The following is a 285,250-nucleotide window of genomic DNA, read 5'->3' on the forward strand; positions in this document are numbered from 1 at the left end:
GAAAGAGGAGAGATGCCAAAACAAACACATCAGAATGTTCATTTTTTAATGATATATTTAAAATAAAAAAGACCCTGGGCAGTGGTGGCACAGGCCTTTAATCCCAGCACTCAGGGAGATAGAGGCAGGTGGATCTCTCTGAGTTAGAAGCCAGCCTGGTCTACAGAGTGAGTTTCAGGACATCCTGTCTCAAAAAACTCCCCAAAAATATTAAAAATAAAATAAAAAGACATTTTCTACCCACTGTTGGGCATCGCAGTGATGTCATGCTTCATGCATATGGCCAGACTCAGCTCTAGACACTGTGCACTTTCGTTTTTTTCTGGGGGTTGGAATAGTTCAATTCCATTCAGTAAAACTCTTTCCACCGTACCACAGTGGTACATAACCCTGCTGTGGAGAATAACTTTTTTGTTTTGTTTTTTTGAGACAGGGCTTTTCTGTGTAGCCCTGTCAGTCCTGGAAGTTTCTGTAGACCAAGCTGACCTCAAACTCACACAGAGGTCTGCTTGCCTCTGCCTCTGGAGTGTTGCGACTAAAGGTGTGTGCCACCGCCACCCAGTGGCAAGGATAATGCTCGCTCTGTCTTTGCAGCATTCATCAGCTTTGTGCCCTGTCCTTCCAGCTTCAGAATGGCCTGCTCCATGCATCTGGTCCTTCTTGTCGCCATCTTGCTGAGTCTGGCAGGGACACCTGAGACTGTGCCTGTTCACAGGGTAACTAACACCTCCCTTCTGGGGAGAGGTTTTACATTTTTTTTCTGGTTTGATCCAGGGGGTCTTGTAGGGGACAAGCTAATGTCATAAACCTGAGAAGAAAGATGGGGGTGACCTCATCAACTTGGCCCTGAGAGTGGAGTGAAGGACAGGTGAAAAATAGGTGGTTGGGACTGAATTTCTTCAGCCCAGTGTGATGGCACCTGCCAGTCATCCCAGTGCTCGGGAAGCCGAGGCAGAAGGGTTGTGAATTCAAGGCCAATGGACAACATAGTGAGATTCCAATCAAAAATAAAGAGATAAGAAAAGAGAGGGGGTGGAGACATGGCTCGGTGGGTAAGAGCACTGACTGTTCTTCCAGAGGACCCAGGTTCAATTCCCAGCACCCATATGGCAGCTCACAACTGTCTGTGACTCCAGTTCTAAGGGATCAGGCACCCTCGCACAGACATATGTGCAGTCAAAACACCACTGCACATATAATAAATAAATATTTTAAAAAGAGAGAGAGAGAGAAAAGGGTGATGGATGTAGCTCAGTTGGTGGTGTGCCTGTCTGCTAGAGAGAAGCTCTAGGTCCCATCCCCAAGGGCATGGTGGTGCGCGCCTCTAATCCCAGCACTCAGGAGGCAGAAGCAGGAGGGTCAGACATTGGAGAGTAACTTGAGCTAGTCCTGTTTCCTACAGTCTGTCTGTCCGTCTGTTGTGGGGTCATGTATTATGTAGTGAGAGTGTAGAGGTCATAAGATAGCCTGCAGGAGTAACATCTGCTCTTCCACAAGGTGTGTCCTGCTTGAACTCAGGCCATACTTTGCACCAAAGCATCTTTACCCACTGAGCCACCTTGGCCGGGCCCTCCACTTGCTAGTTTATAGGAGATCCTAACTGCACAGGGCTGAACTAGGGACTAAGCAAAGCTGTGTCACTGACTAGTATCAAGGCGATATTGTGATCTACATCACCCTAGACTTCTGGGATCTTGCCACCTTCTTATCTTGGTCCACTTTTCTTCATCTCTTTCAGGGACGAGGAGGATGGACCCTCAATAGTGCTGGTTACCTCCTGGGCCCTGGTAAGTGCTTTTTCTCCATACTCCGTCCTTCACTCATGCCTACCTGATACCAATCGTGTTGCGAACCCGGCAAAGATGCTGAATCAGTTGCTTTTACATCACTATGACCAAAATACCTGATAGTCAAGGGTGGAAAGGTTCATTGTGGCTCATGGTTTCAGAGGGATTCGCTCCATCATGGTAGGCAAGGCTTGGCAGGTCAGTGTGCATCACAGAAGAGGGAGGGTGTGGAGGAATTCAGGGATCACTGTGTAGCCAGGACTATAGGTCAGACTACAACCTTCAAAGGCCTGTCCCTAGTGACCCATTTTCTTAGGTTAGACCCCACCTTCTAAAGGTTCCACAACCTTCTAGAAATTCTAGGGGAATGAACAAGTATTCAAAACCTGAGCCTGATGTGGGTTGCCCCTCTGTATGCTGTGAATGTGCTTTATTACCATTGGTTAATAAAGAAGTTGATTTACCAGTAGACATGCTGAATAGAATCGGGGGGGGGGGGGGAATCCAAGCAGAAACACACAGGGAGAAAGAAGGTGGAATCAGGGAGATGCCAGCAGCCACTGAGGAAGCAAGATGTGAGGTAACAAGCCACAAGCCTCGTGGTAAAATACAGAACGATAGAATTGGGTTAATTTAAGTTGTAAGAGCTAGTTAATAATAAGCCTGAACTGATAGGCCAAACAGTTTGTAATTAATATTAAGTCTCAGAGTGGTTATTTGGAAACTGCTAGGTGGGAGAGAAACCTCCATTTACATGAACCTGTAAAAGGGGTGGCTCAGATTCAACTATTCCCTCTGTATCTAGATGAGTCTGGAGGCTCAGTCCAGGCAGAAGGCTGCAGGCAGAGCCTGTCATGATATTCAGGGTTAGTCTCCCTGGGTCTCCATTTCTGGCTCTGAGACAGGGAGGACAATGGTGGTCCCCACATTGGGGAGAGGGTTATGAGGTTTAGGTAAGTTGTCTACATAGCTCAGTTGGTAGAGCTCCTGCCTAGCACACTGAAAACCTTGGGTTCTATGCCAGAACTGTATAAAATTAGGTGTGGGATCACAGCCCTCTGACCTCAGCACTTGAGAGATATAGACAGGTGGATCAGGAATTCAAGGACATCATGAGCTACTTTGGGAATCTGAGGCCAGGGCTACCTGAGACCCTATCTCAAAAAAAAATATAAAAAAATGTTCATCAAGATGGCTCAGTGTGTAAAGGCACTTTTTTTGCCCTATGGTGCAAACAAGATACCCCGAGTTTGAGCCTAAAACCCACATAAAGGGGAAGGGGAAGGGTTGACTAGATGGCTCAGTGGTATTTGCCTCCAGGCCTGATGACCTGATCTCCCAGTAGCCACATGGTAGAAGGAGGGAACCAGTTCTTACAGGGCATACTCTGCTCTCTACAGGGGTGAGGTGGCCTGGGTGAGCCTCTCCACAGGGGTGAACTGGCCTGGGTGAGCCTCTCCACAGGGGTGAGGTGGCCTGGGTGAGCCTCTCCACAGGGGTGAGGTGGCCTGGGTGAGCCTCTCCACAGGGGTGAGGTGGCCTGGGTGAGCCTATGCACAGGGGTGAGGTGGCCTGGGTGAGCCTCTCCACAGGGGTGAGGTGGCACGGGTGAGCCTGTGCACAGGGGTGAGGTGGCGCGGGTGAGACTGTGCACAGGGGTGAGCTGGCCTGGGTGAACCTATGCACAGGGATGAGGTGCACAGGTGAGCCTATGCACAGGGGTGAGGTGGCACGGGTGAGTCTATGCACATAAACACATACACAATAAACAAATGCCCGAGGAAATGTAGTTTTTAACAAATGAGTTATGCAATACCGGCACACAGTGCGTACCAGTTTCTCTGCCCACAGTGGGCACCATATAATGATTTAGATGCCATGCTTTCCAGTTTTTCTTCCACCCCTGACTCTCCACTTCCCCAAATGAATCTTCTTCGGAGCACGTGCTCTTAGCCACCAAATCCACCATATGTTATACCGGAGGCTAGGCTTCGCTCGCTAGAAGTTAAACTGGGTTGGGTTGGTGGGTGTGCCTTTTCCAGCACTCAGGAGGCAGAGGTCAGTGGGCTCAAGGCCAGTCTAGTCTATGTGGGGAGTTCCAAGCCAGACAGAACTACATTGTGAGAATTTGTCCCCAAATATAAAGGAGGTCAAGGAGGTCACAGGTTAGGGCTTACTAGGTGTTCTCAGCACTCCTGCCATTCAAGGCTGGTGCCCGCCCAGCGCTGCAAACTGTGAGCCACACTGCTTCACTTTTCCTATCCTAAATCTCCCGTGCTTTTATTATGAAAAGAAGATCTGTTTCTCACAGGCTTCAGTTAGGAGCCAGCAAGTTGGCTAGGTGAGTACGGACCAGGGTTCTATCCCCAGAAGGAGCAAACGGACTCCTGTTAAGTGTCCTGTGACCTTCATTCAAGTGCCATGGCGTGTGTTCTGCTCCCTACATCGCTCTCTCCTACACACACACACACACACACACACACACACACACACACACACACCTAACAAATAAATATAAAAGAAAGTAAGGAAACCCCATGTTGCCTTGACAACATGACAGGAAGAACTGAAAACGTGAGATTTGTCCTCAGATATAGGTGTGCTACTGTAGGCAGACCTGTCCCGACTGCCTGCTCCTAAATAACTGGCAGCTGCTTCCCAAATAACTGACCTGGAGACTTAATATAAATTACAGATGCATGGCCAATAGCTCAGACTTATTACTAACTAGCTTTTACAATCTAACCCATTTCTATTCGTCTGTGTGCTGCCCCAAGGTTTGTGGCTCTTGCCCCTATCCCATCTTGTGTGTCCTACTTGTTCTCCGCCTGGCTGGTGACTCCTCTGACTCTGCCTTCCCTCATTCCATCATTCTCAGTTTGGCTCTCCTGCCTCTTTATCCTGTTCAGCTATTGGCCAGTCAGCTTGTTTATTAAACCAATCATAGCGACATACATCACATAGTGGGTAGAAGGATTATTCCACAGCAGGTTACAATCCTAGGCTAAGCTAAGTAAATCAGGTCTGGCCAGTGCATATCCTATCCTTGTGGCTTTGGTTGGTGTGATTCTGACAAATTCTAGGACTTGCTGGGTCCCGTGTGAGGTCATACTGTTAAACAGCTCTCTTGCTGTCTCCCATCCCTTCCCTAGTCCTCCACCTTCCCTCAAATGCAGACCAAGGCAGGAAGAGGGACTCGGCTCTTGAGATCCTAGACCTGTGGAAGGCTCTCGGTGAGTAGCGGTTTCCTGCATCTCCAGCATCCTCCTCTACATACCTTCTGGTTGACTTTGGAAACTGGTGGATGTGGGCTCCACCCCCTCACCCTGTCACTTCCTAGGTAGAAGAAAGAACTGTAATTCTGTCAAGCTTTTTATTTCTCCCCAGGTAAAATCGTAGCCACTATCTCATTTGGGTGTGGTGGTCCATGCCTCTTATCTCATACTTGGGATCCCAGGCAGGAGCATCAGGAGTTTAAGGTCACCTACAGTTATATGGTGATTTCTAAGTCAGTCTAGGTTACACGATATCCCTTCTCCACACTGCCCTCCCCAAGAAAGAACAGAACCAGAAAGATAGCTCAGTGGGTAAAGGCACTTGCTGCCTAGTCTGGCCACTCGAGTTTGATGTCCAGGACAAAATGGAAAGGGAGAACTGATTCCATAGGTTGTCCTGTGATCTGCATACCTGTGCCAAACACACACACATATATACACACATACACACACTCACCACACATACACACACACATACTCATCACACATACACATATATACCCATTCACCACACATACACCCACATACACACCACACATACACACACACATACTTACATACAAACACACATACATACACACCACACATACACACACATACTTACACACAAACACATATATACTCACCACACATACATATACACACACACACACAAACACACACACATACTTACATACAAACACACATACATACACACCACACATACACACACATACTTACACACAAACACATATATACTCACCACACATACATATACACACATACACACCACACACACATGCACAAAGATAAACAAAAATGTAATAATAATAATAATAATAATAATAAATAATTATAATTAACTATGCTAGGCCTGGGAAGACAGCTCAGTCATAAGGTGCTTGCTGTGCAAGCATGAAAACCCAAGCTCAGAACCTACATAAGAAAGCTGGGCAAGGCGCTGTGAGTCTGTAATCACAATGCTGGGACACGCGGCCCTGAGCTTCCGGACCGGCCACTCTAACCAAACCCTTGGTTTCTGCAAGTGCTTGTGAGCATGCTCAGCAGCCCATGCTCATTTCCAAAACCCTCAACAGTCTGGCAGACAGTGGAACTCTCTCAAGAGAGAGTCTTGGGGGCTGGAGAGATGGCTCAGTGGTTAAGAGCATTGCCTGCTCTTCCAAAGGTCCTGAGTTCAATTCCCGGCAACCACATGGTGGCTCACAACCATCTGTAATGGGGTCTTGTGCCCTCTTCTGGTCTGTAGACATATACACAGACAGAATATTGTATACATAATAAATAAATAAATATTTAAAAAAAAAAAAAAAAAAAAAAAAAGAGAGAGTCTTGGACGCTGGCTGGGAGGGGCCAGTGAGTGCTCCTCTCCCTGCTAGTGCCCTGCAGTACTTGCCCTGAGCTGCCTCCTCATTGTCACCTGCAAGGGACAGTGCTGAACCCATACGCCTCGGCTTCCAGCGTTGGCTTTGTTGAGGGTTGGAGCTGGGTCCTTCTTGGCCGCTGGAGGCCAATCCTAGGTGGCATTGCAGCATATCTGGTTTCCATGCATCCGAAGCTGAGAGCATTCCCTTTCTGCTCAGCCATGGAGGAATAAAGAAAGGGAAACCACATATTGACTGTCATGAAACCTCTGCATTTACTTATCTGCCTATTTTATTTATTGTGCATGTGTGTGCACATGCCACAGCTCTGTGTAGAGGTCGGAGAGCAACTGATGGGAGAGTCAGTTTTCTCCTTCTACCATGTGGATCATGGGAAAGAAACTCAGCTAGTGCTGCACTGGCTCACTGGCCCCTCTTTGGCATTTTAGTGCGTCATGATTGTTAAAAATAACCCTTAAAGCCGGGCGGTGGTGGCGCACGCCTTTAATCCCAGCACTCGGGAGGCAGAGGCAGGCGGATCTCTGAGTTCGAGGCCAGCCTGGTCTACAAGAGCTAGATCCAGGACAGGCTCTAGAAACTACAGGGAAACCCTGTCTCAAAAAACCAAAAAAAAAAAAAAAAAAAAAAAAAACCCTTAAAAAGAGCCTCTCCGCCAGTGTAAAGAACTCCAATCAAACCAGATTAGTCCAAATTAAAAATGCCCATGTTTAATAAATGCCACATTCCTGAGTGAGGATGGGGACAGCATGGCAGGGAGAAGAGCCCAAGCAAACCCCGAAGACCACGTGTTCCTTTTTTTCCAGTGCGAGCCTAAATACCCTGTGGGAGTGGTCCTGACCCTCCCTGGGGCGGGGTCAGCGCTTGGCAGGCTGGGAGTTGGAGTCCTGACAGGCAATTCCCAGGCCAGAGGCTGGGGTGATACTTCCAACTCACTATTACATTCTAGACTCTTTGGATATAGGGGTGTTAGAGGGCTGGGGCCTCACTTTTGAGCAAACAATGATGTCTTGTCCCTTTCCTTAGACGGACTCCCTTATTCCCGCTCTCCAAGGATGACCAAGAGGAACCTGGTAGAAACGTTTATCAGACCAAAGAATGAAGGTAAAGATGGGGAATGTAGGCGAGGGGGGAGAAGAGGGGAAATGAAAGGATGGATGAGCGGCAGGAAGCTTGGAGAAGGAGTTGCAACCAGCCAAGAGAGTCTCTCTGCAAGCCCTCTCGCTTCACACACCCCGCCTCTCCCTTCATCGCTTGCCTTCATCTCTCAGGTCAACAACAATTCCTTCATTTCAGATTCGGCCTCAGGGACCAACTCTAATTCCCCATGCTGTCCCAAGATCTTACAATTGAGCACTTTCCCATTTAAGGCCCTAGACCAAAGCTTGATAGCTCCTTTGTTTCTAAGCCTTGCACGGTCAGACTCCTCGAAGTCCTTCAGAAACTAGTTGAGCTGGGCGCTGGTGGTGCACACCTTTAATCTCAGCACTCGGGAGGCAGGGGCAGGCAGATCTCTGTGAGTTTGAGACCAGCCTGGTCTACAGAGTGAGTTCCAGGTCAGGCTCCAAAGCTACACAGAGAAACCCTGTCTCGAAACCGCACCCCCTCCCAATCTGTAGCTAAGGAGGTGACTCAGTTGGAAAAGATCTTGCTATGCAGGCAAGGAGACTTGAGTTTGGATCTCCAGCGTCTACATAAAAGTAGGGATCCTAGGAGATGATTGGCTACCTAGTCTAGCTGCTTTTACCAAGCTCCAGGTTCCATGAGATACCCTGACTCAAAAACTAAGGTAGGAAGAGGGAAGAAGGCTCAGCAGTTAAAAGCGCTTTACTGATCTTGCAGAAGAACTAGATTCTGTCCCTAGCACCCACAGAGTGACTCACAACCATCACTCCATTCTCAGACAATTGACACCGTTTTCTGGCCTCTGTGGGCACCAGACACACATGTGGTACACCGATATATATCTGGGCAAAACACAAATAACACACAAAATAACAAAACAAATCTGAAATATTAAAAACCAGTACAGCTGTGGTCTGACGTAGGGATAGAGTAAATGGATCTGTAAGGCATCCAGGCCTCTGCATCGTTAGTAGAGTGGAGTTACTCAAATCCTACCCACTGGGGCCAGAAAGATGGCCCAGAGGCTAAAGTCCTTGCCCAGAAAGCCCAGGTAACTGGGGTTTCATTTCCGACACCCAGGTAAAGGGTGGCCCCACAAAAGAAAGAACTGACCCCACAAAGTTGTCCTCTAACCTCTGCACATGCACCACAGCAATACTCACACCTCCTACACCCCACACCACCATGCACCACGGCACATACACCTCCTACACTCCACACCACACATGCAATACTAATAATAAAATTTAAAAATTAAAAATTGAAAGGACCTCAATAGGCACAGGACACCCCAAGTCCAAGTTCTTAGCACAAAGGAGATTTGTTTGCCCCAGAGTGACAGAGGGCAGGAATAAGAGGCAGAGATGGGAGATAGAGGACCAGGGAGAAGGGGAAGGGAACAAGGGAGGTGGGACGGGGTGTTTGTCCCGGAGGAACAAAGGACTGCCTTTGGATAGAGAAGAGACAGACGTGGCCCATGAACAAATGGCAGTTTATTTTATTTACTTATTTATTTAGGTTTTTCAGGACAGGGTTGCTCTGTGTAACAGTCCTAGCTGTTCTGGAACTCGCTCTGTAGACCAGGCTGGCCTTGAACTCAAACAGATTCACCTGCATCTGCCTCCTGAGTGCTGGGATTAAAAGTTGTGCACCACCACCAGCTGAGGCGTTTAATTTTAATTAGGCATGTTAATTAGGGTAGCCAAAAGGGGGCTTTGATTGCTGGACTTCAATACTTTGATAGCTGGACCTTGGTAGTCAGTCTTAGGAGAAGGATGTGGGGGGGGGGGGGCTGAAGAGATGGCCCAGAAGTTAAGAACACTGGCTGCTCTTTCAAAGGTCCTGAGTTCAATTCCCAGCAAACATATGGTGGCTCACAACCATCTATACTGAGATCTGGTGCCCTCTTCTGGCCTGCAGGGATACATGCAGGCAGAGCACTGTATACTTAATAAGTAAATAAATAAATCTTTAAAAGAGAGAGAGAAGCCGGGCGGTGGTGGCGCACGCCTTTAATCCCAGCACTCGGGAGGCAGAGGCAGGGGGATCTCTGTGAGTTCGAGACCAGCCTGGTCTACAAGAGCTAGTTCCAGGATAGGCTTCAAAGCTACAGAGAAACCCTGTCTCGAAAAACCAAAAAAAAAAAAAAAAAAAAAGAGAGAGAGAGAGAGAGAAAAGGATGTGACCAAATAAGGAAAAGAATTGTAATCTAATGGTTTTTAGCAAGGGGAGGGGAGGGTAAAAGCAAAACCTGTCAGCGCCATGTTTGCCATTGCTTGTTTCTGCTAGAACCCCTTCAAACATTAACACATCTGCCGTTGCTCTCCTGTTACAGATCTGCACGTCCTGGACAGGAATATTCCCAGGGAAGCGCCCTGAAGTTGTAGAGACTTAGCCACGCCTCACCCCTCACTCTTTTCCAGCTCCTCTGGCCCTTCACCCCCTTCTCATTGCTCTGAGACCAAGACCCTACAAAACTATCCCCAAACCTCACTAAAACATGTTGTAATATTTAAAGAATTATGCAGATGTAACTCTGGAGTGTCTCTGGTTTGATTGATTATTCTTGGGGTAAGTCTTAGGTAAGTCATGGGGGACTGGAGAGATGAGTCCGTTGTTCAGAGCAAATTTTGCTCTTCCAGAGGACACGAGTCTTGTTTCCAGCACCCACACTGTTGGGCTCGTAGCCCAGGGTAACTGTAGCGCCAGGGCGCTGACGCCTCTGGCCTTCGTAGTCACCAGCATTGCTTTCACAAATTCACAGACACAGACACACACACACACACACACACACACACACACACACACACACGCGCGCGCGCACGCACGCGCGCTGAATCTTAGTACGTCAATAATAAAAATAAATACTTTTTAGAAAACGAAAAATTGGGGGCTGGAGAGACAGCTCGTGGGTTAAAAGTATTTCTTGCTCTTACAAAGGACCTGTGTTCCATTCTTAGCATCCATGCCCAGGGTTCACAACGACCTGAAACCCCAGCTCCAGGGGACCCAACGGCTCTAGCCTCCAACGACACCCGTACTCAGGTGCACACAGCCACATGCAGACACACGAAAGATGTCATTAAGGGACCTAAGAGTCATAAGGGGATGCTTTGGAGGCAGGTGGGCAACCATAGAAACTTCCTGCAATATATTCTGGCTAATTGAATTTAAAAAAAAAACTCATATTTATTTCTAGTCCTGGGAATCGAACCTGAAAAGACCGTTTTCAAGGGTGGGGGTTCCCCCAACTCAATAGTCTGAACCAACAGATGCAATCAGCAAGAGGTTTCTTTATCGATTACACAGGCGTCTGTGGGTGTATCAGTAGCTCACGCCAACTGATCACACCGATCAAACTTTTTATTCAGCTTTTATAGGTTTTCCTTTTTACAGGTTACATGGGGGGCATAGTAACAGTAATTCTATTGGTAGGGGCTTGGGTCATCTTGGGGACAGTCCCATTTGTCTGTTCCCAGGTTTTTTCACAAGGTATACTCCATCAATTTGACAGCAGTGATAAGGAAGCCTGGGAGCTTAGTCCGGTCAGCTAATCTCTTGACCAGATGTAACCCATAAAATACCCTGCTGTGGCGCCAGTTGTCCATAATGGAGACAGTGTCTGACCCAAAGGTCACCTATCTCTGTCTCCTAAAGGTTAGCTCAGTTCACCTCTGTCGTTTATCAGGACTGGCCAGGACACCATTCTCAATTTATAGGGGGAAGCTGTGGTCTTGTAAATGAAACAGCCAGTCATAAAACGACCTAAGCTTCCCAAACATCTGAGAAAACAGCTCTCTGTGAGTGAGTGATCTTTGATCTGCTGGGAAAGCTGCTGATGGTCTGTTCTCATTCTCCCAGACTTGTAACTACAAATATTTTTCTCATTTTTGGGATATATATTATTCTTGGACTCTTCAAACCCAAGTCATGAGGATGGCTGCAATTGTCTTTACTGGTTGAGCCATCTCTCTGGCCCAAACTAACAACATTCTTTTGGAATAATTCTCTGGTCTTCAGCCACCACCTAAGTGTCTGAGATTCTTTGTTTGAGAAGACTTTCCAAGGCATCATTGCTTCTTCTGCCCGAATGTCAGAGAAGACCATTTCACACTAGACCTTGTTAGGCTGTGGATCAACGACCAGGCACTGCAGACTTCAAAGCCAGCTTCAGTACTAGGATCAGGTTCACCTAATGTTAGGCTCTGCCCCACCCTACCTGCCTGCCTGTTCCTAGTGGCCCCTGTATCTTGTCCCCCTCACAAGGTCCCTTAACCTGTGCTCTCCAACCTTCTCCTTTCCCAAGCTGCCAAAGAGCTAGACGGGCAGGGGTTGGGATGGGATCGGAAAGAAGGTCCCATTTCTTTGCAGCTGCCATCATCCCCAGGCTTCTATTTCCCAACTGAAGAGCGGCTCTGCTAAGTTAAGGTGGCAGTGGGGATCTTAAAGCAATGAGAAAACAGAGGCCGAAGTCCCAAGTGAAGGAAGAGAAGGACATGTCTCATTTTGCACCAATACTCAGTCCCAAGCAGAGAAGAGACCTACCTCCCCTTCTGCCATGAGTCTAGGAAAGCTAAGCTTTCCAAGGTAAGGTGGTTGTTAGAAGGCCGCTAAAGCCAAGGTGGTGGTGGCGCACGCCTTTAATCCCAGCACTTGGGAGGCAGAGACAGGCGGATCTCTGTGAGATCAAGGTCAGCCTGGTCTACAGAGTGAGTTCCAGGACAGGCCCCAAAGCTACACAGAGAAACTCTGTCTCTAGAAAGCCAAAAGCTGAGGATGTTCTTGTTTAGCATGTATAAAGCCCTGGGTTTGATCCCCAATTCCTCATAAAATCAGGTGAGGCAGTGCATGCCTTGGATCCTAGCATCTGGGCTGCCAAAGGGAAAAAGAAGGTAGAAGGGAGGGGAGGAGAAACCACATTAGAGAAAAGACACTGATGGGAAATCCTTAAACAGGAAGTGTGGAGGTGTGACCACATGCAGAGGAGGACACAAGACACTGATGTGTGGTCCTGAAACAGGGAGTGTGCGTGCGTGTGTGTGTGTGTGTGTGTGTGTGTGTGTGCGCGCGCGCGCGCGCGCGCGCGCGCGCGCGTGTGCAGGGAGTTTCCCATGAAGTAAAGATCGCTGACCTAACACTGCGTAGTCACTGCTGAGTGGGCCCTGGTCACCACAACTGAGTCCCATTTTCCAAGGGAAACCCAGCCTCACGAATGCCCCAAGGCTATATATACACACAGCTTCCTCCTCACGAATGCCCCAAGGCTATATACACACACACACAGTGTCCTTCCCGAACATTCTACTCTCTGCTCAGCTAGCTGGAAAAAGGGGATGGATTCTGGATGGATTCTGAGCTTGACTTTATCTTGCAAACAAACCACATTTTGTATTAGGGATGCTGGGTCCACAGGGGGTTATGCAAAGATGGGGGACAGATCACCAAAGTCTATTAAATCAGAAGTAGACTTTATTCCAGGAAAAAAAAAATAAAAAATTAAAAAAATAAATTTCCATGGGGGAGGCACAAAAAGCTTATCAGCTAGCTGAGACTTGTAAGGCTGTGGCAATGGGCTGTTTCAAACTCCCCTTTTTATAGCAAGAAGCAAGCATTATGCAGAAACAAAAGAATTTTTACAATATCAAAGTAAAACTCAGATACAAATTGCCTTTTTAACAATTTCCACTAACAGGGTTTTTGGTTTTTTTTTTGTTGTTGTTAAACTAGTGTTTGTATTTAGCTCACTGTCTTCTTCTGGCTCTTTCTGATGGTGTTTACCAAAGCTCTATATTCCCCTGATATTGCCAGTATTGTGTAGCAGGGAAGGGTATGGGAAAATGTACAACCAGGAAGTCAGATACATCCCATCATTTCAAAGTTAACTCAGCTCCCATCAACTGCTGGTCATGAGTGGCCTGAGGTTATCTAAGAGCTGATCCTCAGTTTGCAGAGGGACCCCCAGTTTGCAGAGGGACCCCAGTTTGCAGAGGGACCCCAGTTTGCAGAGAGATCCCCAGTTTGCAGAAGGACCCCCTGTTTCAGCCTTGCAGAGCTATGGGTTGTAAAGCAGAGTAACCCACTGTTAATAGTTAATTCTGAAACGGCTGAGAAAGCTGCTGTCAGCCTGCTCTCATTCTCCTAGGCTTACAACTTTGTATTTATTTCTACATTCATGTCAGGGTCTGTGGCCCTACTACAGCCAGGGACTGTGCTGATGTCTGAGGCTCCTGTTACCACTGAAGGTGCCATGCAGACACCTGAGACTGAGGGCCATGTTGGTGTCTGAGGGCCATACTGCTGTTAGAGCCTGTGCAGGTCTGGGTGACCTATACTGAGACCTGGGGCAGTGGTGACATCCAGACCCAGCTGCTGCGGAGGACCATGTCTGGGTTTGTGGTTTACCATAGCTGGAGTCTCTGCTGAAGTCCAAGTCCCATATTGCAACCAAAGGTCACATAGAAGCCCATGTGACCTGAGGCCTTGGTGGTATCTGGTGGCAAGAACTTTCTGGACCTGAATGGCCATTCCTTCCACCCAGAGACAGGAGGTCATCCAGTTTGCTTTTTTTTTTTTCTCGAGACAGGGTTTCCTGTCCTGGAACTCACTCTGTAGACTAGGCTAACCTTGAACTAACAGAGATCTTCCTGCCTCTGCCTCCCCAGTGTTGGTCACCACCTGGCTACTGCTTCTTAGATCCGTTTGCTTGGAATGTTTTTTCCAACCCCTTTTCTCTGAAGTGATGTCTGTTCTTGATATTAATTTTTTTTCTTGTATGTAGCAGAAGGATGGAGCCTGTCTTCTATTCCATTCTGTTAGTCTGTGTCTTTCTGTTGGGGACTTGGAAACCACTGATGTTGAGAGGTATCAATGAACAGTGTTGATTGCTGCTATTTTGTTGTTGTCGTTGTTGTTGGTGGTGGTGGTGGTGGTGGTGATGGTGTGCATGTGCTTCCCCTTTTTTTTTTTTTTTTGGTTTTTCGAGACAGGGTTTCTCTGCAGCTTTTTTAGAGCCTGTCCTGGAACTAGCTCTTGTAGACCAGGCTGGCCTCGAACTCACAGAGATCCGCCTGCCTCTGCCTCCCGAGTGCTGGGATTAAAGGCGTGCGCCACCACCCGGCGCTTCCCCTTTTTTTATTTGATACTCTGGGATTATTTATTCCGTGTTTTCTTAGAAGTAGTTAACCTCGCCGGGCAGTGGTGTTACATGCCTTTAATCCCAGCACTCGGGAGGCAGAGGCAGGCGGATCTCTGTGAGTTCAACACCAGCCTGGTCTACAAAAGCTAGTTCCAGGACAGGCTCTAAAAAAGCTGCAGAGAAACCCTGTCTCGAAAAACAAAAACAAACAACAACAACAAAAAAACCCAAAAATCAAACAAACAAAAAAAGAAGAAGTAGTTAACCTCTTTAAACAGGAGTTTTCTTTCTAACACCTTCTGTAGGGCTGGATTTGTGAATAGATACTGCTGAAGTTTGGTTTTGTCGTTGACTGTCTTACTTTCCCATTTACAGTGAGTTAGGTTCCCTAGCACCAGTGTAAGAATCCAGGCTCAGGATGAGCAGAATGGCACCTGCCTTCAAGCCGTGCTCAGTCCCCAGCACTGCACAAGCTGGGTTGGTGGTGTATACCACCAACGGGTGAAGAATTAAGACATTAGTGTGGCATGCATTGTATATTTAAAGTTTTCTGAATATGGATTTTATTTTTTTTAATTTATTTTATTATTATTATTATTTTTTTTTTTTGGTTTTTCGAGACAGGGTTTCCCTGTAGTTTCTAGAGCCTGTCCTGGAACTAGCTCTTGTAGACCAGGCTGGCCTCGAACTCAGAGATCAGCCTGCCTCTGCCTCCCGAGTGCTGGGATTAAAGGCGTGCACCACCACCACCTGGCATAATTTATTTTATTATTTTATGTTTATTGGTGTGAGGGTCAGATGCCCTGGAACTGGAGTTACAGACAGTTGTGGGCTGCCATGTGGGTGCTGGGAATTGAACTCAGGACCTCTGGAAGAGCAGCCAGGGCTCTTAACCTCTGAGCCATCTCTCCAGCCCCAAATGGATTTTATTATTATGGTTTATTTTGTTTTATGGGATGGGGGGTGGTAGGAGGGGTTCAAGGTCTCAATATATAACTTTGCCTGTTCTGGAATTCACTATGTAGGTCAAGCTGGCCTTGAACCTGTGAGCAAAGTTTCTCCCTCACCACCTCCCCTCGAAGCCCACAAATTATAACTGAATAACAAGAAAGCAAATGTCAATGTGCTACGCAGGTTGTAATGTGCCTCTTAATCTCAACACTTGGGAGGATGAGGCAGGAGGATTGCTGCCAATTTGAGGCTAGCCCATACTAAATAGTGAAGTTTTAGTTCAACTACATAGCCAGACCATCTCTGGTAATTTAGATCCCGGAATGGTGGCAAACACCTTTAATCCGAGCTCTAGAGAGGCAGGCAGATCTCAGTTTGAAGTTAGCCAGGACTACATAGCTCATGAGAAACGGTCACCGAAAGAAATTTTAAAATAATAAAATATCAAGAGCTAAGTTTTTAATATATAATAATAATAGTATTGTTATTATTATTTTGTTTTTTAAGACAGGGTTTCTCTGTGTAGCCCTGGCTATCCTGGAACTTGCTCTTAAAGACCAGGCTGGCCTGGAACTCAGAGATCCGCCGCCTCTGCCTCTCAAATGCTGGGACTAAAGGTGTGCACCGCCACCACTGCCTGGCTTCTCGCAGGTTTTAAATATTCATGGTGCTTTACCTGCACACCATGTGTGTGGTTGCTGCCTGAGGGTGTCAGAATAGGGGCTGGATCTCCCAAGACTGGAGTTACTGGGTGTTGTGAGCCACTGTGTGGATGCGGGAATTCAGATGCTCCCAGGGGCTTCTGTAGGAGCAATGCTCTAAACCACTGAGCCATCTCTCCAGCCCTGAAATACGATTAATAAAAACTCAGGGTCAGAAATTGGGGTTCAACCTGAAGATCTGAAAAGCAAAACAGCCAGCCACTGGCTCTTACCTCCTCCTCAGTCTGAAAATGGCGATGATGTTCCTGACTCCAGGAACCTCAGAATGAGAGTGAGTCTGAGAGCTGTCTCCCCCATTTTATATTCCTCTTTAGGGCTGGAATTAAAGGTATGTACCACTTGGTTTCTATGGCAGCTAGTGGGTTCCGGGATTAAAGGTGCATGTCATTGTGGCTACTGGGATTAAAGGTGCATGCTACCATAACCTGGTCTATAAGGCTGACCAGTAGGACTGTTTTACTCTCAGATCTTCAGGCAGTCTTTCTTTATTAAAATACAATTTAGAGCAGAACAGTGGTGGCAAACGCCTTTAATCCCAGCACTCGGGAGGCAGAAGCAGGCGGATCTCTGTGAGTTCAAGGCCAGCCTGGTCTCTAAGATCTAGTTCCAGGACAGGCTCCAAAGCCACAAAGAAACCCTGTCTCGAAAAACAAAAAAAACCAAAAAAACAAAAAACAAAAAAAACAATTGAAATGCCACTACACAGCCCCTTCTAACATATTTAAGCCAGTGTCATTTTAAAATCTGCACCACTCAAATTGCCCTTAAAAGTTAAACAAGTAACTTTACACTAAATTAAAGTGTCAAGACTCATAGAATATTTGGTATCCCTTGATTAGCACCATACAGCTTCCAAAACTATAACTATGCCTACACTTCATTGTTATTTAATATTTAACTGATGACTTAGACAATAAGATACCTTCCCAAAATGAGATATAGCAAATGTTTCCCAAACCTGCAGGGTACACAAGCACTCTGTTCTGGTGCCCTTAAAAATTATTTAATCTTAGCTGGGCAGTGGTGGCACATGCCTCTAATCCAGCACTCAGGAGTCAAAGGCAGGCAGATCTCTGTGCATTTGAGGCAAGCCTGGTCTACAGAGCTACTTCCAACACAGCCAGAGATACACAGAGAAACACCATCTTGGAAAACAAAACAAAAGATGTTACAAAGGTTTCAATGAAGAGATGCTAGGACAAAATACAGGGGTGCGGAGCCTCTGTACCCTCTCTAGGTAGCGGAGCCTCCGTACCCTCTCTAGGTACCACTTTCTCCATGACTTCAACATCCTTGAAGGAGCAGATCTCAGTTGTTTTTTTTTTTTAATTCATCCTTAGAAATATTTACTTCTGGGACTGAAGAAATGGTCCAGAGGTTAAGAGCGCTGGCTGCTCTTCCAGAGGACCCAGGTTTGCTTCCCAGCACAAGCATAGTATCTCAGAACCAACTTTAACTCCAGTTATACTTGCAGATATTTGGGCAAAACAAAACAAAAAAACCCCAAAAACAAACAAACAAAAACAAAAAACTCTCCAAAACCAAACCAAAACAAAACCTCATGCACATTAAATAAAGATAAACCTTTTAAAAAGAGATTTATTTTTGGGTCCTTGAACTGGCTCAGTGTATAGAGGAGCTTGTTGCCAACCATGACCTGAGTTGAATCCCCAGGACCCGTACGGTGGAAGGAGAAAACTATAAGACTTTAAGACAATTCTGAAGTCATTTCTGACAATTCTGAACCTTCTCAGCCTCCGTGCCTTAGTGCTTCCCCTCCTTCCCTGGGAACCAAGGACCTAACAGCTACACATGCACGTACTCAGTTCCTGAACAATTACCCATATACGTATGTTTTGATTCAGTCCCCTGGGAAACGGGGTCAAAATGACCTCTTACCTCATCTGATCTGGCAACAGCTCCCCAGCCAATTATTGGTAATAGCTCTTTCAAATAAGCCAATCACAACCCCACTTGCTTCTATGGCCTTCTCCTTTAAAAGTAGCCTGTACTAGCTAGTCGGGGTCTCTTGGCTTCCCAAATGCTGAGGGACCCTGTCATGACAGAATTAATAAAATCCTCATGCTTTTGCTTTGGCTGTGGTATGAGAGGTGGTCTCTGGGGGTGACTCCTCCTCGGTGTTTGGACTCTAGAGTCCAACAAAACCAGCTCCCGAAAGTTGTCTTCTGACCACAAGGTCGTTTGGCACGCCTGTCCTTACCCCCATTGTACTCACGAAATAAAGAAATAACATGTAATGAAAAAATGGGGGGCGGGGTCGTGTTTGAGACAGGATTTCTCTGTGTAATAGTCCTGACTGTCTTGGAACTCACTTTGTAGAACGGGCTGGCCTCGAATTCACAGAGATCCGCCTACTTTTGCCTCCTGAGTGCTGGGATTAAAGGTGTGTGCTGCTACCGTCTGGCAATGTAATGATATTTTTTAAAATATTTATTTATTTTTATTATGTATACAATATTCTGTCCGCATGTATGCCTGAAGACCAGAAGAGGGCACTAGACCTCATTACAGATGGTTGTGAGCCACCATGTGGTTGCTGGGAATTGAACTCAGGACCTTTAGAAGAGCAGGCAATGCTCCTAACCGCTGTGCCATCTCTCCAGCCCCCGTAATGATATTTTTAAAAGAAATATTTATTACAGCAGGGTGGTAGTGGCACATGGGAGGCAAAAACAAGCGGATCTCTGTGAGTTCGAGGCCAGCCTGGTACAGAGAGCGCGTTCCAGGACAGGTTCCAAAGATATAGAAAAACCTTGGGATTACAGGTGTATGTCACCACAACACCCGGGTTTTATACAATGCTAGGGACAGATCCACCGCATCCTGTATGCTAAGGCAAGCACTCTGACGTCTGAACTGCATTGCCAGCGGAGCTGATAAAATGATTTAATTATTCATTTGTATTTTTAAGTTTTAGAGGGCGTCTCATTGAACGTCCTCAGCTGGCCTTACACTCACTCAGGAGGCCAGAGCAAGCCTTAACTTTACGACCCTTCTGTCTCATCCTCCCCAACTACAAGGCGTTAGGACCACACCCTGGTAGTTTAACAAATTAATCTCCTCCCTGTGGCAGTCCCAGGTTAAATCATTTTTTAATCTCGGGAAAATGACGCCTTCAATGCTGACTAGGGGCTCGAGGCAATTACTGGGCAGATTCACAACCGGAAGACAGTCCCGTGGTTCCTTATATAAGCGACGACACTAGTGCTCCGAGGCACTTTGCAGAGAGAGCTTGCAAAAATCGAGGCTGTGGGAGCGAAGATAACTCCAGAGGTAGGTGAACCAGGGAGGAAGGTGGGTGAGCGAGGCTGTGTGTTCGGATGCATATGCAATGTAGGCTCCTTCATGGTTTAGCTGGGCACAAAGCACCTGTAACTCCGCACTAGGGGCTGAAGCAGAAGGATGCGTGTTGAGTTCCGGGGTAGATGCGGTAGATGCGGGCAGCAGGCAAGGCATTCTTAACAAACAAAAAGAAGAACCCCCAGGTACCTACCTAAGAACTCCTACTGTGTCCTTGGATGAATTTCTTTCTTCCTGGTAAATCACCAGGATGCTGTTTCGGACTCCAAGCGCGGGTTCCACTTCGGTCCCATTTATATCCCTCTACACACTCGTTGCTAGGTCACGCGATTGCATAATTGAATTTGTTTTTTTTAATTATTTTTATTTATTTTAATTTTTTTTCTTTGGAGATGGGGTCTAGTTTTGGATTAGTCTAGCTCCTCCTGCTCCAGCTTTCGGAGCTGGAATCAGGTACAGTATTCCTTTTTGTTTGTTTGTTTGGTTTTTTGTTGGTTTGTTTTTGGTTTTTCAAGACAGGTTTCTTTGTGTAGCCCTGACTATTCCTGGAACTCACTTTGTGGACCAGGCTAACCTCGAATTCACAGATCTGCTTGCCCCTGCCTCGAGAATGCTGGGATTGAGGCATATGCCACCACGGCCTGGCAGTTATTCATAATTAACACAATTATATTAAGCCATGGGGATAAAGAAAACAATAATTCGTTGTGGGGGGCTGTAATTCCAACTCTCAGGTGGTAAGTTGCTGAATGAAATTCAAGGAGGCCTGGGCTGCAAAGCCCTACTCTGTGTCAAAATGAAAAAGAAAGAGAGCCAGGTGGTGGTGGCGCATGCCTTTAATCCCAGCACTCAGGAGGCAGAGGCAGGCGAATCTCTGTTGAGTTCGAGGCCAGCCTGGTCTACAAGAGCTAGTTCCAGGACAGGTTCCAAAGCTACAGAGAAACCCTGTCTTGAAAAACCAAAAATAAATAAATAAATAAAACACCCCAAACCATTACGGAACAAGTTTAAGTCAATGATGAAAATAGTTCTCTGTTAAAGTTGCAATTCCAGAAACATTTAAAAAATATTAGATTTTTAACACCATTTTGGGAGGAATCAGTGGTGAAGTTTGTTGTTTATAAATTTATTTTGCAGGTACTGGGGATGTGACTGTGAGTTCCAGAACAGGCTCAAAACCCATAGAATCCTGTCTTGATTTTGTTTGCTTTTGTTTTTGTATTTTCAAGACATGGTTTCTCTGTAGCTTTGGAGCCTGTCCTGGAACTAGCTCTTGTAGACCAGGCTGGCCTGGAACTCACAGAGAGCTGCCTGCCTCTGCTTCCCGAGTGCTGGGATTAAAGGTGTGAGCCACCGCCACCACTGCCCTGCAAAACTCTGTCTTGAAAAACAAAGTGAATCTCTTGTAGCCCTCATCTCTTTTACTTAATACTTGATACTTAATGTGTAATTTAGGGTGGTTTCAAAATTATGGAAAGTGTTGGGCTCCCACCTTTTCTTTGCCTAGGATTACAGATACATTTAATCATACACATCTAGAATAACTGATTTAGAAAATTATCTTGGGGGCTGGAGAGATGGCTCAGAGGTTCAGAGCACTGGCTGGTCTTCCAGAGGACCTGGGCTCAACTGCGAGCATCCATGTGGCAGCTCACAACTGTCTGTAATTCCAGTTCCAGGGTATCTGACACCCTTGCACAGTTATACACGGAGGCGAAATACCAATGGGGTGGGTGCCAGGGCTCCTATGTGGAGGCTAGAAGACAGTTTGTCGGGGTTGATACTCTCCTTCCACTATATAGGTCCAGGGGATTTAGCTCAGGTCATTGGGCTTGACTGGAGACACCTTTACCCCCTGAGCCACCTCGCAGATCCGTAAAATGGATTAATTTCTGCTTTACTGAACAGGCCCAGTGTGTTTGGGGATTTAGGAGGCAGCAGAGTCAGACTGATCTGGTTCTTTCTTCCCTCCCTCCCAGGCTTCCGGACCAACACTGAGCTTATTCGCTGTGGCTGAAGGAGTAGGTCTGTTTAGACAGGAATCACAGACATGGCTGCAAGCGTACTGCCAGACAGCCTCCGATCAGAACAGACGCCATCACTAGTATCCCAGGAAACAAACGCGGAAAGGCAAGACTACAACCCTGAGGTTTGGCACCTAAAATTCAGAAAATTTAGTCCCTCAGAGGGGTCCGACCCCATCCAGGATCTGAAGCAGATCTCTGAGCTATGCTGTATGTGGTTGAGACCGGACCTGCATAGCAAGGAGGAGATCCTGGACCAGCTGGTGCTGGAGCAGTTTATCATCTCTGCGCCGCTAGAGCTGCAGACCTTAGTGAAGGAGAGCAAGGTGAAGTCCTGCAAAGAACTGGAGAAACTACTGAGGAGCGGTGAGAAACCGCGCCAATGGGTAAGCAGGTGGGCTCAGGGGAAGGACAGCCACGGGGGGGGGGCGGCTGTGACCTGAACGCGGCTGTGACCTGAACGCAGCTGAGACTACTGAGGCTCTTGCCCTTAGTCGGTGGCCCGTAAGAGGAGAGGTTTGCTTCCTAAGAGTTAAGTGGCAATGTTTGGGGACTTCTGTGGAGTTGTTTTGTCTGTGATTGTGGCACAGAAGCTTTATTTAGAAGCCAAGAAATTGTATAGGTCAGAAACTACTGTAAGTTAACAGGCTAATCTTGAATCAAGAGTATGCAAGCCCCACCTTCTGTTTTTTGTTTTGTTTTTGTTCTGCTTTTGTTTCATTTTGTTTGTTTTTTGTTTTGCTTTTCGAAGACAGGGTTTCTCTGTAGCTTTGGAGCCTGTTCCTGGAACTAGCTCTTGTTGACCAGGCTGGCCTCGAACTCACAGAGATCCGCCTGCCTCTGCCTCCCAAGTGCTGGGATTAAAGGTGTGCGCCACCACCGCCCGGCTCATTTTGTTTTTATAATCTATGTATTCTGGTCACCACATGTATCAGGTGCTCGTGGAGGCCAGAAGAGACATCCGATCCCTCGGAGCTGGAGTTAAAGACAGCTGTGGGCCACCACCATGTGTGGATTCTGGGTATTGAACCCACGTCCTCCCCACTCCTTGTGGATTGAGACAGGGTCCAATATAGCCCAGACAGATCCCTAATTCACTGTGTAGCTGAGTATGACCCTGTGGGCCAATCCATGTCCAGGAAGACAGATTTGCAAATAAATCAAGATGGGTTACTAAATCAGCCCAGGAACGGTCCTGTGAGAGGGGATAGCCAGGCTCTTGCCCAGGATCTCATCCTGTTCTCTTCCTCCCCTCTCCCCTCCCCAGTCCATAATCTACTCCGGAGAGCAGGTGTACCTCCTTCGGCATCCCTGTGCCGAGAATGCTGCAGACATGGAGAACGAGTGGACTGACGTGAGACGGTCCCCGGAGCACCTTACAGAGAGAGAGGAGCCCCCCAACAGAGGCCAGGCTCACCCAGAGTTGCAGAACCTGCCGGAGACCAGCCAGGCAAATGTGTGACACAATCTCTGGGGCGGTTTGGGAGAAGGAACTAGAAGGTCGGAGTTTGTGGGAGCCTGTTAAAGGCTAGGGTGGGACACAGCAGCTGTAGCTGTACCTCCCACGCTTAGACATTGTTATGCAGAATGGAGACCTGCCTGACCATCTGCATTATTAAAGCTTAGCACTGAGAGTGTGGAGAGAGCCTCTCTGACAAATGGGATAGGTGTTGATGTACGAGTACAGCAGACTATCGCTAGGCAACATGGCATCGATGCCTCGTGTTGACTGCAGGCTGTGTGGGACTGACCTAGGCCCTCTGTGGATGTGTGATAGTTTCTGTAGCTTGGTTTCATGTGGGACTCCTAACAGTGGGGACAGGGTCTGTCTCTGACTATTACTGGCTTTTGGGACCCTACACCTCATACTGGGTTGCCTTGGCTATCCTTACTTAATACAAGGGGAGGTGCTTGGTCTTCCTACAACTTGACATGCTATGTTTTGTCACTATGGTGGGAATATAAAATAGATATAAAATAAAATAGGCCTGGCGGTGGTGGTGCACGCCTTTAATCCCAACACTCGGGAGGCAGAGACAGGTGGATCTCTGAGTTCGAGGCCAGCCTGGTCTACAAGAGCTAGTTCCAGCCAGGGCTACACAGAGAAAACTTGTCTCGAATTAAAAAAATATATAAATAACACACACACACACACAAGTGTGGAGAAAGGATCAGGTGGGGTGGGCAAGCTTTTAATCTTGGCTCTGAGGAGGGTATCTCTGAGTTCAAGGCTGTCTAGGCCAACAGAGTGACACCCTGTCTGACAACAGCAAACCTGTGAAGCCAGCATCAACATCAAACTGCAAACACAGTGTGTGCCCTGTACCTGAAACCAGTCAGCAGGTGTGGGTAGGGATAGGGGAAGCATGGTTTTTGATTGTTTGGGGGCGGGGTTTCACACTGTAGCCCAGGCTGCCCTGAACCTTGGTGTCATCTTCTCGCTTCAGCTTCCTGAGTTCTAGAACTGCAGGCAAGGTAGTTTAGATGTAGAAGAGCCTCTCTCTCTCCCATGTCTCTGTCTCGTCTCTCGCTGTCTATCTGCTTGGGGACCAGCTCATCCACATAACACCATGTTTCTGAGAGGATGTTCTCTGTGTGAGGCATGGGCTAGCGTGCAGACTGACAAAGATTCAGGTAGAACTGCTTGTACGCGCTGAGGAAATGCGGTATTAAGGAAGATAAATTTGCTGGTAATTCCGGCTAGAATGCTAAGTCAAGAAAGAAATGAAGCTGTGAGAGCCACCTCTAGAATCTTACCTGGGGTCTCTCACCTGTTCCCCATCTCCCACAGTTTGTAATCGCCCAAGGACAGACGTCCTTCCTACGTGGTTCCTATCTGGAAATGGCCAAAGTCAAAGCGGATGACTGGAGTGACAACGTGGTGGTATTGTCGGATGATAGTCTCAGCGGTGACCAGGCTAGTCCAGGGTCACAGAACCTGCCAAGGACTGAGTCGTGCATCAGCCAGGTGAGTGCATGGCACAATCCCTGGGGAGAGATGGGAGATTTGGTGAGGGTTGGGTTCAGACCCACATGCGTGGACACGGGAGAAAGCAGACTTGCTAGTCCATCGGTCTCCCACTAAAACGTCATGAAGATCACAGAGAGGGGGCTAGAGAGAGGGCTCAGCTGTTAGGAGCACTTGCTGCTCCTCCGAGGGCCAGTGTTTGAGTCCCAGCGCCGTCTTTAACCAGGGGACTCTAACATCATGTTTCCTTGGGCACAAACACTTAAATGGCATATACTCACACATACACATAAATAAAGGCTTAAGAGTACAGGAATCCTGGAGAGATAGTTCAGTGGTTAAGGCGCTTGCTGTCCGGTCTGATGATCTAATGTTGATTCCCAGGCCCTTGAAAATTCCAAGGAGTGGTTTGGCCCCTGGGGGTAACAGCTGGGGATGCTTTAGGTTTTGTTTTGTTTGAAGCAGGGTGCCCTGTAACTCAGGCTGCCCTTCCACTGGTCACCTAGGGGAGGTTGGTCTTGAGCTCGTGACCTACCTGCTTTTATCTTCCAGCCGCTGAAATTGCCAGTGTGGTCTACTACACCCTCTGAGCTCGATTTAGATCTGTTAACCTACATGGAGTGTCTAGAATTTTTTTTCCCCTTTTATGAACGGTCTCTTGACATAGCCCTAGCTGTCCTGGAACGTACTATGCTGGTCTTGAACTCAGAGACTCACCTGCACTCTGCCTTCTAAGTGCTGGGGTCAAAGGTGTGCAAGGCCACACGCAGCTGCTGAGAGTTGTAACAGTGTCCAGTCACGATCAAAGTGCACACTATGCCCCAGAGGAGACCTCTCCCCCATCAGAAATCATCCTTCAATTGCTGACTGCTTTAAAGGTTACCCTGTATTTATATGTGTGGCTAATTTGCTTGCATGTATATCTGCACACCACGTGTGTGCTTGGTGCCTGTGGGAGGAAAAAAGCATCAGATTCCCCCGCCCCAAGAACTGGAGTTACAGATGGTTGTGAGCTTCCTTGTGGGTGCGAGACTAGAACCCAGGTCCTCTGAGCCATCCCTCATCTAGTTTCTGTAGCCCCACATCTTAGTAGTACCTGGGTTGAGAGGCATTTTGCATGTAGAGTCAAAGGCAGGGAAGAGAATTAAAATAGCAATCAACATGAGGTTTGGAGCCGTGGTGGCTTGACATTAGTAACAGACATACAAATATTAAGAGGAGAATATTCGTTTTTGTGGGATACTGGGGTGGACCATAGAAGGGTGAACATTCCCTCAACCCTGGGAAATCAGGGTTAGTGGTCCAGATCAAGTAGAAACAGATTTCTTTCCTTCTTTTGTTCTTTCTTTCTTCCTTCTTTCCTTCCTCCCTCCCTCCCTTCCTCCCTCCCTCCCTCCCTTCCTTCCTTCCTTCCTTCCTTTCTTTTGATTTGTTTGTTTATTTTACGTGCATTGGTGTTTTGCTTGCATGTTTGTGTGAGGGTATCGGGTTCTGCTGGAACTGGAGTTACAGACAGTTGTGAGTTGCCATGTGGGTGCTGGGAATTGAACCCGGGTCCTTTGTACTCGGGTCCTTTGGAAGAGCCCACTGGGCCATATCTCCAGTCCCGTAGAGGCAGATTTCTATGCTCCAGCTCTTCACTGAATGATACACCCCATAATTGTTCTTCACTGTCTCCTGTCAAGGAAGAGGAAGTTTTTCTGGTTCCTGGGAACAGAGAGCCAGACTACTCGAGACCTGAGCGGAACCAGGGAAGTGACTTGGTACAGGACTGGGATGTCCTGTTCTTACCTCAGGATCCTCAACCCACACAGGGTCATGGTGAGTACGAGGTGGGAATTTACTACCCCTTGTCCAGCATTCCCATCCCCGTGGGAGGAAGTTGGCCACACCCCCCTACACACACCTTCTTTATTACCAGTTTTCCAGAGAGTGTTACAGGCTGAGCTCTCAAGACCTGGGATGTTTAGTTTTGTCGAGTCTGGTATGGTTGGGGTGGTCTTTAGTAAGTGTGTATCTTCGTGGGGAAAGGCACCACTAACCCTAATTGCCTATGTTCAATCCCCAGGGCCTTCATGCTGACAGGAGAGAACTAACCCAAAAGTTATCCTCTGCCCTCCACATTCTTAGGGTGGCACCTCCCTCTGTAATCAAGCAAATAAGTGCAATACATTTTTGAGATGGGCTCTCAACTTTTAAATGTTGTATGTGGAATCCCTCCCATTAGAGTCTCTCCAAGTAAAAGCTGCCTCAGTGATGCTCCAGGAAGACACAAACATGGATGTGGCCACACCCGTCACCTGTATTCTAGCAAAAAGGGATACAGCTGTGAATACGGATCTTCAGAGGCTTAGCAGCTCCGGTACAGACAGCTTGCCCACTCCCCAAGGAAAGGCCTCTGTCACTGGCCGGGCTCGGTTTGGGTGTAGTCAATGCAACAAGAGTTTTCTCTACAGGTCTCAGCTTATCATCCACCAGAGGACCCACACAGGAGAGAGACCCTTTCGGTGCCACTTGTGCAAAAAGGGATTTTTGCAGTCCTCAGACCTCCGAGTTCACCAGCGCATCCACACGGGCGAAAAGCCTTACGGGTGTAGCACCTGCAGCAAGGTGTTTGCCCATGAGTCCTCCCTGCTGGATCACATCAGGATCCACACGAAAGAGATGCCGTACCAGTGTGAGAGCTGTGGAAAGCGCTTCAACCACAAGAGCAACCTCAACGTCCATATCGGCATCCACAGCGACGCAAGACCCTACAAGTGTATGGAGTGCAACGCGGCCTTTCGACAGAAGGGGGCGCTAATGCGACACGTGAAAATACACTCGAGATAGGTGCCCGTGTGATTCTATGTCGGGATTGAGGTCTTTTCCTGGAGAGACTGTTGCTAGGTTACCCCTGTTGCATGCTTCCTGTACCATGGAAGTACTTAGGATTGTCTCATCTCCTGAAGGTCTAAGGACAAATGTTGGTTTCACTATGTCCCCCCCCCCCCCACTGGTGTTTGTTTGAGACAGTATCTCTGGCCGTCCTGGAACTCACGATGTAGACCAGGCTAGCTTGAAACTAAAGAGACCCACTTATCTACATAACCTAGATTGACCACGAACTTGTGACCCCACCCATACGTCTGCCGAGAGTGTTAAGATGCTGCTCCTTGGCAGGCTTTTTTACACACATTGTTACTGGTTGGTAATGTATTGTCAATATTTTTGTCAATATTGAACAGTAAAATGGGAGTGACATTTGTCCCCTGATAACACTGTAAAATGTGGCTTTTCCAATAAATTACTTGGCAAAAGACAATTTTATAGTAAATTGTGTATATTTCCCCATTACCATTATTTTTCTTAATATTTCAATGAAAATTGAGTTTCAGAGCCAGATGTGGTGGTGCTTGACGTTAGTCTCAGCACTCAGGTGGATTTCAGGAATTCCAGGCCAGCTTGGGCTACAAAGTGAGTTCCAAGACAGTCAGAGTTACACAGGGAAAATTGAGTTTCAGGTAAATGTTTAGAACATGTATACTAAAACTAATGTTTTAAACTTAAAATTTTCATGTATTCGTTTGTTTATTTATTTTGAGACAAGTTCTCTCTAGGTAGCTGTGGCTGGCCTGAAGCTCATTTATGTAGACCAGATTGGCCTGAACTCACAGAGATCCTCCTGCCTCTGACTCTAGAGTGCTGGGATTAAAGGTGTGACCCACCCAGCCAGGACTTATTTTTTTGTGTATTTGTGGGTTGCTCATTCACCTCAATTTTGTAAATATTTTTCCTTTCTTTTCTTTCTATTTCCTTTTATATTTTCAAGACAGGATTTTTCTGTGTAGCCCTGGCTATCCTGGAATTCATATTGTAGACCAGGCTGACCTCAAACTCAGATCTGCCTCCTGAGTACAGAGACCAAAGGTGTGTGCCACTATCAACAGGCCTTTTCTTTTTCTTTTTTCTTTCTTTCCTTTTGTTTTGTTTTCTGAGACAAGGTATCTGTGTTGCTTTGGAGCCTGTCCTGGAACTAGCTCTCGTAGAACAGGCTGGCCTTGAACTAGCAGAGATACTCCTGTCTCTGCCTCCCAAGTGCTGGGATTAAAGGCCAGCACCGCCACCACCACCTGGCTTCTTTTCTTTCTGAGATGGGGTTTTGATAATGCAGCATTGACTGACCTGGAACTATGTAGCTTAGAATGGTCATAGGCTACTAGCAGAGATACTCCTGTCTCTGCCTCCCAAGTGCTGGGATTAAAGGCCAGCACCGCCACCACCACCTGGCTTCTTTTCTTTCTGAGATGGGGTTTTGATAATGCAGCATTGACTGACCTGGAACTATGTAGCTTAGAATGGTCATAGGCTAGCCTCCTGTCTCTGTCTTCAGAGTTCTGAAATTACAGGCTTAAGCCTAAACCCACCACATGGAGCTCAAAAAAATATTTGAGACAGAGTCTCACCTTGTTTCTCAGGCTAACCTTGAACTCACTTTATTAAAAAAAAAAACGGGGCGGTGGTGGCGCACGCCTTTAATCCCAGCACTCAGGAGGCAGAGGCAGGTGGATCTCTGTGAGTTCGAGGCCAGCCTGGTCTACAAGAGCTAGTTCCAGGACAGGCTCCAAAACTACAGAGAAACCCTGTCTCGAAAAACAAAACAAAAATAAATAAATAAATAAAAATAAATAAAATTAAAAATATATAATTTAAAAACAGCGGGAAGGAGTCATGCCGTATAGCAGGGCTCACATGGAAGGTTTATTGGAAGAGGAGAGAGAAGGGGACAGAAAAAGGGACAGAGAGGGGCAGAGACTGGTCCCTGGGGACAAGAGTAGCAGGCAAAAAAGATGGGAGGCTGGCAAAGCCCACCTTTTATAAGTGTTAAGATGAACCTAGCGAATGTGCACAGGAGCTGTTCTTAGTGGCTGCAGCTGAGGACGTATCCTGTCAGGACCCCAAGGGCAGGCCAGTACAGATGCCTGAATACTAACAGTGACCACCATTCTCCTGCCTCAGCATCTGGAGTTCTGTTTTTACAGATTTGAGCCAAGACATCCAGTGTATCTATATTTTTTTAAATAGTGATCATATGTAGTTATGAAAAATGTCCAGCAGGGGACAGCAAAGGCCCTTTTCTGACCTGTGGGGCAGGCAGGTTCTGCTTTGACTAGACAAAGGGAATGCTTTTCTTTTTAATGTTTTTAGATTTATTGTTTTATGTGCAGTATGTACCATGAGTGTGCCCAGGACCTGTGATGGTCAGAGGAAGGCATCAGCTCTCCTGGAGTTGCAGTTATAGATAGTTGTGAGCCACCATGTGGATGCTGGGAATGAAACCTTGATCCTCGGAAAGAGCAGCAAGTGCTCTTGACTGCTAAGTTCTCTCCAGCCCAAGCAAATGCCTGCTAGTCGACCAAACAGTAAAAGAGAACCTTTTGAAATTGGAGTTTCGCACATGCAGTGTAGAATGGAGTGGCGGGGCTGTGTCCTGCCACCCGGCCACCAGCTAGCTTTACACCCGAAATCATTACACGGAAACTGTATTCTTTTAAACACTGCCTGGCCCATTAGTTTCAGCCTCTTATTGGTTAATTCTCACATTTTGATTAACCCATATTTAGTAATGTGTGTAGCACCACGAGGTGGTCGCTTAACAGGAGAGATCTTAACCTGCGTCCATCTCGGAGAGGAGAGGCATGGCGACTGCCTGAAACGTCTCCCCAACTCTGCTTCCTTTCTCCCACAATTCTGTTCTGTCTACTCTGCCTACCTAATTTTCTGTCTTCTTAAAGGGCCAAGGCAGTTTTTTTTTAAATTAATCAATGAAAGTAACACATAGACACTCCTCCATCAATGCAGTGTGAAGCTAAACTCACCCCACCCTCAAATTCGGTTTTTAAAGATTTATTTAAACTAAATAAAACAGCAGCAAAAACAACAACAACAAAAAGCCTACTGTTGCCGGGTGGTGGTGATTCATGCTTTTAATCCTAGCACTCGGGAGGCAGAGGCAGGAGGATCTCTGAGTTGGAGGCCAGCCTGGTCTACAGAACAAGTTCCAGGACAGCCAGGGCGATGGAGAAAAACCCTGTCTTGGAAAACAACAACAACAAATGTGTGTCTGTGTGTGAGTATATGCCTGCATAAACCAGAAGAAGATGAAAAACTGCTACCCAAAATGAGTTAGAGGAGGTTGTGAGCTGCCCAGTGTGGGTGCTGGGAACTGAGCTCAGATTCTCTGCAAGATCAGTATATGCCGAACCACCTTCCCAGCTCCTAATGTTTATTTTTAAATTATTGTTTATTATGTATACAGTAGTCCGCCTGCATGTATGCCTGCAGGCCAGAAGAGGGCAGCAGATCTCATTATAGATGGTTGTGAGCCACTGTGTAGTTGGTTGCTGGGAACTGAACTCAGGACCTCTGAAAGAGCACCCAGAGCTCTTAACCACCATCTCACCAGCCCCAGCTCCTGATGTTTTTTTTGTTTTGTTTTGTTTTTTTATCTGTCCTGCCTGCCAGTTCCCAAATCACAACATGGAGACTTAATTATGAAAGTTCAGCCTTAGCTTAGGCTTATTTCTAACTAGCTCTTACAACCTAAACTAGCCCATTTCTATTTATTTACCTTCTGCCTCATGACTTTATTACCTTTACTCTGTATTGCCCACGTTGATTTCCTGCTTCTTCTGTGTCTGGTTGGCGACTCCGCCTTTCTCTTTCCCAGAGTCCTCTCCGTAGCATAATTTCTTTCTTTTTTTTAATTTATTTTTTAATTGATATTTATTGAGCTCTACATTTTTCTCTGCTCCCCTCCCTGCCTCTCCCCTCCTACCTTCAATCCTCCCCCAAGGTCCCCATGCTCTCAATTTACTCAGGAGCTCCTGATGTTTTAACTGCATTTATTTGTTTCCGCCTGTCTGGAGGTTGGTGAGTATGTGCCCTGATGCCCATGTGATGGTCAGAGCACAGTGTGTGGAGGTTGCTTCTCTTTCCACCGTGTGACACCGGTATAGAACTCAGATCGTCCAACTTGCCGGTGCCGTCACCCACTGAATGGTCTCCCCTGCCTCCAATTTTCCATGTTTTGTAGATCTCATCATGAGTTATTTTGTTATCACAGCCTTGAAATGTACGAGGTTGTTATTAGCATGTACTGTTCTCTCTTGAATTATAGTTTGTTTTTGTTAAGTCAGGGCCTCCACACTATAGGCAAGTGCTCTACCTTTGCCGTCTAGTGAATCCCTCACTGAATTCTGGGCAAGAATTCTTTTGAGCCTTCTTTTTTTTTTAAAATTTTGGCACAGAGTCCTGGAACTCATTCTAGTCCAGGCTGGTCTTGAACTTAGGATCTTCATGCCTCGGTCTCTTTAGCAGCTGGAATTATAGACCTGCGGCATCAGACATAGCTTATTTTTTAATATTAATTTTTTTAGGGGCTGGAGAGATGGCTCAGAAGTTAAGAACACTGGCTGCTCTTCCAGAGACCCTGAGTTCAATTTCCAGCTACCACATGGTGGCTCAAAGCCATCTGTAATGGGATCTTGCTGCGCCAGCGTGGGCTGGAACCAAGAATCTCGGCGGAGGGTGTCCGGATTGAATGAATGCACAGAGTACGAGGTTGAGGTGGAATAGCTTTTTTATTCTCCTGCTGGGGCTGGCTTTTATACCATGGCACCAAATGAGGAGGGGGCTGCGAAGGGACTGTAACCTGACCCTGGGCAGGGATCAAGGAACAGTCACCGTGCACTCAATATTCCTTCCTTCCCTCGCTCCAGGAGCAGAGGGAATCTATTATGTTTTCTTTGCAGCACCTCAAAAGGGGGCAGGGATCTCATAACTCGGGGCTGCAGTTCCCACAGGATCTGAGGCCCTCTTTTGGCGTGCAAGCATACATGCAAGCAGAACACTGAACACATAATAATTAAATAAAAATTTCTTTAAATTTTTTTTGAGACATGTTCTCGTGTAGCCCAGGCTGGCATGAAACTCTCTACACAGCTGAGGCTTGATCTGACCTACTGACCATTCTGCCCTTTCTTCCCAAGTGCTATCTTTATAAGCATGTACTTCCATGCCTAGCTTATGCAGTTTGAAAAATATTTATTTTAAATGTGTATATGTATATGGGGGAGACAGTGGGATTTGTGAATGAGAGTATTCATGCCCTTATTACTGAGTCATCTCTCCAGCCCCTCTCCAGACCCGCCTGCCTCTGCCTCCTGAGTGCTGGGATTAAAGGCATGCACCACCATCGCCCGCCTTCGTTGCACAGTATTTAAAGCTTTCTCCTTTGGCATCAGCCATGTACAGCAGAGACTTTCAACGTCTTTTCTGATCCTGGGGGACAGCAGCTATTCGGAGCCTCTTTCCCCATTCAACTATGACTTAGTGCCCACTAAGGAATAAGCTCTTTGCTTACTGATCTGAGGAATTTATTTGTAACTTATTAATAACTGAATATTTTCCAATAGCTAGCTAGCTAACCAGATGCATGCGACACCCAGACAGGCCTGCAGCACACAGTGTTGAGAAGAGAGAAAGTCACAGAGTGATCCATAGGGAGAGCTGGGCTTTCTCAGCAGTCTTAGCTCCTGGCATCGGAAACAGCAAAACTGCTTGTATTTAATTTTTAAATTTTAATTTAATTTTTTTCTTTTTTCTTATTTTTGTCACAGGGTTTCTCTGTAGCTCTGGTGCCTGTCCTGGAATTCACTCTGTAGACCGGGCTGGCCTCAAACTCACAGAGATTCACCTGCCTCTGCCTCCAGAGTGCTGGGATTAAAGGCGTGCGCCACCACTGCCCGGCTTAATTTAATTTTTGCATCCATTTATTTGTGTATGTCTTTACCTTGTGCACACACACACGGAGGGCAGCAGGCAACCCACAGGTGTTGATTTCTCTTACCGCCCTCTGGGAACTCAGGTTTTCTTATGCTTGGGGCCACCTGCCTGTACACACTGGGCCGCCTGGCAGATCTGCTACTTGCATTTTGATTACAAAGTTTCTTGATAAACATTTAGTGAGCACGAAAAAAAAAAAAAAAGAACGCCAACAACACGCAAAGTAGTGTCTCCAAGAATGTCAGTCATTGAGCCAAGTGTGCTCAGGAGCCCGCTGGGAGCACAGGGAGGGGAGTGGGGATGAAACTTGTCCTTTGCCAAGAGAGCCACAGAGAATTAAGGAACTGCAGCAGTGGCTCCTGTCACCAGGCCAAAATGACAACCCTCCTGGGTGCGCAGGCAGGCTGGCTAATTAGTTCCCAGCACCAGCAGCAACGTTCCACTAACTACTTCAGAGTTCAGCTCTCTTGAATTGGTTCAAATTGATTTATTCCCAAATCCTTCTGCCAAATTTAGGGCTATTTTTTCTCTCTCTGGCATTGTGTGTGTATGCGTGCGTGCCAGCACAAGATGCCTGGGGTAAATTGGTCACAAGGGCCCCGTGGAGAGGTGTTCAGAGTCCCCGCAGGAGCTACTAGCACCACTTTTAATGAGCCCCAAGAGTGCACAGATCAATTCCTGCCAGCTGCAGTTTGAAATTAGAAACAGAAAGTTAACTCTGAGAACCTGGAAAACATCATTTGTCAGTCACTGGCCCTGAGGGTGGCCTGATGCTACTCAGTGCTCATTAATTTAAAAAGTGATTCTCGCCTGTGTCTGATCATAAAGACAATACACACATATTCACCGAACACACTTGATAACACAGAGACAGGACAATGGAGAATGTTTACGTTGTCCACAGTCCCACCAATCTATTTACAGCTTTTACCATACATATGAGTCTGCATGCTACTGCCACCCTGTCCGTGTGAAAGCCAGAAAAAACAATATCCCAGGAGTCAGCTTAGGTTGCCAGTCTTGGCAGCAAATGCCTTTCCCTAGTAGACCATCTCATTGGCCTACAGCTTTTATTTTTGTTTTTGTTTATAATTTAATTTATTTTTAAACTAGGTCTCCTGTAGCTCAGGCTAACCTCTGACTGGCTGTGTCACCAAGCCTGGCTTTGAACTCTTGATTCTCCTATCTCACCTCCCCAGTGCTAGTTGCATAGGCAGGTGGCACTATTCCTGGCTCTAGTGACAATTTTAGTACTGATGGTGGCTTTTGAAGATTTTGTGTGTATGTATAAACATTTGTGTGTATAAAAATATAGACACACATACCACTGTCCCTTAGGATTCGTGGAAGAGTAGTTCCAATAGCTGCTCATAAAAGCTAAAATCAATGGAGGCTCAAGTTCCTTATGAAAAATGTGTTCCAATTTGCACATAATCTATGCATAATCTCATATTAAATCACCTCAAAGTCAGGTGGTGATGGACACACTTTAAATCCATGTCTCAGGAGGCAAAGGCAGGGGGATCTCTGTGAGTTCAAGGCAAGTCCGGTCTACATAGAGAGTTCCAGGAAAGCTAGTCCAGGAGACACAGAGAAACCAAAACAAACAAACAAAAAAATCACCTCGAATCACTTATTAATATCTGATGCTATGAGAGCCTATGCAGATAACTATTACACTGTGTTGTTGAAGAACTGATGACGAGGAAGAGTCTACTATGTTCAACACAGACGCAACTCTGTGTGTGTGCGCGTGCGTGTTTTAATCTCCAGCCCCTTGCCCGAATTGCGAACCGTACTGTGGCTTGTGGCACACAGAGCAGGCGTTGCGCTACATTGGCCCAGACTCCATGTGCTCTCTCAAGCTCAGGTTAGCTGTCTCTGTGGGTTCCTCTGTCATGACCTGGATCCCCCCCTCCCCCCACTCCTACAGTTCTGCCTCGCTTTCTCCGGAAGGACTCCGGAAGCTCAGCCTAGAGCTTGGCTGTGGATCTCTGCATCTGCTTCCGTCAGCAGAGACATGAGTTTTGCTGTGGCCTCTTCACACGTATGTATCATTTTACTTGGTTCTCATTTGTTCCCCTCCCCCCTGCCTAAGGCAGGAAGCACAGGAAACAGTCTAGCCTAGGACACTATTTAGTTTGTGCTACACGTACACCCCGTTGTGGCAGCCAACTCCTTCCCTTGCACTTACTATGCACAAACACACCCCTCTCCAAACAAGGCATCTAGCAGCCTCTGAGTTCCTCATGCCACACACGTGTATCATGCTACTGTGCTCCCATCTCTGGCTCTGGTAAGAAACAACCAGAAAGTGGGGGCCACCCTGAATGAACACTGTGCCCGCTTTCATTGTCTGTGATGCTGGTACACTGAGTAGGACAAGGCAGTGGGTGCAGAGAAATCTGATATCCCTGGAGAGATGGAAGGCACAGTTTGTGTTGGAGTCTCAGGTGGTGACAAAGGAGAGCAAGGTGGTGGCGGCACACACCTTTAATCCCAGGCAGAGGCAGGTGGATTCCTGTGAGTTCAAGGCCAGCCTGGAATGCAGAGTGAGCTCCTGGACAGGCTCCAAAGCTACAGAGAAACCCTGTCTCAAAGAACAAACAAACAAACAAACAAACAAAAAACCCAATAAACAAACAAAACCCACAAAGAAAGGAAAGAAAAGGAAGATGGTCACAGCATTAGAAAGGCTGAGAACCACTGCTTAAAGGGAGGCTCAAGATGAGTAGGGGACCTGAGACAGGGAGCTTGTCAGTGAAGGAGATTAGCTGTCAGAGGCAAGTGAGGACAACGGGATACCCCGGGGGTTAGGGCTCAGGGTAGACACCTTAGTCAGCAACAGAGAGGTCCTCTCCCTCCTCTCTCATTCCCTCCTCTCTTCCTCTTTCTCTTTCCTCCTCTCCCCCCTCTACCCCCTTCTTTTCCCTCCCCCATTCCTCTCCATTTCCCTTTCTCTCCTCTTCTGAGACAGTTTCACGAACACCCTGCTGGCTCGGGGAGGGCTTCCTTAGCCCCACACTCAGAGTGTGACTAGGGTCACACCTCAGATCATGTGCTGGAAGGACTAATGAAAGAGGGCGAAGAGGATCCCCAAGTCTGAACAGGAAGGAGGTAAATAGGACTAAGAGATTGGAGGGGATTTGGCCTTTAGACTTCCAGGAACAGCTGACTGTCGGGGTGGGGGGGAGAGCACAGGGTGGTGGAGGTAAACCTGGAGGAGGACACAGAACGCTGGCTCGCCGGGATGGGGCCTGCAGTGTTCTGTCGGGAGGACACGGATCACAGATAGCAGGACCTAGACACTTGTTCCCACTGCACTGAAGGGCTTCCCCACCTTTGATACCTGTCCCTTGCCTGCCATAACTGCCCATTCTGAGACAGAGCCCCAGGGAGTTCTAGGAGCTCTTGGCAGCTTCCCAGAATGCCCTCCTCACCTGTCCCTTAGCACTTGTGCGACTTGGGTTTCTCAACTACTCGACACTAACTAGAGTCTCCTGGGAGGAGGGGCGCTCTTTTGAGAAAATGCCTCTATCAGATGGGCATATGGGCAAGTCTAGGAGGGAGTTTTTCTGAATAGTGATTGATGCAGGAGGCAGCAGCCCACTGTGGGCAGCGCTATCCCCAGGCAGATCCCTAGGCTGAGCAAGCCTTGGGAGCAAGCCAGTAAGCAGCACCCCTCCACGTCTCTGCTTCAGTTCCTGCCTCCAGGTTTCTGTCATCAGCTGCTACCTGACCACCCTCAGGTCTTTGATGTTAAGACTGTAACCTGTACTCCAAACGCACCCTTTCCTCCTGTTTTTATCACAGACTGAAACAGAGAGCCAGCCAGCCCTACCTTTCCCACAAGTGACATTTGGGATGCTTGGGACTCATGGAACTTTCAGTTAACTACCAAGTTCATTTTGTGTAGCAGGTGTTGTGCTGGCATCGGATATAGTGTCAGAAAAGGGTCCTCACCTTTGAAGACCTCACAGGCTGGTGGGAATGACAAACACCCCAACGGCAAACACCCCTGCTAAGGTGGGCACAGCATATAATTATTATAAAGTGTTGCTTTAAGAAGAAGATCAGGTGCTGGTGGGAAGGGGCAGTTGCTGGGCCAGCCGCTGGTGGCGTGGGCACTGGTCTCACCAGCTGGCTGCCTCCAGGTAGCTGGAGGGCATGTGTGGGTGCGAATTTTGTCTTGAGAGCCCGGGAGAACAGTGGGTGACCAGAGTCCTCTTGAACCTGGAAGGAGAAGACCAGATACTGGGTCCAGGCCCCATTATGTGCAGACTGGAGCCATTTCTGAAGAGGTCCCTGGTGGTCCTCCTTTTCCTGGGCCTGGCAGAGGCCTGTATCCCTCGTAAAGGTGAGGTTTCCACCCACCCCATCTCTTCTCCGTGGCATCTTAGGATGGGGAGGCCACTGAGGGTGGACTCAATAAGCAATTCTGAGGTCTACACAGGCTTCCTTGCTTTGGGCTTAGGCAGTCTGTTTTATTTTCCCCCATGGAGAAGGCTGCATGAGACCTAGGTTGTTGGTCTTAAAGATATCCATGACTTCATGAGTTTCTAGCTTGACGGCCTTATCCTTAGAGGTACTAGTATCTATGTTAGTCCCAGGTTGGGGGGTTGCCCTTGGGGATACGGATGGCTTCATGAGTCCTAGGTTGGCAGCCCTGCTCTGAGTTCCTTGCTGGTGGCTCCGTCCCTGCAGAGGAACATCCTGTCATCTCCATCCTCATGCTCATCTGTGACTTTTGCCCACAAGGGGCAGAGACCCACCTGTGTCGGTCAGCCTCTTGTCCCCATCTTCTCATTGTCATAGAACCCCCTGGACTGCCCTATGTCACTGCAGAGATCACATTTGTGCCAATGGAGTCACCAGCCCTATGGCCAGAGTGCAAGGGAGATGCCAGGCCTTTATACTGGGTCCCCTGGACTGCCCTGTGTCACTGCAGAGATGGAATTGTGGTGGTGCCGAGAGTTAACAGCCTGGTAGCTGGTCCTTTACGATGTCGGGATGCCTAAGACTCCATTGGAAAGACTCGAGTCTTGTCACGAACAGCACTATCTCCCCAGCTACTAGACCTACAGTGCTTTCAAGTTTTAGTTTGCCCTCAATGCTGGGAACAGAGTTGGGGAAAGGCAGGCATAGATCTGTCTTAATGTGATCCTCATGATAAACAGATAACCACATCCCAGTAGGATCTTTAGGGGAGACTGTCCTGGAAGAGCAACATTTGAGAAGAGACCCCAACAAGAAGCAGGAGCTAGCTGGCTAAGGGGTTAGAGATTATTTCAAGCAGATGGAACTGCGTGTGTGAAGATGTTGGGTTCAAGGACATGGAGTCACTTCAAGGCTCTGAGAGCAGCCAGTGTGGCAGAAAGATGGCAGATAGGATGAGGCCATGAGTGAGGGGGGCAAAGGTTCAAGTAAGAACAGAGAGAGTGTGGGAACAGAATATAAAGGTTGTTGGGGTTGTAGGAAGCATGTGTTTGCTCCTCCTCCTCCTTCTTCCCTTTCCCCTCTTTCCTTCCTATTCTTCTCCTTCCGTTTTAAAAGATATCTATCTATCTATCTATCTATCTATCTATCTATCTATCTATCTATCTATCATCCGTCTGTCTGTCTGTCCGTCTGTCCGTGCCACAGAGTACATGTGAAGGTCAGAAGATAACTTCTAGGAATTGGTTCTCTCCTTCTACCATGCAAATCCCAGGAATTGAACTTGGATTCTCAGGCTTTGGTGTGGGACAGTACCTTTACCTTCTGAGACATCTCGCCTGCCCTTCTTCTGAGTTCTCAGTCTTTTCCTGTCTTTCATGATCCTCAAACATTTAAATGATTCTGGTCAGTTTGTCTCAGAATGTCTCCTAGACTGAGTTTCCCTCAGTTTTCCCCCATGATTAGACTGAGGTTATGCATTTGGGGCAAGAATACACCAAAATCACACTGTGCCCTCATTGGGGGATATAGCCAAGTGACTGATAATGGTTTGTTTCTTGCCTGTGACATCCTCTCTGATCTCTTGGCTAAGGCTGTTCGGAAACCAGGCTTCTCCACTACCTATTACTATTTCCCTTCTTGTAACTGGTGAATATATGGGGGCATACTGAGACTATTCTTTTTCTTTTCATCTTGGCCAACTAATTTTAGCAGCTACCTGTAGATCTTGCTTTAAGAAGGGATTGCTGGCAGTAGTGGCATACACCCTTAATCCCAGCATTTGGGAGACAGAGGCAGTGGGTTCCAGGCCACCCTGGTCTATAGAGGGAGTTCCAGGACAGTCAGGACTTCACAGTGAAACCCTGTCTTGAAAAACCAAACAAAGTGGGGGGGGGGCTGCTGTAGTGTAGAGATTTTCTATTCTCTTTACCTGTTATATACACATTAATTAGAATTCCTAAAGTCCTTGAATGAGACCAATGACTCTTTACAATGAACACTGGCAAGTAAAGATAAACATACAATGGCTTTACAGTGTGACTCACTGTGTCTGATGAGATTTTTATTTTTTCCATTATTATTATTATTCTTAAATTTTGTTTTATTTTGGGGGAGGGGTACAAGGGCTGAGGGCAGATGTGAAGGGACGGGAAAATGTGTGGGATCAAGATGCACAATGTAAAAGACAGACAGAAAAAGTACATTTTAAAAAGAAAAAAAAAGAGATGACTGGGCTAGCAAGGTGGCCCGGTTTTTAAAAACCCATACTGATGGCTCCAGAAGACCAACCATCACATGGAGTGTTTGTTCACTCCTCTACAAGGAACTCTTTTCCTAGTATGTGTCTCCTAATCCCTCAGCACAGTCTGGAGGATGAACCGCGTGACTGCTGGCTGATGATGGAGGCACAGATGGGATATAGCAGACAAGCAGATGATAGATGGGCAGCGGATGGATGGAAGGAAGGAGGGGTGGGTGGGTGTATGGAAGGATGGATTGATGGATCATGAATAAGTTTAGGGGTGGTTGAGTAGCTGCAGGGTTGTTTAAGTAGATAAGTGGGTAGGTAGACGGATGGAAGGGTCAGTGGATGGATGATGGACAAGTATGTGGTGAATGGGTGGGTAGATAGATGGGCAAGTGTACAGTGGATGGGTGGGTGGATAGATAAGTGGGCAGATGGGCGGGTGGAGTGTATCAAAGGATACTGGATGTATTTGTGGGTGTAGGGGTAGGTGGAGAGCTGGTAAAGTAGGTATATGGGTGGATGGATCAAAGGATAGATGATGAACAGTTGTTAATGAATGGGTCGATATATGGAGGGATGAATGAATTGAGATGAACACTGGGTACATTTGTGGGTGTGTGGGTGATGGAGGTGTAGAGGAGTAGACAGATGGGTGAAAAGGTGGCTGGAAGAATGGGTGGATGGATAATGGGTAGGTGGGTAGGTAGAGGAGTGGGTGGGGAGTTGATAGGTGGAGAATAGGTATGGGGTGGATAATTAGGTAGGTGAGTAATAGGCAGATTTATGGAGATGGGTGGGTAGATGTGTGGACTGGAGGGACTTTGATAGAAACTGCGTGTATTAGCTCCAAAACCACGGGAGTTGTGGGTGGTCTTGATCATTGTCGTGATCTGAGTCTCATGTCTAATTCTCTCCCTGCACCTGCTGCCTGGCCCTGTCGGGATCCACATGAATGATGCTTTTGCCTCCAGTCGCAACGGAAGAAAAAAGTAAGAACTGTAGATACTCCATGTCTTTGATCTCATAGGTGCTTCCCTCAGATGCTGCTGGGCCTGGAAAACCTGGAGATCCTGGGGAAGGGTGTAGTGTGGCTTCAATCTGCCATAAGTCCTGGCTTGAGGGTCATAAAATAACTATTAAATAAAATAGTTATTAAAAGTAAGCAGCTGCTAGGCATGATGAGATACGCCTGTAATTCTCCTGGAGGCAGGAGAATTGGAGGTCCAAGGTCATCCTCATCTACACAGTGAGTAGAAGGCTAGCCTGTGCTACACAAGACCCTGTTTAATAGAAAATATCTGGACTCTCTCGCATCTGTACCTGCATCTAGTCTGTCATGGTGTGTTGATTTGACTGGCTAGTTAAAATGCAATCTCAACCAGGGAAGGAGTTGGAGTGTTGTGCAAATTCTGATGTAGCTGGGATTCTCCAGAGAACCAGAAAGAACAGACCAGAGAGAATAAACAGAACATAACGAAATGGAAGTAGATTAGAATAAAAATATAACAGAAGTAAGTTAGTACCAAGTAGCCATTTAATCCCAGCAATCAGGAGATGGAGGCAAGTGGATCTCTGTGAGTTCGAGACCAGCCTAGTCCACATAGTGAGCTCTAAACTTTACATAGGTTCCAGGCATCAAATTCAAGAAAAAGAAAGAAATAGAATATAATAGGATAATATAAAGTAGGAAATAGAAAATAAAAATAAGATAAAATAGAAATAGAAACAGAATAGAACAGACTAGGATAACCTATGATAAGATATAGAATGGAGCGGGCTGGAGAGATGGCTCAGTGGTTAAGAGCCCTGACTGCTCTTCCAAAGGTCCTGAGTTCAATTCCCAGCAACTACGTGGTTGCTCATAACCATCTGTAATGAGGTCTGGTGCCCCCTTCTGGCCTGCAGACATACACACAGACAGAATATTGTATACATAATAAATAAATAAATGTTGGGGATATTAGCTCACTTGACAATGGAGACTGAGAAGGTGCACAACAGAACATCCCAAGCAGTTGGGTGTGGTGGCACGTGCCTTTAATCCCAGCACTCCAGAGTCAGAGGCAGGTGAATCTCTGTGAGTTAGAGGCCATCTTGGTCTACAAAGTGAGTTCCAGGACAAGCTGCAAAGCTACACAGAGAAAACCCTGTCTTTAATCTTTTTTTCTTTTGGTTTTTCAAGACAGGGCTTCTCTGTGTAGCTCTGGCTCTCCTGGAATTCGCTTTGTAGACCAGGCTGACCTCGAACTCATAGAGATCCACCTGCCTCTGCCTCCCAAGGACTGGGATTAAAGGCGTGTGTCACCACCACCTAGCTCCTTGTCTAGGCTGGCCTCAAAATTGTGGTAATCCTCCTGCCTCAGCCTCCCAATGGCTGAGATTTCAGATATGAACCACTATGGTTGGCTCACATAAAAATATTTCAAAAATGTTTCTTGTATCTAACTATCGATGATTAAACAGATTTATGAAAGTGCAAAAAATCTGTTTGTGGCTTGTTTAATAAATAGATGCAGAGTTTGCTCACAGTGAGGGCCAACTGCATGCTGTAGTGCTCCATCTGTATAGATATGTATCTATTTGAATCTAGGAAAACATATACAAGAATATTTATATATGCAAATAAGTATTATGTAAAGCTAATTATAAAAACACAAGACTAAAGGAGGTGTCTTAGTCAGTGTTCTACTGCTGTGAGGAGACGCCATGATTATAGCAACTCTATTTTTTAAATAATTATTTTTATTTTATGTGCATTGGTATTTAATCTGCATGTATGTCTGTGTGAGGGTATCAGATCCCCTGGAACTGTAGATACAGACGTTGTGAGCTGCCTTGTGGATGCTGGGAATTGAACCCTGGGTTCTCTGGAAGAGCAGTGTGTGCTCTTAACTGCCATCTCTCCAGGCCAACACAGCAGTTCTTATAAAGGGAAACATTTAGTTGGGGCTGGCTTACAGACATGGTGCTGGAGAAGGAGCTGAGAGTTCTACATCTGGATCAGCAGGCAGCAGGAAGAGCTAGACTTTGGGCCTGCCTTGAGCATTTGAAATCTCAAAGCCCACCCCTAGTGACACACTTCTTCCAACAAGACCACACCCACTTCAGCAAAACCATACCTTATAATGGTGCCTCTTCCTGATGACCAATCATTCAAATCTATAAACCCATAGGGGTCATTCTTACTACAGGAGGGTTATGGATGATTTTTACAATCAGTGTTACCACCGTTATGACCTTTCTAAAATTATCTGCATCTGTATAACAATGGACATGTAATTATTCCAAGAAGGAACAAAGAAGTTCATGGGAGACTGAGGTAGTTTGCAGAAATATTAACCCTACCTTCTTTTTTGCCTCTGTTTTTCATGCTGACTCCCTGGCTCCTGACTCTTCTTCCAGTCAAATGTAAGTCCCAATCTCTCTATATAAGCAAGGGTTGGGGTGGGGAGTCAGTCAGCTCAGGGAGATGGAAGAGAGAGGCAAACATCTGGCCATCACCTTCTGCGGGAGCAGACTCAGAGCGTGGCCATTCAACCTAGATCTGAAGGTCATGGGGTGGGAAAGCATTCATCTTCAAGGCCAGCCATTCTCTTAGATCTTGTAGGAATGATGCTTGCAAAAAAGGAAGAAAGAGTCCTTGGTTTCCATGACTTTGATATTAACATCTGTAGTGTCAGTGAAGTGACTTGGTTAGGAACCCATTCTATGTATATGGTCAGGCTGGACTGTGTATACACTGGTGCATTTCAGGGCAGACAGGCCTTCTTTTCTGAGAATTAACCATCTCAGCCTCCAGCCAAGAACAGGAGGTAACAGCTGTTTTGGAGACCATATTCTGCTAATTTCCTGGAAGTCACATGGAACAGGGAGGATTTAGATTCCTCACGTACATAACTGGTACCCCAGGGTCCTCACTTCTGCAGTAAATGTGTCTTCAAAGAGAAGCAGGAACCATAGGTTGCATTAAAGTTCCTCATTCTGGTCCTGATCTCTGGGGTGCACTGAGGGACGATGCATAAAGGATGACTTAACTGATTCCATATTCCTTCTCAACTTTGATTTCACAAATGTTCGCATTGGTCCTGGCTCATCCCCTTCTCCCTGATGCTCCCGTGCCTACAGTGCTGAAAGGTAAGAGTCTCAATTTATTTCCTTCTCCATCTGCTCCAGTTGCCTTTGCCCCCACAGAAATAGCAGGAGCTGGCTTTCAACCAGCATTTCCCCTCCTGTGTCCACAGCCCAGCTTCTCATCTAGGGACTAAAGGGAATCTGAGAACCTAGAATATCTCCTTGGATAGAGTTCAAGTACCACTCTTTTCCCTCCCCCCCACCCCCAGCAAAAAAACGCAGCATTTTTCCTTGGTCTAAATGTACCTGGCTTGCATCTTGGTAAGCACAAGATCAAGGCAAACTCAGCCAAGAAAGAAAAGAGTAAAGAAACAACAGTCCCCGGCACCGGGCAGGGACAGATAGTAGTGATTTGCAGAGCAGAGCCCTCCTCCAACACAGTTCACACACCGTCAAAAAGGAAAGCACTTGAGGGAAGATGCATTCCCAGTATGCTTAGTTGAAGGTTCTATCTAAAGAAGGGATCATGGAAGATACATTGTGAGGCATGTTTAGCTCATGGGCATGTTAGAAAAGTTAAAGATGTTGGCCAGGGACACATCTGAGCATGTTCAGTTTGAATCACATACATGGTGGAGAGGAATGTTTCTGAGCATGCTCGGCTTGTGTCTTAAGATGATTGACAGGAACATCTCTGAGCATGCTCTGTTTGCATCATAAAGACAGTGTGCTGGGATCTTTCTGGTATGTTATCTTTCATCATGAAATTTTCTTTGTTTTTGTTTTGTTTTGTTGTTTTAAAGACAGGGTTTCACTGTGGAACTCTGGCTGGCCTGGGACTCACACTGTAGACCAGGCTGGTCTTGAACTCACAGAAATCTACTTGTCTCTGCCTCCCAAGTTCGGATATTAAAGGCCCGCACCACCATATCTGATTAATCACAAAATTTTCATTAAAAAAAGTGAAAGGAGAGTTTGAAGGAGTTTTTGCCTCTGAACAGGCCTTCCTTGCTAATACAAGCTTCAGAATGGGACAGAAACAGAAGCCATTTGGCCAGAGAGCAAACTTTAGATCTACCCTAGATCTAATTTGGCCAGAAAAAGTCACATGGGTTGGGAAGATGGCTCAGTGGTCAGTGTGCTTACTGAAAGCATTAAGACATGAGCTTGGATTCCCAGAGTCCATCAAAAAGCCAGCAGGCATGGGATCTCAGCTGTAATTCCAGCTCCAGAAAGCAGACATTAGCGATCCCCAAATCAAGCTGAGGTGAGCCTAGTGCCTTGTTCTACAGCCATCACAGAGCTTCTTTCAGCATGGCTGCAGGCAAGCTGCTGGGCTGCCATCCTCCACTCACTAAGTCCGCCCTGAGTCTGCTGCAAAGGGACTCTTGGGAATCGCAGGGACCCCGAGCCTTCATCTCTTCAGGACCCACTGTAGATTCCACTTTCCAGCATGTTCCCAGACCTCAGTGTCTGACCTTGTTTTCATTTTCTAATTATGGCTTTGTCTCTCTGACCCATCCAACTCAATGTTCTGCGCTTCATCTATAATCTTGGCCACCATGTCACCCCTCCCGGTTCTGCTGCCATCAGGAATCTTGGGTAAGTGTGTGAATCCCGCTGACAATATCATGGACTGGGAAGTTCAATGGAAGACTTTGAGCAAGAATTTGTGGGCTGGGAGACAGTTGTAGTGGTGAATACCTTTAACCCCAGCACTCAGGAGGGAGAAGCAGGGACTCTGTGAGCTCGAGGCCAGCCTGGTCTACATAGAGATTTCCAGGACTATGGGCTACATAGACCCAAGAATTAAAATTGTGGACTGCACTGAAGGTTGTCTTTTGACCTCCACACATACACCATGACACATGTACACACACACACACACACACACACACACACACGCACGCACACGCATGTGTGTATATTTAAAGGGGGTTGACAAGATGGATCATGAGGTAGAAGTTCTTGCTGCTTGATGACCCGACCTCATCCTAGAGACATGGTAAAGACAGAGAACCAACTCCTGCAAGTTGTCCTCTGCCCTTTATGTACCCAGTGTGGTAAGAGCAACTCCTCACTCTTAAAGACCAGGGCAGGGGCTGGAGAGATGATGGCTCCGTGGTTAGGAGCACCTACTGCTCTTCCAGAGGATCTGAGTTTGGGGCCCAACAGCCATGTCCAGCAGCCCATGACTGCTTATGACTCCAGCTCCAAGGGCGCCATCACCCTCCTCTGGTCTCAGCAAGCATTGCACGCACACGCACACGTACACACCCACCCACATACACATGAGAAAAACTTAAAAATTAAGTCTTGGGGAAAAAATGACAAGATAGATGGTTCCTTAAACAGCATCAGAGGTTGATCTTTGGCCTCAATATGCACATGCATGTATCCGTCACACCTGAGCACACACATACGATTTTAGCATGTGTTATACTCTGATGATGGACACCCAAAGATGGAATTAATTCAGAATCTAGTGGGGTCCTGGTCACGTACTTTATGACACCCAGTTGTTTGGTGAGTGAGGAATTGCGTACACTCTAGCAGACCCTATTACCACATATCAGTGCCATAGCACAAACCTCAGTTTGAGGAAGTCCATGTTATGATGTTTGCTCAATGATTAAATTTCCTTCTGACTTGGTGTTCAGACCACATTGGAGGCAAATGGTGCCTTATGACTGAGCTGGGACAAGGAATTGAGACTCTTAAGGAAATTCTAAATCAGTGGTTCTCAACCTTCTTAATGGTGTGACCGTTTAATACAGTTCCTCATGTTGTGGTGACCCCAATCATAAGATTATTTTCATTGCTACTTCATAACTGTAATTTTGCTACTGTTACAAATTGTAATGTGAATACCTGATTTGTGGACAGTCTTAGGCAACCCCTGTGAAAGGGACATTTGTCCCCCAGGTTGAGAACCACTGCTCTAACTTGTTTTGATGCTAGCTGATCAATGGGTTTTCCTTTTCTCCATTAGTTAAAGAGTGACAACTCTGCAAATTTGAGGCTAGCCTGGTATACAGAGCAAGCTCTGTCTACAGAACAGCCAGGGCTGCACAGAGAGACCCTGTCTCAGAAAAAGACAGGAGAATAGTTTGGCATACAGTGAATTCTAAATGACAGATGTTGTAGATTTATCAGGTAGAGGAGGGGCTCTGAGACAGGCAGGAGAGCTGGGGTTTGGGGTTTTTATTTGGGGAGGGGGGTTAGGGTGTCTCACCTGGTAATTCTTCCTTTATCCTGCTTTCTTTTGGTCTGAAGTTGTCTATGTGTCTCTTCTGTAGCAGGGACTGAGTCTCTGTCAATTCCAGCAATGCAGAGATGCCCGAATGGGCTGACTGGCTGGGGTCAGAGTGGGTGTCCCGACCTCCTTTGCTCTAGGGGTGTAATAGGTCCAGAGAGATCCACCTCACATGAGGGAAGATGGGCTACATCTCAGAGAGACAAAAACTGCTGGGAGAAAAAGCCACAGAGAAAAGGCCTTCCTAAGTGGCCTTGGCACCACAGCCATACTTCCCCCAGAGGGTTGGTGGAGTCCTTTGGACTGGGAAAATCCATTCATTGTGGATTTTCTCTCTGTTGCAATTGCTGTGTGTGTTGACATCATTTGTTTGTTTTTGTCTCCTTCCTCAGGGCTGATGAGCAGACTGTCCCCGGATGGTAAGTGTGGATCTGTCTATGTCCTCAGCCCACAGTCTCTGTTCTTTCTTGTCAATGGGTGACATAGACCTTGCCAGGCTACTGAATGCCTCATATTTTACCCAGTTCCATGCTTTGTTTATTTGGCTTTAAGTTTAAACTAAAAAAAAATTGATATTGAAGGGGAACGGGTGTAGAGGCATGCATGTGGGGGTCAGAAGACACCTGGAGGGGAGTTGGTTCCTTCTTTCCACTGTGTGGGTCCCAGGATTAGAATTTAGATCTTCAGACTTGCTAGCAAGCACCTTTACATGCTAACCCATCTTACAGTCCCAAAATATTTGGTGTGTGTGTGGGGGTGTACACACCTGTGCAAGCATGCAGAGGCCAGGGGAGGACACTGGGTCTCCTATTGTGTCTTCCGGTCTTGTTTACATGAGTACTTCCACGAGACAGTCTCTCATTAAACCTGGGGCTCACTGTTTTTAGGGTGACTCAGACCATCACATGCCTGTGAAAATACCTGGCGCGAGTGAGAAGGAAACACGGAACACGCAACAAACCCGTTTAGGAGTTTATTAGAGGGGGCGTGTACAGGCCTGGGGAAGTCAGTGTGCAGAGAGAGAGAGAGAGAGAGAGAGAGAGAGAGAGAGAGAGAGAGAGAGAGAGAGAGAGAGAGAGAGAAAGAGAGGAAGATGGCGCATCCAGCATATGCACAGGGGGTTAACATGTCTATGTCACACACAGATGATGGGGTTCATGCATGCACACAAGGGCTTAGCTGAGTCATATGTGGATGATGTAACCACGCATGCATGCAAGGGCTTAGTTGAGTCATACGTGGATGATGTAATCCACACCGCACATGGGTCATGCAGTGCCCTTTAACATCTCCAAGGGCCATTAGGCACTTCTGCCTGAGGGCTTGTCAGCACATGCACAGTCCCTAGAACCTGGAAGTATCAGCCTTATTGTGGCTGAAATCTTTACATTCTGGGATCCTTCTGTATGGCATCTCCCTAGTATTGGTATTACAGGTGCAGCTGGCCTTAGCCAGTTTTTACACAGAACTGGAATTTAGTTGGATCCTTAGACTCTTGTTTGAGATAGGAATAATCTACTTCTCTATTCCTGGAGTACAAGGTCTGGCTATTAGCCAAACCTGTTGACAATAACCTTGAGAGAGCAGAACTCTCTGACTTAAATCTAGGTGAGACCTTTGTTTGAGGTTGAAGCACAATTAACCTTGAAGGAACTAGAGGTAAATTCCAATCATCTGACCTTTGGTCAACATGGAAATAAGCTCATGTTTCTAGGCCTCCACATGTATGTGTAAACCAGTGGTTCTCGATCTTCCTAATGCTGCAACCCTTTAATACAGTTCTTCATGTTGTGCTGACCTCCAACTACAAAATTATTTTGTTGCTACTTCATAACTAACTTTACTGCTGCTGTTATGAATCTTTTTTGTTTTGAGACAAGGTTTTTGTGTAGCTTTGGAGCCTGTCCTGGAGCTAGCGTTTGTAGACCAGGCTGGCCTTGATCTCACAGAGATCCGTCTGCCTCTGCCTCCCAAGTGCTGGGATTAAAGGCGTGCACCACCATCGCCCAGTTTGCTGTTATGAATTTTAAGTATCTGGTATGCAGGATATCTGATATATGACCCTCCCCAAATGGGTCATGACCCACAGGTTGAGAACCACTGGTATAAGCCATTATGATATAGTAGGATAGTATTCCATTAACATCTATACAACCAGTTTGAAGTTGAGAGTGGGTAAGGTCAGAATCATTTGGGAATTGGGGACATAGTAGCAAGTGACAAAAGCTCAGCAACCGTCAGCAAAATGGCTCACTGGGCAACATTTCTTACTGTTTTGCATGATGACCCGAGTTCAATCCTCAGGGCCTACATGGTGGAAGAAGAGAGCCAACGCCTTCAAGATGCCCTCTGAGCTCCACATGTGTACCACGATGCACACATGCCCCCATTAATTAAAAGGAAAGGAAAATACAGCTAACTGTAGTGTTTCACATCTGTAACTCCAGCACTGAGGGGGGCAGAAGCAAGAGGGTATTAAGTTCAAGGACAGTCTGGGTTACACAGTGAGTCCCAGGCTATATCTTTTACTTTTCTCATGGCAGCGACAGAATACCCCAAGCTCAGGGAAGGGAGAGTTTACCCAGTTTACAGTTTGAGAGGGTAGCATGTAGGGGAAATCATGGTGTTGGGAAACTGAGTCAGCTGATCACGTTTTGCATGCACAGTCAGGAAGTGGAGGGTGATGACTGCAGATGCTCGGGTCGCATATTCCTTCCATACAGCCCATGGGATGATTAATCCCCTTAAATGAGCTAAAGGCTTTTCAGATCTTTTCCATGTTTTTCTAAGATGGGGAGATGCCATGCTGTGCTATTGTGTGTGTGTTTGTGTGTGTACATGTACGTGTACACGCATACATGTGTGTTATCCAAGGAAACTTCGGTTCTAAAAGTGGTATTTCTCATTCTGGAATCTTTCGTATGAAGGTTATTTGTTCTACTTCAATTCCATTTTTTTTTTTTGAGACAAGATCTCCTGTGCAGCCCAAACTGGTCTTAACCTTCAGTCCACCTGTGTCTGCTCCTGAGTGGTGATATCACATTGGTGCACCACCTGAATATGATTCCATTGCATATATGTGAAGCATATGCAGGTGTGCACGTTAGTGTGTGCATGGGTGTATATATCCACATGTTCCTGTGGAGGCCAGAGGTCAGTGTCAGCTGTCTCCTTCAGTTGCTCTCCATAGTGGTTTTTCTTGAGACAGACTCTTCACTGAACCTGGACTTCACTGTTTCTTTTTATTTTTTAAAATATATTTATTTTTGCCTTATGTATACGGCTGTTTTATCTGCACATACGTCTGTGAACCATTTGCATGCAGTGCACACAGGGGCCAGAAGAGAGCATCAGATACACTGAAGCCAGGAGTTACACGAAGTTGTGAGCCTCTCTGTAGATGCTAGGAATCAGAACTTTAGCAAAATCAGTGTTCTTTTTAAATTTATTTTACTTTATTTAACTTATTTTACTTTGTTTTTTGTTTGTTTGTTTTGTTTTCTCAAGACTGGATATCTCTGCTGGGATTAAAGGCATGTGCCTTCACGGCTCAGCTCAGCCAGTGCTCTTAACTGCTGAGCCACCTTTCCAAGCTTTCCTGATTGTGTTTTTATGTTGAGGAAATGGAGGAAAAGTGTCATGCAGCTTGGAGGTGAATGAACCAAGATTTGAACACAAGTCCTGTTTGTTTCACAACACCCCCATTGGACCCTAAAGCCCACTTAACAAGGAGGGGTCACCCCAAGAGACCATCCTCACACCACAGCTGCTGCAAAAGCAAGAGGAATTTTATTTACTGCCACAACAGGGCCTCTCAGCCTCGGGAGGAGAAGGACTCCAAGTGGCTGTTACAGGCTACTTTTAAAGGAAAAAAACCACAGAAGCAAAAGGGGAGTCCAGGAGTATTTGTCAGCTATTGTGACTAGCTCATTTAATGGTCAACTAACTATAATTGGTCAATGCCATGGTGGTTGCTGGGTTTGTTGAGCAAGGAGGAACATCTGCAGGTCGTTTTGCCCCAGTTCCAGGAACTGGGTCTATTGAAGAAAAACCGCAGAGGGATGAAAAGTACCTGGGAAACGCTTGGGTGATTATCAGGTTCCTGGTTCCCAGGGAAGGAAGGGCAGTAATGCTGAGATGGTCCAGAGTCTTTCACCCCTTCCTCTTAGAACGGAGTTTAGGATGTAGAGATGGCTCACATCTTGGCATTATCCACCCATCCATAATTTTGTCCCTCGGCCCTTTCACAGCTGAGTTCTTTCCAGGCAGGGCCATCTTTTCTTCCATTCAGTTAATCCCTGCTCATATTTCAGGTTTCAGACAAAACATCATATCCTCCTCCAAGACACCTCCCCTGGTAACCACTCCAGGTCAGCAGCCACCCCCTTTATAAGCTCCTGCCATGCTCTTCAGGTTACCTCTGTCCCACTTCACAAGGCTTTTGGTCCCCTTCCTCTGTAAGTTCCTGGAAAGCCATGGATATTGTTCATTGGGATAGATACTGTCTCACCCAAATCTTCTTATGCCTGGATGCAGTAGGTGTCCCACGGATATCTATTAGGAGAAAGGGAGCCTGCAGACTCAAGTCCCCGTCTTTCCCTGTAAATAGAACTGAGTGGCCTGCTTTCTGATAGTGTTCTCATCTCTGGTCTTTGACTGGTCAGGGATGTTTATGGGTGGTAAAACTGTTAATCTCTCTCTCTCTCTCCCTCCCTCCTCTACCTCCACCTTCACTTCCATCCCTCTCTCCATCTCTCTGCAACCCTGTTGAACATGGCTGCATTCATTTCTCCATACAGACAAGACGGAGGAAGAATGTAAGTACTTTGAAAGTTTATGACTGCCAACTTCTCACCCCCTCCCCGCCCCCATATTGCCAGGGATTGAACTCAGAACCTCATGTGTGCTGGGAAGGTGCTCTACTGCTGAACCACACCCCCAGACCCTCATTGGGGGATTCTAGACAAGTGCTGTACTGATGAGCTACACCCCAGAAGCATTTCTTCTATTTTTAAACAAGTTCTCACTAAGCTGCCTAGGATAGCCATGATTCAACTCTGTCTCAAAATAAAAAGTAAAAAGAGAGAATTGCTCAGTGGTAGAGCCCCTGCCTAGGATCCCCCAGTGAGGGGCTGGGGGCGTGGCTCAGTGGTAGAACCCCTGCCTAGAATCCCCCAGTGAGGGGCTGGGGGCGTGGCTCAGTGGTAGACTGCTCTGCTAACATATACAAGGCCCTAAACTGAATGCCCAGCACCACAACAAAAAAGTTTTCTAGAGCAAGTAATTCACAAGTTAGGCAGAGAAAAGCCAGGGGTGGTTTGGGCAACTCTGTCCAGACAGGAGAGCGGGACTGGAGGACAGCGGATGGAGGGATGATAATGGACGGGTCACAGTCATTCCATTGATTTACTAGGTCCAGTCCATTGCAAAGTCCCTGATAGTACAATGTAAGTATATTGGATGCTTTTGATTGGCTGGGCCAAATTCTCCATTTCTCTAGTCTAATGCAACTTGAATTTCCTTTAACTGAAATGCCTAAGGCTAGAAATGTTTCAAACATCCAATGTTCAGAATTGTGAACATGGACATAGACTTTAGCCATCCAGCACCTCTCACCCCAAACCCCCAAATCTGCTGGACAGCACCCAACTCCAAAGCTGGATGTGGTGGCTCACACTTGTAATTTAAGCACTTGGGAAATTGAGATTGCCTTGATTTCAACCTACATCAAGAGTTGGTAGGTAGACCAAAAAGTGGCCTTGGTCTAAGGAGTGAGAAGACTCTATCTTCATTGTTGTTGTTGTTGTTGTTTTTCGAGACAGGGTTTCTCTGTAGCTTTGGGCCTGTCCTGGAACTAGCTCTTGTAGACCAGGCTGGCCTCGAACTCACAGAGATCCACCTGCCTCTGCCTCCCAAGTGCTGGGATTAAAGGCGTGCACCACCACTGCCAGGCCGAGAAGACCCTATCTCAAAAATAAACGAATGGAAGCTGGAGAGATGACTCAGTGGTTATCATCACTTTCTGCTCTCCTAGAAGACTCAAGTCCGTGTCCTAGCACCTGCTAAGACAGCTTACTATTGCCTGTAACTCCAGCTGGCCCCCAAGCGCATACATATGGCATCATTTTACACAGACTTATATGCATAAATAAAAACAAAATAAGCCTTAAAAATGAAAACAAACCAAAGTGAAGCTATTCAAGAATCACTTTGACACTCAAAAAGCTTGTCACTGGGGCATTTTCAATTAGGGATGGTCAACCCATGCAGGCATTGATGGGAAATGGCTCAAGTTAGACTTGATATTGCCCACAGATGAGGTTAGGCTGAGACCACCAGAGAATGGTGGTTTTGTTTGCTTGGGGATCCTGCAGACCTGGTTTCCTCTCAAGTTTGTTCCGCAGAATGCAAGAACAATTGTTAAATACTTTAAAAAACATTTTATGAAGGAAAAAATGGAAGGTATTGGGGACAGAGGAACTAATATTCATTCTATTCCCTTGCCCATTCTTTTCCATATTGACCTTCGGTTCTGCTTCCAAACTGCCGCCCAGTGAAAAGTAAGTTATTTTTTCCTTTTATGACTGATGTTCTTTGGTGTTTGGTGGAAGTGTCTCTATATGTACTCTCTATATAACCAAGGATGACCTCAAACTCTTGACTGTGTCTCAGCCTGTGGAGTGCTGGGATTACAGATGTGCACTACCATACCTAGCACAGGAAATAGTTTCTACAGTTTCTCCCTTCTGGCAGGTCACTTAGAAAGAGGGGGAACGAAAAAGCAAGGAGCCAGGCATGGTGGTCCATGCTTTTATCCCAGCTCTCATGGTGGTCCATGCCTTTGATGCCAGCCCTCATGGTGGTCCATGCCTTTATCCCAGCCCTCATGGTGGTCCATGCCTTTATCTCAGCCCTCATGGTGGTCCATGCCTTTATCCCAATCCTCATGGTGGTCCATGCCTTTGATGCCAGCCCTCATGGTGGTCCATGCCTTTATCCCAGCCCTCATGGTGGTCCATGCCTTTATCCCAATCCTCATGGTGGTCCATGCCTTTATAACAGCCCTCTGGAAACTGGGGATTAGCAGCTCAAGGCTACAGCAGTTACATATTGAGTTTGAGGTTAGCCTGGGCTACATAAGGTTCCATCTCAAAGAAAAAATAGGAAGAAAAAGGGGAGGGAAGAAAAAAGAGAGGGGATGGGAAGAGAAGAGAAAACTGGTTTTTTTTTTTGTTTGTTTTTTGTGGGGTTTTTGTTTTGCTTTGTTTTGTTGTTGGGTTTTTTGTTTGTTGGTTGGTTTGGTTTGGTTTTTTGTTTCGTTTTGGTTTTTTGTTTCAGTTTTTCAAGACAGAGTTTCTCTGTGAAGCCCTGGCTGTCCTGAAACTCACTCTGTAGACCAGGCCTGCCTCGAACTTGGAGATTCTCCTGCCTGTGCCACTACCTCCCACCCTGAGAGAATGTTGTTTTTAGAGGAATTTATCCTACTTGTGGAGGAGACACCAGTGGCCTTCAGGCTCTACCCACTTCCTGGGGCTGTGGTGGTGGGGTCCCAGAATTGAGCAGCTTCTCCACTCTCCCCATTTCCCTAGAGCATGGGACCGCAGGAGTTATGTTTGTTTATAGGTAGAAAACAAAACAATGCAAAACAAAACAAGATACCAGGAACCAAGTTTTCCTCCCTCACTCAAGGAAAGAGAGAAGAGTAGAGACCCTTTCCTGATGCCCTGCAGGTATCTGGAGGATGAATCCCCAGAGGAACTGGGGCCAGGGGATTCCAGCAGTAAGGATGAATATGTCTTAAAATACTGGGTCACAGCCGATCCAGCATCTCTGTATACAGCCTCACCAGTGCCATTTGGACTGGATGATATTTCCATGTCCTTTATGGGGTGGGTCTCTTCTGAGGATGCTCTGGCGGAATGGGAGAAGGCCAGGCATCGCTAACACCCTTTTCCTCTCGACACTTCACTTCCACTTCCGCTGGTATCCAACACCTCCACCTGGACTTCCCTCTCCTTGATGCTCCTGTTTCAACAGTATTGAAAAGTAAGTTCAGTTTTCTTCTTTTCATTTGCTTTTCCCTTCTTGTTCCTGCCAGGAGGTCCCCATTGGTGCAGGGGCTGTCGTGGGGTCCCCCATTGGTGCAGGGACTGTCACTGGGTCCCCCATTGGTGCAGGGACTGTCGCAGGGTCCCCCATTGGTGCAGGGGCTGTCGTGGGGTCCCCCATTGGTGCAGGGACTGTCGCAGGGTCCCCCATTGGTGCAGGGACTGTCGCAGGGTCCCCCATTGGTGCAGGGGCTGTCGTGGGGTCCCCCATTGGTGCAGGGACTGTCGCAGGGTCCCCCATTGGTGCAGGGGCTGTCGTGGGGTGCCCCATTGGTGTAGGGACTGTCGCAGGGTCCCCCATTGGTGCAGGGCTGTCGTGGGGTCCCCCATTGGTGTAGGGACTGTCATTGGGTCCCCCATTGGTGCAGGGACTGTCGCGGGGTCCCCCATTGGTGCAGGAGCTGTCGCGGGGTCCCCCATTGGTGCAGGGACTGTCACTGGGTCCCCCATTGGTGCAGGGACTGTCGCAGGGTGCCCCATTGGTGCAGGGGCTGTCACTGGGTCCCCCATTGGTGCAGGAGCTGTCGCGGGGGGGAGGGTCTTGGGGGGTAGAGTGGGACTGCACTTCTTCCATCTTCAAAAAGGCAGGCATAGGAATAAGAGGATGACTCATAGGGAAAAGAGGCTGGCGACTAAGCTTGAACTTGATCCCTAGTATCCACATGGTGGAAGAAGAGAATTGACTCCTGCTGTTGTCCTCTGACCGCTACATGCATGCTGTGGTACATGTACATGTAAACACACATACACACACCAATAAATAAACACAATGTAATTGAAAAAAATTATAAGAGAGGCTTAAAGAGATGGTTCAGTGATTAAGAGCACTTGCTGCTCTTCCAGAGGACCTGAGTTCAGATCCCACCCACATCTGGTGATTCTTATCTGCTTGTAACTCCAGATCCAGGGGGATCTGATGCCCTCTTCTGCTCTTGATGGACACCTGCACACACATACACACCCAAATAATAATAATAATAATAATAATAATAATAATAATAATAATAATAATAATAGTAATGTATTAAAGCAGGATTTGGGGGAAATGACTCAGTGGTTAAGAGAGCTTGCTGTTCTTGCAGAGAACACAAGTTTGTTGACTCACATTTACCTGTAACACCAGATCCCTGGGGTCCAGTGTCCTTTTCTGGCTTCTGTAGGCACTTGTATTTATGTGATAAACACACACACAGATACACACACACACACACACACAAATAAATAAATAATTAAATAAATAAATAATAAAATAAAAAAAATTTTAAAAATTGGGGGCTGGAGAGGAGGCTCAGTGGTTAAGAGCACTGGCTGCTCTTCCAGAGGACCTGGTTCAATTCTCAGCAGTCACATGACACCTCACAGCTGACTGTAACTCCAGTTCTGAGGGACCCAACGCCTTCCTCTGACCTCTAAGGACACCAGGTATATGTGTGGTACATAGACGCATGCAGGCAAACACCCACACATATGAAATAAAATGAATAAAAGTGTAAATAATAAATTTAATTATTAAGGGGTGCTCTAACCATCCCTTCTGTCCTCCATCACCACCTCTGCTGACTTCCGGATCTCCTGGGCCTTTTCAGCTCTGCTCTAAGGCCCACTGTCCTGGGCTCTGAGCTCATTTGGTCCCTACCTCCCACTGTCTAACATTGTGATTTATTTCTCCCTCTTGTGGTCTCCTCTCTCACGGACCCTGGGCTCATCACTACTTCATGCCTCCTGGATGGATCACAGAGGTCCTTGGTAAGCACTTTGTTTTGTGTGGGCCCTGGACCTACGCACCAAGCTTCTGTTTTATCATCTTGTGTGCCAGAGTGTGGGGGAAGTGGGAATCTGAAATGTGGTGTCGGTGGGTGCAGACCTCCCTGGAAATTCAGCGCCTGCCATGCAATTGCCAAAACCCACGCTGGGAATGATGGTGCACACCTATAATCCTGGTACTAAGAAGACACAGACAGGTGGATCTCTGGGCTCACTGGCCAGCCAACATAACCTACATGGGGAGCTCAAGGTCAACGAGAGGCTCTCTTTCTAAAAATAAGATGGACAGCCCCTGAAAAAAAATCACAGCTGGGCTTGACCTCTGGCCTCCCTGAATGCAGGCATGTATGCCTGTGTGCATGCTACACACACACACACACACACACACACACACACACACACACACACCACGGGGGGAGAGATGGGGAGGGCAGCAGCAGGATGCTTCAGCAGGTAAAGCTCTTGCTGAGAAGCTTGATGACCTAAGTTTGAGTTCCAGGTCTCCTGCAAGCTCTCCTTTGATCACCACGTGCTTGTTAGAATATGCTTGTGCTCACGGTCACATGCATAAACATATATACATAAATAATAATAGTGGTGATGATGATGGGGGTGCTGGGCAGAGTGGCACACACCTTTAATCCTAGAGGCAAAGGAAGGACAGATCTCTGTGAGTTTGAAGCCACCCTGGGCTACATAGCAAGTTCCAGGTCAGCCAGGACTGCACAGTGTGATGTTGTCTCGATAGAAGTGTTAACGAATATATTATAGACTTGACAAGCCTTCCCAGTGAGAAATTACTATGCACTTAGAGATTAATAAAGAAAAAGTCTTTAATGAGCCTGAGTGGTCCAGACTAACGCATACACGGGAACCAGCTCCGAACAGAAAACCCTATCAGCTTATAAAGCATCACAGCCCCGAGTTGCATTTTGAGCAATGAAAACATGTTTCACAGAGACAGAAAAGCCAGGCTTTGGTTGTTTGGACAGATGTGTGAGAGGGAGTTCCAGTGTAACGTAGTTATCCTGAGACACACTAGGGCTGCTTTACCAGGTAGCTGTCAACCAGGGTCATCCTGTCTGCTTGACAGAATCACACTTCTAGATAGGAAAACCAGAGAGCTCCTTTAGCTAAGTGCTGCTTTGTGTGGGTTAAGTTTTCCTAAGCAAGTTCAGTAGACATTTGTATTATCAATGTACTATTCCCAGTTTCTCCTACACCGGAAGGAAGGAAAGAAAGAAGCAATCAAGAATGCAGGCAGATAAACAAGTGGTCCAGAATTCTGCAGGGCTTTTTAGGAGATGGGTTGGGGGTGAGCCTGTGGGCCCTATTGCCCTGAGTTCTGCCTGTTTGTGATTCTATTTGCATATCTCTTTGTCTTAGGTCTGCTGAGCCTCCAAGTGCTGAGTGGTGAGTTGGTGACTTGATCATTTTGTTTTTAGGGTTGGAAGAGCCTTTAGATGTCACGAAACAAATGCAGCTAGCCTTCTGGTGAGAGGCGAACAGGGTGTTCAAGTCTGAACACTGTTGTTCTCTGAGGAGAGGTGTGCAGGGGCCATGATAACCCAGTGTGCCAGAGAGTGCTGGGAGAAATTACATCTGAACAAAAGGGGGACCTACAGACATGTGCACACCATATGCATTTGTGTGCATGCATGTGTATCTGGGGAAGGGCATTGCATGCCGGGGAATGGCATATGTGTAGCCAGGGAGCTGGGAGTGCCTGAGTCAAGGGCCACCAAAGAGGCCAAGGGCAGCCCTCTTTCACCCAGCAGGCCCAGAAGCAGCATTTACAGATGGCTTCCCACCCATTCCCTAACTTTCCTTTTTTCTTCCCTTTCCCCTGCTTTCCTCCTTCCTCTCCTTCCTCCCTTCCTCTACCATCCCCGTCTTTTTCCTTCTTAGAAGAAACAAATAACTGCAAAGAAGAAGGTGGGTAGAGCCATGTGTCTGTTCCCTCCTCTGGGCAGTTAGCACCTTCCCTCTGACTGAGACCCAAGAAGAGGTCAGAGTTCAGATGCATCTCAGTCTTCAGGAAGCCTCCGTATCCCTCAGCCACCTTTTCCCTCCTCAGCTCCTCTGTGCCAAGCACAGCAAGGTAAGAGGAGGTATTCTGCTTCTGCAGACCTCCAGTCCCCCCTGCTCTGCTCCCTTGGAAATGACCGGGTAAGTTGAATGACAGGCGTGTGTGCTGGAAACAAAGAGATGGTGGATGGTGTAGACCACATAAGCAGACATCCCCTCTGAGTGATGGTGGATGGTGTAGACCACATAAGCAGGCATCCCCTCTGAGTGATGGTGGATGGTGTAGACCACATAAGCAGACATCCTCCGAGTGATGGAGACAGTGGAGAGAGTTAAAGGAGCTTGGATTAAGCTGTGGGGTAGGATTCAGCAGAGTGTTTGCTTAGTAGGTACAAGGGTCTGGGTCTGATCCCCAGGACCACACACAATGGGTGTGGTGGCTAAACCTGCAATCCCAGGGCTTAGGAAGAAGAGGCAAGAAGATCAGAAGTGTAAGGCTAGCATGGGCAGCTTATGAAGGTCCAAGGCCAGCTTGGATTTTGTGAGACTCCATTTTAAAGCACAGAAAAGAGAAATAGCACCAAAACAGATAGGTGGGACCACTGGACATCCCGATCAGATGCCAGCCTCAGTGGTAGAGTCGGGGGCTCACAGGTTACAAGCTGGATCAGACCGAGTAGCCAATTCAAGGCCAGTTTAGAATAGTGAGTGTCTATATTAAAAGCAAAACAAAACAAAATGGACAACAGCAACAGCAAAAACAACACAAACAAACAAACAAAAAACCCCGGGCATGCACTTAAGGTAGTAATTCTCAACCTTCCTTATGCTATGACTCTTTAATAAAATTCCTCACGTTGTGGTGACCCCAACCACAAAATTATTTTCCTTGTTGCTTCATAGCTGTGATTCTGCTACTGTTATGAATCATAATGTAAATATCTGTCTTTTCTGATGGTCTTAGGTGAACCCTGTGAAAGGATTGTTTGATCCACAAAGGGGATGTGAATCACAGGTTGAGAGCCACTGATTTAGGAGGTAGAGAAAGAAAAAGTTCAAGGCTAACCTAGGCCATATATATAGAAAAGTATAATTTCTAACAAGAATATGCAGCCAAGGCAGAGGCAGGCGGATCTCTGCGAGTTCGAGGCCAGCCTGGTCTACAAGAGCTAGTTCCAGGACAGGCTCTAAAACTACAGTGAAACCCTGTCTCGAAAAACCAAAAAAAAAAAAAAAAAAAAAAAAAAAAAAAAAAAAAAAAAGAATATGCAGCCAGCATTAAGAGTTGAGATTCTGGATTGACAAGCTGGCTGAGAGGGTGAACGGGCTTGCCTTCAAGCCCGAGGCCCTGAGTTTGATCCCCGTAGAAGATGAGAACCAGCTCCTATGAGCTGTGTGTCGATTGAAAGAACCACCAAGCGACATGTTTTAGGAGATTGTGAGAACCCCACAGAGACCCAATATAAAGAAAATCAGGGCCCACGAGGTGACTCCATGGTTAAAAGAGCTTTCGGAACAGTCTGATGAACTGCGTTCAATCAGAACCCATGTAAAGGTGAGGAGACAGTCAGGCGTGGTGGTGCACACCTTTAATTCCACCACTCGGGAGACAGAGGCAGGCAAATCTCTGTGAGTTCGAGGCCAGCTTGGTTTACAGAGCGAGTTCTAGGGCAGCCAAAGATACACATAGAAACCCTGTCTCAAAAACACCCCCAAAAAGGGTGAGGGGAGAAAACGGACTCCACAAAGCTGTTCCGTGGCCTCCCCATGTGGACATACCGTGTACACACACACCAGTGCAGTCGTCATGCACACCTGCATGATAATAAAATGCATTGTCTTAGTTCCTGTCTTATTGCTGTCTTGTGACACCATGACCAAGGTAACTTATAAAAAAAAAAAACAAACATTTAATTGGCTGGTTTTCTTTTTCTTTTTCTTTTTTTTTTTTTTTGGTTTTTCGAGACAGGGTTTCTCTGTGGCTGTGGAGCCTGTCCTGGAACTAGCTCTTGTAGACCAGGCTGGTCTCGAACTCACAGAGATCCGCCTGCCTCTGCCTCCCGAGTGCTGGGATTAAAGGCGTGCGCCACCACCGCCCGGCTCATTGGCTGGTTTTCTTATAGTTCCAGAGTTTCAGAGTGTGAGTCCATGACCATTATGGTGGGGGGGGAGCAGTGGCAGGTGGGTGGCATGACATTGGAACAATAGCTAAAAAGTTACATACGATCTACAGGCACAAGAGAGGGAGGGAGGGAGGAAGGGAGAGAGGGAGGGAGGGAGGGAGAGAGAGGGAGGGAGGGAGGGAGGGAGGGGGAGAGAGAGAGCACTTTTTAAATTGCACAGCCCACCCACAATGACACACCTCCTCCAACAAGGCCACACCCTCTAACCCTTCCCAGTTCCAGGAACTGCAGAACCGAGAATCCAAACACGGGACCTACAGGGCCATTCTCACTCAGGCCACCACATCCGTCTTAAAAAAAATAAAGACTATTGAAGTGGGGGCAGGCAAGCTGTCTTTGCAGGTAAAAGTGCCTACTGGCAAACCTGATGACCGTAGGTTGATCGCCAAGATCCATATGCTAGGCAGGGAGACTCTGGACAGAATCCTCTAGCCTCCACACTTGCCCTCGTGGAGTTTAGCCAGCCCAGGAAAGGTGGTGAGCTCCGGCTTCAGTGAGACCCTGTCTCAAAGAAAAAGAAAGAAAGAAAAAAAGAAAAGAAAAGGTAGAAAAAATATAAGGTGGAGCAGGGTTGATGAAGACCCTGATATCAGCCTCTCGGCTTCACAAGTATGTGTGTGTGCATGCATATGTCTAAAACACATGCATACACACAGAGAACATACACAGGGAAAAGTGAGACAGTTAGTAAGAGCACATGCCTTGGTTCCGAGTATTTGTGAGGTGGAGGCAGGAGGATCGAGAGGACATTCTTAGCTACATATTGAGTTGGAAGCCAGCCTGAGTCCATGGCATCCTGTTTCAAAAACCAAATCAAATTAAACAAACAGTCAAAACGACAAAAAGAGGGCCTTTGGTGAGGTTCCCACAGAGCGGACGGGGTTCCCTGAGTGGCTTTTTCCAGGGCACTGGTTGGGTGCTGTTACGTAGACGGGGCTACGTCGGTGATGCCTAGGTGTGAGGAGAGCTGAAAGAGCAGAGAGCTTGTCTGGGAGCGGAGTGGTGGCCACAACATCCAGAGTAACAAAAACAAAATTCAACCAGGAGACACACAGAGGAGAGACACCAGTTTGGAGTGCCAGAGGGCCAGGGGTTTCCGGGTGTTATCAGTCCTTCTCGCCCTCTTTCTTTAGTGAAGTCTCCCCCGGCCAGCACCACAGCCAGGGTCCTCGTGAAGAAGGGCGGATGGAACTTTTTGAAGTGCGCCTACATGGTGATGACCTTCCTCTTCGTGTCCTACAATAAAGGAGACTGGGTAAGGAGGCTGTGTCTGGATGGATGCCTTTCAGCCTATGGAGGAAGGAAGGTGAAAGGAAGGAGGGGCGGGGAAGAAAGGATGAGGAGAGAAGGATGTGGGAGAAGGGAGTCTACATAGTGCAGCCAACGGCCTTGTCAGGCTATCTTTGTGGGACCACCAGCTCCCCAGGAACGACAGGAGACTTTATATCAATTATGAAAGCTTGGCTTTAGCTTAGGCTTGTTCCCAACTAGCTCATATAACTCAAACGAACCTGTCTCTTTTAATCTACATTTTGCCACGTGTCTCGGTTACCTCTGTTCTGTACCACACATCCGACTTCTTCAGGGCTTCTGGTAAAATCCGCACACCTAGATTTCTTCTCCTTCTCCTCCTCTAAAACTTATATGCCTTCCCCAACAGAACCACTCTGCCGGCCTAGACATTAATAAGGAAAATTAATCTGAATAATTGCAATTCTCGGCAGTTGTACAATTGCAAATGTACCAGCTCTAGCTAACACTCAGAGAGTTTGCCAGCCATGAATACAAGATTTTACTATCTTATATAGACCTTAGGCATCTGCATGGTACCAGCCCAGGTTACAGTTTGAACCATTTAAAAAAGACAGGAGACTGCAAGTCTAACCACTTGGGTAGATGGGAGATATACACAGCCAGGTAGTGCCAGAATTATCTAAGTATTGATTTGTCACCTGGGGTCATCTTGCCCATCTGGCAAAATTATGTTTTTACTGATAAGAGCACAAGGAACTTAATGGCAGACCAAGACTTAATGATGGTAGGTTTTGACCCTGTGCTTCCCCCTAAAGCAGTCTCTAAGAGGCACAGTCTTTGATGCAGGACTGGTTGTAAGCCTGGGTTGTCTCCTTTTGCTACGAACCTAGTTGGAGGTCAATCGGGTGAATAAACATTTTCAGAACTCTCTCAAGGACCCCAAATTTTGATTAAGGTACCGGGTTTTCATTCTGTCCCAGTCTGGCGAACACCCCACTCATCCCCAGCCACACTGGAGGCGGTGCTCGTCAGCTGAATCCCACTTTGTGTGACCCGATGTGCCCTAAGCAGGTCTGTGAGTCAAGCCCGTCCAGCGTCAGGCTTACTCTTCCATTTGCCCCCATCATTGCTACATTCAGTCTCAGACTGAACTCAGATGGTCGGGCTTGGCCACAAGCTGCTTCTCTCATTGAGCCACCCCTCCCTAGCTGGGACAAGAACCATGCCACTAAGCTGTTTCCTGTGAAATGTGAAGTGCCACTGTGTTCTCTCTCTCTCTCTCTCTCTCTCTCTCTCTCTCTCTCTCTCTCTCTCTCTCTCTCTCTCTCTCACACACACACACACACACACACACACACACACACACACACACATTCAGGAGTTTTTTTTTAATTTTTAATTCTTATTCTCTCATATATACACCCTGACTGCAGTTTCCCCTCCCTCCGCTCCTCACACCCTCCTCTGCCCCAGATCCACTCCTCCTCCATTTCCCTTCAGAAAAGAACAGACCTTCCAGGAATATCAATCAAAAATAGCATATCATGTTGCAGTAAGACTATGAACATACCTTCATGTCAATGATGCTGGATAAGGCAACCCAGTAGGAGGAAAAGGGTTCTGAGAGTGGAGAAAGAGTTAGAGGCAGCCCTCACTCCCATTGTTAGGAGTCCCACAAGAACACCAAGTCACGCAACCATAATGTGTGGCAAAGGACCCAACGCAGACCTACGCAGGGTCAATGATTGCTGCTTCAGTCCCTGTGAGCCCCTGTGAGCCCTGCTTAGTCAGTTCTGTAAGCTGTGTTCTAATTGTGTCCTTGACCCTCTGGCTTCTACAATCCTTCCTCCCCCTCTTCTTTGGGGTTCCCTGAGCTCCATCTAATGTTTGGCTATGGGCTCCACATCTATTCCCGTCAGTTGCCTCTAATGACAATTGGGCTAGGCACCGATCTCCCATTGACTTTTTTTTGCCAGTTGTGTTTGGGTCTACCCTAGGTCTCTGCGCTATCTAGCCTGCAGTTCCTTGCCCTCCATGTAGCATAGGCTTCCTGTCCTGGTGCGGGCCGTAAGTTAGACCAGTTACTGGTTGGCCTCTCCCACAAGTTCTAGGCTGCCATTGCCCCAGCACATCTCGCAGACATGATAGACTGGGTTGACTGTTGGTTTTATGACTGGGTTGTTGTTGCAGACTCAGGAGATTCTTAAGGACCAGGTTTTTGGCTGTTTTCTGGAGATGCTGCTGGATAAGACACCTCATGCATCTCTGCCCGCTGAGCTGTCTTGCTGACTCCTGTTTGTCTGGCTTTTGGAACAGGGTCTCTGATGTAGGCCAGGATGACCTTGCACTCATTATCTTCCTGAGTGCTGATGCTATGGGCATAAACTGCCACATCTAGTTTAGGGGGTGAGAAGTATTTGATCCCTGGTTATTGGGTGCCTCCACTGAAGTAATAAGCCAAATCAAAACCAAATTAGTTAACCCAGATTTAATAAACAGAGCAAAGGAAAGCAGAGCACTCCCTGATGGCTCTCCGGAAGACAGGAGAGAGAGCACTTGGAGGATCTATGGGCCTGGTCTTAAGTAGCCTGTAGGAGTCTTGAGCATCTCAGAAGGAGGAGTCACTGATGGTGGGCTTTCTCGGGGGCAGGGTCTGGAATGGGAGGAGGGAGTGCTTGGGATCAACCTAGGGCTTCCTGTGTGCTAGGCAAGCACCCTGGCAGGTAAGTCACATCCCGGGTCAGTGGGAGTTGTGCAATGAGCCCTCTGGGCACGGAGCGTGGGGCAGATTTAGAGCAGGACACAGGGGGAGCAGAGAGACCTGCCCATAGTCAGGACAGGGGCCCTGGTGGTAGTGAACACAAGGAAAATCCGCTAGATCAGCTAGAGCAGTGGTCCCCAATCTTCTGATGCTGCGCCCCTTTAATACAGCTCTCATGTTGTGGTGACCCCAACAATAAACTATTTTTGTTACTACTTCATAACTAATTTTGCTACTGTTATAAATTGTAATGTAAATATCAGTGTTTTCTGATGGTCTCAGGAGACCCCTGGGAAAGGGTCTGGGATCGTGTCACACAGGTTGAGAACCACTAGGCTACACTTCTATCAGGAATGCAGCTCATGGATTGGGCTTGAGGGCTGAGGGAAATGGGGAGACCCAGGAGATGATCGGGGAGCCCTGGTTCTCACAAAGGTGACTTGGTCTTCCAGAAGATTCTGCACAGTATCTGGAGATGGTTTTTCATTTTATGGCCCTCACCGAAGCACGAAATTTAGTGAGAGGCCAGGGACAGCTTTCAACCTTTCAGCACTGCTTGCCCTGAAAGTGACCGGGTCAAAGGTCATCAGTGTCTGTGCCGGAAACCCTGGGTGGGGAGGTGGCAGGGCTGATGAAAAGTGAGCAGGCTGGAAGATGGGAGCCGAGCTCAGGAGCACAGAGAGGCTGAGCAGTCACCAGTACCACAGGAGGGAGGGAAGGAAGTTGGTTGGCTGACTTTTGTTTAGTTTTTAATTTTGTCTTTCTCTGTTCCATGTTCTGTCATTCATCCTTGTCCCCAGTGTTACTGTCACTACTGCAACCCAGAGCTGGATTTGAGGTATGGCATGGCAGGGAGGACATTTCACATCTTGTCCACAGGTCCTGGAACTCACTCTGTTAGGCTGACCTTCAGCTCACAGAGATCCACCTGCCTCTGTCTGGGATTAAAGGCCTGTGCCACCACCTCCTGGCTTACATTTTGCTATTGAAAGAGATGGGTATCAGCTCAAGATCCTCAAGGCCAAGTTCTCAGCACAAAGGAGACTTATTTCCTCAGAGAGACAAAGGGCAGGGATAAGAGACAAACACAGGAGATAAAGGAAGAGGGAGAAGGGGAAGGAAACAAGGGGACAGGGCAGTTATTTGTTCTAAAGAGAGACAAAGGACTGTCTGTGGATAATGAGGAGACAGATGTGACACATGGAAAAATGCAGTTTATAAAAGTAAAAGATGACACCCCGTGTGTCTTGGTTAGGGTTTCTATTGCTGTGAAGAGACACCAAGACCATGGCAACTCTTACAATGGAAAAACATTTAATTGGGGTGACTTACATTTTCAGAGGCTTAGTTCATTATCCCCATGGTGCAAAATGGTGCCGTGCAGGCAGACATCGTGCTGGAGAAGTAACCAAGTGTCTTACATCTTGACTGCAGGCAACAGGAAGTGGTCTGAGGCACCGAGAGTGGTTTGAGCAGATATGATACCTCAAAACCCACCTCCATGGTGACACTTCCTCCAGTAAGACCACACCTACTCCAACTAAGGCCACACCCACTCCAACAAGGCCACACCTCCTAATAATGCCACTCCTTTTGGGGGCCGTTTTCTTTCAAACCACCACACTGTGTTATAACGAGGTGTTTAACTTTAATTGGCCATGTTAAGTAGGTGAGCCAAAGGGGACTTTTGATTGATGGACTTATTACTTGGACAGCTGGACCGGACCTTGGCAGTGAGCCCCACGAGGATGTAATCTAAAGGTGCTTAACAAAGCAGAGAGGGAAGGGGGCAGAAGGGCGAGGCTGCCAGAGCCACATGCTCCAGCAGGCTAGTGTCCCTTCAGTTATTATTTGTGTGTATACCCATGCCACGGCACACATGCGGAGGTCAGGGGTCAGCTTGTTGGAGTCAGCTCTCTCCTTCTAATCCTTGAATCCCTAGGATAGGACTTAGTTTTCAGTCTCGGCAGCCAAGTGGCTTTACCTGCTGAGTTATCTTTCTAGGTCAAAGAGGTTTTATGTATGTATGTATGTGTATATGTAGGTATGTATATATGTAGTTATGTATGTATTTGCTTTTTTTGTTTGTTTTTTATTTTTTAGGACAGGGTTTCTCTGTGTAACTTTGGAGCCTGTCCTGGAACTTGCTCTGTAGACAAGGCTGGCCTCAAAGTCACAGAGATCCATCTCCCCAGTGCTGGGATTGAAGGCGTGTGTCACCACCGCCTGGCTAAGGAGGTTGCTTTTAAATAGCTCGTGTCCAAGGTAGGGTTTGTAAGCTGCAGTCAGAGTCACAGAATTGCACGGAAGGTTCCAAGTTCATTCTCCTTTAGTGTGGGAGGAATGGCATGTGCGTGTTCCCCTCTGCTGCACAATAAATAAAATGCAGTGCCATTTGAAGTGGGGTTTTTGTTTTGCTGTTGAAGAAGAGCTAGGTGGATAGTTCAGAGGTTAAAAACATGCGCTACTCCTGCCGAGGTTCAAAATTAAATTCCCAGCACACACATTGTGGAACTCAGACTCTCTGTAATTCCAGCCACCGGGCTCAGATGTCAATTTCTGGCCTGCAAGGGCACTGCATTCTCATGGACATACCCACTCACCCCCCCTCACACACACACACATGAATAATTCAGAATAAAATAGGAGCCAAAGAGATGGCACAGTAGTCAAGACCTCTTGCTGCTCTAGCAGAGGACTAAGGTCTGGCTCCCAGCACCCTATGGTGACTCACAACATCAGTTACAGATTTGACACCCTCTTCCGAACTCTGTGCACACTGCCTCTGTGCCCCTGGTGTACTTACACACGGGCAAAGACACACATAAAATAAAAGCAAATCTTTAAAAATATTTTTTTAAAAATACAGGCTGTGATGGCACATGCTTTTAACCCTAGCACTCAGGAGGCAGACATAGGGATCTCTGAGTTTGAGGCCAGCCTGGTGTATAAAGCTAGTTTCAGGACAGCCAGGGCTATACAGAGAAACCCTGTCTTGAAAGGACAAAACAAAACAAAAACAAAAAAAGAAACCTCCCTCCTAAGTAGGGCCACTCCTGCTAAACGTTAAGTGGGAGCCAGTTCCCCACGAGGTCTGAGGGAAGTGACTCCAGCAGGTGGAATAGACTGGGGGCGGAGAAACAAAGGGGGCCTACCATAGCCCAAGGAAGCATGGTCCAGGGTGGAGGCGAGAGGTGCAGGCTCTGGAGCCGCACATAGAGCCCTAGGGGGCGGTAAGGATGCTACGAGGCCAGGAGCCTGACAACATATGAAGATGTAAATAGGTGTCCAACTGTGATTCTCCCCTCTTCCCTCTTCCTCAGAGACGACCCCTGCTGTTCTTTCTAGTGAACCTGCTCCATCTGACTCCTCCTTCACTGGCCCTCCAGCTCCCAGGCATTCTGGCCTGCCAACTCAGAGGGCAATGAGCGTGTCCAGAGAAAGTCTCTCAGAGGGCTGTGAGGCGAGGGCCGTGGGAGAGGAATGAGCCTCTGCAGCGCTTTGGCCCACACCTTCTCTTCGGGGCCGTTTTCAGCCTTTCTTTCCTGTTCCTCTAATGAAATGTGCACTAGTGTAATGGCTAAGGGCTTCTTTCTTCTGCTCACAAAACACAGCAAATGAACACAGGGTGGAGGGCCGCTAAGAATCATCTATAATTTTTAAATAAAAAATTTGTTACCTCCTGAGTCAGTGTGCATGCATGCATTGCGGGCATCAGTTTACAGCAGCTAACATCTTTATCCACTGAGCAGTCTTGCTGGCTCTCAGATAGAGCAGAATGGCCTATTTTTGTATTCTCTTGCTTTCAGGTATTGGGCAAAATCCAAGTGCATTTTCAAACTCTCTGACACTTTGCTTCCGAACCCCAATTTCCCCAGTATATGATTGCTCTGATGGGACGTCCATGTTTTCCGGTAACACCTATTTCCTGTCTCCCTTTTTTCTAATTTTATGTGCATTAGTGTTTTGCCTGCATGCATGTCTGTGTGAGGGTGTTGGCTCCCCTGGAATTGGAGTTACAAACAGTAATGAGCTGCCACGTGGGTGCTGGGAATTGAACCTGGTCCTCTGCAAGAGCAGCCAGTGCTCTTAATCACTTGACCATCTCTCTAGTTTCCCTTTTTTTTTTTTTTTTTTTTTTTTTTTTTTGGTGTTTCGAGACAGGGTTTCCCTGTAGTTTCTAGAGCCTGTCCTGGAACTAGCTCTTCTAGACCAGGCTGGCCTCGAACTCAGGGATCCGCCTGCCTCTGCCTCCCGAGTGCTGGGATTAAAGGCGTGCGCCACCACCGCCCGGCTTGTTTTGTTTTTTGAGACAGGACTTTTCTGTGTAGCCTTGTCTGTCCTTGGAACTCACCCTGTACACCAGGCTAACCTCAAACTCAAAGGTTCACCTGCCTCTACCTTCCAAGTGCTGGGATTAAAGGTGTGCACCACCACTGCCTGGCTTATTTCCTATCTTTTAATTCTTTAATTGGCAGGGAAAATGAACCCATTCCTGCACAGTATCAAAGCACTATCCTAGACAGTATCAAGGTAGATGCAGGAGAACCAGGAGTCTAGGGCCATTCTTGACTAGAGTGAGTTCCAGGCCAGCCTGGAATACATGGGAATTTGTCTAAAACAAAAACAAGCAGATGGAGAGACGGTTCAACAGTTAAGAGCACTGGCTGCTCTCACAAAAGACCTGGGTTCAGTTCCCAACACCCACATGGAAGTTCACAACTATCCATAACTCTGGTTACAGAAGATCTGTCGCCCTCTTCTGGCCTTTGCTGGTAAACAAGCGGTGTACTTAACATTCGTGAAGGCAAAACACGCATATAACATAAAAATAAAATCTTGGGGGGGGGGGGGAAGCAGCCCGGTGGTGGCACATGCCTTTAATCACAGCACTTAGGATGTCGAGGCAGGAGAAACTCTGAGTTCGAGGGCAGCCTGGTCTTCAGAGCGAGTTTAACAAGGCTACAAAGAGAAACCAAAACAAAAACCAAAAAACAAAAAGTAAGGGTCACGGCTGTAGGCTGTATACTGTTTCTACTCACTACTATATCCTTGGCAACCACACTAACTGAACGCTTAATAAGTGTGTTAGACCAGAACGGATGCTCCATAGAGCCTTCAATGACCCAAGAGTATGACCCAAGAGTATGGTTTCCTGTCTCCGCTCACTTACTCTAAGTAGTCAGCCAGGCACAACGTGAAGGCTTGCGCGTACATTACTGTTGCACAAATAGCACCCCCACTCCCACCACTCAGTCTCTACGAAGGCAATGAGAATCCTAGATTGAGTCAGCCTCCCTGGCCGGACTTGGGAGCCTGGGCGGGGGAAGCCGCCAAGGTCCAGGGCCTGCTGTGCTCACATCTGACGCGAGGCGGCACTGTTTCACGACTTCCGGCTCCAGCCCGCCACAGGCTGCAGAACTACAATTCCCACAAACCTGCGCGCCGACCCGTTTCTTCTCCTCTTTCTTTCCTGACAAATCACACCTCAAGGATATCTGGAAAGTGTTTTCAATCTCCCAAATCATTCCTTGATGCAGGCACTTCTGCTAACGAACTTCTTTTTTACTGACGGTCACACCTCCCGCGTCTCTGCTTCATTGAAACTACAATACCCAGAAGTCGCTGGGCCACGCCAAGCCTACAAAATGGGTTGCCTTGGAAACAGAAATGCCAGATTTGGGGTTGGGAGTTGAGGGAAAAAGCTCGTGTGTCTTTCGAAAGCAGGATTGCAATTGGTGGGGAGGTCTGTTTGCTTGCTTCCTCTTTGTTCTCCCCCCCCCCCCTTCTATTTTCTTATTTCTTTCCTCCGTTCTTCACTTTTATTTTTTCCTGTATAATAGTTCAAAGTCTCTTATGGTATTTTTTTCCAAACAATTTTATTTTTCATGGTGTTACTGTTTTCCCCGTCCCCTACCTTCTCCTCAAACCCCTTCCTAAATCTCGTATCCTTGCATCCTCAGTAGGCAAAAGGGCACATTTCAGAGTGCCGCAAGCGCATCGAGATGTATGGTCTCCTCATGTCTTTTCAGGGGAGTCCTTGGGTCCTCAAGTCTGGGTCAGCTGCACTGGGCAGTGTCATGTACTTTACATGTATGAGACAGGAGAGGCTAGTCTGGACACGGGAGGCATGTTAGGTCTGTTCCTCAGGTCCCAAGAGGTCTCCTGGGTGTTAGGTCTCAACCCGGGACACGCGGCGAGGTGCCTACTTAGCATATCAAAGCGGACCTGGCCGCCAGGTTTCCCCCAGCACCCGCCAGTCCCTACCGGTCCCAGGGTCCTCTTGGCCAGCACAGCCTGCGCTCTTCCATAAACTTCTCCAGCCCAGGGGCTGGGCTGCCCTTCTCCCAGCTAACCTTCCCTATAGAATCCAACCATTTTGGTTGCCTCGTCCCTTCCCCTCCTGGCCATTTAGTCCTGCTCTCCCCTCCCCCTTCTCCCATGGCTCAGGGTCATTTTCTCCCTGGCCTCTCCCAGATGTCCCTGCCTCTGACTATGTCTGTCTCCCTTTTATCTTCACAAACTTTCTCCTCCACCACACCAGGAGCAGTCAGTCACGCCCTTTCCTTTTTCGTTCTTCTTTACTTTTTTCCATCCACTGGGAAGTGAAAGCAACCTTTAGTCTGCCCCCTTTCCAAACTCCAAGATAATGGCTTGCCTCACTCGTTGGATAGATGGAGAGACTTAGAAAGGGTTGTGAGACTCTGAGCCGCACCTCTTCTTTGGGGCTTCCCACCCTATAACCCTATTTGTGGGTTTCCTCCTTGGAGAAATGCTGTTTAGAACTTAAGTGCTTCCCTCCCCACTCCCCCGCGCCCGCCCAGTTTCCAGTTCAGGGGCCTCGGGTGAGACACGTGTGCTTAAACCTGTTTTCCCGTCTGTGGAATGAAATCACAGCATTTGCCTCAGTAGGGTTGTGGAGAACTATAGGATCTCAGCAGCGTTCCTCACTGTGACCGTTCAGATGTCGCGGCTGATGCTCACCGCTGTCGGTCTTAACACTTCCTTTCCTCTGGGCACTTGTGGTGTGTTCACGCGAAGTGTGGATGTGCTGAACCGTGCGGCTGCCACGCTTTCTCCTGTGCGAACGTCAATGGCTGTGTTATCGCTAAGGGATGCTATAGGGTCTGGTTTCGGGTCCGTCCGGTCACTGAGCCAAGAGTGTCCTCAAGGATCACCTTGATGAGGTGTGAGGTGGCTCCGGAAGTGCCTTGGGTGGGAGTTATGATTTGATAAGAGAGAACCAGAAATGACTAGGGTTACTCAAGAGGCTTAGGACGGGCCTTTCCCCTTTAAGTGGGATTTCTACGGAGATTCCTAAAAATCTCAGGTCTGCAGCTTGGGCGGGAGTAAGGCCTTGAGCAATGGTCAACTGTGCGGGAGTTCCCGCGCTCGGCTAGGAGAGGCTTCAACCGGACTCCAGGGCGGGACGCTCTTCCTTCTCCGCGTCCATGACCGCCCCCTGGTCCACGCCCGGGGTCACTAGCTCTCCAGACAGGCGGGCACGGAGACGGAAACGCTGGGCGAGACAGGCCGGTGCGAGTTCGGTACTGCGCGCGGCGTGTGCGCGCGGGGACCCACTGCGCCCGAGGTGTGGGACTCTGCGAGAGAAACACCCGGGATGGACGCACGCCGCAGGGTCGCGACCCGGAGCCCAGCGGGAGCGCGCACGCGCGTCCGCGGAAGAGCACGCCTCTCCCCGCGCGAGCTGTGCAAATTTGTGCGGGGCGTGGCCTCGCTCTGTCTCCCGGGCTCTGATTGCGTGAGCGTCAGGGGGCGTGGCTCCGCGCTCCCGGGGAAGCCCCCGGGGGCGGGGCCGCACTCGTCTACGTGTTGCTCTCGGGGCGGAGGGAGGGACGGCCCTGGAGGGGGACCCCTGCGGGTCTGGGCGGCGAGTGCGCAGGCGCGGGGGCTCAGTCGCTGGCAGCTCTGTCGCAGCTGTGAGTCTGAGAACAGCTGGGAGGCAGGTGAGGGACAGGCTGACCGCGAGCGAGGCTTCCGTGGAAATGATTGCTGGCGTGTATTTGTGTGTGTGTGTGTGTGTGTGTGTGTGTGTGTGCGCGCGCGCGCGCGCGGCCGGTCCGCGTGGGTTGAGCACTCTTGAACTCATTTCGTGATCCGAGGTGATTCGGTGCACTCCTAAAGCCCCGTGTACGGTTGGCATGGCCCGTGGGGTGGACTCGGTGTGAGGATCCTTCAGGTGATTCCACGTGTGTGTGTGTTTATGTGTTTGTGTGTGTGTATGTGTTTGTTGTGTGTGTGTGAGACGGGCGGGGAGGGAGGGAGGAAAGGGTGGGGAAGAGGGAGAGAAATGGAGACTGAGTAGGCCAGTGGGCCTCAAAAAGCAGGTGCGTGTGCCAACTGCGTGATCTGTGGCGTGCGAAAAGGATGTGGGAACACAGTTGTGAGCATCTTCGTTGTACCTGTGAGCGAGTGTGACAGACCGATGGGGCTGTTTGTCACAGTCTGGGGGTGCACGGCCGGCCTGTGAGGCCCAGAAACAGGTGCCTGATTTGTGGCGTCACGGTGAGAAAAGGAAGCCTCCGCAGGCTGGAGGGGCCGTGGGCACACAATTCTGAGTGTCTCTGTTGTCGCTAGCAGTGCGTGTGTGTGTGTGCACGCGCGTGTCTGTGTGTGTATGTGAGAGAGAGAGAGGGAGGGAGGGAAGGAGGGAGGGAGGGAGGGAAGAAGAGAGGAAGGGAGGGAAGGGGAGAGAGAGAGAGAGAGAGAGAGAGAGAGAGAGAGAGGGAGAGAGAGAGAGGAAGGTGTTGATCACAGTCTAGAGATACTGCGCGCCACCAGATGTCTGTGGCTTTGTTGTATGTGTGACTGACTGTGCCTTATCTCATTTGTTACTGTGGCAACGGGCTCCTCTAGAGCAAGAGATGTGATGGCTACTCTGGGAAACTGAACCTGTTAAGGATGAGACTTGGTTCTGTACAACAGGATAAACAGCGCCAGTCAGAGTGTTGATGGGAGGCTAAAGGAATAACAAGTGAAAGGCCCCGTGTGCCGCCTGGGACATAGTGAGTGCCATGTAGGTAGGGTCTGGCCTTTGTTGTAGTTCTGGAAGTGCGGGTTTTGTGCTGTGCTGTTGACCTGTGTCCAGGTAGGATTGTGCGGAATCCCAGAAGAATTTGTGTCTGCTTTGGAATTTGGCCATCTTCCACCTCCAGCAGATGATCTGGTCTCTCTGATTCCAGCACTGGTGCTTCCCCCACCCCTTCTACCCCTAGGCAAGCATTTGCCTTCTTGGTGTCTGCCCAAGTATGGTTCTGAAGGGAAGACACAGCCTACCCTGACCTGCCGAACCTGTTGTGTGTCTTCCTAATCAGGGTATCTGGAGGGAGATAAATGGAGGTGGTGGGGGTAGGCGCAGAGGGCCTGGGGCCAGCCACCTTTATGCACTAGCACCATGGGTGGACAGTCACAGAACCCTTTTGGAGTGGCCTTGTTGAGTCTCCTCAGGCATCATCAACAGACACTTCATTTCATCCCAGCCATGTTTTTTCAGCATGATCACTGGCAGAAGAAGCAACCATTCATTGGGTCTATAACCTGAAAGGGAAAAACAGAAGACAATGTTGCTGCTGTAACAAATTGCCCTTAGGTTTAATGGTTTCAAAGCTTTATGTATACTCAGTATTTACTAATCTTTTAAATAGTTAATCCAACCATTAATTATTACTATTACTTTTTAACTACTGCCCCGTCCCACAAAGAGAGAAGCATAATAAATCTAGCTTTCTGAGAAGATGACTTCCCATAAACAGTATAGACCATCTTGAAATTCTTGTTTAGCATCAAAACTTAGCTAAGCCTAGCTTTCGTTCCACTTACCTTCCTTCACCATTTGTAGAGGGAAGTGCTCATGCCTCCAGTTTCAGCTCCTTCTGTATCTTCCATAGTCACATCACAGAAAGAGCTTTGCAAAAACAAATAAATAAAGATTTGCACAGATCTTAATAGCACCAGGTGTGAGGATGGCATTCTTTGAGGGTGTTTAAGGGGTAAACTGTTATCAGACCTAAACTTACTTTCAAGTGACTCCATTTTTTTTTTAAATATGTGGGACACGTTACTATTCAGTAAAGAGTTAGATGACTATTTTCTTTTTTTTTTTCTTTTTTTATTTTTCGAGACAGGGTTTCTCTGTGGCTTTGGAGCCTGTCCTGGAACTAGCTCTTATAGACCAGGCTGGCCTCGAACTCACAGAGATCCGCCTGCCTCTGCCTCCCGAGTGCTGGGATTAAAGGCGTGCGCCACCACTGCCCGGCCTAGACTATTTTCTTTTTCTCCAGACTTTCTGCTTTCCCAGTAGGGGATTAGTTTGTCCCTGTTTCCGCTCTCTTGGAAGGCACATGTCTTAGAAGCTGTGGGATAAGTGAGTGCTCGCCCTGTCTCTTTACAGTATCCTGTCAGCACAGGAGGATGGAATCCCTCTTCTGTCAGCACACACGAGCATTATTCAGGATGGATTAATGGTCAGTCCACAGGTGCGGAGTCTCTGCTCTAGTTTTTGTTTGTTTTGTTTTTGAGACAGGGTCTCATGAATCCAAGGCTGGCTCCAGCTTGCTGTATAGCCCAGAAGTGTTTCCTCTACCTCCCACTGCTGGGAAGCTGCCACCACACCCGTTTACATGGTGCTGGAAACAGTTTCCTACAGTTCCTATGTGCTAGGCAAGTCCTCGCCCTCCTGAGCAGTATCCACATCCCAGTCAAGATTCCTGCTCTTGATCCTACACCAAGCATGCGCTTCTGTGGGTTTGTGATATTAACTAAGGAAACAGTGATCAGCCAGCACTCTGCTGTGGATAGAGCTTAGTCCTAGAGCGCTTGCCTAGCATGCACAAGGCTCTCGTTTCAGTCTGCAGCACTACAAAGTAAGTAATTATATAGATGAGGAAATAATAAAAGTTCTAAATAAAAAAGAACAATGTAATAATGTATTGTATGTAATATATGGAGCACTGTCTGAAGACTTAAGAGGTGTATAAACTTAAATATTCCACTAGCCACATTTTTAAATAGACATAAATTTATTATTAAGATTAGTAACATCTTGTTTGCCTTAATGCATCTATAGCAATTTTCATTGTAGATACGTACTAATACATTTAAACCAATTTTCATTGTAGATGAAAACTGTGCTTATATTTCATAAATCTTGCCTTGGAAGAATGGTAACACCAAGTTAGTGCAAATATATATGTAAGTTTTATTGTAATTAATCCAATACCAGTCTTGCTTTCTCTATGTCTACCAAAGCAGTCTATGTGCAATGCTGCCACCCCCAAATTTTGTATAGAGTCTGATTAGTCTTTCTCTCTGCTCAGCTCCTCTCACCTTTCCCCTAGTAGTATCTTATCACAGAAACCGCTCACTTCCACCTTCGCCCTCTGGTTACATCAGCCTTTCTCACCTCACTCTGCCTTAGCACACAGCCTTCTATCCCTCTAGACGTCAAGCCCGTGCCTAGCACCGTGGCTCTACCCTGTGCCCTGTGGCTCAATACTCACCACATTCAGACCTCAGCTTACCCTTGCCTCCTCAGAGAGGCCTTTCCTGACTACTGTGTCACTCTGGTTCCTTATCCTGGTCCTCATTTCACCCCCTAGGGTATGTATGCGCCGTCACCCAGTTTATGTTACACCAGCTGTGGAGCCCAAGGCTAAGTGTCTTCTGGTCCATATCTCTCTAGCAGCTGAGCGACCAGCCCCAGCACCTGCTTTTAGTTAGGCAGCTTCTCTGGGTGTAGTAGCTCTGAGTAGGGCAGTGAACAGAACAGTCAGGATCCCTGCTCTTGACCTAAGTCACCGTGTGCCATGTGGACTTGTTTTCCTTGCCTGAACAAGTGGTACATGGGAGCAGGTACCTTCCTGTTTTAAATGTCATGGCAGGGCCTGGCACCAGCAGGCACCAGTCAGATGGAGGACTGGGTGTCTGCATAGTCTTCTTCTGTGTCCTGATCTGGAGCCTGCTGTGATTGTAGAGGCGGAGTGTTGTGTGATTCCTCCTTGCCCCTTCCCAACCCTGAGAGCAGGACACACACACACACACACAAACCACACACACACATAGACACCCTGAGTGGGACACACATACACACACACACACACACACACACACACATACATGCACAAACCACCACACACACATACACACCCTAAGAGGGGGATACACATACACACACATACATACACACAAACCGCACACACATAGACAACCTAAGAGTGGGACACACATATACACACACACACAAACCACACACATACACCCCCTGTGACACACACACACAAACCACACACATACACACCCTATGACACACATAAACCACACATACATAGACACCCTATATCCCTAAGAGTGGGACATACACACACTCATGATAGACCGACAGACTTGTTCCAAGTACCTTAGCCTATGGAGAGGGGACTAGGGACTGGGAACTTCGGGGTCACTCCAAAGCCATTGAACTTCATGATCTCTCTTTTCTGCCAGTGCTCTGCCTCAGCCTCTGAATGTGGATCATCAAAGTCGGGGGGAAAGGATGCCTGCAGCACGAGGGAAATCAAAGTCCAAGGTGAGTGGTGACCCCTTCCATGTGCTCCATTCTGTCTGTAAGATGTGGCCCATTTGTTTTCTTTCTGGAGATTTCCTGCCTGTGGGAGATGGGTGCAGCACCTGGTGATCCTCCCGTTTCTATGGAGATGGGACCTGAGATGTAACCAGCACTCAGAAAGCTGCTGTGGGTCCCATTTCCTTTCTTCTGTGTTCACAATGGACCGTTCACGGTCCATTCAGCATCCGCAGGGGCTCGGCAGGACTCAGAATTGCCCTCCCCAGAAAGAAGATGAGAGCTCTGTAGTTTCTTTGGCCGGGGGCTGAATACCCAGGTGGGACCCACTCAGCCGAAGGGGTAGGTGCATATGTGCCAGATTAATCCAGTTGTATCACTTTGTTGTTCCTTGTAAAACCAATACTCACATGGAAGAAATGTGCCTGGTTAAGGTACAAGAATGAGGAGTATAATTTGGAAATGAGAAAGTGGGGTGCACAAGTCTTTTGACTGACCTGCTTCACCACTGGAGATGACCAGATGAGCATCACAGCAACTCAAGGGCAGTTTCTATAATTTCCAGCCCCAGCACTCTGTGAGTTCAAGGCCAGCCTGGTTTACAGAGTTCCAGGACAGCCAAGGCTGCACAGAGAAACCCTGTCTTGAAACACCAAACGGAAAAACAAACTAACAAACAAAACACATTTCCTTAGTCTGGGGAAGTTGCTCAGATTGCTTGACTAGGATGCATAAACCCTGAGTTCGATCCCCTGCACACCCCCCGCCCCCATAAATAGAGTGTGGTGGAGCATGCCTGTAACTCAGTACTCAGGGGATAGAGACAGAAAGATGGAGCCATCTTTGGCTACATAGTGAGTCCAGGCTAGCCTTGGCTACATGAGGCCCTGTTACATGTGCATGTTCTCTCTTGCTGCCCCAATAACTATGCATCAACATACATTCCCTGTCGTTTCTGACTTGGTCAGGGTTCAGCCACAACACGGAGTAGCAGGGTCTTCTGCTTGGGTTTCCCAGAACCAAAATCAAATTGTTGACTAACTATATTTTTATTAGGGGCTTAGATTCTCTTCTGGGTATGTTTGTATTAACAAAATTCGGTTCATTTTTACATTTTGCACATTCCCCCCTTCCCCTGTTTTCATGGGAGCAGTAGTCAAGCAACCCAGAGCAAGGCCTAGGTAGTTTGTATAAGGGTTTCCTGGAGCTGAGGAAGATGACAGCAAGTGCTTGCCATTCAATCAGGAGCACCCCAGTTAGGATCCAGATTTAAACAGCAAGGTGCTGGCCAATGAGATGGCTCGGCAGGTAAGGGTCACTCAAGGTTGATTCTCAGGACCCATGTTGTGGACGGAGAGAACCAACTTGCCCTCCATGTTGTCCTTGGAGACCCACCTGCACCACGGCACACCCCCTGCCTCCCCAAGGACACACATAAAGGCCAGATTCAACAGTGTACATCTGTAATCCCACAGCTGGGGAGGCAGAGAGAGGGGGCTCACTGGCTGACCACTGTCAGAATTGGTGAGCGCCAGGTTCAGTGAGAGACCCTGCTTTGAAAAACAAGGTGGAGAGAAGCTGAGGAAGATGCTGATTGTCGGCCTCTGTTCTCTGTGTACATGAGCATATGTGCACCCTCACACATGCATACACACAAGTGAGCATGTGCATACATCCCCAGACACACGCACATCTTCCTTTGTTGCCATGAGCCAGTGATAACCTGATTATACAGTGTTTGGGTTTCTTTATTTTGAAGGAGCCAGACTATGTGGTTGAATCCTAACTCCTTGATTTAGTAATGTGTGAATTGCAATAGATTACCTCACCTCTCTAGGCCTTGGTCTCCTCAATTGTAGCATTGCTATGATCCTCTTGGCAATGGTTCACAACCACCAAGGGTGAATACCGAGTGAACCAGATAGTTAGAGAAAAAAATGCCTTGACTATAAAACCCAGAAAAACCAAATTCCTCTGTTATTTTATTTATTATTTTTGTAAAGAGTTATTCATTTATATGTGTACAGTGTTCTGCTTGCTGGCAGGTGAGGAAAGGGTGCCAGATCTCATTATAGATGGTTGTGAGCCACCATGTAGTTGCTGGGAATTGAACTCAGGACCTCTGGAAGAATAGCCAGTGCTCTTAAGCGCTGAGCCATCTCTTCAGTCTGGTCCTCTGATTTTGAATGCAGTATAATCTTTAATAACAGATTTATTATGCTATACTGCATGCTATTGAATTTATGTCGTACCTCTGCTTCTTTGGTCGCAGAGCTCCTGTCATGACCTGTCTCACGTATTTGTCATTTTCTCTACCACGCAGAGGGAACTTTTTCTAATTTTTTTATTGGTTTTTTTGAGCTATATATTTTTCTTCACTCCCCTCCCTTCCTTTCCCCTCTCCTTCTACCCTCTCCCATGGTCCCTATGTTCCCAATTTACTCAGGAGATCTTATCTTTTGCAGAAGGAATTTTTGAAGCTCATGGTTGAATAGACATAACTTTATTCATTTCAGGCATCGGTGACGTTTGGGGACTTAGCCATCTACTTCTCGCGGGAGGAATGGGAATGGCTGAGTCCCACTCAGAAGGATTTGTACGAAGATGTCATGTTGGAGAACTATCAGAATCTGGTCTCTCTTGGTAAGGTGTCGTGCTCCCCTCTCTCACCCTTTCAGGAATCCATAACCTGCCTGTGAAGGGCATGTGTCAGTTGGTCTGTTCAGGAAAAGGGAAGCCACTTAAGTTGTGTGCATCTCTTTTTTAATGACTGTGTGTGTGTGTGTGTGTGTGTGTGCATGTGCGCGCGCACGCGCGTCTGCCTGTGTCTGCATCTAAATTACACAGTTGGTTGACTTTTACTGTAATCACAGAATTAGACATCAGTTACTATGGTCAATTTTAGGACGTTTTCATTACTCTCCAAAGAAACCCTGTAATCAAGAGCAATTCATTTCCAATGCCCATGTAGCCCTCGAGAGTGGGCAATCCCTAGCCCTCATCTGTCTCTGTGGATTTGCCAGTCTGAGCCTTGTGTGCAAATGGGATCATAAACACACAGCCTTTTCTCTCTTAGCATAATGTTTGAGGTTCATCCCTGTTTCAGCACATATCAGTACTTTGTTCTGGTTCATTACTGAGTAATTACATTGGCTAGACTTCTTTGTCTCATTTATCTTTTATTAACAGGTGGGTATTTGGGTTGTACTTCTTATGAATTGCTGATGTGGGCAGTCATGAACAAGTTTTTTTTTTTTGGTTTTTGTTTTTCAAGACAGGGTTTCTCTGTGTAACAGCCCTGGTTGGCCTGGAACTCACTCTATAGATCAGGCTGGCCTTGAACTCACAGAGATCCTCCTGCCTCTGCCTCCCAGATTAAAGTCATGCACCACCACTACCTAGCTTCATGAACAGGATTGGGGGTGTATATTTTTATTTCTCTTGGCTATAAATTTATGAATTGAATTGGTGGGTCATTTATAAACCGTACTTTCTTATAATTTATATATTTTACTTATGTGTACGAGTGTTTTGCCTGCATGTTTGTATGTATGTACACCATGTGCCTGCCGGATGCCCATGGAGGCCAGAAGAAGGCATCAGATCTCCTAGTCTGGCTTGAACATCTGAAACCTCAAAGCCTACCCCTCCCCCCGCACATGACACATTTCCTCCAGCAAGTCCACACCTAATAGTGCCTTTCCCTATGGATCTATTGGGGGCCGCTTTTATTCAAACCACCACAAACTCTGACTGGTAAAGCTGGCAAAGGGGATGTTTAGATTTCAGAGCTTGAGGCCATGTAAGATCAAGTTCTTTCACTTTTTAAATCCTTAATGAGTCCAAATTGCTGGTTTTTTTTTTTTTTGGTTATTTGTGTGTGTGTGTGTGTGTGTATGTGTGCATGTGCATATGTGAAGGTTATTTTTTTTTTTTTTACTTTTTGAGACAGGGTTTCTCTGTAGCTTTGGAGCCTGTCCTGGAACTAGCTCTTGTAGACCAGGCTGGTCTCGAACTCACAAAGATCCACCTGCCTCTGCCTCCCGAGTGCTGGGATTAAAGGCGTGCGCCACCACCGCCCGGCGAAGGTTATTTTTTGTATAGAAATTATTGTATATAACTACATTATTTGCTTTTTTAATCCTTTTTAAAGATTAATTGTTTATTTTTATTTTATGTGCTTTGATATTTTGCCTTCATGTATGTCTGTGTGAGGGTGTCAGATCCTGGAGTTACAGACAGTTGTGTGCTGCCATGTGGGTGCTGGGGATTGAACCTGGGACCTCTGGATGAGCAGCCAGTGCTTATAACCACTGAGCCATCTCTCCAACACTTATTTCTTGCTTTTGTGCACTTTTGGCCTCAAAGCCTTCAGTGGAGGCACAGCATAACAATGGATCACAGAATGGAGGCGGTTTAGAGTGAGCTGAAGGATGGATCACTTACGACCTTGTCCCAAGAGCTTTTGACCCTATGTTCAGAAAACTAATTTATTCTGTAGAGTTAGTGTCTTAGTCAGGGTTTCTATTGCTGTAAAGAGACACCGTGACCCTGGCAACTCTTAGAAAGAAAAGCATTTAATTGGGGCTGGCTGAGAGTTCAGAGGTTTAGTCCATTATCATCTTGATGGGAAGCATCATGGGAAGCTGGAGAGGTAGCTTAGAGTTCTATATCTGGGTGGGCAGGCAGCAGGAAGAGAGAGTGCCACTGGCATGTCTTGGGCATCTGAAACCTCAAAGCCCCTTCCCCAGTGACACACTTCCTCCAACAAGTCCACACCTCCTAATAGTGCCACTTCCAAAGGGCTATGGGGGCCATTTTCATGTAAACCACCACAGTTAGTTTAAACGCTACTGTATATAACTCAGTTTTCAACTTTTCTTTATAAAAATTTAAAACCATCTCTCACATTTAACCATTCAGCACAGAATAGTCTGACACCAGAGGGGTGGAGATTATTCCAACACCGAACAATTTTTACTTGGATATTGGACAGACTTTGAAATTCTGACACTACTTACCTGGGTCAGTGTCAGAGCCATTAAGAGCTCAGTGTTACAAGACTATCCCTGCTTCAGATACCGTGCACAAGTCTAGGCCTCTGGAGTTTCCAATTAGCCGTAGGTTGGGGGTTCCCACAAACTTCCCTGCTTCTAGATTTGATAGAGGTCAGGTATGTAAGTTTAAGTTTACTAGTTCAGCATAAAAGATGCTATAGAGGCCACAGATGAAAAGACAAATCAGGGGCTGGAGAGATGGCTCAGCAGTTAAGAGCACTGGCTGCTCTTCCAGAGGTCCTGAGTTCAATTCCCAGCAACCACATGATACCTCATAACCATCTATAGTGGGATCTGATTCCCTCTTCTGATGTGTGTGAAGACAGGTCACTCATATACATAAAATAACTAAATATTAGAAAGAAAGAAAATGTGAGGGGCTGGAAAGATGGTTCAGTGGTTAAGAGCACTGACTGTTCTTTCAGAGGACCTGAGTTCAATTACCAGCAACCACATGGTGGCTCACAACCATCTGTAATGAGATCTGGCGCCCTCGTCTGGCCTGCAGGCTTACATGGAGGCAGATTGTTGTGTATATAATAAATAAAATCTTTAAAAAAAAAAGAAAAGGTGAATCAGGAGAGATTCAGGGGAAAGAGTGCAGAATACCTTCTCTAGGAATGCTAATCCCCACATGTTCAGCAGCCTCCCTGCTCTCTGAACCCCTGCTTTGGGCTTATAAAGGCCTCACTGCATCAGTTTGATTAGCTAGTCTCTCACTAGCCGTCTTGTGAGGTTAGGGGACGGGATGGAGGTCCAACTTGAATCACTGTTGGTTCGTTGATCTCTCTGGCCCAACCTGAGAAGCTCCCCTGTGCACTTGCTATCATTAGGATATGAAAGACCCTAGAAATCACCATGTCTATCTTCTTCCCTGAAATGAAATGAATGAAATTTATGCCCTGGCAATGCTGAATCATACATGGGCAGCCTATATATGGTGGTTCTATGGAACTTGTCCATATTGGGTTTCATGGTCTAAGTTGATGAGGACGACTGACCAGGTCTCTTCCTCAAAAGGGCACCAGATCTCATTACAGATGGTTGTGAGCCACCATGTGGTTGCTGGGAATTGAACTCAGAACCTTTGGAAGAGCAGGCAGTGCTCTTAACTGCTGAGCCATCTCTCCACCTTCTTCTCTACCCTACCTCCACTCTTCAGCTGCCCCTCACATTCTGTGTATTTCCATTGTGATGACAAACCCACATTTTCCTATTTCAGTGGTACCCACATAATGACCACTTCCCTTATTTGTCCCATGTCCAGGTCTTGCCTGCCGGAGGCCAAACATCATCACCTTGTTGGAGAAAGGGAAAGCACCATGGATGGTGGAGCCACCAAGACGGCGCCGGGGCCCTGGTGAGTGGCTGAGGACCAAGGCCTAGGTCTTATCATTCAAGTTGCAGAAGGATGCGCGAGCAGTATGTTCACTGGGCTATCTGTAAACCACAGAATATGTCATACACGGTCCTGAGAGTTGGTAATTCTAAGAGGAAGACTTTAGTAGATGTAGTATCTGGTGACAGCCCACTTCCTTCTTATTGTATCGTCATAGGGCCGGAAGGGTGAGGGAACACTATAAGGACACTAATCCCCACCTGAGGGCTTCAACCCCAAAACCTGATTGAGTTCCAAGAGCCTTTACCAGGTATCCTAGTAGAGAAGTGGGCATTCTGCCTGGGATAATTGTTAGAACAAGCACCTGCCCCTTTAAAGCAGTGGTCACTCTTAAGAGGCCAGCTGAAGAAACTCAGCTCCAGCTTGAACCCCTCCCTAGGGCAGAGAGTTAAGGAGCCATTCTGTGCTGTGGTCTCTGTAGCTCCTAAAGTATGTCTTAGCCAGTGCCAGGACCTTTCGTGCTTTTGATCAGATATACAACGTAAATCCTGTGATATAAAGCTTTCTGATACTCCTTGAAATATTATAAAAGTCAGCTTTTTTTCTGGGTTTGAGAGAGTTCTCTAAAGATCTCTCTGGGTACTTCTCTGAAGAGGCTCCTCTGGCCTCCTCCCAGTCGTACATCTCATGACTCATGTCTTCAGTGCTCCCATTGTGTGAGTGCTCTTCCTCCTCCCTTCTCCCATCTTCTGAAGAAGGGCCTATGGCCTCCTCCCAGCCACACATCTCATGGTTTTTGTCTCAGAGACTCTCATTGTGTGAGTGCTCTTCCTCCTTCCTTCTCCCTCCTCCCATCTTCTCTCCCTGTCTCCTACTCTCTCTTGAAAAGAAGCTCCTCTCCAGGTAAAACTTCTTCCCTTTAAGACCCCAAACATGTTTGGTTCTCACATACAATGAACCATTCACCACACTCTCAGGCCTAGAGGTCTGATTGTGATCTCGAGACCCTCCTAATAAACTTTACTTCATAGTGATGTGTGCCTCGTATCTGTATTCAACAATCACGATGTGCTTCCTCTTTGAGATGTTACCTGAGAGCTCCCCACTACACATGGCAGAGTCTCAGGCCTGTGCAAAGAGCTCAGATATAAGACCTTAGGGCGAGAATAACAAATGTTCACTTAATCTCTGCTTGGTGTCAGGTACACTTTGAGGTCATTTCCTCCCAGCAGGCTGTAGTGGGTGGAATTAGTACCGTGGCATCATAGGTGAATGGGGCACTGCCATCCAGAGAGGCCCTGTGACTTGCTAGACCCAGAATCAGAGCTCAGTCTGCCTTTGTACCCAGAAATTCAGGTCTTCACCCTCCTTCCCTCTGACACCCCATGTCTGTGCTTTCTCATTTGTGACCAGAAGAGGTATCAGCTGGTCTCTGGTGACAACACTCATCATAATGCTCAGGTTTGAATGATTCTGTTATTCCTTAAAAAGTGTTCATCATGCCAGGCATGGTGATGCTCGCCTTTAATGCCAGGACTCGGGAGGCAGAGGCAGGTGGATCTCTGTGAGTTTGAGGCCAGCCTGGTCTATAGAGGGAGTTCCAGGACAGCAGTGCTATTACACAGCAAACCCCTGTCTCCCAAACAAAACAAAACAAAACAAAACAAAACAAAAATGTTCATCTCTTCTGTAACGTTTCGTTTTGGCTGCTAGTCAGTGACTTCCCTCTGCAGATAAATTCCTCTTTGGCTGTCCCAGGTAAACATCATTTAATTTGAGTCTTTGAGCTAGGTACAAACCAGGGAGAAAGGCCGCTGATGCACAGCCCTTAGTGACTGAGAGCGACTAAGTGTGCTTTATCAACTCTCAGTCGCAGACAGATACTGAGTACAGCATAAAAGAGAGGTTTAATTTGGTTCATTATTGTGAAGGGTTCAGTGGGTGGACTGGATCCATTGTGTTTAGGCCCAAGGGGAGGCATAGTGGAGCAAGGATGGCTCAGTCACATGATTGCCAGGAGGGGTCTGGGCACAAGGTATATCTTTTCCAGACACACCTCCTGTAACCTACTTACTCCACCTAAGTCCAACTTTTTCTTAAAATTTGTTTCTTGTTTTTTGAGCATGGTTTCTCTGTAGATTTGGAGCCTGTCCTGGAACTAGCTAGCTCTTGTAGACCAGGCTGGCCTGGAACTCACAGAGATCCGCCTGTCTCTGCCTTCTGAGTGCTGGGATTAAAGGTGTGCACACCACCCCTCAACTAGGTGCAACTTCTTACCCTCTACCACCTCTCAATAATGCCAGCATATTAGGAATCTATCAAGGGATTAATCTACCAATGAAAGCATATGGGCCCTATTGTCTAATCCCCTGTTAGCGGTTAGACTCACCAGCTAAGGACCAAAGTGTTCAATACACAAGCCCTTCTGGGGAACGTTTTCATGTCCAAACCTCAAGAAGTTATGTAATACAAAGAAGCCAGAGCGATACCAACCTGTCAGGCAAGGAGTAGCTGCTGGTGCAGTGGTACCAGGAAGGTTATGAAGGTAACCAGACACTTTCTGATTGGGTTTGAGCCCTGTTCCTCTGGGGGAGTTTATGCCTTGTGCTGTAATCCTGTTCAAGAGCTTACGACTCAGACGTTAAGGACTCGGGGAATGGGGACAGCTACTACTATTTTTTTTTAAGAGAAGATGTCGGCACAATGTAAACGAAAGGTCCCATCTTCATTTTCCATCTTCATCTTGACACGAGAAGAAATTTTTTTATATGACACAATGGTGTTTTAAGTCACAGATGAAATTTAGCTATGTTACATAGGTTCAGAAAAAGCAAAAGTTAACAACTAAGGCTGCCTAGTGTCGATAAGTAATTTTCACGAAAGTGATGGCCGTGGCTGTGCGCGGTCTGCATAGGTTTGCTTTTGTCACGTTGTATTCCATTTCCGTTTGGATTCTGATTTCTTATTAATAGGAGTGCAGTTATGTAAGTTGTTCATTTTAGGTTTTCCCCCCTTTGTTGTTTTGAGTCATAGAAGTGTGACTAGATTCAAGGGTTATTCTCTAGAAATCTCCGAGTTGCTTTCCAGAGTTGTAACGTTACCAGCCCCAGGAAACTGCACCAACTTCAGAAGCCTTTCTAGGGATGATGGATTCTCAGCAGCCTCTCTAAGGATGGATTCTCAGCTGCCTTTCTAGGGATGGATTCTCAGCTGCCTTTCTATGGATGGATTCTCAGCAGCCTCTCTAGGGGTGGATTCTCAGCAGCCTTTCTAGGGATGGATTCTCAGCAGCCTTTCTAGGGATGGATTCTCAGCAGCCTCTCTAAGGATGGATTCTCAGCAGCCTCTCTAAGGATGGATTCTCAGCTGCCTTTCTAGGGATGGATTCTCAGCAGCCTCTCTAGGGGTGGATTCTCAGCTGCCTTTCTAGGGATGGATTCTCAGCAGCCTCTCTAGGGGTGGATTCTCAGCAGCCTTTCTAGGGGTGGATTCTCAGCAGCCTTTCTAGGGATAGATTCTCAGCTGCCTTTTTAGGGATGGATTCTCAGCTGCCTTTCTAGGGGTGGATTCTCAGCAGCCTTTCTAGGGATGGATTCTCAGCTGCCTTTCTAGGGATGGATTCTCAGCTGCCTTTCTAGGGATGGATTCTCAGCAGCCTCTCTAGGGATGGATTCTCAGCAGCCTTTCTAGGGATGGATTCTCAGCTGCCTTTCTAGGGGTGGATTCTCAGCAGCCTCTCTATGGATGGATTCTCAGCAACCTCTCTAGGGATGGATTCTCAGCAGCTTTTCTAGGGATGGATTCTCAGCTGCTGTCTTAGTTGCTGGAGGAGTGAGCACCACCCCTGTGACTCCCAAAACCCTGTGCCCCACGCCTCTGGGTCTCAGCTTCTTGACTTATCCCCTTTGCCGGTTTTGTATTTTTCCTTATACTTCACTATAGTATTTCCCAGCCTTGCTAACGCTGCCACCCTTTAGTACAGCTCATGTGGTGGTGACCCTAGCTGTACAATCATTTTATTGCTGCTTTATAACTGTGATTTTGCTACTGTGATAAATCCTAATGTAAATATCTGATATGCAGGGTATCTAATATGTGTCCCCCGTGAGAGGGTCATTTGACCCCCCAGAGGGGTCGCGCCCCACAGGCTGAGAACCACAGCAGTGATGGATCAGAGCCGAGTCTAACCAGCAAAGGAGAGTTAGCAAATGAGCGCCATCTACAGAGCTGCAGTGTAATGGCAGTTCAACGTTCATCTTCACAAGACCTGGATGGCGTACCTTTTCTTCTTTCCTGAAGGGATTGGAGATAGCTCAGTGGCAGAACACTTGCCTAGAGTGTACAAGGCCTTGACTTAGTCAGCAGTGCCCGAGAAGACAAAGATGCTCTCAGTAAATCGATAGCAATCAGTTTATAGAGCGCTTGCTAGGTCAGGTTCTGTGCCAAGGCCTGCAAGTTCATTATCGCTTTTATCCTCTCCAATGATTGTAGAAATCTTTGTCATCCCAATTTGACAAATGAGGATTAAGACCCGGGCTAAATACCTTGCTTAGGATCTGTCAAAGAGCCATGCAGTGAGGAGTGGAGCCTTGGCGGTTTGTATTGTGACTCCAAATAGAGACCTGCAAAGCCAGGTGTGTTAGTGCACAAACCTTTAATCCCAAAATTTAGGAAGCTGAGGCAAGTGGATCTCTATGTGCTTGAGACTAGTGGGCTAGTGAGCTGGTGACTTCCAGACCTACCAGAGTTCATGCTGAGATTCTGTCTCAAAAGAACCAAACCGAGGTCCTCAGTAAATGAAGGTATGAAGAAAAAGATAAAGCTTCTGCAGAGATGGCTTAGTGGTTACGAGAGCCTCCTGCTTTTCCGGGGGAGCTGGTTTTGGTTCCCAGCACCCTCACTGCATGGGCACCTGTACCTTCTGCTCACGAGATCCAATTCCTCTGTGTGTACGTACACTTATATGGACACACACACAATCAATGGGATCAGAGCCAGAAAGGATTCTAGGGTAAATACCATTAGTTTTTAAGAAAATAATTTAATATCTTTTTATTTACCTATTTTTAGTAATGTATATGTGTACACTTGCATATTTAGAGTGCAGGTGCTAGCAGAGGCTGGAGACGTCAGATTCCCCTAGAGCTGGAGTCACGGGGTGTTGGTTGTAAGCGACCCAGTGTGGGTGCTGGGCACTGAATTTGGGCTCTGCAGCCTTAGGCACTCTTCCCTCCTGAGCCATCTCTCTGTCCCCACTTCTCTGAGAGTCTTATCCTCGTATGTATTGACTGTGTCTATCTGTACCCCGGCCTTTCCAGTCCCCCGATACTCCCTAGCAGGCCCTCCTTCCACTTTTTGTTTGTTCTGTTGTAAACCACTGAGTCCTTTTTAGTCTTGCCTGCTAGAATATTGACTGATCTTTTTGGCTTGACCTTGTGCAGGTGGCCATAACAGCAGTGATCCCATAAGTGTAATGACCACACTCCTCCTCATCCTGACTCTTAATATTTGTCCCATCCCCTTCTCTGAGCCTTGGGGAAGCTAGACTCAGATCCCTGGGTTTGAGTTCCACACAGAATAAAAAGGAGGAAGCCAGCTGTGCAATGCATGCATTAATGCATTTCTCAGCTCTCAGCAGTGGATCTAAAGCAGCTAGTTGCTTGGACTGTAACCTAGAATTGCGAACCAATAAATCCTTTCTTTCTTAAGATGCTGTTTTCTGGGTATTAATCACAGCAACAGGAAACAGACATAGGACAGGGCTTTCCAGAAATATTTAGTAACTGGAATTCAGAAAAGATTGAAGTTTGAAAGAGAATAAATCACTTTTATATATGTAATATATTTTATAGCATATACATTTAACTCCATAGATAATTCATTAGTTAAATGTATTTCACTACGTGAAATTCATAAAAGGAAATTAAAAGGCGTGGTTACTTAGGATTAAAGGTGGAAATAGAAATTAACTGTAAATGGGTAAGATATGTTACCTGTGTGATGAAAACATCTAAAACTGGATTATAGTGATATCAAACTTAGTAAATTTATGAAAAAATTGGATTATACTCTTAGGTTGAATGAATATCTCTATAAAGTTATAAATCCTAAAAGCACATTCTTGAATACCGAACCCTGAGAAGCACGAATGTACTAACAGAGTCACTTGGAAAGGACACGCTCCAGCCTGCTGAGCGGCCTGTAGGCATGTGATGTGCTCCAAGTTTGCTAGTTTTTGTGAGGTGTCACCTATGCGGGATGGGCCTTGGTGATGCAGCTGGCTCTGAGTCATCATGTCTGCTCCTGTAAGTAACCCCTGACCCACAGTCCTGTAAGGAACCCCAATAAAACTCACTGGTTCACCAAACTGGACTTTGGTGGTATCCGTACTTTGATCTATTTTGGGATCCCTATTTGGAGTGAGTAGGTGTGTACGTTGTCTCCCCACGAAAAGCTTTGTCACACAATACACTCTGGGGTGAGCTTCTGACTCACCCATGGTGAGTAAAAGTAATTACGACATTCTCAGATGTTCTTCTTCCAGGGCTTCTGGATTGTGTCACACCGATGATTCAAAGTAATCACCACAAAGCAAGAAGGCTATTAATAAAGAAATCTCTAAAATTCGAGGCCAACCTGGTCACAAAGTGAGTTTCAGGACAGCCAAGACTGTTACATAGAGAAACCCTGTCTCAGAAAACAAAAGTTGTCACCACAAGACTTAGTACAGTAGTGGGGACTAGAGAAAGACACACTGTCCTCTCTCGTTAGCATCGTGTCGTTATAACCACTAATTATAATGACTCCTTTCGTCTCTTCAGCACAGGAAACTAATCCTAACTTCCTGGTGTATTTCAGAATCAGCGTCTAAGTGTGAGACCAAGAAGTTACCACCAAGTCAGTGTAACAAATCTGTGCAAAGTATTCATCAGAAACCAGTTTCTTCACAACAAAAGGTTACCACCGGGAAGACAAAACAAAACAAAAATTCATTTGTAAGAAAGTCCAAAAAAGGACATTCAGGCAAGAAATCTTTAAAGTGTAATAATTGTGGAAAAACCTTTTTTCGAAATCTGTCTTTTAAACTTCATCAAGACTTTCACGCTGGAGAGAGGTCTTACGGATGCAGTAATTGTAGACAAGTTTTCAGACAGATCTTATCCCTCATTCTTCATCAGAGAGTTCACAATCGGGATAAAAGCTACAAATGTGATAAATGTGGGGAAATTTTTCATAAAAAATTAACTCTTATAATACATAGGAGAATTCATAATCAAAAGGAAAATTTTAACCATGAGAAGAGTCCAGGTTCATGCCCATCTCTCAGTGTACCCCATAATAATCACATGGTTGAGAGTATTCACCAGTGCAGAAAATGTGGGAAAGCCTTCAGCCGAATGTCGTCCTTTATACTTCATAAGAGAATTCACAGTAGAAAGAAAATACAAAAGTGTAATAAATATGGGAGTGGCTTCAAAAAGAAGACAGTCCTTGTAAATAAAAGAATTTGTACCGGAAAGAAAACTCATGGAAATAGGAAGGCCTTACATCAGAGTCCCCAGCAGAGAACTTGGCATTTAGAAAATCCTTTTACATGTAGGAAATGTGGGAAGTCCTTCAGTAGGATCTCACCCTTAATGCTTCATCAGAGAATTCACACTTCAGGGAAACCCTACAAATGTGATAAGTGTCAGAAAGACTTCAGACGGCTTTCGACCCTTATTCTGCACCTAAGAACTCATAATGGGGAGAAGCAGTTTAAGTGCAATAAATGTGAGAAGGTTTGCCATCGGTATTCATCCCTTATTCAACACCAGAAAATTCATAAAAGGAAAAAGAAACTCATCGAATGCAAGGAATGTGGAAAGATGTTTTGTGGCATTAAAAACCTAAAAGTTCATCTGAACATTCATTCAGAAGAGAAGCCTTTCAAATGCAATAAATGTAGCAAAGTTTTTGGCCGCCAGTCATTTCTTACTGAACATCAAAGAATCCACACTGGAGAAAAGCCCTATCAGTGTGAAGAATGTGGGAAAGCCTTTAGCCACCGGATATCTCTGACCCGACATAAGAGAATCCACAGTGAAGACAGACCTTATGAATGTGACCAGTGTGGGAAAGCCTTCAGCCAGAGTGCTCATCTTGCCCAGCATGAGAGAATTCACACTGGAGAGAAGCCCTACGCATGCAAGACATGCAAGAAGTCCTTTACTCAGCGCATATCCCTCATTCTGCATGAAAGAAGTCACACTGGGGAGAAGCCCTACGAATGTAACGAGTGTGGGAAGGCCTTCAGTAGTGGCTCGGACCTTATACGGCATCAGAGAAGTCATTCTCTAGAGAAACCGTATGAATGTAGCAAATGTGGTAAGGCGTATAGTCGGAGCTCATCTCTGATTCGACATCAGAGCACACATTCAGAGGAAAAGTCCTGACATTGCTGCTAACTGCAAAAGCTAAAAAGGATGTCAAAGAAGTGCGTGAGTGTTCTCAACTTACGATGTATGTCCTGATAAACTCACCATAACTTGAAACATTTAAGACAGAACTATATTTAGTATAGCTACCCTACCAAATGTGATTGTTTAGCAGCACAGTATAACATGGAGTCCAGTTGTTCTCAGCTGATCCTGCTGCCCAGCATCTCGAGAGCAATCATACTGCTTACTGCTCATCTTCAGCCTAGCGAAAGATTACAATTTCTAGCCTAATGGATATTGCTTCTGTGCCATCATAACGCTGAAAACTCCTACATCAGAAATCATTAATTGGAGGGAGGGAACTATCTGCCTATAAAATGTTTTGTGTCTTTGGGGCCTTTTTATGATATTCTCCCCTTGAAAGCCAAAGCACAAAAGTAGTAGGCAGATTTTGAACTGAAGATCTGAAATCAGCTGAGGTACGCTCAGGATATTGGCCCAGGGTTTGTAAATGAGAGCGTTTTTCAGTTGCTATTTTATTTCCAGTGTAGTTTTGAGGACACGTCACTGGATACATACAATCAAATGGGACTGCGAGTCTTATCTTTCTCCGGATGGTGCTTTGAGCCCAAGTTGCGGTCCCAGGAGAATGGAGTGTTGAGTCTGTTCTCAACTAGAACTCCTGCATGTAAAGACTAACAGGCAAAACAGGAAACAGCTGGGCTGTGGTAGTACACACCTTTAATCCCAGCACTCAGGAGGCAGAGGCAGGTGGATCTCTGTGAGTTCGAGGCCAGCCTGGTCTACAGAGCGAGTTCCAGGACAGGCTCCAAAGCTACACAGAGAAAACCCTGTCTCAAAAAACCAAAACAAAACAGAAAACAGAGTGCCTCTTCTCCTGACATGAATGTGTTGGGATGAGAACAAAGAAGTGTTAAAATAGCGTTGGCAGTGGTGTGCAGCAGTCAGTAGCACACTGACTCTGTGGATGCCAAGATGCACTGTGAAAATTTAGTGTGATTAAGTCAGGCTGGGCTGGGCTGGGCAGGAGACTGGAGAATGGGGAACTTGAGAGCAGGGAGAAGTTATTGTTTACTTTTTTATTTGAACATAAATTGTCTATATTTATATAAATAAACAGCATTTTCATGTAATATTGCTAGTTGCTGTACAAAAAGTAACTGTGTTTTTATGGCCTGAACATTTGTGTTACCCCAAAACTCATGTTGAAGCTCTAAGTCCTCAGTGTGATATTTGGAAATGAGACTAATGAAGTCATGATGTGGATGGGCCTTTTTGATGAGTGTATTGATCAGAGACACCAGAGAGCTTGATCTCTTTCTATACCGTGTGAGAACACAGACGGCCATCTGCAAACTAAGAAAAGGCCTTTACCACTGACCAGTGTGAACTCTGATGTTGGATTTCCAGCCTTTGGAGGAACTGTGAGAACCTCATTTCTCTGTAAGTCAACCAGTCTGTGATAGTGTGTTGTAGCACCTCAAGGTGATTAATTCATGGAAGTACTCCTGGGGAATGTACTGGCTGTTTCCCTTTGAGCTATCCAACATGTTCAATGTATTTTTCTGTCCCTCTTTCCAGCTTGTGTACGTTATATAAGAAATAAAGTCCGAATTCTTTTGTGTGATTCAATTGTATACAGTCAGACTCTTTTGTATGAGTTTTTCTTGTGCAAAAGCTATTTAGAAGAAAAGTTTATAGTGTTTGACCAAGAGGGTCTAATTTTGACCACAAGTGTTGGGGTTTGAATACGAACTGTCCACCAGAGGCTCATCATCCCCAGCTGGTAGGTGACTCTGGGAAGTTTTGGTGAGGCGTTACTGGAGGAACTAGATCATGGGAGTGTGGCTGTGTCTTTGGGGGATTGAGTCATGTCCCACCCTGTCTTTAAAAACAATTTTTTAAGAATTTAAAATTAAAATTTTATTTATACGTATAAATTTATGGTAGCAGAAGCAGGTCCACAGCTAAACATTTGACCAAGCTTAGGGAACCCTGCAGAAGAGGGGGAGAAAGGCTTGTAGAAGCTGTTAGGGTCTGAGAGAAGCCCCTAAGGAAAGACCAACAGCCACGTATGCAGTAACAAGAGCGCTTTATTAATTTCAATGTTGGGGTGGCACCTGGTGACCCTCAAAGCAGGTCATGAGCTTTTTTTTTTTTTTTTTTTTTTTTAGCAGAGTTAGAGGGATTCCAAGGAGGAGGGATTAATCTGTGGCTGATTGGTGGAGGAAAAATTAGCATGGGGCGGGCTGGAGAGATGGCTCAGTGGTTAAGAGTACTGACTGCTCTTCCAGAGGATCCGGGTTCAATTCCCAGCACCCACATGGCAGCTCACAACTGTCTGAAGATCCAGTTGCAAGGGATCTGACACCTTCACACCAATGCACATAAAATAAAGTTAAACAAACCATAAAAAAATATTTAAAAAAAAATTAGCATGGGGCTGATTGGTGGGAGGTCCTAGTGGTTAGGGACCTTCCAGCTGCAGGGTAGGGGAAGCTATCTTAGTTATCAGGAGACTGGGGGCGCCTGCTGAGCCAGCAAAGGGGATTTGGGGGGCTGCTGAGCCAGCAGAAAGGCTATGGGGCACCTGTTGAGCTAGCAAAGGGACTTTGGGTGCCTGCTGAGCCAGCAGAAGGCTGTGGGGCGCCTGCTGATTGGTTGCTCCTAAGCTGAGGTCTTACTGAGCACTGTCTGTTTAGCTCTGTTCCATTTAGTGAACTGAAACTAAATCCTAGTCTCTTTCAGGGCTATGAGGAGAGCCTGTCTTGGCTCTGGTCTGCTGCCCCCACCACAAGCCCTCTCAGGAGCCAGAGGGGTTGAAGTCACAGAATCAGCTGAGCAGGACACACAGGGGCTCAGAGACTGAAGCAGCAATCACAGAACCTGCATGAGTCTGTGTTTGGTTCTCTACGTATGTTATGTTTGCTTAGCTTGGGGGTTTTGTGCAACCCCTAACAGTGGGAGTGGGGGTGTCTCTGACTCTTTTGCCTGCTCTTGGGACCCCTTTCCTCTTACTGGGTTGCCTCATCCAACCCTGATATGAAGTTTGTGCCTAGTCATATTGTAACATGTTATGCTGGTTTTGGTTGCTATCCCTGGAAAGAGGAGTGGAAGGGGAAGGGAGGGGAAGCTGCAGTCGGAATGAATTGTATGAGAGAAGAATAGAGAGTTTAAAATATTTTATATGTATGAAGGTTTTGCCTGCACCATGCATATGCCTGGTGCTCTCGGAGGCCAGAGGAAGGCATCCAATTCCCTGGAGCTGGAGGTCCGGTTGTGAGTCACCATGTAGATGCTGAGAATTGAACCTCTGCTCTAAACTGCTGAGTCATTTCTCCACCCCATCTCCCCGTTCACGTCAACAAATTTATAGTATTTTGTTAGGGCAGCTCAAGCTGACTAATACATTGGGGAGCTTTCACAAGACCCTTCTCTACCTGTCCCCTCTCCCCTCTCTATTCTGATTACCACATAAGAGCTCTGCTCTACTATGCTGCTCACCCTACTATGATGGACTAAAACCAAAATAAATCTTTCCCTGTTTTGCTCAGGTATTTTGTCTCAACAATAAAAACTCTAATACAAGTAAGAAAACAACCAAAACTTAGGGAAGTTCAACTTGCAGGCAGGGTAAAAGCAGCTGGCATGCTGCTTAAATGTTAAATTTTCAGATCTGTAAACAAAAACAAGGTCACTGCACAGAAGAGGTCAAAAAGAGGCACATTTTTTCTCTTTCCCTGTCTACCCACCTTCACCCCTGCCCAAATATTTGTCCTCTAATCTGCCTGGAAAGCTAGCTCCAGGTCAGCGGTGTCCTATCCGGGATGTGGCTCAGTGGTAACAGAGTCCGTGTACTCCACTTTGCTGTGACAAAGCACTGACCGAAAGCAACTCAGAAAGGAAGAGTTTATTTGACTACACTTGCAGGGCACAGTCGGTCCATCACTGAGAAGTCAGGGTAGGAACTCAGAGGGCAGCAACTGGAGAAATGCTGTTTCCTGGCTGGTTCCCCGGCTCATGCTTGGCTAGCTGCCTCGTATACCTCAGGTCATCCTGCCCAGGTGGTGCCTACCCACAGACATCAATTTCCAATTAAGACAGTCCTCCACTGACATGCCCACAGTCTGATCTGGGCAATTCCTCAGATGACTCTAGACTACAAGCCTGACCGACCTGAGTTCAATCCCTGGGGCCTACATGGAGAAAGGTGAAGAACAATTGCAGCAAGTTGTCCCCATACACATACACTAAAGTGTAATTTAAAAAAGGATATATAAGATTGAACTGCCAAAAAGACACCTTAAATGCAGAAAGTAAATGTAAAATAGTGTGCGTGTGTAGGTATGCGTATGCGCGCGCGCGCGCGTGTGCATGTATGTGTGGTGAGAGGGTGAGGGTGGCAGTGGTAATAGGTGGTATAAGCACTTGAAAAGCTGAAACCAGAGCATGTGATCAAACCGGACTCTCTGAACGTGGCTGATGAGGAGGGCTGACTGAGAAGCCAAGGACAATGGCTCTGGGTTTTGATCCTACTCCATGTACTGGCTTTGTGGGAGCCTAGTCTGCTTGGATGCTCACCTTCCTAGACCTGGATGGAGGGGGGAGGACCTTGGACTTCCCACAGGGCAGGGAACCCTGACTGCAGTTTGGACTGGAGAGGGAGGGGGAGGGAAGTGGAGGGAGGGGGAAGGAAATGGGAGGGGGGAAATTTTTAATTAAAAATAAATAAATAAATAATAAAAAACAAACAAAAAAGAAAAGCTGAAACCAAAACAAGGAATAAATGATAAAAGTTATAGAGTAGTTCCTAGTTTGTGCTAAGGCCATGGATTCCATTCTTAGCATAGAAAAGAAAAGCTGTAATAAAGGGGTCACCTTCTAAGAGCACATACTCTTAAATGGACATAAATTCACTTACAGAGGTACAAATTCAATGACGTTAAGGAGCCAATAGAAGCAAAAGAAGAGATAGATCTGGAGCAGGTAAGCGTTTGGGATGGCTTAGCAAGCAGGATCCTTGCTTGGCTTGAGCTACCCACATACCTTTTCCAAAAAAAAAAAAAGTGTTTAGCAACCTCACCTTCGAGCTACATGCATGTTGCACATGCAAAGCACAAGCATGAGGCCCTCCTTCAGATCTCCAGCACCCATTAAGTCAGGCTTTATAGCCTGTGACCCTAGTTGTGGGAGGTGGAAACAGGTGGATCTGGGAGGGGGTGCTTGCTGGTCAGACAGAATAGTTGAAAAGGTGAGCTCCAGGTTCATTAAGAGATGCTCTCAAAAAATGAAGCAGGGCCAGGCATGGTATATGCCTTTAATCCCAGAACTCAGGAGGCAGAAGTGGGGAGATACTTACAAGTTCAAAACTAGCCTGGACTAGATAGTTTGTAGTTAACAAAACAAAATAATAGGGGCCTGGAAAGATGACTCGGTGATTAAGAGCACTTGGTGCTCTTCCAAAAGACCCAGTTTGAGTGGCTCATAGCTGCAACTCCAGTTCCACAGGCTCTGATGCTATCTTCTGGCCTCCCAAAGGTACTAGGCATGCATATGGTGCACAGGCAAACATGCAGGCACAATACCCATACACATACAAATACAAATAAAAACAAGACTGAATGCTGGTAGAACACTCTCCACAAAATCCTCTCAGCTGGATCCCCTGAACCTATGTTAAAGACAGATATGATAGCACCCATGTCTGTAATACCTACTCTTTAAGTAACCCCTCATCCATACTCCTGCTAGGAACCCCAATAAAAACTCATTTGGGGGCTGGAAAGACTCCCAGCGCCCTCGTGGTAACTCAAAACTAACTCTAACTCAAGTTCCGGGGGGATCTGACACCCTCTTCTGCTTTCTTAGGCACTAGACATACATATAAAATGCAGATTAAAACAAACAAAAACAAAAAAAAACACCCCAAAAAACCTCATTGGTTTACCAAGTTGGACTTAGATGCAATCACTACTTCGGTTTGTAGTGGGTTCCCTTTCTGGGATGAGTAGATGTGTGTGTGTGTGTGTGTGTGTGTGTGTCTGTGTTGCATCTCCTCAGAAAAGTTCATCATACAGCATGTCTCTGTAGGGTTGCTCCAGGAAGTTATCATTATAGGGAAGCATTGTTGTTCCCATAATATTAGGTCGCTAGTTAGGCATTGGCAGGCTTTAAAGTTGCTGAGTGTTGACCCATCCCTCAGTTGTAGCAATTTGTAAAACCAGAAAACAAAAATGCAGGACCCCGATTGTCAGTCAAAACAGTGCAAATAGCCAGGAGGTGGTGGCACACGCCTTTAATTCCAGTCCTCAGGGAGATGGAGGCAGGTGGATCTCTGTGAGTTTGAAGCCAGCCTGGTTTACAGAGTGAGTTCCAGGACAGGCTCCAAAGCCACACTGAGAAACCCTGTCTTGATAAAACAAAAAGAAAAACAAAACAAAAAACCCAACAACAACAAACACCAGTGCAATTGGAGTCAAATCTCTGGTTTTCAATAAAGACATACTCAGAGGGCTTTCTGGTAAAGAACAGAGATATACCATTGTTTCCTCCCTTCAGCGTTAATCCAAATGGGCCTGCCTGTCAGTCACCCACGCAGAAAAATGGTATGGGAAAAGCTTTCTGTTTGAGCCAATAGAAATATTAAGGCTGCCTAGCTTTCTGTGGCTACTGTCCACTTTTTCCCCACAATGGTCCCTCCCCCCTTGGGAGTAGTGTACTTTGCCTTTTTTGTTGTTTTTGTTTGTTGTTTCTAGACAAGGTTTCTCTGTGTGACAGTACAGGCTGTCTTGGAACTTGCTTTGTAGACCAGGCTGGCCTCGAACTCACAGATTCACGTGCCTCTGCCTCCCAAGTGCTGGGATTAAAGGTGTGTGCCATCATACCTGGCCTGGCCTTTTAATAGAGACCTATTATCTACCCAAGGCTGTGTGTGTCTTGCCTGAATTCTTCCTATAGAGATCGCATAGACTAGGATGCTGAGGGGAAGCCAGAGCTAGAGCTTTGCAACACTTAAGATGATTATTCTTAGTCAGGGTATAATTTCAGCATCATATGAGGTTTTCATCCTCTGTCAGAAAAAATGTTTGTGTGCTCATGCATGCATGTATGTATGGGGGAAGTATGTATGTGTGCAGCATGTGTCTGGAAGTTAATGTCAAGTGATCTCAATTGCTCTCCACTTTTAAAAAGGATGACTGTGTGTGTGTATACGCAATGTGAGGGAAACTCTGCCGTGTTGCAGACACGGAGGTTAGAGGACAACTCTGGGAAGTAGATTCCCTTCTGCCCCTTTCCCACAGGTTCTGGGGCTTGAATTCAGGTCATCAGGCTAGTGCAGCCAGAGGTGTTATGGACTCAGCCATATTGACGGCCAGTCCCCTTAGGTTTTGAGGAAGTCTTTCACTGAGCTTGGAGCTCTTTGGTTTTGATAGGCTGAGGAGTCACCAGGATCTGCCTATCTGCTCTTGTGGTGCTGAGGTGACACACTGGCACACTGCTGTGCCAAACTTTTGGGTGGTTGCTAGGAATCTGAACTCAGGTCCCCATGCTTGTATGGAAGACAGTTTCCTGGCTGAGCCATTGCCTGAGCCCTTCACAAATATTGACTGGCACTGCTGTTCCTAGAACGCATGGTGAATGCAGGTTTAGGGTAATAACCGGCGACCTCTGGGCACCTTTCATAGCAGTCTTGTGGGACTAAGTATAGTCACTGCCTTTTAGCAGAGGAACTTGTAGGCGCCTGTTATAATCCCAGACACTGGCAACATGTATTCTTTCCATTTTCTTTATGCACATGAATAGTTCATTAATTTCATGGACATTCTCAAATAATCAGTTTTTGCTTTGATTTTCTATTTGATTTCTATCCAGAACTGGGGAGGTGGCAGGTCAGGCAACTGACCTCATACATGCTGAGCTGGTACTCTGTCATCGAGATGCACTCCAAGCCTTCTGTTCTTTCTGTAGTTCCCATTCATATCTTAGGAGATTTTTGTAGGCTATGCGTATGTCGTGTTCTGCCTGTATATCTGTATGTGCATCACTTGCACGCACTGTCCATGGGGCCAGAAGAGGACATCAGAAGCCCTGGAACTGGAGTTACAGGTGGCAGTGAGCCACCATGTGGGTGCTGGGAACTGAGCCCAAGTTCACTGCAAGAGCAGCAAGTGCTCTTAACTGCTGCGCCATCTCTGCAAACCCCTAGTGTCTATTCTTAGGATATCTTCTTTGAACTGAGTTCTTGAAAAGGGTGCTAGTTTGGTTCAAGTTTGGGGCATATTTTGGGTTATCTTTTGGTTGTTTCTAAGGTCACTCCATTCTTGCCAGAAAGCATTTCATAAGACTTGCACTCTTCCGAGTGAATGAGATGTGGTGCTGTAGAGATAACTCAGTGATTATGAGCACAGCTTCCACACTGGATGGTTCATCAACAGCTGTAACTCCAGCTCCAGGGACTCCAGTGCTGCCTTCTGGCCTCCTCAGGCACTTGCATGTATACACACATGCACACGTACACACACGCACACACATGCACGCGCACACACCTATTCAATTTCTTAAAAAAAAAAAAACTGGAGAATTTTTTGAGACAGTGTTTCTCCGTCTGACAGGCTGTCCTGAAACTTGTTTAGTAGACCAGGCTGACCTTGAATCCACATAAATCCACCTGCTTCTGTCTCCCGAGTGCTGGGATTAAAGGAGTGCCCCACCACTGCCAACTGGAGATGTGTTTTAAGGACTTAGCTGTGGTATATCTTGGTAAATGCTCTAGTTCACTGAATAGTGATCAAATTATCTGCACTGTTTTTAAATATCCATTTTCTTTTGTGTATATATATATATACACATACATATACATACATACATACATACATGATGTATCTCAGTAAATTCTACCTTTTCTTTTTCTTTTTTTTGGAGAAATACAAGTGTGGCTTCATAGAACGTGAATAATGAAATTGTTTTTCTTTTTCAGTCATATATTTACATATTCCTGCTATAAATAGAAGTTAACGTTTTCTTTTTCATCAGTCTAATGTCAATCCAACTGCATTTTATATATATTATATACATACATACACATATGCATGTATATATATGTATATATACATATATATATATAAAATATATTAATATGATAGGGTCTCATGCATCCCAGGCTGTACTTGAACTTGCTGTGTAGCCCAGAATGACCCTGAACTTTTATGCCCATCTTACATGGCACTGGGGAGTGGACCAGGCCTGTGCCTGCTAAGAAAGCACTTTACAAGCCGAGCTGCAGCCTCAGTCTCCAACTCCAGTATTTCTAATAAAACCAACGTTATAACGTGCAGGTCTGTGTTTTTGCTTCTTCATGATTAAAATGATCAACTCTTCTTTGTGCATCATTGTATTTTTATTTTAGATTAATATTATTTTATGCTAGGCACTCTAAGAAATTTACATGCATTATTTACTTTTCCCAATAACTTTTGAGGTAGAACCATTATTAGTCCCATATAGAAATAAGACTGAAGGTTACAAAGACCAAATGCTCTAAAATTAGGGGTGGGAAATGGAAGAGCAAGGATTAGAACCTAGATCTATTTTAACTCTGGATGTTCCAAGGGAGGGGGGAACATTGGCATGAAGGGTTTAGAAGGTAGTTTGAAAGAAGGTGCTGGGGACAAGGTGGCCTGTTAGGTTACTTTAAGGACTGTGTGCTTTTCCCCTATGAACTTTTAGATGTCAGCAAGTAAGTAATCTTAACTAATGAAGGATAAATAATAAGACCAAAATGTGTTCTTCTAAAGTTTGGATCAAGTGTGAAGACCGACAGAGGCTTGGGTGAGTACACTGGAAGGCTATTTCAGTACCCCACATAAATCAGATTACCATGTAGAAGACAAGGAGGATGAAATATCAAGGGTTCTGATGGGTCAGATTTGGATCATATTATGAGATCAAATCTATAGCTATTGGCAACTGATGGATGTAGACGGTGATGGAGAGGAAAGGGACAGGAATGACTCCATAATATGGACCTTCTCATGATGAGCAAGGTGTGCACGTTGCCTGAAGGATTTCCTGCAATCTTTACATTCGTACGGTTTCTCTCCGGTATGAATTCTCTGATGGAGGGTAAGAGAGCCACTGTAACTGAAGGCTTTCCCACAAATATTACATTCATAAGGTTTCTCTCCAGTATGAATTCTCTGATGCTGAGCAAGGCCGGCATTTTGGCTAAACGTTTTCCGACATTCCTTACACGTATAGGGTTTCTCTCCGGTGTGACTTCTCTGGTGCTGAGTGAGTGATGAACTGTTGCTGAAGGCCTTTTTACATTCGGCACACTCATAGGGCTTCTCTCCAGTGTGAACCCTCTGGTGCTGATCAAGGTAAGCAATCTGGCTAAAAGCTTTCCTACAGACTTTACATTCATAAGGTTTTTCTCCAGTATGGACTCTCTGATGTTGAGAAAGGTGTGCATACTGGCTGAAAGATTTCCTGCATTCTTTACATTCATAGGGTCTCTCTCCAGTATGAATTCTCTGATGTACAATTAGGTATCCACGGTGACTAAAAGCTTTCCCACACACATTACACACATACGGTTTCTCTCCTGTATGGATTCGCTGATGCTGTGCAAGAAACGAACCATTACTAAAGGCTTTCCCACATTCAACACATTCAAAAGGTCTCTCTCCAGTATGAATTCTTTGATGTTGAGTCAAGTGTGCAATCTGGCTGAAGGCTTTTTTACATTCTTTACACTGGTAAGGTTTCTCTCCTGTATGAACTCTTTGATGCTGAGCAAGATGTGCATTCTGGCTGAAGGCCTTCCTACATTCTTTACACTCAAAAGGCTTCTCCCCAGTATGGATTCTCTTATGCTGAGCGAGGTTTGCGCTCTGGCTGAAGGCCTTCCCACACTCAACGCATGCGTAGGGCTTCTCTCCAGTATGAATTCTCTGGTGGAGAGTAAGGGATGAGCTTTGGTGAAAGACTTTCTCACATTCGTTACACTTCAGAACTTTCCTTTCTACATGCACCTTCTTAGGTTTCACCTCAACAGACTTTTTTCGGTAGCTTCTCTTTTGTGGCTCACACTGATGTGTTTTTTCTTTGGTAGAGAAACTTTGTGGTATATCTAGTATTGCATCCTGATGGAATATTTGCCAAGATGGATTACACCCATTACTTTGATCTTCAGGGACTTCTTTAGGAATGATGAGCAACTGATCAGAATGTACCTCCTGAACTATCAACCCGTTCTTAAACCAGTGTACACTTCCATGGTTTTCTTTCCAATTGGGACAGTCAAGGCTATATCTAAGATGGCTTCTTTCCTTTGGTAGGACTTTGGCTGATTCTTCATAAATATCTTGCTTTGATGAACATTCAAAGCCTTTGAATATATAATCCCAATCTAAAGGAAACCAAGAAATAGATGTTTAAAATCCATTCATTATAAGAAAAGAAAGTGCTCAAACAGAGAAAATAAAATACTAAAAAAAAAAAAAAATTAAAGAATTTAACATCTCTTAATGCATCTTAAAAACTAAATTAAGAAAGGTGATTAAGCTGAGTACAGTGGAACACACCATTAATTTCAGTACTTGGGAGAATGAGGTAGGAAGTTGGTTCTCTGTGAGTTCGAGGCCATTCTAGTCTACATAGTGAGTTTCAGGACAGCTAGAGCTACTCTATGGTGAATTTTTACCTTCTAGGAAAGGTGCTTCTGAAAACAATTTTCTTTGTAATAAGTTCTAACCAAATATAAATTTTCAGTTGATTGCTGAAGCCACAATGTCATCACGAAAACATCATTTCTTGTCAAACTGCTTGCTTTTATTAACTTAGTAAGGCTTTAATTTGGCTTCTCCTTATTAGTCCCAGATAAGATTACCTCTTTTAAAAAAACTACATTTAGCCATTTAATCCCAGCACTTGGGAGGCAGGGGCAGATGGATCTTTGTGAGTTCAAGGCCAGCCTGGTCTACAGAGAAAGTTCCAGGACAGCCAGCGCTACACAGAGAAACCCTGTCTCAAAAACAAAACAAAACAAAACAAAACAAAAGACAAAGAAGCCCCATCTGAAAAAAACAAAACAAAAAACAAAAAACAAAAAAAAAAACAAGGGTGCTAGTAAAACGGCTCAGGGCATAAAGGCATCTGCTATTCCGCCCAATGACCTGAAGCTGATGTCCAGAACCCACACTGAAGAAGGAAAGAACCAACTCCTGAACTTGGTTCTTTGGCCTCCATACACATACGTATACATACAAAACAAATAAATAAAATATTTATTTTTAAAAATTTAGAAAAATTATAAGAGAAAAATTGTCAACATCAGATCTAAAAGGAGTTAATCATCATGTTCTATAGAACTAAACAGATAGTTTTATAAAGTAAATTATGTTAATCAACTGGAAAGCTCATTTGAAATGCATGATCTCTTGAAAGATAACGCCTTACCAAAGATGAAGCAAGAAGAATTAAATTGCCCAAATCTTCTATATTCATTGCCTCTGTTCCCTACACATGTCTTCTCTAGTGAATCCAACCAAAGATTTAAGGGGAAAAGAATACCATTCTGGGAAACCTTTCTGGAAAGCAGAAGTTGACAAAAGACTCCTGTTTTTACAAGTCCATTATTATCTTGATAATGAAGCCAGATAAAGAAATTACAGGCAATCCTGCAGGACAATGGCGTGTCTAAACACAAATGCAAAATGCTGACCAAAACCATAGCAAATCAAACTAATAAAATATGGGAAGCATAATTTTGACCAAAAATAAATCCAAAGAATGCAAGGTTAGTTGAATATTGAAAAATCATCAGTGCTGTTCACTATGTTAATGGTAATATATTATCTCACCAGTTGTAGAATGAGTATTTTTAATTATAAAATTTTTAGCAAGTAAAACTAGAAAGGAATCTATCTGATCTCTCTGTTGATATGTAAACATAATCCCAAACAAAGCTTCTTGAGTAGAAATTCTCAATTTCATTCTAAAGTTGATATGAACTATAAAGGTTCTGAAATAGTAAAAGTCAATTTTATAAAAGGTACTACACGGTGTCAAAGCTTAGTGTAAAGGAACCTGTGTCAAAACTCAAATTGTTTGATTTATATGGATGCAGTTTACCATCTATAATTATATCCTAAGATCAATGCTACGTGAGCTGGGCAGTGGCAGCATGCGCCTTTAATTCCAGCACTCAGGAGGCAGAGGCAGGCAGATCTCTGTGAGTTCAAGTCCAGCTTTGTCTATAAAGAGAAATCCTGTCTCAAAATACCCCCACTTCAAAAAATATAATACGAGCACTATATGATCAAATACGATAAAACAATCTGAACAAAATGTAACCTGATATGGGATTTCTCCTCTGTATGTTGTGAATATCATTGGTTAATAAAGGAACTTCTTTGGGCCTATAGCAAGCTATAGGGGAACAGAGCTAGGCGGGGAAAACTAAACTGAACGTTGGGGAAAAGGAGTAGTCAGAGAGAAGCCATGGAGCTGTGGCCGGAGACAGACATGCTGAAACTTTGCTGATAGGCTGCGACCTCATGGTGATACACAGATTAATGGAGATGGGTTAAGTTAAGATATAAGAGTCAATAAGAAGATAGAGCTAATGGGTCAAGCAGTGATTTAATTAATACAGTTTCTGTGTGATTACTTTCAGTTCTGGGCAGTCGGGACGAACATGCGGCCTCCCCTCAACAGTAATGGAACAAGAAAATTATCCTTCAAACAACTCAAATGAAAGGGAAGTTTAAAACTATAGGAGAGAATAGTAACAAAAAGCATGAACTATCAGAATCTACAGGAATCACCTGAAGATACCCAGACAATTGTCTGAGCCCTTGACAATTTATCACCAAATAAGAGAGACAGATTGGCAGGCTAAGCTACCCTAGCAGCATTATTGAGAATATAATAAATGAGAAAATCAGGAGGAGAGAAAAATCCAAAACCAAGAATTGAAAAAGAATAGTAGGGAGCTGGAGAGCTGGCTCAGCAGTTAAGAACACTGGCTGCTCTTCCAGAGGACCCAGGCTCAATTCCCAGTACCCACATGACAGCTCACAACTGTCTAGAACTCCAGTTCCAGGGGCTGTGATACCAATACACTTAAAATAAAATAAATATAAAAAAGAAAAGGAGAATAGTAGTACAAAATAAATGCACACGCTGGATCTTGAAAAAATACAACTAATTTATGAATAGCAACCTAATATATTACTTAAAATAGCAAACTATTATAGATATAAAAGAATGAGTTATGAGACTGCTTTGTGCAGGTTCAGGGAAACACAGCTGATAATGTAAGTGAGAAGAGTAACTACTAGGGAAACACACACACACGTAATGAAACTATAGAGACGTTTAACTACAGAGGATGCCGAGAAAACTGTCAATACTGCAACCCTTTAATACAGTTCCTCATGTGGTGAACCACAATCATAACACTATTTTCATTGCTATTTCATAGCTGTAATTTTGCTACAGTTATGAATCATAATGTAAATATCTGTGTTTTCTGATGGTTTTAGGCAACCCTGGTGAAAGGGTTGTTCAACTCCCCCAAATGGGTAGTGACACACAGGTTGAGAAACACTGTGTTAGATTAAAAAACAATCAACAAAAAAACCCCACTGTGTCCTTGACCACAGCTAGGAGGTAAACATTCCCAGGTACCTTTCCAAGGCAGCTACTGTCCTCCCTATGATACAAAAATCGCCTGTGGTGGGAATGGCTTAACAGGAAGTCTCACTCGGAGAGGCCATCTGACTGAAGCCCTGTGTCCATCAAAAGCTCCTGGTTCCCGGGCTTCCCCTATCAGCGTGAGCATCTGCCCTGATGCTCCAATATCTCTCTGCAGCATCTCTCTGCAGCTTGCTGTTTATTCTTCTACTGCTGCAGGCTGTGTTCCTAATAAACTCACGCACTCTAAACCAGCTCGGCATGATAGACCATCTTCTGCACGGACCACATGCTTTAAAGAAACCTACACCAGAAGCGCCAACAGTGAGCTGGGCCTTCACCAACATCTGAGGCTGTCTAGCAAGGGGCTCCCACTCACCAGGGCAGGCATCTCTCGTTCCCTCCTTCTGCACTATGCAGGGGTTCTTTCCTTGTTCCAGTAATGAGATCACAGCTGGTTTGTAAACAGGAATACCTGCTTCCAAGAAACAGATGATGAATTAGTCACTCTCGGAGTTCAAGTCCCCTCCTCATCAGGAAGGGGGGATGTTACAGGTGGGAGCTAAGGGAGACGGAAATATTCTTTAGAATGAGCGACACAAAGGGACAGTCTAAGAAAGCTACCAATTCTGTAAAATATAACTTAGAAAACACAATTCTCTATGAACTTTTGGAGTAGGTTTGCTAACTTCCCCAGCCTGTTTCCCCAGGGAGTGTCCTCCTTCCCCAGCAGGTGGCTCTTCTTGGTTGTCAACTTGACTACATCTGGAATTACCTAAAACCCTAGTGGCTGGGTACATCTGAGAGATTTGTTTCTTAATTAGAGCATCTGAGGTGGGAAGGTCGCCTTTAACCTGGGCTACACCTGCTGACAGCCTACATAAGGACGTGGAAGAAGAAAACTTGCTCTCTTTGCTTGCTTGTTCTAGATCTCACTGGTACGTCCATTGCTTCACTAACATTAGAGCCTACTGTGGGATTCTGGTGTATACTGAAGACCAGCTGAGACATCCAGCCTTGTGGACGGAACAACTAACTACAGGATTCTTGGACCTTCTGTTAGTAGACAGCCATTGTTAGACTAGCTGTACCACAACCTGTAAGACATATGTGTGTATGTGTGCATATATATATTAATATATAATAATATAGTATATATAAGTATATATACCATATGTGTATATATACACATATACATACACACATATATATATACACACACACATATATACATCTTATCAGTTCTGTTCCTCTAGAGAACCCTAATACACCAGTCCTCCGGAACTGGAACTATAGGCATGTGACACTCCATGGGCTTAAGAAAGAGAAACTGGGCCAATAAAATGGCTCAGTGGGAAAAGAACTTTCTGTGTAAGCTTGATATCCTGAGTTCCATCCATGGAACCCTGAAAAGAGGGATGGAGAGAACTCACAGAGTTGTCCTCTGACTTCCACACGCACACTGTGGCATGTGCACACAACTCAACATACACAAACACACACACAGAGAGAGAGAGAGAGAGAGAGAGAGAGAGAGAGAGAGAGAGAGAGAGAGAGAGAGAGATGTAATTTTAATTTTTTTTTTAATAAAAAGGGAAATTTAGTAAAGCAACTCAGAGGTATCCCAGAGACATTTCATGGAGCACAGCCTGTGTGTGGAGCTGGAATTCTCCAGAGACTTCCTTACCCAGTGACACTAGGCTCCTATAGTTCTCCAGCATCACCTTCCTGTACAAGTCTCTCTGAGCATCATTCAGCCATTCCCATTCCTCTTGAGTGAAATTTACAGTTACATCTCCAAACGTCACCAAATCCTGAAATGACATAAACATATTCTGGTTCAAATCCTTACATGGGCCTCGATTAGACAGTTAAAGCGGGACATGGCAGCACATTCCCGCAATCCCAGCATTCAGGAGGCAGATGTTGGGCATTCTGAGTTCCAGGGCAGCCTGGCCTGCACAGTGAGTCAAAGCTATATTGTGAGACCCCATCTCAAACAAACAAACAAACAAACAAACATCAAAACAACACAGCAGAACAGAAAAGAGTTAGCACTAGCTAAACAGTCTATACTTTGGGTTTTATGTGGCTCAGGGCTGTCTCAAATTCACAACCCTCTGTCTCAGCTTCCCAAATGCTAAGATTCTGAGTCTACTTTTATCCGCTCTCTCTGTCTCTCTCTCATACATAGGGTATAGCTACACAACACAAGCTAGCCTTGAACTTTTGGTCCCTTTGCCTTAGTCCCCCAAGTGCTGGACCTACAGGTATGACCACTGTAAACCCTTCAGGCACAAGTGGCCTGGTCCCACCCCCAGACTAGGTGTCACAAACTCAGTTTCCAGCCACTGGAGATGCTGGTGGCCAAGCTCTGCCCTACAGGAAAAAAGTCCTAAATAATCCCATCAATCCTTGAGCTTGCCCCAAGATCAAGCCACAAAATGCCAACAATCACAGGCTACCCTGTAAAGCTCTGCCCCTAAGAAACCCTTCATGAAGCCTGCCTCCTGTTCGGTTGCTGCTTCTCTTCTGAGCAGAGGTGGCCACCCTCTTCAGTCTTTCCCAATAGATCTCTTGTGTGAGGTTTGCTGTGTGGTGTGACTGTGGTCTTCCTTGGCTCCCAACTGCTGGGGTACCTTTCCCTTCAGAGCTGTAACAGAGCCCCCATCTTACGTTCTAAAAGCTGCATGTTAAGTGATTGCCGTGCTTGGTTTCGGAGTTCTCTTATGGGAAGTGCGTAACTTCTGAGTAACTCTTGTTGGAGAAAAGACTTACCATACATATTCTGATCAGTAACACCAAAATCAATACAGTGTACAACAACTTCTGACTCATACTAAATGCCAAAGACTTCTCCATTCAGAGAAAATGGGATACACGGGGCAGGAAAAAAGAGTGTTATGTAAAAAGTAGTGGATTTGTATTACCTTAGAAAGTTAAGAATTTATAAAAATGATGTATGACTAATTAGATGCATCCAAATAAGGCAGAAGAAGAAATCAAGTTGTGAACAAAGAGCAGATGAAATAAAAGAAAAACAAGGAGAATGCTAGGCTTAACCAATCGCCTGTAAGGAACAACACTGAGGAAAATGTACTAAGAAAAAGGCTTTATTTTCATATTCTCTTTATAACAAGAATACTTTAAAATGTAATCTTTATTGACAATAATTATTTTAAGAGTTTATTTATGTGTTTTATTTATATGTGCATGAGTGTTTTGCCTGCACATGTCTGTTTACTGTGTGTGTGCCTGATGCCCATGGAGACCAGAAAAGGACATCAGATTCCCTGAGATTGGCATTACAGATGGCTGTGGGTGCTGGTGCTGGGAACCAAACTCAGGTCCTTTGGATATACAGCCAGTAGTACACACACACACACACACACACACACACACACACACACACACACAGAGAGAGAGAGAGAGAGAGAGAGAGAGAGAGAGAGAGAGAGAGGTTCCTCTAGACCAGTGGACCTCAACCTTCCTAATGCTGCAACCCTTTAATATAGTTCCTCATGTTGTGGTAAAATTATTTTTGTTGCTACTTCATAACTGTAATTTTGCTCCTGTTATGAATCATAACATGTAGCTATCTGATATGCAGGATATCTGATATGGGACCCATGTGAAGGGGTTGTTTGACCCCCAGAGGGGTTGCAATCCACAAGTTGAGAACTACTGCTCTAAAGAACCCTGACTACAAGCACTCAGGAGGCAGAGGCAAGCAGATCTCTGTGAGTTCGAGGCCAGCCTGGTCTACAGAGTGAGTTCCAGGACAGCCAACGCTACAGAGAGAAACACTGCCTCAAAAAACAAAACAAAACAAAAATCAAAAGAACCCTGACTGATATATTCTCCAAAAGAAAGATCTAGCATGCCATGACTTGAGAGGGGGAAAGGTCACCTTACCCTGTGAATATGCCACCTACCTCACAAATACTCATAAAAATTACTTTTAGATCCAAACAGAGAACTCACTGTGCCAGCACTGCCTTTGGGAGCAGCAATCTCTATGTTTATCACTTATTTAAATTTTCTTTGCTAAATAAACTTCCACTTAAACCGCTGGTGTCTCCTGACTGAATTCTTTCCTTCCAGAGGCTCCTATAACATTCTTTCAATATTTTCCTTTCATCATTCCTGAGTATGTAAGTATAATCAGCAATCTAATGACTGTATTGTTGAAATGTTTGATTTTTAAAAACCGTTATTTGTGATGGTTGGTGTAGCCAACTTGACAGCTTCTTAGATGTAGGTGTTATGGCTCTGAGGGGAAGGATATCCTGGCAATCAGGAGCCAAGAATACCACACAGTCACACTGTACTACAAACCTCACGTAAGAGAATTATTGGTAAAAACGCAGGAGGGTGGCTGCCTCAGCTTGGGTGAGAAGCAGCAGGGAACTGAGAGAGAGGCAGGTCTTATATAAGGTTTCTTGGGGGTGGAATTTTCTAGGGTAGCAATTTCCAGGGAGGAGATTGGTAGGATTTCAAGTACTAAGCTTGGCCGGGCGGTGGTGGTGCACGCCTTTAATCCCAGCACTCGGGAGGCAGAGCAGGCGGATCTCCGAGTTCGAGGCCAGCCTGGTCTACAAGAGCTAGTTCCAGGACAGGCTCAAGAAACTACAGGGAAACCCTGTCTCGAAAAACCAAAAAAAATAAATAAATAAAATAAATAAAAAAATCAAGTACTAAGCTTGGGGAGAGCTCAGGGACTGGTGGGATTTCAAGCCGCAGAAGTGAGCTCAGACTTTTTACCCTACACTAGAATCAGTCTCCTCTTGCCTCTGCCTCCCAAGTGCTGGGATTAAAGGCGTGTGCCGCCACTGCCCAACCTCACTGGGTGTCTTAACTGTCCTTTCTGTTGCTGTGATAAAATACCCTGACAAGGGCTGGAGAGATGGCTCAATTCAGTTCACTTCCCAGCATGGGATGCTCACAAACCTACAACTCCAGTTCCAGGAGCTCTGACTCCCTCCATCCTCCCCCGACCTCCACCAGGCATTCACATGGTACACAGGCACACAGGCAGGTAAAACAATCACACACATGAAATAAATCAACCTAAAGGAAGAAAAGAAAGGTACCCTGACAAAAACAACTTAAGGGGAAAGAATCTATTTCAGCTCACAGTTCACGATTACAGTCCACCATTGCAGAGGAAGTAACAGTGGCAGGAACATGAGACTCACACTGCATCCATAGTAAAGAAACGTGATAAGAGGGTGGGGCAGCGCACACCTTTGATCCCAGCACTCCAGAGGCAGAGGCAAGCAGATCTTTGAGCTTGAGGCCAGCCCGGTCTACAAAGCGAGTTCTAGGACAGTCAGTACCATGTGAAGTCACGGTGTCTCCTCACAGCAATAGAACACTGACTGAGACAGTCATGGTGTCTCTTCACAGAAATAGAACACTGACTGAGACAGTCACGGTGTCTCCTCACAGAAATAGAACATTGCCACGGACCGGCTCAGGGGAGCCACTCAGACCGTGGGAGAAGCAGGGTCTTGGTACACAGGAAGGCACAAGTTCGGCGAATGACAGACAGACACAACACACAAGAGAGTGGTTGGAATCTGCTGCAATTTTACTAAATTCATGTTTTCATTATATAGAACAAATCAGAAGGTCATGTGTCATCAGTTGGCACAGTACGAAAGCTTCTCTTAGTCACATTATCAGGGACACGTGTTAGACATAAAACATCCTTAGAAGAGGAAATCTTGTCCTTGGGAACGTAAACCTCAGTCAATTGGTTTCATCTTAAGAATAGAAAGTTTCTGTCTCATTATCGCTATCATGGCCTTTCCCCTTTCTAACCCTTTCTTCATATCATCTAGTGACCAAATATGCCTAATCAGTTCGCTGCACCTGTGGAGATATACTTTTTAGTACCTTCTTATGCAGGAGACATCATGGGGGTTGGGATCTAACAAACCTATTCATAAAGTTCAAAGTATAACATAACAGTCTTTGTCCATCAACATTAACCTATCTATTCCCTTGCTCATCATACTCCCCGTGTATGACAAAGGTTCTGCTGTAGTCTTATACATTCCCATACTGTGCTTCCCTATCTCAAAGCTGTTCCTGAAGAGAATGATCCTTGTCTTATATATATAAAGACTATCATTATTATGAAAGAAATTGTGCAAAGCTCATATCCCGCATAGTCAACTAATTGAGAAACCTGTCCATGCCCCAAGGGCAGCCAATACCGGGCTGTCTGCCATCGACCTCCAGGAAGCCTAGTCCCATGGGACACGTCGCTCCCGTCCAGCATAATGACATATGTCATGTCACACAGATGACACTGGAGTTGGTGTGGCAGAACATTGACTGAGACGGTAATGGTGTCTCCTCACAGCAAGAGATCAGTAACTAAGACACCCTTGCTACTGGAAATGGACTCTGGGCATGCCTGTGGGAGATTATTTTGACTGTGTTACTTGAGGTGAGAAAACTGAGTGCACTGGAGTCTTTGAAGGCTGAGCAAAGGAGATCACCAACTGCTCTCATTGTTTTCTGCCCCGACTGTGTATGCAGTGTGATCAGCTCCTTCAAGCTCCCACACCTTGACTTCCCCATCATGATGGAATGCACCATGAACTGTGAACCAGAATAAAGCCTCCCTTCAAATCTGCATTTGTCAAAGCATTTTCCCATGGCAATGGAAAAAGAAACTAAGGCCCCAGTTAAGGTGCTGACTTATGTGTTTCAATCACTAAATTGTTAAATGGGAACTGTGGAGATGGTTCAGTGGTTAAGGGCACTTGCTGTTCACAGCTCGGTTTCCAGCACCCACGTGATGGCTCACAACTGTCTGCAACTCCACTTCTAGGAGGTCGGATGCCCTCTTCTGGCCTCTGCCAGCACCAGGCACACACGAGGTACATATAAATACATAGAGACAAAACACACATACACATACAATAAATTAAAAAAAAAAATCATTAAATGAATTTTGCCTTGGGATTAGAACAGAATTTTTAACATTTTATAAAAATACCCTAAACATACTTCTGTCATTTTGTACCATATATTTAAACAAAGCAGCATTCTCAGTGTTGCCAATTATAAAAAAACGGAATAACTCTGTTTAATATCCTGCAGAATCAAATATTCAGTCAAGATTTAGTTATTTATGAAAAAATAAATAGGTACATGAATCTCATTAGTATTTAAATTTACTTTTATCTTCAATAAATGGTAAAATCATATGTATACCAATAATTTTAAAATAATTTTTCATAATTTATCATTAATCAATGTTTGATTTGTCTGACTATTTTTATATACCTATATGCCAGGGTTATTTGGGAACTTCTTGGGCATGGAGTCATCGATTCACGTACAAACAGATCACTCATACAGAAAAAGAAAAAAAATTAATTTAAAATTTCTCAGGTAAAAGAGGGCCATGAATGGAAAAAAAATTTAAATTCTGTTTTAGACAATTTCAGTCTGGCTTACCTTTCTATTCTCTGTATTTTATTTAGCAATGTGTTTAAAATGATTTTCATATTTAATCTATAGAATCTCTAATTGTAAGAAAAAAAGGATTTTCCTAAATAAATAATCCTGCAGGTGTAATATACCCCAGCATATTAACATATAATTAAATCAGTAGACACCAAATCTATGAAAAGACAATGTCTATTTTTATTTATCATAGCACTTCATAGAATCTTTAATAACTACATGTTTAGTAAATGGGGGAATAAATTTCATTCTTGTACAGTTTGCATATTTGCATTAGCTTCTGGGTATTATATATAGACGTATCTTTAAATGTGTTTTCCTTTGGCTCTATTTTGTACTACTTACTATTTCAGTTATTGTAGAAAATACTTTTGTAATGTTTTAAAGATGCAGGTGCAATGGACTGGAGAGATGGCTCAGTGGGTAAGAGCACCACCTGCTCTTGCAGAGGATACAAGTTCAGTTCCTGGCACCCACATGGCCCCTCACAACCATCTGTAACTCCAGTTCCAGGGGATCCAGTGCCTTCCTCTGGCCTCCTCTGGCACTGCATTCATGTACTGTATAGACATACATGCAAACAAGCACTCATGACCACAAGATAAAAATAATGAATAGTTAACAATACAGACTTGCAGGGGGGTGGTGGTGCATGCCTTTAATCCCAGCACTCAGGAGACAGAAGCAGGCAAATCTCCGTGAGTTCGAGGCCAGTCTGGTCTACAGAGCGAGTTCCAGGACAGGCTCCAAAGCTACACAGAGAAACCCTGTCTCGAAAAACAAAACAAACAAACAAACAAAAAGAAGAAAAATACAGACTCAACTGCTTCCTGTTCTACCTCCTACCCCAACAAATGTGGTGGTGGCACATGCCTGTAATCTCAGTATATTTTATAAGCAGAGGCTGGAGGATTGGGAATTCAAGATCATAGCTGTAGGAGTTGAGGGCCAGCTTGGGTTACATGAGGCACTGTCTCAATTTATTTTCCTTAGTAATGTTACTAGTTAATGAACTGGATTACCTAGTGTATCAGCTGTGGGCTGCTGCCAAATCAGAACATCCCTAAAGGTTCTACTATTTTCATAAAATCGTCCTGTCAGAGCTTACAAGGACTCACACAAACCCTACCTTAGCCGAGCAACACTTAAATAATCAAGATTTGATACATCCGATTACTCAAAATCATCTTGAACATGAGTTTTTGCCAAATGTCTTAACTCTGAGCATCCAAAAGTTCTCTGACTTCCTTTCACACCCAAGACTGTAGAAAAAAGCTCATGGCTGCCAATCACAGCTGAACACATCTCCATCTCCAATAGCCATAAAGGGACTGTTCAGATCCCACCTGTGGTGGTTTAAGAGAAAATGGCCCCAAAGGGAGTGGCACTATTAGGAGGTATGGCTTTGGTAGAGTAGGTGTGGACTTGTTGGAGGAAGTGTGTCATTGTGGGGGCGGGCTTTGAGGTTTCTTCTGCTCAAGTTTCACTCAGTGTAACATTCAGTTCACTTCCCGTTGCCTGCAAAATGTAGAATTCTCAGCTCCCTCTCCAGCACCATGTCCATCTGCACGCCTCCATGTCCCACCATGATGATGATGGACTGAACCTCTGAACTGTAAGCCACCCAAGTAAATGCTGTCCTCTCTAAGAGTGCCATGGTTATGATTTCTCTTCACAGCAATAGAAACCCTGACTAAGACTCTACCCAAGAGCGTAGAGTCTCATTTAGCGTTTCTACAACACTGAAGCCATAGGTGAGGTGGAACACGTCCTTGACTAAAGAAGCAAATGGTGGCTGGGGGATAAGGGACACTTTCAGGCTTCAGGGGACTTTCTTCTATGTTGCAATGGAGGACAAGACCATGTCACTATATAGAAGAGATTTGGTCAGGCTGCTGAATTTCAGAAGTCAAAATGTTCCTTTTGCTTGGCTGAAAAGGTGGCATTTCAGGGAATAAGAAATACTTCTTACCTTGGACATGGCGTTAAAACTTCAAGAATGTATGACTGTGTTTCTGGGATGGGGGCGATATCCTGAGAATACAGAGCTGGACAGAAAAAAGAAACCATGATTTCCAGGTGCACCCAGCGACCCCAGCATCACTAGCCTAGAAGTCTTCCATCCCTTTTCCTTCTCTCATCCCACATGCACATTTGAGATACCATTAGATTTATGCTCTTTTTTCTTCCCCCTTCCTTTCTCAATAAACTCTGTTAAAAAAAATTTACAATTATTTTCCTTATGTACTTTATAGCTCCGGAATTCAACATACACTTTGTTTAAGTTATCTTTCACTTACAATTATAAATAGTAAGAGCAAATACAGAATGGCATTATCAAATCTTCCACCATTTTAACACACGAAGGGTTTTCATTATTGAAGATACCCAAGGCAACTGTTGAGCAAATAATTGAGTCAAACTAGAAACTAGACTTGAATTAATAGTGTACAGATGATGATGTTAACAGGAAGATTGTCCCTACCCTTTCCACAAGGATGCAAAGTAGGCTACGAGATGAAGCTACTTTACACAGTGGGCATCGGAGGGACCCTGTGATCTGGACGACACCACTAACGAACTGCTCCCGAGAGCAACTTCTTCAAAAAGGGAAGGGAGGGGACGTTTAGTTTAGTCAGCCATCATTGTAATCACAGTGTTTTTAAAAACTAAACTTCAGTGCCTTAAAGAATAATGAATCACTTAAGAGTGCTGGAGAGGTGGCTTGGTTAAGAGCATTGGCTGCTCTTCCAGAGGACTGGAGTTCAATTCCCAGCACACATAAGGCAGCTCACGGCTGTCTGTGAGTCCAGTTCCAATAATTCTAACTCCTTCCCCCAGACACACATGCAGGCTAAACACCAATGCACACAAAATAAAAATAAGTTATTTTTTAAAAAATCTTTAAAAATAAATAAGTGATATAACTCCATGCCAAGGAGTCCTATATCTATATATTTATTAATTCTATATCTATTAAAATGCTTCATTCAATCACTCAGTATACTGTGTGGGAAGTCCTTCTTTTTATATATTTGTTGCTTTTATTAGTTAATAAATAAATCTGTTTCAGCCAGTGACTTAACAGAATAGAGCTAGGCGGGGAAAACTAAACTGAATGCTGGGACAAAGAAGGCGGAGTCAGGGAGAACCCATGGAGCCATCAAAGGGGAAAGACACAAGCTGCCAGCTGGAACCTTGCTGGTTGGCCACAGCCTTGTGGTAAAATATAAAATAATGGAAATGGGTTCATTCTAGATGTAAGAGCTAGCTATCAATTCACTTAAGCTACTGGCCAAAGAGTATTGTAAATAATATCGTTCAGAGTGAGTATTCCCTGGTCCGGGCAGCCTGGAACGAACAAGCAGCTTCCCGCTTACAGTACACCACATCTGTCCACACAATCACACGGGCTCATGCCCCCCTCATGAGACATCTCATACGATCACACCTTCTGGCAATGTCCGCCTCAAACAGCTACCCTGTCTCAGATCAGGGACACAGCCTTATAGACGGTCACTCTGGCCCACTGTCACGGCTTCATCACACCTGATAGTAAATGCTTCACTGCAATAGTGTCACATAGTCCCAAACGCAGCCTCACCCTCACAGGTCTGCTCGGTGGCATAGTCAAACGCAGTTCTCACGATCTGTCACGGGGCCACCATGTCACGAGGCACTGACACAAGGTTCTGTCTCACACAGTCCCATTCAGCCTTGCGTACATTCTCAGAGCCTCTCATGGCCTCTTTAGTCACACATTTTCTGTCTCACACTGTCACAGGCTGTCTCATACATGGCGGTACAGGTTTGTGCCATCACACACATCATCATGGCCGCTCACCGTCTCACACACTGTCACAGGCCCTTCAACACTGCGACACGGTCTCATACTGTCACACACTCTGTCACGGCCTCTATCTAGGTCATAGGCAGTATTTGCCTCACAAAGTATCCCAGGCCCTCCCGACACTACTGGCATAGTCGTGTACTGTCACACAAATTGCCACACACTGCCACACACTGCCACAGTGTCTCACACACTCAGAAACGAAGTGGCGTGGTCTCAGTCCTGCCACACATCCTCCCACATGGTCCCTCACGCTGTCACACGCTGTCCCAACTTCTCAGCCCCATACAGCCCGCAGTCTGGGCCACTGGCACTCGCACACTGTGGTGTGGTCCCACAGTCACTCAGATCGCCGCCCATATTCTCACATACATCCCGCCCCGACGGTCACTCACACTGCCACAGCCTTTCGGTCTTACACAGTGTGAGTCGCAGGTCTGCTGTGCTCTCGTACTGCCACACACACGATCACCACCTCGGGCTCACACAATGTGCAGGTTCAGTCACAGGTTCACACTGTCACTCAGGTCCCCACACACGTCCCCCAGCGCTATCACACAGTGGCACACTCAGTCTCATAGTCGCAGGCGCCCTGGTCCATGGAATGCTGTCTCCTACTGTCTCGTACATTGCCACAGGCCCCTCATACACGGTGGCGTGGTCTCGCATGGTCCCGCGGGTCCCGCCACACACTCTCCCACACGGTACCCCGCTGCTCACCGGGCTCCTCCTGCGTCCGCGTCACTCCTCGCTCTGCGCCGAGGCAGATCGGGCCGGGCCCGGGGCTCGATCTCACGGCTCCGACAGAGCTCACAAAGGCGCGGCAGCAGAGTAGCTCCGCGCAGGGGCCTCTGGGAGGTGGAGTCCGGCGCTTGACCTGAGCGGCGCAGGGCATGCTGGGAACGCCCACCAGGGCGCGGCTCTCCGGGACCAGGAGTCTCTGCAGGACTCTGTCCCTTCTCTTCAGGTTTTCAAAAGCCGAACTCACTCAGGCTGCGCAGGCGCAGCTTGCTCAGGCGGGCTTCTCCTGCAAGGAGTGGAGGTAGGAAGCTCGACCACGCATGCGCAGTGCTGACCGGCGGCTATGGCTTTATTTTGCCAGGGCCAGCAAAATAAAGACAAGTCACTGAGTAATTCAGGCTTCCTTTCTTGTTTGTTAAATTTTCCTCTGCATTACCTTTTCTCTCATTTCTTTTTGCTATTGTTACTTTTTTGTTTGTTTGTTTTCTTGAGACAGGGTTTCTGTGTAGCCGTATGGCCTGTTACTCAGAGATTCACCCACCTCTGCTGGGATTAAAGATTTTGGGGGTTGAAAGAAAGGAGGATTAATATTTGGAGATCAAAGCCAGGTGTAGTAGCACACGCCGCTAATCCCAGCCAGCACTTGGGAAGCAAAAGCTGGCAGAAGTCTGGGAGTTTGAGACCACATAGTGAGTTCCAGAACAGAGAACTACGTAGAGACTCAAACAAACAAACAAACAAACAACAAAAGAGCAAACAAGGTTTGGAGATAAGCCTGGGCAGTCGAACAAGAATGTTCTACAGCAGCGATTCTCAACCTTCCTAATGCTGTGACCATTTAATGCAGTTCCTCATGTTGTGCTGACCCTAACCTTAAAATTACTCTGTTGCTAGTCCATAACTGTAATTTTGCTACCGTTAAGAATGGTAATGTAGCCGGGCGGTGGTGGCGCACGCCTTTAATCCCAGCACTTGGGAGGCAGAGGCAGGCGGATCTCTGAGTTCGAGGCCAGCCTGGTCTACAAGAGCTAGTTCCAGGACAGGCTCTAGAAACTACAGGGAAACCCTGTCTCGAAAAACCAAAAAAAAAAAAAAAAAAAAAAAAAGAATGGTAATGTAAATATCTGTGTTTTCCAGTGGTCTTTGGTGAACCCTGTGAAGGGGTCTTGAACCCGCGAAGAGGACATGCCCTACGGATTGAGAACTACTGTCTATACAGAGTGGAATCATTTTTCAGCTATCAGACCATTGAAATCATGGAACTAAGGAAACTGGAATACCAGCCAGACAAGGAGCTTGTCTGCTTAGCCTTTGTCAGGACTTGGACAATGGATTTAGGGACAGGGGTGTGGCAAGTCGCCGGATTACTTTGTTCAACTTTCCAACATGGACATATTTTTATGTTTTTATTTTTTATTTTTTGGTTTTGGTTTTTTGAGACAGGGTTTCTCTGTAGCTTTGGAGCCTGCCCTGGAACTCGCTCTGTAGATCAGGCTGGCCTCGAACTCAAAGAGATCCGTCTGCTTCTGCCTCCCAAGTGCTGGGATTAAAGGCATGTGCTTCCACTGCCCAGCATGGGCCACGTTTACTAAATCCCCTTTCTCTGTACTTCAGTATTATTTCTTTAGTTGGCTTATGGAGAAAGGTGAGCACAGACTGTTAGGGCTTCCAGGGTCCAGGTTCTTACCCTACACAGGTCTTGACTCAAAACAAAACATTCAATGAGATTGTTAATCTCAAAGATGGGAGAAGAAAGACCACCAACCCAAATATTATGACTGAATTAATTAAAACAGATTTTTTAAAAATTCAGGTACACGAGCTACCTCCCACTAAGACCCAGTTCAAGAGGTCAGCTTTGGATGTGAGAAAGACAAGGCTTTTATAGCTTAAGGGTTGGGGTTTCCCAGTGCGGGATATTGTGGGTAAAATGGGGGGGGGGTTACAGAAGCAGAAAATAAGCATAACAAGTTAGTCCCCCCCTGAAAAAAAGACATGGTTGCAAAGTGGGCATAATAGCAGGTAGTCAAGTCAAAACAAGGTAGTCATAAGCAGTCATAAAACCTTTTGAAACAAAGATAGGTTTGCAAGATGGTAATAAACAGCTCTTTAAACAAAGACACGATTGCTATTCCTGTGTAAACAGAGACTGCTCATTTGTTCTGGCTGCCCTGACCTGAATAATCACACAGACACTATTTTAATTACAATACTGTTTGGTCAATAGTTTAGGCAAATTCCTAGCTAACCGTTATATCTTAAATTAACCTATTTCTACTAATCTGTATTGCTACAAGGCTGTGGCCTCCTTGACTCCTCTCTCTCTCTCTCTCTCTCTCTCTCTCTCTCTCTCTCTCTCTCTCTCTCTCTCTCTCTCTCTCTCTCTCTCTCTCTCTTCCAGCCTAGCAATATTCTGCTCTGCCATAGGCCAAAGCAGCTTTATTCATTAACCAATGAATATATAAGCAACTTATATACAGAAGGACATCCCACATCATTCCTGGAACAGGCGGTACAGAACTATTTGAATTAGGTTAGAGGTGAGGCATAGCCCAATCCCTGAGAAACAGAGGTTTAACCATAAACAGGAATGAGCCTAGTTTGCACATACTTTAAGATGGCTTTTAAGCCTTGCTTTTAAGCAGGTTGGTTCTTTATACTATCATATATATTCAACTTTTCTCTAAAAGTATTTTACTAGCTCTTTTTTGTTTGCTTGCTTGTTTTTTGTTTTTGAGACAGGGTTTCTGTGTAGTTCTGGCTGTCCTGGAAGTTGCTCTGTAGACCAGGCTGGCCTTTAGCACTCAGAGATCCACCTGCTTCTGCCTCTCAAGTGCTGGGATTAAAGGTGTGCATCACCACAGCCCATCTAACTCTTATCTCTAGTGAAAACTATCATTGATATCTCATCCATGTCTTTTTCTTTGGAACCTGGTTACACTTCAGTGTATGGAACAATTTAACTATTCCACCAAAATTACTAATGGTAGGCATCATATGAGGGAAGTTTGATCTCAAGGGAAAATGCAATTATATTTAACACAAAGATTTTAATGGAAAATTGTAATTAAGTAAACAGGAATAATATGTCTAAACAAAAGAAAATTTTCAACTAGTACACCTATTTAAAATGGTGTTGCTTTTACTTATTTTTTAAGAGTTATTTTTACTTTGGAGCTGGAGAGAATGCTCAGTGGTTCAGAAGATTTTCTGCTCTTGCAAAGGACCCACGCTTGGTTCCCAGTACCAACATGGTGGTGCACGGCTCCTGTAACTCCAGTTCCGGCAGATCTGTGCGCTCTTCTGGTTTCTGTTGGCACTGCATTCATGGGGTGCACATACATAAACCCAGGGTTGCACACATAGTGGAGTTTTATCTGGAGATCTTCTATAAATGGAAAACTTTTCAGTCACATTTCCACAAGTGTGCATCCACGGTTAACTGGTCCCAGTCGCTTACTAAACTAACGGCACAGAATTAAAAATCAAACACCACACATGGTCACATGAGTTACTCATACACAGCCATGGCCACGCACTCATAGCCAGAGAAGGAATCACGTGCGACTTTCAGAAGAATGCTACAGGATGCGAACACCCTTCCACATCTCAGCACATAGGCGTCTGTCTCATGGCTCACAAAACACTGCTACACCTGATTAGACCGTTTGGCAGCCTCGAGACTACATTTCCCAGAAAGGACTGCAACGTAAACTCGCTCTCTAGCAGAGCCAGCGCTTATGTCACTTTCTGGTGTTGGGCAGCCGCTGGTATTGATGTGGTAATCCGGCTGTGGGCAGTAGGCAGCCGGACCCAGGAGGGAACAAGCGGAGAATCTGGAGCTATCCGGAAGCTCCGCGGAGAGTATGGGAGCAGGCGCCACGGACCAAGAGTCTCAGCCTTCGGAGTAATCGCGACGTCTGCGCCACCGTTGGTTTTTTTTTTTTTAAATAGGCTTTCCGATTCTGGACTACATTTCCCGTCGTACTCCGCTGCTAGCGCTCAGATGATGCCCTCTTCCTATGCCCAATTTCTCATGCAACTTGGTAGATGTAGGATAGTTTTGGAAGGGTCCTCCACCTTCTGAAATTAGGGATGTTTTGCTTTTAGCACTATGTTTGCCTTTGTTTATTCTGAGACGAAGTAGTATTTTATTGTATGTATATATAAAAAACATTAAAGCAGATCTGGAGTTAATTAAAATTATTTACAGTAAAATGATTGTTTTAAAAAAGGATTTATTTATTTGTATGTGTGTGGGTGTTTTGCTTGCATGCAGTGCCCACAGAGGCCAGAAGAGGGCGTTGGATCCTCTGGAACTGGATTTGCCATGTGGGTGCTAGAACAAGGGCAGCAAGTTCTTCTAACCCCTGAGCCATCTCTCTAGCCCCTACATTTGTAAACAAGTTTAAGCGCAGGGCTTAATAGACGCTTAAAATAAGCAAATAAAAAAAAAAGAATAAGGCAAACCCAAGTTTGAGTATAGCCTTTTAAAGGATACATACATATACATACATACATACATACATACATATATATATATATATATATATATATATATATTTTTACAGGAACAATACAGGACCATCTAAATGATCTTTTTTAGGTTTGCTGTCCAGCAGCGGGGAAACTGTTGAGTGAGTCACGGCTTCCCCTACCATAGAATGTTGTATGGGTAATAACATGGTGCCTATAAATGTGCTTGTAAGGGTACACTTCTCATTACATCGTGCTAAGTATCTTTCATAATTATTTCGCTTAAAATTAGAAATATTTGTAATGTGTCAGGTATCCTTTATGATCCTTACAAATTAGCATTTCTTCCTTCCTCCCCTTCCCTTCTTCTTCTTCTTCTTCTTCTTCTTCTTCTTCTTTTTCTTCTTCTTCTTCTTTTCTTTTCTTTTATTCTGAGACAAGGTTCCTCTGTAGCTTTTGATGCTTGTCCTGGAACTAGCTTTTGTAGACCAGGCTGGCCTCGAACTCACAGAGATCCGCCTGCCTCTGCTTCCCGAGTACTGGGATTAAAGTCGTGTGCCACCACCACCTGGCACAAAGTAGCAATTGTTTAGTGAACTCAAGAAGTGGTTATGTGACAACACTATAGAACCTTGGATTTTTTTGTTATTTGATTTTTGTGGGGGCCATTGTGTGCCATGAAAACCTGAGTGGTGTGGGTTCTCTCCTTCCACCATGTAGGTCATGGGAATCAAACTCAGATTGCCACACTTTATCCACTGAACTATTTCATTAGCCACCCACGGTGTCGTTCTCTTTCATTGCTTTGTTTTCTTGTTTTGAAGCTGTGTATCAGTAGTGGTTGATTTCTTTTTGCTGAATGTTCATACAGTTGTGCAAATGATCTAGTTGTGAATAACTTTCACTTGTAACTGATGTGCAGTTTCTTGAGGAGTCCAGGAGGGGGTGTGGGAACTCCTGGAGCTGGAGTTATAGGCAGTTGTGGATGCTGGGAACTGAACCCAAGTCTTCTGCAAGAGCAGCAAGTGCTCCTAACCACCGAGCCATCTCTTGCCCCTCAAACTCGTCTGATTACTGGTGTTATAGTCTATTATTATGGCTGTGCTAAACATGATTCCCCACTTACCTACTTGTGGACTTAACCTATTAATGTACTAATTTTGTGTGCTAGAGGTAATGGGCCAAGCAGTGTTTTAATTAATACAGTTTCTGTGTGGTTATTTCAGGGCTAAGCTAGCTGGGCAGCTAGGAACCAACAAGTGGATCCCCTCGTTGCAACATGGCAGCGATGCAGCAGCCACCCTTAGGTCCATCTAGTCGCTGACTCCTCCTGTGGTTTCCTCTACTCTGAAATGTAACCAAACACCATGACCACTGTCAACTCTGAAGTAGCCCCTCTTGAACTTTTCCATGACTTAAAGGGAATGATGGAAAAAGAATGACCTTGTGCTTAGAGCTCAGTTTACTGGGGGGGGGGGGGGGGGGAGACCCTTCTACAGCGTCACGTTTTGATCCTATTCTGATTATAAGCAAAAACTGCACGAGGGCAGGCAAGATAGCTCAGTGGGTAAGTGCACCTGCCACAAAAGCCTAACGACCTGTGTTGAATCCTGGGACCCACAAGAAGTCAGGTGCACTGGCTCATATCTATAATCCCAGAACTCCTGCAGTTGGATGAGAGGCAAAGACAAGAGAATCACCTGGAAGCTTCTGGGGGCTATTCTGGCTTGCGCAGTATGGCCAAAACGAGAACCTCTGCCTCGGTAAGGCAAGAGAGCCACTGCAAAAGTTATCCCTGACCTCCACACCATTGCCTCAGCATGCACGCGCTGGCATTCACGCACGCACAATAAAGGAAAATTACTTGTAAAGGCCCCGTGGTGTATTCCATCCAATTCTACCTGGCATATGACTTCAGTCACAGTGGCAAGCGACACAGCAGTCACAGCCACCGACCTCACTGGTAAAAAGACTCATTTCCATGCTGATGCGAGGAGCCATGGACAGAAGTGATGAGTGCCTCTGAATACACTCATCAGGTTCATGAAGCAGAAGAGCCCAGAGGACTGCACAGGCACCGCCATAGCACAGGCACCGCGGCACATCGGTCTGTCACTCACCTGAACAGTGGCCTCCTGTTGTGCCCCTTTCGGACTCCTTCCCTTGCTCTAGGATGGATATCACATCAGGTTTGGATATGGTAATACCTAAAGAAGAGGAAAAACACATCATATGGTCATGCTGAGAGGCCTTGAAATAGCGATCCAGAGCTCTCTCACTGAGTAGGGAGACAACTGCAGAAAGTGCCAAAAGAAAATGCAATAGAGCAGTGGAAGGCAGGACTTTAAGCAACTGGCTGCCTTTTGTACACTCAAAGGTGACCAGTCATGGAACAGAATGGTACCCAATAACTGACAAGGAAGGGGCACGCCCAGGAAGATCCAGACTAACAGAGCAGACCCCTGTGCCCAGGGAGACCAGATGGCTATAGTTCTCAATCCTCACATCTCTGCAGAGATCCTCTGAACAGGCTCGAGGCACTCAAGACAGATGTGTGCCTTCTGGCTTATGGACCTAAGGGTAGCTGCTGCATTGCTGCCATGTCTTGGTAGACAGATGTGTGCCCACACATGCTCTTAAATGTTTAGTCAGGTCAAGAATCCAGTCACACACCCCTCCCATCACTTCTTTTTAAAAAAACCAAAAAAAAAAATAAATAAATAAAGTTACGATAAAAATACTCATAACATCTTCACCATTTTTAAGCATACAGTTCAGCAATATTAAGAACACTCACAGACTGGAGAGATGGCTCAGTGGTTAAGAGCACCGGCTTCTCTTCCAGCGATCTTGAGTTCAATTCCCAACAACTGTATGGTGGCTCACAGTCATCTATAGTTAGAGATAATGTCCTCTTCTGGTGTGCAGGCATAAATGCAGATAGAGCACTCATACACATGAAATAAATAAATCTTTAAAAAAAAAAAGAACATCCATATTGTTTGGCAACTTTCACCTGATCCATCCTCAGTGCATCTGGCAGAATCCTCATGAATTTTGCAGAGTGCAATTGACAAGCTATAAAATGCACACCTGCTAAGTGCTGTACGGATGGATGCTGGCAGGTTTGTACACCTGTGTACCTGGGTTACCACCACTAAGTCAAGTGGGCATGTCCTTTGTACCCCTTCCTGGACCACCCCTGAAGCCCTACCAGGAAGCTGGTCCTTTGCAGAAATCACTCCTGATTATATTTCTGTTTTCATAGACCCTACATTTTTCTAAGCATAGCTCTGAGCTACATGGGTGTTTTAGAGCCCGTGTAACACTGACTTCATGCCACTTTCCATTTCCAGGGTTGCCTCCACCACCTTTCTGATTTCGAATCGCTTCGCCATAATCAAGAGTGTATAGGGGTTGAACCTTCCAATACCCTTTTAAAGCCTGGCAAGGATTTACTAGGTAGATTACTAGTGTCCAGCCGGTGGTGGTGCACGCCTTTAATCCCAGCACTTGGGAGGCAGAGGCAGGCAGATCTCTTTGGGTTCGAGGCCAGCCTGATCTGTAGAGCTAGTTCCAGAGCTACACAAAGAAACACTGTCTCAAAACACCAAACCCAAATAAACAAATGAAAGAAAAGAAAAAAGAAACCAGAAAGGTCAGTCACAGTAAATAAAAGCCATGGACCACCAGCACAAATTAGAGTCTAGTAAACATCGGGGTGGTTCTTAATCTGCCAGGTCACCCACAAACACAGAAATGACTCTCCATGGCCCTCCTCTCCCCCATTGCTCGGCTTCCCACACGCAGTCACATGTCAGAAGGCTCCTGCCTTTTCAGCTATCATGGGGGCACTTGTGTGTGACAGACACCAAGTTGGGAACCCTGACAAAAATTCCGAGCAGTGGCAGGGAGGAGGAGCAAGCAGAGGTCCCCTCCTGAGAACCTGCCAGCTTTCAATGTCCTTTTTCTGGAAAAGAGAAAAGTAACCATTTTTTTTTCTGTTTCTCTTCTTTTTCAGCATTGGAATCGGGATATGGTACCAAAATGCTATCCTCAAAGCAACACATTAATGAAGTGGAGTCACTGGAGTGGGCGACAGTGGGAAGCCTTACAAACTCGAGTGTCCAAGATGACCGGGAAGGCACAGGCCTGTTTGACAGACATCCAGGAAGTCCAGGCAGGAATGCCAGTCCTGTGTTAATCAGTCATGAAGAAATGCCCACTTTAAACTGGCATGCCTCTCTTACCGTTTACCAGACAAAGTACTGTAGGAATAATAAACGCGAAAAAGACTTCTGGCAAAAGGAGTTCCTCAGTAATCAAGGAATTCTTTCTATTGAGAAGCCCTATAAGTGTAGGGAATATGGGAAGGCCTTTAAATATGGTTCGTGACTAATCCAGCATGAGAATATCCATTCCGGCCAAAAGCCTTATGAGTGTCAAGAATGTGGGAAGGCCTTCAATTCTGGCTCCAGTTTCATACAACACCAGCGAGTTCATACAGGTGAGAAGCCTTGTGCACGTAAAGACTGTGCTAAAGCCTTCAGTCGAAGCTCCCAACTGATCGAACATCAGCGAATCCGTACTAGGGAGAAACCCTATCAATGTACAGACTGTGGCAAGGCCTTCAGCCGGATCTCACATCTTAAAGTACATCACAGAATTCATACTGGGGAAAAGCCCTATGGGTGCCAGGAGTGTGGGAAGACCTTTAGTCGCAGGTCTCAGTTGATTCGACATCAGACCGCTCATACTAGCAAGAAACCCTTTGAGTGTAAAGACTGTGGGAAGGCTTTAATCAAGGATCCACTCTTAGCTGACATCAGAGAATTCACACTGGAGAGAAACCTTATGTGTGCAAGGCATGTGGCAAGACCTTTAGGGTAACCTCCCAGTTTAAGCAACACCAGAGTGTTCATACTGGGGAGAAACCTTACCAGAGTGAGGTTTGCAGGCAGGCCCTCAAGCGGGTCTCACATCTCACAGTGCATTATAAAACCCATACAGAGGAGAAGCCGTGTGACCGTGAGAAATGTGGGAAGGCCTTCAGTCATTGCTCTCCGCTAATTCAATATCAGGTCATCCGTTCCAAGGAAAAGCCCTACGAGTATACGGGATGTAGGAGGAGCGTAAATCGCGCTCCGACTGCCGTTCTGCATCCGAGAGACTGCGCAATAGAGGAACACGTGTGAACGGAATAAATGTAGAAAAGGCGTCCCTCGGCACTTACCCACTATTAATCATCAGGGAATTGGTCCTGGCAAGCAACCATGGAAGTGATGCAGAGAGCCCATTAGCGTAGGGTAAGCACAGCATGTGGGTCTTGGAGAAAGGGAAGCTAAATGTAAATAAGAAGCCTCTATTTAGAGTTGTCTAAACCAAACCAACAGGGAACACTGGGAAATGGTTTTGTCTCCGAGCACATTCCAGAATCTAGTTATGGGATTTTTGTGATGTTTTGTTGTTGCTGTTGTTTTGTTTTGGAGACACAGTCTCTCTGTGTAGCCTTGGCTGGCCTAGAACCCATAAAGATCTACCTGCCTCTGCCTTCTGAATGCTGGGATGTTAAAAGTACGTGCCACGGTGCCAGCTGTAGTCAGAGGGAAGAGGAAGCTAAATCACTCCTGGGTTAACCATGAAGTCAATCCTGCAGACACCGTGAGTGGCAAGAAAAAGAACGAACTGATACTTTTACATGTTAAGAAAGGAAAGACACAACATTGTATTTAGGGTGTGTTGATGCACGCCTTAAATCCTAGCACTTGGGAGGCAGAGGCTGGTGAATTTCTGCGACAGCCAGCTACACAGTGAGACCCTGTCAGAAAGCAACAGCAACCCCACCCCCAAAAGCTATATCTAGGAGAATTAAAATTTATAAAAATGTGTGCGTGCGTGCGTGTGTGCGTGTGTGTGTCTGTGTGTAGATACACGCATGCAAATACTACAGTCCATGTGCAGCGATCAGAGGGCACTTTGTGGAGGTACTCGTTTCTCTCCTTCTCCATGGGGTCCCAGAGGCCGAGCTTAGACTGCCAGGCTTGCCCACTGAGGAATCTCACTGGCCCTTTTCAGAATTCAAAGCACATGCATTGTTTTTAATTCTGGGGAATAGTTTACAAGCTTTGAACACATGCTTGTGTATGGAAACCTGAGTGAGTTCTCAAACACACCGAATGAAGGATCCCGAACTAGAACCACCTACGCAAGGTGGCATTTGCTTATAATCCCTGCCCTTGGGAAGCTGAGGCTGGGGGGGTCGAGTCAAGTTCAAGGCCATGTTGGGCTACAGAGTATCAAACTGTCTTAAAACAGAGATGGCTCCGCTGTTAAAAGCACTGGATGCTCTTCCAGAGGACCCCTGGATTCAATTCTCATCACCCACGTGACAGTTCACACCTGTCTGTAGCTCCAGGTCTAGGGGATCTGACTCCCTCATACAGGCATACATGCAGGTAAAACAGCAACGCGCGTAAATCATTCAAAAAAAGGAGCCAGGCGGTGGTGGCGCACGCCTTTAATCCCAGCACTCGGGAGACAGAGGCAGGCAGATCTCTGTGAGTTAGAGGCCAGCCTGGTCTACAAGAGCTAGGTCCAGGACAGGCTCCAAAAGCTACCGAGAAACCCTGTCTTGAAAAACCAAAAAAAAAAAAAAAAAAAAAAAAAAAAAAAAAAAAAAAAAAAAAAAAAAAAAGAAAGAAAAGAAAAGAAAGAAAAGAAACTACCAAATGCCCAGTCAATAAATTCAAAACAAAGCTACAAAAGAGGCATTAGTTTCACATTCTTTTGCAGTCCAAGCGATCGTTTCTTATTTTTTTTATTAAAAATTTCCGTCTCCTCCCCTCCTCCCATTTACCTCCCCCTCCCCCCTCCACTCCCCCTCCCTCTCCCGTCCGAAGACAAGCGATCGTTTCTAAATTCAGTTGTTTATAAGGCTGGGATCTGGGCCAGGCATTGCTGTGTAGCCCTGGCTGGTCTTCAGTTTGGGGCAGCCCTCTGCCTCAGTCTCACAGCACTGGGTTACAGGCCTGTGACAATGTCTGGCTCTGTTTCTAGTTGAAAACATTCACACTGTGTAAACAGTATATTTTCATTCCTTCTAGACCAGAAGACGTGGAGTCTGTAGGAAAGGGTCTTCTTGCTCTTAGGTGTAGGTGGATTTTTCTGTCCCGCCAGCCAGTTCCCAAAGAACCACACTGAGACTTATTAATTTTTTAAAAATATTTATTTATTATGTATACAATATTCTGTCTGTGTGTATGCCTGCAGGCCAGAAGAGGGCACCAGACCCCATTACAGATGGTTGTGAGCCACCATGTGGTTGCTGGGAATTGAACTCAGGACCTTTGGAAGAGCAGGTAATACTCTTAACCTCTGAGCCATCTCTCCAGCCTGAGACCTATTAATTATAAATACCCAGTTGTTACTAGCTAACTCTCCCATTTTAAATCAACCCATATTTCTTATCTGCGCTCTGCCATGTGTCTTGGTACCTTTTCTCAGTATGGCAAGCACACCTCTCAGAGTCTCCTCACGATTCTTAAGACTCCTTCCCTTCTTCTTTTGTGCTTTCTTTTGGTCTGCCGGTCCCATCTAACTAACCTCTGCCTGTCCAGCTGTTGGACAGGCAGCGTCTTTATTAACCCAATCACAGTGACATGTTTTCACACAGTGTAAAGGAATATTCCACACTGCCCAGTGTCTGATTCTCTTCCTATTTCAGGAATAGCCTTGGTTTTGGACAGTGCTTTTAGTCTCTACATGTCTAGATTGTTTGGGTCATCCTTTGTCTCGTGTCACAGCTAGATTTTTGCTGCTTACCCATCAGCCATACCCAGCAATTGTTAGCATCTGCTTCTTGCTTTAGAATCTGACAATAGGCTTGGCATAGTGGCACAGGCCTATAATCCCGGCAGAGGATTGGAGGCAGAGGCAGGCCAGTTCTCTGTGAGTTTGACACCAGCCTGGTCTACAGAGCCAGTTCCAGGAGAGCCAGGGCTATAGAAAAAAACCCATCTCAAAAAACAAAAAAAAATCTGAAGATAGCAGATTTGAATTTTCCAACCTCCTGCGCAGCTCAGAGTGACCTGTGTGTCTCTGTATTGGCTGCTGGAATCTTCTGGGGACTTCTGGAAAAGAAGTTGATGTTCTAATGAGAGAGATGCTATCCTAAGATACACTGATATGCAACAAAACAGTGTCCCTCAGGGTGGAGGGCCTTTGATGGCATGCAATGTGAAAGACAAATAGCTATGACTGCATCCTCCAAGTGATGCCCCACCCTCGTCTGAGACCTAGCCCTCCCACATCAGCCCCATACATACACTTTCCCACCCACCACTCTGATGGAGGCTATCCCCCAGTGAAGATGTTCAGGTTGAACATCTTGGTCTGATTGAAATACAATCTATCCACTGGGTGGTGGTGGCACACACCTTTAATCCCAGCACCCTGGAGACTGAGGTAGTGGGATTCTCTGAGTTTGAGGCTAGCCTGGTATACAGAGTGAGTTCCAGGACAGCTAGGGTTACACAAAGAAATCCTGACTCAAAAATAAAAAAAACCAACAAAGCAAAAAAGGGGGGCAGAAGAACAGTGTAGCCGGCGCTCCCTGCGTGCCTTGAGCAGCTGGCCTGTGGGGTTTTGTCACATTAGACTCTTCCTTGCTGCTTTGCCACGGTACCACAAACCCAAAAGACATGCCTAATATTTTAACCTCACCAAAGTAATCACAGTCTTTAATATTTTCTGACTTGTGTCTTCATGACTCTCTTTTTAAAAAAGATTTTTGTGCGTTGGCACATCAGCTGATGCTGTCACCTCAGTGTGGCCACCTGGTGAAAATCCACGATGTTTGTTTCTCTATTTCTCTTTGCTGGATATTTAGTTTACTTCTGAGTTTCTGATGGTTTAAAATTTTTCTGATGAGTATATTCCATGTTTTTGTTTGTTTGTTTGTTTGTTTTGTGGCAGCGGTGGCAGTGACTACATCCACGATATTATCTCCAGGCTAGAGTTCTAACAGTAGATACTTACACGGTGCAGCTAAACTCACTGCAGCCCCACTTGGGAACTGTTGTTGGGCCTGGACCGTTGCCACCATCCAACTGCCAGTAGCTGTGAGTCATAACATCAGCGAATTGGACCCAGCTTCTTAGGAAGACCTCTGGGAATAAAAATCCCATTGAGCTGGTGGCCTTTTAGGAGTGCATGAGAAGGATGTTTCCCATCATCCCTGCCAGTGAAATTAGAACTGGTCTGAAAGCTGAGCCTTCTGAGTATGTGAACACACTGCTATCAGTGGGTTAAGGAATTCCTTCTTGGGCTGGAGAGATGGTTCAGAGGTTAAGAGCACTGGCTGCTCTTCCAGAGGTTCTGAGTTCAATTCCCAGCAACCACATGGAGGTTCAAAACCATCTATAAATGAGATCTGGTGCCCTCTTCTGCACCAGACATACACATACAGAACAATAAATAATTAATAAATCTTAAACATATTAATAAATCCTAATTAATAATAATAATAAATTAATTATAATAAATCTTAAAAAACAAAAACCCACACTTCTTTGCAAGGCCTTGAGTCTGGACTAACTTGTCCCAGAATTTGTATGTCTGGCATGGAGAAGCATGGGAGAAAGACTTGCAGTATGAGAGCTACATCTCTCCACACTTGGGAAACAGGTTAGCTGGGTGTGGTGACGAGGAGTAGAGTTACTTGGAAGATTGAGACAGGATCATCACTGGACCACAGAACTTCCAGAAAAGTGTATGGTGTGCTAGTGCATGCCTTTAATCCCAGCAGAGGCAGGCGGACCTCTGGGTCCAAGGCCAGCCTAGTCTACAAAGTGAGACAGGGCTACGCAGAGAAAACCTGTCTCAAAAAACAAATCAAACCGGGCGGTGGTGGCGCACGCCTTTAATCCTAGCACTCGGGAGGCAGAGGCAGGGTCTCTTTGAGTTTGAAGCCAGCCTGGTCTACAGAGCGAGTTCCAGGACAGGCTCCAAAGGTACAGTAAAACAAAACAAACACAAAAACCAAAACCAAAACCAAAACCAATAAAACAAGCAAGGTGTAGTTGAGCACTTAGCCCAGCAGGTGGCACTGTTGTACTGCAAAACGTCTTTTAGTACCTTTGTGGTTTTTTTTTTTTCCCCCCAAAGATTATTTAAAAATACTTTCATCTCTTCTTCCGTTATCCCTGATTAGGTAAATATCTTCTGATATCTTCTGATTCCTTGTGGACAGCTTTACAGGACATAAATATAATAAATTTCACTATTCATTGTTTTGTTGAGACAGGGTCACACTACGTAGCCAAGGCTGAATTTGCAGGTAAGCACCATCCCAATTTTTTTAAAGAATATTTTTATTCCCTAGATCCAGTCGATGTCCTCACCACTATCGTGCCTTAGCACTGAGCTGCCTCTGTAGCTTTAATAGACATTGAATTCAGTGCAATTTAGCTTCCTTCCCGACAGCACGGTTTAAGTGTGCCAGTTGAATGCTGGCATCCCCTCCCCCACTGTAGAAATACAAACCCAAGGAGCTCAGTGTGTCTGCGCCTTACCTCAGCTGCAGGATTAGACCATCCTGTCCTCTGCCTAGGAACTTGAAAAAGTGCAGAAAGTCAGAAGATGTCTAGATGGTGAGACCAATGAGGAGGCTTCTGTCTGTCCATCCATCATCACTTCTCTCCCCATGTATCATTAATTCATGTATATTTGCCTGCTCATCTATCATATATTATTTACCCTTCTATCTCCCACCTATCTATTCTTTCATTTCAAGAAGTGGAAAGATAGTCTGGTTATTTAGAAAAAGGTCTTTTCAATCACGTATGGGTTTCTGCAAATGAGACGATTGAAAGCTTTGTTCTGAAAAATTTTTTATTCACTTCTGCATCTCCAGCTCCTGGGAGCTAAAAGTGTTTTGAAACAGGATCATCATTCTAGCCTAGGCTGGCCTGGAACTCACGATGAAACCAAAGCTGGCCTTGAATTTGTGGCAATTCTCCTGCCTCAGCTCCTCAAGGGCTGAGATTACAGGAACGAGCCACTCCACCCAGAAAAATCACCCAGTGATCTGTTATGGTCTTTGCATGACTACAGGGAGATAGCTAGTTGCCAGAGCAACCAACCAGCGCTATGACAGCTGCGACTCACAGCTCCGTGGGGCAGGGGGATAAAGGGTTAGCAGTAGCAGACGATTTACTCAATCCTGCCTGCTGAATGAAGCACTAGCTCCTCCCCCGCCCCCCAAAAAACACTTCAAGGCTTTCAGAAAGACCAACAGGAAGACAGCCATGTGCTGGGAGAGAGACACACTTCAGTTCGGTGGGGTTAGAAGCTCCCATTCTCAGAGTTCTGGATTTTGTCTTAACTATCGCCCCTGTTCTTATGTGTTCTTTAAAGTGTCCTATAAACAACAACAACAAACCCTGTGTTTCCTTGGTATCTCTCACTCTAGCAATGTAATAGAACTTAAGAAGTGAGGGCCGTGGAAACCCCGTAGAGTCAGAAACAGGCAAAATCGCCAAAGTTTGGGATTTCCATCACAAATAGTGGGGAATTTTGTGGGACCAAGCCTTCGATCTCCAGTTGACGGAGTTGATGCCAGCCAGCAGATATCTTTTGTGGAAAAGGTTTTCAAAGACGTTGATGTGTGTGTTATATGAAGAAAATAGGAAAAGCATGATACACCCTTGCTGCTTTACATTTCTTTACAGTTTTCCCCTCCTCCAGCATTTGTCAGGTCTGTCTACATCCGTGGGAAGTAAAAGCTCTGACGCCAGAAAATTGCGTTTCTTTCTCTTTTCATCCAAGTGGACGTTTTATTTGTTTCAGTTTTTAATACAAGTATTGATTTCTTGGTCCGGCAGGGATAATTTCTATTTTGGCAAAGGGCAGAAAAAGCCTGACTCTTGTCTAGTTCCTATGTCGTGTTCACTACTCCCAAAGCTAATAATGACATTCCCTTTTTGCAGGTGAAACATATGCTGATTTGCTGGTCACAGAGGTGGTCAATGTGAGTGTGAGGGAGGAGGCAATCACATGCAGAATGGTGGCTGTTCTTGCTGTGACAAAGCTTAGCTTGCAAAGATCAAACTTCCAAGCCCGGAGTCGTGGTGACTCACTCCTTTAACCCCAACATTTGGGAGTTGGATACAGAAGGACTAGTAGTTCAAAGTCACCCTTGGCTACATAGCCAGTTCCGAGGCTATTCTAGGCTCACCCTCATATCTCTTCCTTCCCTAAAAAAATAAAAAATAAAAAAAATCATAGTCTCAAACACTAACATCAAGGATCGAGCTTGGTGAGCTAACGGGGACACAGACACCAAGGAGACACATTAAGGACTAGCGCTCGCGCCTTGGAGGCTGTTGGTAACTAGGGACGCTTCTGGTCTCTAGGCAGTACGGAATGCTTTTTGAAGAGCTGACACACGAGCCGCCCCAACAGACACGCCCAGCAACCCTGGGCCATCCTCCTCTGCAGAATCATGCACTCAGTCCCACAAGTCCCAACTCTCATCCCTTCTGCCACCTGCGGTAGCAGAGTGGCCTTAGAATGTGCCCTTCTCCACGAGCCCCGCCCTTTATCTCTGACTCCTCTGAGAACCCGCCCCTTCTCCCCCAAGCCCGCCCTCACCTCAGACTGCGCTGAGAACCCGCCCTATTGGCTAAGCCCCTCCCCTCACCGCAGACTGCTGAGATCCCTCCCGTTCTCGGCTTACTGCAGCCCTCACTCCGCTTAGAATCCGCCCTTTATTCGCAAGTCCCGCCCCTTCAGATTCTGCTGAGAACCCGCCCCTTCTTCAAGATCCGCCCTCACCTCCACTCCGCGGAGAACTCGTTTCCTTTCCGATTAGCTCCGCCCTCACCTCTGCCTCCGCTGAGAACCCGCCCTACTAGGAATACCGATGATATTCCGCCATTCTCCGCAAGCCCCGCCCTCACCTCAAACCGAGCTGAGAACCGCCCTACTTGCTAAGCCCCGCCCCGCCCCTCGCCTCAGTCTCTGCTGAGAATCCGCCCTTTTTCCATGAGGTCCGCCCCTCCCTCAAGCCCCGCCCCAGCTGAGGCCGTGCTGAGAACAGCCCTACTTGCTAAGCCCCGCCCCTCGCCTTAGACTCCGCTGAGAACCCGCCCTACTTGACAACACCGCCCCTTATCTCAGACAGCTGCGACCCCTCCCTTTCTCCGCTTAGCGCCGCCCTCACCACAGACTCCTCTGAGACCACGCCCTTTTCCTTGCCTCTTTCTCAAGCCCCGCCCAGAACCGCCCTACTGGCTAAGCCCTGCCCCTCACCCCAAACACCAGTGAGGCCCCTCCCTACTTGGTAAATCCGCCCCTCACCTAATACTGCTTAGACCCCTCCCTTTCTCCTCTTAGCGCCGCCTCACCACAGACTCCTCTGAGACCCCGCCCTTCTCTGCAAGCCCCGCCCCCTCAGAGGCGGCTGAGAGCCCGCCCAACTGACTAAGCCCCGCCCTCACCTCCAACTAGCCCCGCCCTCACCGCGCTCTAAGAACCCGCTCTTCTCCGTAAGACCCGCCTCTCATCTCAGTCTTCTCTAGGAACGCGCCCCTTAGGACAAGCCCCACCTTTCTCGGGCTCTGCCCCTCTGCTGTGACTGAAAGAGACTGCGCCTGCGCCCAGCTTTTCCGTTGCCTCCCAGCGTCCCTTGGTTGACAGCGTCTGGGTAAGGCGACCCATGGGGAGTGGGAGCCCGAAAGCTGGGGCAGGGGAGATCCTCCTTGTCTCCGCGTTTCCCAGAGGTCAGCGTCCTTGGAGGTAGGCTTGGCGGGCTCGTGGAATCCGGGGGCGCGAGGGCACAGACGGCTGAGGGTTCGGATCTAAGTGCGTGCTTGGGTGTGCCAGGGCAGAGTGTGTGAAACGAACTGGGCTGTGAGTTTTCAGGGTGACTGTACGTTCGTGTGAGTGTGTGGGAGAGGAAGACAGGATCTGAGAAATAAATGGTGCGGATGTGAGGTGACCGTGAATCGTATGGTAGGTCGTCTACGTTACAGCACTTAATGCTTGGAATGTCCAAAGTACCGAATATCGTGATGAGCGTTCGTGATGGATGGATGGATGGCAGATTCAAGGAAGCTTCAGGGTCAGGGCTGATCATTGCAGACGCCAAAAAAGATTAGAGGATAAAGAATTTAATTTCCAAACCCCAACTGGGAGAGGAGAGGGGCTGAAGGGTAAATTGATCACCAAAGGCCAATTTTGTCGTTGTTGTTGTTTTGAGATAGAGTATTGTGTACCCCTGGCAGTCCTCAAACTGAATGTGTAAGTAGAGGATGACTTTGAACCCATGACCTTCCTGCCTCAGCCTCCAAAGTGCTGTGATTACAGGCATGTGCGACAACTTTGTGGAGCTGATTCTCCCCTTTACTTTTTCCTCCCCTCCCTTAATTTTTTATGTGATTTCTGGGAATTGCATTCTGGTCCTCAGGCTGGATTGTGAACTTTACCCACTGGGCCATCTCTCCAGCTCTTCATCTATCTTTAAGCATATTCTTTATAATGATCTTGTAAACAAGGGCTTTACCAAGTTCTGGGAGCTAGCTACTCAGGCAAATTGATTGAACTATGAGGGACTCATAGAAAACTTTGATTTATAGCCAGTCCTTCAGCAGCACGGGTGAGACGACTTGGAACTTGCACCTAGCATCAGAATTCAGAAGCAGTCATTGGGACTGAGCCCTCAACCTGTGGGGTCTGGCATGATAGTCCCAGAACTGAATTAGATGAAGAGATACCCAGCTTGTGTCTTCTGCAGAACTGTTTGCTGGATGTGTTTGGGGAAACTTCAGAAGTGTTTGTTTTGCAAAGAAGAGACTGAGTTTGTGTATTCTCTGTATCATCAAAGCGTGTGTGTGTGTGTGTGTGTGTGTGTGTATGTGTGCCTGTGTGTGTGTATTAGAGACTTGAGTCTGAGAAAATAGAGGGTGTGACTCTTGCCTGAGTTTAAGTGTTGTATGACTTTTCCTTTGGTTATATCATTGACGTGTTGGAGAGAGTAGTGTATCAGGACTCTGCAGCCACAGCGACTAATTTAGAGGAACAGTAGATACAGGTTGGGCTTTTGTAATGGTGAACGACCTTAGCTGTCCATCATGAGATGGGTGAAGTCATAAAGTAGGATGTGCACAGCAGCAGTCTGTTACCAAATAGAAGTTGGTACCAGGGAGTGGAGTATTGCTGTGGCAGGCCTGACCATGCTGCTTGTTGGTGAAAGGTGGCCTTTGGTACTTCGGATTAGGAAAGAGGTTGAACACTTTAGGTGGTATTTAATGGACCATACTTGTAGGCACAGGGAAGACAGTGCTGACGAAAGCAATGCAGATTATGATGGCCTGACTCGAGAGGTTTCAGAGGGGAAGAATATTAGTAAATGGCTTAGAGACCATTCTTGTGATATTTTGCCCTAGTCCTATTAATCTGCCTGAGGCTAAATCAAAGACTTTTGGATTAATGACGTTGGCCAGGAGCCTAGTATTGACTGTGTCGTGTAGTTCTTAGTGGCCACTCTTATGCATATCTATAATGAAAGGGAGCAAGCTGAGCAAGAAAAAAAAATTACAAAATGTACAGTTTGAGGAGAAAAGGAGCACCAGGCAGTGTAATAGATCTAACTCCAGTGCCCAACGAGATCAAAGCAAAGTCCGGTGCTACACGGAATAAGGGAGTGCTGGCCCCACCCAGCTAAGATTTCAACTTGTGAAAAGGAGTTAAAGAAAAGCTTAAACAGTGAAGGAAGCCATCAGAAACATAAAACTGATAAAGATTTAAGTAAGTGAAAGGCCCATGTTTTAGCCTCAGAAAGCAGCAGAACTCGACTGCTTTGGCCGTGTCATCCTAGATTTAGAGTCAACGATAGAAGAAAGGGTTATGGACTCTACCTCCGTGGCTAAGGAAAGCTGCTGGGGACAGGCATGTGTCAGGGTGTCCCGTTATGGAGGCCCCGAGAGGCCATTGCATAAAGCTGGGATTGTGTTGGAGCCCCAAGATTTTGGAGCTGCCAGAGTCATGGGGTAGCTGCCAAGAATAGCTGCAGACTGAGCAGCTGAGAGAGGGATGTGTGCTGCAGTTAACAGAGCTGGCAGAATGGGAGATCTGAAGAGTGCTTTGACATCAGACGTGGAGGTGCCGAGCTGGGAGTTCAGCCTGCTGGTTTTTGGTCTTGTGTCCGTCCCATATTTCTGCACTATGCTCCCTTTCCTCCTTTCTGGTGTGGTAATGTATAGTCTGTTTGGAAGTATGTAATCTGCTTTTTAATTTTGATTTTACAGGGGTTACAGTTAAGAGAGTGCCTTAAGTCTAAGAAGAGATTTTGAACTTTTGACTTTTAAACAGTGTTGAAACTGATAGACTATGGGGACTTTTGAAGATGGATTGAATGCATTGTCATCAGGGCACGACTTGAGAAGGATTAGAAGGTGTGGTCTTGTTGGTGTGTCACTGGGTGCGGGCTTTGAGGTTTCAAAAACCCAAGCCAGGCCCAGCAGCTCTCTCTTCCTGCTGCCTGTGGTTCTGGATGTAGAACTCTCAGCTCCTCCTCCAGCACTGTGTCTGCCCATGTGCAGCCATGTTCCTGCCATGATGGTAATGGACTAAACCTCTGAAGCTGTAAGCAAGCCCCAATTAAATGCTTTCTCTTATAAGAGTTGGCATGGTTACAGTGTCTCTTCACAGCAGTGGAACACTAGTTAAGACAACATATTGGAGAGAGAGTACCAGGACCCTGTAGTCACAGTGACGAATTGAGAAGAACAAGAGACAGCTTGGTCTCTGGAATTGGTGATGGAACTGTTAATATTCTCTAGTAGAAGAAGGAGGGAGTGTCACAGGATCCTCATCTGGCATTGTCGCTCTCTCTCTTGCTACCCCCACCCTACCCCCCCCCATCTGTATACAGATGATCTTGGGAGATGTTAGAGGGTATAGGAAGTAAACGATTAACTAAAAGGGAATTCATGATTCAGTTCTAATGAAGATACTATCCATGATAGGGTGAGACTTTAGGGTGATACAGCAGTTTGGGGGTTACTCATGCTTTTATAAGCAACTCTTTTCCCATGCTCTGTAAATAAGCCCAGTCAATTCATGGATTCAACAGTTGGATTTTTATCGAATTGTTACTTTGATCTGTTATTGTTACCCCTATCTGGGGTAAATAGATGCTTGTTTTATGTCTCCTTAGAAAAAGTTTACACAATGAGAACTAGGTCTGCCAATATATAAAGTAACAAATGGACGAGGCTCCTTGGAGAGGTTAAATAAGAAGAGTTATGGTACACACTTATGTGAATGCGTGTGGTTGTGTAAGCAAGAAACTGGGCTGGGAAAGACTGTTTGTTATTTGTCTTAGAGTTTCTATTTTTTTTTTTTTTTTGGTTTTTCGAGACAGGGTTTCCCTATAGTTTCTAGAGCCTGTCCTGGAAGTAGCTCTTGTAGACCAGGCTGGCCTCGAACTCAGAGATCCGCCTGCCTCTGCCTCCCGAGTGCTGGGATTAAAGGCGTGCGCCACCACCGCCGGCTTAGAGTTTCTATTACTGCAGTGAAACACCACGACCAGAAAGCAAGTTAGGGAGGAAAGGTTTATTTGGCTTACACTTCCACATCACTGTTTGCCAAAGGAAGTCAGAACAGGAACTCAAGCAGGGCAGGAACCTGGAGGCAGGAGCTAATGCAGAGGTCATGGAGGAGAGCTGTTTACTGGCTTGTTTCCCCTGGCTTGCTCAGCCTGCTTTCTTACAAAACCGAGAACCCCCAGCCCAGGGATAGCACCACCCACCATTGGCTGGGAGAGCCCATCGATCACTAATTGAAAAAAATGCCTTACAGAGAGAGCTCATGGAGACATTTTCTTAACAGAGGCTCCTTCCTGTCTAATGATTCTAGCCTGTGTCAAGTTGACACACAAAATCAGTCAGAGGTCTATTTAGTTTAGTTTAGTTAGTTAGTTTGTTTGTTTTTAGAAACCGTATACCATTTTCCATAGTGAAGGCAATCCATACTCCCGTAGCAATATATAAAGTTTCACTAGGTGATCCAGGCAGGAATGGAACTCTATGTATCCCAGCCTAGCCTCCCTCATACACACCATATCCCTGCCGCTGCCTTCCAGATGCTGGGGTTGCAGTGGCCTCCCTCTGTGCCCAGGACATCATGGTGGCTGAGAATGGGAGAGAAGGATGAGCAGGTGTGTGTGAGAGCAAATGCTGGGGTTACAGTGGCCTTCCTCTGTGCCCAGAACATCATGATGGCTGAGAATGGGAGAGAAGGATGAGCAGTTGTGTGTGAGAGCAAACTGGATGAGGAAGATTCTCTAAACCGTAGTGTGGTATTTGAGAGGCCTTATGAAGTAGGGGCTGAAGCTGTGGCGTCTGCATGGGAAATATCTAGGTAAGAGACTGTGATCTTGGTGTGGGTATGAGAGAGAAGAATGGGGTGTCTGTGACGATGTGTGTGTGCACCGGGACCCTCTGAGATCATGGCGTGTGTGGTTATCAGTGTTGTGCCTTCTCTCGGGTGCCTGTGATTGTCTCCCATGGGATGAGAAAGCAGGTGAGCTCTTGTGTTGGTACTTATGATGTCGCTTTGTATGGTGTAATCATGGCCCGGTGTGTATAGAGTGACTACTTTGAAGATTAATTAATAGAATTAGGTTTATAAAACATAAAACACTATTACATCTTGGCCGGGCGGTGGTGGCGCACGCCTTTAATCCCAGCACTCGGGAGGCAGAGGCAGGCGGATCTCTGAGTTCGAGGCCAGCCTGGTCTACAAGAGCTAGCTCCAGGACAGGCTCTAGAAACTATAGGGAAACTCTGTCTCGAAAAACCAAAAAAAAAAAAAAAACAAAAAAAACACTATTACATCTTAAGTTAAATTTTAATCTTTTAGTTTTGGTGTGGGGGCAGAAGCATACCACAGTGGTGGGTGTGTGGGTGTGTAGGTGTGTTAGAGGGCAACTTTTAGGAGTTGGTTCTCTCCTTCCAACAAGTGAGTCCTAGGGATCAAACCTAGATCTACAGGCACTTTTACCCTCTGAGCCATCTCTCTGGGAGATTCTTTTTTCTTTTCTTTCCTTTTATTCTTTCTTATTTTTTTTTTTTTGGTCAGGGTTTCATCAGCTAGTCTTGAACTCCTGAAAAGTATCCGCCTCAGACTTCTGATTGTTGGGATTTTAGGTGTGCACTACCAAGCCTTGTTAGCATTAGATTCTCTCTCTCTTTAAAAGATTTATTTGTTTTTGTGTTTGAGTGTTTTGCCTGAATATATATCTATATACCACATGCATGCCTGGTGCCTGTGGAGGCAGAACAGGGCGTTGGATCTCCTGGAACTAAAGTTACAGATGGTTGTGACCTGCCTGTGGGTGCAGGGAGCTGAACTGGGTCCCTAAGAGCAGTAGGTGCTCTTAACTGCTGAGCTATCTCTCCAGCCCCTAACATCATCAGCTTCTTTTGTGTGCTGTTTGGAACTGCCTGTTGTGTATTGCTGGGCTGAGTCCTGGGTCCTAGCATTCCAGAAGCTGCCGAAGCTGGCCTGAGCTGTCAGGAGGGAGGGGAGCCCACTAATCTAGGTCAGAAAGGAGGAGAAATGAGTGAGCTCAGGGAGGGGGTGACACAGTAGCAGGACTGATCCCTAAAGTTCATTGTTCCACAGTGAGGAGAAAGTGAAGGCCCTGGGGTTTGGACTGGAGGAAGAGAGTAACTCTTGTCTCTAGTGGCTTTCAGAGTGGGGTTTCAAACAGACAATGCCAAATTATGGATCAGAAACTTCCAAAGGGAACAATTTCACCTTTGCATATAAAATGAAAAAATAGCTATTTTGTGGGAGTATTTATGTACAGTCAGACCAGATAATAGGGAGGGGGTGTAGGTGAACTTTTCTGTCCTGCCAGTGAGTTCTCCGACAACCATACAAAGACTTCTTATTAATTATAAATGCTTGGCCAATAGCTCAGTTTGTCACTAATTAGCTCTTTTTTATTTTTTTAATTATCTTTTCTCATTTGACATGCCAAATCCATTTAACACTCCCTCCCCTCCTCCTGCCTCCTCCACCTCTTCCCTCACCTCCCATCCCAGCCCCCATCTACTTCTCAGAGAGCTTAAGGCTTCCCATAGGGAGTCAACAATGTCTAGCACATTGCTTTGAGGCAGGACCAAGGCCCTCATCACTATATCTAGGCTGAGCAAGGTATCCTTCCAGAGAGAATGGGTTCCAAAAAGCCAGAACAAGCAGTATGGATAAATCCTGGTCTCACTGCCAGTAGCCCCACAATCTGTCCCAGCCATATAAACTATCACCCACATTCAGAGGGCCTAGTTTGGGCCTATGCTGGTTCCCTTGTCTAACTAGCTCTTATAACTTAAATTAACCCATATTTCTTATCTACACTCTGTCTTGTGACTTAGTACCTTTTCTCAGTGCAGCAAGTTTATCTCCTGCTTCCTCTGCGTCTTTTCAACACTCCTGAGACTCTTCTTTTTTGTGCTTTTTGTCTGCCAATCACGCCTAACCGCTACCTATTCAGCTATTGGCCAGTCAGCTTTTTTATTAAGCCCATCACAGTGACATATATTCACACAGTGTAAAGGAATATTTCACTAGGGGGCTTAGGGATAAAAATTTAGGAGACTTCCAGTGTATAGGAAAGAGTGATTTGCTATACTCCGGTAGTGAGCATTGCCTAGTGTATCAGGTACTTTTCTCATTGCTCTGACCAAAACCCCTGACAAAATAAAAGACTCACAACTTGAATACAGTCCACTGTGGCACAGAAGTCATGGTGACAAAGCGTGAGGAGACTAGTCACATTGTCTTTGAAGGATAGAAGCAGAGAGCCATGAAGCAACATCTGACTTTCTTTCCTCTTTGTCCCCCCCCCCCTTTTTTTTTTAATAAACCTGAGATTTCAGCACATGAGATGGTGCCACCCACAGGGTGATTCTGCTACTTCAGTTAAACCTCACTGGGAACACCCTCAGATATGTCCAGCATTATGTCTCCTAGGTGATTTTATTATTTATTTATTGTAGTAGGAGGAACGGGCTGTGTCCCGCCGCCTGGCTAGCTTAACCTCCAAAATAACCACACAGAAATTGTATTAATTAAATCACTGCCTGGCCATTAGCTCTAACCTCTTATTTGCTAACTCTCACATCTTGAGTCAACCCATTTCTAATAATCTGTATGTCACCATGAGGTCGTGGCTTACCGGGGGAGATTTTAACCTACGTGCGTCTCAGGCTGGAGATTCATGGCGTCTGCCATACTTCCCTTCTTCCCAGCATTCTGTTCTGTTCTGTAAGTTTTTTTCCCCTCAAATAAATAACTCTTTGAATCCAAACTGGTGTGGGATTGTTTTGCACTTTATCAAATGATGTAGGATGTGTTGCTTTCATTGGTTGAATAAAGAAAACTGCCTTGGCCTTTTGATAGGGCAGCCCTTAGGTGGGCAGAGTAGACAGAACAGAATGCTGGGAAGAAGGGAAGTGTGGCAGATGCCATGAATCTCCGGCCTGAGACGGACGTAGGTTAGAATCTTTCCCAGTAAGCTACGACCTTGTGGTGCTACACAGATTATTAGAAATGGGTTAGATCAAGATGTGAGAGTTAGCCAATAAGAGGCTAGAGCTAATGGGCCAGGCAGTGTTTGAATGAATACAGTTTTTGTGTGATTATTTCGGGGTTAAGCTAGCCAGTTGGTGGGACGTGGCCCGCTCGCCTCATACAGCAATTTATTGGAAATACTTTTTCCCGTATACTATATTCTGTCCATGTCCACTATATTTCCCTCCACCATCTTCTCTTAGATCCTCCCCACCATCCAACTCCATGCTTTCTTTTTCTCTCTCTTTAGAAAACAGGCAAATAATAAAACAAATAAATTAGAAATAAACAAACAGAAAAAACAAAGAAAAGGTATGAGAAACACATATACACAGAGATGCACAAACAAAACCGGTAGAAGCACAAAATCAGAAACCCAAATAAATATATAAGCAACAGACCAGTAAGGTTAAAAAAAAAAAGCCCAGACAACAAAATACTAAGAGAAAAAAAAAAACTTCCAAAAATATCATTTAGTTCATTTTGTGTTGGCCATTTACTCTTGGGCATGAAGCCTGCCCTTGAGTGTAGTGTGTATACCCAGTGAAACTTCATTTGGGAGAAAAACTAATTTTTCCTTTGCAAGCAGTTGACAACTGGAGATAGCCTCTGGGTTAGGGATGAGGGCTCATGGCCACTTGCCCTCTCAGTGCTTGGGACCCCATCTGGCTTGGACCAGTGCAGGCTCTGTGTATGCTGCCAAGGTCTCCATGAGTTGATATGAACATCAGTGTGGTTGTGTCTTCTTGTGCCCTCCATCCCCACTGGCTCTTCCCATCTTCCACCTCTTCTTATGCATAGTTCCCTGATCCCGGGGAAGAATCCCATTTAGGACCAAGTGTTCCAGGCTCTCTCACTCTCTGCACATTGTCCAGTTAGGGGTCTTTGTGTTAGCTTCTTTGATAATGGCTGAGCAAGACTCAGATCTGACTCCCAGTTTAGTGTTGTAGGTGATGAAGTTCAAGCATCCTACCTGCTCTCAGCCAGCTACGTAGATTTGGACCAGTTAAAAGCTGAGAGGGAAGAAAGGGAAGGAGCAGCTTGTATCCGTGATGCTGGGAGAACCATGAAGACCTTGACTTTCCCTCCCCTCTCTTCCTCTAGGCTGGACTTCCCAGGACACAGTTGTTCTCCAAGGGAAGAGAAGGCAAGAAATGACTGTTGAACTAATGAAAGCCATGTTACAGGTTAGTTTATGTCTGTTCTCCATGAGAAAGGGTCTTGACGATTGGAACTTAGTGACACTACTTTGGAAATTCTGTTAATAGTCTGTCCCCGGGCCTGCTCACCCCTTCTCCTACAGGACGTCATTCTTAACTTTAGCTGCCTAGTAGGTGAAGAATAGATGTGATGTGGCCAAGAGGCCACTCTGAAATTCTTTCTCTCCCTGCCTTATATACACTTCTTTATGATATCGAATCTTACTAGTTCATGGCAGGCACCTTGAATGTGCCTGGTATCACTGATTCTTGAAAGTTAAGGAGGGTTGTGCCTGATTAGTTCTTGGATGGGAGACAGAATAAAAAACTATGGATCCCAGCTTGGCAATCCTCCTGCCTCATGCTCCTGAGAAGTAGGATTATAAGTGTGGACCACCATGCCTTGACTGTACATTTTTCACTGGTTTGGGCTCTTGTCAAAAGGCTTGTCTTCTTTTACATGAAACAGGTATCTCAGTACTATTGAATTGGATTCCAGGTTAGATGGACATGCAAAGGCCCTCTACATGCATTTCTGTCCCTCTCTGTCCCTAAAATAATAACACGGAGTTTGTAATTGGAATCTGAATTTGAGGAAATCTTGTGGCATCCAGCCCTCAATCTGTGGCATCTGACACTGTCCGGGGAAAGTGTGTAATGACCGAATTATATTAGAGGACTGTCACCTGCTGCCCACAGCAGAGCCGGGTTGCAGGTAGGCAGATTTCTAAATTTTTTGATCATCAGAGATCATGAAAGTTTTGAGAGTATAGTAGAAAAGAAGTTTTTGTTTTGTTTTGTTTTGTTTTTTAAATATCCTCTCACCCATCATGAGTCATGTTATTCTTTTCTTTTTTCTTTTTGTTTTGAGATGAGAAGAGGTGGCCCATTTTGTGGCCCAAGCTGGCCTTGAGCCCCTGGACACAAGCATCTTCCCTTCTCAAGTAGCTCACCTACAGTTAGTCTCTGACCTACTCCCAGCCAACCGCTGCTGTTTCCTATCTACATATTTGGATTTCCCGGGCATTTCATATAAGCGGAATGATACAAGATGTAGTCATTTGTGTGCTCTTTCATTTAGTAACTACCTCTACCCCAAAGCAGAATAAAAAATGTTACAAAACTTTGTAAATGCATTTGTGTCATTTCAGGACTCAGTGACCTTCACAGACGTGGCCGTAGACTTCTCCCAGGAGGAATGGGAGCGGCTGAGTCCTGCTCAGAGGAGTCTGTACAGGACTGTGGTGCTGGAGAACTACTGGAACTTGGTCTCAGTGGGTAAGCGTCCTCTCTGTGGATAATCCGGAAACATCCAGAGCCTGCTTAAAGCACCTTTCACTGTTACTAATTTCTGTTACTAATGCTGTGTTAATCGTTTCGGGGTTAGATGAGAGTTTCAGACTCAGTCTGTGAATTTGACATATTATCAGATCTCGTGGTTATATCTTTAGGCAATTAGAAACCCAGATTTGGTGGGAACTGTAGCAGATACCTCTGCTTTATGTCACCTTTCTATTATAGCTCTGCTGTTCTCACCAGTAGGTGGTAACAGGGCTGGAGAAGAATGTGGCCTGGTTACTATAGTGACTGGGCCCTACACCTATACCAATTGACTCCATGATGAAAGTGCCATTCAGGCTGTAAAACTCAGCACGTAGACAGCACCACCACCTAAAATGAAACAAAGACCTAATTCCTCAAAGTTTACATAGTTCTGGGAAAGTCTCAAAATGTGCTAATTTTCCTTTTTAGCTTCGGAGTTCTGCTTCTGGCTAACAGTTCTTGTTAACTGAAGTGTGTCAACCCAGAATGTGGTTTTCGTGCTTAAAAGCTCACCCTGAGAAAGACTCAGGGCCACACTGGGAACCTGAATACGTAGTGTCGTCACCAACTAGCTAATAACGATTTTCTATTGGCTCAAACCAATGTCTGAGCAGTCTTCTCTTGTGAATACCCCACAACACTATACACATAGAGTATCACTTTTAAAATATGCTCCCAAAATTTTTCATTACATTAACTTTTATGGAGAGACATTGATTTTACATGGGGGGAAACATATATGCCACATACAAATTGGAGGGTGACTTACAGGACTTGGACCAGCTGAGCTCATCAGGTTGGCAGCAAATGCCTTTACTCACTGAGCCATTTCAGTGACCCCCAAATATATATCTTTTTATTAACTTATGATAAATTAGTGAAACCCACTGTTTTAAAATATCTCCTGATACTTGCTCTTGGAGAGACTAATACAGACCCTTCTAAGCCTGGGTCCATATGTTAGTAGATGAGCTTGCTGTTCTCCAGAACAATCTGCTTGAGCTTCTTTAGACCAGTGGTTCTCAGTGGCTGTGACCCTTTATTAACATGGCTCCTCATGTTGTAGTGACCCCCAACTGTTAGAGGCTTCTTGTTCGTTTCTGGCCTCCCAAACCCAAAGTAATCACACAGAAACTATATTATTTGCAATACTGTTTGGCCAATAGCTTAAGCATATTTTTAGCTAGCCCTTACATCTTAAATTAACCCATTTCTATTTTTTTATATTTTACCACGAGGCTTGTGGTTTAGCGGAAAGGTTCCTGCTGGCAGCTTGCGTCTTTCTCCTCTGGCGGCTACATGGCATCTCTCTGACTCTACCTACTCTCTCTCTATATCTTTTCCAGGCTGGCTATATTCTGTTAAGCTATTGGCTAAAAGCAGCTTCTTTATTAACCAGTGGCAATAAAACTTATTCACAGCATACCGAGGGGAATCCCACATGACCCAACCATAAAACTGTTTTCATTGCTACTTCCTGATTGTAATTTTGCTACTGTTATAATCTTAATGTAAACATCTGGTGTGCAGAATATCTGATATGCAATCCCCAAAGGGCTCATGACCCACAGGTTGAGAACAGGTGCTTTAGGCTAGACTTATGCCTTTAGCCAAATTGGGAAACTGTAGATGACTTTTCTCATCTCCTTTCTCCTTTGGGGACTTCAACTGCACTTGGACCCTTTAATTCTCTGCCTTGGGTGATCTGTTTAGTTTGTGAAGTCTTGCTTTAGTGTTTCAGATCACAGTTTGAGTTGAACTTCCAGGATGAATGGTTATCCTTGCTTTCTTCAGCACGGTATCAAACCCATCTAGTGATCTTTAACATGCCATGCACTCCATTTTCAACTGTAGACTTTCCGTCTCATTCTTTGTTTTTTAAAGATTTGGTGTATATATCTGTGTGTGTGTGTGTGTGTGTGTGTGAGAGAGAGAGAGAGAGAGAGAGAGAGAGAGAGAGAGAGAGAGAGAGAGAGAGAGAGAGAGAGGGAGGAGAGAGAGAGAGACTGTATGCCACACGTGTACAGGTCACCATCTAATTTAAAAAAAGTGGTTTCCAATCCCTGAAGCTGGAGTTACCGGTGGCCGTGAGCCCCCCACATGGTGCTGGGAACTGAACTAGGGCCTTTAGGAGAACAGTTTACACTCTCAACCACTGAGCCATCGCTTAGATTCCATCTGGTTCTATTGAAACTTCTATTTTTCTACTGAGAGTTCTTTTTCTTTCCTTTTTTCTTTTTTGAGACTGGGTCTCACTGGCCTGGAGTTCACTATGTAGACCAGGCTGGCCTCAAACAAAAATCTGCCTCCCAAGTGCTGGGATTAAAAGTGTGCACCATCATACCCCCCTTTTTATCAATTTTAAAAATAGTTTTGGGGTGTGTGTATGTGTGATGTATGTGTGCATATGTGTATGTCCATGTGTGCGAGTGCAATGTGTGCATGCCACGGTGTGTGTGAGGGTCAGAGGACAACTTTTGGATGTCATCCCTCACCGTGTTCATCTGCAGCCACTACAGGCTTGTCAGCAAGCTTCTGGGCATCCTCCTGCCTCCACCTCACATCCTGCTGTGGGAAAGCAGGGATTAAGTATGTACTACTGTGTCTATCTCTTGCATCCTACTGTGGGAAAGCTGGGATTACGCATGTGCTACTGTATTAGCTCTCCATGGGTCCTGGGAACTCAGATTCAGATCCTTGTGCCTGCACGGCAAGGCAAGTGCCTTACCCACCGAGCCATCGTCTCAGCCTCTTTGTCTTAATTTTTTATTTTTATAAAAATATTTTTATTCTTTGAAACATTTATATGTATACCGTGTATTATTTTATCCTTATTAATTCCTCAACACCTTCTCTAACTCCTACTGAGATATACCAACCTGGCTCCCTTCTTACTTCATATTCTTTTTCTTTTTTATTATTACTATTAATCAATTACCCCAGAGTACAGGTAGTGCTGACCATATGTGAATAGGTTTGGGGCCATCAAGCAAGGCATGGTCAGCAGCAGCCACATCACCAAAGCACTCTTGTGGAACATTTAACTATGTAAAGATGTGTTGCATCTGTTTGTGTTGCAGAATATGACTTTAACTATGTGAAAGTGTGTTACATTTGTTTATGCTGTGTTTATTTAATGTGTTGCATTTGTTTTAACTTGCCTGCCTAAGGCACCCGATTGGTGTAATAAAAAGCTGAACAGCCAATAGCTAGATGGAAAAGGATAGGTAGAGCTGGTGGACAGAGGGAATAAGTGTGAGGAGAGATCTAGGCAGAAGAGAGAAGAGAATGAGAGAGAAGGAGAGGACACGCCCAGCGCTAGAAGCCAGGCAGCCACCAGACAGACAGGAGAAGCAATGAAATATAGCAGGAATGGTAGGTAAAAAGCCCTGAGGCAAAGCGTAGATAGAAACAGATTAGAATCAGAGCTAAGTTTCCCTGTCGTGATTTGGGAGCTGCTTGGTGGCTTAAAACAAAGCTCGGTACAAAGGACAGTGATTTTTTTTTTCTCAGATAGGAGTGGAGCCTCATAAATTCCTCCCCTACCCATGCTGGAGTGTTGAGTAGTTGATTTTGTGTGTGTGTGCTGTAGGCAGCCACAGCTGCTTGTTTGTCTATTATTTTGCAAGCATGTTTTCCTTAACATTCTTGAGTGGAGTAGAATCCACAGTGTTTTAAAATGTGCTTGCTAGCCAGGCGGTGGTGGCGCATGCCTTTAATCCCAGCACTCGGGAGGCAGAGGCAGGCGGATCTCTGTGAGTTCGAGGCCAGCCTGGTCTACAAGAGCTAGTTCCAGGACAGGCTCTAAAAAAGCTGCAGAGAAACCCTGTCTCGAAAAACCAAAAAAAAAAAAAAATGTGCTTGCTAATTCTAACACATCTGACACTGCAGTTTGGTTAATTTTGCTTTTCTGGTCATGGTTCACATTTCTCATTCTCTTATGTCCAGTGAGTTTGGGGTTTATCATGGATAGTGCAAATAGAATCTGCAGAGGCTCAGGATTCTGTTACTGTCCTCTGAAAATGTTTCTTCTGAGACAGAGTCACTATGTATTCTTGGCTCTTTTTTAGACAGGTAGTTCACTTTTTTATTTGCTTTTTTTGAGACAAGGTTTCTCTGTGTAACAGTCTTAGCTGTCCTGGAACTCACTCTGTAGACTAGGCTGGCCTTGATTTGCCTGCCTTTGCTTCCTGAGTGCTGGGATTAAGTGCTCTGCCACTGCCTGGCAGCAGGTAATTCACTTGACTCAAACTCCAATGTGTCTCTAGCAGGCCTTTAAAATTTTTATTAAGGGACTGGAGAGATGGCTCAGAGGTTAAGAGCATTGGCTACTCTTCCAGAGGACTTGCATTCAATTCCCAACACTCACATGGCAGCTTACAACTGTCTGTAACTGCAGTTCCAGGGGATCCAGCACCCTCATACAGACATATATGTAGGCAAAACACCAATGCACATAAAAATAAAAAATTATTTAAAATTTTCATTTATTTTAATTTTAAAAGAGATTCCATTTTTTATTTAAAATACGTACATGCATATGTGAGGGTGTGTACATGTGAGTGTGGTTGCCGACAGGGGAGGCTGTGAGCGCTCCTGGAGCTGGGGTTGTAAGTAGTGCTGAGCTCCCGTTATGAGAGCTGAGACTGAACCCTGTTCCTTTCCAGGAGCAGCATGCTTTCCCAAGCACTGAGCCATCTCTTTACCCCATCCCCTGGCAGGCCCTTTAAAAAGTATCTTATTTATTACTGCGATGGTCCTGTCCCCCACCCCATAAGAAAATAGTTTAATATCTGTAGCATTGACTGTTGACAGTTGCCACTCAACTATTCCAGAGTTTTATGTAGTTTGTCCTTCAAATGTGTTTGATTCTTTTATTTCGTAGTTCCGTCAGATCTAAGGAACTGACTTATGTGCCAGAACAACTCAAAACATGGCTATTTTTATGTCTCTTGTTTTTAATGCAGGAGCTTGCATTTCTAAGCCGCATCTGATCTTGTTGCTGGAGCATGGGAAGGAACCTTGGGAGGCAGAGGGGGAGAAGACAAGAACATTGCAAGGTGAGAATGTGCAATGCAGATGGAAAAACCTTTCAGCCATCTTTAGGAGTCCTTCCCTCCTCACTGGGGCTTCCCAGAAATCCTTCCCAAACCTTAGGGTCCTGGCTGTGAATTGGTTTCCCTTCTCCTTCCCTCTTGTCTCTGTAGTAAGTTGTTTTGTACAAAGGAGACTGACCTAGTTCCTGTCCGGTGCTGTGATGAAGCTCCCTGACAAAGCAGGCCCTAGGGGGACAGTGTTTGTTCCACACTGTAGCCCATCAGTGTGGGAATTCACAGCGGCACGATCATGAACAGCCAGTCACAGCAGAGAGAGTGAATAATGCATGCCTGTTGCTCAGCTAGCTTTCTCTACTCATATCCAGTCAGGTTGGATCTCCACATCAGTTCAGCTAAGCAAGGTAATTCCCCACAGATGCGCTCACAAGCCAATCTTATCTGACAGTCCCTCACTGAGACACCTTTCCCCAACCATCACCTATATTAACAAAGCCCTGTATTAACTGACACTTCTGCTAAGCTGTTGAAAGTAAAACAAATGAAGAAATTCCTTACTGGGTTGTATGAGATATAAAGACTTTGGTACATTGAAACACAAGCATATAAAGGAGCACTACTTTCTGATTATGAAATTATGACCATGCAGTTGCCTTTAAATCCTAGGGGGACATCATAAAACATAGTGTGTGGTTTCTGGAAATCTCTAGAGAGTTCTAAGAAGCAATAGTAACTAACTATATTGGTAGTTATACAAAATTAACTACATACACTAATCAATTAAAAGTAGGAGACATGGGGCTGGAACAGTGGTGCAGTGGTTAAGACCTGAGTTCCATCCCGGCACGCACATGGCAGCTCAACTGTCTGTAACTCTAGTTCCAGGGGATCCGATGTCCTCTTCTGACCTCTGCAGGCACCAGGCATGCACATGGTGCACAGGCACACATGCAAACATAACATCCATAGATATTGAATAAATCAATAAATATTTTTAAAGGTAGGAGACATAGTCTGGCCTGGATACCATCATCATTACAGACTGCCTCTCCTAGTTCCTCACCTTATACTTAGCTTTCCTGGTCATTTCCCAAGTTGTCGTTCTTTTCTATCTCTTCCCTGCTGCCATATTTGCTTCTATTACTCTGACAAAGTACCTGCTGTAATCAGCTTAAAAGAGGAAGGATTTGGTTTTGGCCATGGTTTCTATCTATGATCTACTGGCTCCATGGCTTCGGGACTGGTGGAAGCCAGTCCTTCAGCATGGAGGAAGGGCATGGTGGAGGAAAGCTGGTCACTATGGCAGCCAGAAAGCAAATAGAAGCGTGCCCATGCTACTGAATTTCCTCCTCAGTTTTCCTTTATTCCAGTCTCCCAGTATGTTGGCTAGCGACACTTAGCTGCAGGGAAGGCATTACCTCCCTAGTGATCAGCTTTGGAAAGAACCTCACATATATATCCAGAGGCGTGCTTTACTAGTCTCCTGTGCAGTTTTCATCCTGTAGAGTTGACAGTCAAGATTAGTAATGACAAACCTCTTATCCTTAGGGACAACTTGCACATCTATGATTGTATGGAATTTACTGAATAGTTTTGAATTACTTCACTTTAGATGTTTCTTTTGCTAATAGCACATGATAGAGAACACTTTTTTTTACATTTTTTTTCAGATGGAGACTCTGTACACAAGACACAAGAATTATCTCTGAAGCAATTTGTGTTTGATAATGTATCAATGGAGAAAATTTCAAGTTTTGGTCTTGAGTGTCCCTCTTCTGGAAAAAAGTGGAAATGTAAAGACCTTTTCAATAGACGAATGATGAATCAAGAAATATTATTTAACATGAAAGAAACAGTCACGCGTGAAGAAACTCACACTAAAGGAATAAGCTACAAATACTCCAACCCTTCAAAATCTCTCCATCTGGACAACGTGTATAGTCACAAGTCAAATAAGAAAAGCCTCTCCAAAAATTCCAAGGTGCGGAAATACAAGAAGATCTGGGCAGGGAAGAACATTTTCAAATGTAACGACTGTGAGAAAACCTTCACCCATAGCTCATCTGTCACTGTTCACCAGAGAATTCACACGGGGGAGAAACCATACAAGTGCACAGTGTGTGGGAAAGCCTTCAAGCAGAGCCACCACCTGGCCCAGCATCACACAACACACACGCACGAGAAACTCTTTGAGTGCAAGGAGTGTAAGAAAGCCTTCAGCCAGAATTCATACCTCATTGTGCATCAGAGAATTCATACCGGAGAAAAACCATATAAGTGTAAGGAATGTACGAAGTCCTTCAGGCAGCCGGCACACCTGGCTCAGCATCAGAGGATCCACACCGGGGAGAAGCCCTACAAATGTAAGGAATGTGGGAAGGCCTTCAGGGATAGTTCTACCTTTGCTCAACATCAGAGCTGTCACAACGACAAGCGGCCCTTCCAGTGTGTTGACTGCGGTCAAGCCTTCAGGTATAACATGTCCCTTACTCGACACTTTAGGCATTACCACACTGGAGAGAAGCCGTTTGATTGCACTGATTGCGGGAAAGTCTTCAGTGTTCACATCGGACTGACTTTGCACAGGAGAATTCACACTGGAGAGAAACCTTACAAATGTACCGTGTGTGGGAAAGCCTTCCGCAGTGGGTCTTCCCTGTCTGTCCACCACAGAATCCACACAGGCGAGAAGCCTTACAAATGTGATGTTTGTGGGAAAGCCTTCAGCCACAGCATGTCACTCACTGGCCATCAAAGAGTGCATTCTGGAGAGAAACCTTATAAATGTAAGGAGTGTGGGAAAGCTTTTCGGCAGAGTATACATCTTGTTGTTCATTCAAGAATTCATACTGGAGAAAAACCCTACGAATGTAAGGAATGCGGGAAAGCTTTTCGAGAAAGTTCACAGCTGACCACTCATCAGAGAAATCACACAGGAGAAAAACCTTTTGAATGTAAGCAGTGTGGGAAGTTTTTCAAAAGAAGTACCTATCTTGCCAGACATCAGAAAATCCATACAGGAGAGAAGCCTTATGAATGTAAAGACTGTGGGAAAACCTTCACTCATGCTGCCTACCTTCTAAGACATAAGAGAGTTCATACTGGAGAGAAGCCTTACAAGTGTAGCGACTGTGGAAAGGCCTTTGGGGATGGCTCGTCCCGCGCTCAGCATCAGAGACTTCACACAGGTCAGAGGCCCTATGTATGTGATAGGTGTGGAAAGGCATTCAGAACCAAGTCATCCCTTAATTGTCACCAAAGATGTCATACTGGAAAGAAACCTTAAAACTGTATCCCCTCTGGAAAACCCTTTAGCCAGTGACAAATCTTTACCATTCATCAGAGAATTTAACTTTCAACCAGATACGGGGAAGAATTCACACAGGTAAGAAAGCTCTTAGGAATGCGAGGACTGTGGAGAAGTCCTCGTCCTCGGGCAGGGTTCTTAAAATGTCTGTCATTGGCGAGTTCTCCATGCAGAGGCATCTCAGGCATTCCTCAGTGTCACCAAGTCCTGTGTATACACCTGCTAAGTATTTCCATTTATTTTTGTTCCTGTTACCATATTCCAAAATACAATTGTTTTACTTGGACTTTTCCAAATGTCTGTGATTGGTATTGTTTTCTTCAAGTTTATTATTCATTTTACAATCAGAGAATCTTTTAAAAATATAAATGTTATTTATGTAATTCTTCTAAAACCCATTGTGAAATGTCTATTTATTGCATATGAGATGTTTAGCAACTTGACATTAAATTTGGATGGAGAACATCTCTCCAGTGATTAGGAGACATATCAGCACAGAACAGAGGCCATACACAGAAGTAAAGGAACATGAGGGGCATCTGTGAGCCAATATCTTTATTGGGACCAAGGGTCCATCTTTATTTTTTATCTATCTATCTATCTATCTATCTATCTATCTATCTATCTATCTATCTATCATCTATCTATCTATTTCAAGACAGGGTTTCTCTGTAGCTTTGGAGCCTGTCCTGGAACTAGCTCTTGTAGACCAAGCTGGCCTCGAACTCACAGAGATCCACCTGCCTCTGCCTCCCCAGTGTTGGGATTAAATGTGTGTGCCCCCACTGCCCGGCCCAGTTTTCTTTTGTTGAGTTGAAACAAGCAGACATGTGTCCTGGGAGGTCATGTCATGTGATCATTGTGGCGTGTGTCCCCAGGCCATCTGCCATCTGCAGCAGCCCATTTAAAGAGGGGCTGGGAGCAGGGAGCCTAGTTTGACAGAGAAATGTTTATTCTCGGGACCAGCTTGGACCGTTTGTGGATGGCGTGATTCTAGTGTCAAGGGTGACCGACCTATGCTTCCAGCATGAGGAATTTACGACATTAATTAAATAGATACCAAGAGAACATACAATTATACGGCTTCACTACACTGACCCATGGGAATGCTTAGAAAATGCGTTAGAGCAGAAATACTATTTCTAAACTGTAAACTCTGGAATTTGGAATGTGACTTAAGTGATCATAACAATTTAGAAACTGGAAGTGTCTTCAGATGGATGACAGTGAGCATGTGTAAAGTTTAATAATATAGAAATTTTCTGATGATTCTAAGGTTATGTTTCCTTATGTGCAAAGAAGTTAAATATGGTCTGATATGTAGAACCTGTTTTGGGGAGGGCCTAGAACTTTGAAAAGAACGGGACAAAAGGATTAGAATTTGTTTGGCAAATATATATATACACACACACACACACACACACACACACACACACACACACACACACACATATATACACATACATATGCAAGTCAAGACAAAATGAAGCATTTCAAAAGTTTATTATCAGGCCTCTGGTGGATCATTGTAGCTGAAGCGGTGAGCTCCAGGTCTACCATGAGATCCTGTCTCAGAATATAAGATGGAAGGGGATAGACTCCCAGTGCCGACTTCTGCCCGCACACGTGCACACATGGCAATCGCACCCACAAATGTAGACATAGGAATACTCATACAGGTAAATAAATAAAAGTAATTTATTAAAGGGTGGTTGTGGCTGGATTTGGTGGCATACATGTCTAATACCAGCACTTGGGAGGCAGAGGCAGGTGGATCTCTGAGTTCGAGACCAGCCTGGTCTACAGAGTGAGTCTAGCACACATAGGGCTACACAGTCACACCTTGTATACAAACAGAAAACAGCTCCAGCTTCTATCAGGACAGCCCTGGGAGGTTAGCTCCTGCAGAGGGCCTGTTCTATCAGAACAGCCCTGGGAGGTTAGCTCCTGCAGAGGGCCTGGCTCTTGGATCCTGGTAATAGTTCTGTGGTTCTAAGTCAGTGGTTCTCAGCCTGTGGGTTGTGACCCCTTTTGGGGTTGAACGGCCCCTTCACAGGGGTTGCACAGCAGATATTCTGCATATCAGATGTTTACATTATGATTCATAACAGTAGTGAAATTATAGTTAAGAAGTAGCAATGAATATAATTTAATTGTTGGGGGTCACTAAGATATGAGGAACTGTATTAAAGGGTCACAGCATTAGGAAGGTTGAGAACCACTGTCCTAAGTCTACAGAGTTGACTCTGATTTTTGTTTTAATTTACTAGCTGTGGCAAATTACATAAATTGAGTTTTGAATTTTAACTAGTGTTGCATTACTGAATGAACCCCAGGTGGTCTTAAAGTATCCAAATTGAGCATCCTTAATCTGAATATTTGAAATCCAAGATGCTCCAAAGTCTGAAACTTTCTGAATACTTACATGACAAGTGGCAAATTCTACTCCCGACCCCATGTAACGGGTTGTAATGAAAAGCAGGAAAACTAAAAAAAAAATTGTTAGAAAATTACTAAGGCTGGGGAGCCAGCGCAGTGGTGAAGAGCACTTGCTGCTTTGCGGAGGACTTGGATTTGGTTCCCATCACCCATATAGCAGCTCACAGCTGTAACTCCAGTTAACGGGGGATCTGATGCGCTTTTCTTGCTTCCATCGGCACTATATACACCTCATGCACATAAATACAAAACATTCATACACATAAGATAAAAATAAAGCTCTCAGGTGACACTCAATGCTGCAAGATTGTTTTTGTCAAAAACATTTAGTATAAAATTACCTCTGGGTAATAATGAGATATTTGTGAAGCATAAATGGATTTTATATTTAGGCTTTGGTCTCATCCCTAAAATATTTCATTATAATGTGTACATATTCACAAATCAGAAAAATTAATCTAACACTTTTGATCAGAAACATTTTGGATAATGAATATTCTGCTTGCTAAGCTCACACCTTTAAGCCCAGCTCTCTGAAGAAAGAGACAGGTGGATTTCTGAGTTCGAGGCTAGTCTACTCTACAGATCTAGTTCCAGGACAGTCAGGACTACACAGAGAAACCCTGTCTCTAAAAACAAAACAAAAACACAAGCAAAGAATAGCATCCTGCTTACACTAAACCGTTGCTTGGTTCTGTTAGGTAATGTAAACGAAGCATCATCACATCTGTGTTCATAAGGGACACTAGTCTGTAAATTTCCAGGGTTACATGGCTATTCCAATGATCCATATCTTAAGCAAGTTTGGTAATTTGTGAGTTCTTTAAGAAATAGGCTTGTTTTGCTTACCTATCAACGGGCATGACATTGCCAACAGTGTATGCTCGTTTATTTCTTAATGGGACTGATGATGTAGCTCAGTGTTAGCACACTTACCTAGCCCATGCCAGGTCCTGGAGTTTGACCCTAGGACAAAACCAAAAATGAACAAAATAAAACAATGTATACTTTCCAGACTCCATAGCAAAAGAATCTCAAAAACACCTCCCAATCTCTCTGTGTATTGATGTCTGCATTTTATTAATATGTTCCCGTTTCTTTTCCTTTTAAAAAAATTTAGGCTGAGTCTCACTATGTAGTCCTGGCTAGCCTAGAACTTGCTACATAGACCAGGTTGGTCTTGAACAGAGATTTGCCTGCTTCTACCTTCTGAGTGTTATTAAAGACATGTGCCCTACATCTGCCCTTTTTCTCTTTGGTTTGTTTCCTGGTCAGTTTGGATCTATCTGTCTGCCCATCTGTCCATCTATCCATCTGTCTGTCTATCTGTTTATGCACTGGGTGTTTTTTTTTTAAAGCATTTTGTTTCACTGATTTTTCTTTCTTAATATGTTTGGAATTTAGCTGATTCTCTGTCTCTGTCACTGTCTCTCTGTCTCTGCCTCTCTCTGTGTGTACGTGTGTATATGTATGTCTGCCTCTCTCTCTGTGTGTGTATGTGTGTATGTATGTCTGCCTGTCGCTTCCTCTTTCCATCCCTTGGTTTACTTTGATTTTTTTAAATCCAGTTTTTATTTTTAAGATGGAAGCTTAGTTTTGAGCTTCCATTTTTTTTCCTGATATCTACATTGAATAATTTTTTTTCTCCTGAAAACAAAAGAAAAACAACCTTTAGTTGCCATTCACAAGTCTGGACATGTATTTGTATTTTCATTTAGTTCTAAATTTGATTTTCAAAATGAAGAAAAATCTGCTTGGCTATTTGATTCAAGTTAGAGACGATGGTATACTTTTATATGTACAATCTCAAGGGTCAGGAACATCATACAAGAGGGAGCAGAAAGATGTAGCCTGAGAATGGGGAGTGCTGTGGAATGCTTCTGGACTGTGCTGCTCATGAGCTCGCAGAAACAGAAACTGTGACTCTTGTATACGACTGGCCAATGAGTATTCCACCATGGATAGAAGGGCTTACCCCTCCACACTTAGCTGAGAAACTATTGGCAAATGAAGGCAGCTGGGAGAAAGAAAGGGTGTCATTTTTCTTTGGGGATGTGCCCTCCCATTCCACCCTATAGATTGCCCAAGCTCAAGTGCATGGTCATGGCATGACTTATGGTCATGAAGCTCCAACTGGATTCAGTTGGTTATATTAAGGAAAAAAAAAAAAAAAACATGAATGAGGAGTTATTGGGGGTGTCTGATGGGGGTGGTTGGGAGAGCAAATGAGTTGGATATGACCAAGATACGGTGTATATACAGATCTGAAACTGACAATAAGCATTTTAAAGGAGCATCCCAGAAGAAAATCTGGGGGAAGATTGCAGACCTAGAATCTGGTAGTACATGTAGAGGGGCCTTTTGAATATCATGTATTAGCATTGAGGTGGTCGCAGCAACTAAATCTCAAGCCGACTAGCACTTCCAACCAGAACCACTGTGCATGATTTGTCAAGGCCCACAAATTACCCCAGCCCAATTTACAACATCCCTCCACTCCCCTCAGCCAAATCAACTTCAAACGACCCGCCGGTCGCCCTGCCACCTCAACTCCCAGAAACCTCTAGGGAGCCGCTCCGATTGCCACCTCAACTCCCAGAAACCTCTAGGGAGCTTTTTGGTATCTCGTGCGATCGGTGTTTCCGGCAGGGTACCTTAGTTCACAGTAGTGGTCTCCCCTTATAGGGCTGGGGCGGGGCAGGCCGAGTCCCGCTCGGCGCCACGGATTTTTCCGGCTGCGGACTACACTTCCCAGCGGGCCTTGTGCGCATGCAAAGTCCACTTCCGGCTCGTTCGGGCTGAACTGCCTGAGGGTCGGAACCTTCAGGGCCGGGTTAGGCAGGGAGAGGGCGTGGCTGATCGGGGCGTGGCGGGCGTGGACTGGAGGGTGCGGGTGTGGCCGGGGGTGTGTCCGTGAGGCACGGCCTTGGAGGGCATCTGAGGCCTGGCCAGGAGAGTGTGCGACCCTCGTGTGATATGCGGGGGCTGGCGAGTGCGGGGCCATGCGAGCCCCTGGCCCCCCTGGGGCGCGGCGCCCTCTTCACAAAGCCCAGGGCTGGTGGAGGTCCTGCGGCGGGGACTTCAGTCGCTCGTGGGCGCCCCGCCCGGGGAAGGCCGCGCTCCAGGAATGGCCTGGCCTCCCAGGGTGGGCACGGAGCAGTGACCTCGGGGCCTACGCACAGAGGTGAGTGACTTGTGTCCAGCCTGAGTGGACAAAGATGAGTCTATTCTGGGTGTGAAGGGAGGGTAAAGTCCGAAGGTTCGAGTCCTTGGTGCCGGAGATGGTGTCTCTGGACTGAGTGCGAAGTTAAACGGGAATCAACTCTTGAAAGCGCAACTTTGAGCCACAGCAGTCAAGCAGAAGCATAGCGGGGACGTTGACGACTTCAGGGTCACCTTAGTTTAGATTTGTCTCCATGCCCATGTTTCAAGAGATGAAACTCCCAGGGTGGCTTGGAGAGATGGCTCACAACCATCCCTAACTCCAGTGGCAGGGGATATAATTCCTTCTTCTGAACTTCATGGGTACAAGGCACACACGTGGTGCACCTATATACACGCAAGCAATACACATACATAAACTTTTAAAAAAGAGACAGACCCACTCCCCATTCCACCTTTTGCCTACTCCAGCACAGGGAAATAGCGGGATCTCATCTAATCTTTTCAAAATGGTTCTACCCTGCTTGTGTAGGGTGTAGTCTTGTGTAGACTTGGTATCTAGCCCTTCCTTTTCCCCAGCTCTGCTTTCCAGAGATACCAACTTCCTCCAGGAGAGTAACCGCAAACAGGAAGCTGCCCCTACAGGGACTAAACTTAAAGCCCAGTCTCAGGTGAGTCACGTTTTCTCACTGCTTCCTGAAATAGTCTTGCTTTTTCACCACTTAATGATGTTTATTTTCTCTGAAAAGTTTTCAATTTAAGAGATCTGTTCTGGGCGCTGTTTCCTCATATTCTGGTGAGTGATGGGCTACAGGGATAGCTTCAGACCAATCAGGGCTTTTCCTCCGCCTTCCTTTTCATCTCTACAGTTCTTCCTTGGTTGAAGAAATGATGTATCCCTTTTCTTTGTTCCACTTGTCTCAGAAGGACTTTTTTTTTTTTTGGACAAGGCATATCTACACAGACCTGGGTGTCCTAGAACTCACTCTGTAGACCACCCTGGCTGTGAACTCACAGAGATCCTCCTGCCTCTGCCACCTGAGTAGAGGGATTAAAGGTGTGCGCCACCAACCCCTGCTTCAGAAGGGTTCTTATGTCCAGAAATGCAACAATCTTTCTACCTGTTTTCTTTGATGTCCACAACGTAGGAGAAATATATTATGGCTAAGTTCCATTTAGGTTTTGAGGCAAGGGTTCAGTGGGAAGAGCACTTGCTCTATAAGTATGAGGACCTGAGTCTGAATCCCCAGTACCTATGTAAGAAGGCAGGTATGTTCCTGTAGACCTCAGCATTTCCAGGCAGAGATAAATTCTAGAGTTCTCTGGCCCATCAGCTTAGCCAAAAAGGTGAACTTCTAATTTAGTGAGAAACTCTGTCTCAGAGCAGTAAAAGGAGCTGCTGGGCATGCTGGACACACACACACACACACGAATTTTTCACTGAGCTGGTGAAATGGCTCCATTAGTAAAGCTACTTACTGCCACACTGGACAGCCTGAGTTTGATCTCAGGGAGGAAGGAGAAAATTGATTCCTGAAAGCTGTCTTCTGGCATTCACATGCATGCTTGTATACACCCACATACAAATAAATTAGGGATAATTTTAAATTTAAAGCATTTCTTGATCTCTCAGAACTCACAACCTGTTGACGGAAAGTCAAGGAAGCATGCAAGAGTCCAGTTTTCCTACGTTGGGTCTGGGACCCCTTTTTCTTTACTCCTGTGATTTTGAGACAGGCTCTCACTATGTGTCCCTGGCTAACCAGTAGCTTGTTGTGTAGACAACTGTGAACTCATGGAGATCTGCTTGTCTCTGCCTCCTGAATCCTGGGATTAAAGGTGTTACCACATCACCAGCCCCTCACCCTTGTCTCGCTCCAGGCCTCACACCTATGTGCTTCTATGACTTCTGCTTCTACTCCTTTCTCTTCTGAATGCCAGAGTTCTCTGCACGTCAGCCCTTGCCACGTCAGCTCTCTTCTCAAAACTTTCCAAGGTGTCCTTGAAGACAGACCCCATCCTAAAGTGATTAATAAGAAGTCTGAGAAGTGGCTCCTCCTTATCTCTGAAATCTGCCCTTCACTTTCCTTCTCTTTCTTCCTGGAAATTTGCTTTCTTGTTCATGATCATACCCTTACACACGTGGGAGAGAGGGAGAGAGAGAGAGGTGAGAGGCAGCTGGGTGGGAGAGAGAAAGAATAGGAAGGGAAGAGGGAGGGAGCCAGGGCTGTGGCTGCTCTGTTATTCCAGGTACCCAGTATGCTGCTGTATGTAGTCCCAGCAGCACTTTGAGCCCGGGAGTTTGAGATAAGCCAAGGCACCAGGGCAAAATTTTGTTTCAAAAAGGAAAAGGAAAGTCAAAACTAATTATTTCCAGTTTTAAGAAAACATCTGACTGCTTTTCTTTCCTTTGGGAGTCACCAAATTCTAGTCTCCTTGATAGTGACAAGGTGGTAACAGATGCTGGGGGAAACAGGCCTGAGTGTAGTCGGAGTCAGTCATGGCGAGACACAACATGTTTGTTACTTTGGGACACTTAGAAAAAGTGATTTTTTAAAAATTGTTTTCAGGGCGGAGTTTTGTAATCTGAAGATTTTCTCTCTTTTTTATTTCTGTTTAAAAACTAAAATCGATGTGGTGTACTCCTTTTAGTCCCAGCACTCTGAGAGGCAGGTGGGTTTCAGCCAGGGCTATACAGAGAAACCCTATCTGGAAAAACCAAAACCAAACTGAAACCAAAAAACCCTATAACAGCATTCTGTTGTGGTGTCGCTTAAGGTAAGCTGCACTGCTGTATACACTGTGTGGGTTTCGTATTCTGAAAAATGGGCATCATTCCTTGAATTCAAAAATTTCTAAAAACATACAGGTTAAAATTAGAGAAAGATGGCTTGGTTTGTTTAGTAAAGCATATATGAAAAGTATTTGAAAATCTGGGGGAAAAATGAGTACAAGACTGAGTATCCAGAATCTTGAAGTTGGAGCTCTGGGACGGGGCCCTGTAAAAGCCTGTGGGAGGTTGTGTGAGAATGTAAATGTTCCTGGACCAGCACTCAGCAAGGTCTGAGACCCCTCATCTGCCTTGCCTCCTTTCCCTGTTTAACAGAGGGTACCTTTTACTTACTCTTTGTCAGTTTTTTGTGTGTGAACAGTGTATCTCGACTGTAGGCACCACGAATCCTTCCTCCTGCCCCCTCATCTGTAATCCCCTCTTTACATCATTTCCTTTTTCTGGGAGTTATGCGTTGAATCAGTGCTGGCTGCTGGGGTGCTGCCTGCCCCTGTTGGTTTGATCTTGTGCAGGTGACCAGAGCTGAGCAGTTCCTGAGTGGAGCAGCCTTGTCATATCCAGGAAGTAGCATTGTAGGTGGACTCTTCTGTCCTGCCCTCCAGTTCCCAAATAGCCACACAGATTACTCTTAATTGTGAGTGCTCTATTGATAGCTCAGGCTTGTTACTAGCTAACTTTTACATTTTAAATCAACACATATTTCTTATCTATGCTCTGCCATGTGGCAGTACCTCTTTTAGCATGGCACATTCATCTTGCTTGTCTTTACATTTCCTCACAGCTCCTGAGACTCTTCCTTTCTTCTTCCCAACATTCCAGTGCCCTGAAAAATCCCGCCTAGCTATCGACAAGTCAGCTCTTTATCTATTTATTTGACAGGTCAGCTCTTTACTAGCCAGTGAGAGTAATACATATTCACATTGTACAGCGTGTATGTCATAGCACTTTTCCCCGTCTTCCAGCTGTTACATTCTTCCCACCCTCTCTTCCTGAGCCTTTGGGGTGTAGGACTGATTAAAATGTCCCATTTTGGACTGAGCACTCGACATTCACTTATTCTCAGGACTTAGACCTGTGTCTTTGTATAAGCTGCTGCCCACTAAGTCTGTCTTTGAACACTATTTGAAATACTGTGTTTGTATTGAAATGTTTGGATATTAGTCTACTTGAAGGTTTCTACTGCTGAATCCTGCTGAGTTTTGACAATTAGAGGTATTTAGCTTCTGGTCAACTCAGGAGACTAGTGTTGATCTTTCTAGTGAGATGAAATTGCCTGTCGAAAAGCTGTCAGTTCTGCTCTCTGTGGCAGGATGTAGGCGAAAAGTAAAGAGCTGAACAGCGTTTGTTTTAGGCTAACTGGCTCAGGCAGCCATGCTAGGTCATGTTTTGCTCAAGCTCCCAGAGCAGTTCTCGGCTCTCCCGGTGTTGTCAGGTGACATGTACTGCATAGGGTGCTTCAGCCTCCAGCTCAGGGAGTTCCCTGTCGGGAGTTACCGACACTGGGGCTGCGGAGATGGGTTTGCTGGGCAAGCATGAGGGCCTGAGTTCACTCCAACACCCATTTTTTTTTTTTTTAGTAGAACTTGATTGAGGAAGAGATACACAGCATTGCCCCCTGGCCTACACACACACACACACACACACACACACACACAAAACCACTTATCAACCATTTTGTCTTGTCCTTCCATGATAGTGTTAAAGTGCCTTCAGAGTTCAGCAGCAGGCTAAAGTTATGATGATGTTCTATTCACAGACGCTGGCCTGTGGGAACTAGGTTTCTAGCACACAGGCCTCCCAGCAGAAGAGCTCAGGTGTTGTTCTGGTTTGTGATTGGTTGAATGAGGACTTAGGTTTGGTACAGTGAGAGATACTCAAATTGGAGGCTGAAAAGATTGCTTTATTCATCCTCTCCCCCACCTCCCCGTCTTTTATTTTGAGGGAGGATCTCTAGAGGTGTGTGCATGTGGTGTGTGTATATGTTGTGTATGTGTGTGGTGTGTGTATATGTATGCGTGTGTTGCCGTGCAGTGTGGCAGTCAGAGGACAACTCACAGGTTCTTTCCTTCTATTATGCAGATTCCAGAGATCAAACTCAAATGTCAGACCTGGCAGCAAGAACCCTCGCCCACTGAGACATCTTTTAGTCCGCAATCTAAAAAGACCAAATCTAAAATCCCTGACCATTACTTCCAGCTAGGATCCTCGTCTTAGAGGAATCTCCATCACTGTTTTAGGGTCTGTCCTTTCCTACGTTTATGGTACATTTCTCCCTGTACGTGTGGGCCTAGAAAAAACAAGGTAACTCTGGTGTGTTTGTCACACCATCTGTGCTGGATAGTTTTTTTTTTTTTTTGTCAACGTGACACAGGCTAAAGTCATGTGAGAGGAGGGAACCTCAATGAAGAAAATGCCTCTGTAAGGCGTGTTGCAGGTAAGCCTGCAGGAGATTTTCTTAGTTAGCAATTGTTGGGTGAGGGCCTAGCTGGTTGTGGGTGGTGCCATCCCTGGGCTTCTGTTCCTGGATTCTTTAAGAAGGTAGGCTGAACAAGCCAGTGAGCAGCATCCATCAGTGGCTTCCTCAGCAGCTCCTGCCTCCAGGATCCGCCCTGTTCGAGTTCCTATCCTGATTCCCTTCAATGATGGACTACAATGTAGATATTTAAGTTAAATAAACCTGTTCCTCCCCAAGGTGCTTTGGTCGTGGGGTTTCATCACAACAATAACCGAAACTAAGATACCACCTTGTTGTTCTTATTCTACAACTTGTGTTTTGGGGCACAATATTTCCTCAGTGTCTACCATGTCATTATATTGTGACACCTCTCCTTTCTTCCCTCTTCTTCCTCTCCCATTCCATCCCATCCCATTCCAAATTTTGAGACATGGTCCCACATAGTCCAGGCTGGCCTTGATCTTGATATTTAGGCCTTGAATTCCTGATATTCCTGCCTCCATCTCCTAGTGCTAGAATATCAGCATGTGCTACTGTGGCCGATAGGCTGCATCTCTCTGTCTCTGTCTCTCTCTCTGTCTCTCTGTCTCTGTCTCTGTCTCTGTCTCTGTCTCTCTCTCTCTCTCTCTCTCTCTCTGTGTGTGTGTGTGTGTGTGTGTGTGTGTGTGTGTGTGTGTATTCCATGCTAGCCTCAAACTTGCTTGGAGTCCTTCAGTTTCTGCTTCCCAAAGGCATTATATTACTTTTAAAACTTGATAGTGGGGGGCTGGAGAGATGGCTCAGTGGTTAAGAGCATTGCCTGTTCTTCCAAAGGTCCTGAGTTCAATTCTCAGCAACCACATGGTGGTTCACAACCATCTGTAGTGAGGTTTGGTGCCCTCTTCTGGCCTTCAGGCATACACACAGACAGAACATTGTATACATAATTTAAAAAATTGATAGTGGTTTTTATTCTTTATTGTACACTCTTTTTTGGGGAAAAAAAGGTAGATCATGTTTTAGTGTTTCTGAACGTCCAGTGAAAATGATAGTTAATAGCAGCCCTTAGACCCCAGCTGGGAGATCGGATGTTTGGATGTTTGGATCTTTTCAGGATCTTCTCCTGGCTTCTTTCCTGGTCCTTGTGCTGTTCCAAGCCACACATGTATCACAGGGTTGAGACAGGCTCGAAGACCCTGCGGTCCTCAGGACAGCTTGGCTTTCAGTATGTAGTGTCAGAAAATTCTAACAAATATTTTCTGTGAGTGCATGCCTTTGCTGGCTGGTTTTATGTCAATTGACACAAGCTGTATCGTCTGAGAAGAGGGAACCTCAATAAATGTTGTCATAAGAGCTGTAGACAGGCCTACAGGGCACTTTTCTTAATGATACCGGGGGGAGGGCGCAGTTCATTATGGGTAGGGCCACTCCTGGGCTGGTGGTCCTGGGTTCTGTAAGAAAACAACCTGAGCAAGCCATGAGGAATAAGCCAGTAAGCGGCACTCCACCATGGCCTCTGCGTCAGCGCCTGCCCCTAGGCTCCTGCCCAGTTTGATTTCCTTTCCCGACTTCCTTCAGTGATGAACAGCAATGTGGAAGTGCAAGCCAAATAAATCCTCTCTTCCACGACTTGCTTTTGGTCATGGTGTTTCGCCACAGCAATGGAAACCCTGATTGAGACAGCCTGCAAGTGCTTTTCCATCCTGAAGGACTGGGGTGAGGGCTTGAGCACAGGGTGGGAGGTCTTTGTTCATCTGAAAGCCCTCTGCTCACCTGTGTTCATGGGCGCTGGCTGAGAAACAATGCATTTTTGTCATTTCAGGGCTTGCTGACATTTGGGGACGTGGCTGTTGTTTTCTCCCAGGAGGAGTGGGAATGGCTCAGCTCCGAGCAGAGGAGTCTGTATTGGAAGGTGATGCTGGACAACTACAGGAACCTGGCATCAGTGGGTGAGGGGATCCCCACTCCTGCCCCCGCCTCTTCCTGGCCATGCTGGTGGTCCTGGGGTCTCTAATTCACTCTCCCCTGATCCCTGTAGCACCCTCTTCTGTCCTGTCATTCCAAGTCAAGACAGACCTCCAGCATGACCACATCCTGTTTTTCTTATGGATCTAGGGCTTTGTGCTTCGAAGCCAGATATGATCACCTTGTTGGAGCAAGGTAAAGATCCCTGGATGATGAAAAGAAAGACGACAAGAGGCCATTGCCCAGGTGAGCATGAGGACGTGGGGCAGTGGGGCTGCTGCTGGCCCAGCTCGTTCCCACAGACTCACAGTCTCACCAGCAGACACTGCGGCCTCGTCAGCATGGGCTTTGCCGTCTTCATGCTCCCTCTCTGCTCTCCAGCATAGCCACATCCCCTTACAGACAAGTTACTTTTCTCTACATCCCTCCTTTGCCTTTCAGTCTTACAGACTCTTCTTTTTTAAATATATGTATGTATGTGTTTATGTGTGTACACATGTGTTTGTTTAGGTGAACACACCTGTCTGTGTGTGTGTTTATATGTAGGCCAGAGGTCAGAGGTCTTCCTCTGTCACTCTCTCTCTCTCTTTTTAAATAACTTTGTGTATGTGGCTGTTTTGCCTGTGCATATGTCTGGTCACTGTACACATGCATGCCTGGTGCCTACAAAGAGGACAGTAGCTCTCCTGGAGCTGGAGTTCCAGTTGCGAGCCACCATTCAGGTGTTGGGAATTGAACCCGGGTCCTCTGCAAGAGTAGCAAGTGCGCTCAACAGCTGTGCTGTCTCTCTAGCTCCGTCTCCTGTATTTTTTAATTTTTAAAAATGATTTTGTGTGTCTGGGTATTTTGCCTGCATGTATATCTATGTATCACATATGTGCCCTCCCCCACCATGCAGCACATGATAAGAGCTGTTTGCTTTGTTCATGTCTTTTTAGACTTACAGGCTATGCAGGAGACGAAGGAGTTCCCTCCAGAGGACTATGAAGAAAAGTTATCCCAGGCTGTGCAGAGAAACCAGCACCTGCCCCGCAGACCCAAGTGCTCTGTGTTAGGGGAAAACTGGGGTGAAGATGTTGTGTTCCAGACACCAAGGGTAAGCAGGGGTAACCTCAGGCAGCCCTTTATGATTCCTTGGGCAGTGGAGAAATTCCCATTGCATACACTATTTCCTGTGAATGGATTGTGAGCTGGTAGGAAAGAGTTATATTATCTTGAAACATACAGTAAAACCCTGTATGTGTATGTGTGTGTGTGTGCAGATAGATGGAGAGGGGTAGGTCACAAACATGTTCTTCAGGTGACAGACGTTTGATTTAGAGCGAGTGTCTGAGAACTCTGAGCAGGATCTCAGTAGCTCCTCATGTTCTCTTTGCTGAGAGAATTCCTCCCTTAGAAGATGAGAATATCCACTCTCCTCTGAAGCACGATTAATAAAAACTGAGAGAGAGAAATTGGGGTTCAACCTAAAGATTGGAAAAGCAAAATATCCAGCCCCTGGCTCTTACCTCAACCTTGGTCCAAAATGGAAATCCTGCCTCCAGGAATCTCAGAAGGAGCCTGAGGTTGAGAGCTGTCTTCTCCCATTTTATAATCCTCTCTAGTTCTGGGTTTAAAGGCATGCACCACTACCGCCTGGTTTCTGTGGCAAACTAATGTGGCTGCTGGGATTAAAAGTGTGTGTCATTGTTGCCTGGTCTGTAGGGCTGACCAGTATGGCTGTTTTACTTTCCCGATCCCCAGGCAAGCTTTAATAAAATACAAATGAACTGCCACTTCACTCCTCACAACGTCCTGATGACCAAATGTCCCAGTTAGGTTGTATTGTTGTGATAAAACACCATGACCAGAAGGAGCTTGGGGAGGTAAAGGGTTTATTTCATCCTATGTCTTATAGCCCATCATCTAGGGAAGTCAGGGCAGAAACTCAAGCTGGAAGTGATACAGAGGCCATGTAAGGGTGCTGCTCACTGGCTTGCTTCCCATGGCTTTTTCAGCCTGTCCTTTGATATCTTGGACCATGGGTGCAGAGGTGGCACCACTCACAGTGGGCAGGGCCTTCCTATATCAGTCACTAAGAAAATACCCTGCAGGATTGCCTATAGGCCAGTCTGGTGGGCAGATTTCCTTAATTGAAGTTCTCTATTCTGTATCAACTTAACATAAAACTAGCCAGCACACCAAATACAGTTTCACCAGAGTTTATCTGGAACTAATGTATGTGTTGGGGTCATTTCCAGAGCTTAGGTAGGAAATGCTGGGTGAGAGTGGGTGACCGCAAAGTGGCCGCACTAGAAAGTCTTCACCCGTCATGAGCAATGGCTTCTTCATAGTGTCATAGATAGAATCCCCCACCCCGTTTTATTGATTCTCCTTTCAACAAGCCTTCCCCGCGTATGTACTCTCTGGTGCCGTGTACAGTTAGGGCAGAACTGCGGTCCAATGGGAGAAAGTGGCTGGGATCTCAAGTCATCAACATGCAGGCTATTCTTGCTGGTCTCTTGTTAGGAGGCATGGCTGATGGATGAAGGTGGCAGCTGTTTTTCTCAGAGGACCTCACTCTGTGACATCTTCATTTTTCAATACCTTGACTGTGCACTTGAGCACATGCAAGCATGCATGCGCACACACACACAAAATCAATTCACAATAAATCTCTATTCCTCAGAATTCAACTGATACATATAGTCCAGAGTGTGCTGTTGACAGTGTGTGGACACATTCCACCATACTCTGGCCACCCAGGTTCATGAATGTGTTTGTGCCTTTTCAGGGCTTGAAGAACATCACAGACACGGCTAGAGATGGCTCTCCACAGCTTGCGTCAGCTCCGAAGAGTTTCTGCAAGAATGTGACATGGGAGACCTGTGATGACCTGGGGTCCTTAGGTAAGGCCTTCTCCCTTTAAGATCTGAATCTATCTTCAGGAGCCCTTGCTTTTGATTTTTTGTTTGTTTAATATTTACTTTAAAATGTGTGTGAGAACCTGCTTATTGAAGTCAGAAAAGGGCATTAGACTCTTTGGAGTTGGAGTTAGAGGTGATTGTACACTGCCTGATATGAACACTGGGACCCAAACTCAGTCCCCTACAGGAGAAGTGCTGTCCGCTGTCCATATATATCTCTCTCTCTCTCTCTCTCTCTCTCTCTCTCTCTCTCTCTCTCTCTCTCTCTCTCTCTTTCTCTCTCTTTGTCTCTGTCTCTGTCTCTCTCTCACACATATACATGCACTCTTTCTAACTGTTCCTGCAGTGCTTGCAGTGCTGTGGGATAATCCTTCTGTGTGCTGTGACTATGTCTTATTCTTATCGGTTAATAATAAAGCTGATTGGTTCATAGCAAAGCAGGATGTTGAAGACTGGGATGAAGAAGGGTGAGGAGAGGGAGAAGTCAGTGAGCATCTAAGAAGCAAGATGCTAGAGGACAGGTAAAACCACAATACATGGTTATTGTGGCAATACATAGGTTAACAGAAATGGATTATTTAAATGTAAGAGCTGGTTAGTAATAAACCTGAGCTATTGGCTGAGCATTCTGTAATTAATAAGAGCTTTTGTGTGTTTATTTGGGACTGGAAAACTCTGCCTCTGTTTACACTGCAGTAATAGTTCTTTTCTGTCAGAGTCAGGAAATGGCTTACTCAATTTCAGGGTGACAAGATTATGAGCAAATACTGTCTCATTTACTCTTTTAGGACACTGTGTTTCTAAAGCAGATTTTGTCTCTTTGCTGGGGCAAAAGAAGATGCCCTCTGTGGTGCAAAGAGAGCTGGCACCAGGTTTGTTCTCAGGTGAGTGTGGAAATGGTATGGTGAAGTCACTGTTGCTTTGGACAGGATGCAAATGCTCACCACCACACATTGAAAACTGTCAAGTCTGTCAAGTCTAAAGAGAAGTATCATACTCTTAGATTTCAGAATGACTCCTTTCTTTGTGTCTTCTTTTAATGACTCATTTCTGTTGGCAGAGACTGCTTGTTTGTTTCCCAGCCACCCAGACCCGAAATAATCACACAGAAGCTTTATTAATTACTGCTTGGCCTATTAGCTTATGCATATTCCTAGCTAACTCTTAGTGGCCTAACAGCAAGGTTCTGGTTGGTGGCTCACATCTTTCTCCTTTGGTGGCTACATGGCATCTCCCTAACTCCACCTACTTTTCTCCTCTATCTCTGCTTGGAATTCCTGCTCTGCTGTGCTCTGCCCTGCTGGTAGGCCAAAGCACCTTTATTCATTACCAAATGGCAACAAAACACACTCACAGCGCAGAGGGCTCCCACATCACATTTCCCTGTAGTTTTCTTTTTATTCTCACCCACTTGGGTGCTTGTGCCTTTCAGTTTCTTGGGTGTCTTTAAAGGTTAAATGGCTTTTTGTTTCTTTTGCCTATCAGCTGGGCATTCGTAGATGACTAGAGAAAGGGAAGGTGTGTGTGTGTGTGTGTGTGTGCATGTGAAGAATCCCTCTAATGGAGAAGATAAGATAAGATGTGGATAACTTGCATGAGGTAAACTGATATTTTTGATTCAGGTATTGCAGAGAAACAAGGACATTATTCCTAGAGGCTCCTTTGTGCCAGCAGGACAGGGTAGACAGAGGTCATAGTACAAGGAGACAGAAGCAGAAAATCCCTTCCTCTTGATACACAGTAAAGGAGAAAACATTTTTTTTAATCTATTTTAGGCCAGCAGTCTGTATGTGAGGCCCAGGATCTGTTTCCAAAGCAAGACTCAGATGCTGAAAGATTAACAGACAGACCTTCCAGCACTAAACTTGAGGGTTCCACCTTCAGGGAAGATTGTGATTCTGAGTGTGTATTTAAAAGGAATGGTCAAGACACACCATTTGAGCAAGAGACAGTTACTCGGAACGAAGCCTTCTCAGAAGGCAGAGATCATGCATATATCAAATCTGGAAGATGGTTTCATTTGAACAGTTCAGAAGAGAAAAGTCATAATTGTGATTTAGGTAAAAATTTTCCCCAAAATTCCGTGGTCATAAAGGAACCTGGAATCTATGCAGGAAAAAAGCTTTTCAAATGTAATGAATGTAAGAAAACTTTCACCCAGAGCTCATCCCTTACAGTGCACCAGAGAATTCATACTGGAGAGAAACCCTACAAATGCGATGAGTGTGGGAAGGCTTTCAGCGATGGCTCCTCTTTCACACGGCACCAGAGGTGCCACACAGGCAAGAAGCCGTACGAGTGTGTCGAGTGTGGAAAAGCTTTCATACAGAACACCTCCCTTGTTCGTCACTGGAGGTACTATCACACTGGGAAGAAACCCTTTGATTGCATTGACTGTGGTAAAGCCTTCAGTGATCACATAGGGCTTAATCAACATAGGAGAATTCACACTGGAGAGAAACCGTACAAATGTGACATGTGTCACAAGTCCTTTCGATACGGCTCATCCCTCACTGTGCACCAGAGGATTCATACTGGAGAGAAACCATATGAGTGTGACATTTGCAGGAAAGCCTTCAGCCATCATGCATCGCTCACTCAGCATCGAAGGGTGCATTCTGGAGAAAAGCCCTTTAAGTGCAAAGAATGCGGGAAAGCTTTTAGGCAGAATATACACCTTGCTAGTCATTTGAGGATCCATACGGGGGAAAAGCCCTTTGAGTGTGGGCAGTGTGGGAAAACCTTCAGCATCAGCTCACAGCTTGCCACTCATCAGCGAATTCACACGGGAGAAAAGCCTTATGAATGCGAGGTGTGTAGTAAAGCGTTTACACAGAAGGCTCACCTTGCACAACACCAGAAAACTCACACGGGAGAGAAACCATATGAATGTAAGGAGTGTGGCAAGGCCTTCAGCCAGACGACTCACCTCATTCAGCATCAGAGGGTTCACACCGGGGAGAAGCCCTATAAGTGTCTGGAGTGTGGGAAGGCCTTTGGTGATAACTCATCCTGCACTCAGCACCAGAGGCTCCACACCGGCCAGAGGCCTTATGAGTGTGTGGAATGTGGGAAGGCCTTCAAGACCAAGTCATCCCTTATCTGCCATCGTAGATGCCACACTGGAGAGAAACCTTACGAGTGTAGTGCATGTGGCAAAGCCTTTAGCCATCGCCAGTCCCTTAGTGTACATCAGAGAATTCATTCTGGGAAGAAACCGTATGAATGTAAGGAATGTAGGAAAACCTTCATCCAAATTGGACACCTTAACCAACATAAGAGAGTCCACACTGGAGAGAGAACGTATAACCGTAAGAAGGGCAGGAAGGCCTTCAGGCAGACTGCACACTTTGCTCACCATCAGCGAATTCATTCTGGAGAGTCACCCGCTCACCCTTCTTTGCCTTCCACATCCATTCTGGTGGATGTCTTCCCCAAATTTGTCTGGAATCCATCCTCACTTTCACCCTCATAATCTCAGAATATTGCCGTTTCCACTGCTTTGCTCTGAACAATCACTTCCCTGTCCCTTTGTTCCCTTTGTCTATTACAGGACAGCTCTTCATGTTTCAGTCGGCTTGAGTTATTTTTGGAGTATCAGTGTAATTAATTTGCTCATCAAAAACTTATATTCATTGGTTAATGCCTAAGATGTGCTTAGCGCAGTGCCTGATCCGTACCAAGTATTCTAAACGTGACTCTTTTAAAAATTTATTTTTGAAAATGGAAATTTTATTGTGGTCAGCCCTGATAAAAATGGTGCATAGAATGATACTAGGAGAAACCCGGTTTCAGAACAGGGAGTCCTGAGTTGTTGATGGCGCTTGCTTCTTTTCCGTGAAAGCTTGTTTCTAAGCCACGGGTATGGTGGGGTCATCTGTAATTTTAGTGTTCATGAATTCAAGGCCAGCCGGGGCAACTCAGTGAGCCCCTATCTCTAAATAAAAACAAAACAGTTGATCCCATACTGCTGAACTACGTGAATGTAGGGTAGAACTTTAGTGAGAAAGCTCTACTATAATACCACGACAGTAAGAGGATAGGTAACGTAAGTATGTAGGCCACCCGAAACAAACGAATCAAAGCAGCTGGAAAAGTGCAAGGTTTTATCTGTGTGTAGTTAAAACTACCAACAGATTACTTAAGAATGGGAAAACTAAAGGATTTGATCTGTTTAAAGTCACTGGTTTATGAATGCATTCTTGGTAAACGTCCAGTGAAGCATTAACTCGGGTAAACTGATCTATACAGTAGGGGGCAGCAAACTGACTTACAAAGGCTTACTGGTAATTTTTTTATGGTCTGTAATCTGAATTTTTAAAAAGGTGTTTAAATGGTTTTAAACATTGGAGGAGTGTTTTCAGCCTGGTGATTGTGAGAAACTTGCATTTCAGTGTCTGGGTGAAGCTGTGTTGGCACACAGTCACACGTTCACAGTGTCTGGGTGAAGCTGTGTTGGCACACAGTCACACGTTCACAGTGTCTGGGTGAAGCTGTGTTGGCACACAGTCACACGTTCACAGTGTCTGGGTGAAGCTGTGTTGGCACACAGTCACACGTTCACAGTGTCTGTGGGTGAAGCTGTGTTGGCATGCAGACACACCCACACGTTCACAGTGTCTGTGGGTGAAGCTGTGTTGGCATGCAGACACACGTTCACTTACATAGTGTTGGTGGTGCTTCCGTCTGTCTACGGAGGGGACATTGTGGTGTAATAAAGGCCATCTGGCTCAGAGAGCCAAAGTAGAGTTTTATTGAGCCACAGCCATGGTCATTGGTTTATCAACAATCTTTGGCTTTTTTTTTTTTGTTTTTTGTTTTTTAACAGTGGCAGAGTTGATTAGCTGCACTGGAGACTGTATGGCCACATTAAGCCATAAATATTTACAGTTGAAAATAGAGGAGAATGTACAAAAGTTTCTAACCTCATGGCAATAGTAAACCCTGACCAAAAACTCAAACACAAGCCCAGGAATATTGGGCTTCGGAGGTTAAGGTACCTGTTGCCAATCCTGATGACCTGAGTTGGATTCTTGGAACTCATGTGGCGGAGGGAGAAAACCCATTCATGAGAGTCGTCCTGCAGACCGTCGCACCTTCACACAAGTGCTGTCCCATGTACACTACAAACACAAGCAACAGATGCTTTAAAATCCAGCTTATAGAGCAAGTTATGAAGAGATGACATTATTAAATGACATATAATTCAATAAAATATATATTTAGAAAAACCACTAAAATGTTTATGAATTATCTTTCCAAAATGAGTCCCATGAGAATATGTTGACAACTTCAGGAAACATTCAGGCAAGAATATAAATTTTTATGGATTTTTTTTTGACAGGGTCTCCATGTAGTCTTTGATCATTATGGAACTTGCTATGTAGTCCAGGCTGTCTTTGAATTCAGAGAAATGTCTGCTCCTGCCTCCCAAGTACTTGGATTTTTGTTTTTTTGTGTGTATGTGTGTGCCACATGTGTTCGTGTACCCACAGAGGCCAGAAGAGAGCTCTGGATCCTCAAGGGAGCAACTCAAAACAGGAATTTAAAAATTCCAAATACACTACTCCAATTCAAAGATACACTAATTTAGCTGGGCGGTGGTGGCGCACGCCTTTAATCCCAGCACTCGGGAGGCAGAGGCAGGCGGATCTCTGTGAGTTCGAGACCAGCCTGGTCTACAAGAGCTAGCTCCAGGACAGGCTCTAAAGCTGCAGAGAAACCCTGTCTCGAAAAACCAAAAAAAAAAAAAAAAAAAAAGATACACTAATTTAATACATGCTGAGAAACGACAGGAGGGAGATATTTAATGTCTCCTTTTATTTTACTTTATATTGTTCCTTTACGAGCAGAATACTTTGTACTGTAGTGAGGGCACTGCAGGCATTGCAGTTCCTAACATACAAGTCTCAAATCTGTCAGGCTGGTTCAGACAGCATTTGCTGGCACTGCATGGTGTGACTGCATCCACAAAGCAAAGTACACGTGTTCAGAAGCAAGGCTGCAGTGCGTCCTTTAATGCAGCATGAGACTGCCACCAAAGTACACAAGTGTTCAGAAGCAAGGCTGCATTGGGTCCTTTAATGCAGCATGAGATTGCCACCAAAAAGACCTCAGTTTCACTGCGTGTCGGATTCCAAATGTTTGGTTGTGCATTCAGGAGCCTTTTGTTTGTAGCCTTTTCAGTATTTACATTCAGGTATGCAGTTTTTAAGAATCTGGGATCTAGAGTTCACTGAGCCTTGTGGTAACGACTACTGGGAGCAACCCTGGCTGTGTCTGGACCTTTAGGGGCAAGAGAAATCATCTGTCATAGTTGCACACTCAAGGCATGCCACGGTGTTCAAGACGGCTTGTGTTTGCATAAAGGTAGGCCATTTGGCTTTTTTGGTAGACAGTCCTATTGCCTAAAGTAGCCACGCAGCGAGAGAGAGTCCAATAGCTGCCAATTAAAGGCCCAAATTGCCTCATCCAGCATCTTTGCCTATTAACAAAAAAATGAGCAACACCAGGAGTGCTTTTAAGACTTTAAACAAAGCTGGGGTGGTGAGGGCACATGCCTTTAATCCAAGCGCCTGGGAGGCAGAAGCAGGCAGTGAGTTAGAGGCCAGCCTGGTCTACAAGAGCTAGTTTCAGGATAGGATCCAAAACTACATAAGAAACCCTGTCTTGAAAAACAACAACAACAACAACAACAACAAAGAATTTAAACAAATTTGCATTGATGATAGTAGTAGTGACTTCTCACTCTGTAGACCAGGCTGACACAGAGATCCACTTGCTTCTGCCTCTCAAGTGCTGGGATTAAAGGCCTGTGCTACCATGCCTGACTAGTAACTTTTTAAGAGTGCTTTAATTATACTGAACACCTGGTTGTCACATGTAGATCTGTCTCAGTTGTCTGTCTCACAGATTCTATGTATCACACACTCTTGTCACTGAAAATTAAGCCCTGAACAGGGTGGAGATGTGTAGTCTTGGAATATTCAGCCTTGCAGGGAAAGGTAAACCAGGGATGAAGGTGGGTTATGTCAGGGAGCAATAACTAAAGCAGGAAATAGCACACATAGACTCAAATCACAAGTACATAAGTCACAAAATCAAATATTTCTCTCCTGTCTTGATCTGTATCCCTCCTTGTTCTCCCATTTTGGGCCTGTCCACTTATCTTCCCAAACTGATAGTCACACGTGAGCGTGTGATAAGTAGTCTGCCTGTACTTCTGGATCCAGACACGAGGCTGAGAGGCTTCTGAAGACTGCATTCTGAATCTGCGGACACCAATTAGGGAACAGAGAGTGAAGACTTCTGCCGAGGCTCCTTTTTCAGCCTCCTGGGACAGCTCATCCTACACTCGCTGGGCGAGGACTACATATCCCAGTTGCCATTGCGGAGGGCTGCACGACCACCTCCGGTAGAAACCGGAAGTCAGTGATGCTTCAACCCTGTCGGGGTCTCGGGTGGAATTCTTGTTGGGTTTGGAGTGGAAGTTATACCTGATCTGAGAAGGCAGCTGGGCGTGGTGTTCAGGTCGGCGCGAGGGTGATCTGACATCCGTAGATCTGACACGCGTGTTGTGTGTGAGTGTGGGAATGTGGGACTGACCGGGAGGAGACTGGGGAAGTGTGAAACTGGATGCGAGGTGGTCGGGGCGGGGGAGCGGGAAGATGTGTGGGACCTTATCTCCCTGTTTTCACGTCCCAGCGGCATATGTGGACAACAGTGCGTACTGGAATGAATGCAACACCTCACTCACTATTACATACGTGGTCTCGGTGGCAAACTCAAGAATCCATACACAGTGTCCAGGCAACTGAAGTATTTCTTGCTTGACTTTTCTAGAAGCAGACACTACTTAGGTAAGAATGAGAAATAGTTTAGGTGTAGCAAAAAAAAGGGGAGGGGGAATTTGAGATTTGAAGAAGATATTATTTGAAGTCCCAAGTGCAATAGGAGGGTGTCGTGGTCGCCAGTGCTAGTAAACTCCAGTCTAAAGATTTGGAAGGTCACTTTGGTTTATAGCATGGAGCTGAGTTCAGGAAGGGACTTTGACATGCCCAGAGTCACTTAACCAGACTCTGCCATCTAGGTCTCCGTGTTACCCGTAATTTAGGGAGTGAATACCAGCAATAAGAACACTTCTGAATGCTCTCCTGCTGTTCAAGGACGTGAGCATTTAGTTTTTCACCTGCCAGATCCTGGTACCGTCGTGGTAGAACGAGGCTTGGGTTGGAGAGAAGCTGACGGCTTTACTTAGAAATGTCAAGAGATTTCCACCTTTTATTCTCTGCAGTAATATATCCACCTTTCCCAAACTTCTCTTGCTTCCTTTCTGTCACTGCCCACCCTGGGAGAGGACAAGAATTGCTATTCATAGTACTCACAACCACTTAAAGTGATTTATTCATTCCAGTACACTCAGTTGCTCGGGCTTTGGTTGCTTGCTTCCCTGGATACAGTTATAATAGCTAAAGTTTACTGAGAACTTGTTATGTGACAGACACAGTCTGGGTCTTGTGACATTCTCAGGCCTTTTGGGAGTGTCAACATGACCTCACAAGACTGTAGGGAATGCCCAGTCTCCTTTCTACGGTTGAGGACGATGGAGCACAGAGAGGCAAGCGATCACTAGGAAGTGGAAATAGGCAGGCTTTAGAATCAGGAAATGATGCCTCCAGGGTCCTCCTCTTCCCTTGCTGTCATGAAATCCTCTCAGTAAGTGTCTAAGGTAAATATTTCTAACACCCTTTGACACTCGATCGAAATGGGAAAGTAACATCAAGAGTCCAGACTGCAAACATTCACTCCGTGATTTTGGGTTTTTGTTTTTCATAACTCATAGTTTTTCTGCAAAACAAGAGAATTCTAATACCATTTACGTCATAGGACTTTCATAAGGATTAAAGGAACTCATACATACTTGGTGTGGTCTCTGCCACAAATGAATTCGGTAAGTGTTCATGTTTATATAATAATACTTTGAGAAGGCCATGGAAATTGTATTAAAGTCACAGTCGGGGGCTGAAGAGATGTATCAGCAGTTAAGGTTGCTTGCTGCTCGTGCAGAAGAGAAGACCCAGGTTCAATTCCCAGCACTCACGTGGTGGCTCACAACCATCTCTAATTCCAGTTCCAGGAGATCAAGGTCCTCTTCAGCCATCCGCCGGCTCCTGCATTCATGTGGTGCGTATACATGCACATACAGTGAAGTAAATAAATATTATAAAAGAAATTCAGAATTAATCCAGCTACTCTCCCCCTTCATAATTAAAGGAACAGGTCAGAGTAGGTGACAAGGGACTTCACCAAAACTCATTTGGCATAAAGCAAATTGCGAGCTGGGTCTCATGACAATTCTCTGAAATCCATAAGGGCTGTTTGTTATATGGAAGTTACAGCCTTTGGGGGAACATGGCTTCCGCAGGAATTCATAGGGAGGTATATTTTGTGGTATCTACTTGAATAAACTGCTGGAGTCAGAAGTACTAGCTTGGTGACTGTATTTCTCATTGTTTACAGCTGTTTGATTTGTAAAAAAGTCTTCCCAGAGTTTTACTATGTAAAATGGTGATGTTACTCCCTACTTTCTTTTAAAGGTTGGGGAGATTAAAAGAGTATTAAAATGACTGGAGAGATGGCTCAGCGGTTAAGAGCACTGGATGCTCCAGAGGACCTGACTTCTATTATCAGCTCCTATATGATGGCTCACAACAGTCTGTAACTCCAGTACCAGGGAAGCCATTGCCATTTTCTGGTCTCCATGGACCAGGTATCCGTGTGGTTCACAGACATATAGGCAAAACACCCATACATATAAAATAAGATTTTTTTTAAAAAAAAGAATAGAGAAAGAATACTAAATTTGCAACATATCCTATTAATGAATGGGTCTAGCTGGGTAAAGATTGTTTGGTTGTAGCTGTGTTCTTAGGTTTCCACAGAACACCTGGTTAGTTGGTCTCAGTTGCTTGGAATGTCTGTCTATTTCACTGTTTGTCTTTCTCTCTTTTTGTGTTGTTAGTGTGTTTCTGAGTTGTATTTTTTGCAGCTTGATCTCCATGACTTATTTCTCCTCTGTCAGTTGTATACTTTCAGGGTGAAGCCCTTCTACAAATGAAGAACCAGGAAGAAGTGAAAGGTTTAGGGAGGAACCAAGTTGGTGAAAGCCATGTCCCTCGTGAGTGAGTTAGTGTTCCTTCCTGAAGTGAAGTCTTATGCTTAAGGATTTGGCAGTGTTTATTTCCCTTTGAAAGTTACTAAGACTAGAAGGTTGGGGCTTGTTTCCTATTTCCTCTGTTTCTGATGCATGTAGTATGGGGGTGGACTCAATAATCCATTGCATTGTTCCCCTCAGAGTTGTTTGTTTGTTTGTTCACCTGAGAAAGGACTGGATCTAAACCTCGTCTATTGTAAGAAGGCTGCTTGTTTGTTTCCTAGCCGCCCAGCAGCTCAGACCCAAAATAACCACACAGAAACTGTATTAATTAAATCATTGCTTAGCCCCTTAGCTCTAGCTTCTTCTTGGCTAACTCTTACATATTAATTAAACCCATCTCCATTATCTGTGTATCGCCACGTGGTAGTGGCTTATAGGCAAAGTTTCAGCTTGTCTGTCTTTGGGGATGGCTCCATGTCGTCTCCCTGACTCTGCCTCCTTTCTCCCAGCATTCAGTCTAGTTTTCCCCGCCTACCTAAGTTCTGCCCTATCATCAGGCCAAGGCAGTTTATTTATTTACCAATGGTATTCACAGCATACAGAGGGGAATCCTACATCACTCTTCTTTGTGTTCAGTCCTTTATGGGCCTCAGAAGGTAGAAGAATAAGCTTTTAGGGAACTTTGAGAACCAGTACATGCCTGGGCCCTATGAGAGTTGTTAGTCTCTTAGAAATATGAAAAGGCACATAGTTGGTCAAGTGCTCCAGGAAGAGAGCTGGAGAGTAATGGGGAAGGACTGCTGACTGACCATATGATGCAGTGGGAAGGACCGCTGACTGACTGTCTGATGCAGTGGGGAAGGACCACTGACTGACCATCTCATGCAGTGGGGAAGGACCGCTAACTGACCATATGATGCAGTGGGGAAGGACCGCTGACTGACCGTCTGATGCAGTGGGGAAGGACCGCTGACTGACCGTCTGATGCAGTGGGGAAGGACCGCTGACTGACCATCTCATGCAGTGGGGAAGGACCGCTGACTGACCATCTGATGCAGTGGGAAGGACCGCTGACTGACCGTCTGATACAGTGGGGAAGGACCGCTGACTGACCATATGATGCAGTGGGTGAATTAAAATGATGTCTCTTCCTTTATACTAGTGAAGGTCAGGACAGTCCACATAGCCTGGCATGAAGTCTGCATTAGTTTCTTCTTGTTGCTGTGATAAAATACCAAACAGCAGGTAATAAAGGGCGTGATACCTGAGCCTATGGAGGACATTTTTCATTCAAACCACTAGAAAGTTCATTTTATTTTCTCTCCTTGCTTCCTTGGTGTAGGATCTTTGTGAAGGGAGGAGCAGCACAGTTAGACTCTGCTGAGGGGAAGTGTTGAAGGGGAACAGGCAGTTAGACTCTGCTGAGGGGAAGTGTTGTGAGGGGCAGCAATTAGACTCTGCTGGGGGAAGTGTTGTGGGGAGCAGCACAGTTAGACTGCTGGGGGGAAGTGTTGGAGGGGGGAACAGGGCAGTTAGACTCTGCTGGGAGGAAGTGTTGTGGGGAGCAGCACAGTTAGACTCTGCTGGGGGAAGTGTTGTGGGGAGCAGCACAGTTAGACTCTGCTGGGGGAAGTGTTGAAAGGACTTGGGATTCCTGAGCTGCTTCTGGAACAGAGTATTTTTCCGTTTTGTAAAGATATGTAGAGCATAACCAGGCAGCAAAGGCTGGTGAGCATCTCACCTCGGCCATTCAGACCATTGGTGTATTACTTGCACACATTTTTTTATTGATTTATTTTTTGGTTTTTTGAGACAGAGTTTTGCTGTGTAGCCCTGGCTGTCCTGGAACTTACTCTGTTGAATGGAATGGACACGAACTCACAGAGATCCTCCTGCCTCTGCCTCCTGAGTGCTGGGATTAAAGGTGTGGGCCACCAGAGCCTGTCTGCTTGCACACATTATTTTATCTTGTAATGAGAGCAGAGTAACTCATGTGCCCTAGAGCCACATGAGCCCAGGATCCTGAGCTAAGATTTTGTTTGTGTTTTTAGGGCTTAGTGACTTTCACAGATGTGGCCATTAACTTCTGCCAAGGTGAATGGAGTGACTGAGTCTTGCCCAGAGGCGTTTGCACAGGAAGGCGATGCAGGACACCTACAGAAACCTGGATGTAGGGGAAGGTAGCACTGAGGTTCACTGTGACTCAGTGTCTTCTCTTGCTTTATCATTTTCCAACACTGTGCCTCTTCAAGACCATTTAGACGGTGGTTCTCAACCTGTGGGTCACGTGATCTCTTTGGAGCGTGTCCAATGAGCCTTTCACAGGCAAGCGTTGCCTAAGATCATCGGAAAACACAGATATTTGCATTAAGATTCTTTTTTTTTTTTTTGGTTTTTCGAGACAGGGTTTCTCTGCAGCTTTAGAGCCTGTCCTGGAGATAGCTCTTGTAGACCAGGCTGGTCTCGAACTCACAGAGATCCGCCTGCCTCTGCCTCCCAAGTGGTAAGATTCTTAACAGTAACAAAATTGCAGTTATGAAGTAGCAATGAAGATAATTTTATGGTTGGGGGTCACTAAGCCACAAGGAACTGCATTAAAGCATCACAGCATTAGGAGGGTTGAGACCTTTTGATTTAGACAGTTGGAGCTCCTGCTTACAAACTTTACTCTCAGCTTTCATGTTTTATATACAGATCTTTGCATTTTAAGACCAGGTGAGATCCCGTTACTGTAGCAAGAGAAGGAGCCATGATGACAGATGGAGAGGTGTCCAGGGGTCCAGGCCCAGGTGAATGCAGGATGACTGGAGCTGGAGAAGTTGGCTCAGTGGTCTCTTCCTTTGGCATCTGAGGGATAATTCACATGCTCTCCTAGATTGGTGCAGGCTGTCATAGCAGTTTCTTCTCCACTGGCATAACTTACCACATTTACCTTGTTTATTTCCTGTGCATACCAAAGTCTTTCTTAACTTCTGCCCCTCCTTTGTTGACATAGTTTTGATCAGGTGACAGGTAAGGAAGCTAGCTGAGCGTGAGCCAGAGGTGACTCAGGAGGCTGGATTCTTCGATCGTTTCTACTTCCGTTCCTGCTTGAGTTCTTGCTCCGATTTCCCTCAGTGATAGACTGTGACCTGGAAGTGTAAGCAGAAATAAATCCTTTTCTCTCCCAAGTTGCTTGGGTTGGAGTGTTTTATCACAGCAACAGAAAAGCAGAATAAGTTATGAATAGTCTGTAGTCGTTGGTGTTTCTAGAGATCAAAGTAGGAGTAAATGAATTGGAAAACTGTAGATCTAATGTAATTAAAGATGTATGTCTTTAAGAAAAGGAATAGCCTGGCGGTGGTGGCGCACGCCTTTAATCCTAGCACTCGGGAGGCAGAGGCAGGCGGATCCTCTGTGAGTTCGAGACCAGCCTGGTCTACAAGAGCTAGTTCCAGGACAGGCTCCAAAACCACAGAGAAACCCTGTCTCGAAAAATCAAAAAAAAAAAAAAAAAAAAAAAAGAAAGAAAAAAGGAAAAGGAATAAAACAAAAACTGAGGGCAAATGAGAGGAAACATGTACAACCACAAACACAAAGGACTTAGAGAATCACATGAAGATCTGGGGTGTGGGTAGCCGACACTAGACCCTGAATTTGATCCCCAATGATCCCTGCCCCCTGAATACAAACAAAGTAGAGTGACTTGACTCTGTTCTCCCCAGCTCCGTCACTAATGTGAAGTCTGGACGAACGGGTGGTATCCTAGGAGAATGCGGAAGTGTGGGTAAGCAGGACTGATAATACAGGCGAAAGGCTGGAAAGCAATACAGGAGGCTGTTTATCGAGTGCCACCCCAAAGAGAATAGATCACAATCTAGTTTCAAAAATCAATTCATAAAGCCTTTAAGGAAAAATGTCCTCCACATTATTGTTTACACTGAAGTTTGTTGGAAATAGTAAGAAAGCAAGCTGTGGTCAGAGACGGCTCAGTGGTCAAGAGGACTTGCTCCTCTTGTAGAGGACCCGAGTCTTGTTCTCAGCACCCTAACTCCAGTTCTGATGTACTCTTCTGGCCTCTGCAGATACCAGGCACATGTGTGGTACCTATATGTACATACAGAGAAAACACTCGTACACATAAAACTGAAATATGTTAAGTAAAGTGAAAAGGAGAGCTTACAGAATAATTGTTGATGAATACAGCATGTTGTTTGATAACAGAGTTTACCAAAACCACCCAGGATGTAAGTTGCAGGTAAGTTCCACCCATAAGTATTGGTGTAAAGAAAAGACTGTATGTAATATTGACCTTATGGCCAGTGATGGCTTATTCCAGGTATGCTTGGATGGTGGTGGCATCTGATTTAACCTCTTCTGGGCTCTTGATTTGCAAGGTTCCTTCCTAGCATCTATTAAAGGAAATGTTTGTCAATATCTTTCAGACATGAAATACATGTAGGTGACTAAAGAATTATGTTCAAATCAGGTATTTATTTATTTATTCATTTATTTATTTTTCAAGGCAGGGTTTCTCTGTGTTCTGGTTGTCCTGGAACTCATTCTGTAGACCAGGCTGTCCTTGAAGTCCAGAGATCCGCCTGCCTCTGTCTCCCAAGAGCTGGGATTAAAGGCATGTGCCACCACTGCCCAACATAGCTGGAACATTTATAAAGAGAAGATTTCCTAGGCAGTAACTGTGGAAAGGCTTACTATGCTCTGGAATATTCCGCATTAGGAGAAAACTGGAGCTGTAAAGATTTGCTTGGAATCGAATCAGTCAGCAAACACATTTCAGGCTGGAGACAGTCACTCATCTAGATACCTTTATTGTTGAAAGAGACCACTTCTCAGTCCGGGACAAACTTCCACATGCATTCATTATCTAATACAGAGTTTTTTTCCCCATGGGAGAGAAAATATATACTTTTGGTACTGAAAATAATTCATGAAAAAGTATAAATAAGACTTTGGAGAAAAACAGGTAAAACGTAATGACTGAGAAGACATTTAACAAAATATCAAGCCTTACTCTTCCGCAGAGGATTCATCCAGGGAGAAACCCTGTGAATGTATTGAATGTGGAGAGCCCTCAGCCAGAGTGCCCACCTTCTTCAGCGTCAAAGAGTAAACCCAGGAGAAAAACCCTTTGAATGTGCTGGTTGTGGGAAGACATTCAGTCAGAATGCTCATCTTATTCAACACCAGAGGGGAGAAACCTTATCAATGTAAGCAGTGTAATAAAGCCTTCGGCCAATGGACACATCTTTCTCAACATCAGAGATTCATTTTAGAGAGAAAAACTCTGAATGTAAATGTAGAAAGGCCTGCGGGCAGAATGTGTGTCTTGCTCATCACCAGGGTCCTCATCTGGGAGAATCATCCTCAGTCATTGCTTTCTCACTCCCATGCCACCAAGCACTGTAGTTTCCAGACCACAGTATATCATTGTAGTGTGAGACACAACTATGCCATCTGTGTTTCTGTGATGCTCTGAAACTTATTCATCATGTGCCTCTAAGTGCTTCTTAGCACTCTAATCAGTTGTATCTTAAAGAACCATGTGATCATGTTTCTTTTCTGCTTAAAATACTTTCTTTGAAACGTAGACAAATTTTAAAGGCTGGCTCTGCAGTCCTGGGCGTACAGCTAGTGCTAGGTGAGTGTGCAGTCCTGGGTGTAGAGCTAGTGCTAGGTGAGTGTGCAGTCCTGGGCGTAGAGCTAGTGCTAGGTGAGTGTGCAGTCCTGGGCGTAGAGCTAGTGCTAGGTGAGTGTGCAGTCCTGGGCATACAGCTAGTGCTAGGTGAATGCTGCTATTGAAGCAGAAATCTCTTTGACTTGCTATGGCAATACATGGCCTTTAATCCCATCAATCCAGAGGCAGAGAGCCAGAGGCAGGCCAGTCTCCAGGAATTCAGGGCCAGCGTTGTCTAAATAGTGGCTCCCAAAGCTGTGTAGTGAAACCCTGCTTTAAAAAGTAGTTCCCTTATATGGGTCTGTAATAAAAGGCAGTTCGCCAAAACTGGGAAACCTACGCATTTGGAGCAGAGAGAAGCATTTGTTCTCCCAGGTGGCAGTAAAGTGACCTGTGAGGTAAAATGGTGGTTTACCATTCCTTTTGTAAGAATATAATTACGTAATACCAGTAACACTGTTGATGATGAACACTCCTCCCCTGACAGAATAAGCCAGTCAGAACAGCTTCTTGTTGTTAGCACATGGGACCACAAGGGGACAGTATTAAAAACAAGTGAGAAAGCTTCAGTGGATACAGCCAGTTTAAAGTGTGGTTCAATCTTTAACGTTTAAAAACAGCATAGAGTTAGCTGGATGTGTGGTGGCACACACCTTTAATCCGAGCATTTGGGAGGCAGAGACAGGTGGATCTCTGTGGGTTCGAGGCCAGCCTGGTCTATATTAAGTTCCAGAACAGAACTTGAGAGATCCTGTCTCAAAAACCAAAAACAAGCCGCCCCCCCAAAAAAAACCTCCACCACAGTTTCTGTGCTGTTTGAATTGTTACAGAGCATTAAAAAAAAAAGCAGCGAAATGTTCCACTTGTTTCATGAGGTTGATAACTTAAAAACACAATAATAGTGAGTTTTGTGGTTTTTTTGTTTGTTTGTTTTCGAGACAGGGTTTCTCTGTAGCTTTGGAGCCTGTCCTGGAACTAGCTCTTGTAGACCAGGCTGGTCTCGAACTCACAGAGATCCGCCTGTGCCTCTGCCTCCCGAGTGCTGGGATTAAAGGCATGTGCCACCGCCGCCCGGCTAGTAGTTAGTTTTGTAGAACTCAGTTTTTTTAAATATTAAAAATATGATCTGGCTGGGCATAGTGATGCACACTTTTAGTCCAAGTACTTGGGAGGCAGAGGCAGGTGGATCTCTGTGAGTTTGAGGCTAGCCTGGTTTACAGTGAGTTCCAGGACAGCTAGAACTGCTACATAGAAAAGCCTGTCTCGAAAAAACAAAATAAAATATGAATTGGTGGATTCTCAACATTTAGGAGGCATGAGGATTGAAGACCAGTCTGGCCTACGTGGTAAAGACCCTTTTCCAAAAGAGCAAGTAGTAGGGAAGCTAGATGTATCCCATAGAAGTAGTCGGGTAAGTGTGTTTCTCATACTTACATACGTACATACATACAGTCAAATCTGCAAGCTCAGCGATAGTGCAATAACCCCAGTGTAGTTGTCAGTTAACAGTTTGATTCTGACAGTGTACAGATTTGTGTTTATAGTAAGGATTGTAGTTTACTGTTCATGATGCAATACTCATTTCATTGATCGTGAACATTCAGTAATGGATTAGGTAGAGTTTTAGGTGCCAGGGATATAATGTAGTACACAATGGACAGTTTTAGATTGATTGGAAGAAACAAAAATCAATACTATGTGATAAATACTGTGTATCATAAAGATAAATTATCTAAAGGCGACTATTGTGAGTGCTGGGTGTGGGCAATCTGTGATCCTCCAATCTTGCTGCCAGTCTCAATGACTTGAGTTCAATCCCTGGAGGCCACATGGTGGAAGAAGAGAACCTACCCCCTCAAGCTGTTCTCTGACCTCCACAATAGAAGTTAAAATAATTTGAAAGTGTTAGTGTGGCATCACAAGTGGGTTCTCTCTGGGGGCATTGTAGGACAAAGGCTCCTCATCTCTTTGCTGTTGGACCACTCCGCAGGGACATTCCTGGCAACCAAATCCTTGTTCATTCAGGCATGGATTGATTCATTCTTCATTTTTCAGTGTGTGGGTGGATTTTATTCCAGTGACTTGTCCTTAAAGAGCCTACACAACTTAGAACCCACATAGTTCAAGATGAATTCTGACAGTCTGTTCTTCATCAAAGAGGGTACTAAAGATAAAGGTACTTTACAAAAGTGTGGGCTATATGTTAAAGTATAGCTACCTGAAGCATTATATATATATATATATATATATATATATATAAATAAGTATATATAATTTATTATGTATACAATATTCTGTCTGCACGTATGTCTGAAGGCCAGAGAGGGCACCAGACCTCATTACAGATGGTTGCGAGCCACCATGTGGTTGCTGGGAATTGAACTCAGGACCTTTGGAAGAGCAGGCAATGCTCTTAACCTCTGAGCCATCTCTCCAGCCCCCTGAAGCATTTTTAAATTGCCAACCTTTATCATTGGCAAATACCACTCAAAGCTTGTGTTTTCAAATATTCATAGTAATATGTAGTCATGCTATCTATATCTCTATAATTTCACCATTGCATCTCTTTTTTGTAGGTGTGTGTTATGTGTATGCACGTTTGACTGTGCATGTAAGTGTAAGGGTGCACGTGCGTGGAGGACCAAAGTTGATGTCAGATGTCTCCCTCAAACACTCCCCACCCTTGTATATCAAGGCAGCACCTCTTGTTGAACCCAGAGCTCCTCATTTTGCATAATCTGGCTACCCTGCTTGCTTTGGGGGAACCCCTGTCTCTGTTTCCCACACCACTGGGAATTCAGGCAGGCTTCCAAGCTCACTTGGCACTCACATGAGTGCTGGGAATCTGAATAACAGTCCTCACACTTACATGTCAAGTTCTTTACTTATGGAGCCACTCCCAGAAACCATACCTTTCTTGTGACCCCACCCCATAACTTAAGAACCAGAAAACCCACTAAGAACTCACGAGGGTACTTTCTACCCCCATTTCACTTAAGGTAATCAACAGCCTCAACCCAGGTCAGGTCTTTACCTCTGTTTCCTTTTCTGCATGTTTTTATGGATTATTTTGGAAAATCTTACGGCAGTTGTAGCAAGGCCTTACTGTCCTATGAACTAAAGGTGGCTATTTAAAGTGACAGCTGTTTTTGTCTTAATTAGCTTTCGTCCCATGCTCTCCACAGTCCCCAGTGAGCTGTGTTTTCAAGCAACAGCAAGGGTTTTTCCTATATAGGTAGCTACTTAAGGTTTCTAAATGGGAGGTTAAGCCTCTCTGTTATACTGTATAAAATCAACACCAAAGTCAGGTCATGCAGTTGAGGATGGGGCAATTTCTGGCGCCATGAGTCAGCACCGCGGACAGCGCACGGCGGCAAACGGGCCCCTCCTCGCTCACAGCTCTATGGTTCAGAACCACGGACAGCGCGCAAGGCACCGTAAGCAGCCATTCGGTCTTGGGCTACGATGGGCATGTGCATCAGAACCACGGACAGCGCCATTTATCGACGCGGCTTCTTGGTTTCAGAACCGCGGACAGCATCCCCCCTCCCCGCCGCCAGGCTTTTCGTTCTGACAAATATCTTGTGACTGTTGAGCCCTGCGGGACAGCATTTACTACAGTGGTTGAGTGGGAGTCTGGTTCTTTTCTCCCACCTCCCAAATGGGTTAGAACCAGGGGCAGTTCACCAAATAGTTCAGCAGAGCAGACAACGAATATTTCACTGGATTGGCACTGCGGGCTGATCCAAGGGGACTTTTAGCATCAGAGGTCATTTTGCAGCATTTTTTGAGCACCATCCCGAGCCCACTCTTCTAACCACCCATCTGGCTAGGGATATTTGCATTCTCCAAGGACGTCCTGGACCATACCCACAGAAGCACAGGTAGCCAACATTTATGGCACAAAGAAAATTCTGGGTTTTCCTGCAAACAAAACAGAAACCCTGATGTCACTCAAAGCACTACTTACACTCAGTTTCTCAGGCTTACAGCCCGATCTTCCTAGATTAATCCCTTGTTTTTATACCTCAAAACTTATCTGCCTATCTGCCTTCTCAACTCACTGGGAGTCTGTATCCTAAATATATCCACACCTGTCATCTCCACTACTACTGTCTGTCAGGCCACCATCTCCTCCCACCTTGGTTACTACAGGAGCCTCTCACACAGTCTTTTCATCATGGTCCTTCTGCTTCATTCCCCATTCAAGAGACTTTCATAATGAAACACTCCTCAGTCAGTACTCTGCCAATGCTTCCCAAGGAACCCACGATCAAACCCAGTGTCCTTCCTGTGCTTTTGAGACCCTGAATGCCTTTCTGAATTCATGTCTCACTTCTGTCCCTTGTCTAGCTGCTCTGCCCACAGTGGCCTCTTTATTGCTCCCTTTGTGTCTTTATGATTCATTCCACCATTTATTTTTGTTTAACTGGCTTCTTCCTATCTTTTAGGTCTTAGTTCAAAGTGTCACCTCTTTGAAATGTCTTTTCTGGGCTGTGGTAGCTCAGTGGAAGAACAGTTGCTTAACATGCCCGAGGTCCCAGGTTCCATCTCCAGTAACCCTCACCCCCCACCACTAAGAGAAAGACAATAGATAGATAGATAGATAGATACATACATACATACATACACACATACACACAGACTTACACACATACATACATGCATGTATGCATGATCAATATAGATACTTCCTGGAGTCAGTATTACACTGACCCTTTTCATGGACTTTAGTATGAATTACATTTTACTACTTCATGTGTCTGTTGTGTACCCCCATCATTAGAATGCACCCTCCTATCCCAGCAAGATGACTCAGTGGATAAAGGTTATTGCTGATATGCCTGATGACCTGAGTTCAAACCCTGGGACTCCTTTGGTGGAAGGAGAGAACCAACTCCAGCACGTTGCCCTCTGACTTTCACAAGCCCACCAGTTCATGCACTTGTGTGCACACACACAACTCAATAAAAATAAATGTAATATATATTTTAAAGAACATACACTTAAGGGCTAGAGAGATGGCTCAGAGGTTAAGAGCACTGGCTGCTCTTCCTGAGGTCCTGAGTTCAATTCCCAGCAACTACATAGCAGCTCACAACCATCTGTAATGCGATCTAGTGCCCTCTTCTGGCATGGAGGTGTACAGGCATTGTATATATAATGAATAAATCTTTAAAAAAATTATAAAAGAACATGCACTTCATTGGGCCACAAACAATTATCTTTCTGATCACCAAGAACAAGATCTAGTATGTGCCAATTGTGTAAAAAATATTTTCTGAATGAATGGTTTAGGTGAGTAATTGAATAAAATCCTAGCCTTATATTGATCAGCCTTTTGTCAATTAATGAAGGAGCCCCAACAAGGTATCTAGAGGACTCACAACTTGGTTAAATCATAGCCCAAAGTTTGATGATTGTGTTGTGGGTCCCAAAATAAACCCATCCTCCTGACTTGCTAATTCCCTGGGAAGATTTAAGGAGTCATCATGTAGTCACCATACTCACAGCGATGATTGGTTACAGTGGAAAAATACAACACGGCCAGCCAGAGAAAAAGGCTCTTGGAGGTAAAATGTTTTCACTCTGCTTCTTGACTTTCTGTGAAGCTGTTCATGGTACAATACGTAACAGCAGGACAATGAGCAGAGACCAGTGCTAGCCATGGTGGTGCATACTTTTAATCCCAGCAGTTGAGAGACAGAGGTAGACAGATCTGTGTTTGAGGCCAGACTGGTCTACATGGTGAGTTCCAGGCTAGCTGGGGTTACATGGTGAGGCACTGTCTCAGATGGGAGGGGGTGGAGGGAAAGGGAGAGAAGGGAAGAAGGGAGAGAGAAAGATTCCAGTGATGGAGTCTGTCATATCAAGCAGTGGCATACAGCTATGGTTCATTCGTTGTCCTTATATTTTCATTCAGGCCATGGCACACGAAACTGCCCTTCTACACTTCAGAATGCTGTGCAATTTTCCTTTAAAGGCAGTTCTGGATGGGCCTGGTGGGGAATACTGGTAATGGAAGCTATTTGGGGAGAGCTGAGTCAGGAAAATCACAGGTTCAATCAAATGCTGTTTGGACAGCAGAGTTAGTATAAAGCCAACCTGGGCAGCTTAGTGGTACCATGTCTTCAAACAAACAACAAACTTACTTCTTGTCTTGTTTTTATTGTTGCGAAGAGACACCATGACCACAGCAACTCTTATAAAGTAAGCATTTAATTGGAGCTGGCTTACAGGTTCAGAGGTTTAGTTCATTATAGTCATGGCAGGAGCATGGTGGTGCACAGGCAGACTTGGTGCTGGAGAAGGAGCCAAGAGTTTTACATCTGGATCAGCAGGCAGCAGGAAGGGTTTTTTTTTTTTGGGGGGGGGGGAGGCTGGGCCTGGCTTGAGCATTTGAAACCTCAAAGCCCATCTGCAATAGTACACTTCCTCCAACAAGGCCACACCTCCCAATGCCACTAAACATCCAAATATATGAGCCTATAGGAGCCAATTTTATTCAAGCCACTATACTTCTGAAAAGGCTTTAGGAAAATGAATTAATTTAAAATAGAAATGCTAAGTTCATTAGAAATGATGGCACACTCCTGTGACCCCAGCTCTTGGGAGGTGAAAGTGGGAAGATAGCTCAAGGGCACCTTTAGTTTATAGCAAATTTGAGGCCAACTCGGGCTAAATGAGGCCTCAAGAACAACCAAGATAAAAGTAAGTGGAATAAATAGTGTTATGATGTTCATGGAGTGCAAGCAGCCAGGAAGGTGCTATCTATCACTAATGGAGGAACATGACCAAAGGTGACAGAGGACGTGCGAAAGACTGAAGTTTGAATGACATCAGAACAGTGCAGTAAGATTCTAGACAAGCTCTTCCTTCTCCTTTCCTCCCGCTCTTCCTTCTCCTTTCCTCCCGCTCTTCCTTCTTCCTTCTTGCTTCTCTGCCCCCTGCTCTTCTTTTTTTGTTTTTACAGGGTTTCTCTGTGTAGTTCACGCTGTAACTATCCTGGAACTCACTCTGTAGAGCAGGTAGGGCTGGAACTCAGTGATCCTCCTGCCTCTGCCTCCAGAGTGCTGGAATTAAAGGTGTGCACCGCCATTGCCCAGCATATTTTATTTATTTATTTTGTTTTGTTGCCTGCATTCTTGTCTGTGTGAGGGTGTCAGATTCCCTGGAACTGGAGCTATAGACAGTTGTGAGCCACCATGTGGGTGCTGGGAATTCAACCCAGGTCCTCTGGAAGAGCAGTGCTTTTAACCACTAAGCCATCTCTCCAACCCTCTTATCTTTCTGGAAGAGATAATCTCCCCCAAATTTGTTCAGTGACATTATTTCCATACTGACCCTTGTTCTACAAGCTCTCAAGATCAAAACTAGAGTTCTTCCCTTGCTAAGAACCCATGTTCAGTAGTTCTAGTAGGGGCTGGGGAGACGGCTCGGTGGGCAAAATGCTTGCTGCGCAAGCATGAGGTCCCCAGTTCAGATCCCCCGCACCCACATAAAAGCCACATATGTTAGCATATGGGAGGCACCTCCCTACATACCTACACATATATGCATACACCACATACACAAGGAAAAAATTAAAATTACAATAATTTGATGGAAATTTGTTTGCTTGTCAGTTGATTGTGAGAGAAAGAGGAATGTGTGTGTGTGTGTGTGTGTGCTCACATGCTTGCATGTGTACTTGTGCCATATTGCATGTATGTGGGATCAGAGGATCTTTTCTTTCATCGTGTGTGCACTGGGGATTGAAGTTGGGTCTTAGCAGCAAGCGGGCCTTTTCCCATTGAGCCATCTCGCTGGCTCCTGGCGGAGTGCTTTGCTAAGTACTCACTGTACATGAGAAATGAGTGCTAGCTCCTTTAACCCTCAGAATGACCTTCCAAGGCAGGAACTATTCTCATCCCCATTCGTTTTCAGGCACAGGAACTGGGTCCAGTTAATCAACTTCCTTAAGTTTTACACTAGTCCGTGCTTGGGGACCCCATTTGTAAGATCCTCATGACATCACGAGGGACTAACATCTCCCCTCGTCGGCCCTTACTCTGACATCTTGATAGTAAAGGAGATGCTGAGAACTGAACGGAGGGTTGTGTCTTGCAGTTTATTTCTCAGATCATATTCTGAGTTGCCAGTGGAATGGCTTAGGAGCTCATCTCCTAGTTTTCAAAACGCAGAGTGTCTCCCCACAATGATAGAACAATGCAATAGAAATAATATCGGTAAATTGTCATGTAGTTTAATAAATGCTAATTTTAATTTTTGACAATTTTGTCCGTATGTATAATATTTCCTATTACGCTCTCCCCTTGCTCTCTCGTTTCTCTCTCCTGTGTCTGTCAGGTGCTACCTATGCCCAACCGTTCCCGGGTTCATGCCTTATTTTAACAAGGGCAGTACCCACTGGAGCCTGGGAGGAGGTCATCAGGGAGTACACATCAGAAGATAATGACTTCCCTGTTTTCTGAATCAAAGGGGGTTGCGACCCACACGTTGAGAAACCGCTTATCTAGCTCGTCTTAATTTGTGGGCGTGTCTGTGGGGATTATCTTGATTGTTAACTGACTCAGGGGGCGCGATTCACTGCGGGGTAGCGTCATTCCTTGGGCAAGGTGATCCTGGGCTGTACAGATAGGAGAAGATAGGAGAGCTAGCATACTGGACTGCGACATAACTTCATTGCTCCTTAACTGGGCATAGAGGGTGCACCCCACTTTGACTAGACCCTCAGTGCCTATATATATATATATATATATATATATATATATATATATATATATACACACACACACACACACACACACACACACACACATCCGTTCTTCTGCAACCACACCACAGGCCAGCGGTCCCTGTCACCCCTCCAATCTGTCTTCAGTTCTTTCCAAACGCAGGCTCCCGGAGGAGGAGGAGGGAGGGAGTGAGGGAAGGAGGGAGGGAGGGAGGGGGGGAGGGAGGGAGGGAGGGATGGGGAGGAGGAGGAGGAGGAGGAGGAGGAGGAGGAGGAGGAGGAGGAGGAAGAGGAGGAGGAGGAGGAGGAAGAGAGGCCGCCTCCTTCTCTCCCCCCCTCCACCTCCCACCTCCCACCCACGGCCTCCGCGTCTGCGCAGCTGCTGTCCTTGCAGCTCCAGCTCTGCAGTGCCTGGCAGGGTCTGGTTGGGGTGGGTGAGTCCTTAGAGGGACCCTCGTGGACGGGAAGGGGGCGGGAGATTGGGTTGGGGGCGTGGGCAGTAATCTGGGGAGGCGCATTCATGTGTGACTGTGCATGCGTGTCCATGCGTGGGTCTGGGGTGGGCGGGTTCGCAGTACAGCTGCTCTATGTCTGGGGTCTGGGAAGGGCGGGTCCTCAAAGCCACGTGGCAGGGAACGGCTGGAAAGGAGGGGGCGTCTAACCAGGTTGGGTCCGTTTTTTCTACTAAACCTGATCTGTTTACCCGGTGCCTGTACATCGCGCACGAATTTTAACAACCAGGGAGAAGGGACCCTGCAGGAATCTTGCACTCAGGCGTCTGTGTTCCTTTGTGGGTGTGTGCACGTGCACACCATCTCCTTGGGGGATAGGTCCCCAGTCTCTGTTGGGCTTGCTGCACCTGGGAATGTGGCCGCGTGTGTACCTGCGCATGTGTGCACTGCGTCTGTCCCGGTTCGGTGTGCTGTATCCTGCAACAGGCCAGGAGCATGGACTGGACTGTGAAGTCCCACAGGTGCAGGGGTTTAAGGGGCAGCCCCAACTCTCCTGAGCTCTGAGGCTGTGATGGAGACCCTTGCCCATCTGTGGAATAGAGACATAACAGTAACTGCTCAACAGGACCTGAAAATCAGAACGTTCATTCCAGGAAACAGTGCCTCTATTACTGTTGTTATTATTTTTATTGTTGTTGTTATTATTACTGTTATTATTATTACTGTTATTATTATTATATTGTGACGATTTCCTATGCTCTCACTGCCTCTCATCCTTTTGCCTCAGCGGATGGTACGTTTCTAATACACCAAGAACCCCAGGGACTGTGAGCTGTAAATCTCCTGGGTCCTGTTTCTCGCCCTCTCCCCTTCCATTCCCTGTATCTGCAGGGTCTTCTAATCCCCGTCCCTCTGCTCCCAGGTTTCCTCTGTGTCATTGACTCCTGCCTACCTTTCCATTTCTTTCTTCCTTTCTCCCTCCCTCCCTCCCTCCCTCCCTCCCTCCCTCCCTCCCTCCCTCCCTCCCTCCCTCCCTCCCTCCCTCCTTCCTTCCTTCCTTTTTAAAATTATATTTATTTGTGTGGGACACAGCGTTCAGAGAACAAATTGTGGGAGCTGGTTCTCCTGGGAACTGAACTCATGTTGTCAGGCGCGGCAGCAAGCGCCTTTTATCCACTGAGCCATATTATCATCCTCTCCACCTCGTACCTGTATTTTCTTCTCCAGATCCCTGCTTCTCAGCCTAAACCTGTGATTAATCATGCTTCATATTGAAAGTAAAGCAATAAACAAAACCTAATTCTTAGGATAGTCTAACACTGTTTCCCATCTGTGTTCGTGCATATTCACACACACACACACACACACACACACACACACACACACGGCACACACACACACACGGCACACACACACACACACACACTCACACACACACGGCACACACACACACACACTCACACACGGCACATTTTTCTATCTCGGGCTGGTCTCACAATTCTCTATTCACCCTCACCTGATCCCTCTCCTCTACCTCCTAACTGCTGGGTTGCTAAGGAGCATCGTGGTTGCTGGTTTATGCCGTGCTAAAGACTGAATGCTAGGCAAGCACTCTACCGCCCAGCCACATCCTTAGTCCCGTTACGTTACTTGTCCATGTGGAGGTCTTGTCTTTTCACAGCTCCCCTACAACATGCACTCCAACCCTTACAGATGTTGCAAACTGGCAGCCCTATGGTCTACCCTTGGTCTGACATCGCTATTTGGTTCATGGGGTGTCTCCTTTTTAAACATTTGGGCTTTTAAAATGGCAGACCCTGTCTCAAAAATAAATAAATAAAAACCAGAAGAGAGCAAGAGAGGGCTAATGTTAGGTGATAAGGAAGAGGGGATGGATGGAAGGACATGGGGGAGAAAGACATTACACAACTGCTTTGATTTTTCCTTGCTAGTTTTAACCTTTTTTTTTTCTTAGATCTTTTTGTTTTGTTTTTAATCCATGGTGGATAAGTGAATTCAACTTTTTAGGCATTGAGGTAGTAAAACTGTAAAATAAGTAACAATCCAACTAACTCCCAGTCAGTAATAAGTGAAAAAGCCCTTTCTTAGACAAAGCGAGGTGCTTCTGGATAGCCGCTTTCTGTACAAATGAACTTCACTGAGATGTGCAGAGTTGGGGGCTGGGCACGTGTTTGAGTCGAGTCCTTAAACCTGCTGTATGGTGTTTTTATTTGTGAGTTAATTAGAATAAACCGATTTTATTTCAATATTTAAAAAGTGCAAAAGATGTTATCTGAAAAATAATTTTCCAGTCTTCTAAGAAATTAAAAGTGACAACCATGTGTGCCGAGGGTTTGCCAGGCTAAAGGGGCGAGGCAACTTCTCCCGAAAGGACACTTGATGGAGCTTTTGCCACAATCCTCGGTACTCCATTTTGTTTATCCTGTCTTGCACAGTGGCTGTTATTTCTTTTTTGTGATGCAGAAGCAGTCCTCTGCGTTTGCATTTTGATTTTCAGTTGCAGAAGTGAGAACCAGAGAGAGATTCTTGCTTGGCTTAGTTTATTCTTGTCTGCTTTCTGGAATGCTCTGGAGGTGTTTGCATCCTGATCCCGGGTGGGTGCGGGCATTTCCGCCATCGCCTGGTTTGGTGCTGCCTGCTCACCTCAAGGACCTCAGTAGCTATCGATGGAGACATCCACTCCCAAAGTTCTACTGAGAACTATTTGGGAAGTTTCATATCCAGTCAAATACCCATGGGTGGCAAGTATTTATGGAGAGGTAACGTTTAAATTAAGGTTAGCCTTGAAGGAAGGTGGCGCTTCAAGCCAACGATGCCAGAAGTCTTTTGTTTTTGTTTTTGTTTTTATTTATTTATTTATTTATTTATTTATTTATTTATTTATTTTTGACAGAGTTTCTCTGTGTAGTTTTGGAGCCTGTCCTGGAATTCACATTGTAGACCAGACTGACCTGGAATTCATAGAGATCCACCTGCCTCTGTCTCCCAAGTGCTGGGATTAAAGGATGTGTCACCACTGCCCGGCTGGGCTCGCAGTTTTTAAAAATGTGGGTGCTTGCGATCCTGACTTGGGCCTTCATATATTTAATTATAAATATGTATGATATATATTTGTGTGTATACATACACATATACATATGTAGGTACATACAGTTTATATGCACGTAAATACATCTTTCAAGTTAACCCACACCTAGCTCCACTGTTTAAATGAATGGTAATTTATTTACTCATCTTCTGTAGTCAGATATCTAAATGTGATGCTTTGCTTGCCCTTTGTGGGGCACCGTGTTGTCTCAGCTGGTCTCAAGCCCGAGACCCTGTGCTGACCTGCAGAGTGCTGATATCACAGATGTTCTCGACCACACCCGTGCTTGTCGGTGTTTGCTTTTGAGTCAGGGTCTCATGCGGCCCAGGCTGTTGCACTGAACTCACCGTGTAGTCGAACTTCTCTTCTTCTTCCAGCTACTTCCTCTGTACTGGACTTAGAGGTCTGCATCACCATGGTTTGTGCCCAGTTTGTGCAGTACTGGGCGCTGATCTGAGGGCTCTGTGTGTGCTAGGCCAGGGTTCTACCAACTGAGCTACACGCCCAGCCCCAGTGGGAATGTTCTTAAAATATCTGCATTGTGTAGCACGAATTCTAATTGGTCTTAATAATTAAACATTGAAATCAGCTATCAGGAGGTGAGAGCTGAAGGATCAGAGAAGCGAAGCCGCCAGCCGCTAGAGTTCTTACCTCTACCAAAGGGGTGACCCTGTCAGACTGTGTCTGAGCTCCTGTCTCCTCTCACCTTATCTTCCTCTCTCCTATATCACTCCTGTCTCCACCTTTCTAGCACTGAGATTAAAAACATGTGATCCCAAGTGCTGGGACCACCTATGTGTGAGCTCTGTTTCTGTTTTAGACAGATTCAATCTCATGTAGCCCAGGGTGGCCTTGAACTCATAGAGGTCCATCTACCTCTGTCTCGAGTGCTGTGTTTAAAGCTATGTGATACTACTACCTGGCCTCTCTGGCTAACTAATGGCTTAGCTCTGCACTCTGATCTTCAGGCAAGCTTTATTTGCTATAGCACAAACAATTTATCACCACAGCATTGTTTAAAAATGTGTGTGTGTGTGTGTGTGTGTGTGTGTGTGCGTGTGTGTGCGTGTCTGCAAGTGCTCTCAGAGGCCAGAAGAGGATGTTAGATCCCCTGGAACTAGAGTCATAGAATGTTGTGAGCTGTTTGGTGTGTGTGCTAGGAGCTGAACCTGGGCCCTCTGCAAGAGCAGCCAGTGCTTGTGACTGCTGAGCTAGCCCTCCAGTTCCAGTTCCCTGTAAAAGTGCATACAGTAAGTTCAACTATGAGTATGAACAGCTCTGTGTTGATTTTCTGTATCTCTGTGTGGTGCATGCAGCAGCCCATGTCGGCACACACAAATGCCAAAGGATGTTTTCCTCGGACATTCATTTATTTTGAGGCAGGGTCTCTTTGGCCAGCCTGGTGGATGCTCATTGTTTTGGCTACACTAGCTGGCCAGCAGGCCCCTGGAATTGTGTCTCTGTCCCTCCTCCAGTGAAGGGTTACAGATGTGTGCTGCCTAGCATTTTTTTCTTCCTTTTTAAAAAAATGTGTGTACTTGGGATTTGAACTCATGTTTTTGCAGCATGATCTACCCACTGAGCCATTACTAGGCCCCTAGATATCTTTGTTTTGTAAATATAGACAGAGGAGTAGTGGCTTCCGCAAGCACATGGGCACGGGATCATTTCCCTGTCTGTGTGGGTGCCGAGGACTGGAGCATCACTTGTGCTTATGCATATATTTAGCCTTAGCAGATGGTGCGGTGGGGTTTTGCTCAGTGATTGTTGGGCTAACAAACACTCCCACCAGCACCTGTTGAGCCAGCTTGCTTGTAAAATCCACCTCTAAGAATTTCCTAGGGATGGTTTATATCATGGTGGGAGAGGGAGTGCCAGAGTCTCTTTTTATTTTTTAGTTTTTACAGTTATCGAAAATAACTATAGAAACAGGCACAGTGAAAGCAAGCAAATAGTGGATCGTGTTCTGACTAGAGCTGTCCCATTGGCTCCTGAAGCTGCTCCCCACTTCCTATCTAAGGGGCAACCCAATAGAAGAGAGGCTAACGACACAGCGGCCGAGTGTGGCATCTTGCGCCTGTGACCTCAGTGTCCAGGAGGCAGTTACAAGAGGATCAGGAGTTTGAGACCAGCCTGGTATATGTAGTGAGTTCAAGGCTACCCTGAGCTACTTGGCAGTGTCTAAAACAAAGCAAGGGTTGGTGAGATGGCTTGGGGAGTAAAAGCACACGCCACACAAACCTGGCGACTTGAGTTCCATTCCTGAATCCTCTGGTGAAAGGGAAGAACTGACTCCCAGAAGCTGTTCTCTGAATCTGTTCATGTACACACACACACACACACACACACACACACACACACACACACCCCAAAAATTTAAAAAACCAGCCAATGAAACAAACAACATTGGCACCAAGCTGAGGCGTTCTCTTTGATTCCTGTTGAGAGCAAGTGCTTTTTTTTTTTTTTTAAAATCTTTGCCCGTGCCTCTTTGGATGTTAGACTAACTAACCTCCACAACTAGAATTCTTTATCCACAACTAAAAATCTAGATTATTGTAACCAGTCCAGATAGAGAATGACAAAGCTAGTAGGTATTTTACACTTAGTTATACATTTTTTGTTTTGTTTTATTTTATTTTTTTGAGACAAGGTTTTTTTGTGTAGCTTTGGAACCTGTCCTGAAACCTGGCCTCAAACTCACAGAGATCCACCTGCCTCTGCCTCCCGAGTGCTGGGATTAGGTGTGGGACACCACCACCTGGCTTAGTTATATACTTTTGTGTGTATGTCGGGGCATGGTACACATATGGAGGTTAGAAGACAGCAGATAGGACTTGGCTTTCTCCCTCTACCACGTGGGTTTCAGGAATCAAACTCAGGGCATCAGGCTTGGCAGCAGACTTCGTTACTCATGGAACCATGTTGACAGCACAAAGATAGTGAAGAGGGGTTGACATCATCAAGAGCTGAGTGTATCCCAGGAAACAGGGAGATTGTGACAAGCTTCTGCATCCTGGGGGAAAAAAATCTCAGGCAAAGATGAAGGCTGGGACAGTAGACAGAGAGCAAGGTGTCTTCTAAGAAAAGAACTGGAGGCTTGCTGATTGGTTGGATGTGGTGTGAGACAAAGACAGGTAAAGACAGCATTGTTGAGATTCTAGGAAGGATGAAAGATCTAGAAGGAGAATGTGCTGGGCGTATAGAGAGATAAGTTGATTTTGAAAATGATGCATTTAACTGTGGGTTCAGAGACCTTTAAGACATACTTCTGTAACAGATAAATAATGGATGGAGGACTGGAAAGATGGCTCAGTAGTTAGGAGATCACACTGCTCCTGCAGGGGATTCAAGTTTGGTTTCCAGAAACCATGTTGGGCAAGTCACAACCTCTGATAACTCCAACTCCAGGGGAAACTGATGCCCTCTTCTGGCCTCCGAGGGTTCTGCACTCAGGAACACATACCCACATATATACCCATGCATACATATAATTTAAAAATGCAAAAAAAAACTCATAAAATTTTAAGTGATGATTTGTGATACAGATTAAAAAGATATGATCTACATAGCCTCTATAAAAAATTTAACACAAATATGTGGTATTACATCGTTTATTTAATATAAATACAGATCACTTAATATAAGTTGTATGCCACATTTGTATGTGTGTATATGCATGCAGTGCACATGTGTGGAGGTGCAGATGCACGTCTTGTGTGTATGAAGCTCAGAGGACAACTTTGGGTGTCATTCCTCAGGTGCCATCCTCCTTGGTTTTGGAGGGTGAGTCTCTCAGTAGCCTAAGCCTTGCTGGTTAGGGGTAGATTGTTTAATGAGCAAGCCTCAGAAAGCCTCCTTCCCAGATGTGAGGTTTCAGTGTACAGGTGTGAGTGTACAGCAAACACTTTCCTGGCTGAGCCATCTTCCCGGCTTGTGTATCACACATATGAAAAAAATTCAAATATTATGCCCAGGGCCAGTCAGCTTTATCTTCCTGTGTGTGCCCTTTTATCAACTTCTTTTTCTTAACTGCACATTTTAAGAGTTGCATTATGTTTTATTTGTGTGTATGTATCATGCATGTGTGCCTGGGAGCACAGCTGCAGTCTAAATGACAGTTTGTAGGAGTCAGGTCTCTCCTATCATATGATCCTGGGAATCAAACTCAGGTGGCCAGACTTGGTGGGCAGTCCTCTTACCCACCAGGCCATCTCAGTGGCCCTTTCCCCCTCTTTGTTTCAGAAGTATTTCTTTAATATACACATGGCTGTTGCACACATTTCAGGGGTTAAATGATACACTACAATGTGTGTATAATGGCCAGATCAGGGCCATTGGTCATCCATCACCTCAGATACTAGATATTTCTTTATACAAGAATGTTCAAAATTCTATTAGTTGTTCTGAAACATTGGATTAATTGTTGCCAACTACAGTTACCCTACATTATTTCTCTTAATGAAAAACTGAACTCTTTTTAAAAATAATTTACTTATTTTTATTTTATGTGCATTGGCATTTTGCCTGCATGCACGTCTGTGTGAAGGTGTCAGATCTTGGAGTCACAGACAGTTGTGAGTTGCCATGTGGTGCTGGAAATTGAACCCAGATCCTCCCAGTGCTCTTAACCGCTGAGCCATCTCTCCAGCCCTGAAAAGCTGAACTCTTAAACCTGTTTTCCATTCTCTTGGCTTGTCTTCCTCTTTGCACTCTCCCCAGGCTCCAGCTACCTGATTCTAATATAACAATACCTTCTATGAGGTCTGCTTTTTAGCTTCATGTATGTTCTAGCTTACATGTATGTTCTAGCCTACACGTATGTTCTAGCCTACACGTATGTTCTAGTTTCATTTCTGTTACTGTAACAAAATACCTTGACACCAAGCAGCTTATCACAGGAAGCGTTTGCTGTAGTTCTCAATTCCATGTTACAGAGAAATTGCAGGGACAGTTTGAGACAGTTGGTCTCATCAAATTTATAGTCAGGAGCAGAGAAGAATGAATGCATTGCATGCTTGCTCGCTTGCTTTTGCTTGGCTCAATTTTCCCACTTTTATCCAGTTCTGCACCCTTCCTAGGGAATGGTGTCACCCACAGAGGGCTAGGTCTTCCCACATCAACTAATTAAGATGCTCCCCTACAGACGTGCACACAGGCCAGCCCAGAGTAGATCATCCCTCATTAAGACTTCATTCCAAGGCGGTTCTATGTTGTGTCAAGATGATAAACTTGCTAATCCCAACATACAAGTGATTTCAGCGTATAAGTGCCATCATATAACGTCTGTCTTCTCAAAAATGATTTAAAGCATAACCCAGCTATCACCTCAGTTTTCCTCCAGCTACTTCAAGAACACTTCTAACACAAAGATTGGTGCGCCTGGGGTGGTGGCACACATTTGTAATCTTAACACTTTGTGGTCTGAGATGGGAGTATCATGAGTTGGAGTCAAAACTAAGCTGCACAGTAAGTTTAGGCTAGCCTGGGCTATCTAAGACCTTGTCATAAACAGAGGGAAAGGTAGACAGACAGATAGTGTCTTACATTTCTTTATGCCATCCCAGCCATCATTAAAGTAAGCAACAAGCATTTAGTATTATTAAATTCCCAGCCTACATAAATTTTCTACAATAAATATTTTTGCTTCATAGCACGCTGCATGGAATCTGCCTCTATGATAGTTAATCTTGTTGTCTAAATCACCATCTTTGATGGCAATTTAGAGTCACCATAGAAACCCTGTGGGCTGGTCTATAAGGGTGTTTCCAGACAGGCTGAACTGATTAGGAGAAACCTACCCTGAATGTAGGCACCTGCAGTCCATGGAGTGGGGTACTGGACTGAATAAAAAGGAGAAAGGAGGCTGGCTGTGGTGACGCATGCCTTTAATCCTAGCACTGGGGAGGCAGAAGTAGGCGGATCTCTTTGAGTTTGAGGCTACTGGTCTACAGAGTGAGCTCCAGGACATCCAGGGTTACACAGAGAAACCCTGTTTCAACACACAAAACAAAACAAAAAGCACAGAAGAAGAAAGGGAGTTGAGCACTGATTCCTGCCGGTGCAGGCAATGCCACCAGCTGTCTTATGCTCCTGCGGTAGTGCCTCCTCCCATGGTAGGTCGTAAATCAATATAAACCCTTTGTTTTTAACCTCGGAACCACCTCTCCAGCACCCTGCTGTTTTCCTAGCAATCAGCACCATGGCTAGCACCGTTCACTAGATGACAATGTGTCTGTCGGTCTTTAGGATTTGGATCCTGTGCCTGGGGAACAGCACAGGACACTGGAACAGAGAAGTGTAAGCCTGCCTTGGAAGCCCCACCTCCTCCTGAGGAGATGCAGAGCCTCAGGACTGAGCAGACACAGGGACTGCTGCCCCGGGACAGCCGGGCCTGGGAGAAGACCTGCCACCCTACCTTCCCCAAGGACTGGGAGGCTGTGGAGGTCGGGGCCTTCAGCTGCGACAGCGACGAGAAAGGTGAGGGGTCCTGTGGGGGATGGGCAAAGGAGACGCTCTAGAGAGAATGCGGGGGAGGGGGGCTGATCATCCATTCTGTTGCTCGCTGAGCCAACAGACACAACTCGGGGAACGCCACATTGGTCAGCTCTTGCTGTGCAGCAACTCACCCCAATGTTTAGCCACTTAATGCAGCAAGCATGTGTGAGTTCGTATTTCTGTAGGTCAGGGGACATTTCTCCTGTTTGCTGTTTCTGCACTTGCCTGTGAGCTTTGTGTCTCCAGGACGTTTATTCTCTTGGGTCCTTGGAGGGTAGTGAGGAACAGGGAATGCTGGGATGCCTAAGCACTGAAAGTTTTTAAAAATGAGTGTGTGTGTGTGTGAGAGAGAGAGAGAGTGAGAGAGAGAGAAAGAGAGAGACAGAGAGAGAGAGAGACAGAGAGAGACAGAGAGAGTGCAGGTACCCACAGAGGCTAGAAAAAGGCATAGGCTACTGTAGAGTTACAGGTAATTGTGAGATGTCTGATGTAGTTTCTGCGAGCTGAACACACATCCTCAAGAGCAAGCACAGTGTGTCCTTTTAACCACTGAGCATCTCTCCAGCCCTCCTCGGCACTTTTAAAGCCTGTGCTGCAACTCGATGATCCTATGTGATTCGTCAAAATATGGCATGGTCAAGGACAGGATCAATGAGGGAGGGGGTGTTGTGTGAAACTTTTCATGGGGGAGACATCACACACACATGTGCACACACGCACACACACACACACACACACACACACACACACACTCACCTCAGAGAGGGAAGCCAGGATTGAGGTCACTAACAAGAATCTGCATGGGCAGGGGTCAGAATGTGTTGTTAAACCCACAATGAACAATTCAGACCCTACTCTTTAATAATTACACAGCTCAAATGTCAAGGGTGCTGAGGGTTTTTCTTTCTTTCTTTCTTTTTTTTTAAAGCTGTTTTCCAGAATAAATGGTAGGTTTGGGAAGTCAAGAGTGAAAGACAAGAGGTCAGTTAATAGAGACCCCTGGACCAGCAGGATGGGTCAATGGGGAGAACTGACCCCCAATTGTCCTCTGACCTCCACATGTGTGCTACAGCATGTGCGTCCACTCACCCCTCAAAATAGTAAGAGGGAAAAAAGGGTGTACTTTAAGCTGGGCACGGTAGGTGACTCTTGTAACCCAGCAAGGTGGGAGAATTGCTCATGAGTCTGAGACTAACCTGGGTTAGAGGGAGATATCCAGGCCAGTCTGAGATACGTAAAACAAAACAGTCTCTGCCAGCTTCATTCCATTTAGGACTGAGAAGGATGCATAGGTTGCAACCATATGGGAAATATTCCTGGAAGCCTCTCTCATGGAAGGGAGAGAGACTCCTGGAGCAATTCTTTCTCTGGGCTCCTCACTCAGATCTTGGCTGGAAGCCTGTCAGGGAACTTCTACCTTCTGGACAGGTGAACAGAGGAGCCCATCATACAGCCCAGTTTAAGTCATGTAGCCAGCTGCAGGATCTGAATTCAGGCCTGACATGAACCATGTGTGTATAGCTGTGTGTATATGCACATGTATCTGTGTTTATGCATGCTTGTGTGTTTATGTGTGTTTATGCATATATAAGTGTGTATGTGTATGCATGTTTATATGTATATTTGTATATGTGTGTTTGTATATGTGTGTTTATATATGTGTGTTTATACATATACATATATGTGTATGTGTTTTATGTATTACATGTATATATGTTTGTATGTATATGTGTGTTTGTATGTATTTGTATATGTGTATTTGTGTGTTTTATGTGTATGTGTGTGCTTGTATGTTTATGTGTGTGTATGTGTGTTTGTATGTTTATATGTGTGTATGTATGTATGTATGTATGTGTAAATCTGTGTGTGTGTATTTACATGTGTCAGGTCATTAGTAGACAAGGGATAGGAATAAATAGATGGGGCCATGGAGAGAGCGAGGGAGCCTTGCTGAAGTGTCCTGGTTGCTCACCGGCAGCTCCTCTCTCCTCTGATTCATTGTTTTCACAGATCTGTCTTCCCAAGAGACTGGGCTGTCTCAGGAATGGAGCTCGGTAGAAGAAGATGATGACTCTGATGACTCCCAGGTATGTGGAGGAATTATTTCTTTCAGAACAAACGTTGCCCTGAAGATCTCAGTGAGTTGTCACCTTTCCTGCCTCAGCCTGGAATGACTTCACTACATAGACATTCCAAGTGCTCTCTCGTGAGAGATATGGCACATTTCTTTGGTGGCCAGACACAGAGGAGGGTCCCCATGTGACATGTATGTATCTCCATGCACACAGACCGTCCACAGCGCTGCACCTGTAGTCAGTCTGTCCACACTCATCCATCCACCCATCCATCCATCCATCCATCCATCCATCCATCCATCCATATATCCATCCATCCATCCATCCATCCACCCACCCATCCACCCACCCACCCACCCATCCACCCATCCATCCATCCATCCATCCACCCACCCATCCATCCATCCATCCATCCATCCATCCATCCACCCACCCATCCATCCATCCATCCATCCATCCACCCACCCACCCACCCACCCATCCACCCACCCATCCACCCACCCATCCACCCACCCATCCACCCATCCATCCATCCATCCATCCATCCATCCATCCATCCACCCATTTGCCCATCCCCTTCATCTAGTCATCCCCTCTTTCCCACAGAAAACCTGGGCTTGCTCTTCAGCCCAGCATTTATCTGTAATCCCAGTGCTTAGGAAATAGAGACAGGAAATAGGAAGTTCAAAGGTCATTCTTGACTATGTAGTGAACTGAAGCCAGTCTGGGCTGCATGAAACTCCACCTCAGAAGAAAAAAAAGGTTTACTTAACTAGGGTAAATACAGAAAATATGCACACATATACATATTGGTTAATACATACTGGTCTTTATTCTTTTTCAAATCTACTTGTACTTTAGAAGGAACAATGTATTAGTTAGCTTTCATCCTACTGTTACCACAACACCTGACAAGATATGAGAGGCAAGATTTACTTCTGCTGATGGACAGTTCTAGTCCATCAGCCCAGTTATTGGGTTGGGAGTGTGTGGTGGAGGCTGTTCACTTAGGAAAAATGAAGAAGCAAAAAGCATCTTGAATCAGGACTTCATAGTGATCTACTTCTCTCAGCCAGTCCCTGCCTCCTGAGTATGAGTATTAAGATAAGAAGCAAGTATCTGAAGCTGGAGAGATGGCTCAGTGGTTAAGAGTGCTTTATGCTCTTCCAGAGGACCTGAGTTCTGTTCCCAGCACCCACGTCAAACAGTTCACAGCCAGCTGTAACTCCAGCTCCAGGGGATCCAATGCTCTCTTCTGAAGGAATGATGTGGAGGGAACTATATCACACTTTCTCAGTGAGGGGCAGTTACTAGGACGTATGCGGGACGTCACATAAAGCTTAAGATGCCAGGTCGTGAGGGGTGGCTCAGTGTGGAAAGCACTTGGCAAGTGTGAAGAATGAAGTTTGGATTTCCAGAACCCATGTAAATGCTGGGTAGATTTGGCAACCTGCATTTAACTCTAGTACTCTAAATGTGGAGGGTGGAGACTGGGGGCTCCTGCTGCAAGCGGGTTGACTACAGTAGTCTAGGTCACTGGGGGCTCCTGCTGCAAGCCGGCTGACTACAGTAGTCCAGGTCACTGGGGGCCCCTGCTGCAAGCAGGCTGACTACAGTAGTCTAGGTCACTGGGGGCTCCTGTTGCAAGCAGGCTGACTATAGTAGTCTGTGTCACTGGGGGCTCCTGCTGCAAGTGGGCTGAATACAGTAGTCTGTGTCACTGGGGGCTCCTGCTGCAAGCGGGCTGACTACAGTAGTCCAGGTCACAAGCTCTGGGTTCAATTGAAAGACTCTGCCTCAATGTATAAGGCAGAGATCAATCAAAGGAGATTGCTTATGTTAGCCTCAGACTCCTACATGCCTGTGAATGCACATAGGTGCACATGTGTGTGTACATACACATGTGTACCTCTATACATGTCAGCATACATTCTGACAAAACACAAACATGCAAAATACCTCAAGGTAGCTGTTATATTTATAAATGAATCTGTTCACACAATGAGATAGACAGTTCAAAATTTATAAGATGGGTCGGGTCGAGAACTAGACACCAGTGACACAAAGCTAAGGCTTTCTAAACAAGTGATATTTTGAAAATTTTATCTCCTCATTCTGAAATTTCCTTTTTAAAAAGCACAGACATGTTGCTTGTTTCCATATATTTATCTAGTATCTGGCTATTCTGCCGTGCAGTTTTAAACTTAAACGACTTCTCTGCTTGTAGAATCCTAATCTAGGATCTTATTTTCCTGCAGTTAATGATGCTAGCCTCCTTCCTGTCCAGTGCTGATATTTTCTTCCTTTCTTTCCTTTTCCCCCTCTTTTAGGGCTTTATGGAGTGGTCCAAAGCTCCACAGCATACAACCATCGTGTTGGTAGTATGTGTGCTGTTCTTGTTCTTGGTTTTAACCGGGATGCCCATGATGCTCCACATTTAAATGCCACGGTAGCCACTGTATGGAAACATAAGCCCTGTGTCACATTAAGGAACTGTCCTGGCTAGAAACCAGGCATGGGTACTGAACATTATGAAATGCCTTTCAAACATCCATCAAGATGAGTTTATTATTTTTTTAATTTATTTATTTTAAAGATTTATTTTTTAATTATGTGCCTCTGTCTTTATGTGCTATTGTAAGTGCAGTACCAGCAGAGGCCAGCAGAGGGAGTCTGAGCCCCTGCAGCTGGAGTTGTAGGCAGTTGTGTCCTGCCTGATATGGGTGCTGGGAGCAGAACTCTTGTTCTCTGCAGGAACAGTAGGCATCCTTTACTATGGAGCTATCTCTCCAACTTCATGAGTTTTTCTTTTTAAATTTTTTAAAATAAACCTTAGTATGAGGTTTTTTTCATTACTGGAATTTTTTTAAATGAACTCATTACTGTAAAAACACATTATTTTGTGTACAACTGAGAAATTTCATTTACTACTGAGAAAGAAAAATGTGAGTTAATTGTAAGACACTGTGAATTGGAAGGCATCTCTTCATAGAAGGTAAAAAATGTGCAACTTAAGGTCAATGTTGAACCATTTTCTGTCTTTTAAAAATACTGCATTACAATTTAATGTTTTTCTTGTGTGTGCATTTATGTATCAAGTATGTGCTTAGTGACTGTGGAGGCCAGAAAAGGGTGTCTGGAGTTACAGATGGTTCTGAGCCACCATGTGGGTGCTGGGAATTGAACCTGGTTCCTTTGGAAGAACAGCCAGTGATCTTCATCTTTCCAGTCTCAACATCATAGAATCTTCAGGATGTACTCTTGTTCTACATTCCACCTTCTTTTTCTTGCTATTTTATGTAAGGATTCTTACCTCTACCTTGATGTCTTTGGTTGGTGCTATTTTTGTGAAGTTTTGGTCTTATGACTTAAGCTTGTATCATTGAAAGATCTGAGTAAGTTTTTACACTTTTTAATGCTTTCAAATAATTTCTGTAGCTTGAGAAACATCAGGTTCTTGATAGCTTGAAAGAACTTACTGTGACTGGAGAGATGGCCCAGTGGTGGAGAGTGCTTATCGCTCTCTCAATTCTCTTCCTGTCACACAGGTCGGGCTGCTCACAGCTGCCTGTAACTCCAGCTCCAGGGGTCTGGCCTCTGGGGACATGACACTCATGTGTACATAACCCACACATATCCCCCCATGCACATATAATTAAAAAATAAATCTTTTAAATTGTTTATTTTTAAAAAGAATTCAGCAGTAATCAGTTCTGAGATTTGTGAGGGGGAATCTCAGGCAATGTTTGGACAGAGTTTGAGTTACCGGAAATCATTTATCAGTCATTACTATGATAATTCTATATTGTTAGCTTGTAAATTTTTTTCACTTCTTGGATTCATTTTGATGATTTATAATAGTCTTTTATCCTCTAGAGAGTTATTCATTCCATAGACCTTTTGAGATTCTGAACTTAATTATGAACGAATGCTATTTTTATAATTGAACAGATTCTTTGCATTTTTTTCTATCATTGTTCTCCTTTCAACTTGTCCATGGTTTGGTTGATATTTGGTTTTACCAAACACTTATCTGGTTCTTATTACTGCCTTTCCAAAGATCTAATATTTGGCTTTATTTATATCCATTATTTCTTTTATTTGTTATTTTTTAAAATATATTAAATTATAAAATATATATTGTGCTTAGGTTTGACTACTTTTATTTCCTGTGTCACATTTTATGCTGAATACTTAATTTAAATTCTCTCTGTACTTGCAATAATAACATATTTAATAATAGAAATGTTCTTCTGGATATAACCTTGGCCACGTCTTGACATTATATAATCGACATCTTTGCTTGTTGTGACTTTTTTGTAGGACTCCTACTAAATGCTTGGAAGTCCAGTGGTTTAGTTTGCTTTTTGTTCAGAAACACTTTTGCCAGGCTGGGCTTGGCTGGGGAAATGGCTCAGTGGGTAAGAGAGCTTGCTCTGCAAACACGGGGACCTGGGTGTGAATTTCCAGGATCCGCACAATGCAAGGCTGCCTGTGCTGTGATCTCAGCACTGGGAGGTGGTGTTGGGCGGAGACAGTAGCCAGAGCTCACTGGCGAGCCAGCTCAGCGGAAAGTGCAAGCTCTAGTTGGGTGAGGACTGTGCTCAAGACAACAGGAAGACAACCATGTCCTGCCCTGATTTCCACAAGCACATGAGTGGCTGAGCACCTACACACTCAGATGCGTGCTATCAACCCTCCCACATCCACCCACCCCACCTACACCTACCCATCCCCCCCACACCAAAGGAAGAGTTGTCTAGTTTTTATGCTTTGCTAATGTAACCTATAATATATTTGCTTCCAAAACATTTTTCAAAGCTTCAGCTATGGCCAAGGACGTGTCGAGTCATTATAAGTGTTACATGGAGAGTCAAGATGAGCATCTGCTCTTTGTAGACTAGAGAGTCATGTTCACCTGCGATGTGACTTTGAGCTGCTGCCTCTGTTAATTTGACTGACCAGTATATTTTTATAATATTTACTTTATGTACTCACTAGTTGTATAATTCAATACAAAGAAATCCAGAGCTATTATAACTCGCCGGTTAAATGACATAAGTAAAACACCAGGCGTATAATAATCACTCAATAAACGCCAGTTAAAACCCGACTCTGACTCTTTTGTTGCATAGAAAATGATGGCCTTTAGCCAATTTGGTGACCTGAAAGTTTCCTTGTCAAATATAAATTGCTATGAGTGTTCTTTTCTTTTAAAATCCTCTGTGGGGATGTGCACAGGATATATCCACTGCACCATTTTGTTTGAAAAGGATTTTCTTTTTCCTTTTTTAGATGTACTTATCTCATTTTGTGTGTATGAGTGTTTTGCCTAGTGCCCACAGAGGCCAGAAGAGGGTGTCAGATACCCTGGAACTGGTGTTATGGATGGTTGTGACCAAATCCAGGTCCTCTGTTAGAGCAACCAGTGCTGTTAACCACTGAACCATCTCTTCAGCATCCAGAGTTTTTTCCCTTTTTTAAAAAAGTCGGTTTTATTTATGTGTATATCTGTTGTGTGTGTGTGCATGCATACGTATAGGTGTATGTATGTGCGCTATTTGATATGCAGTACCCACAGAGGCCAGAGAGGGTGCTAGATTATGGGCTCTGAAATAACAGAAGTCAGCGAGCCGTACAATGCAGGTTCTGGAAACTGAACCTGGGTCGTCTACAAGACCAGCAAGAGGTTTTAACCACCGAGTTTTCTTCCCTGCACCATTTAAGACATTTTCAATGGCCTCTCTGGGGTTTGTTATAGAAATAATCAGGGGTAAATACAAGGTGATCCCTCCTCTTTATCCTCTCTCAGGGTAACTGTATCCAACAAGCCCTTAGAAGAATGGAGACGTCTGCTGCTATATAGTTGGGATTTTATTAGCTGCAAACAAAAGACACTCAATTCAAATGCGTGTCTTTTTGTTATATGCTATATAGTAATATATTCACAATGAGTTCATACTTATTTACATATAATATAAGTTTTATCTCTCCAGCCCTTAATTATTTTTATTTTTTGGAAAAACTCATACATGTATATAGTGTATCTTGGTCATACCCTTTCCCACCCCTTCCTTCCAGCTTTTCCCACCCCCATGATACATTCTCTATCATCTTCCTTATTTTGTGTCTTAAAAAATAACCTATTTATTAAAAAGTAATCTATTTAGTGGTGGTGCTTGACTTTAGTTCCAGCACTCGGGTGGCTGAGGCAGTCGTATCTCTAAGTTCAAGGCCAGCCTGGTCTACAGAGCCAGATCGAGTTCCAGGACAGTTAGGGCAACATAGAAAACCCTGTCTAGAAAAATTAAACCTCTTCTGACCCTCCCACAGACTAGATACTATTGGCCCTGTCCATGCTTGTGGTGTATGTGTGAGGTCATTCACTGAGGCATGGGAAACTTACCAATGACCACCCCTCCCAAAGAAAAATGCCCCCTCCACCAGTAGCTGTCCACTGCTTTTAGTACCTCAGCTAGGGTTGGGACTTCAAAAGCCCCTCCCCATCCACCCTTGATTCTTTTCTTCGTTCATTTGTTTTGAGACAGGGTCTCACTATGCATTCCTAACTGGCCTGGATCTCCCTTTGTAAACCAGGCTGGCCTCAAACCCACAGAAACCCTCCTGCCTCTGGCTCCTGAGTGCTGGGATTAAAGGCACAGCACCAAACCTACCCAGGCCATGCTGGAATTTTTAGCTGGTTTGATCCTGGGCAGGTTGTACGCCGGAACCAAAGATGATGTGAGTTCAAGGTTGAGAGCAGTGCAAATCTGTCTGCTACGAGCGCTGGGAGGAAGAAGTGGGGAAAACCCTAGTCAATTTTGTCTTATTCAAGAATCTTGAATAACGTATTTTATTCTCTTCTCGTATGTGTCAAGTGTCCCTTCCGCCACTAGAGGGCAATGTTTAATAAGGGACAGGAAACAGGACCCTATTTAAAATTAAGTTTAATGTGGAAAACTAAGTACGACATAAATGATACCTGGAGATGCTTTCAATTTTTTTCTTTAGATGAAATGCTTGAGTACAGTGGTTAAAATTTATTTTTGAAGTATAATAAAAATACCAAGCAGTTAATATTTATTACTCTAATAATTTTAAATGTTTTAGAATAATTCTGAAGGGACCCTACTGTTTTCCACATTGAATTTGACACGTCATTCCCACCAACAGCGGTTTATCCAAATCTTGATAGCACGCTATTCTATCTTTGCTTTGTGTGTGGGGGTGAGGTGGGGTGGGGGTGTGCGGAGATTAGAGGACTCATCTTTGTGTGTGGGGGTGAGGTGGGGTGGGGGTGTGCGGAGATTAGAGGACTTGTGGGTGTCAGTTTTTTCCTTCCATCAGGTGTGTCCTGGGAATAGAACTCAGACTGTTAGGCTTGGCAGCAAACCCTTTTCCCTACGGAGCCATGTCGCCGGCTCTTGTCTTTGGGTTACAGGTGAGTATGGGAATGTGACAGGACTTTATTCTATTGAACAGGAAAAGGTTTTTTCGTTCCATGTTTTTTCTCGTTAAGGTACGTTATGAAACGCTGCCCTGGCGCATTTCTCAAGCCCCGGAATCACAGCGTCACTTCTTCCTGAACACAGACTTTCTTGTTGCTTCGGCTTTAAAGGGTCCAGGTCCCTGGGGGAGGGGCGGGAGCAGAAGGGAGGGTTCAGCGTTCTCTGTAGAAGAGAGAATGAGGAGTTGGTCTGGTTACCCAGCAACGCAGGCTCGGGATCCTGGAGATGAATCACCAAGAATGAGCCTCGGAGGTGGGGGAGGGGTGTTCGCCTCAGCCCCTGGCAGCTGCACAGGGGAAGGACAGTGGTGTGCACGTCCTTTGGTGTAGTCAACAGCTTCTCACGTGTGTTTCCACTCGGTCTATGTTTGCAGTTTCAGGCCTGTTATTCGCATAAGTTAGGCCAGTAATTCATCAAGGGTTAGCTCATGGGTCCCTGCAAGAAATCAAGACCGGTTTAGAAACCAATACATTCTAACCTCTTTTCTCCTTCTAAGAACACTTAAAATTTTGGGAGGGGGCGGAGTGGGGGTCACTTCCTATTCAGTTTCCCACAGGATGTAATAATGCATGCATTTGATAGGAGACAGTGATGAAATGGCTGGGGGTGGGGGATGGGTGATTACAACAACCTGCTGACCTGAGTTTGAGTCCTGTGACCTACAAAGTGGAGGGAGAGAACTGACTTCTGCAAGTTGTCCCCTGACCTCCATGGGCCAACAATGGCATGTGCGATACCCACCCCCAAAAATAAATATTAAAAAATAGTTGTGAGTGTTCAACTGTCAGCTAAGGAAGGTATGGGTGTGGTTTGCAAGATGAATAAACGCCACATCTATTAATAAGTATTGTCTTTGAGAAGTTAATGCTGTCTGTTCAAAGTGTATTGTGCCGCTACTAATAGGCTTGTAATTTTTTTTTTTTTTTTTTGGTTTTTCGAGACAGGGTTTCCCTGTAGTTTCTAGAGCCTGTCCTGGAACTAGCTCTTGTAGACCAGGCTGGCCTCGAACTCAGAGATCCTCCTGCCTCTGCCTCCCGAGTGCTGGGATTAAAGGCGTGCGCCACCACCGCCTGGCTAGGCTTGTAATTTTTAAGCATGAAAGTTTCTCCATTTCAGTTCATTGATATGGAACACAGACATAGATGGACATCAAGTAAGGAACTGCTGAGCAGTCACAGCAGTTTTGAGACACACCAATGTGTTTGAGGATTACTGCCCTAGGTGCAATTGGTAGACATGGTTTTCCTGTGTGGGAGTATCGAGATGTTCAAAAACTATAGCATTTATTTACAGAGAGAGAGGGAGGGGGACAGAGGAGAGGGGGACAGAGGAGAGAGGGGGACAGGAGAGAGGAAGAGGGGAGAGGAGGAGAGGGGGTAGAGGGGAGAGGAGGGAGAGGAGAGAGGAAGAGGGAGGAGAGGGAGGGAGGAGGAGGGAAGGGGAGAGGGAGGGGGAGAGGGAGAGGGAACCCATACCAATCACTGTTTGAGTGCCCAAGAACCTGAGACTAGACAGCTTGGGAACTTAGGGTAAAACCAAGAAAGCCTCAGGCCGGCTGAGAAGCTCTGGGTAGGAAAGCTGACTTCACTGATGAGACCTGTGGGCTGTTAGATTCCAGAAGTTTCTAACGAGAGGGTGGCCACATCTCTCTGGGTGGCACCTGCCGTCCTGAGACTGCAGAGGAGCTCCAAGTACTCCCTGCCTCATGTGTGATCTCCATTTCCACAGAGAGGCTCGACCCTTTTGCTGTCTTGATTAAAGGAACAATTCTGCTTCTGCTCACATCTGTCCGCTTTCATGTCCACATTGCCTCCATCAATCCTGATCTAAAAGTGGGGATCTCTTTCCACCCTGTGGAGCCAAATCCGCGTCAGCAGACTTGGTGGCAAGCTCTTTTAACCACTGAGCCATCTTGGTGGCCCAGAAAACAGACATTTAACATTCCTGATAAATGTTATGTGATTTCTAAAATTTTATTTTTATGTGCATTGGTGTTTTGCCTGCTTGTATATCTGTGTGAGGGTGTTGGTTCCTCTGGAGCTAGAGTCATAGACAGTTGTGAGCTGGGACTTAAACCCAGATCCTCTGGAAGAGCAGTCAGTGCCCCTAACCAATGAGCCATCTCTCCATCCCTGCGTGATTGTTTTGAAGGTTCTAAATGGAAATCACAGGAAATGTAATCTAATTTTTCTTTTCCCTCCTTTTACTAAAAACAGATTTTTTTCCTCACATATGTCCTGATATTGTTTCCCCTCCCTCTGCTTTTCCCAGTTTCTTCCCACCTCCCCTCCCTAAATTGCCCACTTTTAGGCTTTCAATAAAAAACAAGCAGGGTTCTAATAATAGTAAAATAAAATAAAATAAGATAAAACAAAAACACATCAGAATTGGGCAAACAAACAGAAGGAAAAGACCCCAAGAGAAGGCACAAGACACAGAGATCCACTCATGTGCACATTCAGGAACCCTATAAAAAACAAATCTGAAAGCCATAATATAAACACAAAGTACCTGTAGGATAAAAAGAGAGAAGAAAAAATTTATAGATAAAAATTAATAAGATAAAATTTAAAAAGAAAAGCCTTGAAATATTATGAGACAGGGAACCTCTAAAGATGCCTTTGAGTTTGGTTTTTGCTGGCCTGAGGACAAACCCCACACAAGAGATTGAACATGGAGAAGTCAAGCTGGTGCCTACACATAGCCTGCACCCCTGGGTTCCAACGGCTTTGCTAAAGGAAGGAGCTCTACACACCATGTAGGAGAAATATACGTATAACTGGAGGTTTCCCTCCTGCCCACCAGTTCCTGAATAACCACTCTGAGGCTTAATATTAATTACAAACTGTTTGGCCTATAGTTCAGACTTATTATTAAATAGCTCTTACAACTTAAATTAACCCATTTCTATTATTCTTTATTTTACCCCAAGGCTTGCTGCTTGTTACCTCAAATCCTTGTCTGGCAGCTGCTGGTGTCTCTCTGACTCTGCCCTTTTTCTCCTTTTATCTCTGTTTGGTTTGTTTTCCTGCCTGGCTGTATTCTGCCTGGTTATTGGCCAAATCAGCTTCTTTATTAACCAATAGTAATAAGACATATTCAAAGCATACAGAGGAGCATTCCACAACATGTAAGCAAGCCAGATGCAAACCCTTTGGTCTCCAATGGTGTCTGGTCTGTAAAATATGCTAGTTCAATGGTGACAGAGCTGTGGGGGTAGCCAACCAGTAACTGATTTGACTTAAGGCCCACTCCATGAGATGGAACCCATACCCAACACTGCTTGAGTGCCCAAGAATCTGAGACTAGACAGCTTGGGGACCTAGGGTAAAACCAAATATGTTTTTTTTAAAGCTGTCATTAAAGTGAGTCCTAATGAGGCTGGAGAGGTGGCTCAGAGGTTAAGGGCACTGACTGCTCTTCCAAAGGACCTGGGTTCAATTCCTAGCATCTACATGGCAGCTTACAACTGTCTGTAATTCCAGTTTCAGAGGATCTGACACCCATGGCAAGACACCAATGCACATAAAATAAAAATAAATAAATCTTTAAAAAGTGATGACATTCTGCTATACACGTAGAAATGCCTTGCTCAGTAGTCATCGGGAAAGTTTCCTCCTACAACAGATGGGAACAAACACAGAGACTCACAGTCAGCCATCAGAGAGAGAGAGAGAGACCTTGGAGCACTCTGTCCTAAGTAGGATGTCTTTATCCCATCCCTCCCCCTCAGGGTTCAGAGAACCCTGTGGAAGAGGAGGAGGAAAGAGTGTAAGAGCCAGAAGGGATGGAGGAGACCAAGAAAACATGGCTGTCTAAATCAAAAGGATCAACGCACATGAACACACAGAGAATGTGGCAGCATGCACAGGGCATGCCCAGGCAGGTCTGCACCAGATGGGGTCCTAGAGCTGAAAGAAGTGGACACAAGCCCATTCCTAACCCAGAGGCAATCTCCAATTGATAACCATTTACAAATGAAAATTTGGTTTTCCCTAGGGGAGTCTCAGTGTGGAAAAAAAGTACTCTTAAGGGTAGGCAGCATGCAGGTCTGACTTTTGTTAGCTTTCCAGTTAGCCGGTTATGCCAAACACAGGGAATGACTTCTGTGCACGGTGTGCTGTGGTGGGGGTGGGGGTGGGTATGTCCCATCACCCTGTCTTACCAAATGCCTTCCCTGCACTTGTAAGCTTAGAGTTGTCCAAAGAAGGTTGAATGTAGATTCTTGCATCTGTACATGTCAACACTCCAGCAGCTGTGATCTGGGTGCTATAATCAAGACATAGACCTCTCTCAAGCTACTTTCTTCAGACTGGGCCGTGGGTAAGAACTTGAGGTTTCCTTTCCTTTCCTTTCCTTTCCTTTCCTTTCCTTTCCTTTCCTTTCCTTTCCTTTCCTTTCCTTTCTTTTCCTTTTTTCTCTCTAACAATAAGTGGGAAATGCATCTTTAACTTGATGCTGATTTCAATGAGGATCTGAAAAGACAGGAAGCCACGTTCTTCGTGATTATCCTCAACCACCATGTCCATGGTGTACAAATAATTCTTCCCTTGACCTTGTCAGAGCCGCAAGCCAGATCTCTTTATCCCAAACTCCCCTGGTTCTAGCAGTTAATCTTTGCCCCCATCAGATCATAAAGTCTTTGGAATTTGTCTGCTAATTTGAGATAATACTGTTTTAGTCAGTATTCTATTGCTGTGAAGGGGCACCATGACCAAGATAACTCATAAGGAAAGCATTAACGAGGAGCTTGCTCATAGTTTCAGAGGGTGAGCCCATGTGACAGGAAGTGGAGAGCTGTGGTGCTGGGCAGTGGATGAGAACTTTACATCTAGATCTACAGGCAGCAGGCAAAGAAGGGGAGACAGACAGACAGACAGACAGACAGACAGACAGACATAAATAAATAGAGATTGGGCTTGGCATTGGCTTTTGAAACTTCGAAGCCCACCTCCAATGGCATGCTTCTTCCAGTAAGGCCACGCCTCCTAATGCTTGCCAAACTGCATGGTGGCTGAGCACATTCAAATGTATGCGTCTATGGCAGCTGTTCTCATCCAAACTACTACAGTGCCTCATGTAGCCCAGGTTAGCCATCATTTCACCATGTAGCCAAGGATGACCTTGAGCTCCTCATCTTCCTGCTTCCACTTCCCACCCTCCAGGGCTGAGATTGCTGCTTGGCTCTCTGAGACATTTTGCTGTGTCACGATTACTAATCTCCCTATCAGTTTTTTCACTGTTTGTGGCAGTGGGGTTGGAACCAGGGCCCAGCATGCTCAGGGAGCCTTCCACCACCGAGTTTCATCTCTAGCCCTTGCACTCCCACTCCAAAGCAGGTAGATGCTACCCTGGATAATCCTTCAGCCACTGTATGAAGACTGTCTGCTGACAAGAAAGAAGTACTTGAAGGAAGCATTGAGGTTGTGGCTTTATCGAAAGGCAAGGGAGGATGTTGGTCTTTACTGATTTGTGCAAAGGGGACTGACTTCAAGATACATCTATGGGGCTGGCAAGATGACTCAGCGGGTACAGGTACTGTGGCCAAGCCTGGGAATCTGAGATGGATTCTGGAACTCACATGGTTTAAAGAGAAGGATTTCCCCAAGTTGTCCTCTGACTTTCACACGTGCACCTTGACACACTTATGCAACGTGCACAAATACACATGGCTCGGTAGTCACTTGTTGGTGGCTGTGGCAGAGACAGAAGGGAAAGGACCAAAATGTGCATAGGAATGCTATATTAAAAAAAGTGTATGTTGAGCCAGTGACCTTTGCAAACACTCTAGGGTCACCATTACATTAGATCGCTGTTTCTCCAAAGGTGTGTCTGCAAAAACATTGGTTGTCTGCTTAAGAAAAGTAAAACACAGTGTGTGATATGGTTCTGTGGAGAGCCAAAAAAGACACTGAAGGATGGAAGAGAAGAGATGAGGAGAGATCTAATTTTTAAAGAAATATGTATGGTTGTTAGCCTGTATTGTGCAATACATGCATGCACTGCCCCAAGAGACCAGCAGAGGGCATCAGCTCCCCTGGAACTGGAGCTACATTGTAAACTGTCATGCAGGCACTAGGAACTGAACACAGGTCTTCTAGAACAGTCAGAGCTCTTAACTGCTGAGCTATCTCTCCAGTCTCAAGACATAATGTTGAAACTGAGGTACCAGAGCTAGTAGTTAACATGGAGTCAGGTATGAGCATGGCTGTGCTTGCCTCTGCTTTTAAATCTCCAAGTCTGGAGATGGTAAAATGGGTCAGTGGGCAAACAAGCTTGCCATCAAGACTGAAGGCCTGAGTTCAGTGCCCAGGGCCAACATGGGGGAAGGAGAGGCAGGAATCCCAGTTGTCCTCTGACCTCTATGCATAGGCCATGGCATGCACCTGTACACACACACACACATACACACACACACACACACACACACACACACACAAATGATGATTATAATTTTAAAAGACCTAGTGTTCAGGTCCCTGGGGCAGCTGTGGCTGTGGGGATGGAGCACTGGAAGGCACAGCACTCACTGCAGGGAAGAGAAAGGAATTGGTCTGGTTGCCTAGCAACACTTAAAAACCCAGAGAAGGAGGTGAGTCACCAGGAATGAGACTGAGTGGAGGCGGTGGAGGAGGGGCAGCATCCTCCTATCCCAGTGTGGCTGCCTGGACTAGGGGGACAGCCCACAGGTTCCTCTTCAATTTTCTAATGGTCAGTATTTATCATTTCACACCCATCATTTATATATGTGAGGTCATTAGTTCCCAAAGCACACTCCAGTGATCCTTGGTCTTGTGGGGGTGGGATGGGGATCAGGGACTTCTCAGGGGTCCACACGTTCAAAATTATTTTCCTGGAATATTTAGGTTATCATGGTTTATTCTCCCCTTCCTTCCCTCTCTCCCTCCTCCTTCCCTTCCTCCATTCCTCCTTTTGATTCAAGGCAGACACACTCAGGAATGTCCTGGGGAACATTAACAGTCTTTGGGAATGTGAAGGGCTTCTGTGGTCAAATCAGCCAGTACGCCAGCATGGGTGGGGGAAGGACTTTGGCAGATGCAGTTTCCTTCATGGGCGTGGCTGCTGGTAGGTGTGGCTGCTGGTAGGTGTGGCTGCTGGTGTGCTGTGTCCCAGAGGATGGCTCCACCCCCACTCACATGTGGGCAGCACTAACTGGACTCAGTGTGCTATGTAAAGAAATAGAGAAAGACATAAAATGGGGAGCAGGTGAGGTGGGGGATGGTCTGGGAGGAGCTGGCTTGGGGGAAAGAGGGTAAATACAAAGTACATTATATACAAGTGTGAATTTCTCCAAGAATAAATAAAAATGTATTTTGAAAGAATTTCTTACATTAAGTTTCTAAATGTCTTTTAACATCTCAGTTCATTTGCATACCTGTAAGGTTTTTGTTTTCTTTGTTTTTTGAGACAAGGTCTCTCTGTAACAGCCCTGGCTGTCCTGAAAATCACTCTGTAGACCAGGCTGGCCTCGAACTCACAGAGATCCTCCCCTCTCTTCCTCCTGAGTGCTGGGATTAAAGGTGTGTGCCATCACTGCCCAGTGCCTGTAAGGTTTCTAGTATTTGATTCCATGTTGCTACCATCATTTGTGATTATCTTCCTGAGTCCAAAGTTGCATGGGAAATGCAATGAATTTCTAACTGGCTAGGTGGAAATGAAGGCATCCAAAGAGACAACTGTCTTTGAGTCACTTTTGCTCCTGTAAATAACCCACCTCATCCCCAGTCACCCAGTAAAACTCACTGGTTCACCAACTTGAACTTCAATGGTGTCCTTACTTTGATCTGTTCTTGGTTCTCTGTCTGGGACCCGTAGATGTTTGTTCTCGCCTCCTCAGGAAGAGTGTCACTCAGCTTTGTCAACTCGATGCCAAATAAAGTCAGCTGGGGAGGGAGTTTCAATGAGGTTTTGTCTACATCGTGTTGGCCTGTTGGAGTGACAATAGGGGACTACCTTAATTAAGTCAGAGTTATGCAGGAAAACACAGCCCACTGTGAGGGGCGTTATTCCCTAGACAGGGGGTCCTGAACTGCACAAGAGTGGAGAAACTGAACTTAAGCAAACAAGCAAGCAAGGGAGCAAGTCTTTCTGTCTTGATGCTGGATGTCATGTGACCCGTCATTTGACATTCCTGCCTTGACTTCCCCACAATGATGGACTGTAACCTGGAATTGTAGGCTGAAATAACCCCTCTGCCCCCAAGTGGCTCTTTGCTGTGTTGTTTTATTGCAACAACAGAAATGAAACTAGGACTCTAAGTAAGCACTCTACTGGGCTGTATTCCCAGCCCTGTAGTGGGATCTTAAGTGCTCAGCTCAGTGGCATCAACCACATTCACATTGTTTTCCAATCGTACCAACTTTGACCCCTGAGACCATGCACGTTACAAAACTGAGGCTTTGTATCCACTGAAGTCCCATGTTCTCTCTCCTGGTTCCCAGCCTCTGGCAACTCACACCCTAGCTTCTCTCTGGGAATGACAGACACACAGCTTGTGGAAGTCGAATCACAGTAATCAGCAACTGTCGGGAGGGCTATTCTCACTTGACCTGACATCCTCAGTGCCCACCCAGGCACAGCATAGGTCAGAAATCTCCTTCTTTGTGTGGCCGAGATTCAGCTGTAAGTGAGCACCACACTTCATTCATGATTTATTCATCTTTTGACCGACACGGGCTGCGCCACCTTTGAATGGCATATCGCTGCTGGGAACGTGAGCTCTGCATGTAGCTGCAAAGATCTACTTTCAACTCTTTGGTTGCTCTCGCTTCATTTCTGTTGCTGAGATAAGATATCCCAACAAAGAGGCAATTTAAGGAAGGAAGGGGTTCGTTTGACTCACAATCCCAAGTCACAGTCCGTTTTTATGGGGAATTCAAAATAGGCATTTACAACAGCACATCGGCAGTCAAGAGCAGAAAGAATAAACACAGACCCTGGCTGAAATGCTTGCTCTCAGCTGGTTTTCTCCTCTCATACAGTTCATGACCCCTGTGCCTAAGGAATGGTACCACTCACAATGGGCTGTCTCTTTCTACATCAATTGAAAATTAAGACAGTCTCCCACAGACATGCCCACGGGCCAACGTATCTAGGCAAGACCTCATTAATACTCCTGTCCCAGGCTGTTCTAAGTTGTGTCAAGGTGACAGTTATAATCAACAAGGGCAGTAGTGTAAATCTAATGTGGCATTGCTGGATGGTGTGGAAGTTCTGTGATTTGCTTATGTCCGACCCTGTCAGAATCGATGTTCTGCATTGTGTAAGGGTACAACCTACCCACAATGCAAAAAGGGTCCGGTTTCTCCAAGACACACCTGCATTGGTGGTTGTTGTTTTTTTCATTTTGTGTTACAGACACTGTGATGTCTAGTTTATGTCATCTTGACACAAGCCAGGGCCATCTGGGAAGGGGGAGCTTCAACAGAGAAAATGCCACCATATCTACCTGTGGGTAAATGAGTGGAGACATTTTATTGATTAATGATTGACATAGGAAGGCTCACCCCATTGTGGGTGGTACCCCCACCGCCACTAGGCAGTTGTATAAAAAACAAAAACCAGGCTGAGCAAGCCATGAGAGGCAAGTCGGTGAGCCGTGTTCCTTTAGACCTCGCCTCCAGGTTCCTGCTCTGAGTTCTTGTCCCAATTTCCCTCACTGTGGACTGTGATTTGATCGGTTAAGCCAAAAAATCCTTTTCTGCCCAAGTTGGTTCTGATCATGGTCATCACAGCCATAGAAGGCAAGCTAGGACAGACACTAGCCATGTTTAGTGTGGTGGATGTGGTGGTTTCTTCTTTCTTTTTGTGTGTATGCGTGGGTGCTCATGCCCGTGTGCACACAGGGACCAGAGGCCATGTTGAGCATCCTGCTCTGTTGCTCTCCAACTTATTCCTTCTAAACAAGGTCTCTCAGTGAAACTAGACCTAAGCTGGTGGCCAGCAACCCTCAACAATCCTCCTGCCTCTGCTCCCCACAGTGCTGGGAGCCATATTGTTCACCCTAGCAGCTGCATCTCTTACATTATGTCCAACAAGGAATGAGTGATGGATATATAACTGTACTTGGAACTCCACACTGAAATGAGCAAGATGTTAACCTGTCATCTGGATCTTGCTACAACAGAAGGAAAGGAAGGATTGGTGGTGTGGGAGGTCCTTCTGTCTTTGTGTTGCTTTTATTGGTTAATGAATAAAAAACTGCTTTGAGCCTATGGCAGGAAGAACAGAACTAGATGGGAAAAGCTAGGCTGTATGCTGGGAGAAGGAGGGCAGAGTCAGAGAGATGCCATGGAGCCGCCATCAGAGTCAGACATGCAGAAATTTTGCCAGTAAGCCACTGCCACATGGTGATACACAGATTAATAGAAATGGGTTAAATTAATATGTAAGAGTTAGCCAATAAGAAACTAGAGCTAATGGGCCAATCAGTGATTTAATTAATACAGTTTCTGTGTGATTATTTCAGTTCTGGGTGGCCGGGATGAATAAGTGGCCTTCTTGCAACAGATTGGTGCATGCTACAATGGGGATTAACCTTGATGATGCACAAGGAGGAAAGGTACCAACCACAAAAGGCCACACATCGTGAGACCCACACTAGGCTGACCCAGAGAACAGAAAGATGAAGGGTTGGGGGATACCTCAGTTGGTAAGATTATTGCTTTGCAAGCCTGACCACCTGAGTCTGAGCTCCAAGAATCCATGAGATGGCTCAGTGGTTAGACTGCCTGCCACACAAGTGTGAGCACCAGAGTTCAGAACCCACACAAATGCCAGGCAGGCATGTAATTCCAGCCTTGGAAGACAGAGATGGGGGGCTCACCAAAGCAGTCTGACTACAGAGAACAGGCATATGGGTGAGCCCTGGGTTTGATTGACAGACTCTTCCTCAACAAACAAGGTGGGAAATCAGTTGAGAATGATTCCTTACATCAACCTTGGGCCTCTCTAAGCACACGCATACATGCATATGTGCATCCCCACACATGTGGAATGGCATGAGGAGAGCATAGATTCTTTTCCTAATCAGGAAGGCAGGTGACAGTGGCGCACAGTTCACAGCAGTGGCCTCAAACACATTTGTGCAATGGACTGAGGCCAAGCTTCTTAGTTTCAAGAATGAAGAGGGAAGCTGCTCACCACCCTACAGAAAGGCTCCTTCTGTGTAATCCTACCACCTACCGTCCCTTACGTGTCAGGTACAGGGTGGGTACATGGGGCACTGAGCAGAGACAAAGGTGAGATCCCACTATTTAAAAGGGGCTATAGTCCCTTCGGTTTTCTGAAGGGACAAAGCGGAACACAAAAAGGTTTGGCTTCTTTCATTTAAAAATATATTTATTTATTAACATATTTTTAAAAAATCCTTCTCATTTTAATTGGGTAGGAATGTGCTATACATTTTTTTCCCTGCTCCCCTTCCCTCCAAAGGGTTGGATTCTTGATTTTTCCAGGGTCGAGAACAGGACTCATGTTCCAAATGTGTTGGTTTCTGCATAAGTGGGCATTAGGAAGCCGTACATTCACAAGATAAGATGGATAAGAAATAAAAGAGATGGAACTGGGGCTAGAGAGATGATGTAGTAATTAAAAGAGGAAGTCGCTTTTACAGTGAACCAGAGTTGGGTTCCCAGCACCTACACAACCCAATGTCCCTTGACTCCCGCTCCGGGGCATCTGGCTTTGGAATGCACTGCAGTCACGTGCACATACTCCCTGTTGTAGTGAGGGCACCAATTTGTAGTGATGGGAGTGGCAGGTTTGCGTTCCCGCCCGGCTCCCTCATGGCTAGCTTTACACCCGAAATAACAACACACAAATTGTATTCATTTAAACACTGCTTGGCCCCATTAGCTCTAGCCTCTTACTGGCTAACTCTCACACCTTGCTTAATCCATTTCTAATAATCTGTGTAGCACCACAAGGTGGTGGCTTACCGGGAAAGATTCAGCATGTCTGACCTGGTGGCTGGCTTCATGGCGACTGTCTCACTGCCTTCTTCCTCCCAGCATTCTGTTCTGTCTTCCTCACCTACCTATGTTCTGACCTATCAGGCCAAGCAGTTTTCTTTATTAATTAACCAATGAAAGCAACAGATAGATAGAAGACCCACCTACATCAACTCCCCACTCCTGCAACATAATAAATAAACAAAAATGTGAAAGGCAGAGCTGTGAGAAGAGAGGAAGGATAAGGGCTGAGAAGCAGAGGGAGAGTGGTGTATTCAGGAAGAACAGAACTCTAGAAGAGAGAGCAGGGCGGCCACGGAGGTGCACGCCTTTAATCCTAGCACTTAGGAGGCAGAGGTCAGCCTGCTCTATGGAGCAAGTTTTAGGACTTTCAGGGTTATACAAAGAAACCTTGCCTTGGAAAACAGACAGACAAGCATACAAAGATTCCAGAAGAAAAACAAAAAGTTGAACATACAAAATAAAAGAAACTCAGAGAAATGCAAAGACAGAGCAAGTCAGAGACAGAGATGGGATACTGAGGAAGGGACAGAAATATGGTGGCAGGGAGACCCACAGACATTTGAAAGGAAGAATTACAGCAGAGATATCCTAGGTGAGAGAAGTCAGAGACCCAGAGATATGTGAGGCAAGGAGTTAGAGTATTGTGGAGAGGGATATGGGTTGAAAGATGCTTATAGATCTGAGAAAGCAGAAGAGAAAGGAAGCAAGAACAGCACAGCACCTCTGATGACCAGGGTTCGAGTCCCAGGACCCATATGGTGGAGAGAAAAAGAATTGACTCTTACAAGCTGTCCTCTGACCTCTACCCCCTCAATAGATAAGTAAACAAAGAAATAGATAATGTAAAAGCAAAAGAGAGGAAGCAAAAGAGCAATGGAGAAAATGCTAGAACAGAGAGATTTTTACGGCTTTCCTCTCAGGGTGATTTCCATTCTCACCTCTAGAAAGGGTAGCTAGGGGCCCATGGGGATCTGGGGCCAAGATCAATGCCCTGAAGCCTCATTACTGATGGCCAATAATGGGTCCTCGTGGGAGCCAAGTGCGGTCCCGATGTCCTGACCCAGGGAGTCCTGTAATTGCTCCTCCAGTTCCTCTGTGTCAGAGCTCTCTACGGATCTGGGTAGAGGGCTTAAACTCATCCTACGCAGAACACAGTCTGGATAATTTGCTATTTCCCTCACTGCTGAGCCCAGGAGCCTCAGGCACACTGTGCACCCTTGCTGGTGGGAAGAATTTATCTACTCCATGATGGGGATGTGTAGCCATGGAATCACTATGCAGTAGAAGAGGTGAGGGGTTTCTGTTGAAGTTTCAGATTCTTGAGGGAGACCCACAGGGGCCTGTGAGATGTTCTGTGATTTAGAGAACCTGACGTACAAAGTGATTTGTGTGCATATAGGGCAGGAAGGTTTCTGGGGGAATCCTATCTCTCTTCCATCACAGTCTTGACCTAATATTCACAGGCCAGGACTGTAGGCATCTCTCATGATTGACTTCCTCTATGTACCTGTGGCGTCAGTGGGTCTACAACTGCTAGAAGACCTGGATATCTGTGAATCTCACATTCAGTCATAGTCTCTCTTCTAAGTCTTGGGCTCTATCAAGTGCCTGGTAGATGATACTAGTTTAGGGATCCCACAAGGACCTAAGAAATGTAATACTGAAGATGAGTATGATATTGCATACCTCTATTGCTCGCACTTGGCAAGCAGTAGGAAAAGTATGGGTCTAGCCTGGGATACATAGCAAGTTCCAGGCTAGCTTTGGCTATATAGCAAGATTGTTGAAAAGGTGGGAAAAGAGTGGTCTCCAAAAGTCAAAGAGGAGAGGAGAAAAGGGAATAAGTCCTCCTCCTTCTCCTCCTCCTCCTCCTCCTCCTCCTCCTCCTCCTCCTCCTCCTCCTCCTCCTCCTCCTCCTTCTCCTTCTCCTTCTGGTTTTATGAGACAGGCGTTCTCTGTGGTATGGTCTAGCTTTTCTGGAACTTGATTTATAGACCAGGCTGGTCTCAAACTCACTGAGATTTACCTGCCTCTGCCTCCCAAGTGCTGGATTAAAGGTGTGCTCCATCATTGGTAGCTAGTTCTCCCTTCTTTAAAGTGAGAGTGAGTTTGCAGTTAAGCACAAGGGGAAATTCCTTTTACACGTGTGCATACGGCACTTCTGTAGAACCTAGGCCCATATTCTCACTGAATCATGGAGTCTTCTCAGATATCCCTGCCAATCAGAATGCGTTGCCTTGTGATTGACACATTCCGGCCCCCCTTGGCAGGGCCTTGGCTAGAACCATATGCTCGTCTTCCTTCCACTCATCACCTTCTACCCAATGACTGCCTTGTCCCCAGCCATGTTTACTCTGTCATGTGACCTGCACTCACTTCTTCTGGGTGTCTATGGGCTCCTGCTTCCAACACCACCTCCCTAGTCTTGACAGACATTGTCTATTGGCTTCTTGTGTATTAATATACTCTTCAAGCAAGTTTGTAAGTGATGTGCAGAGATTGTCTGCATCTTACAAATGAGGAAATAGGCAGCACAGAGCAAATCAACTGTAGAGATCACCTGTCCTTTCAACAAATGGCCTTTGGATACTTCATCACAAGACTTTGAGGTCAGCCTGGGATGTATCTGTGAAGGAGTTCTGGAGGGTGAGAGACTGTTGTAGTCTCCCTAAGGTGGTCTCTCTGGAGCGGAACAGGCCAGATTTTCCCATGAACACTTTGTTTTCCTAGTGTCTGTGTAAACTGGACCCTGCAGCAGAGAGAGGCAGAACTGTGCCAGAGGTTTCATGCATGGCTGTTCTTAACACAGACTGACCCAGGCCACTGCACTGAAGAGAGAAAATGAGGGTTAGGAAAAGGAGAGAGAGGGAATGGAGGATGGTGAGGAATGAAGGGGCGAGGAGAGCAGGAGGAAGAGGCAGAGGATGGGAGGAGCAGATGGGGAGGCAGAAGAGGCCATTAGAGGCAGAGACACTGGTGGGTACCGAGACACAGAACTGTAAGAAAGCGTAGGAGTGGAGGAAGGGAAAGGTGGGATAAGAAGGGAGAGGAAAAAGGCACAAAAAGCTGGCTGGGCAGAGAGAGAAGGAAAAAGTAGAGAGACAGGGAGAGGTAAAAGAAGGGTAAAAGAAGGGAATGGGTGTGACTGAAGGAAGGGGGAGCAGGAGCAAAGAAAGGAAAGGGAAAAGGGAAGATAGGAAAGGGAAGAAAGCGAGCAGCGTCTGTGACACAGGAAAGGGGGAGTGGAAAGAAAATTGAGGGAGGGAATTAAAGTGATAGGAAAGACAATCTGAAGGTGTTGTGAGAAGCCAAGAAGAAATGGTGATGGGGGAGGGAAAGGCAACCAACCGGAGAGAAAAGAAGAGAGGAGAGGAGAAGGGAGAGATGAAGTGAGGTGAGGGGACGAGGTGTGCTTCTGACTTACCCAAGTCATGGAACCATTGTGTAGTATAGTCTCTTTCCAGAAAAATACAGAAGGCCTCTTGAGATGTAATCTTGGGTCCCAAGCACAACCGTGGGCCTTAAGAATGATTGGCACAGAGGGGAAGGAAAGCTGGTGACTTCAGAAGTCGGGAAGAGGAGAGAAAGAAGGGAAGCAGAGGGTAGCTCAGAAGGCTCGGGGTGTGGACCACCTTGGGTTTATGTTTGGGTGTGGGGAGTCACTGGTCCCCAGAGCTGGTCTCACAACCCCTGACATACCTCCCCTGAGCTGTCAGGTGGCCCCTCCTACTGTGTGAGCTATTTTGGGCTGAAGGACCGAATGACAAATCACAAGAAGTTGGAGTTAGGGTTAGGGCTAGAATTAGAGGCATAGAGTTGGGGATCCCGGGCTCTTATGAGAACTTAGATAAAACCAGCTGGAACTAAACTGAGTGTGAATTGTTGAGCCAGAAGGTCGTGTAGAACTATGGAGACAGAGAGAAAATGGAAGGGAAGTAGAAAGGGAGATGGCGGGGAGAGGGGAGGAAGAGGAAGGATGAAGAACAAGAAGAGAGAAGAGAGAGGATAAAGGAGAAGTGGAGGAGAGTGATTGGAAGGAGTGAGAGAGGGGAGATGGGGGAGATGGAGGGTGGAGTGAGGGAGGAAGAGAGACAGAGAAGAGGGAAGGGGCATGAGAGGAGAGAAGGAGAAGGAAAGAAGGGTAGAGGTGAGAAGGCTGGGGATGGAGAAAGGGGAGGAAACGAGGGAGAGAGTGAGGGGGAAGAGAGGAGGGAGAGAGAGAGAGAGAGACAGAGGATGGAGGAGAGATGGGACAGAGAGATGTATGTTTCAATTAATTAGTTTGTCACTGTGATCTTCAGTGTGTGTGTGTGTGTGTGTGTGTGTGTGTGTGTGTGTGTGTGTGTGTTTCAAGGGTTAAGCTCAGGTCATTAGGCTTTTGTCAAAAACCTTTAAGAGGGAAAATTCAGATTCAAACACTTCTTTCAATATAGTCGGCAAGCAGCAGAGATAGCACCAGTAAACAAGCGTTGCAAAAAGGAAAGCGGGTGGGGGCAAACAAGACATGACTTAGAGTTGGGTAGGACAAAGGAGTGAGGAAGGGGAGCGAGGAGCTGGTCCCCCCCATCCCTTATACTCCTAGCCCAGAGGTGCTGCAGTGATCCTGCCATTGTCTCTGTCTCCAGGATGGGCTCAGGAACCCTCAATGATTCAGGAACCCCAGAGTTTCTGCTGCTGGGACTGTGGGCTCCACCTTCTCTGCGTCCCTTGCTGTGGGTCTCACTTCTTCTGGCTTACCTCGCCACGGTGTTGGGCAATGGTGCCCTAGTGGGCCTGATAGCTCTGGACAGACGACTACACCGGCCGATGTACCGCCTGCTGACCCACCTGGCCCTGCTGGACACTGCCTATGTGAGCACCACGCTGCCACAGGCGCTGGCACACATGGCCATGCACCATGCTCGCCTCTCCCTGGCGCGCTGTGGGGCGCAGATGTATGTGGGCATCTCCCTGGGCAGTTGCGAGGCCATCCTTTTGGCTGCAATGGCCCTGGACCGTTGCCTGGCTGTGTGCAAACCCCTGCATTATGCGACCCTGGTGACCGCGCCCCGCTGTGCAGCGCTGGCTGGCACATCCTGGACCCTGGGCTTTGTACTGTCTGTACCCAATGCGGTGGCCGTGCTGCGTCTGCCCTTCTGTCCTGGGAGGCCTGCGGTGGACCACTTCTTCTGTGAGCTGCCTGCGGTGCTGAGGACAGCCTGTGCAGACACCACGGCTAACTACAGGCTGGTCTACGGCCTGGGCGTGCCCATCCTCCTGGTACCCTTCGCCCTCATCCTAGCCTCCTACACCTGGATTCTGACTGCAGTGTGCAAGTTGCCTTCAGCTGGGAGTCGCCGAAAGGCCCTGTCTACCTGCAGCTCGCACTTGGCGGTGGTAGGGCTCTTCTACGGCACAGTGAGCGCCATGTACCTGAGGCCCCGAGCCTCTACTGCTCTTCCTGCCAGACATCATAAGCTGGTGGCCGTTTTCTACCTGGTTGTCACACCGGTCCTCAATCCAGTCATCTACAGCCTTCGAAACCGTGATGTCCACCTGGCAGCCCAGTATGCCCTGGCTCGGCTTCGGGGTGTGTGTATTGGGTTGTACTAAACCAATTGGGTGAGGAACAAAGATTTCGTTCAGTTCTGATCCCTTCAAATTCTGTGGGAACAGCTTTCTTTTTATTTTACTTTTTTGAGGGAAGGTCTCAGTAGGTAGCCCTAGCTAGCCTGGAACTCATTAGATAGATCAGGCTGGCCTCAGACTCACAGAGATCCACTTGCCTTTGTCTCCTGGATGCTGGGATTAAATGGGTGTGCTACTACACAGAGATTTTTATTTAAACTTCATATGATATTTTATTGACCTTTTGATAATTTATCAGACTATATTTTTTTATCACATCCATCGCCTTTCTCCCTAGCTCCTCTCAGATGCACCCCACCTACTCTCAACTTAAGAAACAACACGCCCTCCCACCGTCTCCCCAGTACAGTTTGCATTCCCCAGATACTTTCCCCAGCTCTCTTTGCTTGGCATATTGTTTCTACCCCACCCACCCACAGTGGGACCTGCCAGGGTCATTCCCGCCTTTATCTTTCAACCACCACCTCCTGGTTTGGGCTTTTAATTGGGTCTCACTGCCCTGGAGCTCACTATGGAAGTCCAGGCTGGCCTTGAACTGAGCAGATCTACCTGTACTTGTACTTTTTCCTGCTTCATGAGTGCTGAGAATTCCCAGTTTAGACTTCTTTTTAGAAAAGTGTATGTATAGCCAGGTGATGGTGGCACACACCTTTAATACCAGCACTTAAAAGACAAAGAGACAGGACCGGTTAATGGAAAATGGCCTACCTACTAGGTATTTTTTGTTTGTTTGTTTTTTGAGACAGGGTTTCTCTATAGCCTTGGGGCCTGTCCTGGAACTAGCTCTTGAGACCAGACTGGCCTTGAAATCACAGAGATTCACTTCTTGCTAGGGCATCCCAGGATCCCAGACAAACACTCCACTACATCCCCAGTCCTGCCGGCAATTTTAAATAAAGAAGTAGATGATAAATATTTTTAGAGTTGCTGTGGCTACTTCATTTCGAAGAGAGAGAGAAATTACAGATAAAGCCAGATCAAACCAAATTAAAAAGTAAAAGACCAGGTTTATTTGGGTGAAGCGGTCCTGGGTGACCCTACAGGCCCCAGAGATCAGGGCAGCAGGGAAAGGGGGCAGGAGAAAAATCACATGGCTTGTCTAAAGGAGGGGGCTTGCATACCCTGTAAGAGGGGGAGAGGGTTGATGGCGTGTCCTCCACAAGTTGGGTTCATGCCCAAGTATGGCACACTTTAAGATGGGGCCTGGAGCAGCTGGTAGTGTTGTGGGGGGGGGTGGGGGTAGGGGTGGAGTGTATCCGCAGACAATGTGGAACTGAACATTTTTGGTGTTTTTTTTTTTTTTTTTTTTTTTTTTTTTTTTTTTTCTGAGAGGGCAGGGTTTGGAGAAGGAGGAATGGCTGGATCAAGCAGGGGTGAGCTGGAGATTCCAGCTGAACACTCTGTATTTCTCTGTCCTGAAAACAAGACTAGAAATGCTTTGATATTTTTCCCCTCCATTAAAAAAATCTTTGGCTATAGGTATGTTATAAATCTTTTATTGTCTTGACACATCTTTCTATTCTGAGTTTTTCAGGACTTCTATTATAAAGGAGTGTTCATTTAAAAAACATTTAATTTTTAGTTATGTGTATATGTGTGTCTGGTGTAGATATGTGCACATGAGTGTTGGTGTTCGCAGAATACAGAGAAGGGCAGGTCTCCTGGCTCTGCTGTTACAGGCTGTTGTGAGCTGCCAGATACCAAAGCTGAGAGCTGAACTCAGGTCCTCTGCAAGCGCAGTACAGGGTCTTAACCACTGAGCCATCTCTCCAGACTCTAACCTTATTTTGTAGAAAAACCATATATACTTCTTGTGCCTGTCACAGCCTTAGGTTTTGATCCTGTGCTTCATCTTTTCCAGATCTAAACTCCACATTGTAGGATAAAAGGGACAACTGGAGCAGGAAATCAACCAATCACTGGGAATCCTGACTCTGAACTGAGAGCCAGAGAAAGAAACACACCCTGGATCTGAGACCTGGGCCAGGGAAAGAAACCTCTTTATCCCTAAACCCAGGACCAAAGAAACATGCCCCGACTCTGAAACTAGTGTCAAAGAAACACACTTTGTCCCTAGAATCAGAGCCAGTGAGAGAAATACGCCCCAGTCCTAAGATTAGAGTCAAAATAAAAAGGACCAGTGAAAGAAACAGTTTGGCCATGAAGTCAGAGCCATCTCTGGCCCTGACCAACTAAACTGACCAATCAATCCTCTGAGCAAGGAAAAACTAACCAATCCCTCTTCTCCCTGGGAAAACTCCACCCCTAAGAAGCCGTATATAAGACTCTATGCCTATTCAGTTAAGGGCTGCCATTTATTCCTCCCTGACAGAGGTGGCAACTCACCTGGACTCCTCCTTCCCAAATAAATATCTCTCTCAAGAGTCTTAGGTGGCCGTCTTTATTCACCATCACAGAATGGGAGGACCTGACTGGGATGTCCCTTAGGGGACTGGGCTGAAAAACCTTGCCCACCCTCCCTAAGGGGGGCTGAGCAAGGTGGAGCAGAAAAAGTAACAACTTTTCACCAGAGCCAGAGGAGATGCTGTATTTCTGCAGGGGCTTCCCCTTTAGCAGAGTGTTAGTAAAAGAAATAACATCTTGGGCAAGAGGAGAAGCAGATAGCTCTGCTAGGATGTTGCCTTAAGGAAACAAAGCAGAGCTCAGCAGTAGGGGCCCTCCAGAAGAGCAGGATTGCTATATCCTGCGAGGAGACCATTCCCCACCGCACCCCAGCTGGTTCATCTGGCTTCCCCACAGTTAGGATACCTTCCTCCCTCCCCCCGGGCTGAGCTGTCCTATTGCAGCTCTAACCCCAGAGCTGTCCTACTGTGGCTGTCTATCCATCCAGAGCTGTCCCATTGTGGCTCTATCCACCCAGAACTGTCCTATTGTGGCTCTGTCCTTCCAGAGCTGTCCCATTGGGGCTCTGCCCCTACAGAGCTGTCCTATTGTGGCTCTGCCCTTCCAGAGCTGTCCTATTGTGGCTCTAGCCCTCCAGAGCTATCCTATTGGGGCTCTAAGTATAGCCTGGCTGTTGTAGGAGGCCACTTGTTTGCTCCTGGCTGCCCATACTCGAAATAACCACTCAGAAACTATACTATTTAAATCACTGCTTGGCTAATCACTTAAGCATATTGCTAGCTAGCTCTTATATTTTTGGTTAACCCATTTCTATTAATCTGTGTATCACCACATGGCTGTGGCTTACCAGGTAAAGTTCCGTCCAGCATCTGTCTCTGATGGGGCTACATGCCTTCTCCCTGACTCCACCTTCTTTCTCCCAGAATTCAGTTTAGTTTTCCCCGCCAAACTCTATTCTGCCCTATCAAAAGCCTAAACAACTTCTTTATTCATTAACTAATAAAAGCAGCACATGCACAGAAGGACCTCCCATACCACCTGGCTTCTGGATAAGTCAGGATATCTCTGCAACTCCACAGCTGTAACACACTACCCTATAGATATTACTACTGCCTGGATGTTTATGGAGCAAGCCAGTAGAAATGGCTCATAAATCAAAGGTGTCAATAAACACGGGCATATACTCTCTGTATATGTCAACTTTCCAGTGCTGTGACAAACACCCAAGACAATCAGATTATAATGGGAAAAGGTTATTTTGTTTCAGTGAACTGTTGCAGAGGCTCTATCATGTTGGGCACACCTTTGATTTATGTTCTGTTTCTGCTGACGTACCCCATAAATACAACACCGCAGAAATGTATTCACTCTATCATTCTACAGGTACACTGGGAGTGCTCCCCAAAGGATGTATGGCTTCTGAGACTAAGCTCTTTAGATACAAAGTGACAGGGGACATTTTTTTGATGATATATGGAGAACAATACAGAAGTCATAACTTACTGGGTAGACTGAGGAGTGAGGCTCAAGTGGTGCAGTGCCTACCAAGAATCCTCCACTGAGGGACTGAGGGCATGTATCGGTGGCAGACCACCGGCCCAGAATCCACCAATGAGGTCTGGGAATATTGCTTAGAGACAGATCATTTACCTAGAATCCACCTGTGAGAAGCATGGGGCATGACTCACTGGTGTAATATTGCCTATAGTCCACCAGTGAGTGGCTGACGGTATGGTTCGGCAATAGAGCATCCATCTAGGTTTCCCTCTTTGAGGTTCTTGGGCACATTTCAGCATTAAAACAAAGGAAGACCAAAAATAATGCTTGCTTAGTGTGCACAATAGTCAGGGTTTAATCTCAGTACCATCTGAAGGACAGATAAAGTAACACGCATGTGCAAGCACTCATGCAGACACATGCAGACACATGAGCACAGATGGAATTCTAGAACCAATATTAAAGTGAAAGAAACGGGAGGTTTGCATGTGCTACAACACAGATGAACCTTGAAAGCATTCTGCTAAGGGGCAAAGGGGGTGTAATCTGTGAACCAGTTTGCAGGAAATATCCCCAGCTGCCACATCCACGGAGACTGAAAACAGTAGTAGGGACAAGAGGTTGGGGAACTCAGTGGTCACAATGTCTCTTTAGGGAGTGATGAGATAGTTTTGATGGATTCACATCCTTGTGAATGTACGAAAGAACGCTTTTTTTTTTTTTGGTTTTTCGAGACAGGGTTTCCCTGTAGTTTCTAGAGTCTGTCCTGGATCTAGCTCTTGTAGACCAGTCTGGCCTCGAACTCAGAGATCCGCCTGCCTCTGCCTCCCGAGTGCTGGGATTAAAGGCGTGCGCCACCACCGCCCGGCTCGTCATTTTTTTTTTTAAGTTTAACTTGGGCGAATTGCATGGTATATGAATTGTGTCTCCGAGAACCTGTGAATATTAGTGATACTCATGACATGGTGAGCAGAGTGGTCGCTGTGACCCATCTTGTCCCAGGCACTGAGCTAATCTAAGCACTTTCACATGATTAGCTAGAAGCTGGAGTGACGGCTTGGTGGTTCAGAGTGTGTACTGCTCTTCCAAAGGATCTGAGTTTGAGTGCCAGCATCCACACTGGGCCCCTCAGGCAGCTATAATTCCAATTTCAGGGGATCCAAGACCTCTAGCCTCTGTAGGCACCTGCACCCTCCAAGATTAAAAATACAAAAAAAAACCCATTTAAAATGATTAACCAATTAGAAACATTCTCTAGCCCTATAAAATCTGTCCTACGTGAATCTCATTTCATAGGAAGGCAAACAGAGGGGACTTTATGAGTAGCACATGACAAGAGAATGGTGGTACCAGGATTTAAAGTCACCAGGATTTGTTTCAACGTGTACCTCTGAAGTTCTGTGCTTTGTGCCCACAGGTAAGCCTTTCCCAGAATGAAGGGCTGTGTTTGCTTTCCCATTGGGAGGACTGTGCAAACCTTCCTCATTCATTTAGCTTCATTCACTCATCAGCTAAAGGACACCTGTGAACCATGGCTTCTCATACCCAAAACTTAACCCTTTCTCAGTCCCCTGGCATAGCTAGGAAGCATTGGGATATAGAGGGTGTCCCATGACATGGTAATACATGAAGAGGTTGGCAGGAGAAATATTTAGGGGCATTATAGGCCAGCAAGGTGAGTGTGGATTTCTTGTGTGTAGCTAGAGGCAAGCACAATCCAGTAGGTCAGAGGAGAAAGCCAGGAAGAGAAAGTATGGCAAGGACACAGTCTCTGGGGGGAAGCAAGGGCTCGAGACTCTCCACCTCCCTCTTCTTCACATGGGGCACAGAGACACGTAATGAGCGCAATCCTCCAAGGGGAGAGTCTTCAGGGCTCTCATTTTCTGTCCAGAGCCAAAGACTGAAAGCTTTGGTTTCTGGAAACCCAGTCAGACCCAGGAGCTGCTGGATCAAAGGAGTAGCTTGGTCACAGTTTACTTCCACACAGGCAGAGAAGCGGAAGGTGAGAGTTCTCCAAGAAGGGCAAGGGACCAGGCTGCAGGAAGGATGCACATGGGCTCTGTTTGACTGGCAGATGCTGTAACGATCACTGGGAGCAGAACATCACTGTTTTGTTTTCATTCTTTGATGGTGATGCTGATGGAGGTGTTAATCATGATGGTGAAGATTGAGATTATATCGGTATGGTGATGCTGCTGTTGCTGATGCTGGTGGTCGTGGTGGTGGGATGATGGAGTTAGTGATGACGGTGAAGGAAAGATTATAGTGTGACGGTGATGCTGACGATCAGGGTGATCATGATATGGTCATGACATGATGAGATGACGATGGCAGTGATGAGTAAGATTATAATGATATGGTGGTCGTGGTGGTAGTGATGATGATGGCGGAGGTGATGACCATGCTGATGGTGACAACGATTATGGTGGTGATCCTGAGGCCTTAGTGATGGTGATCAAGACGGCAGTGATAGCGATGATGGGGTGGTGTTGATCGAGCTGGAGGAATTTGCTGATAGTGCTGGTGGTAATGGAGGTGATGATGGTTGCTGACTGCCTTGGGAGATTTTGCATCTCAAGACTTGTACACAGCCTCAGTTCATCTCACTGACATACATTTTAGGAGGAGAAATGATTATTATGAGTTTACAGGTAAGGGACAGAGAAGTCAAGCCATTCTCACAGATACTAAATGGTAGAGTTTGGATTCAGGTTTCTGTTCTGCCCTTGGAAACCCTTGGGGGCACTTATTTAGTGAAAAAAATTTTTCTTCTTGCCCCCAGTCCCATCACAGGTGGGTGGAGCATTCCCCAAGATTTGATTGTACCCCCAGCTCTCGTTATTGTTCCAGCTTCCTGTAGGAAGCACCGAGTCTTTGCTTAGAATTAGCTGTCAAGGCACAGATGTTTTCCCCATCGAGATGTGGGCATCCTGGGTGCTGCTGGAGCTGCGTGGCAGGAAGTCCTGGGTCCTGAAAAGTGCTGGTGACTCAGGCCTGTAATCCCAGACCCTGAGAGCCTGAGTCTGGGGATGTCCACAAGCCAGAGGCCAGTCTGAGCTATGCTGCGAGTTCCAGACCTAGCTACATAGTGAGACCTGGTCTTCAGGAGAAACACAAGGGGACGTTGTGTTCTGTTTGCTCATCCCTAACACAGGGAGGGGTGGGGTTCAGAGGGATGTCAGGAACAGCTCTAACCCTTGGTTGACGCCATGATCATATTTTAAAGCTCTAGTTCACTAAAAGAATGCTGCCTAGGCACTGCTAAATGTGTCTTCTGGCTGATTAGTGGACTAGAAAATTAATCCTGGAAGTCACCACTTCGAGATACAGAAAGATCTCAAAACATTTTTTTCCTGTTTTTCCTCTTTGGGTGATGGAGTATTTAAGGAGCAAGAGATTATAGCCCTAATTCTAGTTGAAAGATTCCATTTGACAAAAACAAAAACAAAACAACAAAACAAAATACCTCACAATTATTAAAATCCATTCCACACCTACATCCTCAGCCTGGGATGGCCCAGGGTTTAAGGCCTCCAGAACTCTATGTCCAGCCGATGGAAAGTGTGGCTAGAATGAGCTTTAATACTTTTTGTCTTTGCAGTAATTCTTTTTTTCTATTTTTCTTTTATTGAAAATAGCTATTTTTTGCATACAGTTCCTGCCCCCAACTCCTGACCCACACCCTTTTGTCTCTCCTTAGAAAACAAACAGGCATTAAAGAATAATCATAAAATAAAATAAGATAAAACAAAAACAAAGTGGAATAGGATAAAACAAGCAGAAGACAAGTCAAAGAAAAAGCACAAAAATATGTGTAGACACCGAGGCACAAATGTTTCTACACACAGGAATCCCATAAAAACACAACACTGGAAGTCATAAAAAGACACGTAAGTTAAAAATAAATGAAATAAATAAAGCCCTGACCAAAAATCATGAGATAACGAGCCCCAAGATGCCACTGAGTTCATTGTGTTAGGCAACTACTGTTCTTAAGAGTGACTGCTTTCTTTTAATGAAACTTAGATTTAAAAATAACACTTATTTATATGTGTATGTGTTTGAGGTGAGTTTGTAGTGTGTGTGTGCGTGTGTGTGTGTGTGGTGTGGTATCATTGTGCAGTGTGGCAGTCAGAGGACAATCCTTCCACCATGGGGATTCCAGAGATCAAACTCAAATTGTCAGGCCTGGCAGCAAGAACCCTCGCCCACTGAGACATCTTTTAGTCCGCAATCTAAAAAGACCAAATCTAAAATCCCTGACCATTACTTCCAGTTAGGATCCTCGTCTTAGAGGAATCTCCATCACTGTTTTAGGGTCTATCCTTTCCTATGTTTATGGTACATTTCTCCCTGTACGTGTGGGCCTAGGAAAAACAAGGTAACTCTGGTGTGTTTGTCACACCACACCATCTGTGCTGGATAGTTGTTTTTTTTTTTTTTTTTTTTTTTTTTTTTTTTTTTTTTTTGCCAACGTGACACAGGCTAAAGTCATGTGAGGGGAGGGAACCTCAATGAAGAAAATGCCTCTGTAAGACAGTGTTGCAGGTAAGCCTGCAGGCATTTTCTTTATCAGTGATGGATGGGTGAGGGCCTAGCCCGTTGTGGGTGGTGCCATTCCTGGGTCAGTGGTTCTGGGTGTACAAGAAAGAAGGCTGAGAAAGTCATGAATAGCAAGCTAGTAAGCAACACTCCTCTGTGGCCTCTGAATCAGCTCCTGCCTCCAGGATTCTGACCTGACTTTCTTCAGTGATGGGCTACAATGTAGATACATAAACCAAACAAACCCTTTCCTTCCAAAGATGCTTTGGTCATGGAATTTCATCACAGCAACAGAAACCAAACTAAGGCTCCACCCTGTTCTTCTTATTCTACAACTTATGTTTTGGATGCAATACTTCCTGAGTGTCTTCCATGTCATTGTACTGTGACTCCTCTCCTCTGCTCTCCTCCTCTCCCTTCTCTGCTCCCCGTTCTCCCCCGTCCTCTCCCATCTCATCCCATTCCATATTTTATATTTTGAGACTTGTTCCCACATAGTCCAGGCTGGCCTTGAACTTGATATTTAGGCCCCAAATTCCTGATATGCCTGCCTCCATCTCCCTAGTGCTAGAGTATCAGCATGTGCTACCAAGGCCAATAGGCTGCAGCTGTGTCTGTTGTTCTCTGTTTCACTCTGTCTGTCTGTCGAAGCCTTTGCCTGTCTCTGTCTGTCTGTGTATACACAGGTATGCACATGTGGAGGGTAGGGGCCATTTTCAGGTATCTTCCTGTATCACCTCCCTTGTTTCCCAACACAGGGTCCCTCACTGAACTTGGAGCTCTCCAGTTCAGATAGACTAGAGTCCTCCCGTCTCTGCCCCTCCTTCCAGTGTTGATGTTACAAGCACCTGCTGCCATGTCTGGTTGGGAGTTGGAACTCAGGGCCTCCTGCTTGTGCAGCAAGTACTTTATTGAGGGTTATCTCCCCAGCCTTTTGACCTCCTTTAAAGATCGCCATGGTTGTGCTGGATTCTTAAACATGGCACCCCCAATAGTAGGACTGTGCCATGCAGCCCTCCAAGTGAAATTCTGTCATCACAACTTCAGAGGTAAGAACGGAGGCTTAGATGTGGTAGAGATTTTTTCTATCACTCTAAAAACACCCGTTATTTAGCCAGACCTTCTACTTTCTAGTGATTTTGATTTAGTGGATGAGCCTTTCCTTCCTGCTGGTGTTTTTCTTCTCATGGATCCTAAAATCAGTTGCGTTCAGAGTTTCCAGCCTTCATTCTACTGACGGTTGAATAGACCCCATCTGCATTAGTGAAGGGACGCTTCATCCCAGGAGACCCAGGGTGTTAAGCAGAGTCCTTATTTTAATTCCTGGGCATGTTTTTATGTTTTTCTTTTGGTCTGATGTTGTCTTGAAAATCTTACTCTTTAAGATTTCTACCAGGTGGTGGTGGTGTATGCCTTTAATCTCTGTTCTTGGTAGGTAGAGACAGGTGGATCTCCATGGGTTTGAGGCCAGTCTGGTCTACACTGTGGGTTCCAGGACAGCCAGGGCTGTCTTGAAAAACAAAACAAAACAAACAAAAAATTAAAACAAAAAACCAACCAAACAAACAAAACCCCCCCGAATTCCTCCAAAATATAACCCTACCAAATTTCTTTCTTTCTTTTTTTTGATATGTTTTTTACCCCAAATTTAACTTGTTCTTTAAAAATTTCATATATATGAAATATATATCATATATGTGATATGTGTGAATATGTATAATTCTGATTATTGCCCCTCAGTCTTTCCTATTTCCATCTCACCACTAATTACCCACTCTCCCTACAAAATCCATTTTCCACGTTTCATCGTTTTGTTCTATTTGGTTTGTGACACAGGAAGTCTAACCAAGGCTAAGGTCGTGAAGTGAGAAGGAACTATCATGGACCATAGATGAAAAGGTTCTGGAAACCAAGCCTAGTGAGCTAAAAGTTCAGAAGGGAATGAGGATGGAGAGCCAGTCAAGAACCATCTCACAAGTGTGGTGGTTCATGCCAGAGGCAGGAGGATCTCTGAGTTCCAGGACAGCCTGGTCTACAGAATGAGTTCAAGACAGCCAGGGCTACTTAGACACTTAAAAAAAAAACCTCACAAAGGTCTTTGTTAAAAACAAAACTATGGTACAACTAACCAGGGAAAGAGGAGTCTGAAGAGAGAGGATTGCAAGGCAGACAGGCTAGGTCAGCGGATGATATCGTTTTGTTTCTTCCCACACTCACTGGAGATTTTAAGAAGGGCTCTGTCCGCGGTGAGGCGTGGGACTTAATTTACCATTGGATAAGCTCTCCCTTGGGAATGTGAAGGATGAAATTCACAGGCTGCAATTCTCACTTCATCTTCTGGAACTCCATAGGGTCCTTCCCCGGTCCTTAGCTCAGGGCCCTCGAATCCTGGGCCTATGGCACCTTCCTGGGCAGCTCCTCCCTGGGCCAATCAGAGCCGCGCACGTGAGCTGGAGTTCGTGTTGCTGGGCTTCGCACATGTGCCCTCCCTGCGCCCAATGCTCTCAGTGCTCTTCCTGGCCGCCTTCCTGCTCACGTTGCTAGGCAACACACTCATCGTCTTGCTCACCAGCCTGGATCCAGGCCTGCGTGCGCCCATGTACTTCTTCCTACGGCAGCTGGCGCTGGTGGAGATCTGCTTCTCACTGGACATAGCTCCCCGTCTTCTAGTGACCCTGCTACGGCCTGGACGTGGAATGTCTCCGACAAGTTGTGCCCTGCAGCTGTTCCTCGTGCTGTCCTGTGTCACATCTGAGTGCTTTCTTCTCACGGTCATGGCCTGGGACCGCTTCCTGGCCATTTGCAGGCCACTGCGCTATGGTGCCATCATGAGCTTGAGGCTGTGCCACCTGCTGGCTACTACCTGTTGGCTCGCAGGAGCCCCTGTGTCGCTGGTCTTCACTCTCTGGCTCTTTAACTTTCCCTTCTGTGGGCCACGGGGCATTAGACACTACTTTTGTGACATAGCACCTCTGCTGAGCCTGGTGTGTGCAGACACCAGAGTCTTCGAGGCCAGTGTGTTTGTGGCCACAGTGCTAATTATGATAGTTCCGGTCTGTCTCATAGTCATGTCTTATACCAGGATTCTGGCTGCTGTCCTTGGGATGCCATCAGCCTCTGGGCGCCACAAGGCCCTGTCCACCTGTGCCTCCCACCTCATCGTGGTAATTCTGTTTTACGGCACTACGGGGGTCATCCACTTGCGCCCCAAGGCCAGCTATTCTCCTGAGAGCAAGCAAGTAGTGTCTCTGTCATACACCCATGGTGAACCCCATGCTCAACCCCCCTCATCTACAGCCTGCGGAACAAGGAGTTCAAGGCTGCCTTAGGTCGTGTCTCCTTCAGAGGCGAAGCACCTTTACCCTCTGACCCGGTACGTTACTTCATTTACCCCAGTCTTTTGGCAAAACATCTCTACCCTGGTTGTCTTGAGAACCTTAGTACAGGAGTAGGTTTAAACTCTTTCTAAAAGATTCTGTTGCCGGATGGTCCCCCTAGGATGTTTGGATGATTGTCACAACTCTCTAATGGCCCTTTGAACACAGCCAGAATTTTGACTTGCTCAGTGTATTGAGTAGGTAGCTTTCTGCTTCTCCACAGGCATAGCAATGGGATTGGAGTCAAAAGTACGGTGACTGCATCTTTCCTGTGTGAGCAGAATTGTCCAACAGCAATAAAGAAAAGCAAACTTCAGGAAAGAAAAGAAAGGTTAAATTTTAATATCCTATAAATGAACTGATTGTGTATGTGTGATTTGAGTATGCACTTAATCCCAGCACTCTGGAGGCAGAGACAGGTGGTCATCTCTGTGGAGTTTGAGGCCAGCCTGATCTACAGAGCAAGTTTCCTGTCTTGAAAAACAAAACAAAACAAAAAAATAAGAAAGATCACCAAACTTCCAGTTGGAATGGGACTGATGGAACATGAGACCAAACCGGACTCTCTGAATGTGGCCGATGGTGGAGGCTGAACTGAGAAGCCAAGGACAATGGCACTGGGCTTTGTTCTTCTGCATGGACGGGCTCTGTGGGAGCCTTCTCAGCCTGGTTGATCACCTTCCTGGACCTGGGGGGAGTGGGAGGACCTTGGTCTTAACATAGAGCAGGGAACCCCGATGGCTCCTGGCCTGGAGAGGGAGGGAGGCGGTTATGGGCGGAGGGGAGGGGAGGGAAGGGGGAGGAGAAGGGGAGGAAATGGAAATTTTTAAATATAAAAAAACCATTAAAAAAACCTTAAAAAAAGAAAGAAAAGGAAGAAAGAGAAGAAAAGAAAAAGAGGAAGCACTCATGCTCTTGCAGAGGAAATGGGGTTCAATTCTCAGCATCCACTCCCTGGGGGCTCACTGCCTGTGTAAACTCCAGTTCTAGGGGATCTGCTTGCCCTCTTCTGACCTCCATGGGCCACTGCACACACATGGCGACCATCTATACTCTCTGGGCCCACAGATATACAATGGAAAATACAAATATTTTAAAACAGAAAAACCAGGAGCCATAATTCAGCCTTCCTCCTTAAGTTGGTTTTCATCAAGTATTAGACATGGCAGCAAGAAAGGGTCTTGTCTGCTCTGGACCAGTCTGGTCTGGTCGACACTGGTCTGGTCCAGTCTGGATGTAGTCGACTGATCCAGACTGGACTAGCCCAACAGAACCAGACAGGTCTCGACCAGACCCGACTGGTCCAGACTGGTCTTATCTTGTCCAGGAACCGGTCTCAACCAGACCACACAGGTCCAGACTGGTCTCGACCGGTCCAGACTGGTCCAGACCGATCTCAACAGTCCAGACTGGTATCAACCAGACCAGATCGGTCCAGACTGGTCTCAACGGATCAGACGGTCCGAAGGGTCTCAACCAGACTAGATTGTCCAGACAGGTCTCGACCGTTCCAGACTGGACCAGACCAGTCCTGACTGGACCAGACTGGTCTCACCCAGATCAGACTGGGTCTGGATCATTTTCGACCAGTCCAGACCAGACCAGAGCAGTCTCCACCAGACTGGACCAGTCTTGACCAGTCCCAAACCAGTCCAGACTGGACTGGACAAGACAGACAAGACAGGACTCAACCGGTCTAGACCAGAGCAGACTGCTCCTGACTGGATTCTACCATACCAGACCAGTCTTCTAGTAAGACAGAGTTGAGAAAGATTGGAAAGCAAATCCATTATGTAAGAAAAACAACCAAATTCTCACGAAGCCTAATTATTTGTGCTGTTATTAATAGCTCTGTTCCTGCCCCGCTCTCCCAGCAACAAATTAGGATCTGACTTGAGATAGCACTCTGGATGAAGGGGGGCCTCAATATTTCTGGCAGAGAGATGGCTCTGCATAACCACATACTGGCATCCAAAGGGAGCCCGGATGGCTGCCTGCTCTCGGCTTCCCTTTGTATTTTCCCATCATAGCTCATAACAGCTTCATTATGATTTGGGTCCCCTTTATGCAGGTATAAATAAAATCTGACAAAAAGTGTGAGTAAATCATTTGGTGTTAAAGGATGATAGAAGAGGGCAAAAATTAATTTTATGCATGAGAATCTCATTAAGTAGCATCACGGAAACAAAAGGAAGTGACATCAGAGACTAGTGGATGTCGGCTTCTCAGTCTGTGCGCCCCACAGGCTTGCCTGGAAAGAGTTTACTCTGCCAAGGGCTCTCGCTGCAGCTGCTGGCTCCAGAGGCCACAGAGATGTCCACGCTGCACCTTCGAGGATGGCTTAGGTTTCTCCAGGCAGCCAAAGGCCAGAGCCAGTGGGGATTCTCTTTTTTTCCACTCTAGATCTCTAGAGAGCATCAGCCTGGGGGACTGCACTGTTCCAGCTAAAAGGGAAGGCTCTTTGAGGCACTCTGCTCCTTCTCTGCAGGAACTTGTGTGCTAATTTTAAGCATCTAGTGGTGTTAACCCGAAGGGAGAGAGAGAGATGAATGGGGGAGAGAGAGGGAGATGGCCAGGCCAAGTTGAAGTGGGGGAAGGAGATGCCAGCGAACTAGAATGCCTCTACTGAGAGCAAGAGCATACAGCTGGCTCAGATGTTCTGTCAGTGAGGCCCAGGTTTTCATGATGATTCCTTAGATTCATTCTAGATTGATTGTATACCATGTCCAATCATTACACCACCATCCCTCGTGCTTTTGGTTCATAGTCTGTGGAATTAATGACCCCATTATATGTGGCATGTTTCTTGTCCCAGAAAGATGCTGTTTGGACATAAAGGTAAGCTAAACACTTGCTGCCTTTGGCCATCTTGGGTCCCAAGCCTCTGCTATTCATCAGGACCCTAATGAGTTTCTCTAGATGTAAAGTAATTCCTCACTGCTTACTTATGGTTTTGGTATAGCCAAGACCACTTCAGACAGAAATAACTTATTACGGAATATTGCAACTGGTCAACTATATAAATGCAATACATCTGTGCACACTGCTGAGTTACATAGAAAAAAAATTCACTAAATTGTTCTGCTCTTCTTTTCTACCACTAGAGAATGTCTCTATGGAACAGATGATCAAGTACATAGGCACTGCAGCAGATATCAGAGAAAACACCAAGAGTAGAATCACAAAGGGCAAGTGAGGCAATAGGAAAACATCTTTTCAGTAAACAGTCCATGTTCTTTATAAAAACATTCCATAGTAGTTTCATATGAAACCCTCTAACAACAGGCAGGAAATGCAGGGGCCTACTAACATTTCCCCGTGTGCTTGGACATCAACAGGACATAAATAATTTTAGCATGTCAGAAGGGAAGCAGTTCAGAAGCAGGCAGCAGAGAGAGAGGCAGAATGGGGTCCAAGGTTTGATTTAATTCCTTATGAACCATAGACTCTGTGAAATAGTCAATCACTCTCGCAGGTGGCCCATTAGAAGCTCTTCTGAGGACACAGAAAGTCATCTCATGCTGTTCCTTCATGGATTGCTGTGAATGACAGCTCTTAGGAGCCTTTAGGGAGCTGAGAATGGATGCTGAGGTGAGCCAGACTGGTAATCTCTGGGCCTCTTCCAATTGTGTGCATCTGACTGCTCCTTCATCCTTCTGAATATTTTTGGTTCCATATGTCATGTCTTCACTGTGATAACAGTTACCAAAGGGATTAGAATAAAGAGGCAAATACAGTTTTGAAATGTCAGCCCCAAAGTATTGTTTGGATTTGGTTTCTAAGTTCCTTTTCAAATTGTTTTCAAAGAATTAATTTTTCCTTTAGAAGTGCTTGCTGATCAAGGCGCCCGCTCCATTGTCTGGGAGCATCTTCATCTCCATAGCAATTCATCCTCATTGTAAACCTAGACTTGACCGCCTGGCTTTCAGGTGCTGCTTTGCCTCTTGCCTTGGCTGAGACCAGAAAAGGTAGTGCTTGGCTATTAATATCTCACCTGAAGTAGAAAATATTAACTGGCTATTTCCCTACCCAATTTTTAGGAATTTACTAATTTTGAAAAGAGTTTTAATTAGTAGTAAGCTTGCGGACTCTGTGGAGGTGCTATGGTCCGTTTTTAGAAACCTGATCTCCAATGCAGACTTTGAATTTTGAAAACTGAATGCTTGTATTTCTTCCTAGAACTCGTTCTCTTTTCTTTTTTTTTTTTTTTTGCTCCAGTGGATGGAAGGGGACTTTATTTGGTCCCAGGGTCGTGGGCCAGTTATGGCCCCAGCTTTATTTGACCTTCTTCTTGGGGCGCAGGTTGCTGGTGTGGCCGCACTTCTTGTGGCAGTTGACTGCACAGGGTTGCAGGCGTGCATAGCACTTGCGGCAGATCATCTTGTCACAGTTGTACTTCTGGGCAAGCTGGCGAAGGGACGGCTCCATGATGCCACCACGCAGACGAAGCACCAGGTGCAAGGTGGACTCTTTCTGGATGTTGTAGTCGGACAGGGTCCAGCCATCCTCCAGATGCTTGCCGGCAAATATCAGCCTCTGTTGGTCAGGTGGGATGCCTTCCTTGTCTTGGATCTTGGCCTTGATATTCTCGATGGTGTCACTGGGCTCGACCTCAAGAGTGATGGTCTTGCCCGTCAGGGTCTTCACAAAGATCTGCATGTTGGCGTCTGCCGCTCAGTCGCCGCGTTGAAAAGAAAGAGCTAGAACTCGTTTTCTTATGTGTATGTTGTGTGTGTATGTGTGATGTATGTTGGATGTCTGTGTTTGTGTGTGTATTTGGTGTGTGTGTGTGTGTGGTGTGTTTGGGGGGAGATGTGTGGGATGTGTGTGGTGTGTGTGGTATTTGTGTGCATGTGGTGTGTGATGTATGTGTGGTGTATATGTGGTATGTGGTGTATGTGTAGTGTGTGTGTGTCTGTGTGTGGTATATATGTGGGGTATGTGTAGTGTGTATGTAAAGTGTGCATGGTGTGTGAGAATGTGTGTGTGTGGTGTCTCTCTGTGTGTATTTGTATGTGGGATGTATGTGGGATGTGTGTGTTTGTGTGCTGTGTGTAGAGAATGTATATGGGATGTATGTGTTTGTGTGTGTGTGGTATGTGTGTGTATGTGTGTTTGTTTTCCCAGCAGGTCCATAATGTAACTCACTTATCTTTCTTACATGGTGGGCCTTGTATGGCCAACCAAGAGAACTTAATTTATGTACCAACTGCCTCTGAGTCCGGTACTAACGGTCAAAACACCAAATGGTACTTCTGCCCTTTCTTCTCCTTAGGCTTATCTAGAAGATACAGCTTGGATGGCTGGAAGTGTGGGAAGTGCTTCAACAGTTGGCACAGTGGCTACACTTGAGCTGATAAAGATGCTGTACCCTGCCCTCAGACTCCATGCATCCTGTATTGGCAATAGTAAACTACAGGGTTTCCAACTCAGTGTTCGAATTAGCAAATAGAATATTAGGTATCACGATAGCATTTGCAAACTGAAAATGTTTTAGTTGATTCTTTCTCCCTGCACCTTCGCTCACCCAGCCCCCTGCCTGGGCTCATATGCTCACTTCCAGTCATCGTTCTGCCTCTACCTCACACGTGTCTTTGCCCCACTCTCCCCACAGGTAATTCCATTTACACCTATACATACATACATGATGCATACATAATCTTATTGAATATAATACTTTCAGACCCACCCATCTTTTGTGTTGTTTCAGTTTTTCTTAGAGTTAAATAGACTCCCATTGTTTGCGGTAACCAGGAGAAGAATCAGTCAAAGATGCCGTCATCAGATGTGCAGATGTGCCTGCGGTTTTCCCAGTGTTTCTCTACTGCAGGTTATTCTGGCAATGGTGGCACTGACACCAAAACCCCTTTGTATGTTTTCAAAGTTGCATGTTGTGTTTCCCTGAAGAAATTCAATATCAAGCTAGTTTTTACAATGAGCTCTTATTAAATTCTGACCCCAATTTGCTCATTGGCAAAAATGTGAGACTTCAACTATTGGCACAGTGATTGGATATCAATACAAAGCAATGAAAGTAATAACCCCTGCGGGTCCTCATTACTATGAACTCAGCTCTGGTGCAGAAGTGTTTTTATAATGAAGATTCCAGTCCCTCCTACCATATGTGGAAACCAGATAGGTCCAGACTGCAAAGCGGGAGGCTCTCCATCTACGTGCCCAGTCCTTTGTACTGAAAGAGCTTATCCCAGCCAGGATGGCATCGCCCATGTTTGCTGCAGCTTCTTGTTTGAGGTCACTCTCCTTTGCCAGATTTTGAGCTCTTCAAAGGCAAATCCTTGGTGTAGTGCCTGGAAACACAGGGAGTATTCATGAAACGCTTGCTAAGTGACTAAAGAGAGCTTCTTATATTAGGAAGACACTGGGGTGGGGTGTAAACAGACTGCTTTTTTTCTTTCCTGGCCGCCCATGCCTAAATAATCACACAAAACTATATTAATTACAATACTGTTTGGCTGATGGCTCAGGCATATTTCTAGCTGCTCTTACATCTTAAATTAAGCAATTCTATTATTTTATATTTTACCATAAGGTTTGTGGTTTGCTACCGCCTGCTTCTTAGGTGGCTACATGGCATCTGCCTCCTTCAGCAGCTATGGTGTCTGCCTGACTGACTCCGCCTTCTTTCCTCCTCTGTCTCTGTTTGCATTTCCCACCTTGCTATATTCTGCCCTGTCATAGGCCAAAGCTTCTTCATTAACCGATGGTAATAAAACATATTCACAGCATACAGAGGGGAATCCCACATCAGTGGGACACAGGGCAAGGCATGCTGAGAAGTAGAAGACTTCCATCCTGAGAATCGCAGGCACGCTGGACTCTGGAGCGCAGGTTTCCAAAGTATAAAGGTTTCCTAATGAATTTTATCTTCCTCCTGATGCTCTTTGTGATCCCCACTGTGTGTGTTAGATAAGCTGGCAGAGAGAAGATAAAAAAAGCCGTTTTGTCAGACTTGACAACTTGCTATGAATTTGGAGAATGGATAGACCCAGGTTTTTTGTTTGGTTTGGTTTTGTGTGTGAGTGTGTGCATACACGTGTGTGTGCGTGTGCGTGAGTGCGTGCGTGTGCGTGTGTGCATGTGTGTGTGTGAATCTACTAGCTCTCTTGTCTTACTAAAGTCATTTGGTCGTAAACATTTTCAGGTTTCATTTTCTTCCCTTCTATCATAACGGAGTAAGGACACCAGTGTGGGTTTGAACAGTCTCTCAAGCTGGTCCTCTGAGTTAGCTGTGCAGCTGTTTGCTACAAATGGAATAATTTCAAAGAAGGCATTTTCCAGTTCAAGCTCTCCACACAGATCCGCTTCATTGGCTTCTTGGTTTAATAGCAATTCCTGGGAAGGTACAACTGACCTATGCATTTATTCAATAAATACTTGTTATGGTTCCAGTAAATTAGGCCAAGATTCCCTCCATGATTCCTTTCTGAGATAAAGCACTGGGTAAGCAGAAGAACCCTGGCATGTCTCTGGAGCCTGTGCCGAGAGTTAATTCTCCTTTGGATCCATGGAATCAGCAAATGCCGCAGAGCAGCTCTCTAGAATCCGCCAGGGGCTGCGTTCTAAGGCCTTGGCGGGTGAGCGTGGGCTGCTCCAGGTGACGGGAGAGCAAGCGGGCGAGCTCTATGCTCTCCCCAATACATTCTCGCTCCCAAATGCTCTTATTATGGTCTTGCTGACTCTGCATGAGCTCAAACAGAGTCTGCCCACTTTGATTTGTTCTTTTCTCATAACGCTTTCCAAAAGGCACAGGAGAATTGCAAATAAAGGAATAAACGAAGAAAGAAAAATACACCCTAAGTCGTTTTTAAACAATCCTTCCGGAAAGCTTAGGCACAGCTGCCTACGCCTCCCAAGGCCATTATAGGTTCCTGGAAGGATAACATACCTACTTCCTGTTCGCTACATTTATCTTCTCTGCTTGGCAGAAGAAAACTGTTCTGTTTGCCTTGCAGGAGATCAGAGAGCAATATTCTCATGTGAGCTTACACACCGCCTAGAAGGGTTCTGGGCAAGCAATGTCCCATAAATATTTGTATCCTTTAATCAGTGGGTCTCCTCCCCTCTCTATTTGTCAAAACAAAACAAAGTCATTTGAAAGTGGGCAGCTGTGGTAGGGTCTCTTTCAAACCCTGGCGGGAACAATCCCAAGCATACTCAATGGAACAATGTACCGTACTGTAATAGTCTCCCGATATCATCAATTTCCTATTCCTCATGTGTAGTCTGGTCACCCAGGCCTGCCCTTAGCACGAATCCTATCAGACTATTTACCAAGAATCTATCCCCCCCGTTGCTCCTTAAGAATTTTCACTGGTTTACTACAGGATTCCTGTAATTTCTTGTGCGTCCATGCAATACTGAGCTCTGTCCCAGGTCTCCTTCAGGCTGCTCTGGTCCCTGTACTTACCACGATGGTACTGAACACAGACCCGGCATTTTAACATGCATCCCTCACAGCTCCTGTTTAACAACAGCACCGCTTTGGAACTGGAATTCATTCTCCTTTCTTCTTTTTGCACATTATGAATTCATAAACTACAGTTATGGGTTATCTACCATAGGCCAGACAGTTTTATAGAACACTGGAGATGTACTGGTTATTATGATACATAACAACTTTATTTTCAAATGGTTGAATTCCAGGGGGGACTACAGGTAATAACAAATAAAGAAGTAAATGGCCGGTGATAAATGCTATGATGACAATAAACAGTCATGTGACAGAGGCATTTCATACTGGGTGGTCAGGAACACGTCTCTGGGGACCAGTATTTAAGATGAAATATACAAGTCAACCTAACAGAGCGAGAGAATAGAGAGAAACTCGGCGCACCAGGTGTGGGGTTAGCGCAGGAGAGTGACCTGAGATGGGGAGTTAGATAATTTTGAAATTTCAGGACGAAAATGTGATGTTACTACAAATATATTATGAAGATATTTGCATGCTCTAAGTGGGGAAGCAGTACAGTCAAATTTACTTTTTATTTATTTGTTTTGCTTTATTTGAGACCTGGTTCCACTCTGTAGCCCCAGCTGTCTTAGACCTTGCTTATGTAGACCTAACTGGCCTCAAATTTGTAAAACTCCTCCTCCATCTTCCCCCTGAGTGCTGGACCACAGACATAGCCCACCACATACAGCCCAATACACATATTTTTAAAAGAATAATTTTAATTTCTTTGTGGCCAGTGGCTTCAGTGGACAAAGTAACATGAGGTCAGATAGTTGCCATCAGCCCAGGCGAGGGCAGAGAGGCTTTGATGTGGGACGGCCCTCTGTACGCTGTGAAGATGTTTTATTACTATTGGTCAGTAAAAAGCTGCTTTGGTCTATGGCGGGCAGAATAGAGCTAGGTGGGGAATCTAAGCAGAGAGACAGGGAAAGAGAAGGTGGAGTCGTGGAGATGCCTGCAGCTGCCAAAGAAGCAAGATGTGAGGTAATGCCATGGCCACGTGTGAATACATGGATTAACAGAAATGGATTCATTTAAGTTGTAAGAGATAGTTAATAACAAGCCTGAGCTAATATGTCAAATGGTTTGTAATTAATATTAAGCCTCTGAGTGGTTCTTTGGGAACTGGCCGGCAGGAGAGAAACCACCAGTTAACAGGGCCTGGGCAGTGAGGAAAATGGGCAGAAGTGCAGTGCATTTCAGAGGTACAGGTGAAAACGGCGGCTTGAGAAATGTTTGCTATCTCATAGAATGAGTCATTTTCCCACAGTCTAGAAACCCCCTCAGGGGCTGAACTCACAGTTTCTTCATATGCTTCTGTGTATTATGTCTAACTTGGAGCTCCAGAAGCTAGCCTGGACGGCTGCAGATTTTATGAGTATTTGTCTTAGAAAGTTGTTTGTATGCAATTCACACTGAGAAATTAAATCAATAGTTACTGCCAGAAATAAATGCCATCGCTTGGTCTCTTGGAGATGTCACCGTGAATGTTATTTTCCTACACATGAAAAACACTTACATGAAGTTCACAGGAAGTAATTAAATGGCCACTAAAATCTTCTCCACCTGTGCATGGGCTCTCAATTTGTTGGTTATGACCCCTTTGGGGTCAAACAAACCTTTCACAGGGATCACCTAAGACTTCAGATAACACTGATATTTACATTATGATTCATAACAATAGCAAAATTGCAGTTATGAAGTAGCAACAAAAGTAATCTTATGGTTGGGGGTCACCACAACATGAAGAACTTTATTAAAGGGTCACAGCGTTAGAAAGGTTGAGAACCACTGTGTTAGAGGAAACACAGAGGACTTAGAGTCTTAAGGAATTTCAGAGTTTACGACCTTCCTCCTGTTGGTTGTCCTCACAAAAGTGGGAGACCTCTTGCCTGCCTTCAGACCACGAGGCACTGAGTTAACTTCTGATTTCCCTGAAGGAGACCTCAATTACAGTGTGGACCCTGTAGTGCCTTCATCCCAGCCACACTGGCATCATGGTATATTATATAGAACTAAGGATGGGCAGCCCTATTCATTTACCTGTATTTATTGGTCTTTCATGTTTGGTCATTTTTATATCTATCTGAAATCATGTTTCTCCAGCACTGTTTGATTGTCATTGTGAGAAACAGTTGGCTTTTTTTTTTAAAAAGTTGGCAAAATATAAAACCTAGTTGATGGATGTGGTAGTTTGAATAAGAATGACCTCCATAACTCATATATTTGAAAGCTTGGTCGCCTAGGAGGGGCATTATTTGAGAAGGATCAGGAGGTGTGGCCTTGTTGGAAGAAGTATGTCACTGGGGGTGGGCTTGGATGTTGCAAAAGTCCATGGCATATGCAGTCTCTCTCCCTCTTCATTTCTCTTCCCATTCTCTCTCTCACTCTGGCTCTCTCTTGCTCTCGGTCCCTCACTCTAGTTCTCTCTTTCTCTGCCTGGTGGATTAGGATGTAACTCTCGGTTACTCCTCTAGCACCATGCCTGCCACCGTGCTTCCCCCCATGATAATAATAGACTAAGTCTCTGAAACTTTAAACAAGTACCCCCCTCATCAAATGCTGCCATTTAGACGAGCTGCTTTGGTCATGGTGTCTCTTCACAGCAACGGAACAGTGACTAAGAAAACTGGTTATTTAAGCAATGTGTTTATTGCACAGATTCATGTTTAAGTTTCAGGTCAACCTTTCTTCTCTAGCACAGGCAGGTGATACATTTATTGAAATGAAAAATCACTCAAAGGAAAGAGTATGGGACTTTAGATATGCCAATCCTGACTGGCAGACCCTGAAAACCATAGCAGAAAGTGCACGGTGGGAGAGCCAGGTAGGAGCTCTGGTGTCTGCACTGTGTCTGCTGCCAGTCTCCCAGACCATCATTGGTGGGCTGACTCTTCTAGCAATGATGTCTCTGCAAAGAGAGCTGAGGCTGTTTTCAGACTACCATTAATGTCTCTGCCATTGTCAAACTCAATTATAGGATGTCCATAGTTCTTTGTGTCAATCGACTAAGATTCAGACTCAGGGTACCACATACCATGCCTCAGCTGGTGAGAAGCAGGAATGCTAAGCTACCACACTGAGCTTCGTCAGATGTAACCAGCTCTCTGTGGCTCAGTCCTTCACTCTAAAATGTAAATGCATGTTTTAGAAATGCCTTTGGTGAAAGGCTGTTGGGAAACTTTCTAGACGTATGAAAACATTAAACATCTTTATTTATACTAATTATACATATAGTTTATATATACACATCAGTGACATAAGCTACATGTAGCTAAAATATATGATATTTTATATATGTACATTTGTATCTTATACATACTGAGTAATATACATACTGATTAGCTGGCCAGGGAACTGTATTTTATACATTATGGACTTTAAAAATGAGAAGCCAAACTTTGTACGCAATGAAAACTAAGCAATGTTAGAAAAACAAGTTTTTTTATTCTCTCTCTTTCTATGTATATATGCATTGTATGTGTGCTTACATGTATGAATAGGTATGTAAATAATCACATGCACACTTTTAATCTATGCTAAAGATCCTTTCTACTAATTAATATTCCTTCCTTATTGGCACCCTGGCTTTCCCTAGATTGACTTGATTTTTCTATAATCACATAAAAGTGTAATTATACCAAGTATGTTGTTTTATATCTGATTTTCTTTTCTCGTCAACATAATTATTTGAAATTCACCTAGCTTTTCGCCGTATATTTTTGTCTGCATGAATGTTTGTATGACATATACATATTGAATACTCACCACTGTTTGTGTGTGTGTGTGTGTGTGTGTGTGTGTGTGCGCGCGTGCGTGTGTGTGTGTGTGTAAATGTGTGTAGAGGTCCGAGATTATTTCCCAGAGTCTTGTCATGATAGCCATGGAATTGTTAACAGTTCAGGTCCAGAATAAATGACAGATGTTCTCACTAATGTGGCATATAAAATGCTAGCAAATAACTCTACTACTCTAGCAATCGCTGTGTAATGCTGACCCGTGTTCAGGGGAAGGTAAACTTGAATCTCAGAAGAACTGTGGGGCATGTAAACTTCAAGCACACCTATGACCTTGTTTAAGAAAAGAAAAATATTGTAATGGGGAGTCACAAAGAATAGGAGAGTTTAGCTCCCCCAAAGAAAGAGTAACACCAGCAGAATAAAGAAGGGACTCTGGGGCAACATAATACTAGGTATTTTGAAATTGTTTCAAGATTACAGAATGAGAAACTATAGTCACAGTGTTGGAAGACAAAAGTCTTCTTGGAATTTTATAACTGCAAAGGAGAAGTCAAGAAGAAAGGTGGCTTAAAATTTAAAAAAAACAGCCAACAACAACCTTACAATGTATAGTGATGTGTAGTGCCACCTACTAAGGACCCTGTATGCTGACCCATGATAAGAGGAAGGTTACACTTGAGTCCCAGAGAACTGTGGAGCATGCAAACTTGAAGCACACATTATGAAACCATACCCCATGAGCTGATTACTTTCAGTTATGATTATAAGATCCAGTCAGTGTACCATGGAAAGTGAAAGGTTAAAACATTTACACATACGCAAAATAAAGCAATATTACTCTTGGCTTTCAGAAACACTCCATGTCAGATTGGTACATTATGTATCTTCCTTTAAGCCTAGTGCTACTTAATAATTTGCTTAACTACTGGGTGCCTATGGTGTCTGCAGGGAAATTGATTATTTGAGTGGAACTCAAGTAGAGGTATAAACTACCCCTTTAAGACATAAATCTGTCTTCTATTTCTATATACCCTATAATTCTGTATATTTTTACTACTAGTTTGTAGATGCCAGCCCCACCATCAATACCAATTTATTACCTAATAACAGTTTGCTGATGTACTACAGAAATAAAGTATGTTGATGGGGCGGAAAAAAGACTAGTATGGAATTTTGGCCTTCCTAATATGTTTCAGAATTTAAACTAAATAAGTTGTCATATCTCTTAGGGTTGAGAAATCAGCCATGAATATTACATGAAATTATTGCTATTACACAGGGGTATTTCACTGATAAGTCATGTGAATGAGGTCTAAAGCAAATGTGAAGATCAATTTATCAAACGCTTCAAGGTGCTGGAATCACATGCACATTTTATTCTCTAGCTGTCTCAGCCACCGGATGTCTCTGTTACACTAAATTGCTGTGGTCTTTCTTTACTAGTAAACCTTGTATCTTTACACACAAGCACTGCTACCTTGTCCCTTAATATATTAAAAGTCCTTGCAATCAGGTTTATTTGTCTTAATTTCTCCTGTTCATTCATTCATCCCAAATTGCAAATTTAGAAGTCTCTCAATTGAATGAAATGACCTTCAGTTCCACGAGCTTTGGCTAAAGCAAAACCACAGTGACTAAAGGCAAAAGGATCTTACTTTGTGTGCTCTGCCACACCTGATTGACTCCTTCTTATTCATCACATATAGACAAGGTGCCTTCTCCCGAAAATTCACTAAGGTAGAAAAGGAAAGATCAGATGTAGGAATTTTCTGTATCAAGGTCAGGGCTGTTTCCTTCTCCTCCTCCCCTCCTCTTCTTCGTCCTCCTCCTCTTTTTTCTCTTCCTCTTTCTCCTCTCTTCTTCCTTTCCTTATGCTAGCCTTGAACTCATTGTGCAGTTTAAAACGACCTTGAACTTCAACCCCCTCTCTCCCCTTCCCAGTGCTAGGATGACGGCTGTGCTGCACCATGCCTATTGTAGTGCAGTCCTGGAGTCAAACACAGGGGTTTGTGCACAGTAGGCAAATTCTTTTCCAACTGAACCATGTCTTCAAATGAAACTGGGCTTCCAAATGAAAAGTCCCATGTCTGACATTGAAAGAACACCCACATACCTCAGTAACTCTCCTGGAATTATTTAAAACAAAAATAATCATTACATATTAATCCAAAACAAGTGAACAAAATCTTCTAAAGAGATGCCTCATGAAATGGATCTTCATTTCTGATGACAGAATAGTAACCAGATAATAGTAACCAGGAGCACTTGCCTGAGGACAATTTGAATTTCTTTTTTTTTAACCTCTTTTTAAAATTGATTATTATTGAGCGCTACATTTTTCTCTGCTCCCCTCCCTGCCTTTCCTCTCCCCCTTCAACCCTCCCCCAAGGTCCCCATGCTCCCAATTTACTCAGGAGATCTTGTCATTTTCTACTTCCCATGTAGATTAGATCTATGTAAGTCTCTCCTAGTGTCCTCATTGTTGTCTAAATTCTCTGGGATTGTGGTTTGTAGGCTGGTTTTCTTTGCTTTATATTTAAAAACCACCTATGAGTGAGTACATGTGACAATTGTCTTTCTGGGTCTGGGTTACCTCACTCAAAATAATGTTTTCTAGCTCCACATCCCCTTTGCTATTGCTGCCATTTCCAGGACTTGTAGGATGCCAAAAGCTGGGGCAACCATATTGTTTTAGTTTGAGCTCCTAAACCACCAGTCAACTCTATGCAGACTGTTGACAAAACAAAAAAAAAAACCAACAAAAACCTCGCCTAATTTTATCTTACTCTAGAGTATGTTAGACTTTAAGTTGCTTCTACTTTAAACTATGTCCAGGGGAAGCAGCACACAGTGAAGAGACACCCATGTAAAACTTCATTATCTGAGGATAATTGGTATTAGAAAAGGTCACATAAGGTGAAACCATAATCGACATTATAAGGAATGGTGATACAAGGTTTAATTTAGGATTTTACCTTAAAAAATTAAACTAACATTGGTGAATTAATTTAATTAATGCTAACCACTTATGTTATAATTATATCTATGGGCAATAGGACTATTGTTATTGTGAACACTGTATAGAACTATAACTGCTGACTCGGCACCCATTCATTGCTACCGCTCCGCCTCTAGGGAGAGGGAATCAAGATTCCCACATTCATGTCACCGTGTCCCCACTGCTCTCACTGCGCAGGCTTTGTTTAGGTGGCTATAGTTTTGAGATTCCATGGGTGCATTTTCCCCATTATCCATGTCTCCCAGCCACATCCTGGTCCTTTGTCTCTTGAAATTTTAGCCCTTCATCTGCAATGTTCCCTGAGTATAATGTTTAGAGATTGTATTATAGATGTATCCGTTTGTGCTAGGCACTCCATGGTCATTGTTCTCTTTATATATTTTCGCTTTTGTTGGAAATAGATTCTTTTCTCAACAATATATCCTGATCACAATTTCTCCTCCCTATACCTCCCAATTCCTCCCCACCTTCCCTTTCACCTGAATCCAATTTTGATAAGTTATAAATTTCTATTATAGCCTCTGTCTGCAGCAAAAATAAGTTTCTGATGGGGTGATGAGAGTTGCCAACAGTTACGAAGCATGCTGGTACCAGACGGTGACAGTAATAGGTTCTCTCTGATGCCTATGACCTCAGAGTTTACAGTACCAGCCATGACTTCCCACCAATTGAGTGAGGCTTAAATACAATTAGATGGTTGTTGGTTGTATGCAACATATAAATGTCACTCTTGTACCCTTAGGGACAGTCTGCCCTGGCTTCATAGCTAGGTAGCACAATTGATTGCTTTTCTCCTTGGCCGCTTTTGTGTGGCACTCTTTGGGACACTATGTGAGCTATCTCAGTGGGGAGGCTTCCAGGTCAATTCCTTTAAATATCGAGTTCCAAGTGTCTAATGTCTTCAGCAATAGGACTTTACTTCCAAGGGCAATGGTAATTGCCTGTGAAGAAAATACAGTATCCGTGTATGAAATTCTCAAAAATAAAGAATTATAATTCACAAAAATATTACATTTTTTATTAAAATGTAATTTTTAATTGATAAAATAAACATCACAGAATTTATTTGGGCAATTACTTAAATGTACCCACAATCATGTTGAATAAGATTTCTCTCACCCTAAAATGCTTTCTAATAGTGTTTTTAGTTGGTCTCTATTGCCAGTACACCAGACACTCGCCGGCTACACCCTGACACTATGGACGGCCCCTTGTGTCGGAATTTGGTGTTTTCAGGATGTCTTACTTAGGGTTCCTGTTGCTGTGCTGAAACACAGCAGCCGAAAGCAAGTTGGGGAGGAAAGGTTTATTCAGCTCACACTCCACATCACTGTCCATCATTGGAGGGATTCGGGACAGGGGCTCAAGCAAGGCAGGAACTCGGAAGCAGGAGCTGGTGCAGAGGCCATGGAGGGATGCTATTTACTGGCTTGCCACCCATGGCTTACTCAGCCTGCTTTCTTATAGAACCCAGGACCACCAGCCCAGGGATAGCTGGGCTTTCCCACATCCATCACTAACTAAGGAAATGCTGTACCGCTGGATCTTAGGGGGGGGGCACATTATTAGTTGGTGTCCTCTCCAGCGACTGTAGCTCGTAACTAGTTGACATAAATCTAGCCAGCACAGAGAATAAAATGTTTCACAAACTTAATATTTTTAAGTTTCTTGGAATCCTTTCTCCATTGCTACATACTTTGCTAATTTGATCTTGCCAGTTTACTTTTTTTTTTTTTTCGAGACAGGGTTTCCCTGTAGTTTCTAGAGCCTGTCCTGGAACTAGCTCTTGTAGACCAGGCTGGCCTCGAACTCAGAGATCCGCCTGCCTCTGCCTCCCGAGTGCTGGGATTAAAGGCATGCGCCACCACTGCCCGGCTTGCTAATTTGATCTTTAGCTGAGAAATAACTCACGGCTTGGGTTATTATTGTTTTTGTTTTTGTTTGTCTTACAGTTTGCAGACATTTGGATTGCTTTCCTATTTGAGACGGGATGGAAACTAATACATAAGCACTGGTAAGCAATCTTCGTGTAGGCCTACACCTTCATTTCCCTGAGTAAGTACGAAGTAGTGAAACTCTGGAGTCATATGGTAAGAACGTGTTTAACAGTCTCAAAAACTGTGAGGCTGATTTCTGACATGCAATACTTATTAGCGTTTCTATGTTCTCAGAAGAGAAGGAAGGGACATTAAAGAAAGGTAATGGGAACATTCTGGTGTTATGTCGGAGCTCTGAAACAAGACAGGCTCTGAATGCTGGGGATGGTCTGTCACACAGGAATATCCTGATGCCTCTGTATGTCTATGTAGATTCCTTCCGTCAGTTACTTTGGGAAATTAAGCATCTATGTTCTAGATTTGTAACTTTCTGTAAGATGTAAAGCAGCTCTTATTATATGTATATATGATATCATATACATATATGTACACACACACACACATATGTGTGTCTGAACAATTATCGCAGTAAGTACAAAAGAAATCTGGTGTCTGAACAATTATCGCAGTAAGTACAAAAGAAATCTGTTTTGGGTCTGTAGTGATGGGCTGAGTTTAATTGGCCCTCGGGATGAGGGATGTGACGCTGCCACAAGTAGCAACAGAGACACGCAAGGATGCACAAGTAGATTCGCATCTCATCAGAGCTCTGCAACCTCATCCTACACTTGGGCTTTTCCGGAGAACCTGGCGCGGCTCTGAACGAGAACCTCCCTGGTTGTGTTGTGGCATCCCACACAGGCCAAATGCTAATCCTGAGAAGCCTTAAAGCAGGGGGCCTTTTAGTATTAGTCATGCTGATCAATGTTAATTGAAAAGGGGAGAGCATTCATTGTGCACAGTACGGCACCGAGCACATCTACTAATGGAGCTGCTATCAGGAAAGCCAGAGGTCCCTGCTTGTTTCTCTCCTGTTAAGTCTGTCCCCATTTGAGGAAATACTCATCCTGAGAGGAATACACACAGAGTACAGAGCAGGAAAGCATCACTAGCATGGTGGCCAGGTCATCTCTGGCTGTCACCATGGAGATGCACACCATGGTTTCTGACTCCATCAAATTCCTTACCGCAATCCTTAAGATAAACCAAGTTCTTGGACAGTGGTTGCTATTGTTACTTAAGCTTTTTCCATATAGCATCCAATTCTCCCTTAACTGTGGCTCTGTACAGTCTGCACCGTCATCAGCCTGGTGACTTGACTGCCCTGTCAGGGGCTGGTGTTCTTGGACATGCCTATTTGACCTCTTTGCCAGCTCTGTCTTGCATTTTCTTCTGCAACCTTGGTACAGGCAAAAAAAAAAAAAAAAAAAAAAAAAAAAAAAAAAAAAAGAGTTAGTAATTTTTGGGGGTATTTGCAGAACTGGTTCCCCTTTCATTTATCCTTTGTCCAGATATCATCTTTAGAGAAAGACCCTTCATTCCATGGTGACAACTCGGATGGCCTTCCGACTGTCTAGTCTGAAACCCTCCCCTACCACAGGATCAACTATCCCTGCGATCTTGTTCTTTATGACACTTTGCACATTATTAAGTTGTCTTGTTTACCTCCTTACTCCCTGTCTTTCTCCCTCAAAGGAAAACACTAGAAAAATGTAGCTTCTCTCCACACCATGGTCGCATAAATGCTAGAACCTTGTCTAGCACCTACAGCTGTTCCTTCACCCAAGACTTGTGGCAAAACAAATCTGCAATCATCGACTATGACAGTCAGTGATGCTCTAGAGGCATCAAAGATAGTATGTTGGTTGTGTTCCCATTAATGTGGAGACATACCTGGGACAAGCAGCTTAAGACAGTTCATTCTGGATCACAGCCCTTTATGGTGAGTTAGTCATGGCTGCAGAAGTGGGGAGAAGCTGCTCACATGGCATCTCTAAGCAGGAAGCAGAGAGAGATGAACCTGGAAGTCCACTTGCTTTCTTCTTTTTATTCAGTCCAGGGACCCAAGGGTTTTTTGCAACTGTGTCAATTCTAGGTCCTATCGATCGACAATCAGTATTAACTGTCACCATTGATTATCCAGAGTACCTTATCTGGAACCAGCAAATGATAATGAAAAGCTGTGAAGTATGGCATACCTAGTCTAGATTCTAGGAGCCCAGGGTGAGTCAGGGCAAGATAGTTTTTTCTCTAAGAATTATCTCACTTCTTCAAGAAATCTGCTCCATTCACACAACTTCTCTGTTGTGGGGGGAAGAAGAAGGCTTCCATCAGGAGATGGAGTAGGTGGGAGATGGCAACAGGGGTAAAAATGACTAAAGATCATTATATACATTATACACATTGGATCAAAAAGCCATTCAACAGTGCTAGAATTCCCAGAGCACCATAAGAACAATGTTTTTCTTCTTATAACATGGCATTTTAAAAATAAAGAAGCAAATGAATATCTAAATTAGAAGCAGAAAATATCCTACCCTCTTGAACATTGCCGTTGAAATTTGTAAAACCCAAACTATCTCTGTTCTTCATGTTACTTGGCTTTCAATAAAATTTTATTGATATATATTATATATAAAACAAATTTATAATTCTACAATGTTTAGCTGGGCCCCAGGAGCTGCTTCTGTTGATAAAGTGCCAGCTATGCAAACATGAAGACCTCAAATGGAATCTTCAACACCCATGTAAAAGTTAGGGTGAGGCAGTGTGTGCCTATAACCCTACCACTGGGAAGGCAGGGACAGATGGATCCCCAAAGCTCTCTGGTTACCCAGCCTACCTGAATCATGAGCTCTAGGTTCAGTGAGAGAATTGGTAAGTGATCAAAGGAGATATATTCAGTTTTGACATCTGTCCTCCGTAGGCATGCACACCTTTACATACATGTGCACACATACATGAAAATACATATACGCACAATGCGCACACATGCAAAGTACAGCTGGACAGTTTAGGGTAGTCTCGGAATGAGACAGTTGCAACCACTATCCAACCTCTCCGTCATCCCACCAATAAAACTCAGAATCCACCAGGAATATTTTCACATGAGCTTTCCCCTAGCCTCCAGAACCCACAAATTTACTCTCTGACTAAATTAGAGACATTTAATATGTAAATGGAAACACACAAGAGGGGAATTTTACATCTATATCCTTTTGTACTTTATCAGGATTGTAGGTAGTGTCCATATTTCACTTCTGTAAGATCATATAACATTCCATATGCCCCTTCATGTTTAACAATTCATCAATCATTAGACATTTAAATTGCTTTCACATTTTGACTTTTACAGTTGAAACTGTAATGCTTATTTTTAAGTGAGTCTATACATGGGCAAATGGCTACAGTTTTAACCTTTGTTTTAACCTTTAAGGAAATGCCAAAACGTTCTCTAGAATGGCCATACCATTTCACATTCTCATTTTCAGCTTTCAAGGCATCATTTGTTGAAAAGATTTGCTTCTCTTGTGTGTCCCCTTTGCTGCTTTGTCAAAGAATTTCTGATTAGATATGTGTGGATGTATTCTGAGTTCTCTGTTTTATTCCAATGAAACTTCGATTTTTTTGACAACTCCATACTATATTGATCACATAACTAAGGTAATCTTGAAGCCTACTCTAGGTCTTCCAACTTCACTACTTTTTCTCCTCTTCCTTTGCCTTCTCCTCTTTCTCCTTTAAATTTATGTTTTGATTCTGTAAGTTCAGAGTCAGCTTGTAGATAGGCACCAAATATCTTGCTGAGATTTTGACCAAGATTGTGTTAACTTTCAACTTGAAACTATCAAGTCCTTCTTACATCAACAAACATGTGATATTCTGTTAATTTAGTTCCTCTATGTTTTGCAATTTTCCTTACATGGATCTTGTAATATTTTATATATTTATACCCGAGACATTGTCTGTTAGCAGAACAATATTTCTGGAAGTTTACTCCTTTATGTCACTGAGTCCTGAAACATTCCTGAAAGCTTCCAGGAGCCTCAGCTTACCACAATCTAACAGTTCAAAGGCTATGTGGGAGACTGCTACTTGTAAAACTCAGCTTTATTTGGACATTTTTATCAAATTACAGCTCCAGGAGGTAGGTGGTGTTGTTCCAAACTTCAAAAATGCATCTGTTAGTTATAAGATATATGGTATATGGAATTTTATTATAGAACACAACTTAGAAGGGGCAATTTTATAAGGTGAAATTTTGAATATTCTAGTTTTCTTTCTGTTGCTGTGATAAAACACTTTCACCAAAACAATGTGGGGAGAAAATGACTTGTTTCAATACAGGCTACAGTCCACCTATGGTAATTAGTATTATTTAATTTTTTATTTGAAAAAACTTCCAGACAATATTTCTATTCAAGGTTTCTCCTCCCAAACTCCATCCAATCCTTCCCACCTTCTACCCAAACAACTCAAATCTCTCTCTCTCCTCTCTCTCTCCAAACAAAAATAGATTCAAAAACAAAAAATGCAAGAAACACACACACACACACACACAATACCTTTAGAAATACAAGATTGAAAACCACAATATAGGCAACAGACCAATAAGACAAAAAAAAATGACCAAACAAAGCAATGAGACAAAAACGGCAAAAATACCATTGAATAATTTTGTTTGGCATTGACTATCAGGTATGGGCCTGGCCTTAAGTGTAACTAATACACCCAGTGATACTCCATTATAGAAAACTAACTTTCTTTGCAAGCAAGTGTCAATTGCAAGTAACTTTTCATTAAGGGTGAGAGCCCATTCTGCTTCCCCCTCTCAATTCTAGAACCCTGTCTATCTTGAACCTATACTTGTTCTGTGCATATTGCATAGCCTCTGTGATTTCATATGCTTATTAGTCCTATTGCATCTAGAAGGGACTGTTTAATCGGAATGTTTTGATGAAAACATTCATTTAGGATTAAGTGTCCCAAAACTTCTCACATTGTCCAGTTGTGGTTCTCCATGTTAGAGCACATATATTGCAAGGGGAAGGTTCTCTGATGATGGCTAAGTGAATCACTGATCTATAGGAATAACAAAATGCCATTAGGAGTCATTACATTGCTAAGTTTCTTGAACAGAGCAATAGTGTCTGATTTTTCCCTATATCCATTGTCCATATACAATCTGAGGTCCATGGCCAGGACAGCAATGTAGGCATGGGTTCCATCTCATGGAGAGGGTCATGAATTTAATGAAGGAATTGTTGCTTACACCAGCATACCATACAGGTAGGCAACCACTGTAGATTTTAGGGTTTGTTCTAGATTGATAGTGTGCAGAGGACCTTCTAGTACCATGAGTATTGGTCAGTAGGAACAAAGTTTCTAGTTAGGCAGTAGCTTGACTTCTCTGTGTTCAATGAGATATGTAAGAATCGTCTTCACCAAAATGGCCTGGCCACCAGTTATGGAAAACAACCAATTAGCTTTGGCAGTAGCTAAGATTTTTGAGGATGTCCATGGGAGCTCTTTGGCCAGTGACTCAACTAAATGAAACTAATTCTTATTACTAGAGGTTTTAAGATCTAGTTGGGTCATTGTCTCCCCTATGATTTCTCGACTCTATTTAGACTACTTTCATTTATGTATACATTTTCTTTCTCTTTCCCCTCTCATTTATCCTCCTCTTCCTCATTGAATCTTTCTATCCCAGTCTCCCTGTCTCTTCATAACTATACTGTTCTGGACTGGTTGAGACCGGTCGAGACCAGTCTGGACCAGTCTGGTCTGGCTGAGACTGGTCTGGACCAGTCTGGAATGGTTGAGACCGGTCTGGACCAGTCTGTTCCGGTCGATACTGCTCTGGTCCGGTCAAGACTGGTCTGGTCTGGTAGAATCCGGTCTAGACTGGTCGAGTCCGGTCATGTCCAGTCTGGTCTGGACTGGTCTGGATGACTATATTCTTGTCTGGTCCAGTTTTGTCTGGCCTGTTCCGATTGAGACTGGTCTGGTCCAGTCTGGACCGGTCAACAACAGTCTCAACAAGTCTGGTCTAGTCGAGACCAGTCTGGTCCAGTCTGGTCTGGACTGGTCTGGTCTGCACTGGACCAGTCTGGTCTGATCAAGACTGGTCTGGTCTGGTTGAGTCCAGTCTGGACTGGTCTGGTCTGGCTGAGACCATTTTGTTCCGGTCTGGCCTGGTTGAGACTGGTCTGGACTGGCCGGGACAGGTCTGGTCAGGTCGAGACTAGTCTGGTCTGGTTTGGACCGGTTGAGACTGGTCTGGACCAGTCTGGTCTGGTAGAGTCCAGTCTGGTCCAGTCTGGTCTGGTCAAGACTGTTCTGGTCCTGTCTGGACCGGTTGGTCAGTCTGGTATGGTCGAAATATGCATGAGGATATCCCACCTTAAGTTAAAAATGTTGATGCATAAATATTACATTTATAATTTTGTCAATAAAAATAAGATAAAATTGGGCTCCAAAAGATTAAAATGAGCTACAGCTATGTATATTACATTAAGACATGTCACATTAAGAGACTGGGTGCAATGACGTACATCTTTAATCCCAGCACACAGGAGGCAGAGGTAAGTGGAGGTTCGTAGTCGAGGACAACCTGGCCAACATGGGGAGTTTCAGACTAATTAGGGCTATAGTGAGAACCTGTTTATAAGAACAAAACAAAACACAAAGGATGTAGCGATTAGAAGTGGCAGCACAGCGTGCGTGGTTTTATAGCTGTTCTTTGATGTGGGATCAGTAAGTTAGCTACAGGACATGGCTTACATCGTCATTCTTGGCACATGGAGATCTTACTAGATCACTATTCCTCTTTTAATTTTTGGTGGAATTTCTGTTTAAAAAGTTACTGTACCAGTTGTGGTGGCACACACTGGTAGGATTTGCTGGAGGAGGCAGAGACAGGAGGACCAAGAGTTCAAGGCCAGCCTGGGTTCCACCAGTGTATAACACCATCTCTTTGCCACATTCACCCATTTCCCTCCATCTCTCTGTCTATCTTTCTGTCTCTCTGTATACACATGATGCACATGTGGGAGTCAGATGATAACTTGAGGGAGTCAATTCTCTCCTTCCACCATGTGGATCCTTGGGTTTAAAAAACTGAAGTCATCAGGCTTGGTGGGAAACATCCTTCTCCATGAGCCATCCCATTTCCCCACAAATTTCTCTTTAAGTTAGTGTATGTTAGTGAAAAATATAACAGGCATCTTCTTTTGTAGCACCTTCCCCTGCTACTGGTCTCCTTCCTCCTTTCCAAATACTTCCCCTTCTACTTTGACATCTTAAAAAATATCTCCATTCTCCAAATAGAGAAAACATGCAATTGTTATCAGATTCTGACTTATTTTCCTTAACACAATGATCTTCATTTCTATCCAGTTTCCTGAAAATGATGTAATCCTGTTATTTTAAAAACTATTTATTTTTGTTAATTTTAGCTATGTGTAGGTGTGTCTGCACATGGGTATGTGAACTGAGTATCATAACCATCAAGGTCAGATGCATCGGATCTTTTGGAGCTGGAGTTACTGACAGTTTCAAGGTGCCTGATGTGGGTGCCAGAAACTGAACTCAGGTTCTCTAGAGGAACCACAATGGTTTTGTTGTTAAGCTTCATTTTAAATATTGATGTTTACATCCGTAAGTTTGTCAAGGAACCTTGGTTATAGGAGCTACTTATAGCAGTGGCTAGGGGTTAATGAAGTTACTCATTCTTTTTGTAACGTTGCGAACAAGCTGACTGGGTGCACAGCTGCAGATGGCACATCATATCCACCCACTTACAAGGCTGACGGTACATCTCTAAGAGGAGGATGGAAGAGTCTAAGAGCTGGAGAACAGGGAAGAGTGCGTTGAATCGTGTCCTCTAGACATGACATACCTGCTGCACCCAGGAACTCACAGTGACTGTAATTACCCATGCAAGCCAAGCCAGTTAGACATTCCAGCACGAGGAGGGAGGGGTCATAGAGCTCTACCCCTAGCTGAGAATGGAGAGGGAGAATCCATTTTTCTTCTTTTAAATTTTTTTTTTTCGAGACAGGGTTTCTCTGTAGCTTTGGAGCCTGTCCTGGAACTAGCTCTTGTAGACCAGGCTGGCCTCGAACTCACAGAGATCCGCCTGCCTCTGCCTCCTGAGTGCTGGGATTAAAGGCATGCACCACCACCACCCGGCGCAAGCAATACATCTTAAGTGACATATTATGCAGCCTTTATATTATATTGGATATGCAAATGCCTAGAAGAAAAACATAGGCTGTCTGTAAATACAGCCCAACTTGTGACAGATTTCTAGAAGGTTCTGGAGTTGAGGGGCTGGTTTTGAGGTTTGAAGGTTCAGCTTTACTTCCTGCTGCTGTTTCCTGTCAATTTCAATAGCTCTTCTTAACAAATTTAAATTGTCCTTGAATAATCTACTGTTTATATACTTATCACCCAGTATTAGTACTTACAAGTAACTTGATAAATGCTTGCCAAGAGGATGAGCAATGAATGAATGTTTAATGTAGTATGCTTTTCTGTTGTTGCAGTAAAACACTCTGACTAGAAAGAATTTAGGAGAGAAAAATGTTTTATTTGGCAGGTCACAGTCTATCACTGAGGGAAGTCAAGGGAGGAACCTGGAGGCAGAAACCATGAGAGGTAATGCTATTTACTGGCTTCTGCTCTCTGCTTCTATACACAGCTCAGGCACATCTGCCTGGGATGGGACCACCCATGTTGGCTGGGACCACCCACATCAATCATTTGTCAAGACAATTTTACACAGTCCTATCCACAGGCCAGTCTGATCTAGACAATTCCTTAATGTATTAGCTCTTCCCCGGGGGTTCTAGGTTTTGTCAGTTGACAATAAAAATAACCAGCATGTTGGTTGTCCACATCTACTGTTCAGAACCTTTTTTCTGTAGTTCTGAGGTCTCTTTTCAGATTGACAATAAGTTAGTCAATGATCTAGGAGAGTTAGACACCGAGAGTTTAACAACAGACTCATTTGTGTTGTCTGAACCACTGACAGTGCCTAACTCCTACAAAGCTTTTCATCTCGTAGAATGGAAACTCCGTGCCCACTCAACAGTTGCTCCTTATTCTACTTCTTCACACTGTTAGCAACTATAATCCTGTGTCCAGAAACTTGACTCCTATGGGTAATCCATACAAGAGGAACCACACTGTGTTCATCTTTTGCGACTGCTCATTTTGCTCATTCTGACATCAAATTTCAGCCTTGGATTAAAACATATATAGTAACAATTTTCTTTTAGGTCCTCTGATTTGATTTCTTTTGTGACTTAGCTCTCTTTTTGATCAGTGCTGTGTGGTACTCATTGCTTTTAGATGAATTTAAATTGCAAGTCTGTAGGGTTGGCTCTAAATGTAAATGAATCCCATATATAAGAGACCATCTCCCAGCACCTAGTGGTCTCTGGTGACAGAAGTTATGGTGGCTGTTTCTATCCTAAAAGACTCAGCTCACCAAACTGAGTACAGATCAAAGAAATCATAGTAAGAGAAATGAACTAACCACAGAGAGAGAAATTGAGGGAGACGAGCTAAAATCTTAGCTATAAGGCTAATATTCTGGTGATGCATGTTTCTAATTCCAGCACTAGAGAGATAGAGGCAGGATACTCAGGAGTTTGAGGTCATGCTCAGCTACATGTAAAGTTCAAAGTCAACCTGGGCTACACAAGACCCTGTCTCAAGATAACAAATGATCCTGCTTATATCAATACCAGTTTGTAAAAACATTTCTCCTACAAATGTGTCCTTAGTATCACAATGAATTGAACTTGTACTGTTTTGCTAATGGTCTTAGTCACTGCTCTGTTGCTGTGAAGAGATACTATGACTAAGGCAACTCCTATGAAAGAAGACATTTAATGGGGGGCTGGCTTACCGTTTCAGAGACTTAGTCATTTAGTATCATCATGGTGGGAGACACAGTGGGAGTATGGTGGCATTCATGGCGCTGGAATAGTAGCTGAGAGCTACATCCTGATCCACAGTAGAGAGAGAGAGAGAGAGAGAGAGAGAGAGAGAGAGAGAGAGAGAGAGAGAGAGAAGAGAGAGAGAGAGAGAGAGAGAGAGAGAGAGAGAGAGAGAGAGAGAGAGAGAGAGAGAACCTAGACCTGGAATGAGATTTTGAAACCTCAAAACCTATCTCCAGTGACACATTTTCCTCTAACAAGGTCACACCTCCTAACCCTTCGGATCCTTTCAAAATAGTGCCATTCCCTGGTGACTAAGCATTCAAATATCTGAGCCTATGGGGGATCATCTTTTCCTCATCCTCCTTGAGACAAGGTTTCTCTGTGTAGCCCTAGCTATCCTGAAACTCACTCTAAAGAGCAGTCCGACTTCAAACTCATAGAGAGCGGCCTACCTCTGCGTCTGCAGTGCGGGGTTTAAAGTCATACACAACCGATGCCTGGCTAGGGGGCATTCTTACTCAAGCCGCCATACTAGCTGAGGATTTTATGTGATTTCTCCACTTGTCTAAAAATAAATGCTATTGGCAGAGTGTGGTGCCATGTGCCTTTAATTCCAGCACACAGAAAGCTGAGGCAGGAGGATATCTGTGACTTTGAAGTTGATCCTGGTCAACACAGTGAAAGCCTCTTTCAAAATAAGTAAGATACCAAATTTATTTGTGGGAGTTTTTAGTGTATTTGTTTAATTTTGAAGGCAGGTTTTTAATATATAACCTAGGTTAGCCTGGAGCTCACAAGGTAGTCCAAGCTGGCCTTCAACTCACACCCTTCTTGCTTCTGCTTCCTGAATGCTAGGATTATAATTATGTTCTATGAAATTTAGTTTCTTTTTAATTATTTCAATTATAAAACAAATGTGGTGTGTGTGTGTGTGTGTTGTACCTGTGTGAAGGTCCCTCTTCCCACGCATGTTTGAAGGTCAGAGATCAATGTCAGGTGTTTTTCTCTATCACCCTCCACTTTATTTTTTGTTACTGTTACTGAACCTGGTGCTCTCTGACTGACAATTGTGAACTATGTGAGATTCACCACATACCTTCTGGGAGATGCTGTAAGATTTTTAGAATTCTTTTTCTGATGCATCCCTCTGACAACAGCAAATGAGATAAGAAAATACTCTTTTTAAAAATTTATTTAATTTTTTTATGTACATTGGTGCTTGCCTGCATGTATGTCTGTATGAGGGGTTGGATTCCCTGAAACAGGAGTTACAGAGAATTGTGAACTGTTATGTGGGTGCTGGGAATTGAACCCAGGATCTTTAAAAGAATAGCCAGTGCTCTTAACTGCTGATCCATCTCTCCAGTCCCAAAGAAAACACTCTTAATAAACGTTGCTTTACAAACTGAAAATGTGCCTCTTCTTCAGTTCTATATATTGAATTTCTAATTCTTAGTGTGATAGTATTTGGAAGTAAATACTGGGAGATGATCCAGATTAAATGGAATGATAAGGTGGGGCCCTTACAGTGATAAGTGTTAACGCTCTAAATCTGTGGAGGACACAAGGGGTGTTTTTATCCCCCAAGAGCCCTCTAGTACATCAGTCAGAAAACCAGAAACCAACTCATCAGCAGATAATAAGTCTGCCAGGACCTTGATCTTCAACTTTCAGCCTCCAGAAAGAGACATTCAAACCACTCAGTCTAGAAATTGGTTATGTATTCTGTACAAACTCAAGCCACTGATGAAGAAGCTTGTGGTGTGCTATGAGACCTTAGAAGATTGTATTATTATGTATCCTTGGGCTTGGTACTAAGCACTGAACCTACTATGAAAATACAGCAATGGAAGATGGAGGGAAGAGGGAGGGAGGTATGGAGAGAAGGAGGTGAGAACTTACTTCTGCAAGTTGTCTTCTGACCTCTACATGCGTGCCATGGCATGCACACACACTCCAACCAAAATTAATAAATGTAATAAAAGCCATAAAGATGGCAAATTTAATGTAATTTTTTTTAACATTTAAGACATCCAAATGAGAATGTTGTATATCTCAGTAACAGAGGACCTTTCTAGAATGTTTGATGCCTTAGATTCTCCCCAGGACTCACCCCATATGAATAATTAATTAAAACATACAGAAATAAAAAGGATGTAGGAGCTGATAGAAAAAAGATTACTGATAGTGTCTCTGAGTAATTCAGGGGTCAGGAATGACTTGTATTTCCTAGGAGGAGGGGGTGTGAGATAATGCTCTAGGCAGAATCATCAGAACAAGGCATGATAGTGAAGGATAGTAATCTGTTAGGGCATCAGGGCATCCACTTTGGGCAGGGCATCCAGAGATGCTCAGAACTACTGCCAAAGAAACAAAAGTATTTCTTGGGTTCACATACTGTGGGGCCTAAAATGTCAGGCTGAGAAATACCATTTATACACTGAAGCCAGTGAAGGGAGAAAATGAGAGAGAGAGAGAGAGAGAGAGAGAGAGAGAGAGAGAGGAGAGAGAGAGGGAGGGGGAGAAAAAGAAGAGAGAGAGAGGGAGGGAGAGAGAGAGAGAGGAAGACAGACAGACAGGAAATGTATGTGTTCCCAAATATTGTTTATAAATATTTGTTTACATTTAAAGAGGGATATGTTATAGAGATGTATACTTTGCATTGGTATGGATCTTGTTTTTTTATACAAATTTAAGATCAATTTATATATATATATATGTGTGTGTGTGTGTTTCTGCTTTTTATTAAGGTATTGTGTTTTTATAGCTCATTTAAAAATGCAATATATAATTAAGAAATATAGGTTAATAGAGAGTCATCTATAATAGTCAAGCTTGTATTCATCTTAATTAGGTTTTCGAGATGTACAGAGTTGTATTTTAGATGGATAGATATTCTTCAAACCTTTCAAAGACTACAGAATATGAGATTTAAAATGTTTAAGAACTTATAACTTTTCATGACAATGAGACACATCTGCTCCTGGCAGCACCAGTTACTTCAAGAGGATGATGGGCATCAAAGAAGTTCCTCATGGAGTTTGTTAGACATTTGGGCAAGACATTGCTCTTGCCTGGACTGCTTGACACTATATTGTATGAACTGGATATGCAGGACCCACAGAGAAATGACTGCTGAACTTGCCTAAAGGTGAGATGGTACTTCAGGGTTCTTGCTACATGAAAGAATCTGCCAGACATTTTGCAGGACAATAGAAAAAGCAACCGATGGACTTTATCATTACAAGGCAAACAGAACTTTAAATTCCTGCTTCATGGAAAAGTTTGCTGGATACCATGGGCCTGTAGACTGAAGACAGATGCTCCCAATGATACAGAAGAACTTTGGGTGACTGTTACAGGTATCAAAGTGTCTCTGTCAATTCTAGAGTTTTGAAAGTTGCTTACAATGGCACTTCCTATTTACTTAGGTAATATTATATTGTTCTGGAATCTTTGATGGAGTTGAAAAATATGTAGTTATGTTTATAGTTTTCCTTAGTTATGATAAAAGATCGAGTAGATAAAATGTTGTAACTATAGTTTATACTTGATACCTGTTTTATTATATGTAATTTTACTATGTTAAAGTTAAAACCTTACTTTTTATTTAAACAGAAAAGGGGAATGGTGTGGGAGGTCCTTTTGTATATTTGTTGCTTTTATGGTTAATGAATACAGATCTGCTTGGCCTGTGATAGGGTAGAATAGAGGTAGGCAGGAAAACTAAACTGAATGCTGGGAGGAAAGAAGGTGGAGTCAAGGAAATGCCATGTAGCCACCAGCAGGAACAATGTGCTGGAAAACTTTCCAGTAAGCCACAGCCATGCAGTGATACACAAATTAATAGAAATGGATTAAATTAAGATGTAAGAGTTAGCCAATAAGAAGCTAGAGCTAATGAGCCAAGCAGGTGATTAATACGTTTCTATGTGGTTATTTCAGAGGTAAACAGCCAGGAACAAAACTGTGGCTTCATACACGTGTGTGTGTGTGTGTGTGTGTGTGTGTGTGTGTGCGTGTGTGTGTGTGTATACACATGTGTGCATTTATATGCTGGTCCTGCAAAGGCCAGTAGGTAGTTTTAAATCTCCTGGATCCAGAGTTACTAGCAGTCATGGGCTGTGTACTATGGGTGCTTGGAACTGTGCTTTGATTCTCAGTGAGAGCAGCAAACATTCTTACCCTCCAAGTTATTTCTCCAGCCACTGAGAGCATTTGCTTTAAAGTTGTACCTATGATCTAATACGTATCTGTCAGGGAAAGTTTCCTAACTTGTGCCAGATGAAGACAGCCTTAGAAACTCATCTGGACATTTAATATTTTGTCACCAGTTTTCTCTTAGGTATATGATGATTGTATTGAAGTGGAAACCATCTTGGAAACAAATTGAAGATATTGGTGCAGTGGTAGTTGGCTCCACAGTGATGATAGAGTAACTGATAACCCTCCCTAGTAGAAGTGGAGTGTTGAGTTCACGAGAGCCATAACTAGAGTTCCTTTTCGCTCTCCCCCAGCTGTGGGTCAACTTGGGAGATGCTGGAGTATACAGGAAGTGGAAGGCTAGGCTAGCTTCAGCTGAGACTCCACGGCGCAGAGTCTATGAGGCCGTTATCTATGATGGGGTGGGAGAGTTGGTGGGGATGCAGCTCTGTGGGGGTCACCCACACTCTTGTGAGTAGACCCTCACCAGTTCTTTAAGTAAACTGAATGAAGTCATTAGTTTGCCAGGTTGGATTGAATGGGGTTATTACATTGGTCTGTCACTAGTGCCCTGTCTGGGGTGAATAGACATTTGTTCATGCCTTCCTGGGAACAGCTAATGCATCCAGTTTTCCTCGGTTCCACCCTCAGTTTCTGGTTCCATTTTCATATCCACCTTGACCGGGGACCTTGGGGGCTGGGACAATGTCAGACTTATTCTCATATTCCTGGAACCCACAGCACCTTTCTCCACAAAGAAGACAATGAATGCTTGCTTATCAACATGGTGATGCCAGACTGGGCATGCCTTGTGCCTCAAGCCCAATAGCTTTTCTAATTTATATAAAAAAAATCTCTTCCACCTGCTGTTTAATTCCACAGAGATTTGGGACAGTCTCAGAGATCCTCAGCCATGGCTTAAACTAACCTCTTTGTGTGCCTCCTGCTTGTGAGTCCAGAAGTAACTCGGCACTGTTCAGACAAGAGTCTCAGATACACAGTGGGTGAAGGGATGGAGGGGGGGCGGCGAAGACTCTTGGTTCAGAACCAAGGGACAGTGCCCACAGGTTCACCAGACCTGTAGGAAATGCTCTGGCCCTCTGAGTGCTGGATCCTGGCTTTATTGCTGAGAAATCCACATCTGAGTGGATACTTAGACCATCTCAACACTGATCAGAGACCCTAGGAGAGGAACCCTTTACTCAGCTTCTCAGGTAAGTAAACTGGAAACCTCATGGTGCTGGAGGCAGGAGGAAGATGAGAGAAGTGGTACCTTAGAGTCACGTCCTCAGCATCAGGTGCCTTGTCGAATCTCATGAGTTCTCATCCCAGCCCTATGATGTAGTCATACACACAGCCCTTATTTTAAGGATGGAGACGATGGATACTGTCAAACCTACACTGAAGAAAATGCTGTCTTTCATACAGCTGACCAGATTAAGATCTTGAATTATAGTCCTGCGCAACATAATTCTGAACCCCAAATTCTTTCTATGATAACAAAATTTCCCTTGGCAATAAGTGAAATGGAATATGTGGGTTGAGGGGTGAAATGGGACTTGCATCTTCAACTAGCTGAGGGACTCTGGTCAAAGTGAGATCACATCTTTTTGTGTTGGTTGTGCAGTTTCTTTTTGGTTTATCCATAAATTTTCTGAGTTTTTACTTTACTTTTCTTTCTATTTACTTATCTGAATTTATTGATTTTCATGTGCGTATATGTGGGGTCCATACACCACAACACTAGTGGGAAAGTCAGATGACACTTGTGAGAGGTTAGTTCTCACCTTACACTCAGGGATCAAACTCAAGTTGTCAGGTTTCCTGAAAAATGCCTTTCTACCTGCTGGGGTTAATTTTTACATGGCTGACTTCCTTACAGCCACCAAATTCAATTCAGAGGCCAGGAGAAAGAGAACTTTGCAGTAACACTCCAGAGATGTAGAATAAAACCATGATCATTAGCTTCAGAACCTGGTAGATCCTGGCTTGGTTGCTGGATTTGCTGCTTACAATCTGACTGCACTCAGTCAAGATTCATTCCCCACTCTGGGATTGATCTCTTCTGCAAAGTGTGTGCAGTAACATCCCACTTCCAAAATGCTTTGAAACCTGTGCTCACAAAACCTGTACATTCCATAAAAATGAGATTTGTATTTGGATGAATATGGCTTACCATGTCACAGAACATTGGCATGTGTGAGTTTTATTAGACCAACACAGCAACAACTTATAGTTTGTCTAGGAGGATATGAAACCTTAGGAGGACACGTAAGTTCTTCTATGATCACTGATATTAATATCCAACGCTGAAGTCCAGGTATAATTGGCCCTTACTTGATGGTGGAGGTATAAATTTTCATAATTTATGAAGACAATCTCATTTGTTTTCCAAAGGCTATGATGTGTCAGATACGTTAGAGTAAGTCATCCAAGTTTAGCCAGCAGTGAAGAAGAAACCAGAATACTGTTGTCTGGAGCCAAGTCTTGCTTATTCCTGTATTCTCACTGTGCCTCCCTGGGGCATCTCACAGTGTTGATGCCAGAGGCATGCTTATAGGATGAAACCACTCTCAAGTATTCGGACCATGCACTACACAATTTTAAAGTGGTTTTAAAATTAAAATATGACTCTGGGATGTTATCAATGGGATAGTTACTGGAAAAATGTCCATCACAATGACTCATGGAAAATAGAATAAAATTGATATAACCATTCACTGCAGCTGTGAACAAGAACAACTTTAGAAAATCACCACAGCTGAGTCTCACAAATGGCGTTAATGTTACCATTGCTTTCAAATCAGCAGATAGTCAGACTCAAGGGTCAGGGAGATGAGAATTCTGCTGTACCTATGAGAGTCCAGAAAAATAACCGGCATCCACATTATTAATGGACAATTAAAAAGGATTGGTATTATTAGATATTATCAAAATTAACAACTTATTTCTATACAACTTTATTCTTTTTATATCTTTGTGCCATCTCAGCCACAGTTCATGGAAGCTGATGTCATTTTTTCAGTTCTACAGTGAACAAGGGAAGCTAGAATAAACACTGCACGTTGAGGATGGTAACAGGCATACCAACAGTCTTCCAACTGTGTCACATGGTGTCTCTTCTAACTCAGTCACCAGCAGAACTGAGTGTGGTGGCTCACATCATACTCCCAGCACATGGGAGGCTTACTGTGAGTTAAAGGTCGTCCTGGCTTTCACAGTGAGTTCTACGACAGCCTGGACCAGTGTCTAAAGTAAATTCCAAAACCAAGCCCAAATAAGTCAATGAGCATTGCAAATTAAGCCTGAACCCCAATGATCTTGAATCCATTTATTGTGAAGCCTCTGGAGGGAGCTACTGATGCTTAGAAAGCCTTGATGCATCATGCATTATGGAAGAGCATGTATAGGACACTATATGAGGGTCCTTGACTGGGTGGGGAGGACAGAATCCTGAGTAAGACGGACATCAATCAATGCAATCCTGCCCTTAGGAGGCTGTACCAACTAGTTAGAAAGAAAATGGTCAGGAGAAAAAGCATACCAGTAATTTAATTTTTCTCTTAGACTTGTTCATTTTACTTTATATATGTTTTACATATGTTTTTGTCTGTATGTATCCATGTGCACCCAAAACATGCCTGATACCTGTGGAAGTCAGGAAAAGGCATTCGATAGCTACAAACTGGAGTTGTGGGTGGTTGTGAGGCACCATGTGGGTGCTGGGAACCAAACCTAGGTTTGTTGTTGTTTACAACAGTCGGTGTTAACCACTGAACCAACCCCAGACTCCTGCCAGTAATTGAAACTAACAGCAGCAATCACTTCACAGGGAAGAATTAAGGAATGGAATAAGAAATAACGACACAGGATTTGATACGAGACTTTTTAGAGAGGCCTATCTGGGGACTTGAAAATGAAAAGCAAAAGTGTGGAGAAGTGTGTTCCAGGGAAAAGGACCAGCCTGCAGGAATTTCCTAGGGCTAGAAGGATCTTGAGGGCATGGAACGGGAACCATGGGGTCTCATTGGGTGACAAAAAGTCTTAAAGCCAAATCATTCGAGATCAGAGCACTGGGGGCTAGAATACTACATTATGATAAATTGGGTTTGGTTCACAGGTCACCAATCCTAGCACTCAGGAAATGGAGGCAGGATGACCAGGAGTTCAAGACCATTGTTAGCTGCATAATGAGTTTACGGCCAGCCTGGGCTACCCAAGACACTATCTCAAACTAAAGGAAGAATTGTATTATGGAGGGTATTTATTATAAGAATAGTAAGGATGAATGGGCCTTTTAAAGAGAAAGGAGTGATCTTATATCAGGTATGTTTTGGAAAGACACCACTAGATGGAACACAAAGACTTTTATAGATCAAATTTAGAAACAGAAAGATACAATTAGAAGTGATATCAGGGCTCATGAGGTGGGTCAGTGGGTAAAGGTACTTGTAGCCAAGGTTGATGAGCTGAGTTTGGTCCCTGGAACCTACATGGTTGAAGTAGAGAAGTGATTCCAGCTACAAAGCATCTTATGTCCTTCACACTTGCACCCCAGATCCCCTGCAAAATACATAAACATAGTAAAAATTTTTAAGAGGTAATTTATGCAGTTGTGATAATGGCATTGGTCTAGGGTGGAATAAGATATAAGGAAAGAGACTTAGAAAAAAATTGTAGGTGTTTTTTTTTCTTTGTAGATGGAGAAGTCACTTGAATTGGTCAACACAACCAGAGTCCAAGAGTTTGTCCTACTAGGCCTGTCCACAAGGCTGGGGATAAGAGATGCCCTGTTTGTCGTCTTCCTGACTCTCTACCTGCTGACGCTCCTGGAGAACACGCTCATCATCTACCTCATCTGCAGTCACAGCGAGCTCCACAAGCCCATGTACTTCTTCCTGGGCAACCTCAGCTGCCTGGAGATGTGTTATGTGTCTGTCACCATGCCCACCCTGCTTGTGGGGCTGTGGACGGGGCCCTGCCATGTTCCATTCACAGGTTGCATGACCCAACTCTTCTTCTTCATCTCTCTCATCTGCACGGAGTGCACCCTCCTGGCCTCCATGGCCTATGACCGCTATGTGGCCATCTGCCGCCCACTGCACTACCCACTGCTCATGAGGCCCCAGGTCTGCCTGGGCTTAGCCTTGTCTTCATGGCTGGGTGGGTTGCTGGTCTCAGTGATCAAAACAGCATGCATTGCTAGCCTGTCCTACTGTGGTCCCAACGTCCTCAACCACTTCTTTTGTGATGTCTCTCCTCTTCTGAACTTGTCCTGCACCCACGTGGCCCTCACAGAGCTGGTAGACTTCATTTCAGCCATCATTATCCTCTGGGGCTCACTCCTTGTGGCCATGGCTTCCTATGTGGCCATCGGTAGGACAGTTCTGGGCATGCCATCAGCTGCTGCTCGCCACAAAGCCTTCTCTACTTGTGCCTCCCACTTGGTAGTGGTGGGCATCTTTTACTCAGCCACTATCTTTATCTATGCCCGTCCTAGCCGCATAGAAGCCATGGACCTCAATAAGGTGTTGTCTGTCATCTACACGGTGGTTACCCCCATGTGTAACCCCATCATCTACTGTCTGAGGAACAGGGAGGTGCAATCGGCTTTCCGTAGAACCATGCACTGGTCCTCAGTTTGACCAGGTACTTAAGATCATGTGGCAAGACACTGATTTACCTACATCCTGCTTCTGTGTTAGGATATAATTGCCATACCATTACTTCGCCTTTTAAACACAAACAACTCAGTGTCTGAATGTTTTCACAAAGTAGTAAACTGTCATTGCTGTGTAAGTCATCACTCCCGGAAAAATGCCTATACACATTTGGAAGTCATTTTCTGTGGTGTCTCTACTCCTTAAAAAAAAAAAATCACTAATCATCCACTTTCTATTTGCATAGATTTCCATATTTGATATCTTGTAGACAGGGAATTGCACAATGTCACCTTTTATAGATGACCCCTTCCACAGTTCATAATGCATCAGGTTTGTGAATGTTGCAGCAGGTATCAGTGGTTCATTTGTTTCTGCGACCTCATCACATTGCTTTGCATGGACAGACCGTATTTGTTTGTTTATTCTTAGGCAGATTGTTTGGTTGTTTTCAATATTGGCTACTGTGAATAGATATGTGTGAACACTTATTCATAGCTTTAAAAGATTTTATTCTCATTCATTCATTTGTGTGTGTAAGAACACGTATGTATGTATACATGCATGCAGATCCCTGCAGAGGCCGGAAGTTAGACGCTGGGTCTCTCAGAGTTACAGTTACAGGTTGTTGTGAGTAATCTGATGTGGGTGCTAGAAACTGAACTCCAGTTCTCTGCTCTTAACCACCAAGCTCTATTTCCAGCCCCATAATTCATATCTTTTGAGCAGAAGCACATTTCTTCTTCTTTTGTTCTTATACCCATGTGTAGAATTGTTGAGCTAGTCATATGTTAACTGAATGGTTGACTTCTTGAGTAACTGACAAACTATTTGGCAGAATGTTTAACACCTTACTTTTAAAACACACTTTTAAGTTACTTAAGACCAGATCTTAAATTTATATACACATTGGATGTCTCACACACATATATCTTCTGCAGACATATGCATAAGCTGGGCTCCTCTGGGGATGAAGGGTATCTGCAAGGAGGATGGAGGACAAAATGTATGTGAAAATACTGCAATAAAATAAAAAAATAAAATAGAAATCAGAAAATATTCTAATTTTAAAAAATTGCCCAGAGAAGCCCTTTCTCAAAAACAAACAAAAAAAAATTGTCAGTAAGAAACTTCCCAATATATGTTAAGGCAGGTGGTATTATATATAAACAGAATTAATAGGTGAAATAACATAAATGTTCAATGAATCTAAAGACCTCATTGGCCCTTGCAGAAAATGTTAAATAGAAAACGACACCACCAGTATATCACGGTGGGGAGCATTCAGCTGATTTTCACAACCTGACCTCCTTAGGTTTTAAAAGGATGAACATATGCTTATATATTCCTGGAGACATACCAAATTGTTTAAACTTTCTTGGACAATAACCTACTCACCTGTATAAAAAGTTGCTTGTAAACTTTGACCTGGTGTCCTCATTTAAGTGAATATTTCATAAGACAATTAAAGCAGTAGAGCACAGAAAACAACAAAGATGCTGGTTACAACATTGTGTCACCTGTATGACGTCAGAATGAATGATAGTATTCCCCAGTAAGACAGTGACTGGCTATATTATGCTAACTCCGTAGAGTGAAATGTGGTATAAGAAGGATTTATTGGCTGGGTGGTGGTGGTGCACAACTTTAATCCCAGCACTCGGAAGGCAGAGACAGGTGGATCTCTGTGAGTTTGAGGCCAGCCTGGTCTACAGAGTGAGTTCCAGGACATCCAGAGCCCCACATTGAAACTCTGTCTTGAAAAACCAAAAAGAGAAGGATTTATTGTAGTTCTACAATTGATAAAAATATATAAAATGTTTGTAACTTGAAATTTGTATTTTAAAGGCATAATTTCAAAATATCTAAGTAGGAAGCCTTTAAACAAAGATGATAGACATCTAACATGCATTTCCATAGTGATTCTGAGAAGCCAAGAACAACTCAAGGACACTGTGAATTTCTATTTGTAAGTTTCAATAATAATTTAAAAGTATTAACCAAAACTGATGTGATTTTCAGGGGAAACTTGACACGATGCACGGCATGTGTGAGTGTGTATGAATGTTCACTCAGAACATGACTAAAAGAAATTTTGCAAAGAAAATAATTCAGAATATTTGATGTAACTACGAGAATCTTTATGTCATTTTGTGCTTTTTATAAAAGATTTATTTATTTATTTAGTACGTGTG

General features: G+C 45.1%; 12 protein-coding genes and 2 long non-coding RNA genes across 23 annotated transcripts; 11 read left to right on the top strand and 3 right to left on the bottom strand.

The window, feature by feature from the left end:
- The first annotated feature begins 632 nt into the window (after positions 1-632).
- LOC119820412 (galanin like peptide) lies at positions 633-10,049 on the top strand. The gene is made up of 5 exons (XM_038338706.1): positions 633-716; positions 1,739-1,787; positions 4,940-5,020; positions 7,468-7,545; positions 9,902-10,049. Exons 1-5 carry the CDS (start codon positions 633-635, stop codon positions 9,943-9,945), a joined length of 336 nt encoding a protein of 111 aa, XP_038194634.1. The 3' UTR covers positions 9,946-10,049.
- Positions 10,050-21,745: 11,696 nt separating this feature from the next.
- Positions 21,746-27,519, top strand: LOC119821779 (zinc finger and SCAN domain-containing protein 5B). Its single transcript, XM_042055586.1, has 5 exons — positions 21,746-22,105; positions 22,987-23,169; positions 24,511-24,687; positions 26,373-26,508; positions 26,915-27,519. The coding sequence occupies exons 1-5, from the start codon at positions 21,746-21,748 to the stop codon at positions 27,517-27,519; spliced, it is 1,461 nt and encodes a 486-aa protein (XP_041911520.1).
- Positions 27,520-37,785: 10,266 nt separating this feature from the next.
- Eddm13 (epididymal protein 13) lies at positions 37,786-68,971 on the top strand. Its single transcript, XM_038338708.1, has 12 exons — positions 37,786-37,870; positions 41,170-41,196; positions 42,281-42,295; positions 47,918-47,944; positions 51,839-51,895; positions 52,325-52,357; positions 57,371-57,379; positions 58,784-58,810; positions 59,306-59,332; positions 62,742-62,863; positions 66,424-66,461; positions 68,947-68,971. Exons 1-12 carry the CDS (start codon positions 37,786-37,788, stop codon positions 68,969-68,971), a joined length of 492 nt encoding a protein of 163 aa, XP_038194636.1.
- Positions 68,972-73,461: 4,490 nt separating this feature from the next.
- Positions 73,462-94,674, top strand: Znf667 (zinc finger protein 667). 5 transcript variants are annotated; one of them, XM_038338667.1, is made up of 7 exons: positions 73,465-73,590; positions 76,035-76,119; positions 76,762-76,834; positions 78,125-78,206; positions 80,717-80,843; positions 84,525-84,617; positions 91,455-94,674. In XM_038338667.1, the coding sequence occupies exons 4-7, from the start codon at positions 78,174-78,176 to the stop codon at positions 93,029-93,031; spliced, it is 1,830 nt and encodes a 609-aa protein (XP_038194595.1). In that variant the 5' UTR covers positions 73,465-73,590; positions 76,035-76,119; positions 76,762-76,834; positions 78,125-78,173; the 3' UTR covers positions 93,032-94,674. The 5 variants fall into 5 exon arrangements, with proteins under 5 accessions (XP_041911431.1, XP_038194595.1, XP_041911429.1 ...); XM_042055495.1 differs by having other exon boundaries at positions 76,035-76,107; XM_042055498.1 differs by lacking the exon at positions 76,762-76,834.
- Positions 94,675-102,415: 7,741 nt separating this feature from the next.
- Znf583 (zinc finger protein 583) lies at positions 102,416-120,063 on the bottom strand. Of its 3 annotated transcripts, XM_038338677.1 has the most exons (6): positions 119,796-120,063; positions 117,198-117,273; positions 115,043-115,108; positions 109,425-109,551; positions 108,117-108,215; positions 102,416-104,447 (listed from the first exon to the last, which is right to left on the bottom strand). In XM_038338677.1, exons 4-6 carry the CDS (start codon positions 109,456-109,458, stop codon positions 102,994-102,996), a joined length of 1,587 nt encoding a protein of 528 aa, XP_038194605.1. In that variant the 5' UTR covers positions 109,459-109,551; positions 115,043-115,108; positions 117,198-117,273; positions 119,796-120,063; the 3' UTR covers positions 102,416-102,993. The 3 variants fall into 3 exon arrangements, with proteins under 3 accessions (XP_038194605.1, XP_038194603.1, XP_038194604.1); XM_038338675.1 differs by lacking the exon at positions 115,043-115,108; XM_038338676.1 differs by lacking the exons at positions 115,043-115,108; positions 117,198-117,273; positions 119,796-120,063 and having other exon boundaries at positions 108,117-108,212; positions 109,425-109,563.
- Positions 119,978-121,934, top strand: LOC119820417. Its single transcript, XR_005286499.1, has 2 exons — positions 119,978-120,117; positions 120,954-121,934. It is a non-coding gene; the product is annotated as an uncharacterized LOC119820417 (long non-coding RNA).
- A 16,008-nt stretch (positions 121,935-137,942) lies between these two features.
- Positions 137,943-157,158, top strand: Znf471 (zinc finger protein 471). The gene is made up of 5 exons (XM_038338666.1): positions 137,943-138,089; positions 147,039-147,121; positions 148,285-148,411; positions 153,424-153,516; positions 155,181-157,158. Exons 2-5 carry the CDS (start codon positions 147,089-147,091, stop codon positions 156,794-156,796), a joined length of 1,869 nt encoding a protein of 622 aa, XP_038194594.1. The 5' UTR covers positions 137,943-138,089; positions 147,039-147,088; the 3' UTR covers positions 156,797-157,158.
- Positions 157,159-159,239: 2,081 nt separating this feature from the next.
- Positions 159,240-161,987, bottom strand: LOC119820418. Its single transcript, XR_005286500.1, has 3 exons — positions 161,911-161,987; positions 160,193-160,222; positions 159,240-159,304 (listed from the first exon to the last, which is right to left on the bottom strand). It is a non-coding gene; the product is annotated as an uncharacterized LOC119820418 (long non-coding RNA).
- A 207-nt stretch (positions 161,988-162,194) lies between these two features.
- Positions 162,195-177,262, top strand: Zfp28 (ZFP28 zinc finger protein). 3 transcript variants are annotated; one of them, XM_038338662.1, is made up of 8 exons: positions 162,195-162,440; positions 162,998-163,089; positions 169,466-169,592; positions 169,759-169,854; positions 170,547-170,704; positions 172,382-172,496; positions 173,303-173,398; positions 174,290-177,262. In XM_038338662.1, the coding sequence occupies exons 1-8, from the start codon at positions 162,233-162,235 to the stop codon at positions 175,987-175,989; spliced, it is 2,592 nt and encodes an 863-aa protein (XP_038194590.1). In that variant the 5' UTR covers positions 162,195-162,232; the 3' UTR covers positions 175,990-177,262. The 3 variants fall into 3 exon arrangements, with proteins under 3 accessions (XP_038194590.1, XP_038194591.1, XP_038194592.1); XM_038338663.1 differs by lacking the exon at positions 162,195-162,440 and having other exon boundaries at positions 163,002-163,089; positions 169,466-169,555; XM_038338664.1 differs by lacking the exons at positions 162,195-162,440; positions 162,998-163,089 and adding an exon at positions 169,242-169,359.
- A 29,718-nt stretch (positions 177,263-206,980) lies between these two features.
- Positions 206,981-211,656, top strand: Smim17 (small integral membrane protein 17). The gene is made up of 3 exons (XM_038338707.1): positions 206,981-207,122; positions 209,151-209,227; positions 211,546-211,656. Exons 1-3 carry the CDS (start codon positions 206,981-206,983, stop codon positions 211,654-211,656), a joined length of 330 nt encoding a protein of 109 aa, XP_038194635.1.
- A 21,689-nt stretch (positions 211,657-233,345) lies between these two features.
- Positions 233,346-234,311, top strand: LOC119820403 (olfactory receptor 2A1/2A42-like). Its single transcript, XM_038338696.1, has one exon. It carries the CDS (start codon positions 233,346-233,348, stop codon positions 234,309-234,311), a length of 966 nt encoding a protein of 321 aa, XP_038194624.1.
- A 10,835-nt stretch (positions 234,312-245,146) lies between these two features.
- LOC119821780 (olfactory receptor 10A7-like) lies at positions 245,147-246,219 on the top strand. The gene is given in 2 exon segments (XM_038340900.2): positions 245,147-246,010; positions 246,013-246,219. Coding segments are annotated over 2 exon segments (1,071 nt in total).
- A 4,183-nt stretch (positions 246,220-250,402) lies between these two features.
- On the bottom strand, positions 250,403-250,821 carry LOC119820410 (ubiquitin-like). Of its 2 annotated transcripts, XM_038338703.1 has the most exons (2): positions 250,684-250,786; positions 250,403-250,596 (listed from the first exon to the last, which is right to left on the bottom strand). In XM_038338703.1, the coding sequence occupies exons 1-2, from the start codon at positions 250,784-250,786 to the stop codon at positions 250,403-250,405; spliced, it is 297 nt and encodes a 98-aa protein (XP_038194631.1). The 2 variants fall into 2 exon arrangements, with proteins under 2 accessions (XP_038194631.1, XP_038194630.1); XM_038338702.1 differs by having other exon boundaries at positions 250,403-250,821.
- Positions 250,822-282,095: 31,274 nt separating this feature from the next.
- LOC119820404 (olfactory receptor 5-like) lies at positions 282,096-283,040 on the top strand. The gene has a single exon (XM_038338697.1). It carries the CDS (start codon positions 282,096-282,098, stop codon positions 283,038-283,040), a length of 945 nt encoding a protein of 314 aa, XP_038194625.1.
- Positions 283,041-285,250: the final 2,210 nt, after the last annotated feature.

Source organism: Arvicola amphibius, chromosome 8 (assembly GCF_903992535.2).
Source record: "Arvicola amphibius chromosome 8, mArvAmp1.2, whole genome shotgun sequence".
NCBI lineage: Eukaryota > Metazoa > Chordata > Mammalia > Rodentia > Cricetidae > Arvicola > Arvicola amphibius.

Excerpts from the sequence above, each read along its gene's own strand:
- LOC119820403 (XM_038338696.1), top strand. The coding sequence starts at position 233,346 with ATGGGCTCAGGAACCCTCAATGATTCAGGAACCCCAGAGTTTCTGCTG.
- LOC119820410 (XM_038338702.1), bottom strand. The coding sequence starts at position 250,786 with ATGCAGATCTTTGTGAAGACCCTGACGGGCAAGACCATCACTCTTGAG.
- Zfp28 (XM_038338662.1), top strand. The coding sequence starts at position 162,233 with ATGCGGGGGCTGGCGAGTGCGGGGCCATGCGAGCCCCTGGCCCCCCTG. Across the intron at positions 162,441-162,997 it reads CTCGGGGCCTACGCACAGAG|CTCTGCTTTCCAGAGATACC; the intron begins GTGAGTGACTTG and ends CCTTTTCCCCAG. Across the intron at positions 163,090-169,465 it reads AACTTAAAGCCCAGTCTCAG|GGCTTGCTGACATTTGGGGA; the intron begins GTGAGTCACGTT and ends TTGTCATTTCAG.
- LOC119821779 (XM_042055586.1), top strand. The coding sequence starts at position 21,746 with ATGGCTGCAAGCGTACTGCCAGACAGCCTCCGATCAGAACAGACGCCA. Across the intron at positions 23,170-24,510 it reads ACCTGCCGGAGACCAGCCAG|TTTGTAATCGCCCAAGGACA; the intron begins GCAAATGTGTGA and ends CATCTCCCACAG. Across the intron at positions 26,509-26,914 it reads TCAACCCACACAGGGTCATG|AGTCTCTCCAAGTAAAAGCT; the intron begins GTGAGTACGAGG and ends CCCTCCCATTAG.
- Smim17 (XM_038338707.1), top strand. The coding sequence starts at position 206,981 with ATGCAGAGCCTCAGGACTGAGCAGACACAGGGACTGCTGCCCCGGGAC. Across the intron at positions 207,123-209,150 it reads CTGCGACAGCGACGAGAAAG|ATCTGTCTTCCCAAGAGACT; the intron begins GTGAGGGGTCCT and ends TTGTTTTCACAG. Across the intron at positions 209,228-211,545 it reads ATGACTCTGATGACTCCCAG|GGCTTTATGGAGTGGTCCAA; the intron begins GTATGTGGAGGA and ends CCCCTCTTTTAG.
- LOC119820412 (XM_038338706.1), top strand. The coding sequence starts at position 633 with ATGGCCTGCTCCATGCATCTGGTCCTTCTTGTCGCCATCTTGCTGAGT. Across the intron at positions 1,788-4,939 it reads TGGTTACCTCCTGGGCCCTG|TCCTCCACCTTCCCTCAAAT; the intron begins GTAAGTGCTTTT and ends TCCCTTCCCTAG. Across the intron at positions 7,546-9,901 it reads TATCAGACCAAAGAATGAAG|ATCTGCACGTCCTGGACAGG; the intron begins GTAAAGATGGGG and ends CTCCTGTTACAG.
- Znf667 (XM_042055497.1), top strand. The coding sequence starts at position 78,174 with ATGCCTGCAGCACGAGGGAAATCAAAGTCCAAG. Across the intron at positions 80,844-84,524 it reads TCAGAATCTGGTCTCTCTTG|GTCTTGCCTGCCGGAGGCCA; the intron begins GTAAGGTGTCGT and ends TCCCATGTCCAG. Across the intron at positions 84,618-91,454 it reads AAGACGGCGCCGGGGCCCTG|AATCAGCGTCTAAGTGTGAG; the intron begins GTGAGTGGCTGA and ends GGTGTATTTCAG.
- Eddm13 (XM_038338708.1), top strand. The coding sequence starts at position 37,786 with ATGTGCAGACTGGAGCCATTTCTGAAGAGGTCCCTGGTGGTCCTCCTT. Across the intron at positions 37,871-41,169 it reads GGCCTGTATCCCTCGTAAAG|TCGCAACGGAAGAAAAAAGT; the intron begins GTGAGGTTTCCA and ends TTTTGCCTCCAG. Across the intron at positions 58,811-59,305 it reads GAGCCTCCAAGTGCTGAGTG|AAGAAACAAATAACTGCAAA; the intron begins GTGAGTTGGTGA and ends TTTCCTTCTTAG.
- Znf583 (XM_038338675.1), bottom strand. Across the intron at positions 108,216-109,424 it reads TAGGAGCCTAGTGTCACTGG|CAGGTATTCCTGTTTACAAA; the intron begins GTAAGGAAGTCT and ends GTTTCTTGGAAG. Across the intron at positions 104,448-108,116 it reads AACGAGAGATGCCTGCCCTG|ATTGGGATTATATATTCAAA; the intron begins GTGAGTGGGAGC and ends GGTTTCCTTTAG.
- Znf471 (XM_038338666.1), top strand. The coding sequence starts at position 147,089 with ATGACTGTTGAACTAATGAAAGCCATGTTACAG. Across the intron at positions 148,412-153,423 it reads CTGGAACTTGGTCTCAGTGG|GAGCTTGCATTTCTAAGCCG; the intron begins GTAAGCGTCCTC and ends TTTTTAATGCAG. Across the intron at positions 153,517-155,180 it reads GAAGACAAGAACATTGCAAG|ATGGAGACTCTGTACACAAG; the intron begins GTGAGAATGTGC and ends ATTTTTTTTCAG.
- LOC119820404 (XM_038338697.1), top strand. The coding sequence starts at position 282,096 with ATGGAGAAGTCACTTGAATTGGTCAACACAACCAGAGTCCAAGAGTTT.